At 40.9% G+C, this 288358-nt stretch overlaps 2 protein-coding genes, 1 non-coding gene and 1 pseudogene across 8 annotated transcripts; all 4 read left to right on the top strand.

Moving 5' to 3' along the window:
* Positions 1-69427: 69427 nt before the first annotated feature.
* On the top strand, positions 69428-69560 carry LOC127485210 (small nucleolar RNA SNORA42/SNORA80 family). Its single transcript, XR_007912361.1, has one exon. It is a non-coding gene; the product is annotated as a small nucleolar RNA SNORA42/SNORA80 family (small nucleolar RNA).
* Positions 69561-76682: 7122 nt separating this feature from the next.
* HTATIP2 (HIV-1 Tat interactive protein 2) lies at positions 76683-99087 on the top strand. 5 transcript variants are annotated; one of them, XM_051851896.2, is made up of 6 exons: positions 76683-76712; positions 77193-77388; positions 80254-80361; positions 91495-91632; positions 96191-96252; positions 97910-99087. In XM_051851896.2, exons 2-6 carry the CDS (start codon positions 77194-77196, stop codon positions 98133-98135), a joined length of 729 nt encoding a protein of 242 aa, XP_051707856.2. In that variant the 5' UTR covers positions 76683-76712; position 77193; the 3' UTR covers positions 98136-99087. The 5 variants fall into 5 exon arrangements, with proteins under 5 accessions (XP_051707856.2, XP_008266990.2, XP_002709014.2 ...); XM_008268768.4 differs by having other exon boundaries at positions 76711-76873; XM_002708968.4 differs by lacking the exon at positions 76683-76712 and adding an exon at positions 76717-76898.
* Positions 99088-101130: 2043 nt separating this feature from the next.
* PRMT3 (protein arginine methyltransferase 3) lies at positions 101131-258388 on the top strand. 2 transcript variants are annotated; one of them, XM_002708975.5, is made up of 16 exons: positions 101131-101479; positions 101774-101909; positions 103412-103494; positions 106060-106109; positions 106730-106832; positions 121902-122061; positions 123260-123401; positions 128519-128584; positions 138265-138386; positions 158420-158519; positions 194896-194974; positions 207765-207952; positions 209915-210001; positions 243951-244001; positions 244198-244285; positions 257514-258388. In XM_002708975.5, the coding sequence occupies exons 1-16, from the start codon at positions 101452-101454 to the stop codon at positions 257621-257623; spliced, it is 1593 nt and encodes a 530-aa protein (XP_002709021.1). In that variant the 5' UTR covers positions 101131-101451; the 3' UTR covers positions 257624-258388. The 2 variants fall into 2 exon arrangements, with proteins under 2 accessions (XP_002709021.1, XP_069928562.1); XM_070072461.1 differs by lacking the exons at positions 243951-244001; positions 244198-244285; positions 257514-258388 and adding an exon at positions 230334-230486 and having other exon boundaries at positions 101241-101479.
* Positions 131350-132129, top strand: LOC138849332 (glycine cleavage system H protein, mitochondrial-like; annotated as a pseudogene).
* Positions 258389-288358: the final 29970 nt, after the last annotated feature.

Here is a 288358-nt window from a genome sequence, read left to right as displayed (position 1 = left end):
CATTAAGCTTTAAAGAAGCTACTTGCCACATCCCATCACCTCAAGACCTCACAGCAAGCTAATAATCCTAATCACAGAATCAGTTTGTGTTCTTTTGTTTTCTCGTACCTCTTCCTGCCACTCTGCAAATGCCTAGACCCATCTGGATTCCAGGAGCTTGCTTGGAGCTCTTTCCTTGACTAAGAATGGTGGTCTCCATTGCAGTTGCATCGGGAGAAACATCTGCTCAGAGAAGCCAGTCAATATTGTGGAAAAGTTCAAAGAATGCGGATCGTTAGTAGTGTCAGCTTTACAACTGGGAGGTAGTGGCGGTAAAGGGGATGGTCATAATACCCAACAATAGTGACCTCATTAACCAGTGATTTATCATGATGAAAAGACCTGTTTAACCTTTGGTCTCCACAAGCTTTCTCCTTTTAACAAAAAGCTCTATTATTTCAGGTTGTCAGGAGATAATTTGTGAGTTGTTAAAGGACAGATTCAATTACTCTTAAGGCAATTATATGGAAACTGTACTCGCTGCAAGATGCCTACACAACAATTTTTGTTTTCTTCAGTCATCTTTTCTGGGAACAAACAAGCAAACAAACAAAACAACCAAAAAACAAAAAAAAATGGGGTTAGATGATTTTGCAGCAAACAGCAATTGCAATTGTGCCTCCTTATGCCCCATTGTCAGGGTCTGATTACAAATTGGGCTTTCTTTGAAATTAGTAGAAGGGAGATTAGAGATAAAGGACTTCACTGCATTTTGATCCATGACAACATCCAAGCAACATGCCAAGCTCCCGTATCAACTCTGTGTAGCACTTACAGAGGGACTGTTGCAGGATCAACTGAGTTAGGTGCTGCAGGGGAACACAGTACAGTAATGGATACACTGGGCGCTGTCTTCTAGAAGCTCACAGAATTCTGTTGGGGATGTTCTTACAACTTGTATTTTTAGAGCCATTCTAATAGTTTATGAAATGGTTGTGTGCCTGTTGATCTCCTGAAGTTTGTGTCAAAGACTAGGGACTGCTTCTCTCATGCTAAGGAAACTGATCTAGAATGTCAGAGAGACAGGGAAAAACTGGAAAGAGGTTCATCTTTTGGAATGGGCAGAATATTCATGCTACTGGATTTTGTCTCTTGGGTCCAAGGTGAGGGAGAATAAATACTACAACATGTGCCAGTCCAGATCTGGGACTGTTTAGATCTGAAGCTGCCAGTTGTGACAAATTGAACCCAATTGTATGGAGGCTTTTGTGTGGTAGACAAACGTCCATCAGGGTCTCAAATGAGATCACCAAATTCAATTCACTGTGTCTTCTAATTTATACCCTGGGTCCTTTAGATGGGAGACTCTGCTGTTTGATTATCTGACCACAGTAAATAGCACCAACCAGGGAACTTTTAACTGAAGATATTTAGAGAAAGTCGGGCTTTCTGAATGTGATGGCAGGCATATCTGGAGTGTAAGAAATGTTTGAAATATAATCATCTCTGAAGACTTGTATTCTGGGCTAAATGAGAACCTCAGGTTTTGGTTATAAGTTAAAATATGTGGTGCTGTCTTTAAGAAAACTTGTTGCTTATTGTTTATGGTGTCCAAATGTCTCACATTCAAAAAACTTAAATTTTTCTTTTTTTTTTTTTTTGAAAGGCAAAGAGACAGAGACATACAGATAGTCCCATCCTCTGGCTAATTCCCCAAACACCTGCAGCAAGCAGGGGCGGGCCAGGGCAAAACCAGGAGCCAGGAACTCACTCAGGATCTTCCATGTGATCAGGAGGGACTCATGTCCTTGAGCCATCACTTGCTGCCTCCCAGGGAACACATTAGCAGGGAGCTGGAATTGAGAGTAGAGCTGGCACCCAAATCCACACACTCCAGCATGCAATGTGGGCATCCTAGGTGATGTCTTAACTGCTAGGCCAAATGCCAACCCTTGTGTTAAACTATTGTTCTTAAGATTGACTCCAAGTTTTCACACCAGTCTTTTCTTGGGGAATTAATATTATCCATTATCTTGTTTGAAAGGCTTGAAAAATTTTTTTCTATTTTTAAAATTTACCTTTTCTAGGAATCAAATAAATCATTTCTGATTTCATTAGGAGGTAAAGAGTAAATACCACCCAACTTACATAATAAATATTTTTATCTGAAATAAGCATTGAGGTACAGTGCGTTAAGCCTGTACTTGAGAAGCTTACATCCCAAATCAGAGTGCCGGTTCAAGTCCCGGCTCCTCTGTTTTCTGCTAATGCATCCGTGGAGGCAATGGATAATGTCTCAATTACATAGGCCCCTGCCACCCATGTGAGAGACCCAGGCGGAATTCCTGGCTCCTGGATTCCTCCTGGCCCTGCCCTAGTTTTGTGGGAATTGGGGAAGTGAACTAGTGGATAGAAGATCACTCTCTTTTTTTTTTTCCTTCTGCCTTTCATGTAGATAAAAAAAATGCAACTTTTAAAAATGTATATTTTACCTGACTATATCATTATATGAATTTATTAAGAGGAATAAATATAGAGTCTTTTGTAGGTTGTAGATTTCAATATTAACAAAAAGTAGTGAAGGAAGGAAAAGACCTAACAGAACCCATTCTTAAACTGTCCTTACTAATTATTTTTTTAAAGATTTATTTATTTATTTGGAAGTCAGAGTTACACAGAGAGAAGAGAGGAGAGGGAGGGAGGGAGGGAGAGGGAGAGGGAGAGGGAGAGAGAGAGAGAGAGAGAGAGAGAGATCTTCATCCTCTGGTTCACTCTCCAATTGGCTGCAACAGGTGGAGCTGGGCCAATCCAAAGTCAGGAGCCAGGAGCTTCTTCTGGGTCTCCCACATGGGTGCAGGGTCCCAAGGACTTGGGCCATCTTCTACTGCTTTCCCAGGCCATAGCAGAGAGCTGGATTGGAAGTGGAGCAGCCAGGTCTTGAACCAGTGCCCATATGGGATGCTGGTGCTTCAGGCCAGGATGTTAACCTGCTGCGCCACAGCGCCGGCCCCTGTCCTTACTAATTCAATCAGCTTCCTTTTTGAATGCCATCTACCCATTTACCTCCACAGAAGTTCTGAGGCAATTTAAATATAGTTGCAAGACAGACAAAAAGGTTTTGAGAAGTCAAAAGTCATAAAGAGAAGGGGGTAATTGTGAAGCAGCAGTAAAGTGCCTTAAACCAAAACGAGAATTGTGACAAATTTCTTATTTCCATTTTTTAAGTACCTGGGTTTATCAGGAAAGACACTCTCTTGAAAAGAATACTCCAGAAGTAAGTTCTTTGTAGATGACTGACTTTCAAACTACAGTATTAGTTTCAAACTGAAAAGCATTTTAATCATTATCTCTTAATGATTAAAATCACTTTAGCAAAGAAAAAGCCTGGAAATCTCTATATAAACTTGGCAAACTTCACTTGAAAATATCAGCATGTAAGAGGAAATTAATGTTGGATGCATCATCATGATCATCATCATCATCATTTTAATTTGAGAGGTAGAGAAAGAGACAGACCTCTGTTAGCTCACTCCCCAGATGCTGTAATGGCTAGAGAAGGGAATTCAATCCAGTTCTCCAACATGGGCGGCAGAGACTCAGCGACTTGAGCCATTACCTCCTAGGGTCCACATTAGCAGGAAGCTGGAATCAGCAGCAAAGGTAAAACTCAAACCCAGTGCACACTGAAATGAGATGCCAGTGTCCCAACTGGTATCTTAACCATTATTCCAAATACCCATCTATTATCTTAAGTGAAAAAAATCTGTTAGTAGGTAAATACATAAAAATTGTAAGCAAGTAGATGAAGGCAATGGAGGCAACACATATGCATCAAAGGCAATTTAACTATCTAATTTTAAAAAAAGATTTATTTATTTGAAAGAACTACAGAGAGAGGTAGACACACACACATACACACACACACACACACAGAGAGAGAGAGAGAGGTCTTCTGTCTGCTGGTTCACTCACCAAATGGCTGCAATAGCCGGAGCTGAGCTGATCCAAAGTTGGTAGCCAGGAGCTTCTTCCTGGTCTCCCACGTGGGTGCAGGGGCCCAAGAACTTGGGCCATCTTCTGCTGCTTTCCCAGGCCATAACAGAGAGCTGGATCGGAAGAGGAGCAACCAGGACTTGAACTGGCGCCCATATGGGATGCTGGCACTACAGGTGGCAGCTTTACCTGCTATGCCACAGCGCTGGCCCCAATTGAATCATTTTAAAAGAAAATTTTCACTTTAGAAAATTGATATAGATACAAAAGAAAAACAGAAAAAAGTCGCTGTTAACACTTTGGTCTGTATACTTTTACTCTTTTTTTCTTTGTAGGTATCTTCTGTAAATTTACTAAAAACAAAATCACACCAAATCTTTTTTTCTGAGCATTTTTTCATGTTGTTAAATATTCTTCGACAACACCATTTTAATGGCTTCAGAGGATATAATTGTACAGTTGTAGAAACATTAATTTCTAAAATTTGTTTCCTATATATAACAATTGTTCATATTTCCATTATTATAAATCATCCTTTATTGAACAGCCAGTAAATAAATTGTTGCACACTTGAGCAAAGCTTTTCCTTTTTTGAAGTCCTTAATGTGATCTTATTTTTGTGCTCCAATCATTCAAGCATTTATGAATTGTCCTTGCTTTGCACACACACAAAGTAATTTGAAGGCAGTTGTCAATGAGTGACATTTTCCTTAACAAATTATTTGTAGGGAAATTGTTGACTCAAAGGCTATAAATTTTTATTTGTGTCTCACAGAGCATTTCAATTTTTTAATTGCCATATAATGATTGTAATAGCCATGGGATAAAGTTTGGTAATCCAGTCCACACATACAATGTGTGATGATCTTGTCAGGGTAATTGGCATATTCATCACCTAACACTTGTCATTTATTTGTGGTAGAAACATTAAACATCCTTTCTATTAACAATTTTACAATGTGCAATTAGTTATTGTCAACCACAGTTATCTTCCTGTGCTCTAGAACATGAGAAGTTAGTTCTCCCAACCAACTGCATCCCTCAACTCATTATGGATTTAAGGTCTTTGTGAGTGCTGTTGTTTCCTGGTAAAGTTACATAACTTTATATCTACCAATAGCAAAACAAAGATGAACACAGGGAGTAATATCTTAAACTTTTTTTGATAAGTGAAAATTTCTATATCATTTTAAGTTGCCTTTAATAGAAAAGTTGATCATTTTATGTATGTTTTCTATTTCTGTATATTATAAAATTTTCATTTATGCTTTTAGCCTATATTTTTATCTTAGTGTTTTAATAATCTTTAAGAAGCTATTTTCTTCTAGTGACACATCATGTTTCAAATGCACTTCTTTTGTCATTTGCCTTTTTTTAATGATGCCTGTAATTTTTGACATCAAAATTTTGTTTATGTAATTTGTTTTTAAGATTTATTTATTTACTTGAGAGGCAGAGCTACAGAGAGAGAGAGAAACAGAAAGAAAGGTCCTCCATCCCCTGGTTCACTCTTCAAATGGCCACAACAGCCAGAGCTGGGCTGAAGCCTGAGCCAGGATCTTCTTCTGGGCCTCCTACACAGGTGCAGGGGCCCAAGCACATGGGCCATCTTCCACTGCTTTCTAAGGCCATCAGCAGGGAACTGGATTGAAAGTGGAGCAGCCGGAACTCAAACCGGCGCACTTATGGGATGCAGACACCACAGGCAGATGCTTAACCTACTATGCTACAGTGCTAGCCCCTATATGTGTTCTAACTATCAATCATTGGGGCTGGTGCTATGGTGTAGCAGGTAAAGCTGCCACCTGCAGTGCCGGCATTCCAGTTGGGCACCGGTTCAAGTCCCAGCTGCTCTACTTCCAATCCAGCTCTCTGCTATGGCCTGGGAAAGCAGTGGAAAATGGCCCAAGCCCTTGGGCCCTGCACATACATGGGCGACCCAGAAGAAGCTCCGGGCTCCTGGCTTAAGCTGGGTGCACCTCCAGCTGTTGCAGTCAACTGTGGAGTGAACCAGTGGATGGAAGACCTCTCTCTCTTTGCTCTGCCTCTCCTTATCTCTCTGTGTAATTCTAACTTTCAAATAAATAGATAAATCTTTTAAAAAAATTATCAATCATTCCCTATAGACTAGTGTTAGGAGCCATCCCCTGATGTCCTTTTGCTCTCTGTGATTATTAAAATATTGACTTTCATCGTATATAAATATTTAATACATGTGGAATTTATTTTGACATATCAAAAGGAGTAATGCTTTACTGTTTCCCACCCAATGGTGAGCCAGTTGTCCCAACTATATGTATTGACCCTTTCTTCGGTGTCTTGAAATGTCATGTTTGTCGCATATAAATTCATTATATCAGTAAGTATGTTTCTTAACTCATTTTGTTCCACAAAGTTTCCTATCATATCCAAAAATGAAAAGTGATGCACTCCTTTCTTTTAAAGATTTATTTATTTGTCTGAGAGGCAGAGTTAGGGAGAGGGAGAGGGAGAGGGAGAGGGAGAAAGAGAGAGAGAGAGAGAGAGAGAGAGAGATCTTTCACCTGATGGTTCACTCCCCAAATGACCACAGTGGCTGGAGCTGGGCCTATCTGAAGCCAAGAGCCAGGAGCTTCTTCTGGGTCTCCCACATGGGTGCAGGGGCCTAAGCACTTGGGCCATCTTCTACTGCTTTCCCTGGCCATAGCAGAGAGCTGGACAGGAAGTGGAGCAGCTGGGGCTCAAGCCAGGGCTTGAACCAGTGCCCATATGGGATGCCAACACTGCAGGCAGATGCTTAACCTACTATGCCATGGTGCCGGCCCCTGTCACACACTCTTATATTTGCTAATATTTTTACACAGCAAGCACTGTGCCTATCACACTTATTACAATTCCTTTCAAAATGTTCTAGTGTCAGACCATACTTTTCTCAATATACTTAAGATCATATTTGAGACTGAAACATGAATTGGGATCTTTATTGAAATTTCATTACATTTATAGATTATTCTAAGGAGAACTTGCATCTTTATAATAATCATTGAAGGGCAAACTGGGTCTCACATTTATTCAAGTTTTCATTTATGTTCCTCAGTAAAATTTTGTAGTTATTTTAAAGTCTGTATATTTAGGGTTACCCAAGGTGTTACTTTGTTGTCCTTACCACTTCTGCTGGTATCTGTCTTTCCATTATATTTTCCAATTGAGTGTTATTATTTTGTAGCATTCTATTTGTGTTTTTTATTTCAAAAAAAGAAAAACATTTTAGTTAATTTTGATAGATTTAAGCTTATTTTCTTGGGTTTGTCAATGTTAATTATATAATCTATAAATAATTATAATTCTAGCTCTCATTTTCTGGTTTTATTCCTCATGTCTATGCTATTTCATTATTTACAATGTTTTGGCTCGTAATTTCAGGCAATTCTTCATAATATTACATAACTAGTTATTCTTGAGAAGAGGAAATACTGTCTGAGCTTACACTACCAGAGACTTAACGGCCAGAGACTTCAACATGTGCCCTTCCCTGGGCCTCCATAGGCATTCTGCCACATCACCATAGAGGACTGTGGCCTTACAAACCCAACCTGGGCCAGCCCAAACCAGCATAGAGCCCTGCCCTACAGGGCACAGGTGGTTCAAGCTCAGAGGGGTGAGTCTATGTCTATTATCCCCTGGGATCTAGGGTCTGTCCCCCTCCACTCCTGGAGCCAGGTTACCTGTGGGTTTGGACCACTTCTGTGTCTGAGAACAGTTGCCACTCTCCCAATAGCTGCCTGGTACCACCACTGGATTGAGGGCAGCTGCTTCACGTTCATCTGTTGCCTTCCTCCATGTCCAGCTGCTCATAGGCCTATGCTCAGGTTGGTGCTACTTTTTCTCACCACTGCCTCTCCCCCATATCTGCATGCACTGGGACAAGGATAGGTGCTACAAGACCCCTCCACTAGGGCTGCCAGAAAATCCCCTGGGTAGCAGATCCAGCCCCATCAGTGCCTGAGGAAGTTCCCATTGCATTCTCGGTAGCACCACTCCCATCACTGGAGTGGCCACACTGTGGGCACTACACCCTCTCCATTATCACTCAATTGAGCTTCTAGAGTAGTCTCATCCCTGTATGGCCCCTGAAGAGAGTGGGTACCCCTGAACTTACTTCTGCAGACATAACACATAAGACCAATGTTACAGCCAAAGAAGCTATAGGGAGACTGTATCACCCAACTGTCACCAAAGCCAGCATTACCTACCAAATTTACACTGCAAGGTGCATCTTGAGAAGAAAGCATTTACCATGAAACCCAACCTTTAAAAGTGGTAGAGACAACAGATCCACCAGATGTACAGATCTCAGTGTAGGGCACAGGAAATATGAAAACGCAGGGTAACATGATGCCTTCAAAGGAATATGATAATTCTCTATCAACAGACCTCAAAGAAAAGAACATTGGCAAAATAAATAACTTAATAAATAAGGGGAAACTCCATGAAATTCAAGAGAATATAGATGTTTAACAAAATCAGGAAAACAATTGTTGATATAAATGACAATTTTAGCAAAGAGACAGGACATTAAAAATAATCAGATATAATACTTGTAAATGAAGAATTAAATAACTCAAATAAGAAATACAGTTGAAATCCTCAACAACAGACCAGATCTAGCAGAAGAAAGAATACCTTTTGAAAATATGTCTTTTGATATATCCCAGTCAAACCAAGAGAGAGAGAGAGAGAGAGAAGAATGAAGACAACCTCTGAAACCATATAGGGCATCATTAAATTAATAAATATTCAAAATTTGAGGATTGTTGAAGGCAAAAAAGTGGGGGAAGCATTGAACTTACATTCAATGAAATAATTGCTGAACACTTCCCCACTTGGGAAATATTTGGGCACCACATACAGAAGACTTATAAGACCCCCAAGTAGACATACAGAAAAGATCCTCACCATGACATATTATAGTTACACTGTCAAAAGTACAAGGCAAAGAGAGAATTCTAAAAACTGCAAGAGAATAGTGCCAAGTCACATTTAGGGGAATCTCACTAGACTAACAGCTGATTTCTCAGTAGAAACCTAACTAGCCAGGGAATGGAATGATATATTCCAATTTCTGAAAGAATAAAACTTCTACACAAGAATACCCAGCAGAACTAATCTTCAAAAATGAGGGAGAAATAAAGACTTTCCAAGACAAGCAAAAACTGAGGGATTTCATCACCACCAGACCAACATTACAACAGATGCGTAGGGGAATCCTACATCCAGAAGTGAAAGAAAGATAACTGCTATGTGAAGGCACATGAAAGCATAACACCCACTGGAAGAGAAGAAGCACAAAAGAGAAACTGAAAAGAATCAAACCTGATCATTACAGTAAACCAGCAAATCAGAGGATGAGCAACAAGAGAGAAAGAATCAAACAATGAATATTCCAAACAAATGGAAGAAAGTTAACAAAATGACAGGAGTAAGTCTTTACTCTCAGTAATACCCTTGAATGTAAATGGACTAAATATTCCAATTAAAAGATGCAGACTGGCTGAATGGATTGGGGGGGGGAGTAAGACTCAACAATATGTTGCCTGCAAGAAACTTCACCAGTAAAGACACAAACTGAAAGTGGAAGGATGATGAAAGGCATTCCATGCAAGCAAAAACCAAAACCAAACAAGAGTAGCTATGCTTGTATCAGAAAAAATGGACTTTAAAATAAGCAAAAAAACTATAAAAAGAAACAAAGAATCCCACTATACAGTGATCAAATGATCATTTCAATATGAGAGAGGGAAAGCTCTCACCTGCTGGTTCACAGCGGCCAGGGGCAGGCCAGCCTGCAGCCAGGAACCAGATCTGCCATATAAGTGGCAGGGATCACACTATTTGATCCATCATTGCTGCATCTCAGGGTCTGCATTAGCAGGAAGTTGGATTAGGTAGCTAGAAGTGGGTATTGAATTTAGGAATTTTGATATGGGATACAGGCCTCTTATCCATTCATTTGAAAACCCACCCCTTCTCTCATTTCATTAAAAAAAAAAAAGATGTATGTATTGGGGCCGGCACTGTGGGATAGTGGGCTAAGCCTCCACCTGTGGTGCCAGCATCCCATATGAGCACCTGTTCCAGTCCCATTTGCTCCACTTCAAATCCAACTCTCTGCTATGGTCTGGGAAAGCAGTAGAAGATGGCCCAAGTGATTTGGTTCCTGCACCTGCATGGGAAACCCGGAAGAAGCTTCTGGCTCCTGGCATTGGATTGGCCCAACTCCGGCCATTGGGCCATTTGGGGAGTGAACTGGTAGATGGAAGACCTCCCTCTCTCTCTGCCTCTACCTCTCTGTAGCTCTGCCTTTCTTTTCCTTCTTCTTCTTCTTTTTTTTTTTTTTTGATTTGATTGCTTTTTTTTTCTTTTTTAAAAAACTTTTATTTAAAATATAATTTTCCAAAGTACAGTTTATGGATTACAATGGCTTTTCACCCCCCCCCCCCCATAACTTCCCTCCAACCGGCACCCCTCCCCTCTACCGCTCCCTCTCCCATTCCATTCACATCAAGATTCATTTTCAATTATCTTTATATACAGAAGATCAATTTAGAATATATTAAGATTTCATCAGTTTGCACCCACACAGAAACACAAAGTGTAAAATACTGTTTCAGTACTTGTTATAGCATTACTTCACATTGGACAACACATTAAGGTCAGAGATCTCACATGAGGAGTAAGTACACAGTGACTCCTGTTGTTGACTTAACAATTTGACACTCTTGTTTTTGGCATCAGTAATCTCCCTAGGCTCTAGTCATGAGTTTCCAAGGCTATGGAAGCCTCTTGAGTTCGCTGACTTCGATCTTATTTAGACAAGGTCATAGTCAAAGTGGAAGTTCTCTCCTCCCTTCAGAGAAAGGTACCTCCTTCTTTGATGGCCCGTTCTTTCCACTGGGATCTCACTAGCAGAGATCTTTAGGTGTTTTTGTTTGTTTGTTTTTTTACAGGCAGAGTGGACAGTGAGAGAGACAGAGAGAAAGGTCTTCCTTTGCCGTTGGTTCACCCTCCAATTGCCACTGCAGCTGGCGCGCTGCAGCCAGCGCATCGCGCTGATCCGATGGCAGGAGCCAGGTGCTTCTCCTGGTCCCCCATGGGGTGCAGGGCCCAAGGACTTGGGCCATCCTCCACTGCACTCCCGGGCCACAGTAGAGAGCTGGCCTGGAAGAGGGGCAACCGAAACAGAATCCAGCGCCCTGACTAGAACCTGGTGTGCCGGTGCCACTAGGCGGAGGATTAGCCTATTGAGCCGTGGCACCGGCTTTGTTTGTTTTTTGCCAGAGTGTCTTGGCTTTCCATGCCTAAAATACTCTCATGGGCTCTTCAGCCAGATCCAAATGCCTTAAGGGCTGATTCTGAGGCCAGAGTGCTATTTAGGATATCTGCCATTCTATGAGTCTACTGTGTATCCCGCTTCCCATGATGGATCGTTCTCTCCCTTTTTGATTCTATCAGCTAGTATTAGCAGACACTAGACTTGTTTGTGTGATCCCTTTGACTCTTAGACCTATCAGTGTGATCAACTGTGAACTGAAATTGATCACTTGGACTAGTGAGATGGCATTGGTACATGCCACCTTGATGGGATTGTATTGGAATCCCCTGGCACATTTCTAACTCCACCATTTGGGGCAAGTCCGATTGAGCATGTCCCAAATTGTACATCTCCTCCCTCTCTTATTCCCACTCTTGTATTTAACAGGGATCACTTTTCAGTTAAATTTAAACACCTAAGAATAATTGTGTGTCAATTACAGAGTTCAACCAATAGTATTAACTAGAACAAAAAAAAATACTAAAAGGGATAAAGTATTAAATTGTATATCAACGGTCAGGACAAGGGCTGATCAAGTCACTGTTTCTCATAGTGTTCCTTTCACTTTAACAGGTTTCCTTTTTTGTGCTTGGTTAGTTGTCACCGATCAGGGAGAACATATGATATTTGTCCCTTTGGGACTGGCTTAATTCCCTCAGCATGATGTTTTCCAGATTCCTCCATTTTGTTGCAAATGACGGATTTCATTGTTTTTTACTGCTGTATAGTATTCTATAGAGTATATGTCCCATAATTACTTTATCCAGTCTACTGTTGATGGGCATTTGGGTTGATTCCAGGTCTTAGCTATTGTGAATTAAGCTGCAATAAACATTAAGGTGCAGACAGCCTGAATATAACCCTACCATACAACCCAGCCATCTCACTCTTTGGAATTTACCCAAAGGAAATTAAATTGGCAAACAAAAAAGCTGTAACTCTGCCTTTCAAATAAATATTTGAAGAGAGGGAGGGAGAGACAGAAAGAAACATCTTCCATTTGCTGGTTCACTCCCCAAATATTTACAACAGCCGGGGTGGACCCAGCTTAAACCAGGAGCCAAGAACTCCAGACAGATCTCTTACGTGGGTGGCAGGGCCCCAAGCAATTAGCTTAGCATCCACTACCTTTCCAGGCACATTAGTGGGAAATTGGAATTGGAGGAGACAGGAATCAAACCAGCACTCTCATAGGAATGCCAGCACTGAAGTTTGTTATGGTGGAGTCTTAGATTATTGATTAAAGGACTTCTTCACCTATAAAGCATGTATTGCTATATTTTCCTCTAACCTGTATCAAGAATTTGTAATGTGAAAAAATAGCTTGTTCATGCTTATTAATTTATATAGCCTTGGTTAGAGCAGTAGATTCCTAAATGTTAATGATAGAATCTGCATTAAGTTATCTTGGGTCAGCAATAAATGTTTTGGCTGACAGATTGCATCTTTAGTATCTCTGCCTTGGAAGATGAAATCTAGGGGCTGGCACTGTGGCACAGCAGGTTAAACCTCCGCCTACAGCACCTGCATCCCATATGGGCACTGGTTCTAGTCCTGGCTGCTCCTCTTCAGATCCTGCTCTCTGCTATGGCCTGAGAAAGCAGTAGAAGATGGCCCAAGTCCTTGGGTTTTTGTACCCACACGGGAGACCAGGGAGAAGCTCCTGGCTCCTGGCTTCAGATCAGTGCAGCTCCAGCCATTGTGGCCTTTTGGTGAGTAAACCAGTGGAAGGAAGATTTTTTTCTCTGTCTCTCCTTCTCACTGTCTAACTCTACCTCTCAAATAAATAAATAAAATCTTTTAAAATATAAATAAAAATAAAGATGAAATCTAGGTTCTGACCCAGCTTTGCTCAGCATAGCAATGAAGAAGTGAGGGCTGGGGGAGAATATTGCATTTGTGTCCCCTTGGCCAGCCTCTCAGGAAGAGAGAAGAGCAGACTGTGGAAACTGCCACCTTTAACACTCCTCACTGCCAGCGATAAAAATGGTCCTAAAAGCTCAGGTTCTCTAACTCTCCCATCTGAGTTGGCAAGGAATCAAGGTGAGGAAGAGGAAAAAGTACCTTTCTAGTGGCTAAATAAAGGAGGAATTTCCGTTCCTCTCCATATGTGAATTGGGGGGAAAGGAGACATGGCCCCACCCTCCTTGTGCTCCCACCCCACTTTCCCCAATTCACACATCTTAAAGATTAGTGCACTTAGGTCAGCGCCGCAGCTCACTAGGCTAATCCTCCACCTGTGGTGCCAGTATTCCGGGTTCTAGTCCCGGTCGGGGTGCCGGATTCTGTCCTGGTTGCCCCTCTTCCAGGCCAGCTCTCTGCTGTGGCCCGGGAGTGCAGTGGAGGATGGCCCAGGTCCATGGGCCCTGTACCCGCATGGGAGACCAGGAGAAGCACCTGGCTCCTGACTTCGGATCAGCGCTGCGCGCCAGCCACAGCAGCCATTGCGGGGTGAACCAACAGAAAAAGGATGACCTTTCTCTTGGTCTCTCTTTCTCACTGTCCACTCTGCCTGTGAAAGAAAGAAAGAAAGAAAGAGAGAAAGAGAGAAAGAGAGAAAGAGAGAAAGAGAGAGAGAGAGAGAGAGAAAGAGAGAGAGAGAGAGAGAGAGAAAGAGAGAGAGAGAGAAAGAAAGAGAGAAAGAAAGAGAGAAAGAGAGAGAGAGAGAGGAAGGGAGGAAGGGGGAGGGAGGGAGGAAGGAAGAGAGAGAGAGAGAGAGAAAGAGAGAAAGAGAGAAAGAAAGAAAGAAAGAAAGAAAGAAAGAAAAGAAAAGAAAAGAAAAGAAAAGAAAAGAAAGAAAAGAAAAGAAAAGTGTACTTACTATGACTTCCTAAATAAGGCTCACAAGGCTTAAGTGGTAAGTCTTACCATACCATTGGTTAGTAATCGCACACACAAAGTTCCCTGGCTGCTGCTCTAATATACTTTTTCCACAGTGTAATGTTTAAATCATTTTCCCCTTGCTTTTAAGCTTATAACCAAAGTGTAGAGTGTGTGCATGCATGTGTGTGTGTGTGTGTGTGTGTGTAGAGGTAGATTTTAATTAAAGGATTTGATTAGTTAATTCCCAGTTAATAGAGATAATTGTCATTTGGAAGAACTCTGTTTTAAGGAATAGGGATTTTAATAGAAAATATTGTTAATATTGAATTATGTCAAAATCATTTAACTTTGGAGACTGGGTGTCCCTGTTTCAAAACCCTGCTCTGTCACCTTGTCTTGTTTCTTCTCTTAGGCAATGACAAACCCTAAATCATAAAGGCTTTTTGGTCTCAAAGGCATGATTTTCTTGCTGTTTTCCCAACTGCACAGCACTTAACCCAGAGGACTGACTGCAGGACTTCCGGCTCTAACTAACTGCCCTGATTTTGACTTCACAAGAGGAAGGAAGGCTTCCGTGGAGTGGATGATCTGGTTGAAGCAGACCCTAGTGTTAAAAGAGCAGTCGCTCCTCTTACTAAATGGTTCCAAGAGCAAGGAGTCAGCCTGCTCTTTCCCCTCCCAGCCAACCTCCCACCCTCCATCCACACCCCCTTTACCCAGGCAAAGGGATGTGTGTCTATCTGCATATTCATTAAAATGCGCCAAGTCTCAGAACTGGCTTTCTCTCCCCTCATTCTACTGCCTGACAAAGGATTTGTGACAAAAGACCTTCTTCCTGGTTTGTAAAACAGTTGTGTAAAACTCGGACTGTAAAGTCACAGTTGACTGCTTTAATGTGGAACAGCTGGGAGGGTGTAGACACACTGGCAGGTTGAGACAGGGACTGGGAATGGTCCCCCATTCTGCACAGGGTCGACTTAGTCACACCACCTGCTGCCCCTATTATCTCAAGAGCAAACCAGTCATGACAGCCTCAACAGACGGACACACGGCACCAGACGGTGCAAGGGAAGTTAAGAAAGGATAAATTAAGTGATCAATAAAGATAAGGGACCCGCTCAGCAGTAAATGGTGCTGACAGATCAGACAAAACATGAAGCAAAGGGGCATTTGATAATGTGGGGGTGTGTGGAGCTTAGCGTCAACTTTCATAGTATTGACATTTCAGAAACCACTGGGACATTGACAGTGGATTTTCCCTGACTGCTTGGAGGTGGTTGCCTTTATCTTTCCATGGTACATCGAGAAGGGTCCGACATCCAGTTTACAAGTGTAGAAAGGTACATGCACACATGCACGAAGGAGATTTCTGCTGGCACTGCCCCAGGCCAAACTAGACAGTACACGTGGGGGGAATCTGAGGTCTGGTGACCACAAAGCTGCCTTTTTCTTTTGATGTGAGGAGGGTCATTCATTCATTGGGCATTCATTCATTCATTCATTTGAGCTGATCTTGTATGAGCATCCATTCTGGACACTAAGCACAGTGCTAGACCTAAAAGACGATGGAGGCTGATGGTTTTATTAGTGGCAGTGGTACAAAATTCTAATTTCCTGGAAGACATTTCAGACCAACAAAGGAGACAGCTTGTCCCAACTCAACACCTCCCCACCTCAACACCAGTCTGTAATCTTTTAAGTGCTACAGATGCTGATGAATGACCAGGACTGCATGAAGGCGTCAAGAACGTTTGTACAGAGCAGGCTGGACGGGAGAAAGTTCAAGGAGAGGCATTGCTGGCAGAAGAAACAGCATAGAGAAGCAGGGAGAGGTGGCAGATGTGGCCTTCTTTCCCAGACTTGGGCCTGCAGAGTGCTCAAAGTCACGGTCTACTGAAGGGAATGATTTCAACAGCGCAGTTTTCTTCACATAGACAGTAGTTCCATCAGCCTTTCGTATCCATGTATTTCGCATCCATGGGTTCTGCATCTGTGGATCCACACTCATGGATTCAAACAACTGTGGACCAAAAATTTATGAAAAAAAAAGCAACTGTACTGAAGATATACAGAATTTTCTTGTCATTGTTCCTTAAACAATATAGTGTAACAACTAGTTACACAGCGTTAGGTATTATTAGTAACCTAGAGAGGATGTAAAGGCTGCAGGAGGACTTGTGGACGTAATATGCAGCCAGTACAGCATTTTATACGAAGAGTTGAGCATCTGCCGGGGATCCTGGAACCAATTCCCCTCAGACACCATGGGCTGACTGTGTGTAGTGGGGAGAATGAAAATTTGAATTCATTTTTTTGAGGTAAAACCCCAATATGTCCAAGGCATTGGGGGAGGGGGCTGTTCCATCAGGCTGCTTTCAGCTCTGTCCCTACAACTTCGAGAGTCTGTGCCTATTCTGCTCTGCTATCAGTAGAAAAGCTTGGAACTTGGATTTGCGCTGCACTCAGTGTGGTGCAGCTGGAAAATAAGAAGCATGGGGGAAAGAGCTGGGGTGAGCTGGGGAAGGGAGAAGGAAAGAGGGTCGGAGAGGGCATGGCCATGACGGGAGGGCTCCCAGGCCTCCTGTTGAGACAGAGCATACAACATACAAAGTACTTTTAAAGAATTGTTTCGCTGGACTCTGAACATAACCCTTGAAACGGGGATAGTACAAGCACATCTGTGCATTTGTTTAATGCTGATTTTCAAGAAGGTCCTGTGACTAAAGCAAAAAGAATGGACTCAATGAAAAAAAGAGACTAAAATTATTGAGTGCTTACACTAGGCCAAGCACTTCAACATTCGTTATCTTAAGTAGGTTTGGTTCATGCGACAGAAGAGCCAAAATAAGATCAGTCTAAGCAGGGTTTAAATAAGAGCTGTTCAGAGGCGGTCATTACAGAGCTGGTGGGAGGGACCACTATCCTTCATCCTAGGCTCTTTCGATACTGTTCCATTATTCCCAAGAATCAAAAAGTGGTCAACCATGGCCATCATGCCGGTGTTCCAAGAAATAGGAAGGGATTAAAGAAGGGCCTGGGAGAATCCCGATTTTATTTCACTGGCCAAAATTTAGTCATGTGGCAAAACTAGCTGCAAGGGAATCTGGGAAATATAGCCTTCTAACTAGACAGCAGTGTGCCCAAATATAAATGAGGAGAACAGCTACGGAATTAGTATCTAGATGAGCAAGTGCTTCTGAGAAGGTAAATGATTTGTCATGAGTCACAGACTAGAATGCTATAGGAAGCCAAAGAGCCTGCATTCAGTTTTAGTTCGCCCTAAATCCAAATCTGGTGCTACTTCTATACTTGGCTGCTCCTGGACATGGCACTGTGGAGTTTTGGGACGGTGGTGGGAGGTGATGGCTAAGCTATGATAAAATTAAAACTGAAAAAGTAGGAGTACACTGAATTCCATGATGAAGATCAGAATCAATGATAAAGAATCCTATACCATATGTTTGGTGATAATAATAAACTACCATTTCTTGAACCTTGACCACATAGAGGGCTTTATTCTGCAAAAGCTCACTATTGCTCCCACATTTAGAAGATAGTTATCAGTAGTTCACATTTACAGATGGGGTGTGTTAAATGAGTGGTTGGGATAAGCAGGAGAAGGGAGCCAGAGAAAGGCTAGTTACAGAGGATCTGGCCAGAGGGGTTAAATAACTTGCCCAATTAGGATTTTTCTCTTTTTGCTCTATTTTTATACCACACTATCTCCCAATGAAGCATTTTAAAATAGTAAACTTCACTATATATTTGTATTCACCTACAGTTTACCTATCATTATTTCAGAGGCAAAACGATCCCTAGTCTTTACCAATCAACATCTGTGTCACTAATAGTGGAGATACTGAGGCACAGGCGTGTAACAACAGCAACAACTACATCAGTAATCCTAGTTAGGGAGTACTGAGTACTGCAGGGGAGCTGACTGCTCAGTGCTGGCTGGCAGTGCTAGGCTTGCTTCCATGACCCCTGTCAAGGGAAAAAGAATTGCTGATCCGAAGAACAAGACTCTAAAATGTTGAATGCATCATGCTTACTAGTAGGCAGGATCACTGTGCTAAAGAGCCCCCAACATTGCTCCCTACATCTGTATTCTGAGATCTGGACAGGGCCTGGTCCATCAGGGTAGGCCTAACCATCTCTGTCTATCTCATCCTCCTTCTCTTTCTCCTTTCTTCTCATCCTTTTTCCTCTCTCTTTTCATTCCTTGTTCTCCCATTCTTCTTCCTCATTCTTTGCCTGTCTCTTCTCCCACCCCCACCCCCCAACAAACTAGCCAACACCTCTTCCCACTTTCCCTTGACCTCCTTTCCACCAGAGGAGAGTCAATTCCGAGATTCTGATTTGGAAGAAGAATGTGTAGGCTCGGCTTAGTCCTCAAGCTAAAACCATATTCCCCACCACAGCTTTTCCAGAACTTAGAACAAAGGTTTGCAAAGATAAATGCCAAAGTGGAACTTGGATTTCCATTCTGCTATGGATCCTCAAGTGTTTAGCTTCCTCAAAAGGAGGAGCAAATGCAGGGTGGGATTTGGTCATGCCTGATTTCTTCAATCCAATACAATCATCCTTGAGCAGCAAGAAGGGGTTACCTTGTGCAGGATCTCATGCGGCCCTCACAAAAGTCATCTTAGGAAAATGCTCTTACCGCTGACGAAGAAACCAAGATTCCCAGTGTGGAGGATGTTCCCAAAGTAACACCACCAGTGAGTGGCAGTGCCACCAAGGCTGTAGTCCATGTCGGTCTGGCTCCAGACCCTGCTCTCTCTGAAGGCTGGCCACTGGTTCCTCTCTTCTCCCCTCCACACACTGTACAGAAGGAACTTACATGTGCCAGTACCACCTTGACTGGTTACTCTGACAATCTTAAGTGAAGTAGAAAATCCCCAGTTTTTCTAAAACTGCTCCTGACAGTCAACATCCTAGTCTTTAGTTAATGCTTTGTATCTGTGAGCTGATTACTCACCAAGCTGGCCATGGAACTAATTCCTTTTGTGAACTGGACTACAAATTAAATCTTTTAAAAATATTTATTTATTTGAAAGGCAGAGTTGTAGAGAGAGGGAGGGAGAGACAGATCTTCCATCTGCTGCTTCACTACCCAAATGACTTTATTTTTTTAAATTTTTTATTTTTTTAATTTATTTGACAGGTAGAGTTATAGACAGAGAGAGAGAGAGAAAGGTCTTCCTCCCATTGGTTCACCCCCAAATGGTTGCTATGGCCGGCGCTGCGCCGATCCGAAACCAGGAGCCAGGTGCTTCCTCCTGGTCTCCCATGCGGGTTCAGGGGCCCACTTGGGCCATCTTCCACTGCCCTCCTAGGCCACAGCAGAGAGCTGGACTGGAAGAGGAGCAACCAGGACTAGAACAAGGCGCCCATAAGGGATGCCGGCGCTGCAGGCGGAGGATTAACCAAGTGAGCCACGGCGCTGGCCCCGCCCCCAAATGACTTTAGTTGGTGCTGGATCAAGCAAAAGCCAAGAGCCTGGGGGCGGGCACTGTGGCATAACAGGTAAAGCTTCCTCCTGCGGCACCAACATTCCACATGGGTGCTGGTTGAGTCCTGACTGCTCCAGCTCCCTACTAATGCACCTGGGAAAGTAGCGGAGGATAGCCCAAGTCTTTGGGCCCCTGCACCCACGTGGGAGACCCAAAAGAAGCTCCTGGCTTCTGGATTCAGCTCAGCTCAGGCTGTTGCGGCCATTTGGGGAGTGAACGAGCAGATGGAAGACCTCTCTCTCTGTCTCTCTCTCTTTCTCTACCTCTCTCTGTAACTCTTTCAAATAAATAAAATAAATCTTCAAAACGAAACAAAAAGAATGCCTGCCTTCTGTGTTAAAAGCCTAGGCCTCAGACCTTATGCTTAATTGCAAATGGCCAAAAGGTTTTGCAGACTCTGCTTTCTGGCTCATTGAATGCGGGCTGGCCTTGGGACTGACTTAGATCAACAGAATACAAGTGAAGTGGCTATAAATTCTGAGACAAGGTCTCAGCACTACTTGTAGGTTCTGCTTTCATTTCCTTGGAAGGCTGCCACCTGATGAGCAAATCTACAGAAGCCTCCTTGAAGAGAGGTCCAGTCCCAGCATTCCCAGCTGAGGCCCAGAGCAGTCATCAAGGCCATCCCAGGCCAGCTCCAGTGCAGCCAGTGTAAGCCCCCAGCCAAAGCACAGAATCAGAGAGAGTAATAAAATGGCTGTTGTAAGCCAGGAAGTTTTGTTGTGTAGCAAGTGGTGAGGTCAGGGGGCTGAACTACTGTGTAGCCGTGTGACCTCGGACAGGCTTACACAGTTTCCTTGAGCTCCAGCTCTCCTATCTATAAATGTGAATAACTAGTCACAAGTCAAGGGAACTGCACGTGTAGCACTTGCTATGTAGATATCAGATGGTTAAAACACATGAAATTCCTTCCTCATGAAGAATAAATTATGCAAGGATAAGCTTGAGAGGAATGCAAAGTGGCTGGAATATCAAACTGTAGATTAGATTTGTAAAAATTTAAGAACATGGTAAGTCACAAACTCCTGGAACAGATAAGTAGGTATAGGGAATTTTTTTTTTTCTAAGAGGGGATTTAGAGTATTGGTTGCATGCCTGGATTTGAGGATCTTTAAGGTTTATTCTGTTCTTGAGAGTCTGTGAATCTCGGCTCCAAGAATCATTCTGTGAGCCAGAATAAAACTTTGTTCTCTTTTCCTCATGGTCTTTCTAACCAGATTTCCTGTAATGCTTACTGGTAATGCCGGATTGTGGCTGACATCTTACCTGCTTTGTTAGGCTTGGGTTCTTTCTAATGCCAACTTAAAGCTAGCCAAGAATAGAAGACTGAAAATTTGATGAATTCATCATCAAACACAGAGCAATTTTACAAGCAATGCTAATGGGAGCAGAAAAAAATGATTATGATAATAAAGGCAGCAGGAGATAGAAATATAGAAGTTTGGTTTTGCTGATTGATTAAATACATGTTAAGTGTTCTACGAGTGGTTGTTTGGATGGTATTTTTATTCGTGGTTTTGGCTTGCTTATTTTCAGTTGTTTGTTTCATATTTAAAGATTTCATCTTGATTTTATGGTGAAAAACCTTTTACAACAAGTGGCCTCCTGTTTTTCTGTTACCTATGGGGATCTCATGTAAACTCCTTAATTTCATTAAATAAATTGAAAACCCATACAAATGTCTTAACTCAGAAACCCACAGTTGCATTTGGTAGATATTCTTTTTTTTTTTTAAACTAAAGACACTTAAAAACATAAAGTAAATTAAAATGAAATATTTCAGCAAGTGATAAACCAGTTGCTAGTTTTCCAGTTTTGGGTGGTTTGAGGGAACAAGGTACAGGGCTATGGCTTTTAAATTGAAGTTATAAAATAAACCTTCACAGAATATAAGTGAGCTGAAATATTCTCCTATGCCTCGCTAATGTTTTCATGGAAGAAAAATTAAATTCCCAGGTCCAGTTTTCTCCCTGTATTTTCTGGTCTCGAGCTCTGGCCTTGGGATCAGACCACATTCTGCATGTCTCTTTGCTGGTGCGAGTCCTCATCTTTGGGCTTCGCTCACCCCAGCGCTACTGATGAATAAACATCGTGCTGTCTGTGGCGCCCCACACACTTTGGAGACACTGTTCAGCTTCAAAGTGTTCAGAATTGTCCAGTCTGGTTTCGGTAATGACATTAGTGGGCCTGCATTGTAGGGGTGAGGGGCGAGACAATGCGCATCTCTTACATCATCAAGCACAAGGAGCTCTGTCTCCAGCTGTACAAACAGCACAGGAAATGGATTTTTTATCGTGTTATTTTTTTGCCTATTAAAATTATGCAAACCCGGCAAATACAACAATTGCTTTGTTAAGTCTCTGAAATGTCTAACCATTCATTTCCCAAATAAGGAGCCTGCGGTGCGTTTGATGCTGAGGACTGTTAATCCCAAACATGGAGAACTAATAAAATAATCAAAAAAAAAAAAGGGCCCCAGAAGTGTTTATAAATTTCAATTATCTCTTGCTCTCTATCCCAGGATTGGGTGAGACGGGATGGGGTTGCCTTCAAGTAGCACTTGAGTCAGGTTGCATTTTCTCTTCCCCGGCCCCTGCTCACCAGCGTCTCTCTTTTGTGGCTGAATCGCCTTAGTGGGGCTGGTGTTTGGAGGTGCTCAGGGCCAGTGGAGACAAAGCAGGCCTGCTTCACAAAGGCAAGGGAGCCAAAGAAAGCAAAATTGAATCTCCAGCACCCTGCTCCTGAGTAAACAGACAAAACTAATGGGTCTGCCATTTCTCCTCCCATCCAATTATCGAGCTCCAGTAGAGAGAATATGGCGACATCAGCTCACACGCATTCTAACACTTTTAATCCCCTGCACACATATAAACCTCACATCCACCCACATGACTGCATTCCCAAAGCCACCCAGGCAGGCAGTGTGAAGGAATGGGCTGACCAGCTGCAGAGACCTGCTTCTTCAAGTTTCAGTCAGCTAATGAGGGATATGCAAATGAAAAGCTTATGGGATTACGGCTTGTCGGACAGCGGTTCACCCCAGTGATAGAGAACTAATACAGGTGTTAGTAAACGGGTTATTAGGCCCAGCCTAATTTAGGCCTATTCACGCTGCGCTTGCACTCTTAGCCTAAGCATTTGTCCTCGTCCTGGAGGCCCAGCAGGAGCTATCTTTAGGCCTGCGGTGGGTCTGACGTGAACCCCTCACTAGAAGATATGAAGTTAATCAATCCAGCCGTTGGATAGTCAGGCACACAGGGCGCCATGAGAGCGGCCTTGCAGTGCCGGCTTTCTTCTCTCTCCAGGGGGAAGGGCCTGAGAAACTGCCGTGGGGCAGCGAGAGGCCGTTCAGCTCAGCAGTGTCCCCCGCCTCCTGCTGCCGCCTTCCAGCCCCTCCCAGGCAAGTACTTCCCGGGAGCTGCACCCCGCCCCTGGGCTTTTCTTTCTTGGAGCCCGAGCGCTCACTCTGTATGCTGCGCACCTCTGCAGGGTGGCACAGCCTCGCTGCGGACTGTGCAGCTGAGGATGGGTGCTGTGGAGGAACCAACAGCTTCAGCCGGGCAGTTTCCTCTGCTAGCTGACTACCAGGTGGGGTCAGGTCCCCAGCTCCCCTAGTCCAAAGCCAAGTAAGGCCCACATTCTTTCTCTGCATTTCTGAAATCCCCAAAGTTTAGAAAATCAAAGGGTTTTTTTCTTCTTCTTTTTTTTTTTTAAAGATTTATTTATTTGTTTGAAAGAGTTACAGAGAGAGCGAGAGTGAGTGAGCGAGAGAGAGAGAGAAAGAGTGAGAGAGAGAGAGTGAGCTTCCATCCGCTGATTCACTCCCCAGATGGTCACAATGGCCAGGGCTGGGCCAGGCCAAAGGCAGGAGCAAGGAGCTTCAATACAGGTTTCCCATGTGGGTGGCAGGGGCCCAAACACTTGGGCCATCTTCCACTGCTTTTCCCTGGGCATTGTCAGTGATCTGGATTGAAAGTAGAGCAGCCGGCACACAATTCAGTGTCCATACAGGATGCTGGCATCACAGACAGTGGTTTTACCCACTGCACCACAATGCTGGCCCCCAAAGGATTTTTTTCATAACCATTTGACAGCTTTTGAATTGACACAAGGCTACATGCACCCTTTATATCAATCAAGTCTAAGAATTTATGTATATCTAGTGGCAGATATATTACTCTATCTGATTTTGAGGTGCTATTATAGATGCTGCTTTGGGTTTTATGTAATGTATATATTTGACATCATTTATAAATTTTTAAAAAAATATGAATACTGAAACATATGTGGTCTAATAGTTTCATAAATGAAGTTATAAAACTGAGTACTCGATTAATCCAGCAACAACTAGAGGAACATTTATCAATAACTACATTATAACCCTATACCACAAGATTTTTCCAATGTCAAAGACACTGCCAATAGTACAGGCTAACCCCTGTGTCGTCATCAAGGTACCCGTGAAAGCAAGCTAGAAGACAGTAGTTAGGTGGTAACCGTAGATTAATTTGAACACATATCAACAACTGCTAATGTTACATGAAGAATTTCCTGTGTCGCCAGGCTCTGCACACACTGTGCTATTCAACACACAGAAAAACCACCTTACAAATGGAGCAACAAAGACTCAGAGAGACAACTTTCTCATGTCCTTCATGTATTTTGAGGGATATTTCATCCAGACTTGAGAGACAGTGGTAAATTAGAACTACCTGAAAGTAGAATTCCTTGTTCTGGTAGTGGGAATATTCTCAGCTTCCTCCTTCCTCTGATAACATGGCAGAAACACTGACCAAGCTTTATAATTTTTGCTTCCGAAAGTCATTTTGCCTCACTCTGTCATGCCTGTCACTTGACAGCTTTCATTTTCTTTTCCAGTATTCTCACCTTCTGGGAATACAGCCTTCATCATTTCGACTTTATACCTGAGAAACTCAACTTTCCCTCTTTCCCATTACTACTTATATGTGTGCTTGTCTGTAAAATACCCAGATTAGAGCTCTGTGTTCAGTGTATCTGTATGTCTCCAAGAGCAGCTAGAACAAGGCTTCAAACAGGGAATTCACTCCCCAAATATCTCATGAACACCTACTACATGCCAGATACTGGGAAGACAGTACAGATGAAGAAATGAAACTTAACTGAAAAGTGATCGCTGTTAAATATAAGAGTGGGAATAAGAGAGGGAAGAGATGTGCAATTTGGGACATGCTCAAGCTGACTTACCTCAAACGGTAGAGTTAGAAACATACCAGGGGATTCCAATTCAATCCCATTAAGGTGGTATGTACCAATGCCATCTCACTAGTCCCAGTGATCAATTTCTGTTCACAATTGATCATAATGATAGGACTAAGAACCAAAGGGATCACATAAACAAGACCAGTGTCTGCAAATACTAGCTGATAGAATAAAAAAGGGAGAAAATGATCCAACATGGGAAGTGAGATACACAGCAGACCCATAGAATGGCAGATGTCCTAAACAGCACTCTGGCCTCAGAATCAGCCCTTAAGGCATGTGGATCCGGCTGAAAAGCCCATGAGAGTATTTCAGGCATGGAAAGCCAAGACACTCTGGGGAAAAAAAAAAAAAACTAAATGAAAGATCTCCGCGAGTGAGATCCCAGTGGAAAGAACGGGTCATCAAAGAAGGAGGTACCTTTCTCTGAAGGGAGGAGAGAACTTCCACTTTGACCATGGCCTTGTCTAAATATGATCAGAGTCGGTGAACTCAGGGGGCTTCCATAGCCTTGGCAGCTCATGACAAGAGCCTAGGGTGATTACTGATGCCATAAACAAGAGTGTCAAATTGTTAAGTCAACAACAGGAGTCACTGAGCACTTACTCCTCATGTATGATCTTTGTCCTTAGTGTGCTGTACATTGAGATTTAATGCTGTAACTAGTACTCAAACAGTATTTTTCACTTTATGTTTCTGTGTGGGAGCAAACTGTTGAAATCTTTACTTAATGTATGCTAAGCTGATCTTCTGTATATAAACAGAATCGAAAATGAATCTAGATGTGAATGGAAGGGGAGAGGGAGTGGGAAAGGGGAGGGTTGTGGGTGGGAGGGATGTTATGGGGTGGAAGCCATTGTAATCCATAAGCTGTACTTTGGAAATTTATATTCATTAAATAAAAGTTAAAAAAAATCAAAAAAAAAAAAAAGAAATGAATGGGATAGAAGAAAGCACTTATTGAACATTTACCATTCTCATTGAGATATGTGTTAACCTGTTTAACTCTCTTCAAAATCCCTGGAAGAAAGAGCTAATATGATCTCCACTCTGATCAGAGAGTGGAAATCAATTGCCCATAGATGATACAAAGCATATGGCAAATTTGGAATTCAAACTCAGGCAATATAGCACCAAAGTGTTGGTGTTGAACTGTTTTGCTGTCTTGTAGCTCCACAAGAAATAGTCTTTTTCAAGACATTACTGCACTGTTGGAGAAAATGGATTTGTAAAATAATTACAATTCCATATCCTCAGTATTAGCATGTCAGACAGTGGAAATACAAAACCAGGAGGCATCGACTCTGCCTGGAGAACCCCAGGAAAACCTCTTAGAGGCGGCTTTGATAGATCTTCACATAGACTTGTTGATTATAGCATGCATAGACTTCTTCACTTACTCTTGTTTATTTAACATGTGTCAAATACGGAGGCATGGAAAATGTTAACTCAGAGGGAAGTAAAAACGGTGTCTCCAATATGAAGACTTTCATGCAATACAACAGTTCAACTCACCTGTGTAAAAGGATGAAATCCTGTCATGTGCAGCAAAATACTTGAAACCGGAGAATATCATGTTGATGGAAATAAGCCGGACACAGAAAGACAAATACCACATGTTCTCCCTTATATATGGGAGCTAGAATTAAAAAAAAAAAAAAAAAAACAAGAACCTCAAGCTGAACATAGACTGTCGATTGCTAGAGGCTGGGCAGGGAGCTGGGAGGAAGACAAAGAGGAGTTTGGATTAAAAAAATAAGGAAAGCTGGGTGTGGTTCATTAATTGTGACCAAGGTACTAATATGAGACGTTAATACAGGGAATGAGACTGAGGCCAGCATTGTGGCACAGTGGGTTAAGCCACTGCCTGCAGCACTGGCATCCCATATGGGTGCCGGTTTCAGTCCTGGCTGCTCCATTGGTGACTCAGTGCTCTGCTATGGCCTGGGAAAGCAGTGGAAGATGGCCCAAGTGCTTGGGCCCCTGCACCCATGTGAGAGACCCAGAAGAAGCTCCTGGCTTCATCCTGGCCCAGCCCCAGCCCCAGCATTGCAGCCATTTAGGGAGTGAAGCAGCAGATAGCAGACCTCTCTGTCTCTCACCCAGCCTCTGTAACTCTGCCTTTCAAATAAATTAAAATAAAATTCTTTTTTAAAATGGGAGAAATGGAGTGAGGGGTATATGGGAACTCTGTATGTTGCCAGCTCAAATTTTTGTTTTATAAATTTAAGACTTCTGAAATAAAATGTTTAGAAGAAGACTTTCCCACTGAGATCAATCGTGATATTAACAAAAATAGCTTTTTAATGCTGTTTAAAGAAAGGTGCCAACATTTGGAAGATCTGCATAATTTATTTAACCAATATTTTTCAAATGACCAGTGCAAAATGCTACAGTCAGGTATGGGTAAAAGATCCATTCAGAGTGCCAGTTGCACCAATGGTTTTTAATGTGACAAAGTATGAAAATTCCATTGAAATGGTTTAATTTCCACATTGCTGCTAATCTTTAAGAATTCACTACTTTTAAAGCTGAGGGGCACAGTCAAAGAATTAAATCCAGTAATGTGAGATAGTTGTTGAAGCATTCATTTTTGTTTTTTCCGATTACATTCTTGTGGGGCCAATTTTTCTTCATATACTTCAACCAAAACAACATGTCAACAGATTAAATGCACAGGCAAATATGAGAATCCAGTTGTCTTCTACTAAGTCAGACATTAAAAGGATTTGCAAAAATGTAAGACAATGCCACTCTAATCAAGTATGTTTTCTTTTGGGAAATGGTTATTTTTCATAAAAATATATTATTTAAATACACTAACATATAAGGCATTTGTTTTTAATGAATTAATAAATATATTTTAAACCTTTCCATTTTAGTTGTTAATATTGCAAATAGTGAGAGAGATAGTCTTCATCAACAAAAGTCTTTGGAATTCTTGATCTTTTTTTTTTTTTTCCAAAGTATACAGGGGTCCTGAGACCAAGAAGCGTAAGAATCACTGACCTAATAGAGCATTATTTTGTCCATGAAGGAGAGGCCAAACTGGGTGCGTGAAGCCAGGGGGGCCCATGCTTGGGATGCCGTAAGGGGGTCAGCTTGGCTGGGCTGCAGCTTCTGCAGGGCTGAGGACAAAGGAGAGCTTGTAAAGCTGCAGACCCCTTGTTTGCCTGCACAGGGGTTTGTGTTTATTCAGTGGGCATCTGGGAGCCACCGGAAGTCTTTAAGCAGGGTCATGATCTGATCTGATCTGCAATTTAGAGTGATCGCTCTGGACTGGGTCTGTAGCAACATTTATCAGGGCCTAACCACAGGAATTTTGTTGGGCTGTCATTGCATTTTAGAAGTTTGGGTTTGATAGCTGGTCTATCCAATCATTGCTCTCGCAATCCCCGAGTCCCACATGCATGCCAGCTTCCTGTCCTTGGAGGGTGCAAACCTGAGAACACTGCAGCGGGAAGAGACAGGGAGGTCCACAGCAGAGAGGGGCTTTGCTCTCGATGGGGCAACCCTGACGGCTTACCAGTGTCTCCGGGAGGGTCCTCTTCGACCGGAGGGCCCTTGAAATGCAAGCACTCTTTGGCACAACAGAAAGAAAAGAAGGGGGCTTTATGTAACAAGCAAAATTAGGTTTTGAGAAAATAAGATTTTTCCAATTTTTAGATTTCTCTCATTTTCTTTTAGTGAAAAGAAGCCACTACACCTTATGAACTAATTTTCTACAAACTCTTCTGGAAGATAGCAAGTTGATGTACCCATTATCATAAGGGGTATCTTTTATCCTCTTGGGGGAAAATCTTATAGTAAATTAGTGTTTAAAAAATTGTAATTCTTATTTATTTCTCAAGGACAATTGTGATATAATAAAAGAAAAGAAAAAAAATCACCTCCAATCCCCTCCTCCACACACACTATTTTTATTATTTTCCATGAGCTCTCTCTTGGCCCACAACATATATAATTACTACACAGTCACAGCATTAGAACCATTTTCTATTCTACCTTCTTGGTTTATTAAAGCAAGAGAAAAATGGACCCAATTGAGTTCCTGCTGAATACCAGAGACTGTAGATGCTGTAACATACTTAATTCTTGTAGTTACTTAATAAGCGGGAATTAGTCGTAATTTTCTAGAAAAGTTAAGTGTCCTACAAGAGGCTGTGTGAATACTTATTGGTTATCAAAAGAATCAGCTTGTTAATGACAGAGGAAGACCAGCTCTTTTTGGTTGTAAGGTCTCTTCCTGTTTTCATCATATTTTCCCATATTGGTTCATCATCTCCTTTGCTATACATTGTGTTAGTTTCACAGTATTCTTATAGATTATAAACTGCCCGAAGGCAGGAACTCTGGCTAAGCTGTCATTGTCACCAGCACCTGCACAGGGTCTGGCATGTCAAAGGTACTGAATAAATATTTATTGAATAAATGCAGCCCACTTTGGATGAGCTCAGGGCTCATGAGAGCCTCCTACTGGATTTTCTCCCTCCTTCTCTTTGATTACTTCATTTGGCAACATTTGGTCAAATTTTTATATGCTTCATGAGTTCTTCTTCCATGTGAGTTCAAGAAGAAACTCACAGTCTAACAACGAGGCAGCAGGATACTGGGAAGGAAGTGCTTGCTAGAAGCGTGCACTTAGAGAAAGGAGCAACTCTCCTGGACTAGGGGTGTGGGAACATCTGGGATGGCCTTCCAAGAAAGACGGTGCTGTTCCTTCCACAGATGGCACCTAAAGCCTAGCTAGCTGTCTTTTGCATGAAAGAAGCCTCAGATGACAGGGATTTCATGGAGCAAAGGCGTGAAGGTTTAAGCTCATCTTAATTCTTTTTGACATTTTATCTTAAACAGAAAGTACATAACACACATTTTTATTTTTTGAACACCATATGATTTAAATCCATAAAGGCATCTTGCTATGTTAAGGAATTAAAGGAATTCTATTTGTAATTTCTCTAAAAAGTGAATATTTTGCTATCTTCCCCCTGAAAAAAGTGCCTTTTATCCATGACTCCATATACCTAATTTTCCAGCTTCTGTAGTTCATAGGGTTTAGAGTTAGTGTCATGTACAATGACTTTGGTTATTAAATTTTTCTTACCTGATACTGTAAAATGAAGGTAAACTCTTTACTGATTGGTTGGCATCAGTTTCATATGGATTTACTAGTGTGATCTTTTGCATTCTATCTATGCCAACATCCTCAGAACTCAGAATGTTGATGTGACACTTATAGCGCCAGATAGAGCTGATTCAGGATGTGTTACATAGTTATCTAAAGAAATGATTTTCTCTCCCTTCAGAAATGTCATTTACCAGGTCTATGAACTGGTATAGAATTTATCTTTGAATAACAACATAATCAACAGCCAGCGCAGTGCCCTGCAATTTGACTGGAGGAAACTTTTCTGAACTTGGAATTTGTAGGGACAGGTATATAATTAGACTTCTGTCCTCTGTCTCTAAAATTGTCTTCTTCTTCCTGCCCTTGCCTAGATTTCACTGGGGAATATATTTTCCTGAAAAACTAGAAAAGATATTAGAATTATTTAAATGCCAGAGTACGAGGCAACCATATGTATTTTGTGATCCTGGTTGATCTATGGAAGAGTAATTCCAAATGAAAGTTATTGAACAGGGAGTCTTGTAATATGATTCTGCTTTTCAAACACAAAATAAATATCAGTTGTTTTTATCTGCAGTTGTCTCCTTGAATAGGAGAGAAACTTTAACTTCGTTTGTTCTCTTGGAAGAGAGAGGGCCGAGATTTCTCAAATTCTTCTACACAAAAGTGTTTTTTGCTGCCTAAATACTTTTACTGTTGGAAATAAAGGAATCAGTTGGCTAAGTCCTTCAGCAAATGTTCCAAATACCTAATTTGGGCCAACACCTTGTCCTGGGATTGGCCTGTTAACCTTTCACCCTTTACCCAGCCTGCCATGCGGACATGATCCTCTCAGCATCCTCCCAGGCCAGGCTTGCAACATGCACGCTTAAGTCTATTTAGCCTGGGGATTTGGGGAGGCAGCTTTTCCACACGGCGTTGTTCATCACTGCCATTTGTTCTCTGTAGTTGCTCCCAATTAGTGGGCCAGCACTTTGAAAACATGTGATTTTATTGCCTTGTAGACAATTCCTCTGTTCCCAGTGGAGAGAAATAAGAATGGGTTCCTGACATTGTATAAGATGTCATTGTGTTTACGTATTCAGATCTAGTCCTTAAAGAAATTGGTGCCTCACATATTGCAACACCTGTGACTAACAACATTAGAGGTTCCAAGCCCACTTTGTAAGTTACAGATGGTGTTACATGTCCAGTTTCCCTAGCTCCTTGCAAGAAACCTGTGGAACAGGTAGCAATCATCAACACTCAGTTTCAGCTGAAATTGAAGAAAGTATTTCCAAAACCATTCATGTAAAATTGACTTATTGCCTGTTTCCATTTGCTATTTCATTTGAATAATAAGCTTTTAGATTTAAAATAATTTGGTTTTCAACTTAATTGGTTCATTTTTCATTAACACAAGCAACTGAACAGGGAAAGTAAGATGTATCACAAGTCTACTGCTTCACAGTCTAGGGTTGGCACAACATAGAAGAATAAAAGAAAAATGAAGCATTAGAGGCAAATCGGAAAATCTAAAGAGAATGCCTTTACGGACTTAGAATATGAGATTTGACATTATAATTCAATAAAAATAGATGAGTCATTATGTAAATGGTACTGGGTAACCATTTGGAAGAAAAAAGTCCCTAACGTACATCCTATATGAAAATTACAAATGGTTCAAATATCCCAATGTTTTAAAAATAAAATTAAAAATTTAGATAAGGGTTTTAGAAATCTATTAAGTAAGAGACTTTCTAATCAAGACAGGAAATCTAGAAGTCAAGAAAGAAATCAGATGTTTTTAATACAGCAAAATATATCATGACGAAATCAAAACCAAGCACGGGCCTAGAAATAAATATGAAATATAGAACAAAAATCTTAATATTCCTACTATAATTAGTGCTTCTACAAATTTTAAAAACCCAACTCTAGAATTAGTCAAACAATATAAACAGGAAATTCACATAGGAGGAAAGCTGCAAGACCTAAAATATGTGAAAACCAAGCAATCTCAGTAGTCAAGAAGATATCTAATATTGTAATGGTGTGACATCATTTTATCTCATCCAACTGGCCAAAAATATAAAGAACAGTACCATTGTAAACTGGAGAGGATGCTAGAAAGTTGTCATTCCAAAAGATACATAGGAAGAGGGAATTTGTCAATCACTACAACCTTTTTGGAAAGTAATCTGGCAACAAATATTAAAATACTTTAAGATATTAAATTTCAATTTGGCTTAGCAACCCTAATTTTTTTTTTTTTTTTTTTTTGACAGGCAGAGTGGACAGTGAGAGAGAGAGACAGAGAGAAAGGTCTTCCTTTGCCGTTGGTTCACCCTCCAATGGCCGCCGCGGCCGGCGCGCTGCGGCCGGCGCAGCGCGCTGATCCGATGGCAGGAGCCAGGAGCCAGGTGCTTTTCTTGGTCTCCCATGGGGTGCAGGGCCCAAGCACCTGGGCCATCCTCCACTGCACTCCCTGGCCACAGCAGAGGGCTGGCCTGGAAGAGGGGCAACCGGGACAGAATCCGGCGCCCCGACCGGGACTAGAACCCGGTGTGCCGGCGCCGCTAGGCGGAGGATTAGCCTAGTGAGCCGCGGCGCCGGCCAGCAACCCTAATTTTTTAAAGAATTATTTTTATTTCTTTTGAAAGACAGAGGAGTTAGAGAGAGAAGTAGAGCCAGAGAGAAAGAGAGAGGTCTTCCATTCCGCTGGTTCACTTCCCAAATGACTGCAATGGCCAGAGCTGAGCTGATCTGAAGCCAGGAGCCAGGAGCTTCTTCCAGGTCTCCCACACGGGTGCAGGGACCCAAGGAGTTGGGCCATCTTCTACTGCTTTCCAGGCCATAGCAGAGAGCTAGATCAGAAAAGAAGCAGCCGGGACTTTAACCTGCGCCCATATGGGATGCCAGTGCTGTAGGCTGGGGCTTTAACCCACTGCGCCACAGCACAGGTCCCAGCAACCCTAATTTTTAAAAAACACATTCCAGAGATACAAAACTTGATAAGGTTCTAAGATCAGGAATGCCTATTATGATGTCTATCATCAAAAAATAAAACAAAGTATTCATTAATAGTGGCAAGGTAAATATATCAACTGTATGAAATATTATTCAGTCTCTATACAAACTAAGTTATAATTTTGTCTTTTAACTCAGATTAATCATGTGTTTTAAGAAAAAACGAGACTGGGAATGACTTTGACATCTTATGTTTACCTTTCTAAACTTTATGTGTGTATGTGTGAACTGTGACTTTTTCTATGCCAGTTTAGTAATTCACTACTCTTAGGCTCCTACAATGCTAACCTCTTAAATTTTTTAGGTAAGTGAATTTACAAAGGTACTTCAAAAACTTCATGGGAAAATGAAAGTATAAGATGTTTATTTTGGTGCAGAAAGTTTTGAAATCCATGCATAGTTTTTTCATAATACACATTATCCACGAGCATTTTAAAGACCCTTTATGCATGAATTTCAATTTTTGACATAAAAATAAACGTATATTTTAATTTCATTTCCTTTGGGAAGTAACTCATAGTAACTCTCTATAATATCACTACAAGGCTGTAATAAAAACAAGTTTTAAACTAAACTTAATACATATACAAGTAGGAAGTAATTGCAAATGTGTCCCATCACCAGTCCTGGAAGCTCCGGGAAGTCAACTAGCCCTTTGGTGGCTTTAGTCACAGTACTGCATGCCAGTTTTCCTTGAGCCAGAAGTGACACCAGTGCAGAGGCAGTTTTGATCAGGCTATCAGAAATCCCCCAAAACAAACTGGACTAACACCCTTTGGGATCAAGCCTTAAATATCATCTCTGGAGAAACAGGCTTTAGACCTTACCAGCACTTTAAACCTTACCCGTGCAAGCACATGGAGTTTAGATTAGCCCAATACAATTGAATACTGACAATTTCACCAGTGAATCCAAAAAGCTACTAAGTTCACTTGTGGAAACCCCTGAGTTCCCTGTGCTTATCAGCAAAGAATCATTGTGCTGATCAAAGATGAAGATTGTAGTAGCGCATCTAGGGAAGGCAACTGACTAATATTGTGTGTCACCTAAGCCAACAAAAATACACAATTTCAATCTGACATTTTAAGACAAATTAGCTATATTTTAATAGCATAATAGAGAGGAGAAGGTGGATCCTACACAAAAGCATTTCTTACAGATTTGTAGAAATGGAATGAAAAGTGGAGATAAAGAGAATACTAAGGAATGGGTATTTGGTGTAGCAGTTAGGACATGGCTTGGGATGCCCACATCCCATACCAGCATGCCTGGATTCAAGTCCCAACTCCCTGGATTCTGTCCCAACTCCTGCTTCCTCCTCATGCTTATGCAGCCCGGAAGCCAGCAGGTGATAGCACAAGTAGTTGCTTCTCAGCCACCATATAGAAGACCTGGATTGAATTCCTGGCTCCCAGCTTTGGCCTGGTTCAGCCCTGAATGTCACAGAAGACATGGATAATCTCTCTCTTTCTCCACCTCCTCCCCAACTTTAAACAAACAAAATCCACAGACGGTAAGGACCACACACACACACATGAGAATATTAACTTGGCATTTATATACCTTTATACCTTCAACACTCATGTTGTTTTGGTACTTTAATGATTTTAGAGAAATATTTTTAAAAGAGGCGATAACGTCATAAAATTAACAGCTAAATTTTGCACGTGCTCTTCTTTCTACCTAGGACGTCCCACCGTCCTTTTCCATTACCTTGAACTTCCTCTGCTTCCTTCCAGTTCTCAGTTCAGAATTCACATCCGTTGGGAAGCCTTCCTTATCTGCCTCATGTACTTATTGTCTAGGCTCCGACACGACCACAGGTTTCCTAGCTGTACTCTAATAACGATTCTTCTTTGTCTGTCTTGGACTACACATTTTAGGAGAGCAGGAGCTTTGCCTTGTTGGATGCTGCACCTCTAAACCCCACACCTAGCAGTAGTATTCTTGTGAATATTAGGTATTGGATCCATAAAGGAATGAATGTTGAGATATAGCATTTAGGTTTTTTGTGGGACTTTTCAGCTTCACAATGGTTATGAAATAGGCCCAATAAAATTTCAAACTTTCTTGCCCAACTTGTTTCTGACCATTGTCTCATGAGAGAATACATGAGTCACCAGCATAGTTTTAAATGGCAATATTTGCAGTCCATAAGGGGAGAGTAAAAAGTTCTCCTATAGTAAATTGTCAGGCCTCATGCAGTAGTGGAAATTACACCCCTCCAAACCTACTTTTTGAATCGTGGACTCACCGTTTATTTAATGTGAAATCTTGGAGGAAGTATTTAACCACTCACTGAGTTCTAGTTCCATCATGTGTAAAATAAAACAAAAAAGAAAATCACGACTTGAAGGTATATGGTAGAAATCAAATGATAGACTATAGGTGAAACCACTGTGTTAACTATGAAGTGAGAGCACTTTTTATTATAAGGAAGGGGGGATAAAGTCTCATATTAAGACCTAGGTGCACCATATTTCATCTTTTGGACCCTTCAGAAGAGAGGAACTATAAAATTACAAAAATATGAGCAGCTGAAGAGACTGCAGATTCTTAGTCCACTCTTCCCATTCTGAACTGAGCCCCAAGGAGTGTTTTTATGACTTTACTGAGGCCATTTTGGAACTTGGTTCAACCGAGGTTATCACATCCAAAAAGTTGACTTAGCACACTTTTACCAGCTCAGTTTTTTGTGCCCCAAAATTCCAAGCAGAATTTTCCTTACTTTGACAGAAAAAAATATTTTCAATCTCAAACACAACACAAAAACTTCTTTAAGGAATTCACTGATGCGTTGAGCAATGATTCAGTTTTTGCAATGAAAAGATGCAAATTTCCTCGAAGAAATGTGACAAACATAATAGGCAGGTTTTTTCTAAAGATGCCGTGTGTGTGTGTGTGTGTGTGAGAGAGAGAGAGAGAGATGTATTTATGTGAATGATAAAGGAACAATAACAAGACAATGTGGGAGGGGGTTAGTGGAGAATAAGACTTCCAGTAGCGTAAAGAGATAGATTATCTATAGCATCTGGACTTACTGTTTCAAATTTTCTAAATATCTATTTTTATGTAATATAAGTTAAAGGAGTTAAAGACTTGGCTGATTCACATCGGGGGACTTTTATGTCAACAGTGATGGCGGTGGCTGTGGCTGGATCACTTATTCAGTAACCTATACTGGCAGCTACATGATAGCACGTGGAACAACACAGTAATTGTGTACGAGCGCAGACTCTGAAATACTCTCTGAGTTTAAATCCCAGATCGAACACTGATTGAGTGTGTGTTACTAGTTGTTTTATTACTTGTGTCTAATGTGGGGTGAATCATTTAACCTCACTGACTAGTTTTCCTTTCTGGAAAATGGACATGATAATGGTACCTACTTCATAGGGTTATTATGAAAATTGAATAATGACAAAATTCTTAGAAGAGTGTCTGGTAGAAAATAAATACTACATGTGTTTTCTATTATCATCATCTTCATCATTCCTAAGCCTGTACACCTAAACTCTCTTTTTAAACTAGGTGTTAGAGTACTAGGTATGTGTCTTAAAATAAGCAAGTTTTATAGCTTTAGATTTTAAAAAGTGTTGTGAAAGTATATGGCAACACAGCAGAATTTGGAAGTTTGCACAGTGATTAAGTGTCCCAGCTCTCTTGGGGACAGAGCTATGGCATGGAGAGTTAAGCCTCTGCCTGTAATGCCAGAATCCCATATGGCTGCTGGTTCGGGTCCCAGCTGCTCCTCCTCTAATCAGCAATGAGTTATCTCAGTAGTCTTCCTCATGGATTCAGTGAAAAAAATTCCCATGAGAAATGAAAACAGAGTTTCATATCAGCAGGTAGCACAGTTAGACTGAATTCTTGAGAAATTTCTCAGTTATAATCCCTTTTGAGAGTGTAAACTGACCCTTTTGTTTATCTATCCTTTTGTTTAAATCAGGCAGCCAACAATTAGCTATTGTTGATTGAGCACCTTCTGGGGGAATGTGAGGGATGCAAAATGGGATGTTTATCTTTGAGGAACTCACAGTAGAATTAGGAAAAAGAAATGCTGAAGCATTGAGCTGTTCAGGAACAATTAAATTACATGTCTGTTGCACAGATGACCATCGGTGTGGGCCCAGTTTTCAGGGAAGGCTTCAATAAAATAGTGGAACATGAATCCAATGACAGTAGGGACAAGTATCCTTTCTCCTTTCCAAAGGACATCATGACTGCCTGTCTGTGCAGATCTGCTCTAAATTATGCTTGTTTTAAGAAAATACCCAAGGAGAGAATACAGAGACAGTGCTACAGACAGTCATGCAGCACAGCCAGCTGCCAGCTGCAAGCCACCAACCTACCATGTCGTGCACATGCCGCTGAGTATCTACTGAAGGAGCAGACACTCCACTGAGCCGTGACAGAGGCGTATCTCAAAGGTCAAAGCCATCAGAGGAGAAAATCAACAAGTGGTTTCACAAATGCCTACAAATAAACAGAGAAAAACAAGAAACACGAACATGGAACATAATAGGACTCCCCCAAAGGAGCGCAACAATATTTTGATATTAGAATATGAAGACAGAGAGATTGATGAAATGCCTGAAAAGGAATTCAAAAGATTTCTCAAAAACAATGAGTAGCAAATTCATGTGTTAACAAAATCCATACACAACACGGATGAAAAATTTTATTGAGAGTCAGAGATATTAAAATGAATCTGAAATATTAGAAATGAAAATTTCAATATATCAAAAATACAGTGGAAAGCTTTAACAACAGATGTGGTGAGGCAGAAGAAATGTTATCCAATCTAGATAGCTAGGTAGTATCCAAGAAGACAGAAATAGTCAGACAAAAAGTGCATTTCTTTGTCTCTTTTAACAGTTTTTGACTTAAAGTTTTTTTTTTTCAGATATTAGGATGGACACTCCCACTCTTTTTTGATTTCCATTAGCATGGAATATCTTTTTCCATCCTTTCACTTTCAGTCTGTGTGTATTTGTTGGTGAGGTGTGTTTCTTGCAAGCAGCAAATATATGGGTCTTGTTTTTTATGTACACTATGGACCAAATATACTTAATACTTACAGAACATTTCACCTCACAGTTGCAGAATACACATTCTTTTGATCAGTGAATAGAACATTCTGTAGAATAGACCACATGCTATGGAAATAGACAAAAAGAAAAAAAAATATGATGGGGCCGGTGCTGTGCGCAGTGGATTAAAGCCCTGGCCTTAAGTGCTGGCATCCCATCTGGGCATGGGTTCTGAATCTGGCTGCTCCTCTTCCAATCCAGCTCCCTGCTACGGCCTGGGAAAGCAGTGGAAGATGGCCCACGTCCTTGGGCCCCTGCACCCATGTGGGAGACCTGGAAGAAACTCCTGGCTTCGGATTGCCACAGCTTTGGCCGTTGAGGCCATCTAGGGGGTGAACCAGCGGATAGAAGACCTCTCTCTCTGTCTCTACCTCTCTCTGTAAGTCTCTCAAATAAATCTTTTTTAAAAAAGAAAAATATATGAAATTAGAAAAACTAAAAACAATGTTCAAAATTTATGGAATAGTATCAACTGATGTAACATATGGGTCTTAGGAGTTCCTGAGGTGTGGAAAGAGAATGGATTCAAAGACCTATTTATTCAGTGAAATAATAGTAGAGAACTTCCCTAATTTGGAGAAAGAAAGTGTCATCCAAGTAGAAGAAGCACATAGAATTCCTCATAGACATGACCAGGAAAGAGCTTCACCATGACACATTATAGTCAAGCTTTTAACAGTAAAACATAAGAAAAGATTCTAAAATATGCACAAGAGAAACACCAGATTACCTTCAGAAGATCTCCAATTAGACTGACAACTGATCTCTCATCAGAAACCGTACGGGCTATGAGAGAATTGAAAGACATAGTCCAAGTCCAAAAAAAAAAAAAAAAAAAAAACCTGACAACCCAGAATACTGCACCCAGCAAGGCTCTTATTTACAAATGAAGGTGAAATAAAGACTTTCCAAAATAAATAGAAATTGAAAGAATTTGTTACCACTTATCCAGCCTTACAAATGATATTTAAGGATGTGCTATATACTGAAACAGAGAAAGAGTCATCATTACGAGAAAATGTGAAGGCAAAAAAATCTCCTAGTAAAAGTACAAAAGAAATCTAAAGCAAACAACAGGAATATTTATGGGAAAATGGCAAGAAAAAGTCATTGCTTATTAATAATAACCTTGAATGTAAATGGCCTAAATTCTCCAATTAAAAGATATAGGCTGGCCAAATGGATTAAAAAACAAGACCCATATATTTGTTGCTTGCAAGAAACACACCTCACCAACAAAGATACACAGAGACTGAAAGTGAAAGGATGGAAAAAGATATTCCGTGCTAATGGAAATCAAAAAAGAGTAGGTGTGTCCATCCTAATATCAGAAAAAAAAAGACTTTAAGACAAAAACTGTTAAAAGAGACAAAGAAAGGCACTGTGTAATGATTAAGGGATCAATTCAATAGGAAGATATGACTATAATAAATGTGTATGCACCTAATGCCAGGGCACCAGGCAATTTAAAACAAATGTTAATAGATCTAAAGGGATACATAGACTCCAATACAATAATAATGTGAGATTTCAACACCCCTCTTTCATCAATGGACAGATCAACTAGACAAAAAAATTAACAAATAAATTACAGAGCTAATGTACACTTTGGACCAAATATACTTAATTAATACTTACGGAACATTTCACCTCACGGTTGCAGAATACACATTCTTTTCATCAGTGAATAGAACATTCTGTAGAATAGACCATATGCTAGGCCGTAAAGCAAGTCTTAAAAATTCAAAAAAAATCATACCATGTATCTTTCCTGAACACATTGGAATGAAGCAGGAAATTAACAACTTAAACTCTAGAAAATATGCAAATACATGGAGACTGAGCAACATGCTCTTGAATGAAAAGTGGGTCATAAAAGAAATCAAGGGGCCGGTGTTGTGGTGTAGTGGGCTAAGCCTCTGCCTGTGGCACCAGAATCCCATATGGGTGCCAGTTCATGTCCTGGCTGCTCCTCTTCTGATCCAGCTCTCTGCTGTGGCCTGGGAAAGCAGTGGAAGGTGGCCCAAGTGTTTGGGCCCCTTCACCCATGTGGGAGACCCAGAGGAAGCTCTTGGCTCCTGACTTGGGCTCAGCTCCAGCTGTTGAGGTCGTCTGGGGAGTGACCCAGTGGATGGAAGACTTTTCTTTGCCTCTGCCTCTGCCTCTCTGTAACTCTACCTCTCAAATACATAAATAAAGTCTTTTTAAGAAACTCAAAAGAGAAATCAAAATATTTCTGGAAACAAATGAGATAACAACACAACATACAAAAGCTTAAAGGATATGCTCTCTCTCTCTGTCTCTCCCTGCACCTCAACCTTTTAAATAAAATAAAATTAAAGCCTTTTTAAAAATTAAGATAAGGGATCGACATTGTGGCACAGCAGATTAAGCCACCACCTGCAGTGGTAGCATCCCATTTGGGCACTGGTTTGAGTCCTGGCTCCTCCACTTCCTATCCATCTCCCTGGTAATGTGCCTGGCCCCTACATCCATGTGGGAGACTTAGATGAAGCTCCTGGCTCCGGGCTTCAGCCTGGCCCAGCCCTAGCTGTTGCAGCCACTTGGGGAGTGAGTCAGAGGATAGAAAATTTCTCTGTCTCCCCCCACCCCCACTCTCTAACTGTGCCTTTCAAATAAATAAAATCTTTAAAAAAATACATTGAAAGTCATGAAATAAACAATCTAACAATGCATCTCAAGGACCTAGAAAAACAAAAACAAACCAAACCGCAAATTAGTGGAGGAAAGAAATAATTAAAATTAGAGGAGAAATAAATGAAATTGAAACAAAAAAATGATACAAAACATCAATGAAATAAAGATCTGGTTTTTTGAAAAAATAAAATTGATAAACTAATGGCCCAACTAACAAAAAATATTGAGAAGAGCCAAATTAATAAAATCAGAGATGAAAAAGGAGATATTACAATGGATACCAAAGAAACAAAAAGAATCATCAGAAATTACTACAAACAGCTATATACCAACAACTTGGTATATAGTTGAAGAAATCTGTCCATTGAAGAAATGGACAGATTTCCGGACACATATCATCTACCAAAATTGAGTCATGAAGACATAGAAAACCTAAATAGACCAATAACCAAGATGGACATTGAATCAATAAGAAAGGCCCTCCCAACAAAGAAAAGCCCAGGACTGATGGATCCATTGCTTAATTCTACCAAACTTTTAAACAACTAATTCCAATTCTTCTCAAACTACTCAATGTGATCAGAAGGGAGAGAATCTCCCCAAACTCCTTCTATGAGGCCAGCATCACCTTAATTACAAAACCAGAAAATGACAATACAAAGAGAACTTTAGACCAGTATCCCTGATGAACACAAAGGTAAAATCCTCAACCAAATACTAGCTAATTGAATTCAAGAACACATAAGAGAGATCATTCACCCAGACCAAGTGGAATTTATTCCTGCTATGCAGAGTTGGTTCAACATATGCAAATCAATAAATGTGATATATCACATTAACGAATAATGAAATCCATAGATTATCTCAATAAATGCAGTGAAAGCATAAAATATAATGTCCTTTCTTGATAAAAAAAAAAAAGTTAGCTAATTGGGTATAGAAGGAACATTCCAGAACCAACATTGTGGCATGGTGGATTAAGCCACTGCCTGTAGCACCAGCATCCCATATAGGTACCAGTTCAAGTTCTGGCTGCTCCACTTCCAATCCAACTACCTTCTAATGCACCTGGGAAACCAGTGGAGGATGGCCCAAATACTTTGGCCCCTGCACCCAAGTGGGAGAACAGGAAGAAGCTACTTGCTCCTGACTTCAGTCTGGCACAGCCCAGCCATTGCAGTCATTTGGGGAATGAACCAGTGGATGGAAGACTTGTCTCTCTATCTCCCTCTCTCTACCTTTCTCTCTCTCTGTAACTATACTATGTATTTATTTATTTATTTGCATAGAGGTTATTTAGTTTATTTTTTTAATTTATAAATTTGTATGTATCTCATAAATACATTATGAACGTAGTAATGCTTCTCACCGTACCCACCCTCCCATCCATCCCCCACCCCTTTCTACCCCATCTCCTGTTTTACCTGAGATAGAAAAAGAAAAAAAGAGCAAGCAAAATAAAAGAAAAACTAAGAGTACTGTTCCTCAACAGTCTAGACCAGGGCTGTTCTATGTTATTGCTTCTCAAAGGTGATTTCACTTTTGTTCCCCCTCCCTCTTTTCCCTTCCTTCCTCCCACTTCTTTCCTTTTAGAAACTTATTTGTCTTTAAAGAAGAACCAGTGGAGGATGGCCCAAGTCCTTGGATCCTGCACCCGCATGGGAAACCAGGAGAAGCACCCGGCTCCTGACTTCAGATCAGGGCAGTGTGCCGGCTGCAGCATGCCAGCCACAGTGGCCATTGGAGGGTCAACCAATGGTAAAAGGAAGACCTTTCTCTCTGTCTCTCTCTCTCTCTCACTGTCCACTCTGCCTGTCAAAAAAAAAAAAAAAAAAAAAAAAAAAAAAAAAAAAAAAAGAACCCAAGGATGATACATATTTTGTGAGCTCTTAGACATAACTATAATCTATCAGACATAATACTATCCTCCATTAAATACACTAAAAGGAAGTAATTCTTCAGAACAGGTTTTACTATTAAGTTTCATGGTACAACTCTTTGGGTACAGAGATTCTGCCTGGGAAGTTAATGCATACTGACTCTTGTTTATTTAACAAATAACACTCTTATATTGCAGGCGTACACCTTCCGGATAGGTTAACGCCGGCGAGACCTCGGAGACACCAGACGCGTTTATCGGCTTTTCAGCTTCCACTTTATTTTTCAGCAGACTCGCGTTACATGTCGCGAACACCCGCCCTGTTACCGGCATTCATTCACAACTCCTTCATTCACCACTCCCGCTTACTACTGGCGTTCATTCATAACTCCCGCCTGTTACCGGCATTCATTCATAACTCCCGCCTGTTTCCGGCGTTCATTCACAACTCCGCCTGTTACCGGCGTTCATTCATTCACTCCGCCTTTTACCAGCGTTCATTCATTCACTCCCGCCCACCGTCCACCTATTTATATATGATTCACAGAAAACATGTTACCAACTAAGTGTGGGAAACATGCAATAACAGGATGCTTAAAGTCAAAACAGGATCTTGCAATTAGCAACGGGCAGGGTGGAAAAAGCCCAGCACTAAACTTCTTGTGCTTGTACATGTCGGGAGGGGCACAGCTGGCCAGGCTGTCCCGTTCCCCGACATTATATAAGACATCAGTGATCACCCAAGGCTCTTGACATGAGCTACCTAGGATATGGAAGCCTTTTGGAGCCACTATCTTGACAAGGCCATAAGAAAACTGGATGTTCCCTCCACCTTTCAGAGAAAAGTACATCCTCCTTTGATGGCCCCTTTTTTCCCACTGGGGTCTCAATCACTGGGGTCTTTTCACCAAAATCCACTCAAAATGAACTAAAGACCAAAATCTATTACTTGACACCATCAAATAATTAGAAAACATTGGGGAAACCCTGTAACTATACCTTTTAAATAAATAAAATGAGTCTTAAAAAAAGAAACATGCCTTAACACAAAGCAATATAAGAGAAACTCACAGCCAGCATCATATTGAATGTGGAAAAGTCAAAAGAATTTCCACTAAGAATGCCCACAGACAAGAATGCCCACTTTTACCATTGCTATTCAACATATTTATGGAAATTTTAGGCAGAATCATTAGGTAAGAAAAAGAAATCAAAGGGATACAAATTGGAAAAGAGGAAGTAAAATCATCACTGTTTGCAGATGACATGATTCTATATAGAGGGAAAACAAAAGACTCTACTAACAGAGTACTGGAACTCATATAAGAGTTTGGTAAAGTTGCTGGATATAAAATCTATACATAAAAATAAATAACCTTTGTATACATAGACAATGTAAGATCAGTACCATTCATAATAGTTACCAGAAAATTTGATATCTTGGAATAAATTTAACCAAGGAGGTGGAAGAACTCTATGATGAAAATTATAAAATATAAAAGAGAGAAATAGAAGACACATATCAAAAAAAATGGAAAAATCTTCCATGTTCATGGATTGGAAGAATTAGTATCATCAAAATGTCCACATTTCCCAAAGCAATTTACAGATTATGTGATCCCAATTAAAATACCAAGGACAGTCCTCAGATCTAGAAAAAAAGATGCTAAAATTCATATGGAAACACAAGAGACACCAAACAGCTGAAGCAATATTAAGCAACAAAAACAAAGTCAAAGGAATCACAATTACAGATTTCAAGACATGCTACAGGGCAGTTATAATCAAAACAGCCTGGTATTGGCACAAAAAATAGATATATAGACCAATGAAAGAGAATAGAAACTCCAGAAGTCAATCCACGTATCTATAACCAACTAATCTTTGACAAATGAGCTAAAATCAATCCCTAAAGAGAGTCTGTTCAACAAATGTTGCCTGGAAAATTGGATTTCTGTATGCAGAAGTATGAAACAAGATCCATACCTTACACCTTATACAAAAATCAACTCAAAATGGATCAAGGATCTAAATCTATGACCTGGTATCATCAAATTACTGTGGAGAACATTGGGAAAACTCTACAAGACATTGACATAGGCAAAGACTTCTTATAAAAGACCCAAGAAGCATAGGCAATAAAAACAAAAATAGACAAATGGGATCACATCAAGCTAAGAAGCTTCTGCAGGGCAAAGGAAATACTCAGCAAAGTGAAGAGGCAACTGACAGAATGGGAGAAAATATTTGCAAACGATGTAACTGATAAAGGATTAATATCCAGAATTTATAAAGAGCTCAAGAAACTCAACAACAACAAAACAAACAATCCAGTACAAAATGGGCAAAGGACATGAGCAAGCATTTTCAAAGGATGAAATTCAAATGGCCAAGACACATAAAAAAATGCTCAGGATCACTAGCCATCAGGGAAATGCAAATCAAAGCGACAATGTTTTACCTTATTCAGTTAGAGTGGCTATCATCCAAAAATTTAAAAATAATGCTGGCAAGGATGTGGTGAAAGGTGCCTGAACACACTGTTGGTGGGAATGTAAACTAGTATGACCATTATGAAAGACAATATGAAAATTCCTCAGAAATCTGAAAATTAATCTGCCGTATGACCTATCCATTCCATTCCTGGGAATTTACCCAAGGAAATGAAATCAGCATGTGAAAGGGTTATCTGTATCCCCATGTTTATTGCAGCTCAATTCACAATAGCTAAGATATGGAATCAACTCAGATGTCCATCAACTGATGACTGTATAAAAAATGTGTTATATATACACAATGAAATGCTACCCAGCCATAAAAAGAGTGAAATCCTGTCTTTTGCAACAAAATGGATGCAAATGGAAACCATTATACTTATTGAAATAAACTAGTCCCAAAAAGACAAATATCACATTTCCCCTGATTTGTAGTAACTAATATACAGAGTACAAAAAATGTTATGCATATGAGTGAAATTGACATTTTGGGATTAGATTAATATTTACAACTCTTGAGGAACAATTGTTTTTTCCATTTACTACTTGTTGAATTCTTTATTTCACGAAGGGTTAAGCATGTGATTATAAAATAAACAAAGTATGCCATTGTAGAAATTAAAATGGGCCTGTGCTGTGGTGCAATGGGTTAACGCGCTGGCCTGAAGCACTGGCATCCCATGTAGATGCCCGTTCTAGTCCTGGCTGCTCCTCTTCCAGTCTAGCTCTGTGCTATGGCCTGGGAAAGCAGTAGAGGATGGCCCAAGTCCTTGGGTCCCTGTACCCACGTGGGAGACCCGGAAGAAGCTCCTGGCTTCTGGCTTCGTATCAGTGCAGCTCCGGCCATTATGGCCATCTGGGGAGTGAACCAGCAGATAGAAGACCTCTCTCTGTGTCTCTACCTCTCTCTGTAACTCTATCTTTCAAATAAATAAAATAAATATTTAAAAAAATTAAAATGAAAAATAAGGAAGGAAGAGGGAGGGTGCGAGGATGGGAGGGTAGGTAGGGTGGGAAGTATCATTATGTTCTTAAATCTGTGTATATGGAATACATTAAATTTGTTCACCTTATATAAATTAAAACTTCTGAAATTTTATTTAAGTTATACAAGTTTCATGTATTTCATACATACAGATTTAGGAACATAGTGATACTTCTCATCCCATCCCACCCTACCCCCCCTCCCACCAACACCCCAACCCTTCTTCCTCCTCCCTCTTGCATTCCCACTCTTCATTTTTACAAAGATCTACTTTCAGTTTACTTAATGATCATAAAGTTAACCTTACACTAAGTAAAAGAGTTCAATATAGTATGAAGAAAAAAGCCACTGTTCCTCAACAGAAGAGACAAGGGCTATAAACAATCATCAAATCTTAAAATGTCCATTTCACTCTAATATATTACATTTTAGCTACTCTATTACCTCGGGTCTAGGAAAACATATGGTATCTGTCTTTTTGGGACTGGCTTATTTTACTAAGTATAATGGTTTCCAGTTGCTTCCATTTTTTTTGCAAACAACTGAATTTCATTTTTTTACAGCTAAGTGGTACTCCATAATGTATATATACCATAATTTCTTTACCCAGTTAACAGTTGATGGACAGTTGCTGTCATTATCCTATAAATTAAATTTTCTTTTCTGGGGTAGTTGTCATAGTTGTTGGGGTAGTTGTCATAAACTAAAAGCATTTTCATAACCATGAGGATGGTTTCATTATAAATAAGAAACTTTCATTTTGGCTTAAGTAATACAAGGAGTATATCCTCTTTCTTAGAGACATGGGTGGATCAGGTTTTGGGTGCAGTTTGACTAGGGATATACCTCTATTTTTCTATGATTTCTTTTAAGATTTATTTATTTATTTGAAAGGCAAATTTACAGAAAGAAAGAGGGAGAAAGAGAGAAACATACCTTCCATCTACTAGTTCACTCCTCAAATGGTCACAACAGCTGGGGCTGGGACAGGCCGAATCCAGGAGCCTGAAATTCTATCTGGGTCTCCTACATGGGTGGCAGGTGCTCAATAACTCGGGCCATCTTCCACTGCTTTCCTAGGTGCATTAGCAGGGAGCTGAATTGAAGTGGAGCAGCCAGGACTAGAACCAATGCCCAAATGGGATACCAACATTTCAGGTAGCATCTTAAACCACTGTACTACAATGCCAGTATCTATGAATTTCTCTTTTTATTTCTTCCTTTGTGAATGGCTTTATCCCCAAGCTGGCCTCCAGTGTTCTTCCATGTATGGTTCTGAGCCCAACTTCATCAGGATATCCTACTGATCCAGAACTTTGAGGTATGAGGCCAGGTGAAGGTGTCTAAAAATCTTACATTTTCACAGTATTCCAGGTGACTCTTAGTCATAGTAAAGATTAGAAACCACTGGGGAGCCTTGAAAAAGTGCATGGTGTATTCCAGGTGTTTCAATCCCAGGCCTGCAATGATGACAGGACATTAGCCAACACTTGGCAAGGCAAAGTCCCTTTATGATTATACCAGAGGCAGTCAAAATTCAAATCAAAAATGCCATAAATTTTTTTCCTGTGTCTTTCCTTGAGATATTTGACACAACAGCTCAGTCTTCACGGGGAGATCTCTAGAGGGAGAGGCAGAAGGGGGACTGGCAGAGACTATCCTTACAATATTTTCTTACAGCAACCAAAATATATCCTCTAACTGGCACTATTAGGAATAAAGGCATTCTTTAGATAGACTAAAGTATTTTCCAAGGAAAATTGAGCCTACCGCCTGGAACAGAATTTCCCTGGGTCCAAAAGGTGCTATGGCAGCTGAACAGCACAACCAGTGACTCCCCAGAGGGAGAGAAATGTTGCTCTCAGTCTTCATTTGTCTCATTTATGATTTGCAGGGTCTCTGTTGAGCTGCATTCGTGAAAAGATCCAGTGGGTAAGAATGTTTACACTTCCTTTGAGTATTTGTGGGATTCACATTTATTTCCAGTGAGACTTAAAATCAGAATTTGAAAATATTCATAGAAGCCTAGAAACTCCATAAAACTTATTTGAAATGAAAGAGTACATTCGTTTAAAAATGTTTTAGCCTGAGGTCTCCTTCAAAGTGTGATCTATACAGTAGATGAAAGTATCACCACTCTGGTTGAAGTGGTGGGCAATCCCAAGCCACCTTTCTCAACCTCTCCAACTTCATCCACACCCTGTTGTCCCCCAGATAAGTCCCTTGAGGCACCTGTTCAACACTGTGCTAGTCAGCTATTATTGCTGCAAAGCTGTGTGACAAATCAGTCCCCAAACCCAGTGGTGTAGAACAAAGGGCACTGACTTATTTATCTATTTATTAACATTTAGCCACTTTCATTGACATTTGGGCATTTGCCATTTGTTTGAAAGTATCTAGGTGATCGTAGGAATTAAGATTATTTTATAATTGTAACAATACCCTGTTATTCCTAGAATGATAGCACAAATGGCACTAATTTAATCTCTTGTGGTTCTGTAGACTGCATGGTGCTATGGTCTTATCAGCAGATTAGGCGAAGCATGTGTGGCTGCTTAGAGTTTAATGGCAGGCAAGTAGGCTCTGCTGCCTTAATATAAATTCTTCCATTGATGATGCCTTAATTTGGGTCTGCTTTCTCCACTTCTATTTTCAATAGTCCTAAAAATTTGTGAACTGCCTATCCTGTATTTGAGCCTACGCTGGGCACTTGAGAAACAGCACAATCTATGGTGGGAACTTTGGTTTGTAATTTAAATTAAGGTATAGATGAGTTATTAAATCTGTTCACCACATACCTACTAGGACTTACAAGCACAGGAGGACACAGATATCCAGATAAATAGGGATAAGAGGACTGTGCTAGGGGCCGGCACTGTGGCACAGCAGGTAAAGCCACCGCCTGCAGTGCCAGCATTCCATATGGGCACTGGCTGCTCCATTTCCAATCTGGCTCTCTGCTATGGCCTGGGAAAGGAGTGGAGGATGGCCCAGGTCCTTGGGCCCCTGCACCTATGTGGGAGACCTAAAAGAAGCTCCTGGCTCCTGGCTTTGGATTGGCACAGCTCTGGCTGTTGCAACCATTTGGGGAGTGAATCAGCAGATGGAAGACACACTCTCTCTCTCTCTCTCTCTCTTTCTCTCTCTTTCTCTCTTTCTCTCCCTCAGCATCTCTGTAACTCTGCCTTTCAAATAAAATAAACAAATCTTATAAAAAATAAAAGGACCATGCTGGGCAGAAAGGACATAAACAGGGTTGCTATGGACTTTCTCAGCCTGTTTTCAAGGCTCTATATCTTCCACTTTCAAAACAATATACTTCTGAGAACACCAAACACAGAGCTACGTATTCAATCTAGGCTTAATAAATAATTAATTTGTTCAGTAAATATTCACTGGTGTGGGCATTTAGGTTAGTGGTTAAGATGCCCACAACCCACACAGGAATATTCAAGTTCAGCACTTGGCTTTGGCTTCGCTGATCCAAAACCAGGAGCCAGGAGCCTCCTCCAGGTCTCCCATGCAGGTCCAGGGATCCAGGGACTTGTGCCATCCTCTACTGCATTCCCAGGCCATAGCAAAGAGCTGGATCGGAAGTGGAGCAGCTGGGACTAGAACCAGCACCCATATGGGATGCCGGCATGGCAGGCAGCAGCTTTACCTGCTAGGCCACAGCACTGGCCCCTCCAGTTACTACTTCTAAATAGCATTAGTGCTACAGCTCCAATAAAAATAAATTGTAGAGCTAGGCTGTGTGAGCTACAGAGTACTATATGCATATCAATACTCTGAAATCAGGAATTTAGAGCACTATCAGTATTGTTTAGTGGAGATGAGAGACTTAAAATGTGAGGCCTGTTTCAGGTTGCTGGAGAATGGAGACTCGTGTGATGAAGAGGGAACTCCACAACGAGTGTTGACCGTTTGATTATGGGCAGCATCCCCAGCCACTGTAGTAGGTGCCGAGGACACAGCCGTGAACAAGGCAGGTACAACCAGAGTCCTCATGGAGCCTCCAATCCAGTGGAATGAGGGCCTATGGACAGGTGGTGATTATAATTTCCTGGAGTCAATCTTTACTGATGTTCCTCCATAGTAAACCACACTAGGATTAAAAACAAACAACAAACCATCCTGGCTTAGAGGATACTCACAGACATATAAGAAATGAATATAATGACGTTTTAAAAATGCTGTCATCCAAGATGCACTTGTCGGAGACTATTACTTCTGACTGAGGAGGGCAAAGTCAGAAAAAGTCACAAATCACTGTCCTGGGCTGAGCTCAGAGGATTGGGTTGGTTGACCAGATGGATCTGTGAATGTTTGGTTAAGAAGTTACCCTAATAGTTGACACTAGACTGTGCAAAACACACAGCTTTGGAAAATATATGAACAGAAACAACTGCAGCAAAGCAGCCTTAGGCTTAATTCGGTTTATTTACAAGCTCAGTTATTTAAAACTTAGGTTTTTCTACTGATTTTGTTAAAATGTCTCCCGTAAGAGCTTGTCATTAGAAACATACTGATTGGATTATGCAGTGTTTGGATATAATTTATAGAGTGCTGCATGGGTGGCACATAAAACTTTCCAATTGCTTCCTATTTTAACTTTACCTTTCCTGGACATTGCTTACCAAGACAAATAATGATAAAATGAAAAAACAAGATGGTGGGGGTGGGGGGAAGAGGAGACTGCAGAGGAGAAAGAGGGGAAGGAGGTAAAGGAGAAAGGAATAAAGGCAGGAAGGAAAGGAATAGGGGAGAGAGGAAAACTCAGGCCAGGGAGCAGAGATGAACTGGGGGTGTGTGCTCATTTGGAGGTGAGAATACAGTACAGAAGAGACATCAGTTGTGAAAAGGAATGGCACAAAAGCCTAGTACCAAGTGTGGTAAGAGACAAGCATGCTGAAGGAGTCAAAAGAACCAAAAAAAGTGGCAAAAAAAAAAAAAAGTGGACTAGGTCAGAAGACAAAGATGGTTGGGCAATGTGTCAATGCTCAATGAAGGTAACCTGGTTTCAAAAACAGGTGGAGCCTGGGCTGTTGCTTTACTTCCTAGCGAAACTTGCAAAAGGCATGCACAGGTTTTATCCTCATGCACAAAACCACCTAAAAATGAAACTTGCTTCAGTACAGGCAAAGTAGTTAAAAATGGGCAGTTTGCAGAAAAGAATATTAAAATTGCATATCCTGTGTGTGAGGTGAATAAGCCTAAAACCGTCTCTTTTAAGCCAGCAAGAATTATGCTTTGCAGGTTGCTGGGCACCAGGGTTGTTTCTTCTCCTTCTAGTGAACCTTTGGCCAAGAGCAATTTCCCACTTGCAGGTGCCGCCCAGTTGTTGCTAGCTATGGTTCCACCAGGAAATCATTTTCAGCTCTTTTGTAACAGAACAGTTGAAACAAGCTCGTGGGGGAAGATGACAAAGCCATCTTCGTTCTGATTATGATGGCTGAGTCCCACAGAGTTCCATTCCTTGAAAATATCCAAAGCCCAGGCAGCTGCACATGACTTGATTTTTCAAATAGAGTCGCAGGACTGTCATTTCCCCCAGGGATTTACCCTTTAAGCTGCAGAGCGACAGGCATCAAATGATACCCATCCTCCGCCACCGGGGAGCACAGGGAGAATTTTCATGTTTCACAGCTGAACCAAACTTCACAATGCGCCGCGGAAGAATTGGTAAAAGGTTGAGCTAGAGCAACCGTCTTCAAATTGGAATACTAATGATGACCTTTAATGAAGCCTGACAGTACAATCTGTTTCTCATTGTTGCTTAAGTGCCAGCTCCCAAGCTCACCCTGGCTTTCAAGGCAGGGCCGGACTAGGATGAATGGGCCCTGCTGGTGAGCAGGCCTGAGCACAGCTGATCTTTCAGCCAGGATTAAATTAATTAAAGTGATTCTCTCAGTCAGAGAATTAGTCTTTTTATCTGTCATTATTGTATTGTTTATTAATCTCCAATGGAGGCTAATTGGTATCTGAGCTTTTGGGGGCAAGGGATCTTGGAGTGATAGGGATGAAATTGTCCTCATTTGGAATGGGGAGAAAAGGAAGGGTTGTCTTAGTTGTAGATGTGAAATGACCTTGTTAATGTAAGACCTTCATCAAAAGACTACAACAGCCCAAGGCAAGAACTGTAAGACCGATGAACCTATAAAGAGAAAGGTTTGCCTGTGTTGGCTTTGCCTCTGATTATTAACCAATGGAATGGTCACTAAGAAACCTACTACATGCAGAGAGCTGTGCCTGGGAATTGAGGGTGCACTCTAGTTAAATAGACTCTGAGTTCCATGCTCCAAAGAAATCTAGAAAAAGTGGAAATGCTTTCTAGTTCAAACTCTGATCTCAACAGATAATAGAGAAAATGTAGTATGTAGTGAGGAAGCTTATCAAAGCTATGTTATTTTGTAGAGTGGAGAAAGGTACCAGGCCAGCTTGAATCACCAAGATGTGCACCGAGTCCAAAGGGAATATAACCTCATTTTTAAAAGCTTTTAAAAATTTTATTTGAAAGGCGGGGAGAGAGAGAGAGAGAGAGAGAGAGAAATGGATCTTCCATGTACTGGTTCATGCCCCCAAATGGCTGCAACAGCCATGGCTCTGCCAGGCCAAAGCAGGAGTCTCAAACTCCATCTGGGTCTCTTTCCTGGGTGGCGGAGACCCATGTACTTGGGCCGTCTTCTGCTGCTTTCCCAGGTGCACTAGCAAGAAGCTGCATTGGAAGCAGAGCAGCCAGGACTTTAACTGGCACTCTGATTTGGGATGCTGGCATCCATGTGACCACCCCTTGGGGGTCACAGCATTGGCCCCAATGTGACCTCAGTTTTAACTCTGTCTTTGGTGCTCCTCTCAGGGCTGGGTGAACTCAGATGAATGACCCTTGGAGGGGATCTGGAGAATGGGCATATGTGGGAGGGTAGGACCCAGGACACCTTGAGAACAATTTCTCAGGGAAAGAGAGTCCCACGCTCTGTCTGATTTAGTGAATGCATTCTACATGGCAGCTGGCCAAAGCATCATTTCCTTCACGGTCATTCCAGGAGGAGACATCCAAGGGAAATCCCTGTTCAGAAGGTTCTCCTCTCTTCTAACACAGTGAGACACCACCCCCTCCCCATATGATATTGGAGAATGGGCTCTTAATGAAACACTAAAACACACAAAAAAAGTTTAGTATATTATCTCCTCTTTTGCTCAAAAATATTGTTTTGAAGTTGGCAGCAACTCCAAGATTTCCACTAAAGATCAGGGCTAATAGCACCATCTGTTATGAGATTAAAATCCCAGCTTTCACACAACTTAATCGACATTGCTGCCTTATTGTACGATACAGAGCTAGCACAATATTATATTCAGTGAGATTTACTCTACACTCAGACACAGGTTAAGGCTCAAAGGCAGGGCGGGGGGGACACCGAAGTATTGAGGAATGTAATCACTGCTGCAGACCAAAGGCTGAAATTTAAAATTTTGCAGTATTACCTATGATGTCTTAATAATTACAAAATTTTATGTTACCTGGGTCATGAAAATTCAGAAAATTACACTTAATTTGGTATTTATTTTAAAAAAAATCTATTTATTTACAATGCCAGCATCCCATATGGGCACGCATTTGTGTCCTGGCTGCTCCACTTCTGATCCGGCTCCCTGCTAATGGCCTGGAAAAGAAACAATGGAAGGTGGTCCAAGCATTTGGGCCCCTGCCACCTACTAGGAGAACTGGATGAAACTCCTGGTTCTAACTTCAACTTGGCCTGTCATCTGGGAAGTTAACCCAAGAATTAAAGATGTCTCTCTCGCTCTCTGAAATGCAAATAATAAATAAATTAATTAATTAAATAAATATTTTTTTAAAATATGGATAGAAAAACTGACTCTGCAGAGTCATTGTGGGCGTCCAAGTAGGAAATATATGTTGTAAAAAGTGTATTCTCTATTAAATATATAATTCAGGATGAGTTGGGGTACAAGTAACAGAAAATACATTTCAAAATAGCCTAGCTATACAGAGAATGTGTTAGCTTTCATGGCGGGAAACCCCTGAGATATGTTAGGCTCTACTTCTTTCTGTACCCACCTCTGCTCTGCTCATCTCTGTGGATATATTTACCATCAGGTTGCCTTCATTGGTAGTCTCGACACAGCTGCCAGCAATACACTGGGCCAGGGACTTCCTGGCCTTCCTATGGGTACTTCCTACAGCTTTTAGACAAAAGTTCCAGGTTTTACTGTGACTTGGCAACTCCTAAATAAGGTCAAAAAGGAAAGAATTTTCCAGAGTGGCCCAAAACAATAAAGGACCACCCTAAGACCAAAGGATAAGGTCAATACCATCTAAAGTGTGTAGAAGCTAGATAATAAGTAATGTCTTTCCATAGTAGCATTAACATTGAGAAATAAAAGGGGGGGAGGGGGACAAATGCTGAGTAGGCACAAATCTCTACTCACTTGTGAAAATGGATATTAGCATCCTAGCTCAATTTGGAGCACACACCTTTATACTTCTGTGTATTTAATCTTCATAGCTTTAAGTTTAATTGATTGAACTTATCACATTTTCCTCCTCACTTTTTGTTGCATGCCTCAAATTACTGAGCTTTTTCCGCATTTGGTTTGTAACTCCACGTGTAGTTTCTCCACAGTGTTCATGAACTTTTTGAAGACCCTTCAGATGCATGGATTTCAAACATTTCTTGGACCCAAATACATTTATCTTTGAATTTTGTTTTGCACAAGCTTCTTTAAGTACTCTCAAACGTGGAAGAGCTTAGAAAACTGCTTTATACAAACAGCCGATACTCTCCTCGCAACTTGGCTTTTCAATATGGTCCTTTAAGTTTGGGGAGGCTGACTAGAATGTCAGAATCTTGTGCTTCTCCAGATAGTCAAATTCCTTAGAAATTAGATCCATTCATAAGAGATATGGCTTATAGATTCCAAGAAGAAACTGTTCATAACTTCAGACTTCTCTGAACAGATCAGTCACTGGCTTTTCATAGAATAGCTCTAATAATTTTTTAATGGCTCAATTTGTTTAGTGATTTAGAATCCTTAGGGATCAAACAGTGAGTGGTACCTCTAAAGCAAACCAAAAGCAATAACAACCAAAATTCCTTGTAGCATAATTATGACCTAAAGCCTAATATTTCTTTTTATACTTCTTAAATATCATAAGGCTTAAAAGTCTTTAATACTTAATTATCATATTTCTTCAATATATCTGTTCATTTGAGTCTTATAACCTCTTTTGGGCTAGGTAAGAATTATTAGCTTGGCTTTATAATTGAGGGTAATGAATTGAAGAAAGGATAAAGACTTTGTCAAAGATTTTTTAAAAAGTGACAAATCCAGGTCTTTTGACTCCACGTTCAGTGATCTTGCTACAACAGCATGATGTGTGCATTTGGAAATTCATGGGAACTACTACGAAAATGTCCGATTCACTTGGAGCTCAGGGAAGGACTTGGGCGTCTGTGTCAGCAAGCTCTTGGAATGAGTCATGAGAGGAGCACCAGATCTTCGTCGCTGAGGAGTTTTCGAGGTCAGGAGACTCTCCAGCTTCATGAGTGGACACAGGAGGACAAGCTAATGATTTACCATCTCTTCTAACTCTTATGTTCTGGAATTCATAATGAAGGGCAGATGATCATTCCAAGAGCTTCAGTTACATTGTGAAAAATGACGTGCCCATCTTAAAGCATCTGTTTCTGACAATTAGGGTGTTTTATTGACAATTAAGTCTGCTTCTGAACCATGACCATAGAACTGATGTTGCCCGGCCACTCAAGTTGTTCCAGAAAAGAGAATACCGATGAGGTGAGTTCATGTTGGCCCTGGTAGGTGTGGTCTCGTCCATGACCCTCAAGGGAAAGGACCACCAATTCTGAATTGTGGAACGCATTTACAGGTGAGACCTCAACCACAGTGGTCCAATGATGACCATTCCTCCCTTTGGATTAGAATAGCTTTGGTTTAAATCACTAGTAAAAAAACAGATACAGATCCTAGCCAAGTTTTCTTATTAAAAAAACTCACTTTGTTGTTGTTGCATAATCCGTTAGCTGTAGTCTTTGCATCTCAGATACCTATAGTACATTTTTCACTTCAAAAGCACAATGCCTTTAAGACAGTAATCTTATATCCATTTTTGTGTCATATAACTGTAATGCTTTGTTATAAGCAAAAATAATCAAAGCAGATACTTTCATAGTGCCTGGAGAAGATAATGAATTATCTCTAATGTAACATGGATATATGGAGTTATTTTTCTTGTATTTACATAACAAAACTATTGCCAAATTACATTATCTTCCAATGATGCTTGTGTATTGTATATTTTTTCTTAATAACCATACATAATTAACATAACCAGCATATGCCTATTCTAAAATTTAATTACTATTTTTTATTCCATTTCACTCATATACATATAGCTGGAGTTGTACCAAAAAGGATATGCGGTAGAATGCTGTATGTTAATTAAAAAGTAAGATTTTTTAAAAAAACTTATGAGGAGACTATTTCAAGTCCACAAAAGAAACTTGAAACTCTAGCAGCTGACTTCAATCTCATCTATTTATGTATAATCTCAGAGTAGGCTTCAGTTTCACCACTTTTAAATCCCCCGATAAGTTCGTATTTCAGACCGAAGTGATCGAGGCCAGCAATGGTGGTAGAAAGCTTTCTGCGCCTATGGAACAGTTACTGCTCCTAAATGTTAGAGCTTCACACGTGACCTCTACTGCGCCAGGGAGCTTCACCGACCCCTTCCGGTCTTGATGTGCTTTTCTTTAAGCTCTCACCAGCTGAGCGATCCATAGCCTTGTGAAGTATTGTCATTACGGCAGGATGACACTTGGATGTGTAGGTGAATTTCTGACATCAAAATAATGCTATTGTTGTTACCATTACTGTTGTTATTGGAACAGGTCCTGGGATTTGACGAGAAAAATGGGGCTTGTGGGGTCTGTTAATAAACCTTTCCTTAACATCACCTTAACACATACTAGGACATTTGCATCTGCAGTGGCTCTGCAAGAATTCGAATTTCTGTATTCAAATCAGTCCAACTGAGTTCCACAGTTGTTAAATGGTTTTTTTGGTATGAGAATGAATGTGGCGAGACTGAACTCATTACACTTCTCAGCCATGACAAGGATGAAGATAAACTGTCTGCTGTTGTCATAGGTTGTGCATTGCCTATCTCATTCAGAAGTGGTTATGTCTTATGAAAATCAGTTTAGAGGAAAACAGTTACCAATTATGTTGCAAATATTGTGTTCCATAGGCTTGCTATTAATTGTGTTATCGAATCCTTCCAAGAATTCCATATATCTTTATGTTGCAAATAAATAGTGACTCAGACTGATGGATACCCAGCATGGATCCATCTGCCTCCAAAGCATGTGCTTGTTTGAGAGTAACGAATCCCAAAGCCGAGGTGTGTCATCCAAAATGTTATAACTCTAGTTAATGCAGTGTGTACTGACTCTGATTTAAAAATGTAAAATGTCACTTTTAAACACCATGAGGAATCAAACAGGCAATTCCTTCAACAAGTCAATAGCATCAATAAAGATTTGAGGTTTGGGAAAAGGAGATTCTTTTATGTAGATTAAAAGAGGCAAAATACAGCAGCCAAATACAATGCATGGACCTTGTTTGGTTACAATTCAACTATGCTGTAAAATTGTATTTGTGAGACAAGTGGAATTATTTACATTAAGTAAGTATCAAATAGTAGCACAGAAATTAATAAAGAGCAATAATCTATAATTATATAAAAGAAAGATGCATATTGAAGCATGTAGAGAAAACAATAACATGATGTCTGGGATCCACTTTAAAATGCTTCTGAAATAGGAGAAAAGAAAGGAGACATCTCTAATAAGGCTGGAAACTTGTTAATTATATTATCTGGGTGATGGGTATGGAAATTCACTGTAGAATTCTTGCTACTTTTATGTATATTTCAATGCTTGAGCATAAAAGCATTGAAAAACCTTGCTTGTATTTTGTCCATAATCTTATAGATGGACACTATAATCCTTATACCAAAGCTTTGAATGTTAATGTAGTATTTAGATACAACTGATGTTTAAGATTTCAGAGTTGGAGCTGAAATTCTCGAATTTTAGCGCTACACTGCTCTCTTGTGGTCTCTGTCAACATTACAGCATCAAGGCATGACTAAAATCCCCTCACTGTCCGCTCCCACCCCATCCTTCCTCTTCCACTCCATCAGTTGAGCTTGCCCGCTAGTTTTAAATTTAAATGCAGGTTTTAGAAGGCTCTTCGGAGATAATAGTGCCTTTGTCCACGCTGGAATCCTGAATGCTTCCTCCCCTGCACTTGAGATTTTCTCCCCTTCATTGCTTTCTCTTAACAGTAGATTGCATGAAAGTGACAAAGAGACTCCAGAGCAGCTAGTTTCCAAGAGCTCACATGTTTGAAAGGGAAACTGAAATATTTATTGAGCTGAGAAGATGACTGCGTTTTGATAATGAATTTTTGTAATTACTCAATTATGAATTCCCATTTATAAATAATTAATCAATGTTAATCAGAGCTCCTGAGAGGAAGCACGTTTGACAAATGGCCAACTGATTAGAAATCCTATTCAAAGGTATCCTTAAAATGACTTGAGGAAGAAAAAGAAAAAGACTTGGAAATGCTTTAAAATTATAAAAATGCTAAATGATATGACTCCTCCATAACTGAGAAAACGAAATATTCTTTACAAAACTTATTCTGACCAAGGCATCCGATGGGTCACTAATTTTTAACCAAACTGCTCTCTTACAAATCATACAATTAATGACTAGATTGTTTTCAGTTCACACTAGGCTTAACCCAGTGTTAAACACATAGCCAATCAACAGAAGAAAATCAGTCAGCAAAATGAAATTTTTTATCTCTTTTACCCAGAATCTAATGCATGCCTTCCCTGCTGTATCATGTTTGGCTTTTCCAGTCTTTTCACAACCCTATCATTTGATCCTCACAAGAAGTTGGACACTAAACTGAATTATTTTACACATGAGGAAATGGTAGAACCAACAGTACAAGAGCATTTGCCCAAGGCCACAGAGCTGGTAAGTGGCAGAGCTAGAATGAGGACCCAGATTTGTGGGACACCAACGCTGGGCCCAGTTCCATCACAACAGTGCCAAGCACATAGCCCCTGTCTTGACCTCAGGGAAAGGCCCTGGAGCAAAAATTTAAGAAGATTCACTTAGTTCCAGTGCAAACAGATGTTCACAAAATCCTGCTGTAGAACCTGACAGAAATGAGCTCAGCTTAAAAAAGTGTTATTTATTTTAATGGCAGAGTGATAGACACATGCACACACACACACACACATACACACACAAACACAGAGAGATCATCCATCTACTGATCACTCCCCAAATGACTGCAACAGTCAGGGCTGGGCCAGACCAAAGGCCAGAAGCCTGGGACTCAAGCCGTACACCCCACATGTGTGGCAGGGACCCAAGCACCTGAGCCATCATCTGCTGCCACCCGGTGTGCACAGTAGCAGGAAGCTGGATAAGATGCAGCGTAGCTGGGACTCGAACCAGGCACTCTGATATGGAATGTAGGTGTCCCAAGTGGTGGCTTATCCTGCTGTGTCACATATGCCCTAGATTTAACTTTTAATTAATTAGTTAATTTATTTTATGTATTTGAAAGAGGGACAGACGAGAGTGGAAGAGAGGTCTCCCATCCATTGGTTCAATCCCCAAATGGCTGCAATCGTTGGACCAAAGCCAGGAGCCTGGAACTCAATCCCAGTCTTTCATGTGAGTGGCAGGGGCCCAACTGCCCGAGCTATCATCTGCTGCCACCTAGGGACACTGGAATCACAGCAGAGTCAAGATCACTGATGTGGGATGTGGGCATCCCAGGCAGCATCTTAACCACTGTACCAAATACAAGCCCCCAAAAATCATTTTAGTGGTAGAATTGATGTATCTGTCAGTCAAAGTTCATACGTGCACATATGCATGTGGATACAGGCATGGGTGCATATGTTCATCTTCTGTTATGAAGATGTGAAATACACGTTCAAACAAAAGGGATTTTCATCATTGGTTAGTGTTGTGGCACAGTGGGTTAAGTCATTGCTTATAATACCTGCATCCCATATCAGAATGCTGGCTTAAGTCCTGGATGCTCTGCTTCCAGTGTAGCTTCCTGCTAATGTGCCTGGGAAGGTGGTGGAAGATGACCCAAGGACTCAGGCCCCTGCCAGCCATGTGGGAGACCAAGATGGAGTTCCTGGCTTCAGCCTGGCCCCTACCCAGCTGTTGCAGCTATTTGAGGAGTGAATCAGCGGTTGGAAGATCTCTTTATCTCTTCCCATCCCTCAAAATACTTTTTTAAAAAAATAGATTTATTTACTTGAAAGGCAGAGTATTTTGACCAATGCTATCAAGTATAGAATTATAAGTATTCTGCTTTTCAGGTTGTCCCATGCAGTCAAGGAAATATAACCCACATTTGTTCATTCATCCATTCAACAGTTATTTACTGCGTGTGCTGCTTGGGCACCACTCTGGCTGTTGGAGATATAAGAGTGAATCAACCAGATTCCCTGCCTTCATAGAACATTCATTCTAGTGAGATGCTTTGTCAGTACTATAGCACAGCCTGAAATTGCAGAGAAATATGGTGGCTGTAATGGTGAAGGTGTGAGTGGTGTAGAAAGGCACCACTGTTATATGGAGCCACTGACAACCAAAGTCACACATCAAAAACATGTGTTGTACAAGGGAGTATTTGTGTACTTCTGGGAATATCTGATTTAGTTATTTTAAAAAATGTATTTATTTATTTGAAAGAGTTATAGAGAGGCAAAGTCAGAGAGAGAGAGAGAGAGAGAGAGAGAGAGAGAGGTCTTCCATCCACTGGTTCACTCCCCAGATGGCCACAAAGGCCAGAGCTGGGTCAGGCTTGTGGGGAGCAATTTGGACTAGACTAGGTTACTGGAATTAAGACTTATTCTATGCATCTGCTCTCCCACAATATGGCGCTGGGAGAGAAGAAAACAGCTTCTACACAGCTGCCTCCAGTTCAGCCAATAAACTGTAGGACTTGCTCCTGATTGGAGGAGAGCAGCGTACTCGGCGTGTGGGCAGCCGAGTTGGGATTGGCGGAGGAGGACTATAAAGGAGGAGAGAGACGGCATGCACCAGGAACATCTAAGGGGAACACCTGAGGAACATCTGAGCAGCCCCCGAGAGAGCCGGCTGGCGGTGTGCCGCTCCCCCGCGGAAGTGGGGAATGTGGCTAGGGGGAACCGCCCTTCCACGGAGGTGGAAGGGTCGGTAGCCAACCCGGGAAGAACCAGCAGCAAACCCGGGGAGGGCCGAGCAGACGAAAGAACAGCGCAGGGTTTAGTGTCGTTCCTCCACGAAGAGGGGGAGCGACAAGGCTGAGTTCAGGAGCCCAGAGCTTTTTCCAGGTCTCCCATGTGGGTGGCAGCAGCCCAAACACTTGGGCCATCCTCCACTGCTTTTCCCAGGCCATTAGCAGGGAGTTGGCTTGGAAGCAGAGCAGCCAGGACACAAATCAGCTCTCATATAGGATGCTTGTGTCACAGGTGGTGGCTTCATCCACTACACCACAATGTTGGCCCCAAATACCTGACTTTAATGAGTAAAGCAAAAATTACATTCCAATTCCAATTCTTTCAGTTAGAAGTTGTGCGATCTTAAATGAGTTACTTAATGGTTTTACACTCCATTTCCCGATAATATTAATACCTACCTTATCTCTACTCACAGCATTATTGTGAGGATTATAAGATAAAACAGATTAAATATGGAAGGCACTCTGCACAGTAACTGTCACAAAGTAAGAAAAAAAATGACTGTTGTATTAGTTGAAATTCCTTTTGTTGCAAATGACTGAAACTTAAAACAATTATTGGCCTTCATAATTACATCCAACAGTGCCTTAGAGCCTGATCTCTCTCTCTCTCTCTTTTATAAGATTTTATTTTATTTATTTGAAAGTTACAGAGAGAGGGAGAGAGAGAGAGAGAGAGGTCTTCCATCTGCTGGTTCACTCCCCAAATGGCCATAACATCTGGAGCTGAGTTGACCCGAAGCCAGGAGCCAGGAGCCAGGAGCCAGGAGCTTCTTCCAGGTCTCCCACATGAGTACAGTGGCCCAAGCACTTGGGCCATCCTCTGCTGCTTTCCTAGGTGCATTAGCAGGGAGCTGGATCGGAAGTGGAGCAGCTAGGACTTGAACCAGTGCCCCTGTGAGATACCAGTGCTGCAGGCTAGGGCTTTAACTCACTGCAGCACAGCGCCAGCCCCTGATCTGTCTCCTGCTTGGTCCTGCTGTACTCTGCTCTGACTTCATTCTGGGACAGAGCCTCCTCCTCAGGTAACAGGACACCTTGCAATAATTGATATATTCAGGGCACACTGCCCCAGAATATGCACATTCACATACGGAATATTTAAGCTGAGGGAAATTGAGAAATGGCAGGAAGTGCTCCCTGAACCTCCCCCACCTGCCCTGAAGCTGCTCATGGGAGCCTCATGTGAGAGGTGCCCTCCCCACACCTGGAGGAGAGGAGCACCTTCCAACACAGAGGGATGCAGGGAGGAACGTGAGTGAATGGAGTTAGGACCCTTTGTCCTAACTCACTTGTCCATGACTTTCCCCCTCTTCATCCAACCTGCCCTAAAAATGCTCCGGTTTAACCACTTCTCAGGCCTTCATTTCCTTATGAAGGCCCCTACTAATATAAATCATTAAGTTCATTTGTATGTTTTTTCTCTTTTTAAACTTTATTTATTTACTTTGCTTACTCAATGATCAATTTATTTTTTAAGATTATTTATTTGAAAGAGTTACACAGAGAGAGGAGAGGCAGAGAGAGAGAGAGAGAGAGAGAGAGAAAGTCTTCCATCCGCTGGCCCACTCCCCAATTGACCACAATGGTCAGAGCTGCGCCTATTTGAAGCCAGGAACCAGGAGCTTCTTCCCGGTCTCCCACACAGGTGCAGGGGCCCAAGGACCTGGGCCATCTTCTACTGCTTTCCCAGGCCATAGTAGAGAGCCGGATCAAAAGTGGAGCAGCCAGGTCTCAAACCGGCGCCCATATGGGATGCTGGTGCCTCAGGCCAGGGCATTAACTTGCTCTGCCACAGCACCAGCCCCTCAATGATCTATTTATTTAAAAGACAGAGATGGGGCTGGTGCTGTGGCATAGTGGGTAAAGCCGCCGCCTGCAGTGCCAGCACCCCATATGGACACCGGTTCTGTGTCTCTGTAGCTCTGCCTTTCAAATAAATAAATGAATCTTAAAAAAATAATACAGAGACAGACTGGATTTTTCACCCACTGATTCCTTCCCCAGATGCCTGCAACAGCCAGGACTGGGCCAGGCTAAAGCCAGGAGCCCAGAACTCAATCCAGGTCTTCCACATGAGTGGCAGGGAACGAGATACTTGAGCTGGAACTGGAAGTGGAGCTGGGCATGTACGCCAACATAGGATGAAGCTGTTCCTAGTGGCATCTTAACTGAGACACCAAACTCCAGTCCCTGCTTTTATCTGGTTCATCTCTCCCTTTTCGCTCTTGTGGTCCTAGCAGAAAGCTTAGAAGGCTCGGAGGAAAAGATGTTTTTACTCCCCTCCATAGACAAATATACTCAGAGATTCGGGGCTGGCAGGAAAGACCATGCACCTTCTTCTTCAGCAGTCACAACCAAAATAAACGATAGCCCGCGAGCTCTGCTTGAGTCCTGTAACACAATCACTAGGGCAAGGGGCAGAAAACACTCGGAGTGGTCAGCCCTGGATTGCATGCCTCTTCTTGGAAGTGGATGCTAGAGGCCCCTGCTGAGCTGGGATCAGGGAGGAAGGTCCCAGGGGAGTGTGAATAGATGCTATGTCAGCTGTCCACTGTTGTGTAGACATAAATGCTAATAGATAATGGAGCCGAGTACAGACTCTGCATGACTTTTTAGAAAATGCTTATGCTTTAATGGGAATGTCTTATTTTGGCATTCTCTGTCTCCAAGGCTATGTTTTCACTTTCTCTGATACATAGTGTTTTAATATACTGACTCAGTGTTTATCAAGCATCTGGTAAGTGCCAGGCTCTAATGTAGGTGGCAGGAATACAGTAGTGAAGTAAACACTGTCTCCATGGAGTTATGTCTCTAGTGGGATGTACACCTGCACCTGCTCCAGCTTCTGCGCACAGCCTGGAATATACATCCAAGAGTCAGCACTGTGGAATAGTGGGCTAAGCCTCTGCCTATGGCACCGGCATCCTATAAGGGCACAGATTCGTGTCCCAGCGGCTCCTCTTCTCATCCAGCTCTCTGATTATGGCCTGGGAAAGCAATGGAAGTTGGCCGAAGTCCTTGGGACCCTGCACCCTTATGGGAGACCAGAAGCTCCTGGCTCCTGGCTTTGAATTGGCCCAGCCCCAGCCATTGGGTCATTTGCAGAGTAAACCAGCAGATAGATGACCTCTCTCTGTCTCTCCTTGTATCTTTCTGTAACTCTGCCTCTTACATAAATGAATAAATCTTTAAAAAACAAACAAACAAACAAAAGACATACTTTCCTCATCTTTCTTTTCAACCAGGAAAGCAATGTGTGTGCCTTCTTTTTATGTCATGGCTGAGAGGGACTTTTAGCCTCAAGGGACATTCCATGTCCTCTCCTCATGCTGTCCACCTCACAGTCTCTGGTATCCTGTTCTCCTCAAAGAAAGGGAGAAATCCAAGCGTGCTGTGATGTCTGAGGTCTTTCTCCAGCTGTCACTTTGAAATTTAAGGTATGAGATGTGTCCCTTCCATTGTGTGACTATTGCAAAGATAGTCTTTGTAGTTTGCCATTTGTTTGGTCTGGTGAGAGGGGTGATGGTAAAATCTGAAATTACTTGGCCAGTTTTCTCTGAAAGCCTCAGGTTTATAGTTTGTTGGTTCACCATAGCATGGAAGAACTGAACACTGATTCCGGGTGGTCTCTGGTGGTCTTAATCTGGGTGCCTTGGTTTTTTTGTTTGTTTTGTTTTATAAGATTTATTTTATTATTTATTTGAAAGAGAGTGACTGAGTGAGAACGAGAGATTGGCCATCTGCTGGTTCATTCTGCCAGGGACCACATGCCAGGGCTCAGCCAGCCTGGAATTCCATCCAGGTCTCCCATGTGGATGTCAGGGGTCCTAGTACTTAAGTCATCTTCCTTCCACTGCTTACCCAGGAACATTAACCTGGAGCTGGATCAGAAACGGAGCAGCATGAAGTCAAACCATGGCTCCGATATGGAATGGCAGCATCTCAGGAGGTGTCTTAACCCACTATGCCAAAACACCAGCCTCATCTTGTTCAATTCTCTCAACAGCTTTGAGAGGTAGAGCCATTAGTTTCCTTACTTGAAAGGTTAGGAACTTCTCCAAGTGTGCACAGCTAGCAAGTGGCAGAATTTAATTTTCTCACTTGTAAGATGAGGGGATCAGATTAGATAAGATTTCTGTTCCAGCTCTGCTGTGGTGTGATTCTGTGATTGCAGTGTGGGTTGTATCTAAACAGGAACTCACAGAGACAGAGCTCTTAAACATGACGCGATTCCAGGCACTTCGCATGGGTGATCTCATACAACCTTCACAACACCCAATGAGGCAGGTACTATACTGTTATAGTTCCATTTTACAGATCAGGAGACTAAGGCACGAGGAGGATAATAGCTAAAGTGAAAGAAGTAAGAATTGAATTCAGCTGTCTTACTCCACAGCCTTTCCTCTCAAACATTGCACATACTTTCTCCGGATATGATGTGAATGTGGTCATGGATGTGTATTACTAGGTGAAAGGTAAAGAGTAGAAGAATTTCAATTAGGGAAAATAAAAATCCCACAAAAAATTTAATTTCCAATGTCACTAATGGGATCAAGAGAAAATTATGAGTCTGTCTATCTTCCTGCCCACAGCATCTAACACACCACCAAGCACACAGGAAACAACTAAGAAGTGTTTGGTACATGGACAAATTTATTACCAGCAAACTCCTTTACTTTTTGCATTCTCTAACATCACTTATTTATTTTACCTTTTTCAACTGTGAACTACCCCGCTCCCCAGCGAAAGTACTGGTCAGCAAACTTACATGCTTAGTCATTCCACGTCTTGATAATCAAGAGAATAAACAGTAAACCTCTTGTTAAGGATGGGAGGGACTTTTCCACCACCAAGTGGGTCCTTGGGAAATACTGTTTCCACCTTCTCTGGCGCCCTCTGGTGCTTTGTAGCTGCGACAAATCCAGAGTGTGGCGGCTCCCAGGAGTTGGGGGATTTGCCAGGGATTCTTCCCTGCAGTGCTCTCTCTCTTTCCCCACCCCAATCCCATCTAAGGTACTTTTTGTTCCTAAATGTTGTTCTAATCAGTGCTTGCATCAGTAACCGTGAAATGCTCTGTAATCTGACTTCCTCTAGTCATTGCTAGGTTGTAATTTGCGTTATCAGTTTGAGTTTCCTTCAGGCACTGCTAGAGACACACAGCCTATAGAATGCCTTTATGTGTTTCTCGGAAGCAGGTCCCATGTGCGGCATTTGGCAAGACTGCTTCTCTTCCCAGCTCTCCCTCCCTCCTCTTCCTGAGCTCGGGGCTCCCAGTTTCTTGAGCAGTGTAAGGCGTAGGGAATACTCTCTGGATGAAGAAAGCATACAGTGTCTCCTTTCATTGTTCCTTTTAATTTTTGAAGATTTATTTATTTGAAAGGCAGAGAGAGAGAGAGAGAGAAATCTTTCATCCACTAGTTCACTCCCTCAGATGGTTGCAACAGACAGGGCTGGGCCAGGCTGAAGGCAGAGCCAGGAGCTCCGTCCAGGTCTCCCATGTAGGTGGCAGGGTTCCAGACACTTGGGCCACCCTCCGCTGCTTTTCCCAGGCCATTAGCAGGGAGCTGAATCAGAAGTGGAGAAGCTGGGACTCACAGGTGGCAGCTTTACCCGCTATAACACAGCACCAGCCCCAGCTTTTCCTTTATTTAAAGGAGTCCTCCAAGCAGCACTACTTATGCTTAAGTACCTTGCACAGCTTTTTGTGTGCATGTTAGTGAAACAGGGCTTTTGGCTTTGTAAGTCCCCCATGTACCATCAGACTCTTACACGTGACAGTGGGAAACTAACAGAGGCTGTGGAGGTAAATGTGACAACAGATCCCACATGGTCTCTGGGTCACCCTTCCTTCTGATGACTTTCTTACTGCATGAAGCTGCCTTGCCTGGGCTGGGTGTTTGGCACAGTATTCCAAGGTACCACTTGGAATGCCTGCATCCCATAATTAGAGGGCCTGGTTCTAATCCTGGCTCCTCTGCTTCCCATCTAGCTCCTTGCTAATGCACATTCTGGAAGGCATAGATGATGGTTTAATTAGTTGGGAGCCCCAGATGGCGTTCTAGCCCTGGGGAGAGAACCAGCAAATGGGAGATCTGTCCATCTCTCTGTCTCTTTCAAATAAAAATGAAAATAAGTAAATAAGTGAAATTTGTTTTAAATAAGAAACTTTTCGTACCTGGATCTTTCTTTTCTTTGGAGGCATCGTCTCCCAAGAAGCTCCTCAGACCCCAGCAAGTAGATTCCAGGTAGTCTGTCTCAGTAACTGGACAGATAAGCTCAGGTATTTCAGATTCTCATTAGACCTAAGTTGGCATCTATGCTGTATTTCCATGAACCTGAATAATTAATGGTATTAAAATGATCAATAATAATGGCTAAATTTCCCTTAGCGCATAGATGCAATTTATTTGTTCTAAATACACTGCTAAGTGCTTTATATGCCATAGCTCACTTAATTTTCAGAAGCCCCCTATGCAGTAAGGTATATAACAATCCTCATTTTATAGATAAGGTCACCAAGCTTTAAAGAGTTGACATGCTTTCAGAAACACCATAGCCTTGAGATAATCTATTTGATATAGTTGTCTAAGACAGAAGACTGTAGTTCAAGTGCTAGCTCTTCCACTTTGTAACTGGGCAACTTTCCGTGAGCTAGTTAACCTCTCTGTGCATCTGCTTCAGTGTCTGTGGTAATAATTCCTCCTTCATAAAGTTGTTGTATTCAGTGCATTATTATGTAAAAAGTGATTTAAAGTAATTGGGAAATACAAAGGACTATATAAATGTGGGCTTTTAAAATTTTTTAAAAAATTTATTTGAAAGGCAAAGTGGCAGGGAGGGAGGGAGGGGGAGAGAGAGAGAGAGAGAGAGAAATAAAGAGAGAGATTTTCCATCCACTGGCTCACTACCCAAATGGCTGCAATGGCTGGGAAGCCAGGAGCCAGGAACTCCATCAAGGGCTCCCAGGTGGGTGGCAGGAGCCCAAGTAGTTGGATCATCTTCCTCTGCCTTCCCAGGTAAATCAACCAGGAACTGGCAATGGAGCAGGCATCAAAAGTGGTGGCTTAATCAGTTGTGCCACAATGCCAGCCCCTATAAATGTGTTTCTTGTTTTTGTTTTTCCAGTAAGACAGTTGAAACCCAGTTTTCTTCAGGACACTATATGTCCTAAGGTGAAGACTATGTTCTCTTTATGGATATTATTAGAAAATGGGTATTATTAGAAAATGTGTACCATTAGGAAGTGGATCATAATAACATGTCCTTCCCCAGTGAATTTCTCCTGTAGTTTGGTAGCAGCATCACCCAAGCTATTTTAAAGGGCAAATATCTTTGCTTGTCTATAAGGTCCAGGGATGTTCATGTGTGGACAGCACTGCAAACCATGCTGCCATAGCACTGTGAACTTCCTTAAGGTCTTTCCCAGAATAAGATAATTGCTAATATTCTGCAGTGCTTACTTTATGCTGGATGCTGAGTGCTTTTTTGAATCATCTCAATTCTTCACTGGAAATGCTGTGAGTTAGGTAATTTTTATCATGTGCACTTTATATATGGAAAAAGCAAGACTACACAGACTAAGGCATTTGCCCAAAGTCTGTGCACTGAAGGCTGGCAGAGCCAAGATTTGAGATGAGGAGGAGGGATGCCATGACCTGAACCCTTAACAATAACTTATACAGCCCTCTCAAGTGGTGTTTCATTTAAATTTTGCAGATAAACCTCTGAGATAAACAGATTTTTTACCAATGCCCTCAATGTGTATTGAACTAATCAGTGCGCAAGCCAGCGCTTCTACCTGAATCTCATACCTCAAAAATGTATACTCTGTCATTATTATTGTAGAGAACTTCAGATAGACAGAGTTGGTTTTTTTAATAAGAATTTTTTAATGCATGGGTTTGGATTTATGGCAGGCCGGTTCCCCTGGGCGTCTCATAATATTCCATGGCAGAGCAATCTATGATCCCAAACCATTGGCTGGCATCTGTCCTTAGGTGTTGGCACTGAAGTGGGTTGCACAGTAGAAAAGAAAAAAAGAGAAAAGATTTTTAAAATTTATTTGAAAGGCAGTGAGAGAGAGAGCGCGCATGCTTCCATCTGCTCATTCACTCCCCAAATAGCTGAAATGACCAGGGCGGTGCCAGGACAAAGGCAGGAGCCCAGAGCTTCTTCCAGGTCTCCTATGTAGCAGGGAGCTCGATTGGAGGTGGAGCAGCCAGGTCTCGAACCAGTGCCCATATGGGATGCTGGCTTTGCAGGTGACGACTTAACCTGCTATGCCAAAATGCCAGCCCCCATTTCTTTTTAAGTAAGGTCTTTCACATGCACTTCCTCTTCCTGTTTCCTGCATGCTGCTTCAGACCAAACCCTCCCCCTATAGATTCTTTCAGCAAGAGCTTCCACCGGAAGTCAATCTTGTCTTCATTTCTTCCTGACTTTCTTTATCCATCAGGTGTAGAGTTCATCATGCAACTCTTTTGCTTAGTATCTGCCTAACATTTGTCCTGTTTGCCATGTGCAGTAGGCTGAATGGTAGCCACCTAAAGTTTATGTCCAATTCCTAACCCCTAGAACTTGAGAGTGTGACCTTTGGAAAAGGAGGTCATGCTGATGTCATTAAGGATCTGGAGATGAGATCATCCTGGAGCATTCCGGTGGCCTCAGTCCAACAGCAAATGTCCTGCTAAGAGGAGGGAGGAAAACACAGGAGCATGGAGAAGCCACGTGCAGACAGAGGCAGAGATTGGAGTTGCAGCCACCCACTAAGGAATGCCTACAGCCTCTGGAAGCCGAAAGAGGCCACATAGAATTCCCCAGAGTCTCCAGAGGGCACCGGACCCTGCTGACACCTTGATTTCTGACTTCTAGCCTCTGGAACTGTGGGAGAATAACTTTCCATCATAAGCTGCCAGTTTGTGGCCATTTGAGACATGAGCCCTAGGAAATGGTCATATCCTCTCATCACCTCTTCTTTGGCTTCTCTGCTCTTTCTGTTTTGCATAAACCTTCTGTCCATCTGGTTTCTTCTTCATTGTCTCCTCCCTGGGACGTTCGGATTGCTTTATGTGTCTTCTTTCATGTTGCTTTCTGTGCATTGGAAACAAGACATGCTGGCTCAACAGGATTTCTCCCTGGAAGGGAACTGTCTTTTGAGGTGGGGGTGACACTGGGGATGGAGATGAGATCTCCAAGGACGTGGGGGCGGTACAAGCAGGGCTCCCTCTGCGAGTGAGTTCCTTGCTATGTTTTCTCCTTTTATTACTACTTTCTGGTTTTTTCTTTTTTTTTTTTTAAGATTTATTTATCTGAAAGGCAGAGTTACAGAGAGGCAGAGAGAGAGAGAGAGAGAAAGAGAGGTCTTCCATCTGCTGGTTCACTCCTCAGATGGCTGCTATGGCTGGAGCTGTGCTGATCCGAAGCTAAGAGCCAAGAGCTTCTTCCGGATTTCCCACACAGGTACAGGGGCCCAAGGACTGGGGCCATCTTCCACTGCTTTCCCAGGCCATAGCAGAGAGCTGGATCAGAAGTGGAGCAGCCAGGACACAAACCAGAGCCCTGTGGGATGCCCACAGTGCAGGAGGTGGCTTTACCGGCTATGCCATGGCGTGCCGGCCCCACTTTCTTTCTTCTTCTTCTTCTTCTTCTTTTTTTTTTTTTTTAACTAGCCTCAACCATCCCATGCTGCCTCATGAAAGAGTATGTCTGAGGCTCGTTACTTCACAAATTGTGCCACATCCTTGGGCATCTTCTGTAAAGTCAGAATACTGACAAATGGACCACGACTCTCCTTCTCAGGCTCACGTATAAAATAAGGAAACCTATCCATGAAAAACTTTCTTCCAGAACATCTGCTAAGTGTGAAACACTGCCCTGGAGCTGGGGCTAGAGCGAGGAGATAGATGTGTTGGCCTCACAGAGCAGAGTCTTCCCGCGTTAATGAACACAGGGCTTATCTACTTGGACTTGGCCAAGGTCATACAGGTAGGCAGTGGCTGGAGAGGCTTCAAACCTACTTCTGTTTTGCTTCAAAGTTCCTACTTTCTGCTAGACTGGGTACATCAGTCAAGGACCTGGCAGGAAACAGAGAACATGCACCCATGGGGGCAACTGAGAGCAATTTAGACAGATGATTTAAGGGCTTGGGGAGGGTTAAAGAAAACCCGAGAAGAAGGGTGCTTGCCCCAGTACTAGAAGCAGCAGGAGGCCATTACCACACCTATGTCTAAGGGAGTGAGGTGAGCAGGTGGTTACTGGAGCCCAGAGGGAGTGCCGTAGCCCTAAAGGAGGCCATGAGACAGGAATTAGGAGCTTTGGTAAAGGGCCAGGCCCCCAGCAACCCTGCAGGGAGAATTGAGACTCTAACTTCTTACTCTTCCTGCCTTCAGTCTCCTGCTCTTGCTTGCTGTTGGCCAGATCCCACCAGAAGCCAGAGGACAAGGGTGATGCAGGTCTTCAAGGTCAGCTGAGGGTCGCAGAAGAAGGTACAGAGCTGAAAGTGGGTCAGCAATGCTGGAGTGAATGGAAAATGCCCAGCGCACCAGTGTTTCCCACACCTGACTCATTCAGACCGGACCTTCATGAATTTGTCTTCCTCATGTCCCTATAAGCTCGGCTGTACTTAATATAGTTTTAAACATTTTCTCAGCCGGTGCCACAGCTCAATAGGCTAATCCTCCACCTGTGGCGCTGGTACCCCGGGTTCTAGTCCCAGTAGGGGTGCCGGATTCTGTCCCCGTTTCCCCTCTTCCAGGCCAGCTCTCTGCTGTGACCCGGGAGTGCAGTGGAGGATGGCCCAAGTGCTTGGGCCCTGCACCTGCATGGGAGACCAGGAGAAGTACCTGGCTCCTGGCTTCGGATCAGCGTGGTGCGCCAGCGGCAGCACGCTGGCCGCGGCAGCCATTGGAGGGTGAACCAACGGCAAAGGAAGACCTTTCTCTCTGTCTCTCTCTCACTGTCCACTCTGTCTGTCAAAATAAACAAACAAACAAACAAACGTTTTCTCACTTTCATAATCTTCATTGAATGTATTAGCAGTAACAAGTACTAACAAACCTATGTTAATTAAGGTAATAGTCCACAGAAGAAAACTGTGAAAAATCAATATAACGACTGGAAATCAAGTTTACTAAATTAAAGATAAATAATAGATAAAGATAAATAATAATATTTATAAAGATAAATTAAAAATTAAAGGTAAATAATATTTATAAATGGTTATTTATCTTCTGAGGTCCTATATAATCCAGGACCTACTTGCCTCTCCAGTCTCCTGTCTTCCATCTCTGCCCCATACTTCTATTCCTCCATGGCTTTTTGCCTTCTCAAAACCAGCTATACTCCTATCTGTAACATCTGTAGTACCACTATCTGTACTTTTGCACATATTATTCCTTCAGTATAGATCAGTGAGAGAACAGTCAGGATTGCTAAGGAGGATGAATAATAATAATAATAAAAAAAAGAGGAGTCTTTAAAAGGTTCATGGAAAATGCAAATCATGAAGAAAAAAAAAACAACTATGCACTGGGGCCAGTGTTGTGGCCTAGAGAGTTCAGCTGCCATCTGCAACAGCAGCATCCCATATGAGCACTGGTTCGAGTCCTGGCTGTTCCACTTTTGACCCAGCTCCCTGATAATGTGCCTGGGAAAGCAGCAGAAGATGGCCCAAGTCTTTGGTCCCCTGCATCCAAGTGGAAGACCTGGATGAAGCTCCTGGCTTGGCCTGGCCCAGTCTTGTGCATTGCAGCCATCTGGGGAGTGAACCAAGTGACAGAAAATCTCTCTCACTCCCTCTGTCTCTTCCTCTCTCTAACTTTTCCTTTCAAAAAGAGAATGCATGGATTTCAACATTTTTTCCCACAAAAATATATGCTTATGGTTTAATTTCATTTTTCAAAATACTTTTTGAAGTACTCCCATAAAGCACTATCTGCTAAAAACAAGAATGATGCATTCCAGAAGAAGATTCTAGAACTGGACAGGTATTGCTAATGATTTTGCTATTGATCTGGATATCAGGTTTTTGTCCTGGCACCAACGCTTAACTCTATGCTCTTAGGTCATATATTTTACAGACACTTGAAGAAAATTAACACAGAGGCAGGAAATGTGGACGGATACACAAAAGGCTCTCCACCTTCACACACCTTTGAAAAGGAAAAACTGCTGAGAACATGGTAGATACACTAAATCAGCTGCCTACGTCATTGAACCTAATTCTTGGTTGTATTTGTTCTATGACAGGGGAATATTGCAATATTTTCTTTTAGATGCTTACCTCTACCAAACTCAACCTTTGTGTTCCTAATCAGATATCTTGGTTATGTGACATTTATTTACAGCTCTCCTTTGCAAAAAATTACCCAGCATATATATCCAGCATTAAATGGGGTAATAAAATGAAGACATATGGCCACTGTACATGCCATTTAGCATCCATTCTTCTTTCTTCCTATAATAATGACTTTTACTTTCTTTGGAGATGCTACCTTGTCCCCTAATCTCAGCCATGTGGAGAGAGTTAGGTCCACCCAACTTTGTTCCCTGGGCTGCAGTGACAGTCATAAACTCAAACATGTGGATAAATATTAAAACACATTTAGCAAAAAAAAAAAAAAGACACAAAAGAATAAGTCTATGCAATATGATTCTGTTGTTATGAAGTTCTAGAACAGGCAAAACTAAGCCAGGTTGACAGTGATCAAGTGCTAGTGTCTAGGGCAGGAAGGGTTCACCAGGAAGGAGGAATGAAGGTGCTTTCTGGGTTGACAGACATGTTCTATATCTTGTTTTTAGTGGTCCTTACCTAGGTGTATACACAGCTCTCTAAAATCCTGTCTGTGAACCTTAAGAATCTGTGCACTTCGTTGTATGCTGATTGTGAAGTTGGGGTGGCCATTGGGCCTAGTAGTTAAGGTACCACATCGCATATCACAGTGCATGGAATGGAGTCCTGTCTGCACTTCTGATCCAGCTTCCTGTTAATGCACACCTTGGGAGGCAGTAGGTGAGGAGTCAATTAGCTGGGTTCCTGGGACTCATGTAAGAAATCTGGACTGACTCCCTGACTCCCAGCTTGTGCCTGGTGCAAGCCATGACAGGCATCTGGGCAGTAAACCAGAGGATGGAAGCCCTCTATCTCCCTCTCTCTCCCTTACTCCTTCCCTCCCTGCTTCTCTGCCTCTCAGAAAGTTATTATTATTAAAAAAGAGGAGAGGAGACACTAGAGTACATGAAACAATCTATCAACAGGCCTGATAAATGAATTCCTAAGACAAAAGCGAGCTGACAGGTGTTATGCTGCATTTTGGACTCAAAGGGAAGAGTCCAAGCGCTGAAACAGGCAAGTGGGGAATGAACCCATCTGCTCCCTTATCAGTCGAGGTTTTCCTTAGCAAACAACAGAAGAGATCTGGTTGGCTTGAGGGAGGAGAAAAATAATTTATTGATTTATATGTGAAGCAAGTCACAGAGAAGCCCCATGTACTGAAAATTTGGAATGTGTCCTTTATTTAGCCAGCAAGCCGGAGCAGGCTAATGCCTCAAGCTCCCTCCACCCGAGCAGAAGCAAGGGTTGGACTTTGAAAGCCATAAACCACAGTCACATTTGCTGGAGGGATAAACAGGACCAAGGAGAAGGCAGGAGGGTAACATTCAGCCATTATTATTTTTATAAGTTGATTTACAGGTGTAGACTGTGCTGTTGAGCAGGACATGGTAAATCAACCTGAACCATCAAAGCCTGACAGTTCCCAGAAAGTCTCCCGGCCTGCTCTCACCGGGCCGGGGGTGGTGGTCAAATAGAAAACAGCAAAGGGCACCTTCAGGCATTATGGAGGTTATAAAGTTAACCTGACACTTCTATAGAATAACAGAAAGTATTCAGAACAGGCTGTGAAAACAAGCAGCAATCATGGGAGGCAAAACATAGACAAGATCACATCAGTGGATCACGGGCATATCATGGGATGCCATCATCCTATACCCTTACCCTACCCGGTGGGACTGCAGCACAGGCTTTTCCGAGTATCTGGAGTTAAGTTCCAGTCCCACTCCCAATTCCAGCTTCTTGCTAATGCATACCCTGGGAGATAGCCATGAAGGCTCACGTAGCTGGGTTCCTGCTACCCACGTGGGAGACCTGGACTGAGTTCCCAACCCCAGCCATTGCAGACATTTGGGCAGTGAATCAGCAGATGAGAGTTCTCTTTGCCTCTCTTTCCCTCTGCCTCTCAAATAAAGATAACTAAATGATTATACAAAGGATCAGCTTATTGTAGTGCAATTTATTTTTAAATGTATGCATGGTTTTTTCATACTGCGCATTTCCCATGAACGTCTGAAGAGGTATAGCATAGTAACTCCCAAGAAGATAGGAGAGGAAATGTTTTCATTTGGCTTCTAGAGTGGGCGGTGGGCCCCACATGACCAATGTTCACAGCACAATCCATCTCCATTGTTCATATTCCTGCTGGTCATTCTAATCCATGTCTGGGACTTCCAACATCCAGGACAGGCCCAGTGTGAATAATTGTGGTTTAAACCATTGACCTGGGCTATGGATAAAATGTGGAGGGTCACCCTATCCTAGGCCAGGACTAGGGAGGGATGACTAGTTATACTGGTGAGCCAAGGCAAGAGCTTGAATCACATGACAGAAATATCTGGAAGGCCAAATGGGTGGACAGGAGTTTGTGGTTCATCTGGGTAGTGGAATAGCTGGCTAGGAGAGGGGTCAGAGGATTGCCCAACCGTGGTCAATGTCAGAAGGTCAGGGTGTGTGGAGGCCAGTGGCACTCAATAGGCAAAGAATAGGATTGTTTTATCTCTGGATGGCTAGACGGGGTAAGTTTTTAACGTGGTAAATGTGAGATGAAGACGTGTGACAGACAATTAAAACGACAGCTTGGGCGATCATCGAAGGTAAACCCCACAAAGGCTATGCCTGGGGCAGATGTGAGCTGACCCCGGTAGCGAGGAAGAAGGAGCCTGTGCGGGTCCTGGGGATTCCCAGAGTCGGGCACGAAGGCTCAGGGGCGATTGCCACCTAGAGCTGCGCACGTGCTGGGGCCATCGGCCCGCGCCGGCACCGGTCCCACGCGCCCTTGCCCAGGTCCCGCCCCAGTGGGCGGGGCGAGGCCGCGGCGCCGCGAAGTCACCCGGAAGACGAAGCCGGGTAGGCGAGGGCGTGGCCGTCGCTGACCGCTGGGCTGAGCCGCGGAGGGGTAGCTTCAGGAAGGACGGCTGCCCGGATGCGCGGGCCCGCGGCACTGGGCGCGGCGGCGAGCGCGCTGGTGGCCGCCTTGCTCCTGCTGCTGCGTGAGGACGCGGGGCCCGGTGCGGCCCCAGGGGACCCCGCCGGGTAGGGGACCGAGCCGGGCTCCCACACTCCCGCCGGGGCTGCGGCTGCTGTGCGGTCTAGAGGCCCGGTGGAGCCAGTCTAGTTGGTGGCGCCTGGGCGCACCCTGCAGGTCGGATCCCTTCCCAGGTGCCTGTTGGCACAGGTGCGGGGCCGCGCAGGTGACTCACCACTTTTCCCTTGGGCACCGATGAGGCGATGAACAGTATCTTCGGGACAAATAAACAGCCCTTATATCAGGGGTAAGAACGGGCCGGCCCTTCCTCAGTTCAGCAGCTGTCTCTGTTATTTCCCCAGCATGGCCGAGGCCGAGGAGCTGCCGAAGCTTCGGGAAGACTTCAGGATGCAGAACAAATCTGTCTTTATTCTGGGCGCCAGCGGGGAAACCGGCAAAGTGCTCTTGAAAGAAATCCTGGAACAGAGATTGTTTTCCAGAGTCACTCTTATTGGCCGGAGGAAGCTCACCTTCGACGAGGAAGCTTATAAAAATGTGGTGGGTATTTGAGCTGGGACCAAAAAATGTTCCGGCAATGATTCTGCCTGGTGAGCCCCTACTCTACTCCTGAGGGCTGAGCCGTGCGGGGCTAGTGGTGGAGACAGCCAGAGGTGGTCAGTCGGTGCCTGATTGATCTGTGACAGCCCCTCCTGGAAGCCTTGGCCAGGTTGTAGGCCCAGGCCAGCCTCGTTCCCACAACCCGTCTCTGGCCACTGCTCTATGTGGCCAGATCTAGCTTGTAAGGAGCGCTGTGCCAAGTCCAAAGAGTTCTCTTTGGTGGTTCATATTTGTACTGGATTCTAGAAATGGTCGTGTGACCGTGGCAGTTTTCTCAACTACTTTGCTTATTTTGTCGGCCTGTGCACTTCACATTGATGTGGTCAGTTCATCTGAAAATGCAGAATGCAACAGGTGTATGGAAATGACCAGAGGGCGTATTTTCGCTTGTTAAGAATTTTCCCTGCTTAGCTTCCCAGGCTTGTGTCTGTAAGTGGAATATCCACACTTATGGTGGATATACCAGTTTTCTATCTGGTGATAACCCCTGAATGTATGAAGAGTGAGCTCCATGGAGACCAGGTACTCTAAACTGGTTTGCTGAACAGCAGTGAATCCAGTAATATAGTGTGATCCTGAGATGCCACAACCGCAGGATTTGGCCCTGCCAATTTCACAGACATCCCAGATAAAAAGTGATCTCACAAATACATATCCTTGATTCCTTCAGGTCCATGTTCAGGTATTTTGCGAATGTCTTTGGTTCATCAGGTCTTTCCTGTTTAAAACAGACATTTTTGCTTAGGCTTCTGCAGATAATGTGCCGTCTTCATAATCTGGTTTGATGGACTATGTTAGATGCTCCTAGTATTTGGAACCTACCGTTGAAACCTTTGTTTTGAGAGTCAAGTTTTCGTGGCATGTATTTTGAGCAGGTGCTTTGTGAAAACGTGTGCTCTGGCAGCATTATGTAATTACCAGGAGAATTCTTTAGGAGGAATTGACGGTAGGGAAGGAAACCAACATTTTTGAACTTCTGGAAGACGGAATCTATCAGACTTTCATGTTTGAAGTTTTATAGCAAATCTTCATGGTTAGTTGGGGGTTCTTAAATTTCAGTGTGCATGAGATTTACTGTGGGAGCTTGTTAAAATACAGGTTCTGTTTCACCAGTATTGCTATGAGACCCAGGAATATGTGTGTTTATCTAGCACCCACTGACTGATTCTGATGCAAGTGGGTTCATGGATTGGACCAAAGGAAAGATTATCACCTACATTCTATACCTGAAAAAAAATTGAGTGATCACTAAGTTAGCCCCAATTACATGCCTTGTAAGTAGCAGGCCCAAGATTTAAACCTAGGTCTTAGAATCCAAACACCATCCCATCCCCACGTTATACTTGAGTGGTCTCTTTTTTGGTAGGCTACAGACAGATCTTTTATTTGTCCATAGAGAAATTGTAATTGAACCTAACTTTAGCAATCTAGTTAAACTTACAGGTACTGTGGACATTAAAGTTTGTGGGAAAATGGAATTAGAAGTGTATTTTGGTGCAAAAATGTTTTTAACACCATGCATAGTTTTTTCATAATATGCATTCTCCATGATTTTTTTTAAAGATTTATTGATCTATTTGAAAGTCAGTTATACAGAGAGAAGGAGAGGCAGAGAGAGAGAGAGAGAGAGTCTTCCATCTGCTGGTTCACTCCCCAGTTGGCTGCAATGGCTGGAGCTTTGCCGGTCCGAAGCCAGGAGCCATGATCATCTTCCGGGTCTCCCACGTGGGTGCCGGGGCCCAAGGACTTGGGCCATCTTCTATTGCTTTCTCAGGCCATAGCAGAGAGCTGGCTCAGAAGTGGAGCAGCCAGGACTCGAACCTGTGCCCACGTAGGATGCCAGCAATGCAGGCGGTTGCATTACCTACTATGCCATTGTGCCGGCCCCATCCATGATTTTTTTTAAAAAGATTTATTTAGTTGAAAAACAGCTACAGGATGAGGGTGAGGGAGAGGGAGAGAGGGTCAGAGAGGGAGGGAGAAAGACAGAGATCTCTAACATTCTTGGACTCACTTCCCAAATGGTTGCAACAGCCAATTCTGTGCCAGGCTGAAACCAGAAACCAGAAATTTTGTCCTGATCTCCCACCCAGGGGACAGGACCCAAGTACATGGGCCATCTTTTTTTTTTAAGGATTTATTTATTTATTTGAGAGGTAGAGTTACAGACAGTGAGAGAGACAGACAGAACTGTCTTCCATCCTTTGGTTTACTCCCCGAATGGCTGCAACAGCCGGAGCTACACCAGTCCGAAGCCAGGAGCCAGGTGCTTCTTTCTGGTCTCCCTTGTGGGTGCAGGGGCTCAGGGACTTGGACCATCTTCTCCTGCTTTCCCAGGTCACAGCAGAGAGCTGGATTGGAAGAGGAGCAGCCGGGACCAGAACCAGTGCCCATATGGGATGCTGGCGCCACAGGCGGAGGATTAACCTACTGCGCCACAGCGCCAGCCCCAAATCTTTTGCTGTCTTCCCAGTCACATTAGTAGGAAGCTGGATTAGAAGTGGAATATCCAGGACTCAAACCAGCATTCCAGAATGGGATGGCAGCATCACAAGTGGCAGCTTAACCCGCTCTGCCATAGTACTGGCATTTTGAAGACCTGTCATATGCAAGAGCTTAAAAAATGTTTGCATTGAAATCTGATACTACTTTCCATGAACTTTTTGAAGTACCCTAGAACATGTGCATTTTACTGCTTTTTGATTGGGAAAAATAAATTAGAAACATTTGATGTTATGTAGGCAAACCCTTCGGTAATGGTTTGTCGTTTATTCTTTAAATTAACACAGCTATTCCCTTGTCTAGAATCAAGAGGTGGTGGACTTTGAGAAGTTGGATGACTACGCTGCTGCCTTTCAAGGTCACGATGTTGGATTCTGTTGTTTGGGTACCACCAGAAAAAAGGCCGGGGCGGTAAGAAGCAATGTTCCCTTCCCCTTTTTGATGGCCAGTGATGTCCAGGAGCTGTTTCTTGCTCCCTCTTGGTCTTTCTGCCCATTGCAATGCTTAAGGCGGAAAAGCTCTGATTCTTGAAGATTCTCTGTGCTGCACTAACCTTTGCTGTCCTTTCAAGAGAAACTGATAAGTTCATCTTTCCTTCAGACTAATTCCTTCTTCAGTGCTGGAGACATGGAACATATTTGTATGATCTTCCCTCTTGTAAATATCATTGTCATTACAATAGCCCCTCACTAATTACTGAATAAAAGTAATTGGCTCATGCTGTTAGCAGTAGACTTTTTTCTCCCTTTTTTCCTTAATAAATGTTTGAAACTTGAAGCGTTCTCTCTCACTTGAGTGATTTGCTATTTTCATGCCAAGCTGTGAACTTCTGGGCTAGAAGATCAGAACACAGCGGCACGATTCAGCCATCCTCCAGGGATGACTCAGCCCGCAGCGCTGATTCAACCCCAGTGATGATTCAGTCTTCACTGACGCAAAACTCCTTTAAGCACATTTTATTTTCTTTTTAATAGTGTTCTAAATTGAGTCGGCTCCTGTCCAGAAATCATAGTTTACTATATAGTTATAAGCCCTAATTTATGGTGTAGATTCTGGGCAAATGCTAATACATCTTATTTAATTTATACTTATCTTTAGTGTCTCTCTCTAGCAGAACTCACTTGCTGGAGCTGAATGTGTCTGTTAAATATGCAGAATCCTGTTTCTGCCATAGGCGCTTGGCATTGGGTTATGAATAAGGCTGGTGCATCTGAATCTTTAGGGGAGCTTAGGGTTAGAAGCTATGATTTATACCAGCTGAGCAGGTGGGCTCAGCTGAATTTCTGCGGGCCTTGTGGAGTCCAAAAAATAAATTCTGTTTATCCTTTCAGTTGAGGTGTGTTTTCGTAGCATGTCCACCTTGGAACACAGTGTGGTGTTAAGTTCTGTGCTGGGAACTGTGGAGTGTAGAGAAGTTGGATTTGCCCAGGAATTGGCACAGCATCTCTGTTAGAAAGGGTCACGTTCCTACTCACCAGCTGGTACAGTCTTTTCTGTCCTAGAGACAATCACAAGCCATGTGCCCTCCAAAGGCATCCAAAACTTTTGTCCTAGTACACTGCAGGTTTCACAGTCTCAACTGCCAACCTGACTTTGGTGGTGACTCAGCAAAATAAAATACTGCATTAGGCATAGATCAGTTGATTTTCATGACATAAGGCAAATCTCATTGTAGAGCACTCCAGGGAAGAGTCCAAATTACATTCAAACTGTGTAATGCAATTTCCCGAAGAAGAATTGAGTGTCTTCATGATCCAGAATGTATTTTTTAAAAAAAATAGGATTGTTTCCCCACCTCTCAGGCTCCTCAGTACCTTTTGTTCCCCTTTAAAATCCATTTGAAAAGATAAAAGCAATGAATGAGTAAACCAGGTAAAAGGCTAGAAGCCAAGCTGTCTCATCAGAGAGTCAGGACTTCAGTGATCTAAGAGGTAGTGACAGAAAGTAAGCTGACACGGTCTGGGAGAGATCTTCTTTTTTTTTTTTTTTTTTTTTTATGAAACTAATCGGGGTTGGGTGCAAAATAAAATTTGGAAGCTGTGATAACTTTGGGCAGTTTAAGCGGTCAAAAACAATGAAACCCAGTCATTTGCAACAAGATGGAGGAATCTGGAAAATATGCTGAGTGAATTAAGCCAGTCCCAAAGGGACAAATATCATATGTTCTCCCTGATCGGTGACAACTAACTGAGCACCAAAGAGGAAACCTGTTGAAGTGAAATGGACACTGTGAGGAACAGTGACTTGGGCCGGCGCCTTGGCTTACTAGGCTAATCCTCCGCCTTGCAGCGCCGGCACACCAGGTTCTAGTCCCGGTCGGGGTGCCGGATTCTGTCCCAGCTGCCCCTCTTCCAGGCCAGCTCTCTGCTATGGCCCGGGAGTGCAGTGGAGGATGGCCCAAGTGCTTCGGCCCTGCACCCGCATGGGAGACCAGGGAGAAGCACCTGGCTCCTGGCTTCGGATCAGCGCGATGCGCTGGCTGCAGCGCGCTGGCCACAGCGGCTTGGAGGGCGAACCAACGGCAAAAGGAAGACCTTTCTCTCTCTCTCTCTCTCTCTCTCTCACTGTCCACTCTGCCTGTCAAAAAATAATAAAAAATAAAAAAAAAATCTGTTAAAAAACAAAAACAAAAAAACAGTGACTTGATCAGCTCTTGTCTTGACTGTTGATGTACAATGTAATACTTTATCCATTTTACTATTTTTTTTTTTTGTTCTAGTACTATTGGTTGAACTCTGTAATTAACACACAATTATTCTTCGGTGTTTAAATTTTAACTGAAAAGTGATCACTGTTAAATATAAGAGTGGGAATAAGAGAAAGAGGAGATGTACAATTTGGGACATGCTCAATCGGACTTGCCCCAAATGGTGGAGTTAGAAACGTGCCAGGGGATTCCAATACAATCCCATCAAGGTGGCATGTACCAATGCCATCTCACTAGTCCAAGTGATCAATTTCAGTTCACAGTTGATCACACTGATAGGTCTAAGAGTCAAAGGGATCACACAAACAAGACTAGTGTCTGCTAATACTAACTGATAGAATCAAAAAGGGAGAGAACGATCCAACAGGGGAAGCGGGATACACAGCAAACTCATAGAATGGCAGATATCCTAAACAGCACTCTGGCCTCAGAATCAGCCCTTAAGGCATTCGGATCTGGCTGAAGAGCCCATGAGAGTATTTTAGGCATGGAAAGCCAAGGCACTCTGGGAAAAAAAAAAAGAAGACCTAAATGAAAGATCTCTGCTAGTGAGATCCCAGTGGAAAGAACGGGGCCATCAAAGAAGGAGGTACCTTTCTCTGAAGGGAGGAGAGAACTTCCACTTTGACTATGACCCTGTCTGAATAAGATCGAAGTCAGCGAACTCAAAAGGCTTCCATAGCCTTGGCAACTCATGACTAGAGCCTAGGGAGATTACTGACACCATAAACAAGAGTGTCAAATTGTTAAGTCAACAACAGGAATCACTGTGTACTTACTCCTCATGTGGGATCTGTCCTTAATGTGTTGTCCAGTGTGAAGTAATGTTATAACTAGTACTGAAACAGTATTTTACACTCTGTGTTTCTGTGTGGGTGCAAACTGATGAAATCTTTACTTAATATATACTAAATCAATCTTCTGTATATAAAGATAATTGAAAATGAATCTTGATGTGAATGGAATGGGAGAGGGAGCGGGAGATGGGAGGGAAGTTATGGGGGGGAGGATAGCAATTGTAATCCATAAAGTGTACTTTTGAAATTTATATTTACTAAATAGAAGTTAAAAAAAAAAAAAAAAACTTTGGGCAGTTTAAAAGAGAAGACAGCTCATCAGAGGCTAGGTTGCAAGAGTTGCTGGGAAGGTCATTGTGGATTTCCAGACTCCTGCCAGGTGTTCTTTAGAGGCGCTCACCTGCAGCTCATCAGATGGGTACTGCAAATCTGGTAGCAAGCCTAGTGTCATTCCGTAGCTGGTTTGTAACTGCAGCACCCTAGATTTTGCTTTTGCAACCCGAGTTTCCAATAGAGAAACTGCAAGAACTCCAGAGTTTCTACTTCAGTGTCTAGATCTCCCAGGTTACTGCTCTGTGGTCTTCAGTGCATTAATTTGCTGAGGCCTTCATAACAAAGTCCCATAACCTGGATGGCATAAGCAACAGAAATGTACGGCCTCACGGTTCTAGGGCCTGGACGTCTGAGCTGAAGTTGTCTGTAGGGTTGGCTTCTTCTGAGAGCCAGGAGAGAAAGGTTAGTTCAGTTCTCACTCCTTCTCTGTGTCTCCTCTTTCTCCGTGCCTCTTCACATGGTGTTTTCCCCGTGTGTGTGTGTGTGTGTGTGTGTGTGTCCACATTTCCGCTTTTAGAAGAGCACCAGTCATAATGGATTAGGGGCCACCCTCCTCACTGTGGCCCCATTTTAACTAATTACAGTGATCCTGTACAGTAATCCTGTTTCCAAATAAGGTCACACTCTGAGGTACTAGGTGGTTGGGACTTCAACATAGACTTTGTCTGTCTACTTAGATTTCTACTTAAAAGTCTGTCTACTTAGATTTCTGTTGAAAATGGTGCTTAGATAGGTGGGTGAGCTTTCTAATCTTCATTTCACATTCAGAAGCCATAGTTGTTGAAACAGTGCAGTGGCTTCCTGATATGGCCCTGATCCAGATCTACTGGATCTAAATCTGAGATTGGAGTCTGTATTTTTAGCAAGCTTCTTGGGAAATCCAGATGCAGCCAGCCCTGTTCTTCTTGCTGTACCTGCTTTCGGGAGGGCCTTACCTGCTGTTTTTCTGGGTACTGTAGTTGTATATGTTCTTCAACTTGCTTTAGTGAGTAACTTATATGCTAGGGAAGGTTGACGTACCCTTTGAAAACCAGATCTACGTTGACCTTGAGTGAAGAGCAAAAACTTAAGGATACCACTCAAAAACAATGTGTTTCTCCTTTGTGTTAAGAAAAGGATTTGGTTGGGAGTTTGATAGGGTTTCTCCATCTCCTTACCCGTTCAGAGTGGGCTCCAGCAGTCTGGGTTCTTAGATTCTGTTGGATGGATGTGTCAATAATGTGAAGAAAGAATGCAACTGCTGTAGTATTTGTTAGACTAAAATAGAGTCTCATGGCTTCTGGTTGTAGTGATAGACTCTTCTAATCTGGGAGTTTGCAACTATAACTTGTGGGCCAAATACTGAGCAGCACCTATTTGGCCTGTGAGCTAAGGGCAGTTTACTATTTTTAAAAGATTAAAAAATTCCAAGAATAATATATGTCATGCCATTTGAAAATTTAAGAAATTTAGATTTTAGTATCCATAATTAAACCTTCATTGGAATATAGCTATGTGCATTACCCTACATATTATCTATGGCTACTTTTTGTGCTATAATGCTAACATGCTCATTACAGAAGCTTCCAATGCTGAAAGTATTTACTATCTGATCCTTTACAGAAACAGTTTCTCCATTCCTCTTCTAATGTCTGTTGTTTCTGATGTCTAGGAGGGAGCTTGTGAAGTAGCAAGGACCCAGGTCAGGGGTGAGGAACCTTTTTTCTGCCAAGCGCTGTTTAGGTATTTCTAACGTCATCTAACATCGGGCCATACCAAATGATCAACCTAAAAATTGACCTGCTATAGATTTATTGAATTTTGAGTCCCACCTACAGTTGCTTTAGTAAGGCCAGAGTGGAGGCCAGACGTTTCCCACTCCTGACCTAAATGACTCAGGGGACTCAGATCACAGGCTCTATTTGGATGCCAAGTAGCTGGGGAACTTGGGTATGATGGTTAGCTTCTGTGAACTGTGCCTCCTTGTCTTTTGAAAGCAGAGGTGGCCACTACAAATTCCCTTCCAACTGCAAAATTCTTTGATTCAGCAAAACAGAGAGAAGTATTCCCCAAGTGGAAAAACTTCTAATGTAGAGATTGACCCAGGAATCCTCAATATCTGATTTTATTTTTCTACCCAGAGCTCTTTCCCTGACCTAGATCCTTCCCTGCTACAGTACCTCAAATATAGTGGTACCCTCCAGGACACAGATGGGGTCTCAGCTGATGCCGTTGGTTGGTTGTCAGCATGTCTGTTTTCTGGTCTAATTTATGGTCAGAATGAAGCAGAAATGTGGCTAAGTGGGTCCATTTACAGAGTGATAGATCCTTCCTCCTTAGAGAAGGACTCCATGACCTTGAGTCATTGGGCATGGTTTGTTGTCCTATCAGTCAGCTCTGAAACACCTTGTTAGGGTGAATTGTTCTGAAGTGCTGTTCTGAGTTTTCAGGCATTGGTAAAGAAGAGAAGAGGAAATACTTAATAGCTTTGGATTTTAACAAGACTTAAAATACGAATAACTGGGGAATCTGACTTCCTGGAGGTTTGTGGAGCCTGTGTAGATATCTCTGCTTAGTACATTGTGTTTATTTTGAGTGTGTATTGGGAAGGATTTCATCAATTCCTTTCTCTGGAAGAAACTCTGATTAGAGTAGAACACACCTGCTATGTAATCATTAAGCCATGATAAACCTGATGGACTTTGTGTTCTTTTTTCTGGCCATATATGGTTAGGGAAAGTAAGTACAGTTTTGCTGAAAACTGTTTCTGAAATACAGAGTAGTGTGTTTTAGTTCGTTTTTCTATTGTTTTTTAATTTGAGCTATTGGAAAACAGGGCAGGGCATTAATAAGATTTTAAAGATCGCTCCCTCCATCTATAAATGGAAACTGCTTTACTTCAAAGAAAGTGTGTGTCGATAGCTCCTAGCCAGTCAACCAGGACCCTTGCTTAAGTTCCATTTCTAAGTCCTTGAAAGCCGTTGACCCTTTTGCTTTTGAATTTCATTCAGCAGCTAAAAGGCCATGCCATCAGGGTGAGGGAAGTGAAATTCAAAATTTAGTGGGCTTGGAAAAACGCGTATCTATAATCAGCTTGAGGGCTCAGAGGATTTGTGAAATCGTTTTGGATTAGCAGCCATTGATTGCTAATAAAACAATATTTAGCTTTGTCCAGAGAACAGCAATGGAGAAAGGTATGGGCACCTTGTCAACGGGGCCCATTGAGCAGGGATGATGGGTAAGTGTGGGGGTCTCTGTGGCGGCGTGGGTGCTCGTCCTTCAAGGAGCGGTTGTCAGCCGCCGGCGAGGCCGGTGAAAGGAAGGACGCCAGAGGCTGATGGCTGGGGGGGTATTGATGTGCCTTAGCTGACTAATCAGATTGAAAAAGGCCCATGGTATTTATGTCACTTTAATTTTCATCAAACAATTGGAGACGACAGCACTCTATTAAGGAGAGGTTGATCCAGAACTAAAGCCAAATAAATTAGGGTCTCAGTTTAATCAAATTATCCCTTTACTGGCTCTAGGATTAAGTGAGGGAGACAGCGTCGGTCTAGAGACTTGTGATTGGTTGAATCTTTCCCTTATTTTTAAAGAAGCCGATGAAAGAAAACGCATTTTTGCAGCAACAACTATAATAATCCTTCTAAGAACTTGTGCTAAAAGAACAACAAAAATCACAGAAATTATTTCACTAGTTAACCATGTGATTTTATTGTGAATAGCAAACCTATTATTAAAAATTAGAGTTCTGGTGAATTGGAGGAGAAGAAATAGAGATGGAAGAGAAATTTGTTGTGTTTTAGAATTTTTCTACATAGTTTTGGGTTGTTTTTCTTGGCATACTTTCAGCACATTTAAAGTTTCATTTTAGAGAAAGACTCAAGAAGAATCACTCCTCTCTCACTCTCTCTCTCTCTCTGTCTCCAGGATGTGTTGAATATTAAAATTACTTTTCTTCACATTGAGTTACAAAGCAACAACCTGAATTTGAACCAGGTTGGAAGACAGGTTAGCCAAGTCAATTATTTAAGCTCAAACGTCAGCGTGTATAACACAAAAGGAAAAGGTGATGGTTCGTGGGACAGGAGATAAATTTATTTTACCTAAGGTAAGGCAGAAAAATAGCACTGCGCTGCAGGTAGTAGATGTGGTTAAAAATGTACTGGTGAGTGACGAGAAAGGAGGCTGTAGGGGGCTTTCAGGGTAAGGGTAATGCTCTAGTTCCTGTCTGGGAGGTGGTTGCAGAAGATGTCACTTTATGAAAATCTATCAAGCTCTGCGTTTATAATGTGCATACTTTTTTTTTTTTTTTTTTTTTTTTTGACAGGCAGAGTGGACAGTGAGAAAGAGAGACAGAGAGAAAGGACTTCCTTTCAGTTGGTTCACCCCTCAATGGCTGCTGTGGCCAGCACACTGTGGCTGGCGCATTGTGGCCGGTGCACCACGCTGATCCAAAGCCAGGAGTACTTCTGGTCTCCCATGCGGGTGCAGGGCCCAAGGACTTGGGCCATCCTCCACTGCACTCCCTGGCCACAGCAGAGAGCTGGCCTGAAAGAGGAGCAACCGGGACAGAATCCGGTGTCCTGACCAGGACTAGAACCTGGGGTGCCAGCGCCTCAGGTGGAGGATTAGCCTATTGAGCCGTGGCCAATAGGCTAATATGCATACTTTTACAATCTACTTCATTGCAAAACAAAAAACATGCTGGACCTGTTGTTTTAAAATCGCATTTTTTGGGTGGGGGTTTTTGCTGCTCTAGCAAATTACAAATTACCACAAACTTAGTGTTTTAAAAACACAGATTTATTATCTTACAGTACTACAGGTTAGGAGTCTTCTGCGAGTTATCACTAGGATAAAATCAAGGTGCTGATCGGGCCTGTTCCCTATTGGAGGCTCCAAGAAAGAACCCACTTCCTCACCATCTCCAGCACCTGCAGCTGCCTGCATTCCTTGGCCCACAGTTCGATTTCTCCATGTTCTGGGCCAGCCCTCTTCACATGGCATAACTCTAACCTCTTCTGCTTCAATCCTCCATTTTCAGGGACCCCTCTGGATATGTGGGGCCTTCTTGTGTGATCTAGAGTGATCTCCTTATGTTAGGGTTGGTTGATTAGCAACTGTAATTCCCCTTTGCCAGGTAACCTTTTTGTAGTCATTTTTATCATTATAGCAGGAGATCAAAAGGAACATGAGTGGGAGGAAAGAGCCCTCCTCAAGGCCTCAAGAATCTGGAGTTCTGCTCTGCTCTGCTGCTTCCCAGCTGGCAGTTCACTGGGCCTTATCTCCCGTCTATACATGAGGGAGATCGACCCGATACCCCCTGAGGTCCCTCCTAACGTCTATGAAAGATATACATCACCACACCAAATAGAGCATTTAGAATCAGGAGCTGCCACAGAGACAGTTGTAAATTAAAAAGGTCACTGGGGAGGGACAGGTGTCTGGCACAGTGCTGAAGATGCCATTGGAGCACCTGCATCCCATATTAGAGTGCCTGGGTTCGAGTCCCAGCTCCACGCTTAATTCCGGCTTTCTGCTAATGTGCACAATAGGAGGCAGCAGGTGATGGCTCAGGTAGTTGGTCCATCACACATATTTCAGAGACCTGGATTAAGTTCCTGGCTCCTGACTTCATCCTGGCCTAGCCCTGGCTTTGTGGGCATTTGAAAAGTAAGCCAGTGGATGGGAGTGCTCTCCCTTTCTCTCTCTCTCTCTCTCTATATATATATATGTGTGTGTGTGTGTGTGTGTGTGTGTATACATATATATGAATATAAGCATATATAGATTAAAAAATCATCAGGCAGTAGTCCAGTCTTCATATTTGGAATCCCACACTGTAAGACGTCATTATATAGTTTTGTCACTTAGTGTCAGTAGACTTTAAACTTCTCTTCAGTTGTCTCAAGTTTGAGGATGCCACAATTTATAGTGAGCCCAGGAAGCTGTTACTCCGTAGAATTCCCTGCTCTGGGTTCTTCAGTTAGGCCCTGGACATGAATCTTCATCCTGTCGTTTCTGTCATCCTTTTCACTCCTGCTTTCACTGCATCTTAGTTCTGTGTATGTGTGTGTGTGTGTGTGTATGTTTTCCTGACTAGATTTGTCTTTTCTCAGCTTTGTTGGACTTTCATTCATTTAAGTATTTTTGGAGCACCTACCACGTTCTGGGCACGTGCAGATGCTGCCGTGTGATTCAGAAGACAGAGCTAGCCACCAGCCTCACTGGACTGAGTCTAGACCGGGGCTCTGTGCTCATTTTTTATTATAAACCCATGAGTACGAACATTTGAGGATGGGTTCCTTACTAATGTGTAAGGTATGTTGTATAGTATACCCCCAAATTGGGAAACTGAATATATTTTGTTCTCTTAGTACGGGTGTAGGGAATGGCCAGCCCACTGACAGTATAAGGCCCACAAAATCATTTCATCTGGTCTCGCCAGGGCAGCTGCAGGTGGAACTTGAAATTCAATGAATCTATAGCCAGCTATTTTTTTAAGATTTTTTTTTTTTATTTATTTGAAAGGCAGATTTACAGAGAGGCAGAAGGAGAGAGAGAGAGAGAGAGAGGGAGGGAGAGAGAGGTCTTCCATCTGCTGATTCACTCCCTAGGTGTCCGCAACGGCCAGAGCTATCCCGATCTGGAGCCAGGAGCCAGGAGCTTCCTCTGGGTCTCCCACATGGGTGCAGGAGCCCAAGAACTTGGGCCATCTTCTACTGCTTTCCCACACCACAGCAGAGAGCTGGATTGGAAGTGGAGCATCTGGGATTTGAACTGGCACTCATGTGGGATGCTGGCACTGTAGGTGGCAGTTTTATCCACTTCGCCACAGTGCCAGCCCCTTTGGCAGGCTAATTTTTAAGATAATTTTGGGAGCCAGCATTGTGGTGTAATCAGTAAAGCTACTGAGATACCAGCATCTGATATGGGCACCAGTTCGAGTCCCAGCTGCTCCACTTCCAATCCAGCTCCCTGCTAATGTGCCTGGGAGATCAGTGGAAGTTGGCCCAAGTGCTTGGACCCCTGCACCCACACACCCTTGTGGAAAATCTGGATGGAGCTCCAGGCTCTTGGCTTTGGCCTGACCCAGCCCATTGCTGTTTTGGCCATTTGGGGAGTAAACTGTGAATGGAAGATCTCTCTCTGTTTCTCCTACTCTCTCTGTAACTCTTTCGCATAAAGAAATAAATCTTTAAAAAAGGGGAGGGGGATGATAACTTTGTATGGCATACAAATGATGTTGTAAATATTCAGAGTGCCTTTGGCAATAAAAAGATTCCACACCCCTGTCTTAGTGTCTGGGCAGCGTCCCTAGCCATGCTTTGAGACCCTGGAGGAGTTGACCTAGAAGAGAAGACAGAGAGAAGGTTGTAAGACCATAAAATTATTAAAAGACAAATGTGTAACTGAACGCGGTTTCCCAGCTTGATCGTATGGTTCCCCTGGCTGCGCACAGTTTTGTATAGTGTGTGTTTCAGTGCCATCGTCCTTGCTTTGTCATTGCCGTTTGCCTTGCTGCTGAAGCTTCTGTGTCTATCCGGAGGACTGTACTTGGAGCATTTCCCAGGGTCTTCGTCTGTCTTTCGTGTCTTGCTCGGATGCATTTTATTTAGATCCTCTCTTCCCCTTGGCCTCCCAGACTGCCACCCAAGCTGAGTAGCAATCTTTAAAATAAACTTGCAGCTTTTTGGAAATAACTCACATCCTTTTCCCCCTCAGGAGGGATTTGTTCGTGTCGACCGAGATTATGTGCTGAAGTCTGCAGAGCTGGCAAAAGCTGGAGGGTGCAAACATTTCAACTTGCTGTCTTCTAAAGGAGCTGATAAGTCGAGCAATTTTTTATATCTACAAGTTAAGGTTTGTGCATGTTTCCAGCTTTCATAACTGTAGAGAACCCGGCCAACTGGCAGTTCTGAATATTAGAGTACTGTGTAATACCAACAATCTGTAAATGTGTTATGCATTTTTCTAGCTATAGGGACTGTTCCTTCAGGAATATATTCAGTAAGTGGGAGTTATTTGAAAGATAATTTCCCATGTCTTTCCCCTTATTAATTAAGCAGTAACCAATGGAATGAGGTGCGGCAGCTCTGGCCAGTGTGGCATCTTAGCACTGGAAGAGACTGGGAGACAGTGATTCTTAAACTTTTCCCTCAGTTGCCCTAACAGCTGACAGGAATATTTCAGTTTCCTGTAGATCCTGGGACAGCTAAGCTGAAGCAGTCTGCTAGGTACAAGCTTAACTTCCTTGAGTCTTCTGTTTTATCTTAAAAGGAAATCCATGTACATTTTACATGAGTATACATTCAGTACTGTACATGCTGTTAACATACCCGTGTTCGTTTCAATAAACATAAACATAAATCCCATGTTTATTTTATTAAGAGGATTCCATTGACTTACCTTCAGGATGAATCAGTGCTGAAGGAGTGCAGGCCAAGGCTCTGCTTTGTGTGGCTCCTGGTGCACCCCCAGTGCCCTTAGTTTACAAAGCAGGGCCTCAGAGGGCACTCCGCTGACGACTTCCAACATGAAATCTTTTTACACAAGGTCTCCAGCTTCTGCTCCAGTATCTGCAGCAGTAGGGAGTTGCCACTTGTGAAAACCTCCTCACCTTGCTCAGATCCACTTAAAGGCCTCCAGTTGAAATGCATCATTCTATATTTGAATTGTTATCAGTTCTGCATTTTAAAACAACAAAAACAAGTGTAATCCTTTTTTTTCCTGCCTGTAGTCTTTAACATATTTGGAGATTGTAATTGCTTTAATTGTCTTTTTCCCAGTCATAAGTCCTTGCACTGTTCGTTATTGGTTCCTATTTCTACCCCCTTCTTCACCCTTCCTCACTTTGTTAAGGGCAAATGTCACAAAGATGTACCAGAATTGTAGTGAATTTACTACTTTTCATGTCCTGGACACCATACCTTGATACCTCTTTTTTTTTTTTTTAAGTGAGATTAAGAGAGTGACCATTTTAGTAAATATCTTTTATCAGTTTGCTCATGATAAGTCTGTGATAATGTAAATTTTTAGAACTTTTCCACATGGCTTACAGCTGAGTCATATCTTTCCTATCCTAAGATGGTATTTTGTGCCAGGTAAAGATCAGGGAGCCACTGATGAAGTTAAATCAAGAATGGAACAGTTTAATTTTTAGAGTTTAGAACAGTACTGAAAGGAAAAGTATCTGTTTGTCCAAATACGAATGGAGGTTCTGAGAAATGTTATCAAGTAGGATTTTTGTTCTCACTGCTAGCATAATAAAAATTCATATCTTTTTGGAAAGAAAATATATTTTTTCATCTTTAAGAATAAAGACACAACAGCCTACTCATTGGGCCATAATACTGATTCAATTGAATAAAAAGAATAATATCTGGCATTCATTGAGTAAGGCAGTACTCTTTTTTTATCTGTGAGGGAGATGGAGAGAGACAGAGATTGCCCGTCTATTGGTTCACTTCCTAAATGCCCACAGTGGCTGGGATTGGGCCAGGCTGAAGCCAGAAGCCTGGAATGTAATCCAGGTCCCCCATGAGTGTAGCAGAGACCCAAATACTTGAACAATCACCACCTGCTTCCCAGGACACACATTAGCAGGAAGCTGACATCAGGAGCAGAGCCAGGTCGAACCCAGGTACTCCAACGTGGAGTGCAGGTGCTCCAATGACTTCTTAATCTCTACACCAATGGCCCACCCCCAGGTAGTGTTCTGAGGCCTTTGATGTGCATGTGTGTGGAAACTGAGGTACCATGAAACTAAGATCACCAGCTAGTCAGTGGCCTAGCTAGGATTTCAACGCAGGCACTGTGATTCCAGGACCCAGCAGAAGGACCTGGCACAGTACCTGGGCCACGACAGAGACTCAGCAAATCCTTAGCAAGGCCAGGAAAACAGAAAGAGACCTCTCCATTCGCTAAAGTTGACCTGCTTTTCCAACTGTGCTGGGTTATGCATTAGACTAATTAAAAGAACAGCAAGCCAGATGAATATTGAGCAATCTTCCCTCCTGAATAATGCATCGTCTCCTGCATGTAACAGTCTTAGTATTTATCTCCGATGTTCTCAGTCTCCTTATGGGTGAACTCGCCTCCTCGCACCTGGGCGTAGAAAGTCCTGCATTCTTTAGGAACAGTTACTGTACTCAACAACATTTCAAGCTGCCTTCATTGTGGGCCAGCTGTGGGGAGAAGCAGTCACATCCTTTTATGGGCTTCCTGCTGGTGCTGTGGGGAGAGATGCTGGGGTATGGAGCCCAGAGTGCTGGGGTGTGTTCTGTGCCCTCAGAGTCTGCTCTGTCGGGGAGGACACCACCTTCCAGAGTATGTGATCTTTTGTTATTGCATATAGTCCTTGACCTCAAAGATCTTTAAATCCGCTTGTAATAGGGGATCCCCAAAGGCATCCCCAAATTCAGTAGTGTGCTACAGGGCTCACAGGACTCAGTATATAGTCATTCTCACAGTGCTGATGCATTACAATGAAAACATAAAGCAAAGGGAGAAGGGCATGGTGTGAGTCTGGAGGAGAGTGGATGCAAGCTTCGACGAGACCTCCTCTCCCTCTCTCAACTCTGTTTGCACAGGCTGAGCCCATTTTCTCCAGCGTGAATACTGTCTACCAGAGAAATTTGCCCGAGCCCAGGATTAAGTCACAAAGGTGCACCCAGGCAGGCAAACATTGCAGAGCTTCAGAAAGAAAGCAGCATAAACCACACTGTAGGCACCAGCTCTTCAGGCACAGTGACATTCTCCTTGTCAGCCAGGGAATGGTGGGAGCACTCCTGAAATCCAAGTTCCCAAACCCGTGCTCAAGGGCCAGTCATGCAGGCAGTCTCAGCTTGCTGCGGTAACTCCTACACACACTGCTGATAGAATCAAAACACATCATTGTAAAAAGCTAATCAAGAAGTGCATTTCTACATAAACCTAGTCAGTGATTGTTAGTAATAGCACGCTACTAGAATGATAGCCATCAGTTGATGAATGGATGAGTAAGATGTGGTACATCCATGCAGTGAACTATTACTCAGCTGTGAAAAGGAATGCTACATGCTACAATGTGGATGAACCTTGAAAACATTAAAAACATTATGCTGGAACATTATGCTCAGAGAGGCAGTCACAAAAGGCCATAAATTATATGGCTCCATTGATAAGGAATGTCCAGAATAGACACAACTGTGCACACAGAAGGTAGGTTAGTGCTTGGCGAGGTCCTGGGGAGGAGATGGGGAGTGACTGCTAATGGGATGGGATTTTTTTTTAGGGTGATAGAATGTTTTAAACTTAGATTATGGTGAAGAGTGTACAACTCTGTCCATATACTAAAATCCACTGATTAAAAAATTTAAAAGATGTTTAAAAATAAGCAGCTAAGGTTATGTGATCTGGCAGGCTAGGGCCATGTGAATGTGGGAACAGGCCAGGAGGAAGGAGGAATGCCTGCCTCTGGCTGTCGACTGGCAAGGCCTTCTGAGGGGCTTGCAGCCTGCGTTCCCCTGGCATTTCTGGCTATGCAGACACATTGCATGAACAATCATGGGTTGCTTACCGACTCAGTTTAAAGCAGCATCTGGATGTAATCTCATTGTCTTTTGAACTTCCGTGGGGTTTGCTAAGTGAGACATTGGGGCCAGGGTTGTGGTACAGCAGGTTAAGCTGCCGCCTACAACACCAGCATTCCTTATGAGTGCTAGTTCAAGTCCGGCTGTTCCACTTCTGATCCAGCTCTCTGCTATTGCATCTGGGAAAGCAGAGGAAGATGGCTCAAGTCCTTGGGAGCCTACACCCACGTGGGAGACACCCCGCCCCGCCCCCCCGTGGAGTTCCTGGCTCCTGATTTCAGCCTGGCCCAGCCTATGTCATTGCGGTCATTGGAGGCGTGAACTAGTAGATGAAAGATTTCTCTCTCCTTTTCAAACTCTGGTTTTCAAATCAATCAATCAATCAATCGATCTTTTTTTTTTTTTTTTAAAGAAGTGAGTGGCACAGAGGGTCTGTGGGTTTTAGACACACCAGAACTATCTATAAGCCAAAAAAAGGCTGATGTCTGCTAGCCTGCTTTGTTAACCTGGATTAAAGGGAGGGTATTCTGTCATGATTGATCTACTAATGTATCATGTACCCTCACTGGATCTTGCCAGTGTTCATGAAATGAGAGGCCCAGCGATGCTGCCATTCACTCTTTCAGAAGATCCTATAAAAACACTCCACACAGCAGGACTGAATGATCTCTTCCTTTTTTAATATCTCTGACTCTTTGGAATCTAAGATTTTTGATAAAGATATTTATGAGTTTTGAGACCTAAGGAAGCAGATTATCTTCAGAACCCTAAATGATTTTCCCTTAAGATTAACCTAAGTGTGCTGGTCTCAATTAAATACTAAAAATGTGGGTTTTTTTTCTTAACAGGGGGAAGTGGAGGCCAGAGTTGAAGAATTAAACTTCGATCGTTACTCAATATTTAGGCCTGGGTAAGTATTGTTACTGCTGGAGAGTATTCTGTGGCGTATCAGTCCCTAGGAGCTCATGTTCCTTTTGGAGAGGCTGACATCTGAGGTATTATTGTAAGATATGAAAGAAATAGGCGAGAGGTGGGTTGCCTCTCTGAAGGACCCACCCCTTGGCTTTGAAAGAACAGGTCAGTGGTGGTACCAACTGCAGAACAATTCAGAAATTCCTGGATGGCACCGGCTACCTTCTTTTGAAACATTGTCTTCCTGTACCACCGTATCAGCTTGGGCTGCCATGATGGAGTCCACAGACCAAGTGGCTGAGGCAACAGAGATGGATTTTCTCAGTCTGGAGGCTAGAGTCCAGGATCAGGGGCCTGCCAGTGTTGCTCTCGGGGGAAGCTTTTTCCCTCACTGGCAGATGGGTGCCTTCTGTCTGTGTCTTCACCTGGCAGTTGTTGGTATATTGAGTGTATCCCTCAAAGGCTCACATTGGAAGCCTCGTCTCCAGAGTGGCAGGGTGCAGGTGGTGGAAGATGGGTCCTGGATCAGGTGTTTGGTGTGATGGTTAAGACCCTGCTTGGGGTACCTGCATCCCGAATCAGAGTGCCTGGATTCAAGTCCTGTCTCCCCTTCCAATTCTAGCTTCCTGCTAATGTGCACCTTGGGAGGCAGCAGATCATGGCTGAAGTAGATGGGTCTCTGACACCACATAGGAGGACCTGTTGGAGTTCCAGGATTGTGGCTTTGGCCTAGCCCTATCCTAGCTGTTGTGGTGTTTGGGGAGTGAACCAGTACATGGGAGATTCTCTCTCGCTTACTCTGGCTCTCTGTCTCTGTATGTCTGCCTTTCAAATAAATAAATAAAAATTAAAAAAGGATATGAGATCTAGTTAAGTATCATTAGGGTGGGGGCATGACCCTAGGAAGGGATTAATTCAAGTATTTGGGGACTGTATGAGTTCTCAGCAGAGTGGGTTGTTAGAAGGGAGCCTGGCGGTTCCCTTGAATATTTCTTCTGTGTGCATTACTTGCCACTCTTTTTTCTTTCTTTCTTCCTTTTTTTTTTCTTTTTTAAGATTTACTTATTTATTTGAAAGGCAGAGTTAGAGAGAGGGAGAAACACACAGAGAGAGGGATTCCACTCTCTAGTTCACTCTCCAAATGGCTGCAACCAGGCTGAATTCCAGAGCCAGGAACTCTCTCCAGGTATCCCACATGGGTGGCAGAAACCAAGCACTTGGGTCATTGTCCTCTGCTTTTCCAGGTGCATTAGCAGGGAGCTGGATCAGAAGTGGAGCAGCCCGGCCTCCCCAGTTTGAGCTGCAGCACCATAGGCAGTGCCACTATGGCTGCCCCTCCTCGCCACTCTTGCATGCACTCCGACCATTGTGACTCCATCCGCCATGACGGGCCCTCACCAGGTCTGAGCAGATGCTGGTGCTGTGCCCTTAAGCCTTCAGAAATGTGAGCTAAACAAACCCTTTATTATCAACTAGCCAGCCTTAGGTATTTTAAGAGCAATACAAAATGAGTTAAAAGAGACATCATTTAACCTCAGTTACCCCTCACATTGGCAGTTGGGGCTCAACATACAAGTTTTAGTTGAACCCAGAGCACCCGATATGGTCAGAATGCAAGTTACCATCTCCTCCTGTTTTTTTTTTTTTCTCTTTAGAGTTCTGTTATGTGACAGGCAAGAATCTCGCCCAGGTGAATGGATGGTTAGGAAATTCTTTGGTGCCTTACCAGAATCCTGGGCCCGTGGGCAATCTGTGCCTGTGGTGACCGTGGCTAGAGCAATGCTTAACAACATGGTGAGACCGAGCGACAAGAAGATGGAACTTCTGGAAAACAAGGGCATCCACGACCTGGGGAAGGCCAATGGCTCTCTCAAGCCATGAGCACAATGGAGAAACACTTTGCACTATAAACCCCACACCCAGCACCACATTGGTAATTTCAGGGTCTGAAGAAAAGTCAGCATGCCTCAACTTTGTTGTTTATTCTGGGACACTCAGAGCCAATCAGGACACGATCGTGCTCCGCCCCACTGGTTCAGAGCCCAGCTGGACATGCAGCTCACCCAAGGAGCTTTGGAAGAAGAGAGATTCCTAGGCTCTATCTTAAGCCTTCCAGATCAGAAGTTCTGGGACGTGGACACCAGAATATGTGCTTTCCTTTTGCTAAAACTGCTGCTGGTGGTTCTGACGTCGCTGGTTGGGAGACCAGCTTTGAAACACTTGCCTGCAGAGTCACAGCAGCAGTCTCTGATGGACCAGAGATGAGCTCTGTTCTAAAACGGGTGACATTGTTGTCTCTGAGTTACCCAGGTGCTAATGAACCATAGAGCATTGTGTAAGTGAACATTGTGCCTTTACTACTGCTTTGGAAAATATAATAAAAGTTAGAGCTAAGCTTATATAATTCAAGGGGAAAATGAAAAAGAAGAATAAATGGACAAATCTTAGGTGCTGCTTCAATTGTTTGAAAATGTCCAAGTATTCGTGGTGAAAGAATAGCAATTAATGTTTATTAAGTGCTTGCTAAGTTTTATCTTTACATGTGTTAGCTGTATGTTAACCTTCAAACCGTCCATACTGTCATTAACCTCGTATCTTAAATGGGGAAACAGGCTCTTTGTAGTCAGCTTTCTTGCCCAAGGGCCAAAGCTGAAAACATCGCTGGGAAATGCCGGTCAGGGGTCAGGATTCTAACCTAGATCAGCCTGATTGCATGGCTTCTGCTTTTATGTACTCTGCAAGAGCACCTTGTATCTGGGTATTTTCCAGTGACTCCAGTTAATTGTTAATACAAGTTGTGGATGAATAAAATTGGAATATTTGGGTTTCTCCATTGGTCTGAGAGCCTTCTAATTAATAACAAAATGTTCTCATAGTCAGGTCCTAGCTCTGTTCCAATCCAGCTTTCTTCTAATAGGTACCCAGGGAGGCAGCAGGTGATGGCTCCAGCATTTGGGTCACTGTCACCCACATGGGATCCTGGGACTGAATTTAGGCTCTTGGCTTTGGCCTGGTCAGCTCCGGCTGTTGGGGATATTTGAGAAGTAAACAAGCAAATTAAAATTTCTCTTTTCCTGGCTCTCTGCCATTCAAATAAATAAAAATTTAAACATGTAAAACCATGGCAACAGAAAGGACCATGCAGAAGGAAGAATGAACAGTAAGAGGAGCACACAGTGCTGATTTCCATCATGAACAAAGGATGATGGTGAAACTTGTCTTAGCTTCTGTGCTGGGGGAGGCAAAGTGATTTGAGTGACTCAGTCAATTGCAGAGTCTGCAGTATGTCAAGTACATTTATAGCATCAAAGGAGGATAGAGGTATATATATTCTTAAAAGGGAGAGGATATTCCCCATGTCAGTCCTCCAGAGAAAGAGGCATACTCTAGGGCAGGCTGGGGTCCTGGAATCAGTTGTAATAAGCAGATGGGACACTTTCCTCCTACCCACTGGGGTTCCCTAGTGGCTGGATTTTCAAGAGCCTAAGTGGGTCCCAGTGCTGACAAACGTGGTCTCCAGGAAAAGAGGCAGCTGATGGGGGTGCCCCATGAGCATATGCTGAGACCGGTGGCCAGTTTTAACGTATTTCCTTACCCACAAACCTTCAGGCAGGTATCGTTCAATCCTCCAGTCTAATATCAAAAGTGAAGTGGGATGATGGAAAAGGGTCTGTGTTCATCTTTGCAGTGTGGAGAAAAGCAGCCCACTCCTGGGGCCCACCCGGTGGTGAGAGGTGAGCTTCAAGGGACAAGATTCTGGTCCACTCAGCCCTCCAGGCTGGGCGTGACTTCTACTTAACATTGGTGACCTGGTTGTCACTGAGTCAGCAGGTTTCCCCTCGCATGCAACACGGAGATGAGCCTGGCTGGATGAGTTCGTTTTGGAAATACAAAGGGAAAAATTCGATGGGCCCTGAATGCGTTCTTGAATTTACTCAGCAAACACCGAGTACTGCCTGTGTGCCAGGCACTAGGGCTACGTCAGTGAACAAAGCTCTTATCCAAGGGAGCCGGCAGATGCTCTGGCACTGTCATAGAAAGTAAAGGGGCTTCACAAAGGTGGTGGGAAAGTGGAATGAAGAGTTTGCATTTGGGTGCAAAAAGATTTTGAAATCCATGTTTAGTGTTTTCCTATGATGCATTTTTCTAAGCACTATGAAAAACTTTTTTGCACCAAAAAGTCATTTTGACGGTTCAACGTGGCCTCCAGGAGTTCCCAGTTAAGGGAGAGAGTGCATTCAGAACAGTCAGCCATAACACAAAAGCATCGCTTTCTTTATGGGCCAGGCCGCGTGATAATGTGACATATGGCCTTTTACCTCATCGTGGAAACAATCGAGCTAAAAAACGGTACGTGCTCTTGGAATAACAGTGGAAGCTATTTTTAGAAATGGTGGTCTCCGGAAAGACACTCCAGTTAGACCAAAGGAGGACCACCCATTTGCAGTGTTCAGTCCCCTCCTCACTTGAGTTACTCAGGGCAAGCCCAGGACCTGCGAAACCTGTGTCTGCACCGGGCTTCCTCCGCCACCAGAGGGCGCTGAGGGGTGGTCGCTCCTCCACAAAGCGCTCATCCTAGGAAACAGCCTTCCAGGCTCGGAGCACGCCATTCCGACCGTAAAACTGCACTGGCGTCTCACCGTATCAGGGCTCAGGGCGGCCGGCCGGGACCCCTCTCTGAGGCCTGCCGCTGCTCAAAGAGGGGTCTCCCACCAGACTGCGACGCCCACAGCTCATTACGGCGCTGTGTCAGCGCGCACAGCGCTCACCCTGCGGCAGCAGGAGGTGGGCCCCAGCCCATCGCCCCGCCCACTTGGCCCCACGTGATACACCAGTCCCTAGCCCCGCCCACTCAGTCCCACGTGATAACCACCGCGGCCGCGAGGCCGGAAGCGCTCGCGAGCTAACGCGCGCTCTCGTTCCGGGTCGTCCACGGAGTTGTCCAAGCCCAGGCCCTGCCGCGCGCCCGCGCTCTCATTTCGGGTCGTCCACGGAGTTGTCCAAGCCCAGGCCCTGCCGCGCGCCCGCGCTCTCATTTCGGGTCGTCCACGGAGTTGTCCAAGCCCAGGCCCTGCCGCGCGCCCGCGCTCTCGCGTTCCCGGATCCCCGGCCCAGCGAGCTTGGCGGCGGCGGCTGGGCGCGCGTGGCCCGGCCGGTCCCCGCCCCCAGACACGCGGGGCTCCCGGGTGTCTCAGCCATGTGCTCGTTAGCGTCGTGCGCTGTCGGTGGGTACCCCGGCCCCTCAGCACCGGCCATGCCAGCCCCCGCCCCAGTCCCCGGCCCAGCCCCAGGGTGTGCCGCCGTGGAGCAGGAGAAAGACCTTCCGCTCGCCCCGGCGCCTTCTGACACGCGGGCCGGGGCCGTGGGGCCTTGTCGGGGATGGAGTCGGGATGGAGGTGGTGCTGGGTGGGGACGGCGGGCCAACGCGGCCGTAGGGCCCACCGGGGAGTGCCCTGTGCATCCCGCGGGCTGCGGGGCGCACAGGTGTCCGGCGGCGCTGACTGTCGTGCATGTGTTAGGCGGCCGGGGCGCTGTGGAGGAGGCCGAGGACCTGCCAGAACTGTCGGACAGCGGTGACGAGGCCGCCTGGGAGGATGAGGACGAGGCCGAGCTCCCCCACGACAAGCAGCAGACCCCCTGCCTGTTCTGTGACAGGTGCGTCCTACTGAGCACCCGGCCCCAGCCCCAGGGTGCCCGGGGCCTGCAGTGGAACCACAGTGGCCCGCCCTTGAGTTCTTGAGCCGGTGACTTGGGCTAAGCGGTCTCTGAGAAGGAAGAGCCCACGGGGCGCAGCGGGTTTTACGCTGCCTGCCTCCTTGGGCCTCGGGGGCCCCTGTGTAGGATCAGACCGTTTTGCGCTGCATCTGTGGTTCCCACTTTGGCGTGCACCCTCGTCCCTTGAGTCAGTTAAGACTACTACACATGCTCAATTCTGCACCTCGGGTCTGCCACATCGGGGACGGGTCTGGAACTCTGGGACACCCTCAGGTGATTCTGGTCTTGGTAGCTTGGTTAACACCTGTGGGAGCCACGCTGAAGCAGATAATTGCTAAAGGCCCTTCAAGACTTTGCATTCTGTAATTCCTTGACCATTGGAGAGCTCAGGTGAAACGTTTCCATTTGAGCCCGTTCCATCCTGTTGTTCGGCTTAAGCAGCCCCCTCCACCTGTCGAAAAGGAAGGGATTGATGGCCTTTTCACTTAGGGAAAAGAGACTGCAGTATCAATAGCTTGCCCGAGGCCACAAAGTGGTGATATCTTTCCCACTTAAACTTCTGCCTCTTAGTCTCAAGAAGTTCTGACTTTGATTGCTGTGGGCAAGTAGGCATGGGAGAGGCATGGCTGACATTGGCCAGTGTGACTTCAATACACATTTTCTAGTGTCTCCTACCTCTGGGCTTGGTGCTGGTTGGTGGTCTGTCCATGTTCCCGTTGGGTGGGCCAGTTGGCTGCATAGCCTCTAGTTGTCATGCAGTAATATTTATTGAGCATCAGGCATGCTGTGTCTTGCGATAGGCTCCATGAGTAGGGCAAGTAGCCTAGCTCGCTAAGCATTTGTTGAGGTCTAACTACAGTGTCTGTGCTAGGCCTCTGCAAGAGGTCCCCAGCTACCTTCTATGTCATTCGGCTTTGCTGGTCCTGTCATAAGGGCGTGGTCCTCACGGTGTGTACTGCAGGTTCTTTGGGAACACTCCCAAGATTGCTTTTGAAATAGGGCACTTTGGGAATGCACGAGCTGTAAGCTTGCATTTCTGGCTTTATTTCTAAAAGCTGTTTGAGCTGTGCCAGGTCAAAGCCTCTGAAAGCAAAGTTGACCCTTGAGGATCAAAGAATTCTCTAGAAGGGAGTTTTCAGGCCTTGTGGGAAACAAGGTCTCTCGAAGGGAACTCTTCAAAGCCCATTGATAAAATCGGTGCTGTTCTTCAGTGAATAAATTAACTTCCACATTTAATTTGCCCTATGTGTAAAATGGGACCCAGTAGTACTAATTCCCTTTAGAAGTGCTGGATTCTGTTCTTTTCGTTTGCAAGTGTGTGCTCCATCTTATTTGAAAATAGAATTAGAAACTAGCTGGGTGAAAAAAGTATACATTTAACATGAAACCCGTATTCAGACTTCTCCAAGGCCTGTTCCATGAAGCTGTTCTTGATTTTCCAGGTTGTTCACATCAGCCGAAGAGACATTTTCACACTGTAAGTCTGAGCATCACTTTAGTATTGACAGCATGGTCCATAAACATGGTGAGTGTTTTTAGAATTGAGACGATTTGAGTTGTGAAATTTTAGTTCAAATTTGATGATTTCTCAGTCTCTTTGTATACAAGTCTGAAACAATGAAACATACAGTAATATCTTCTGTAAATGCAGTTTTTTGACAAGTGATTTTGAGAAGGTTAATAACTCACCCTTATAGGCAAGATTCACAGTATTTTTCTTTCTTTTTTAAGATTTTTTTAAAGATTTATTTATTTGAAAGTCAGAGTTACACAGAGGAGAGGCAGAGAGAGAGAGATCGAGAGAGATCGAGAGAGATCGAGAGATCGAGATCTTCATCCACTGGTTCACTCCCCAAGTGGCTGCAACAGCCAAAGCCAGGAGCCAGGAGCTTCTTCTGGGTCTCCCACATGGGTGCAGGAGCCCAAGGACTGGGGCCATCTTTTCTTTTTAAGATTTATTTATTTATTAGTTATTTGCAAGTCAGAGTTACACAGAGAGAGGAGAGGCGGGGGTGGGGGGTCCTCCATCCGATGGTTCACTCCCCAATTGGCCACAACTGCTGGAGCTGTGCTGGTTGGAAGCCAGGAGCTTCCTCTGGGCCTCCCACGTGGTGCAGGGGCCCATGGACTTGGGCCATTTTCCACTGGTGTACCAGGCCATAGCAGAGAGCTGGATTGGAAGTGGAGTAGCCAGGTCTCAAACTGGCGCCCATATGGGATGCTGGCACCTCAGGCCAGGGCATTAACCTGCTGTGCCACAATGCCGGCCCCTTTTTTAAAGATTTATTTATTTATTGGAAAGGCAAAGTTACAGAGAGGCAGAGGCAGAGAGAGAGAAGTCTTTGATTGTCTGGTTCGCTCCCCAAATGGCTGAAACGGCCAGAGCTGGGCCAATCCAAAGCCAGGACCCAGGAGCTTCTTCCAGGTCTCCCATGCAGGTGCAGGGGGCCCAAGGACTTGGGCCATCTTCTGCTTTCCCAGGCCATAGCAGAGAGCTGGATCAGAAGTGGAGCAGCCGGGACTTGGACCAGCGCCCACATGGGATGCTGGCACTGCAGGTGGTGGCTTTACCTACTATGCCATAGCACCAGCCCCCACAGTATTTTTCTTAAGATGTATTTGTTTGTTTGAAAGTCAAGAGAGAGAAGGAGACAGATCTTCCATCTGCTGTTTCATTCCCCACGTGGCCAAAACAGCGAGGAGCCAGGAGCTTTATGTGTGTTTCCCACGTGGGCGCAGGGGCCATTTTCCTCTGCTTTTCCCAGGCCCTTTGCAGGGAGCTGTATCAAAAGTGGAGCAGCCAGGATGTGAACCAGTGCCCAAATGGGAAGTCAGCTATGCAGGTGGTAGCTTTCTCTGCTGTGCCCCAGTTCACAGTATTTGAGCTTATGATGGCTTCACAACTAAAAAGAGGGAAAAAAGGTAAACACTTTGGTGTGTGATTGAAGTTTTGACCTATTTGAATTAGGGAAGGAAACAGTGGAGGTGGACTTGAGAAAAGGAGATACATCATCATGAAAAGAGGTAACCTCATCACATCCAGGCACATCATAGACTCCAGGGCCTACAGAATTGAGTTTTATAAGAAATGTGGTAGAGAGTATTGAAAAAGGGAATGATAAAATTAAGGTAGTACGTTGAAAAAGGGAATGATAAAATTAAGGTAGTACGTGAAATAGGTGGTAATTGCATTGAAACCTGCATTTAAACATACTTGGTGGTTAAAGCCTTCAACTGAATTACTATACTGTTACACTAAAGTGAGCTAAATAATAAATATTATTCTTCAATAATATTCAAACAGAATATTACTGAAGTATTCTTCAATAATATTCAAACACCAGATAGAATTTTAGGTCTCAGAGGAATATGTGATATAATGTGTTTATACATCATAAATTCAACTGCATTGACTTTTGTAAGACGTCAGTGACAACCATTTTTCTTCGATTTTTAGTATGGCATTTGTAAACTGAATGGAATAACACTTAAGTAGTAATTTTGTGTTTTTCAGTTACCAATATAAAGCCCTTAGTATGTTTTTAAAGCTACTTCATAACAATATTTTTCATGACAAATAGTAAGCAGTTTGTCATTGCTTTCCTTTGTGTTAAATGCTGCTTTGTTTCTGGAAAGATACAAGAACCAGATAACAAGCCTCATTATTTTTAATTTGCACTAACTTTATATAAGCTAATAAACTTTGACTATTCTGTGTCCCAGCAAAATTATAATTTGGTAGGCACCATAAAAAATAGAGATTGAGAAACTTTCAGCTCTCATGTTAACTGCCAAATACTTGATAAAATCTAGGACTTAATTTTCTGGCTTTGTGTTGTTCTGACAAATGAGTATAATTCTAAAAATTAATCTCCCATTTTTATAAATACAAGAAAAGCACTTAATTTTGTCATCTATGGCTGCTTCTCAAAATATTTAGAGTTAAAATATCAAAATTACTATTTCTAATTCTTAATAAAAAATGCAAAATACTGTAGTAGAGCTCAGACATTTTACTGTCTAATCAGAAGTTTTTATAGGACAGATTAAATCATGCTTACATTATGTTAAAATGTTTTTTTCTCTTTAGGACTTGAATTTTACGGATACATTAAACTAATAAATTTTATAAGACTTAAGGTAAGTTGGCAGCTTAATTTACAATTTTGATTGGAAAATAAATACCACAGTGACTGTCAATGCACTGAAGAAAGATGATGAGCAATTATATAAGGAACTGTTTTAAATTTCTCATTCATCCTCGAGGGAATCATAGGCAATAGGAACTAGCACAGCATAAAATGCCAAGTATACGTTTATACACATACTTACATAAATGTCATTTTTACTGTGTCTAAGAGATGATTGACTGCTATGTGTGAAAGTAATTGAGATAAAGGGAATTACTGATAGGCAGTATTTCCATAAAATCAGAAATAATTTATGCTGTGATTTCAAGTGCTTAGGTTGCTGTTTTGTTCTTTTTTTCTTCAAATGCTTTTTCTTTTTGTCCTGTTTAAATTAATATTTACATTGTCACTTTCCCCAAATCTAAATGAAGATGAAACTCTACCTGGAGAACATTAAGTAACCAGTTATCCAGTCAAGCTAACAAAATGGCAGATTGACTACAGACTCTTTTAACACTGATTTTATAAAATGCAGATAGAATTGTTTCTTAATTTGGTTTCCCTAGTTTTCACTAGGGAGATTTTGTGACTACATGCAATTCAAAATCATGCAACTAATTTTACATCCAGAACCCTACAGTTGAATATATGAATTCCATATACAACCCAGTGCCTTGGGAAAAAGAAGAGTATTTGAAGCCAGTATTGGAAGATGACCTTTTACTTCAATTTGGTAAGATGAACTTACTGTATCTGCTTTGACAGAGGGCAATTTCTTTTTTTTTTTTTCCTTTTTTTAAAAAAGATTTTATTAATTTATCTGAGAGGTAAAGATACAGAGAGAAGGGCCCTCCATCTGGTGGTTCATTCGCCAAATGGCCACAATGGCCAGAGCTGGACTGATCTGAAGCCAAGAGCCAGGAGCTGCTCTGGTTCTCCCATGTGGGTGCAGAGGCCCAAGGACTTGGGCCATCTTCTGGTTTGGCAGGCCACAGCAGAGAGCTGGATCAGAAGAGGAGCAGCTGGGACTAGAACCGGCACCCATATGGGATTCCAGTGCTGCAGGAGCAGGCTTAGCCCACTATGCTACAGCACCGGCCCCAACAGACGGCTATCTCTTATAACAAAGTAGAGGTACAGTGTTCAGGAAGATATACAAGTAGTCTCCCCTTATTTGTGATTTCACATTTTGTGGCTTCAGTTGCTTGCAGCCTGTCGTGGTCCAAAAATATTAAATGGAAAAATCCAGAAGTAAACAGTTTATAAACTCTTAAACTGAGCCATTCTGAGTCACTTGATAAAATCTCAAGCCATGCTGCTCTGTCCCAGCAGGGTGTGAATCATTCGTTTGTTCCCGTATCCATTCTGTGTACCCTGCCTGCCTGTTAGTCACTTAGTAACTGTCTTGGTACTTAAACACTTGTGTTTATTGAGAGAGAGGGAAGGAGACCATGTTCACATAATTTATCATAGTGTATTGATAAAATTGTTGTATTTTATGATTTTTATTCATTTATACTGTACCTAATTAATAAATTTTATCATAAACATGTATATAGGAAAATGGTATATATAAGATTCAGAACCATCATACTTTACAGGAATCAATTGGGAGCTTGGAACATAAGCCCCACAGATAAGAGAGGGCTATTTTATCATCTCTTTAATTCTCTGAAGACTTCTTCAGTTAGTTGGTTTCAGTCAGAAAATTAAGGCATTGAAAGTTTGACAGTCACACTGACAGTTACCAGGGAGGAGTTTAAAAGTAGAAACTGGTTCGAGACTTTTTATAGGATGTTTGAAACATAAAAAGACTTGAAAGAATAATTTTTTATTGTTTAACACTGATTTTAGGAAAACTTGAAGTTTAATAATATTTGCTACTTTTGTGTCATATATTCAGCCCATACTTTTATTGGGACATACATAGTTTATTGAGATTTTATTTTGATGCAGGACCGATTTTCATGGGCTTGTCCTTGTTTACTCTTAATCTTCCCTTGAGGCAGGGTCACTGTCATGTTGTGACAACTGCTTTCTTTTGTTTACTCTGTGCTTCTGTTTATTGCTTATTAAACAGGAGTCCAGGAAAAATGTTGTTTATCCCTTATACTTTATAGATCTGATTTGCAAGAGTGAAATTAAATACTCTTTTATTTATATTTGATTTCCTATTTCTTAGGCTAGTCAGGTGGAATGGAGGGTTTGAGCTCCTCAATTATCAAGGCTTTTTTTTTTTTTTTTTTTTTTAAGATTTATTCATTTATTTGAAAGAGTTACAGAGAAAAGGAGAGGCAGAGAGAGAGAGAGAAAGGTCTTCCATGCAGTGGTTCACTCAACAGTTGGCCCAGTGGCTGGAGCTGCGCCCATCCAGAGCCAGGAGTTTCCTCCAGGTCTCCCACATGGATGCAGGGGCTCAAGGACTTGGGCCCTCTTCTACTGCTTTCCCAGGCCATAGGAGAGAGCTGGATTGGAAGTGGAGCAGCCGGGACTTGAACTGGCATCCATATGGGATGCTGGCAGTGCGGGCAGTGCTTTTACCCACTATGCCACTTTCTGGCCCCACCAAGGCTGTTCTAAACAGACTCCCACCTACAGAGAATAGGTTGACAATGTGTATTTCAGCAGATGTTTGATTATAACTGGCATCAGAGAGCAAGGACCGTCCAGTACACAGATTCTTGAATTCCTATCAGGAAGAGATTTGGAGAATAGCAGGTAGCAAGCAGCAAGTGAGAAACAGAAAGGGCACACTGCACAACTAGAGTATGGAGGTGAGTGGCCCCATCTCTGAACTGTGTTTTTTATGTGGGTGTTTAATGAAAGGGAAGGTGCATTCTAATAAAGAGGAAGAGTAGTCATGGTTTTCCTGGGAAGTAGATGGGGATTTCCCTGAAGTGTAGCTCCTGCCCCTTTTTGCTCCTTATATGGTCCAGTGTTTCATGTCCTGGTGGCTGGTAGCTGTGTTGTTTGGTATACTAATGTATCCAGTGAGTGTATAATGAGCGGTGGGTGCATCTAGGTCAGCCTTTGCTCCTAAACTGGTATGAACATAGCCTGTATTGGGGGTGGGGGGGTGTCTGTTTATCTTCAGAGCATGAGGAACCAAACCCATATCCTTTACACCTTGAGATAACAAGAACTATTGCCAGGTGGCTAAGCTGCTCCATTGGCCTCTCTCATTACTACTAGTTTTCTTGAGCAGCACTGTTAGTGAATTGTATGGTGGTAAGATGTGGTATTAAGAACCTTAAAATGATACCGAGGTACTATTGACCTCGGACAAAGCTCTTAAGCTTTCTGTTTTCAGTCTTCTCATTTGTAAAATGAGGAATTAAGGCCAGATTTCTGAAAATTTTCTAGGTCTGAAATTTAGTGATTGTCAGATTGATTATTCCTCCACTTCACAACTTCAGTTTCACTTCTCAGAGTGTTTATTGTGATCTTCTTGGTGAATGACAAAGTGCCCAATAGGTGTTGATGACTTCCTAAATTCAAAATCGGGTGGATCACTCACAGGATGAGAGTAGTATGTTAAATGGATTAGGAACTTGAACAAATGAATGTCATTATCCTGTCCACAGGGAGCCCACAGTCTTGTACTTGGGTGCTTTGTAAAATCATGTGTTTCATGAGAAGAAAAGGTAATGCAGGTCAGAAGAGGAGATTTCTTAGATCAGGAACAGATTAATTGGGGACTTTGTGCCGGTCAGTATGGATACAGATCAGTATTGAACTGTTAACTCTCCAAAGCTCAAGCAACTTAATTTCTTTGAGCCCGAATTTTAATTCATAGGAAGGTGATAATGACACTAACCTTGTAAGATTGTTACAAAGATAATGCATATTAGCACAGTCCTTGCCACAGGGTAAATACTTAATAAAGGAGAATTTATTGTTACTGGTAACTAAATAAATTCTACAGAAATTTATATGAAAAAGTTGTGACTAAGATCTAAGGCAATTAAAGAGACCTGGGATAGGAAGTAGACCATGAATTTACTTTTTTTTTTTTTTTTTTTTTTGTGCATTGCCATGTTCTCTTATAATCTATTCCTGGTGGATGGTGGAAAGATTGAAGAACTGGTATTCAGTCTCCTTGCTCCAGGCTTGATAACTGACCATTTCACCTCCATTTTCTTGCTATAAACAGTTTCCAAGTATCTGCTAAGTATTTGGCTTTGAGAATATAAAAATGACTAATTTAGTGAAAGAGAAGACAAAGAAAATAGGCAGTAAAAGTTCGGTCTGAGTGGGAAAAGGTAACTTTATCATGGAGAAACCTGGCAAGGCTGTTTTTTTCAGATAATCAACATTTGCATCATCAGTGATAAGTCCTACAGATAGTAAATACCCTTGATCAAGGTCATCAAAGCCAGGAATCTGAGGAACTGCCACAGTCAACTGGGATTTAAGGAGATAAGACAGCTAGATGTACTGTATCCTAGGTGGGATCTTAGAACAGAAAAGAGACATTAAGAAAAAACTTGGGAAATCTGTATCAGTAAAAAAATATTCTGCAATGGGTTAATATCCTTTATGAGTTTAAAGAGTACTTAAAATTCAGGGGACAAATATTTGATAGATCAGTGGGCAAAAAATATGATTAGACTGTTTACCAAAAGTATGAAAACGGTTCTGAAATGTGAAAAAAAGGTTCAAACTCTGACATGCAAATTAAAATAACTCTTGAGATACCATTTCTCTTTAGCAGACTGGCAGAAGTGCTTTTGGATAACAAACTGTTCTGTTGCTGAGGCAATGGACAGTTAGGTGGACTTGTGCTTGTGGAGTGCAAATTTGATAGTGCTTAACAAAATTATGCATGCACTTATTTTTTTTTTTTTTAAAGATTTATTCATCTATTTGCAAGAGTTACAGAGAGACAGAGGCAGGAGTGAGGGAGGGAGGGAGAAAGGGAGGGAGAGGAGACAGGTCTTCCCTTCTCTGGTTCGCTCCTCAAATGGCTGCCAATCCGAAGACAGGAGCCTGGAGTTTTTTCCGGGTCTCCCATGCAGGTGCAAGGGCCCAAAGACCTGAGCCATCTTCTGCTTTCCCAGGCCATAGCAGAGAGCTGGATTGGAAGTGAAGTAGCTGGGACTTGAACCGGTGCCCACATGAGATGCCAGTACTGTAGGTGATGGCTTTACCTGCTACGCCACAGTGCTGGCCCCTGCACTTATACTTTAACACAGCAGTCTGACTCTTAAGAATCTTTCTTGAAGATACATTCTGAAAGTACCTATACACAAAAATTACTCATTGCAGTATTGTAATTTCAGAATATTGGAATTGACCAAATTCCCATGTATAGGAGAGTCATATAAACTGTGCATCCACAGCATAGCAGAGTATACACCTGCTAAAAAACAAATAGCTCTGTGAACTGATGAGAGTGACAGCCAGAACATAATGTTAAATGCAAAAAAGTTAAAACCCAAAAGAACACTTAAAATGTGCTTTTCTTGTAAAAAAAAAATTCAAGAAAATGCACATGTTGGCCATTTGTGCAAAAGGAATAGCGAAGCTAAAAAAGATTAGTTATTTAAGGGGGTGCTAATGTGGGAAGGGATAGGAAAAGTATATATTGGGAATTCGATAACAGAACAATGAGAGTGGCACTGTCTGAGTATATTTTTGTTTGGCTCCAACTTTTAGGATTACTGTAATGTTTCTTGTAGCTTTCATATAGTCCGAAAATCAAGGCACAGTATTTGGCCTAGCAGTAAGGTGCTGATTGAGAAGATTGAGAGTCATATGTTGGAATGCCTGGGTTTGAATCCTGGCCCTGGCTCCCAAGTCCAGCTTCCTGCTGGTGCAGCCACTGGAGGCAGCAGGTGATGGCTCAGGTAGTTGGGTCCTGGCCACCCACATGTGAGATTAAGTTCCTGGCTCCCAGCTTCCACCTGGCCTGGCCCCAGACATAGCAGGCATTTGGAGGGGTGAGCCAACAGATGGGAGCTGTCTGTATCTGCCCCTCTCTCATGTAGATTAAAAAAAAAAAAAAATTGGAAAAAAACAGGATGGGACTGGAGGAGATGGCAAGTGGTGTAAAATGGAATCAAAACACTAACAAAGTTGACTGTATTACAGGTGAATAACATAACATATTGAAGTGGTTGGGAAAGAGAACCTCAGTAGCCCTCCCCCCATCCAGTTTCCCTTTCTACAGTTTGGGTTACCTGCAGTAAAAATTACAATCTAAAAATATTAAACGGGAAATGTAATTCATACATTTTATTTTATTATGGCATATTATATAATTGTTCTATTTTTTATTATCTCTTACTGTGCCTAATTTAAAATTAAATTTCATCATAGGAATGTATATATAGGAGCAAACATAGGCTCCGAAGGACTTGCGGTACTCTCCAAGGTTTTAGGCCTTGAGGGGCATTGAATGTATGTGTTTACAGTTAAGGGGATGAACCACTAATGTACTAGAATTTTGACTCAGTAATGTGATGAGTCAAAAAGCACTAATGTAAAGGAAGGCATTTCTCACAGGGTGTGGATTAGCAATTCTGACACTACTTTTTGTGTATACTAGAAATGAACAAGTCAGTATACTGTGGGTAATAAGAGCCATGTTGCTCCTTACCAGAGGAAGAGATCTTGAGGTAGTGAGAATGAAATGAATCCTGTGGTGATAGATTGGAATCAGCATTATCAGTGTGAATTCATGGTCTTTATGTAAATACAGATATATAGATGCAGAAACAGAGATGTATGTGCATGTGTTGGTATATTTGCATATATTTCCTGGCTTTCTACTGAGGGGGCCTAGAAAAATCCCATGATCAAAGAGCACACTCAGTGCCCAGTTCTTTGTTTCCAACACTATTGTCCAGTAAGATGAACCAAGACTTCTCGGGAGGAAGTGCTGGAAAAAAGAGGGAGTGATTATCAGGAACACAGGAAGCCTCCTGAAGGAACCCCTCATGCCAGAGCTAGAATGATTTGAGCAACACAGAAAATGATCATGAAATTGGATTTTAGCTCATTCCTGAGTCCATACTGACATAAATAATAAACCAAATAAATGAGGAGTAGCTAGAGTTTGACTTTAGAGTAAAATTCCCATTAATAAATACAGAAGGAAAGAGAAAAATGGAAAACCACCATTAAAGAAGCATAACAATAATTGCTTTCAGAAAAGATTGACCAATGAAAGCTAATATTAGTGGACAGAAATTTAAGGATAAACAGGATTTGTGTAAAGTGAAGTATCTTCCCTAAGAAACTTTAATAACTTCAAAGACATAACATTTAAGAGCCGAAAACTGGCAGACAACTGAGGATACCCATTTCTCTGCTATTCTTGAAAAAATGTGTAATTTTATGCCAGTCATTAAAAAAACTCAGATAAACCTAGATTGAGGAACAGCTACAAAGTCACTGATTGGTACTCCTCAGAAGTATCAAGATCATAAAAACGTGGAAGGACAGAGGAAACCAAAGAAATAAGTAGATGTAGTATGTAAGCTACATTAGAGGACATTATGGGGAAAACTGGTAAAATTAGAATAAGGTGTGTGATAACACTGTAGTGATTTTTTTTCTAATATTATGTAAAGTGTTGGTTAATATTAGGGGAAAGAATGTACTATTGCACTTTGCTTAAGTCTAAAATTAGTTAAGAATGAGCTTTTAGAATGTAATGATGTTTGAACATAGGGTTCTATAGGGTGGTGTGGAGGGAGGTAATCTAATCTGGAGGGTTTGGGAAGGCTTCCCAGAGGAAGTGATGCTTGAATGGAGTATGAAAGATTAAGTTGGGATTATTCAAGTGAGAAAGAAGAGATGTTCCAGACAGTACTTTTAGGCAAGAAAAGTTTAATAAAGCATATGAGGACCAGAAAGAACCAACCAACGTTATTTGCAGGTGTTGTGATTATCAACATAGAAGAGATAAAAGGATCTACAAATAAATTGTTAGTATACAAGAATATAAAGAAGTAAAATGCTTCTCATCTAGAAGTTAAGATTACTTGTGCATGACAAAATTAAATGGAGACAAGCTAACAGCAGTGGTAATAAAGACACCCTACTATGTGTAATGTGTCCATACAACAGACTTAGATTCCTCAATCATGTGTCTAGATTAAGGCAGATACAGACCAAATGAAGCTCTATAGAGTCAGTTGTGAAGTATCAGTTACATTGTACCTTCAATAAATGTCCTCCAAGGGTGGTTTGGGTGTTGACTTCTGGCTGACAGAGAAAAAGTATGGAACATTGAGTGGAAGCTAGTTTTTGTTCTGTTTGTTTTCAAATGAAACCTGAGAGTGGCATCAGTTTCTTCTAATCATCTTCACTGAATGTAACTGGCCACACTTGAAGGCTGAAAAAGGCTGAAAAATACAATCTAGGAAGAAGTGGAAATGTTGATTTAATAGACCTGCCATAGTGCTGTATTTCTAAATTTTGTAATCATACAACTTATATAGATATCAAAGGTTGTTTCCTCATTGTTAAAGAGTAGGCAGGACTTTTTGATTAAATAGATTAGATGTCAGTTGTGCCTTGCTGATACTTAGTTTGTAATAGCTTTTGCAGCTGTGCAATGAAATGTTCTGTAGGTAACAGGTCCATTTGTTCAGTAGTGTAGGTTGGCTCTTTTTTTTTTTTTTCTTGTCTAGTTGATACATTCATGAAAGTGGAATGTTGAAGTACCCTGTTATTATTGGAGCAAATGTCTCTAGATCCATTAATATTGTAAATAGCTGGGTGCTCTGGAAATAGCTGGGTGCGCTAGCATTGGGTGCATGTACATTTACTAAAGTCACATCTTTCTGTTGAATTGATCCCTTAATCATTACATAGTGCCCTTTGTCCCTGTTAAGTTGTTGTCTTAAAGTCTTTTTTTCTGATATTAGGATGGCTGCTCCAGCTTGTTTTTGATTTCCATTTGCATGGAATATCTTCTTCATCCCTTCACTTTTTTTTTTTAAGATTTGTTTTTATTTATTTGACAGTTACAGAGACAGGTAGAGACAGAGACCTTCCATCTGCTGGTTCACTCCCAATTGGCTGCGACAGCCCAAGCTGCGCCAGTCTGAAGCCAGGAGCCAGGAGCTTCTGCCAGGTCTCCCACATGAGTGCAGGGACCCAAGGACTTGGGCCATCTTCTGCTGCTTTCCTAGGCCATAGCAGAGAGCTGGATCAGAAGAGGAGAGCCAGGGCTAGGATTGGCGCCCATATGAGATGCCAGGACTTTAACTCACTGTGCCACAGCGCTGTCCCCCATCCCTTCACTTTCAAGCTGTGTATATCTTTGTTGGTGAAATATGTTTCTTGTAGGTAGCAAATAGATGGATCTTGTTAATCCACTCAGCCAGTCTGTATCTATTTTTTTTTAATTTTTTTTTAGAGATTTTATTTATTTGAGAGGTAGAGTTATGGAGGGAGAGACAGAAAGGTCTTCCATCTGCTGGTTCACTCCCCAGATGGCCACAGCAGCCAGGGCTGAGCCTGTCCAAAGCCAGGAGCTTCTTCTAGGTATTGCACACAGGGGCAGGGGCCAAATTGCTTGGGCCATATTCATGCTTTCTCAGGCCTTAGCAAAGAGTTGGATCAGAAGAGGAGCAGCCGGGACTCAAACCAGCATCCATATGGAATGCTGACGCCACAGGCATAGGCTTAGCCTGCACACCACAGCATCAGCCATTTTTACTTCTAACAGGAGGTTTTCTGTGCATTCTATCATGATGTTGATTATCTTTCTCTGTTTCTGTATGTTGCACATTTGCACATCCTTAAGTATCATTTGTAAGGCTGGACGAATGGTGACAAATTCTTCCAATTTCTGTTTGTTTTGGAAAGTTTTATTTTAACTTCATTTATAAATGAGAGCTTTACAGGGTAGAGTATTCTGGGTTGACATTTGTTTTGGGACTTGGACTGTGTCTGTCCTTTCTCTCCTCTGGTGGGTTTCTTCCTTCCTCCCTCCCTCCCAAGATTTATTTATTTATTTATTTGAAAGTCAGAGCTACACAAAGAGAAGGAGAGGCAGAGAGAGAGATCGATCTTCCATCCACTGATTCACTCCCCAGTTGGCTGCAACGGCACGAGCTGCCCCGACCCGGAGCCAGGAGCCAAGGGCTTCCTTCAGGTCTCCCACACAGGTGCAGGGGCCCAAAGACTTGGGCCATCTTCCATTGCTTTCCTAGGCCACAGCAGAGAGCTGGATCAGAAGTGGAGCAGCCGGGTCTCAAACTGGCGCCCATATGGGATGCTGGCACTGCAGGCGGTGGCCTTACCCGCTATGCCACAGCACTGGCCCCTCTCGGATTTCTAAAGAGAAATCAGCTGTTAGTGTAATTGGAGATCCTCTGAAGGTAACCTGGCATTTCTCTCATGCACATTTTAGAATCTTTGATTTTTGTTTTACTGTTGACAGTTTGACTAGAATGTGTCAGTCATGTCTATTCAGAGTTCTTTGTGCTTCCAGTACTTCATTGTCCCTGTCTTTCTCCAAATCAGGGAAGTGTTCTGTTATTTTACTGAATAGACCTTCTAATTGTCTTTCCACTCCTTCAGGAATTAAGACAGGTACGTTTGGTCATTTGATAGTGTTCCATAAATCTCAAACACTGTTTTCCTAACTTTTGTTCTTCTTATCCTCTTCCTCCTCCTTCTCTTCCTCCTTGTCTTTATTCCCTTTCTCCCTCCCTCCTTGCTCCTCTCTCTTTCTTCTTCGTTCTTTTTTTTTTTTTTTTTTTTTTTTTTTTTTTTTTTGCCTGCTCCCTCAGTGAATATCTGGAGTTGTGTGCTGGGTGGTGCCAGGGAGCTCTGGCCAAGTGACATGCAAGTTGGGCATGGTAGATCTCTATCATCTGCGGGGTGAGGGTATGATCCTACTGGCTGGTGTGTTCACAAGCCCAACCCCTCTTTGCCAGGGTGAGCCAGCTCCCCAGGATAATCCCAGAGTGCCTGTGCACCCCACCCTGTCAGGTGCACCGTCCACATGAAAGGATCTGTGTGCTCCATAGTGTGACTAGGGAGCCTCACCAACTCTCAGGTGGCTCCTAGCTTCTGGAGTTGGACCAGTTGGACCCAGTGATTACTGAAAGACCCATCCACACCCCACACCCTCCTCAGTTTCCTGGTCTATAGCGCAGTCAGAGGATTTCCACAGTCACAGGCTGCAGGGCTCCCACAGCCACAACAGGCAGGGGATCTACTCCCTACCCAGTGAGCTCCTCTGCGCACAGAAAGAGCCGCTGTGTTCCCAAGTCAGCCACCCACCCACCTGAGGCTGGCCAGGGGACGGTGGGGAACAACATCCCCTCCCTCCACAGAATCAAGTGGGTGCCCGGCCCCACCCCAACCAGTTTCCCAGACTGGACTCAAAGTCAGTGATCACCACTGATTTCTCCCTGCTGTGTGGTCCACAGCAGCTATTGTTTGCTTTATTATGGGAAGATGGTGCTTTTTCCCCACTTGTCACTGGATACCTTGGTGGGGGAGTGGGAAGGAAATCGATGTGACCTCCCTTCACGGAGTTAGGAGGATACTCTGCCCCCTGCCAGCTCTTCAGGCTGCACCCAGAGTCAGCGGGGACTGCGAGGTTTTCCCTCAGTCAAGATCACCAGTGCCATGCTGGCTGCTGCAGATTGTTCTCACCCCAGTCTGAGGAGATGGTGTCTCCACTGGCTGCAGGCGTCCCTAGTGGCCTCCTGCTAGCTGCTGTGTCATTGTAGAGTCTTCACTGCTCCACGGTGTCTCTCTTCTTTCTGTAGACTTTCCACTGGAAACCCCTCTCCCACTGTCCCTGGGAACGTGGTTCCTCCCCTGTTCTTCTGTGATCTTCTTATGGTCAAAGTCAGCTGTCTGTTCCCTAGTCGGCTATCTTGGATTCTGGCTATTGTTTTTGTAGCTTCTTAAGTAGAACCTTGAGTGTTTCATTTCAGACCCTTCTTTTATATTGTAAACCTTCAAGAGCATACATTCTTTTCTTAGTACTGCTTTAGCTATGTCCCACCATTTTTGTAATCTTAATATTTTCATTGTTTAAAATATTTTAAACTTTTCTAATTTTTTTGACTGATACTTAATGGGTTTCTCAAGATAAAAATGTTTTCCCTAAACATTTCAATAATTGATTTCTAATTTGTTTCCATTGTAGTCAATGATCATACTCCATTTTATTTTATTTATTTATTTTTTTTGACAGGCAGAGTGGAGAGAGACAGAGAGAAAGGTCTTCCTTTGCCGTTGGTTCAGCCTCCAGTGGCCGCCACAGCTGGCACGCTGCGGCTGGCGCACCGCGCTGATCCGAAAGCAGGAGCCAGGTGCTTCTCGTGGTCTCCCATGGGGTGCAGGGCCCAAGCACTTGGGCCATCCTCCACTGCCTTCCTGGGCCATAGCAGAGAGCTGGCCTGGAAGAGGGGCAACCGGGACAGAATCCGGCGCCCCGACCGGGACTAGAACCTGGTGTGCCAGTGCCGCTAGGTGGAGGATTAGCCTATTGAGCCGCTGCACCGGCTGATCATACTCCATTTTCAACACTTAGGTTTATTGGGGCTTGTTTTTATGGCCTGGCACTTAGTCTTTCTTGGTGAACATACTGTTTATATTTAAGAAGAATGTATATTTTCCAGTTACTAGCTGTAGTATTCTATAAATATTAGGTTGAGGTGCTGGATAATTTTATTTGGATCTTTCCTTTTTGAATTTTTTGAAAAGATTTATTGAAAAGATATATGTATTTGAGAGGCAGAGTTACAGAGAGGCAGAGAGAGAAAGGTATCTTCCATCCACTGGTTCACTCCCCAAATGGCCACAGTGATTGAAGCCATGAGCCAGGAGCTTCTTCTGGGTCTCTCACGTGGGTACAGGGGCCCAAGGACTTGGACCGTCTTCCACTGCTTTCCCAGGCACATTAACAGAGCTGGATCGGAAATGGAGCAGCTGGAACTGGTGCCCATATGGGATGCTGGCACTGCAGGTGGCGGCTTTACCCACTGTACCAGAGAGCTGGCCCAAAGATTTATTTTTTATTTATTTGAAATACAGAATTAGGAGGAGAGACAGCATGAGAGAGAGATTGAATTTTTTATTTGATTCTATCAGTGGTTGAGTGAGATGTGATTGAAGGATTATCTCTTTTGCCTTTTATTGCTTCATGTGTTTTGGGGCTCTTTTGTGACATTTATAAATGTTTGTAATGTTATGTCTTATGAAAAATTGATCATCTTTTGTAATATTTCTCATATGCCTCAAGGAAGTTTTAAAGGTGATTTGAATAGCGTGAAACGGAATGTAAACCTGGCAGTTTTTGTCTTTCTGAATGTGGTTTTGAATTAGACTGTCGTGACAAATTTGTTGCTCTGAATCTTAATGTTTATGGAATACTTTGTCATTTTCAAGTTTATACGTTTAACCTTTAATATCTACAGATTATTGAGTTTTTAATATGACTGATTTTCACTGTAGCAGAAAGTAAAGTAGAAACTTGTCCAACAGTTATGAGGAATTTTGAAAACAAAATAGAAATGAGGTTTGTAAAAAAAAAAAAAAAATGTTGTACGAGCCTTTCATGTCCAGGAAATAGTTTCTTGTGCTCATTATTTTCTGGTAAACTAAATAATGAACTATATATAGTTTTAAAAACATCTCAGTATTCTGCAGAATAGTGAGAGGTTAGTAATATATAGCATGGCTTTTATAACAAGATTTCAACTTTAGCTCTATTCTGTTAGTTACAGTTTTATATCAAGCTTATTTTCTCTAAGAAATATCCTCTTAAATATTTCAGCTATAAACTGAGTGGGATGAAAACATTGTCATATTTCCTGGAGTGCTATATTGAGAAAATATAATATTTGCCTTGTTTATAGGATAAAGTTGATCTGAAAGTTAGACTGGTAAGTGGATATTAGGATTTGTGAAACTTACCAGCTATGTATATTGTTTGTAGTTATTCTACAACATTAAATGGTTTATGTGTACTGAAATTAAAATTTAAAAATTTAATTTATATTTATTAATATCAACTATATAAACTATAAAGTATTAATTTATATATTCTACTCTGCTTTGCCCCAAATGAAAAAGTCATTGAATATTTAGAATTATTTATCTATACATTGTTCCTGAAGAATATTCTTTTTCTCTAGCTTTATTAATGCTTAATTGATAAAAGAAAGTTGTATACATTTAAGATATACATGATGATTATATATATGTATGCATTGTGATTCCAGTCAAGCTATTTAATATATCCATCACCTCATATACACATTTGTGTGTGGGTAGAGAATACTCAAGAGCTACTGTGTTGGCCAATTTCAAATACACTGTAAGCATTATTAACAGTAGTCACCATGGTGTCGTTTAGATGCTAACAACTTACCTCAAAATTGAAAGTTGTGCCATTGTTGACCAGCATCTCCCCATTTCCCCTAACCCTTAGCCCCTGGCAGCCACTATTCTCTGATTTTTTTTTTTGGAGGGGGGTGGCGTTCCCATATGTATGTGAGATCTTGCAGTGTTGTGTTTCTGTATTTGACTTATTTCATCTAGCATAATGTTCTCCAGGTTCATTCATGTCAACACAAGTGGCAGGATTCCACTTAACGAATATCTAAATGGAAAACCTGCTTTTCTATAGATCAGAGCACAGCTTGTGATCTTGTGAAGTGGCAAGTCCATGAGCTAGGAGGGCAGGTCTGGGTTTGAATCTTGGTTCTTCATTAAACATCCATGTGACTTTGGGTTAGTTACTTAATTTTGCTGAAATTTATTTTTCCAGTACTTTAAAATAGAGATAAATATTTATTGACATCTTAGGCTTGTTGTTAGGATGAAATGAGATATAATGCATGTATACTTGAAACATACCTGGTGATCTGTAAATGTTAGGGTTTTTTCTTCTACCTTTTCCTTTCTTCCTGGGTTTAACTCAGTGTAATTCAAGTTCATATATATGTTCAACTTAGGTGACTAATAAACATTTAGAATATTAGCATACTCTGAATTCAAATTGAAACAGCTTGAATGTTAAACATTTCATTAAAAGTACTTCTGAGGCGCCGTGGCTCAATAGGCTAATCCTCCACCTTGCAGCGCCGGCACACCGGGTTCTAGTCCCGGTCGGGGTGCCGGACTCTGTCCCGGTTGCCCCTCTTCCAGGCCAGCTCTCTGCTATGGCCCAGGAGTGCAGTGGAGGATGGCCCAGGTCCTTGGGCCCTGCACCCACACGGGAGACCAGGAGAAGCTCCTGGCTTCGGATCAGCGCGATGTGCCAGCCGTGGCGGCCATTGGAGGGTGAACCAATGGCAGAAAGGAAGACCTTTCTCTCTGTCTCTCTCTCTCTCACTATCCACTCTGCCTGTCAAAAATAAAAAAATAAATTAAAAAAAAAGTACTTCTGAAGGGCCAGCGCTGTGGCTTAGCAGGTAAAGCTGCCACCTGCAGTGCTGGCATCCCATATGGGCACCAGCTCAAGTCCTTGCTGCTCTACTTTTGATCCAGCTCTCTACTATGACCTGGGAAAGCATTAGAAGATGGCCCAAGTCTTTGGGCCCCTGCACCCACATAGGAGGCCTGGAAGAAGCTCCTGGCTCCTGTGTTCAGATCGGCCCAGCTCCAGCTGTTCTGGCCATTTGGAGAGTGAACCAACAGATTGAAGACTTTTCTGTCTCTGCCTCTCTATGCCTTTCAAATAAATAAAAATTAATACTTATGATTTTTTAATTGAGTGTATAGTGGGTATGAGGATATTTATTCCTAACATAATGATGCATATTTCATTGTTATAAGATGGCCTGATAATAATGTCCCTTTATTTCTTTAGATGTAGAAGATCTTTATGAACCAGTGTCAGTCCCATTCTCATACCCCAATGGACTCAGTGACAATACATCTGTTGTTGAAAAATTGAAACAAATGGAAGCCAGGGCCCTGTCTGCTGAAGCTGCATTTGCTAGAGCACGTGAGGATCTGCAGAGAATGAAGTAATTAACCAATCTTACAGAAAATTAGATTCCCCAGAATAATATAGCTAATGGCAAAGCAGAATATAGTAGAACCTTTCTAGTTTTAATAGTGTTAAATGTATGTAGCATTTTATATATTGTGGATATTGTTGATTAATATAAAATTTTATGGTTTTACCTGTTCTCATATACTTTTTCGTAATAACTGTTATACTAATGGTAGTCATTCTGACAGCTGTGCTCTTGTTCCTTGATGCCTATAGTCTTCCTTTCAGTTTGCCTGTTTCCAATTCATTTTTCAAATTCTTCCTATCCTAGATTTTCAAAAGTGTAGGGATTAGTATTTTTTAGGTTTGAGTAAAAATAACAGGGTTGAAATTATTGTGTTTAAAGATTCAAAATGTGATTATAGTAATCAGAAAACCAGAAACATGGAGCAGTCTTTGTAGTGAGTAAATTAGCTTTCTAGTGCTATAGGGCTTCTCAAAGTTTAATGTTTATAGAATCTCCTGGGGATCGTCTTAAAATGCAGATTCTGATTGGAGAGTTCTGGAGTAGGCCTGAGATTTATACCTTAGAGTTTTCCCTGTTGAGTTTCTAAGGTTGTTGCTTGTGCCAGAGCACCTATTTGATACTTTATTCTAGAGTGTCTAGCAAAAAAGGTAGAGCCAATTAGTTCTTCCATAACCAACACTAGCTAGTTTCTGTTCTTGGCACTTCTCTCCCTAGCATGCCGAATCTGTGCTTAATTATGTCAAAGAGGGAGATGAGTTACAGAGATGGAATGGGTGGTGTTAGTATCTGTAGGGGCCAACTTTTTGTCCATTTTAACCTCTCAAGAAGGTTTTAAAGAATGTTAACAGAGCTGAAATATGCTAAATTGACTCAGCTTCTAAAACAAAGTCTTTAAACAATAGAAATAATAAATTCCAGTAAAGGTAAAGTGCTATTTTGTTCAATTGGAAGATATAAAGAGTTCTAATCCACAGCTAACATTGTTTTTGTGATTTGCAGAAGTGCTTTCCAACTGGGTTTGAATATGCCATTGCGTTAAGATCCAGCAGGGGGAGCTTTGGGTTGCTTGGGATAGAATGTGATTTAAAGGCTCATCCCACTCAGTACTCCGCTCCCTCCCCTCTCTTCCTCAACCTCTAGCCTTTCCTTCTTTCATGGTCCAATAAACCTGTCTCAAGGGTGTATTTCAAATTGATTACAGACAATTTGCTCAGGATTTTGTGATGAACACAGATGTCAGAACCTGCTCGTCATCTACTACCATTGCAGACCTCCAGGAGGATGAGGATGGTGTTTATTTCAGCTCATACGGGCATTATGGGATACATGAAGAAATGCTAAAGGTTAGAAAAGAGCGCAGATGCTCCAAAGCCATATTAAGGGGAAAATAGAATTCAATAGGTTCCTTCTTAACACGTGTACAATGGGAGAACTGCTGCTTGGTGTGTTTTGGCATTTTTAGTGGGGGAGGGTATTCTGGGTTTTTGTTTTAGAACTTTTTTTTTTTTTTAAACCAGAGTAAGGGAAAAGGTTTATTGTCAGGTCGGAGGAACCCAACAGGCTGCATAAGAGAACAGCCTAGAACTCCTTTTTAAAGCTTTTTGGAGCTTTGTAGCTCATCTTAGGTTGAAAAGATTAAAGAGGCATCAAAGTCCTTGTAAATTCTGTATAAGATTATTTATGAAATCACTTCTTAGAACATGGGAAGAAACTCAGTAGTGTTTTCAAGTGCAACTATTCAGCAGTGATAATTAAATGACACATTTTCCCTTTAATTTACAAAGGAAATGATTAGCTTTAGTGTTTTAGATAGTAATGTTGCCTTTCATTAGGCAATTAAATAATATTTTTGGTATAAAGTTTGACAGGTAACTCATGGTTGTTATGGTGTTAACTTTTTTGCATTTGAAATCGTTGATAATATGGTAGTAGTTCCTAAATTGGCCAAATAAAATATTTAAGTCTGGCTTGTCTTTATTTTCATAACGGTAACATTTATATAAAGTAGAAATAGATTTTTCTTACCTTGTAATTACACATTTTATTAAGTATTCTATTACAGAATATAAAAGTAGGATGTTAATTTTAATCAGTAAAACTGAAAATAGCTAACTAGAAGAAATATATGTGAAAATGTAAAAATTACTGAAATTTTTAGATGTTTATCTCTGAATTTTAAATGCTACATTACCTTTTCATTTCTTAAACCAACAAAAAAACTCCTTCCTAAATCCTTTCAAAAATTGTTTTATTCTACAGAAGCTCTCAGAATAGATTTTCCTGAAACGCATGCATTTAAAATAACCAGGAATATTTGATAGTATGTGTATATTGTGCTGAGTCAGTTTTGCAGAATCACAGAGTTGAAGTTTGCTGATACATAGCAGTGTCACATTTGTGCTTTTTGTTGTCACATGAGTAGTGACATAGCATCACCAATTACAGGTATCTTGTAAATAATGATTTTAAGTGAACTTGTTTAAAAGAAATTGACATTCTCTGTTTTTTGTTGTTAATTTTATGTTGTGTAGAATTTGTTGTTGTTGCAGGAGTTAATCTCAGCCTGTGTTTATCATTTTAAATCACCCCCCAGTTTAAATGCCATGGCCCTTTAATGGGTTTGTTATAGAAATTATTTTGGGCTTTTCAGACAAAGAGCACTGAGACTCCCAGTAGATTTGAGTGTTCTCCTAGAGTCATCAGGAAAACTTAGTTTGAATAATTAGCACTACAAATATCTATCCTGGACACTTGTTGTGGGGGTCAGAGGGAGAGAGAGAGAGACCTTCCATCTGTTGGGTCACTCCCCAAATGGCCTCAACAGCTGGATCTGTGCTGATCAGGAGCCAGGAGCTGATCTTCCGGGTCTCCCATATAAGTGCAAGGTCCCAAGCACTTGGGCCATCCTCCACTGCTTTCACAGGCACATTAGCAGGGAGCTAGATTAGAAGTGGAGCAGCTGGGACTCGAACCAGCACCCATATGGGATGCTGGCTCTGCAGTTGGCAGCTTTACCCTCTATGCCACAGCTCTGGCTCCGTAGCTGTCTGTCTCTCTTTTTTTTTTTTTTTTTCCCCCATAGCTGTCTCCTAAACTAGGGAGTGTTCACATCTGACTGTGTACCTTTAAGTCCTTTGATTCATAGAGATTAAGAAGTTCCAGGGACCATTGCTGTGGTGTAGCAGGGTAAAGCCGCCACCTGCAGTGCCAGCATCCCATATGGGCACTGGTTCATATCCTGGATGCTCCATTTCTGATCCAGCTCTCTGCTATGGCCTAGGAAAGTAGTAGAAGATGGTCCAAGTCCGTGGGTCCCTGCACCGGTGTGGGAGACCCAGAAGAAGCTCCTGGCTTTTGGCTTCAGATCGGCACAGCTCTGGCAGTTGCAGCCAGTTGGGGAAATAACCAGCAGATGGAAGACCTCTTGCTCTCTCTGTGTAACTCTGACTTTCAAATAAATAAATAAATCTTAAAAAAAAAAAAAAAAAAAAAAGGCTTCCAGGGCCATCTTCTTCCCTTGAGAGAACCATTTAAGAATTCTTATTAACATCACTCTCCATTTCTTGGTTTCCCTTAGCTTTTGTATAGTATCATTACCTCTTGGAGATGATGGTCATCTGAGCCCCTTGAAGATAACTAAGTTGTAGTGATTTCATGGAAAACATGAATATGTTCAATTCAGAAAGAACTATGTATTATAGTTTGCATTATGTGCTATGGGTGAATGTAAAATGCACCTTAATCTACATTTCTTCTCTTTCTAACCAGAATAGTTCTTAGCAGATATAAACTGTTCATTGTTAACTTATCACTACAGTATTATCTAATTTTTATAAATAATTTAAAATTCAGAAGCCGTATTTACAGGATTTATTTTTATGCTTCAAATTGGCATTTTGTTTAGTCTTAGGTATTTTAATGACTTTTTTAGCACAGGTTTTAATTATGATTTTGAGTAAGTTATTAGCAGTGTTAAGATGAGGATAACTTTTTTGAATTTCAGAGATAGCTCTAAGGGGATAGATTTTGAAATTCCTTGCCACTTCATTTTTTTAAAGCAGAGTCATTATTAATATAAACCTGAAAGCACCACTTTTTTTTAATTTTTTTTTTTAGGAGAAACATTGTTCTCCCTAGTAGCACATACACAGGTCATAGTGTTAATTTGAAGTTTTGGCGATGTTTCTTTACTATATTCTTCCCATTGTACCAGCAGCTAATGCATGCGTTCTGTCAAATTTCACAAGTCTATAAATTAAAAACACTGTTATCTGTGTAGGTAAAATAAATAGTACATACCTTGTCTATTAGTCTCATTTTTAGTTTTTTTAATATTTGTAGAAATAATCCCATTGTACTTTACTAATCAAAATATATTTTCGCCTTGATTTTTAGAGCTTGATTTTGTTCTTTGTTTTAATAGGTTGGTAGAAAAGATAAATTTCTCTTTAAACCTTGTTTTGTGTTAGTCTTTTTTTTTTTTGGAATAAATTTTTAGGGATGGTTGCAAAAGCTAGTCTTCTGTTTGCATATTCATGTTAAGTGGGTTATTTCTTTCAGAATTTCAGTTTTTAAATTGAGGCTGTGCTATACACAAGGCACAATGTTTGTATTGCGCTTTGAATTTCCATATAGTGGGGTGAACACATATAGAAAGAACCAAAATGAAAGATTGCAGTTCTCTTGAGCAGCAGTGCATGGAGTTAGGGCAGTGGTTGGGATTCCATTGATTGAGTTAAACAGTGGTGGGCCAGTGTGATTGGTGAAAACTTTCCAAATGACTGCAATCACCCATTGTAGGTTTTGTTGTTTTAGCAAAAATCACTGGTTATCGTGTAAGCAGAATATAAATAAGTGTAAATATAAATATAAGCATATTTAATGTTTAAAAATAAGTATATATGTATATATAATGTACATTCATATATATGATATATGTATATATAAGTAGATATAAATATAAGTATATATAGGTATGCTTTAAAAGTTTTGAAAATAGATAATTAATATATATAAATTTATTTAAACAGTAACTTTCCCTAGTAATTTCTTAAAATATATTTTAAGAATTAAAAGTTAATAAAGGGGAAAATTTAATAAGCTTAACGTAAAATTTTTGTAGAGCAGGTAGATGTGATAATCAGAATGCTTCCAATTAGTTATGAATATTTCCCTTCTAAGGTCCAGTAATTAAGTAAAATGACTTGAGTTTCAATTTAAGATACGCTTTTTTTTTTTTTTTCTTTTTTTGACAGGCAGAGTGGACAGTGAGAGAGAGAGAGAGAGAGACAGAGAGAAAGGTCTTCCTTTTGCCGTTGGTTCACCCTCCAATGGCCGCCGCGGCTGGCGCACCGCGCTGATCCAATGGCAGGAGCCAGGTACTTATCCTGGTCTCCCATGGGGTGCAGGGCCCAATTACTTGGGCCATCCTCCACTGTACTCCCTGGCCACAGCAGAGAGCTGGCCTGGAAGAGGGGCAACTGGGACAGAATCCGGCGCCCCGACCGGGACTAAAACCCGGTGTGCCGGCGCTGCAAGGCGGAGGATTAGCCTAGTGAGCCGTGGCGCCGGCCAAGATATCCTTTAAAAAAGGCTCAATATTGGCATAAAAATGTTTTGGGGAACTATGGTTTGTATAAAATTTCGATACTATAACATTTGGTGTAACTCTTTTTACGTAGTGTGAGACTCAAAACCAGGATTGTCCTGTGATGTTTATTTTTATCAAAGTCATTATTTACTTGGTAGCAGAGCCCCTGACTGCTTAATTTGCAGTCAGTGTGTGTCTCAACTTAGAGAATCAGTGCATGAACCAACATAAATGTTAGAGTTGAATGCCTGCTATGGTTGCATATCAGTGTAGGAGTCTCATAATCTGGGCTTTGGTGCTTAAATGATTTACCTTTAGGCTTACAGGCTTTTAAGGATCATTTCCTAGTACAGAAATTTCTAGAAATTAAACTGTATTATAAATGAGATATGGGGTGATCACCGACTTTCTTAGAAAAATGTATTCAGAATGCCTTCATTTTTCATATGTAACTGCAACTTTTATGTTTACCTCTTTTTCTCTTTCCTATGTTTTAATATAGCTCTGTTACATTAAGTACAGGCTCTAGGTTCCAGGCCCTTTTTAAAGGAGCATATATAATGATCATCTTTTGTTAGCTTTAATCATCACTTGAAATCTTATGGTAAAAAATACATGTGAAGAGGAAAATGTGTGCAGTTTTTAAGAATGTAAACAGCTCTTACTTGACATTCAGTGATCTTAAATATTTTGTTTTTGTGTTGTTGCTACTTATATTCTTTATTATTTTTTTTGAAAAAAAAAAAAAGTTTAATTTTCCAGGCAAAAAGTAGCTGTGGAAACTAGCAGTGTGTGATAAAATAGCAAATACTTTTCTAAAAAAATTGTTTACCTATCTTGTGAAATGATGTTTTTTTCTCTCTACCCTAGGATAAAGTACGAACAGAAAGCTACAGAGATTTTATATACCAAAATACACATATCTTCAAAGACAAGGTAAGTAGTAGAGGTTTAGAATAGAGTAATAGAATTGCACATTTTGTGTTGTTCTTGGGCAGTATCATCTGTTGGGTCATCATCATGATAAGCAGTTGATTTAACATACTCTAGCTTTATTTCATGGAAGACTTTTATGATAATGTTCTGTGATGCAGAATATTGATAACAGAAATGCTGATTGGTGCTGTCATTCCACACTTTTGTAAAAAAGATTAAGTCATTAATTACAATGACAAAGCCTAGTTAAATCCTCATTCAGATAATTTTACTTAAACTGTACTTTGATTTACAGTAATGCCTCTGAATTTCAAATGTATTAGACAAACTTTAAAGCACACCTTTGGATTTTTTTAATTTTACAAACAAATACAGAGATACCCCTAAGTATTTTTAATTCAAGAGGCTGAAAACAGACAAAAAGCACTCTGATCTGCAGTTTCATTCCCCAGAAGCCAGGAACTCAATTCAATCTATATTTCCCACGTGAGTGATAGGAACCCAGTGTTTTAGCCATCGCTTGCTGCTGCCCAGGGTCTGCACTGCCAGGAAACTGGAATCAGGAACTGGAACTCGGACTCAAACCCGTGCACTGGGATTTGGGACCCTGACATCCTAACCTCTTAACTGCCAGGCCACCAACCTGCCCCCACAGCACACTTTTAATTATTATTCTAGTTTGTATTAAGTCATTAAAAATTAACAATTTAAGATGTTATTAATGAAGAGGGTTAAATATTATAAGGTAGAACTTGCATTTTATGCGTTCTTGTACTACCTTATTAATTCACCTCTTTTTGAGTTACTTTGTATTTTACAATTAGTTTAATACTGCCTCAAGTTATTTCAAAGATGATCATACTCGTGTATGTGTGTTTGAAATTTGTGTCATTTGCTCTTTTGTTCCTTATGAAATTGTTTATTTTTTCCTTACTCCTTCCTTCCTTCTATCTCTCTTTTCCTCTTTGCATTGGCTCAGTTACTTAAATGTTCAGGTTTTCTGTTTATCCTTTCTTACTGGAAATTAGTCCACTAATTTAGTCAACAATATTATGATCACTTCCATTTATAAAACTGCTTGGAAATTTTTCCCACCCTTTTTCCTTCAAGAACATGTATATTGATAACGTAACAGATTTTTGTAATTCCTTTTTCATCTCCATTTTAAAGGATACTTCTCTAAGGTTATTTTATGGGCTTTATGTGGTATTGGAGTAGAAACAACATTTATGTTTTGAGACTGCTTTTTCCTCATTTTTATAGTGCTTGGAAAGAAATCTGGGTTGACTTTTTAGAAATCTGGGTTGATTTTTCATTTTCTGTTTCTTTCATAAGGGTACTGTTTCACTTATGAGTTAGCTGAGTTATACAGAAATGTTCTGAAATTTATATGGTGCTGTGATATCTTTTGGCCAAAGTATATCATGAAGGACTTACAGTTGTGTGTTTTTGCTGATTCCCATCATAGACATACATGATTTCATTTTTAAAATCATACTTATTAGTACTTAGTTTGTTTTGAGTTAGATTATGCCAAGATTTTAATCTCATTTTTTCCTTTATATGTTTTATAGAATTTAAGCATGTGCTGGTCTGGGAATTGCTAATATTGGCTAGTCAGGAGCTAGCTATATAATTTTGGGCAAATAATGCATCTGTTTGGACCTTGTATATCAAGTGATTTTTTTGAATCCCTCTGGTTTTAAAATTCTGTGATTTTTGCTGTTGTGAAAGCATCCTCATTATCTTTCTTTGAGACATCTTCTCTTAATATTTGTGTAAGATGAATAAATTGGTTCAAGAAGTTAGAGGTTTCTCCTTCAGTATACTCTTGGATGTATTTTCATCTTACAGTAGGCAGAAGAATACTGAAAAGGCTCGAATACCAGTAATTACAAGATGAATCATTGAACATTTAGTGTTAGTGTATATTTCTCTATACATGGACCACTTCTTCTAATTTTTTAAATTGAGTATATTTTTCTTTGGTATTTTACCTAACTGCTTGCATTTAACTTAGTGTGTAACACATTTGCTTGTTATTTATGTTTTCAATGCTGTAATGTAAAATATTATACAGAGAGGGCATTGTGTTATAATGGGTTAACCAGCTACTTGGGACACCTGCATTCCATGTTGAAATGCAGGGGAGTCCCAGCGACTGTGCTTCCAATCCAGCTACTGCACACGCTGGGAGGTAGCTGATGATTTAAGTGCCTGGGCCTCTACCACCCTTACGGCAGTTACTGGCTCCTTGCTTTGTCCTGATCTGGTGCTGGCTGTTGTGGACATTTGGGGAGTGAACCAGCAAATGGAAGATTCTCTGTTTCTTTCTTTTACTCTCACTATTGTTGTGCTTTTCAACTAGATGAAAATAACTATATAAACTTAAAAAAAAGGATCAGTTAAAGCACATTCAGGGTACAATTTTCTATAATTAACAATATTAAATCCAAAGAGCTCATGTTTTTAAATGATTTGGGGTACTTTTTTTTACACTAAGGCTGCTGATTTAGAAAATATATATTTAAATAGCTTTTGATAAGTTGACAGATTAATTTCAAATATATTGTCCCATTGTTACTATGTAATATAATTAGGACACGTATTTGTTTCCATATTACTCATGAAGAAACTTCAACTAGTAAGATAATTGACTTGCCCCCAAAACTAGAAAAAATAATCAGGTTTTTTACTATGTCTAGGGCTGCTAACTCTGCCACCATGCTTTGAACACCATTATGTTAATATAGAGTAATTAAGTAATAATTCAAATGGGATATGTTACATATCAACTCATACTGTTTTTCACATGTAAGTGGTATCATTTCCGTGTGCCATAACAGGATGTAGTCATGAAATTATTTAAATATAATTCTTTTTGTGCAAACATGGCACTGCTAGTGGCATGGAGCCTGCAGGTTTGCTCATGGCCTCGGCGCCTGCTGCACCCTCTTTACCTCTGCCTTGGCAACTGAGGGCGGGCGCAGTCCAGATGCCGCATATGGTACCTGCTCTGCCTTTGGTGCGTAAATTCACAGAGAAACATGAATGGATAACAACAGAAAATGGTATTGGAACAGTGGGAATCGGCAATTTTGCACAGGAAGCTTTGGGAGATGTTATTGTAGCCTGCCTGAAGTTGGGACAATATTGAAAGAACAAGCTAAGTTTGGTGCTTTGGAAAATGTGAAAGCTGCTGGTGAACTCTATTCTACTCTGTCCAGAGAAGTAGCTGAAATTAATGAAGAAGCCCTTGAAGAAAACCCAGGACTGGTCAACAAATCTTGTTAGAAGATAGTTGGCTGATCAACATGACACCGTGTAACCCTTCAGAACTAGATGAACTAATGAGTGAAGAAGCCTATGAGAAATACATAAAATCTACTGAGGAATGAAAGTGGAACCCTTATGTGACTAGTATGGAATAACAGGACTTAAAATAGCAACTTTTAGCAATATTGATGGGAAGAGATAATACTTTCAACTCTGCTACTGGAAGAAAATCTCCCCTAACTTTGTAATGATTGCAAATGAATGCAATATGTATCTTTTTCACAGTACCTTGTGATTTTTATACTAGGGTCTAGACACTAGTATTTAGAATACATGAAGTTATCTGTGGTAAAAACTAATTATAGAAATAATGTAATTCAAAGATCACATTGTTATTTTAAGCCTTTTGTAATATTGTAACTTTCTTATACCCATCCCTGGATTGGTCAAAATATGGAATGATCTTTCCATTGGAAGTAACTGGGAATAGAGAACAGTTTTTGTTGTACAGTGCCAGAGAAAGAACAATACTATCTTAATTTTGCAGTATACTGCATTTGCTGATGCTGTTTTATACAGTGAAGCAGCAGCTCTGCAGCAAAATAAGAAACATAATAAAATTTTCAATTTCCTCATTAAACAAAAATAATTCTTTTTAAAATGTAGGAAATAACAGTTTCTTAAATTTTATTTCCATTTTTTTCTATTTGCTTTTGATGCAATTAGCATGGCAAACCACATCACCATACCAGCTTCGATATCACATTATATAAATGCATAATAGAGATTTTTTGAAGAGTACTTACAGTTAAAAATATTTTTCTTCCTTTTTTCCTTCCCTTTTCCCTCCATTCTTTCCACCTCCCCCATGCCTCCTGTTGTTAATATATTTTCAGTTCACAAAGCTCCTGTGGAGGCCATATGGTTTCTCATATTAATTTAACTTTGGTGTTCAGTCACACTATCACCCACTCATAATTAATTTCTATTTGTAGTTCATTGGAGAAATTCCCAGTTAGGTGGCTTCTTTATGCATTTGGTTATTATCTACAGTTACAATTGATAAATTTTTTGTCATCTTTTAGAACAAGTAAATAATATTCCTTCATCATTTTGTAAAATAATGTTATCCTGTTATTTCCACCTCTTTCTTTAATTCTATCAAGTTTTGTCTGCATAATCACTTCCTCCAAAGCTACATGTGAGAAATAATTGATAGGTAATTTAAAATAGAGGCTTTAGAGGCTAATTGACCTATGTTTCAATTCTCATTCTATAATTTACCTGTTGGGTGACTCTTCACCTGTTTCTTTCCCTCTCTGGAGCCTCCTTTTGTAATTGAGGGTTAAATAACAATCAAATATATTTGTATGTACATTTACACATTATGTGTGTGTTACCAGAGAAAACATACTCTAACTGAAGCGTACTATTCATGTCCTTCTATATTGTCTTCACTCAGAAATTTTTCATAGAGATAATTCATTCCTTTTTAACATTTTATTTCCTCCAGATTTGTTATTGTGGTCATGGTAGTGGCAGTAAAATACACATAATATAAAATTTACCATCTTAATCATGTAAATTATTAAAAAAAGATTTATTTACTTATTTATTTGAAATGCAGAGTTAGAGGGAGAGACAGATCTATCTGCTGGTTTCATCCTGAATAACTTCAGGGCTGGGCCAGGCTGGGCCAGGCTGAATGTAGGGGCAGATCATTACCGGGAAACCATCTAGGCAGAGGTTAGGCCCAAAACAGTGCCCCTTTTTAAAATTATTTGAAAGAGAAACAAACAATAGACAGATACTGCCCATTGGCTGGTTCACTCCCCAAATGCCTGAACAGCTGGAATTGGGCTAGGCCAAATAAGAGTGCTGAAATCTGAGTCCTGGTGTCACATCTGTGTGACAGAACTCAACTCCTTGAGCTGTCACCTGTTACTTCCCAGGGTGTGCATTAGTAAGGTGTGCAATAGGAGGAAATTAGAATTGGGAATGGAGGCAAAGGTAGAACCCAGGCACTCTGATATGGGATGCAGGCATCACAAGCAGTAGCTTAACTGCCACAACAAACACCAGCCCCTGATACTGTGTTTTGACAACTTTCTTTAGTAAATACCAGACTGTTTAGATTCTCTGTCTTTTGGAGTCAATTACATTAAGTTGTATTTTTAGCATATAATGAATTTCACTTATAATAATACAGAAGATAAAATACTGATGAACTATGTGCAGGACTTACCTGAATAGAGATTTTTTTAAAGAACTGAAGAGTAATGATTTAAAGTTTAAAATTATACTGTTTCTGAATAGGAAAATTCAAATAAAATTGTCTGCTTTCCCTAAGTTAATTTGTAATTTCAGCTCAATTCTCATGAAAATTCTTTGACTTTTCTTTTATCACAGAGAAACTGATTCTCATGTTCACATAGAAAAATATATAAACTTATTCCAAAGCACTGTAGGAGAATTTTTGAAGTAAGGGTAGATCAGCTTTATTAGATACTAAAATAATCTACAAAGTTTCTTTAACTAAAATAGTCTCATGTGAATGTATAGATTATTGGAACAAATGAAAATCCAAAATAGACCCAGATATATGCAGAAATACTAGTAAATGGTAAAGGTTTCATTTCAAATTGGGGGGATGGGGAAAACAGACTAATAATTGATATTAGGACAATTTGTTAGCTTTCTGAAAAAAAGTAGAACATTGCCTCTTACGTCATGATTAGAAAGTAACTTGTGTTAATGAAAGCACAAATAGGAAGAAATGTATAAGGATGTAATTGAGGGCCGGCGCCACGGCTCACTAGGCTAATCCTCCGCCTAGCGGCGCCGGCACACCGGGTTCTAGTCCTGGTCAGGGCGCCGGATTCTGTCCTGGTTGCCCCTCTTCCAGGCCAGCTCTCTGCTGTGGCCAGGGAGTGCAGTGGAGGATGGCCCAGGTGCTTGGGCCCTGCACCCTATGGGAGACCAGGAAAAGCACCTGGCTCCTGGCTCCTGCCATCGGATCAGCGCGGTGCGCCGGCCGCGGCAGCCATTGGAGGGTGAACCAACGTCAAAGGAAGACCTTTCTCTCTGTCTCTCTCTCTCACTGTCCACTCTGCCTGTCAAAAAAAAAAAAAAAAAAAAAAAAAAAAGATGTAATTGAGTACACTTTGGGGAAGGTTTGTACAATTATCAAAGTTCAGAAACCACTGACAAAAAAGTTAATAAGTTTAATTAAAAATTTTCTGTACAGCAGTAATCACTGTATATCCTGAAGGGGTCCAGCATTGCAGCCTAATGTGCTAAGTCACCTCCTGTGACACTGGCATCTGATACTGGAGCACCAGTTCAAGTCCTGGTTGCTCTGCTTCTGACCCAGCTTCATGCTGATGTGCCTGGCAAGCAATAAAAGATGGCCCAAGTGTTTGGGCCCTTGACTGCCACATGGGAGACCCCAGTGGAGTTACAGGCTCCCGGCTTCAGCCTGGCCCACTGGCCCAGACCAGCTGTGTTGTTGCCATTTGGGGAGTGAACGATGAAGGCAAGATCTGTCTGTCCTGTCTCTCAGTCTGCCTTTCAAATAAATAAATCTTTTTTTAAAAAAATGCTAAAAGAAAACATTACAAATCATATCACAGATAGCTAATCTCAAAAGAACTCTTGTTTGATTACATTGATAAGAAAAGGACTAACATCAATGAAAAAATGCAGACTGAATATAATTAGTTGTCATAAAAATACAGATATCTCTACAACATCAGAAATTATGCTAAATAATGAGTAAAGAAACCAATATTAAAACTAGACCAGTGTCATTACCTTGTGATTACCAGTTTGGGAGATATTCAAAAATTTGTGTATTCCTTGGGCTGATCTGATCTATAAAGTAGTTGGTACTGACACATGATTCATTGGGACCTTCAGGAGTAGAATTGCCCAGTGCATGCTAATTTGGTTATGTCTAACAAAATTAAAGTTAGATATAATTTTTGACTCAGTGTTTTCACTTCTTGGAATGTATCCTATAGATATACTCATGTGGGAATGGAATTATATATGAGGTTATTTATAGCATTTATTATCACAGTAAAATTTCAGAAACTACCTAAATACTTTTCAGTAGGAAACTGGATTGGTAGATTATGGTACAGCCATAATATGGACTCCTACACAGCTATATAAAGGAAAGGAATTCTAAAAACTGATACAGAAAGAGGTCTAAATGAAGTAAAAAATTAAAAAGGAACATGTAACACAGTGAGCATAGTAAGTTACCATTTGGGTTAAAAGGAGAAGGGAGAAAGGAAAACAGCTTGTAATGTGCATAAAAATTCTCTTAAAAGATTAATAAGAAATATTTTGATGATTAAGCTATAAATATATTATCTAATAAAAAAATTGGTTAGCAGTATAATAGATTCTGAGTTTTAAAATGGTTTTATTTTTCTTACAGTAGTTTTTCCTTGCCTTGTATAAAATTGAAGTCTCTGTGTAATGTAACCCCTGCCTAATTCTGACCTTTCTTAGCTCTGCATGGCCTTTTTGTCAGCTAGCTAAGTCATGCTAGCTGTCTTTGCCTGGGATTTTGTGCTTTGCATTTAATAGCCTCCATGACTAAAATGATCTAACACTGGATCTTTTCCTGGCACACCCCTTTATGTCATTAGGTTCTCTGTTCACCTGGATCAGAGTGGTATTCTCAGACCTATCTAAAATGCCACTCTTGCAGCCTCTACTTGATTTTCCTTGTAATACCACTTCCAGATGCCATTTTTTACTTGTTTAATATCTGTGTCTCCTACTTGACTGTAAGCACCTTTAGGGGAGGTGGTAGGTCTTGTTTGTGGCTGTGCCCCATCACTGAGATAATGCTTGCTTCTTGGTAATGTTCCGTAATTCCTTACAGTAGGAAAGGACAAAGGTTTTCATATTTTTGGGAAAATATCTAAGATTTTTCACCATTGATAATAAAAGACTTAAAGTACTGAAACTTTTAGTAATTTCGGAGTAGCATACCTCCAAGTATTTTAATGTTCTCGTGGCAACTTATTTTTGTTTTTACTATGAATTGAGCAGGTTTCACTATCCCATTCTGAGAAAGCCTTACGAGATTCTGATCTAGAAATAATTGCTCCCCAGTTGCCCCCAGTATCATCTTAAATTTTGGTTCTAAGTACTTTTACTAATAATTGAGTTACTGGATTTTGAAGTTTATTCTTAGTTTTTTGGCATTTACTAAATTTAGTTGACTGATTTTGAAGATGGAAAAGATATGGTGATATTCTACAACCTTAATTCATTTATAACCATTTTTAAATTGTTTTGGATCAAGCAGTTCTGCTTAAGTTAATTCCTGCCATTCATGCTTGAAAAGGTTTATTTCTACTAAAATCTACAATTATTGAGCCCAAATTAGAACATAGCTATAGTAGGGAAATTAAAAACAATAAATGTCTATGAAGAAATCTATTGAAATTGCTTTTTTCATACAAAATGTCTTTTTTTTTTTAAAGATTTATTTTTTATCTGAGAGAGTTACACATAGATAGGAGAGGCAGAGAGAGAGAGAAAGAGAAAGAGGTCTTTCATCTGATGGTTCACTCCCCAATTGGCTGCAACAGCCGGAACTATGCTGATCCGAAGCCAGGAGCCTCTTCTGGGTCTCCCATGCGGCGCAGGGGCCTAAGGACTTGGGCCATCTTCTACTGCTATCCCAGGCCATAGAGAACTGGATTGAAAGTGGAGCAGCCAGGACTAGAACCGGCACCCATAAGGGATACCAGTGCTTCAGGCCAGGGCGTTAACCCACAGCGCCACAGCGCCAGCCCCACAAAATGTAAATTTAGCATGGTTGGGCCTAATGACAGCAGATTAAAATTATGGCTAATTATGCTGTTACTGATTTAAAACAGTCCACCGTAATATCTTCCGTTTCCCTCAAGTAGAAATTACCATATGTGCTAGAAAAATGTAAAATGTTTGTCATCTTTTCTTGGTCAGAAACACTACAATGTATGAATAGAATTTAAAATAAAAGGCCAGCACCATGGCTCACTTGGCTATTCCTCCACCAGAGGCGCCGATACCCCAGGTTCTAGTCCCGGTCGGGGCACCGGGTGCTAGTCCCAGTTGCTCCTCTTCCAGTTCAGCTCTCTGCTGTGGCCTGGGAGGGCAGTGGAGGATGGCCCAAGTGCTTGGGTCCTGCACCCGCATGGGAGACTAGGAGAAGCACCTGGCTCCTGGCTTCAGATCGGCGCAGCGCACCGGCCATAGCGGCCATTAGGAGAGTGAAACAACGGAAGGAAGACCTTTTTCTGTCTCTCTCTCACTGTCTATAACTCTACCTGTCAAATTAAAAAAAAAAAATTTAAAAGACCTTTTTGATGACATCTGTTTTTTTATTATGCCAGGTGGTTTTGGATGTTGGATGTGGAACTGGAATTCTCTCTATGTTTGCTGCTAAAGCTGGGGCAAAGAAGGTTCTTGGAGTTGATCAATCAGAAATACTGTACCAGGCAATGGATATCATAAGGTAGATGCATTTTTTAGTCTTCGTTTTAGAATAGTTTAAAATTTGATTATTTAAGATATTTTATTGTTTTAGTACCTATGTAATGCAACCGCAAGACTTTTCTCTCAGTAAAAACATTTCATAATAATAACATTTGAAATTGAATTGAGCTAGACATGTTTGAGCTCTGGTGCTGAATAATCTTTTTACAGTTCTCATTGACAAAAATCATCTCTATATAGTTTTTGGCTTTCCAGTGATGTCGACAAATATGTTAATTCTAATGAAAAATTAGAAGTCATTGGTACGTAGAGTAATATTGAAAGAGGACTCTATAGAACTAAATACGGCCAGCACTGTGGCTCACTAGGCTAATCCTCTGCCTGCAGTGCTGGCACCCCGGGTTCTAGTCCCGGTTGGGGCACCAGATTCTGTCCCGGTTGCCCCTCTTCCAGACCAGCTCTCTGCTGTGGCCCGGGAGTGCAATGGAGGATGGCCCAAGTGCTTGGGCCCTGCACCCGCAAGGGAGACCAGGAGGAAGCACCTGGCTTCTGGCTTCAGATCGGCACAGCATGCTGGCCATAGCGGCCACTTGGGGGGTGAACCAACGGAAAAAGGAAGACCTTTCTCTCTCTCTCTCTCTCACTGTCTAACTCTGCCTGTCAAAAAAAATTAAAAAAAAAACAAAACAAAAAACGGAATACATCAGTAATGTTTTTCTTTTATGAATAGCAGTTAGACTTAAGATTACGTTTTTCTTTTGTGATAACACTAGCCCTTCTAATTAAGTAAATTCCAAAATGTCCAAAGAAATAGAGTAGATTTAGTTTATCTCCTGAAACTTAATTTTATTCTCTAAAAATATCTCCTTTTTTTTGTTAGTTGTTAGGTTAATTGATTAATGGTAGATTTTATGTTTTTATATTCTACTAAGCAGGCTTTTAATTAAGTATAGCTTATACAATTAAATTTCTTTAGAGCCTTGCTTTACAAAAGTACCTTAGATTTGAAACTTAGGAGTAATTTGTAATTAATGAGCTTCTCAAAGCAGTTTTTAAATGGTGCTCCCACTTAGACTTATGCTCCACTTTTAGAATTGATTAGTGACTTATTGGTTGATCTTTTATCATGGATATAAAATTTAAATATGAGTATATAAAAATTTTCAGTGTTTTAGATTTTATCAGAATGGCTAAGATGTGTTGAAGAGCGCAGGGTTGAGTCAGGCTTGAATTGGAGTCCTCATCTACCAGTTAACCATTACAATCTAGTAACGTTTGTTTTCCTAGGTCTTAAGTACAGTTACTGTGTACATCCTCCTCATTTTGTGGGTTCTGTAGAGAACACCTTCAATTGTTTGTGCAATTGCCATTTAAGCAAATGAGATCCACTGTTCCTAGAGAGGTCAACAGCACAAGAAATATTAATCCCAAACTATCTAGGTTCTGTACTTATCATAAACATTTTTTAGAAGTTCTTCTGATTCAAAATATTTAGTTATGTGAGGAAAAAAAACTTTAATCAGCATAGAACAAGTATATCTTAATAATATTTGAAAATATTTCCAAAGTTTTTGGAATATATTGAAATGTCACTAAATTATGACTTGCACAGATTGGCTGGAAAATCAGTTTGGAAAAGTATAATAATAAAATAGGGGGTCCCCCGCTGTGGTGCAGCAGGTTAACGCCCTGGCCTGAAGCTACACCAAGCACTGGCCTCTCACTCTTCTCTCTTGAATTCCACTCTCGACTTATATGTTATGAGATACATGTAGGTAAATTGGTTCTATAGTGAAGCAGTTTACATATTTATCGTTTGACAGTTTGTCTGTGTGTGACAGGAACATCCAAAATCTACCTGTTCATCAAACATATCTAATACAGTTTAGTTTATTAGCTATAGTATTCATGTTGTACATTAGATCTCTAGACTGGTTCATCCTACACTTCTGCTATTTTGCATCCTGTGACCTACATTTCCTACCCACCAATCCTACCCATGGTAACCAGTACTTCATTCTCTATTGCTATTTGGCCTCCTCCTTTCTTTTCTTTTTGCTTTTTTTGGGGGGGGGGGGTGTTCCATATATAAATGAGATCATGCTGTATTTTTCTATTTCTGGTGTATTTCACTTAGCATAGTAATTTACAGAGCATTATAAATAAATGCCACATTTTCATTGTTTATTTGTTGATGGGCACTCAGATTGTTTCCATATCTTGGCTAAACTGATGCTTCAGTGAACATGGAATACATATATCTTCATTAGGTGATGATTTCATCTCCTTTTAGCATATATCGAGAAGAAAGATTACTGGATTGTAGGGTAGTTTTGATTTTTTCTTTTTAGGAACCTCTATACTTTTAAAAATAAGGGCTGGCGCCGCGGCTCACTAGGCTAATCCTCCGCCTTGCGGCGCCGGCACACCGGGTTCTAGTCCCAGTCGGGGCACCAGATTCTGTCCCGGTTACCCCTCTTCCAGGCCAGCTCTCTGCTGTGGCCAGGGAGTGCAGTGGAGGATGGCCCAAGTCCTTGGGCCCTGCACCCCATGGGAGACCAGGATAAGTACCTGGCTCCTGCCATTGGATCAGCGCAGTGCGCTGGCCGCAGCGCGCCGGCTGTGGCGGCTGTTGGAGGGTGAACCAATGGCAAAAGGAAGACCTTTCTCTCTGTCTCTCTCTCTCACTGTCCACTCTGCCTGTCAAAAAAAAAAAAAAAAAAATATATATATATATATATATATGGACCGTATCAATCTATATTCCCATTAACAGTAGACTAGGGTTTCCTTTTTTCACACCCTTACCAACACTTGTTATTAATGATGGATTTTTTTTTAAATAGCTAGTTCATTATTCTTTTAAATATGTGCAACTGCATTAGGGATTATGATTTTAGCAAATGAATATTCAGTCCATAACATACTCTACAGTTCAGTTTATAGTGAAATCTAGACAACGTAAACAAGTCTATAGTGACAGAGTGGAAATCAAGAGTTGCCTGAGAGGGGCCAGCATTGTGGCATAGTGGGTTAAGATGCTGCCTGTAATGCTGGCATCCCAGATGATTTGGGTTCAAGTCCTGGCTGCTCCACTTCCGATGCAGCACCCTGCTAATGTGCCTGTGAGGACAGTAGAGGATGGCTTAGGTCCTTGAGCCTCTGCATCCAAATGGGGGATCTGGCTGAAGCTCCGGGCTCCTGGCTTTGGCCTGGCCATTGTGGGACTGACCCAGAGGATGGAAGATTTCTCTGTCTGCTTCTCCTTCTCCACCTCCATCACCCAAACTCTGCCTTTCAAATAAATAAAATAAATCTTAAAAAAGAAAAGAGTTGCTTGAGAATGAGGTTGGGGAAGGTTGGAAGAGGGATTCCCAAAGGGATAGGAGGAAATTAGGGGACTGATGGATGTGTTCATTATCTTGATGGTGACGATGTTTTCACAGAAGCATAGTCACGTGTTATTAAATTCTACATTTGAAATATGTATGGCTTGCTGCTTATTAATTTTATTTCAACAAATATGTAAAAAGTAGAGTCTGATCTACTTGAAATAAATCATTTAAAAATTGTAAAAAAAATAAATGTGCAACTGACAATCTTTGAGTTGTGTTCAAAATAATTATAATTTTTACCTCATGTTTTTATTTAAAAATGTTTTTATTTAAAAACATGACCTGACATTTCTAAAGAAATGAGTTTAGAATAGGATTAGAATTCGAATTGGGTTGATGATATAAACGGGGACATTAGGGTTTAAGAATAATCTGGCTATGCTGAGTTTGCAGAAATGATTAAAGTAGAATATAGATTTTTCTAAAATGTTATGTTAGTAAGGACAAATAGAACTCAAAATGATTTATAGAAGGGAAAGAAATTGTTCTTGTTATTCTACATTGAACTGAACAGTGAATGATCACTTCAGAAACATAAACTTACCTAAGGATAGCAAAGCTATTCAGTGGCCAGACAATTGCATCCTGTGTTCACCCTCAGGAAGTAGAAATAGCTTCTGGTAATATTTTTACCATTACTCTGTTTGCCTTTGGTTTCTCATTGACACGGGCATAGAATAACTCATTTAGTTAGACTCATGGATTGTTGCAGAGAAGTTTTCATGAGAAAGTTGATCCATTCAAATCAAATAGCCTCAATGCAGTGCTTTCAATCTCAGTTTGACATTAAGAATGCAATCTTTTATATTGCCTGTGTCTAGAATACTATTAGGAAGGAAGATTAAGAGAAACCTAGGGAGTATTTTGATCTGTTATAGTGCTTATGTAAGTGTCCTTCTCCAGACTCTAGGACAGGAGCTTTAGCTTCTTCTTCTTATCCCCGGCACTTTGCTAAGTGTCTGATACAGGGTAGATACTTAGTAATGGTATTTGAGTAGACCTGAGGTATCTGAAGATAATAATTTTACAAGGGTACTTCAGAAGCTCATAGAAAATGGAATTAAAAGATCACTTTGTTTTTGGTGTAGTGAAGTTTGAAATTCGTGCATAATTTTTTCATAATACTCCTTTTGCATATATTTAAAGACCTTACATATAAGATTCACAACATTGTCACAAAATATACCATCAGTAATTCTTAAAGTGAATTAAAGCTGAAGAGAATCTTGAACCACTGATGTGGCTAAAATGGTAAAACCATCTATTTTTCTGTTCAAAAGCCATATGACTGTATTGCAAGTCATGAAAGTGAGCAAGGCACGTTGTAAGGAAACTGATTTTAATTCCTCTTTCCCTCCCACCCCTAAGATCTCTTAATTTCCTGTCTGCTCAGTGAGCCTATCTTTGCGATCCCATGACTACCCACTAGTTCAGTGGTTCAACTGGAAAAACGCACACAACTCTCTATAAAGCTGTACTCACACCTGATATTTGTTTCAGCAAAGGATGCAGTACATGAACAGCAAGAAAGACACTCAGAGGCAGAGAGGCAGGTGCAGAATCCCACATCATCACTCCTTCTCTACAAGAGTCACTGAAGTTATGCTTTTATCTCCAGCTTCAAACCTAAGGAAAACATGTGAGGGGCACTATCCAGGGAAGGTTGCTTGTGTCTTAAGTATTCATAGTTCTTAATAGACATCTCATAATGCCGGAATATACCTGTCATGTGACCAGCCATGATGTAAACACAAATAAGACACCAGGTGCACATCATGAATTTTCATATTTACTTCATTCATGCTGTTAACCTGGCTTGCCCACTGCTTCAGATCAGTAAATTGCTACCCAGTAACTATGTGAATGTTCTAGGAGTTCTGGTTTTTAGACTTTGATGGAGAGTCATTGCCATGGCCACAGAAATAAGCAACAACTGAGTAGAACAGACCTGCTGTGTTAACTCTCTTCTCAGAGATCTAATCGGAACCCTGGGATTTGTACTTGATCTTTGCTTTTCCTTTACTCAACAAATCAGTTGGAGAAAGAATTTTATTGAGTATCCTAAATGTTTCTCAAATCTGTGCCTTAACGTACATTCTTTTATCCTCACCTGCATTCATGTGTCTGCATTTAACTGAGCTGTTGCTTGTACTTGGTCCTTACCTTCCATTGCTCTCTGTTACCCATTCTTCTTAGTGCTGCCAGACTGACTTTCCCACCCAGTTCTCCTTTCCTTTAAATAAAAAAGGATGAAAGGAAAAAAGTTTTTGTGTTGGGATAAAAAGAAACCAAAAAATACCCATAATACTGCTGTCAGAGATGACTGGTACATTTAGTAAAAAAAAAAAAGGCCAGCTCCGCGACTCACTAGGCTAATCCTCCTCCTGTGGCGCCGGCACCCTGGGTTCTGGTCCCGGTTGGGGCACCAGTTCTGTCCTGGTTGCTCCTCTTCCAGTCCAGCTCTCTGCTACGGCCCTGGGAAGGCAGTGGAGGATGGCCTAGGTCCTTGGGCCCTGTTCCCGCATGGGAGACCAGGAGGAAGCACCTGGCTCCTGGCTTGGGATCAGCGCAGCGGGCCAGCCGCAACACGCCGGCCATAGCAGCCACTTGGGGGGTGAACCAATGGAAAAAGGAAGACCTTTCTCTCTGTCTCTCTCTCTCTAACTCTGCCTGTCAAAAAAAGAGGAAGAAGAAATATAAAAATAGGTTTGTTTTGGTGCAAAAAAATCTGAAATCATGCATAGTTTTTCATGATATACATTTCTATGAACTTCTTAAAGATCCCTCTTCTCTATAGTCTTAAAAGTGTTAGGTCACAGGAAATGAAATACTCAGAGATGTAAGCGTCACTAGAATATAAGCTCCCAAAGTTTAGGCAGAGATTTTTCTCTCTTCTGATTACCAGTATGCCTCATCCACCTGGAAGGGTACCTGGCACATAGGAGTTAATCGTTATAAAATACTTAGTGAATGAGTAAATGAACGAGTAAGTGTCCTAAGAACACACACCAGAAAATACAAAGGATGCATTTGGGGTGGGGCCAGTGTATGGAGTAGCCATGGTAGGCGTTCAGGTCTGACCTGTGTTTTTCACTGCCTGCTGTATTTATTTTTCATGGATGTGCATCCTTTTGCCCCTGCCTCTTGTGGTTGAGGATCCTTGCATTTTGTTTACATTTGTGACTGGAGGACCACATTCTTTAATAAAAGGAACTGATACAGGTTTTCTGTTTGAAGGGAGGAGAGGGAGACCATGTCAGCTTACAGTTCCTTCAGTACTTGTTTAGTTCCTTTGTCAGGCCCACTTTACATACCTCTACACTCGAGGGGTTGGTTCCCTCCTACCACCTCCGTTGTCATCTTTCCTGATGAGTTCTGACCATTCGGTCCTTTGTCACATCTTATATGATTGCATTATAATTTTGCCTCCCATTAAGTGACCAGAATCTTTGGTTCCTCAATATTCTCTCCAAAATCTGCATACATTTGTTTGTTAGATTTTGTATTAAAATTTAAGTTATGTTATTTCAGTGCACTTCAGAAACAAAATCGTAATAAATATGTGTGTTTGGATGATAATAAAGTGATGAAACCAAAGTAATATTACTTTTTTATATTTTTAAATCTATTAGGGTATTACTAATTCCTTTATATGCTTTTTAAAAACACGGTTATCACTCATGTATTCTAGGTGAACTTGAGAGTTGTTTTTGTCACTAATTTTAAGTAGCGTTTACTTGATGATGTGTTCTGCATATAAATTCGCATAATACTTTATGCTCTTCACTTGTCAATATCCCTGTGTTCCTTAGAATAGACAATATATTTTGTCTAAGTCACATTGTACAAAAGCAGAGAACAAATTTCATTCTATATTTTTTAATCTAAGGATTGTGAAATGGCTGGCTCTTCATTGTCTTTAAGTAAAATCTAGACTTCTTACCATCACCTCTGAATACCTCCCAGCATTGTCTTTGCGCACTACCTTGTATCGCTGTCATTGAACTAAGCTGTGCATAGTTGTTAAAACTTGCCATTCCTGTGGCCGGCGCCGCGGCTCAATAGGCTAATCCTCCACCTAGCAGCGCCAGCACACCGGGTTCTAGTCCCGGTCAGGGTGCCGGATTCTGTCCCGGTTGCCCCTCTTCCAGGCCAGCTCTCTGCTGTGGCCAGGGAGTGCAGTGGAGGATGGCCCAGGTACTTGGGCCCTGCACCCACATGGGAGACCAGGATAAGTACCTGGCTTTTGCCATCGGATCAGCGTGGTGCGCCGGCCGCGGTGGCCATTGGAGGGTGAACCAATGGCAAAAGGAAGACCTTTCTCTCTGTCTCTCTCACTGTCCACTCTGCCTGTCAAAAAAAAAAACAAAAAAAAACAAAAAAAAAAACTTGCCATTCATCTCCCATACATTCACATGCAGGCAGCTGTATGCACTCGCATTCCTCCAGACCTCTAAACATCTTTGTGGGTGCTGTTTTCCTGGCCAAGTTCAGATGTCTCTGAGGTTTATCATATGAGATCCTGTAGTGCCCTGCCTGCTTACTGTCCTGTCTCCTTTAGACCATATTCTTTACCATATTCTTTCTTTCTTTTTCTTTCTTTCTTTCTTCCTTTCCCTTTCCCTTTCCCTTTCTTTTGACAGGCAGAGTGGACAGTGAGAGAGAGACAGAGAGAAAGGTCTTCCTTTGCCATTGGTTCACCCTCCAATGGCCGCCGCGGCCGGCGCACCGCGCTGATCCGAAGGCAGGAGCCAGGTGCTTCTCCTGGTCTCCCATGGGGTGCAGGGCCCAAGCACTTGGGCCATCCTCCACTGCACTCCCTGGCCACAGCAGAGAGCTGGCCTGGAAGAGGGGCAACCGAGACAGAATCCAGCGCCCCAACCGGGAGTAGAACCGGTGTGCTGGTGCCGCAAGGCGGAGGATTAGCGTATTGAGCCGCGGCACTGGCCAGACCATATTCTTAAGGGCTTGCACTTTATGTCTCTAAGCCCAATGTATGGTAATTAATCATGATGATGTCCGTGTACCATTATGTAAATGTTCAGTTGCTACTTTTAAGATGGACACTAAAAAAGTGTGTGTTCTAACAGAATTTCCACTCAGAAAAAGTTGGTAATTTAGTTTTTAAGGAATTCTCAGGTAATCCAATATAAATGCTCTTTAAATATATACATCATTTCTGTATCAAACAAAGCTATGCTGGTTTTTCAGCTCGTGTTTCCAAAGATAGGATTCATTTAGGATGCTTTTATATTGAAGGAAGGTTTAGTGAGTTGCCGTTTGATATATAATTTCAATATATATATATATACATATATATATATAAAATCTGTAGTATTTTTCATGAATGGAAAATCAGATGGTGATTGACAGTCTTAGGAAAGAGGTTATTTATGTAGTTGATATCGGTGTTGAGCTGTTTCATTATGAAAGTACTAGGATTTATGGAGCTTTTTCTTTTACTGTGTATTCCCTGAAATCGTATCTTTCCTGTTATATTCATATTTGAACAACAAGTAATTACTGATGCATTTGGGATTGTGACTTGTAGCAGACAGTAACCAGCCTGAGCAGGTGGCCTCTTAGAAAACACGGATCTTGTTGCAACATGACCATTCTGAAGATTTTTCTAGGCCATTGGGAATATTTTGCTCATTTAAGAAACTTGCATTTTGTTTCTCTTTGAAGTGTTTATGATTTTAAAGCCTTAATTAACTATAAGTAATTAATTGTATGCTACTTTAGTAATCTTATCAGAAGGAATTGTGTTAAGTATCCTTTTGAAAAACTTAGATAAGAATTTAACTTTCATCTTAAATATACATATAAAAGAAGTACATAAAACACAGATTTAATATGCATAAGTTTGTACAGGCATTGATTTTTGTGTGTGTTGTGAAGTAGTGGTTCAGGTTTGTTTTTCATTTCCCCCCACCCCCCTCCTTCTTTCCATCATTCTGAAAGGCAGAAAGAAAGAGAGAGACAGGGAGATGAATTCCACCCAGTGAATGTCCCTCATGATGACGTGGTGTTTTTTTTTTTTTTTTTAAAGATTGAATTATTTTGAAAGGCACAGTTACAGAGAGGCAGAGAGAGAGAGAGAGAGAGAGAGAAAGTCTCCCATCCACTGGTTCACTCCCCAAATCACTGCAGTAGCTGTAACTGGGCCGACCTGAAGCCAGGAGCCAGGAGCTTCTTCCAGGTCTCCCACACAGCGCAGGGACCAAGCACTTGGGCCATCTTCCACTGCTTTCCCAGGCCATAACAGAAAGCTGGATGGGAAGTGGAGAGCTGAGGCTTGAACTGGCGCCCATATGGGATGCGGCTTTACCCTCTACAGCATAGAGCTGGCCCTGTGATGAGCTGTTTTGTTACTCCTCAGTCTATACCTACTTGCCATATATTTTTCAGGTCTCTCTCATTTTATTGTTTTCTGCAGTCATTTATGCAAACAACAGGCTTACTCAAATACTACTGACTGCTAGGATTTGTACTGTATCCTACACAGCTTGTTAATAATTTCCCACTAGAAATCCCTTTTAGCTTCTCTTTTTCACTTCATTTTTCAAAAACCATCCAAAGAAGCTCCTCTCAATGAGCTGATCATTGTTTTGTCCACAAGTCTTTTCACCCACTGATTATCCTTTTCTCTGTATGTCAAAAACATCATGTGGCTAACAGTCCCTGTTGCTTCAGCAGGATTTTATTTATAGATATGGGAGAGAATGGGGCAGTTACTGCTATTGGGGTAAGTGTCCTGCAACCCATTTTTACTCTCAGTAGCAGATAAATTGTCATGCTACTTGCAAGCATCCATTCACAACCACTTAGGTATTGATCATCAACCCGAGTAAGCCCTTCTAGTTAGGTAATGTAAAATGAGTGCTATAGCTCCTTGATTGGTATTCCTGAGAATCGGTGCCAGTAGTGCTTCCCCAGGCTTTTCTGGTATTTCTCTGTAATATACATCTGATTTCTTTCACTGAATACACTCAGAATCTGGGCCCACAAACTTGTTCTGCAGCTACCTGTGTCATCTTTGTAGGAACTCACAGCTTCAAGTTCATTACTTTCCTGGTGAGTACTTCATCTTTCCGGGCAGCCATAGAAGCATAAGAAGGCCTTTCAGTGAGAAGAAAAGAAAGGTGTTCTTAGAGCTTTTTCTCCTACCACGGTCTCCTCTGTGAAAGGACAGGTGTTTGTTAGAAACACTGCTAACAGCCAGAGAATGGGAATTTTCCCTCTTTTCCCCTCTGCCTGTTGGTCTCTACCAGTCTGTCAGGCAGTTTCTATCTTGCTACTTTATATGAAGGGTGGGTAGGCAGCCATTGCAAGGCTAGAACCTTTTCCTAGTTTTTAAGATTTATTTATCTGAAAGTGTTATGGGATGAGGGGGAAGATGGCGGAATAGAGAGGGAGGGAGCACAGCGAAGGTCCACTAAGGGAAGGTTCAAAGAGGGATGAAAATTTGTAGTTTTTAAGCCCTTCCTCAAACTGGGGTGTTGGGGTGGACACGCGGGGAGGACGCGGACGCCTGGGACTCAGGACACCAGCAGGAGCGTGTACGCACCAGCACTGGAGGCCGAGGTGAGACGGGGCACTCGCCCAGCACCGCGGCACAGCTGCCGCCGCCCCTCCCCCAACACATCCTGGGACGGACACTGGGACATGCACGACTGAGTGGGAGAGGAAATAGAGAACGGGAACAGAGTGAGTGGCGCCGGCGGTGAGAGTGCACGATTCAGGGACACTAATTGAGAGACTGAGTAAGCCAGTGTCTCTTGGCGCCTCCCCGGAGCCCCGGCGGGCGGGAAGCAGCCATTTTGTTTGTTTACATTCGGGCTTAAAGGAGAACTATCTTTGCCTCCACACTAACCTTCGGAGGCGGAGCCCAAAGGTGGAGCTGAGGGTGCTCGAGGGAGGGCAGCCCAAAGTCCTGAGACCCGACTACTCAAGTTACTGAATAACGCCTCCTGGTGGGGAAAAAGCACAGGATCCAGAGCTGCAGTGGGCAGAGAGCAGCCACCCTGTCTGTTTACCTGCGGGCTGTGTAGAGCAGCCTGGTTACACTAAATATTGGTAGAGACTCACAGCAGCCTATAGTAGAGGGAAATCAACCTGAAAAATCACCCAGACGGAATGCCAAAAAACAAAACCAAAAACCAAAAAAACATAGAAGATAATATAAATTTGCCAATGGAGCAGGCTAAACCAACAGAGGCAGAAGAAGAAGAAGTTGAAAACATGCCAGAAAAAGAATTCAGAAAATTAATAATCAGAATACTTAGAAATAACGAGAAACAGTGTCAAGAGCTGAATGAAAAACAAGCCCAAGGATTAGAGATCTTAAAGAGAAGCCAGAATGAGATACTAGAACTGAAAAACTCAATTGACCATATAAAAACCACCGTGGAATCCCTCGGAAATCGAACAGATGAAATAGAAGACCGAATATCAGAATTCGAAGACAAACTTCCAGAAATAATACAGTCAGTTCAATCGCAGGAAGAAGAAATTAAAAAATTAAAAAACACGGTCGGAGACCTACAAGATTCAATCAAACGGTGTAATGTTCGGATAATAGGAGTCCCTGAGGGGGTGGAAAGAGAGAATGGATTAGACGGTGTCTTCAACGAAATAATATCAGAAAACTTTAAACAAAGGCAGCTGGATAACAACACACAAATACAACAGATAACCAGGACCCCAAACAGAGTAGACCAGAAGAGAAATTCACCACGACACATTGTGGCAACACTCAGTTCAGTGACACACAAAGAACAAATCCTAAAATGTGCCAGAGAAAAGCGACAAATCACATTCAGGGGTAAGTCAATCAGACTCACCCCAGACTTCTCATCGCAAACACTACAGGCAAGGAGACAATGGCATGATATATTCCAAGTGTTAAAAGACAAACAATGCCAACCTAGAATACTATATCCTGCAAAGCTATCATTTGTGAATGAAGGGGAAATAAAGATCTTCCACGACAAACAGAAACTGAAAGAATTTGTATCCACGTGTCCAACCCTACAACACTTGCTCAAAGACGTGCTGCACACAGAAATACAAAAACAAGAACTTCACTGCAAAAAAAAAGCGAATGTAGAGTAACCCACAAACAAAGTTCAAAATACATAAACAGCTCGTTACAGGAAACATGAAGGGAAAAAGACAGTACTTAACAGTAATCACATTGAATGTGAATGGTCTTAATTCCACGACAAAGAGGCACAGACTAGCAGATTGGATAAAACAAGAGGATCCAACTATATGCTGCCTTCAGGAGACACACCTCATCAGCAAAGATGCACGCAGACTGAAAGTGAAAGGATGGAAAAAGATACTCCAAGCTAATGGAAATCAAAAAAGAGCTGGTGTGGCCATCCTAATATCAGACAAAATAGACTTTAACATAAAAACTATTAAAAGAGACAGAGAAGGGCACTATATAATGATTAAAGGATCTATCCAACAGGAAGACATTACTATTATAAATGTATACGCACCTAATTACAGGGCGCCTGGCTACCTGAAAGAATTACTAAAGGATTTAAAGGGAGATATAGACTCAAATACAATAGTAACAGGGGACTTCAACACCCCACTCTCACCAATGGACAGATCAACCAGACAGAAATTCAACAAGGAAACAACTGAGCTAATTGACGCCATAGACCAAATAGACCTAATAGATATCTTCAGAACCCTCCACCCCACAGACACAGAGTTCACGTATTTCTCCCCAGTACATGGAACATTCTCTAGGATTGACCATATACTAGGCCATAAAGGGAGCCTCAACAAGTTCAAAAAAATTGAAACTATACCATGCAGCTTCTCAGACCATAGTGCAGTGAAACTTGAAATCAACAACCCAAGAATCTCTACACCATATGCAAATATATGGAGAATGGACAACATGATCCTAAATGAACAGTGGGTCATCGAAGAAATTAAAAGAGAAATCAAAAGATTTCTAGAAACAAATGAAAATGATAACACAACCTATCAAAACCTGTGGGACACAGCAAAAGCAGTGCTAAGAGGAAAGTTTATAGCAATTAGTGCCTACATCAAGAAGCTGGAAAGGAACCAAACAAATGAACTCTCTATGCACCTCAAGGAACTAGAAAAACAGCAGCAAATCAAGCCCAAATCCAAAAGGAGGAAAGAAATACTAAAGATCAGAGAAGAAATAAACAGAATTGAAACCAAAAAAAACAATACAAAAGATCAACAAAACCAGGAGCTGGTTCTTTGAAAAAATAAACAAAATTGACACACCATTGGCCCAACTAACCAAAAAAAGGAGAGAGAAGACCCAAATCTGTAAAATCAAAGATAGTAATGGAAATGTAACAACTGACACAATAGAAATAAAAAGAATCATCAGAAACTACTACAAAGAGATGTATGCTAACAAATTGGGGAACCTGGAAGAAATGGATAGATTCCTGGACAAATGCAACCTTCCTAAACTGAGCCGTGAAGATATAGAAAATCTAAACAGACCCATAACCATGGAAGAAATAGAATCAGTAATAAACGCACTACCGAAAAAGAAGAGCCCAGGACCAGATGGCTTCACTGCCGAATTTTACCAGGCATTTAGAGAACAACTAACCCCAGTTCTTCTCAAATTATTCCAAACGATTGAAAGAGAGGGAATCCTCCCAAATTCCTTCTACGAAGCCAATATCACCTTAATTCCTAAGCCCGGAAAAGACACAGCAGAGAAAGAAAACTACAGACCTATCTCCCTGATGAACATAGATGCAAAAATACTCAATAAAATTCTGGCAAACCGAATCCAACTACACATCAGAAAGATCATTCACCCGGACCAAGTGGGATTTATCCCTGGTATGCAGGGATGGTTCAATATTCGAAAGTCAATCAACGTAATCCAGCACATTAACAAATTGAGAAACAAAAATCATATGGTTATCTCAATAGATGCAGAGAAAGCATTTGACAAAATACAACACCCCTTCATGATGAAAACCCTAAGCAAATTGGAGTTAGAAGGAACATTCCTCAACACAATTAAGGCAATCTATGATAAACCAAAGGCCAGCATCATATTGAATGGGGAAAAGTTGGAGGCATTTCCATTGAGAACTGGCACCAGACAGGGATGCCCACTCTCACCATTGCTATTCAATATAGTCCTAGAAGTCTTAGCCAGAGCCATCAGGCAAGAAAAAGAAATAAAAGGGATACAAATGGGAAAGGAGGAAGTCAAACTATCCCTGTTTGCAGATGACATGATACTATATATAGAGGACCCAATAAACTCCTATAAGAGGCTACTGAAACTCATAGAAGAGTTTGGTAAAGTAGCAGGATACAAAGTCAACGCTCAGAAATCAACAGCCTTTGTATACACAGACAATGCCAGGGCCGAGGAAGAACTACTAAGATCAATCCCATTCACAATAGCCACAAAAACAATAAAGTACCTTGGAATAAATTTAACCAAGGAGGTCAAAGACCTCTACGATGAAAATTACAAAACACTAAAGAAAGAAATAGAAGACGACACAAAAAAATGGAAAAACCTGCCATGCTCATGGATTGGAAGAATCAATATCATCAAAATGTCCATTCTCCCAAAAGCAATTTACAAGTTCAATGCAATACCAATCAAAATACCAAAGTCATTCTTCAAAGACCTAGAAAAAACGATGCTGAAATTCATATGGAGAAACAGGAGACCCAGAATAGCTAAAGCAATCCTTTACAATAAAAACAAGGCCGGAGGCATCACAATTCCAGACTTCAAAGCATACTACAGGGCAGTTATAATCAAAACAGCCTGGTACTGGTACAAAAACAGATGGATAGACCAATGGAACAGAATAGAATCACCGGAGATCAATCCAAACATCTATAACCAACTCATATTTGACAAAGGACCTAAAACCAACCCCTGGAACAAGGACAGCCTCTTCAACAAATGGTGCTGGGAAAACTGGATGTCCACATGCCGCAGTATGAAGCAAGACCCCTACCTTACACCTTATACAAAAATCCACTCAACATGGATCAAAGAACTAGAGTTGCGCCACGACACCATGAAACTAATTGACAGCATAGGGGAAACCCTCCAAGATATCGGAATAGGCGAAGAATTCCTGGAGAAGACCCCACAGGCACGGGTAATCAAAGATAAAATAAACAAATGGGATTACCTAAAATTGAAGAGTTTCTTAACAGCAAAGGAAACAGTCAGGAAAGCGAAGAGGCAACCAACAGAATGGGAGACGTTATTCACAAACTACACAACAGATAAAGGATTAACAACTAGAATCTACACAATGATCAAAAAACACCACAGAATCAAAACAAACAACCCAATAAAAAAATGGGCCAAGGACCTTAACAGGCATTTTTCAAAAGAGGAAATCCAAATGGCCAACAGGCACATGAAAAAATGCTCAGGATCCCTAGCCATCAGGGAAATGCAGATCAAAACCACAATGAGATACCACCTCACTCCGGTTAGATTGGCTTACATACAGAAATCAACCAACAACAGATGCTGGCGAGGATGTGGAGAAAAGGGGACACTAATCCACTGTTGGTGGGAATGCAAGCTGGTAAAGCCACTATGGAAGACAGTCTGGAGAGTCCTCAGAAACCTGAACATAGCACTACCACAGGACCCAGCCATCCCACTCCTTGGAATATACCCAAATGGAATTAAAGGGGTGAAAAAAGCCATTTGCACCTCAATATTTGTTGCAGCTCAATTCACAATAGCTAAGACATGGAATCAACCTAAATGTCCATCAACGGATGACTGGATAAAGAAACTATGGGATATGTACTCTATGGAACACTATACAGCAGTAAAAAACAACGAAATCCGGGCATTCACAACAAAATGGAGGAAGCTGGAAAACATCATGCTGAGTGAAATAAGCCAGTCCAAAAGGGATAAATATCACATGTTCTCCCTGATTGATGGCAACTAAACGAGCACCTAAAATGATACCCATTGAAGTGAAATGGACACTATGAGAGACAATGACATGAGCAGCCCTTGTCTAGACTGTTGAGGAAAAACTTACTATTTTGTTCCTTTAGTATTTTTGTTGTTGTTGTTGTTGCTCGGTATGCTCTACACAAGACCACTGGTTGAACTCTGCAATCAATGCACAACCATTCTTAAGCGTTTAAAAATTAATAGGAAATTGATCTCTGTGGAACATGGGAGTGGGAAGAAGAGAGGGAGGAGATATATAGGACGGCACATACTCACTCAGACCTACCTCCAATGGTGGAACTGGAAATGTGCCAGGGGATTTCAACTCAATCTTACCAAGGAGGCAGGCACCAATGCCAGCACACTTGGTAAAGAGACAAATATAAATACACAACTGACCCAAGAGATAGGGTAAGTGTCGAAGAGAGTACACAAATAAGACCAGTGTAAGCAAATAATGAAAGATAGAATCAAAAGGGTTGAGAATGATCCTGCGGGGGAAGCAGGTCACACAGCAGACTCATAGAATGGCAAATGCCCCAAACAGCACTCCTGCCTCAGAATCAACCCTTGGGACATTCGGATCTGACTAAAAGGTCCATGAGAGTCTCACAGGCATGGAAAGCCATGACACGGTGGCAAAAAAACAATCTAAATGAAGGATCCTGGCGAACAACACTCCAGCAGAAGGATCAGGCCATCAAGGAGAGAGGCGCCTTTCTCTGAAGGGAGGAAGGAACCTCCACTGTGATATGGCCTTGACTAAACAAATACAGAGTTGGTGAACTCAAGGGGCCTCCATAGCCTAGACAGCTAATAGCAAGAGTCTCGGGTGATTGCTGACGTCATAAATAAGAGTGCCAATTGTTAAATCAACAACGGGAGTCACTGGGTTCATGCTCCCCTCGCAGGATCTCTGTCCTTAATATGTTTATCTATGAAACTCAAAAACAACACTACTAGTCGAACAATACCCTATACCTGGTTCGGTTGTGTGAGTGCAACCTGTTGAAATCCCTGCTTAGTATAGACTAAATTGATCTTCGGTATATGAAGGTAACCGAAAATGAAACGTGATGAAGGGGGGAGAGGGGAGAGGAAGTGGGTGAGGGGAGGGCCATGGGAGGGAGGGAGGTCGGGGGGAAGCCACAACAATGCAAAAGATGCATTTTATATTCTACTTAAAACTATTGGTTGAGCTATGTAATTAATACACAATTACTCTTAGGTGTTTAATTAATGCTATAACTAGTACTCAAATAGTATTTTACACTTTATGTTTCTGTGTGGGAGCAAAATGTGGTAATCTTTACTTAACATACGCTAAATTGATCTTCTGTATATAAAGATAATTGAAAATTAATTGTGATGTGAAAGGGAAGGGAAGAGGGAGTGGGAGAGGGGAGCATTGTGGATGGGAGGGAAGACACGGGCGGGGGGGGGGGGGGAGGCAATTGTGGTCCATAAGCTGTACTTTGGAAATTTATGCTCATTAAATAAATTAAAAAAAAAAAAAGTGTTATGCAGAGAGAGAGAGAAGAGAGAGATCCTCCATCCGCTGGTTCACTCCCCAACTGGCCACAACAGCCAGAGCTGTGCCAGTCCAGAGCCAGGAGCCTCTTCCAGGTCCTCCATGCCGGTGCAGAGGCCTAAGGACCTGGGCCATCCTTCACTGCTTTTCCAGGCCACAGCAGAGAGCTGGATCAGAAGTGGAGCAACCAGGACTAGAATCAGTGCCCAGTGGGATGCCAGCACTGCAGGCAGCGGCCCCATCCACTACGCTGCCGTGCTGGCCCCCCTAGTTTGTTTTTTAATACCCTCCTTTCTCTGGCCAAAGAATGCCTGTATTTTGGATTTAATCAATTTTTTTTTTTGTCAGATAAGGTATTTTGCCTTTTTTCTTATAGTTATTTTTCTCTGTATATAGAATTTTTAAGTTGCTAGTGAAACTGCTGTAGTATGGAGTCAGTAAACTTAAGCCTGTAAGCCAGAAACTGTTCTTGTAAAATAAAGCTGGGCCACTGCCATGCCCTATTGCTCACATATTGTTTCTTGCTGCTTTTACAGAACATAGTTGGATAGTTGCAAAAGAGACCATAAGACCTACAAGTCTAAAATATTTGTAACTTGGCAATTTAAGAATAACATCACCAAATCTTTTTCTAATTCCTCATTAGTATCATTCCATTGTCTTCTGGCTTTATATTATTGATGTTGGTAAGAGACCTGTTAGAACAATCCTTACTCCATTTTAGGAAATTTGTCTTTGTTGAAGACTTTTCTCTTTGTCTTTGATTTCCTCAAGTTTCACTGTAATGTCTGAGGTTTTTTTTTTTTTTTCTTTGAGATTCATTAGATTTTTTTAGTCTGTATTAATTTTTATCAGTTCTAGAAAATTCCCTCAGCTCCTCAAATGTTTCCACTTTTTCTGGTACCCATTTAACTCTAGATTAAGTCTTCCAACTGCATCTTTAATTTTCTTTGCTGTGCTTCCGCAGTGGTCGAAAGCATGACATGGTGTATTTTTTCTGTAAATGGTGGGATAGGAAATATTTTAAGCCTTGAGGATTATCTCTGTTGCTGCTACTACTACTCTTAAATATCTCCTTCGTTTGTGGCTGTACAAAACTGGATCATAATCTGAAAGGCCTTAATTTTCCAGTGTCTGATCCAGACATTCAGTTAAAGGACAGATTGTTGGGGGTCAGCGTTGTGGCATAGCAGGTTAAGCCTCCTCCTGCTACACCAGTTGGAGACCCGGCTTCTCCACTTCTAATCCAGCTCCCTGCTAATGCGCCTGGCAAAGTAGCTGAAGATTGCCCAAGTGCTTGAGCCCCTGCCTCATGTGGGAGACCCTGAAGAAACTCCAGGCTAGTAGCTAGTTTTTTCAAATACTCTATCAATAGGTATTTGAATATTACATTTCAAAAATATTTGATATTCATAGTGAAATAGCCTATGAAGTAAATAGGGCAGGGCTTACCTATTTTTACACATGAGCTCAGAGCTTAAAAAAATCTTCTCTTTAAACCATACATTTATTGGGGTCAGCATTCTGGTGCAGTTGTTTAACCTGCCACCTGTGATGCCAGCATTCCATATTGGAGCACTAATTTGAATCCTGGCTGCTCTGCTTTCATTCCATCTCCCAGGGAAAACAGTACAATGCTCAAGTGTTTGGGCCCCTGCTCAGCCTGGCCCTGTTGCAGCCATTTGGGGAGTAAACCAACAGATGGAGGATTTTTCTCTGTTTTTTTCTCTCTCTCCCCCTCATTCTCCTCCCCGCAACACCCATCTCTTCATCTCTCTCACTCTGCCTTTCAAATTAATTTAAAAAAACTTAAAAAAATTGTTATGTTTTTGATCTGTCTGTAACCTCCTTTTTTTAAAAAAAAATACTAACTTTATTGACATGTATTCTTAATAAAATTAGGATTTCTTTTCAGGAAGCAGTTTGAAATGTTGCTTCAGTGTATTGCTGTATCAACCAGAAACACTTTTTGGTGTCCAAAAAATAATTATGATGAACAGAAAATAAACTTTGAAGATACTTTTTTTGTTCCACAAAACAATATGAACCATTGGCAAGAAATTATGTAATTTGACTGCCTTTCAGAATCTGTTTCATTTACTAATCCAGTTCATTATGATAATTTTCAGACTAAACAAACTTGAAGATACTATTACACTAATTAAAGGAAAGATTGAAGAAGTTCGTCTTCCAGTAGAAAAAGTGGATGTTATTATTTCTGAGTGGATGGTAAGTGTTCACAGAAGAAAAAAAAACCTCTTCGTTTATAAAAATAAATTAAAGCAATTTATATGGTAGCACTTTTTCTGCATTTAATTATATTTGATAAGTGGAAGAATGGTAGCATTATTTTAAAAATAGCTATAATCTTTTCATGATACTTTATTCTGAAAAGGCACTTGTAAATTGGCTGTTTATCATCTTTTTTAAAAAGAATAAAGTTTTTTAGGTTTATTAGAACAAATAATTACTATTTTTCTACTTTCTAAATTTGTCAGGCCCTGAATGTTTGCCTGAATCCCTCCAAGGACTAATAAGTACTTATTAGGACTATTTCATCAAAATCAATATGATGCTAGCAACATTACTGTCATACTAAACGTACTATTTTGTGATGTTAGGTCACGTAATCAATCTTTTATCACAAAAAATAGGTTTTTTTTTTTTTTTTAAAGATTTGTTTATTTGAAAGAGTTACACAGAGGAGAGGCAGAGCAAGAGAGAGAGAGGTCTTAAATCTGATGGTTCACTCCCCAATTGGCCGCAGTGGCCGGAGCTGCGCCGATCTGAAGCCAGGAGCTGGGAGCCTCTTCTAGGATGCAGGTGCCCAAGGACTTGGGCCATCTTTTACTGCTTTCCCAGGCCACAGCAGAGAGCTGGATTGGAAGTAGAGCAGCTGGGTCTCGAACCGGTGCCCATATGGGATGCTGGCACTTCAGGCCAGCGCCACAGTGCCGGCCTCATGGGGTTTCTTTCTATTACAGAATTTTAATTTTTTCTTCATTTTTTAAGGTAAACATATTCCATATAATTCATATGTACAGATTTATGAACATAGAGATACTTTCCACCCTACCTTCCTGCCTACCTGTGCTCCCACCCTTCCTCCTCCTTCCTGTCTTATTTTTACAACGATCTGCTTTGAGGTTATTTCATACTAATAGATTAACCCTACACTAAGTAAAGAGTTCAGCACATAGAAGAAAACACACTGTTCCTCAACAGAAGAAACAAGGGCTGTAAACAATCATTGAATATCAAAATATCGATTTTACTACTATACATTACCATTTTTGGTACTCTGTTAAATACTACAAACAGAAAATACATGGTAGTTGTCTTTTTGGGACTGGCTTATTTCACTAAGCATAATGGTTTCCAGTTATATCCATTTAGTTGCAAAAGACAGGAATTCATTTGTTTATATGGCTGAATAGTGTTCCATAGTTTATATATACCATAATTTATTTATCCAGTCATCAGTTGGTGGGCATATGGGTTGATTCCATGTTAACTATTGTGAATTGAGCTGCAGTAAATATGGGGGTACAAATAACTCATTCATATGCTGATTGTGTTTCCCTGGGATAAATTCCCAGGGTGGGATTGCTCAGTCATATGGTATCTCTATTTTCAGCTTTCTGAGGTCTCTCCGTACTTCCTTACACAGTGGCTGTACTATTTTACATTCCCTCTGGCAGTGGATTAGGATACCTTTACCACACATCCTCACCAGCATTTATTGTTTGTTGATTTCTGTATGAGAGCCATTCTAACTGGAGTGAGGAGAAACCACATTGTTGTTCTGTTTCGCATTTTCCTGATGGTTAGTGATAAAGAGCATTTTTTCCTGTTTCTTTTAGCCATTTGATTCTTCTTCTGAAAAATGTCTGTTCAAATCCCTGCCCAATTCTTAACTGGGTTGTTTGTTTGTTGTTGTTGAGTTTCTTGAGCTCTTTATAGATTCTGGATATTAATCCTTTATCAGTTGTGTGGTTCCCAAATATTTTCTCCCATTCTTTTGGTGTTTTCTTTTGCAGTGCAGAAGTGTTTCAGCTTGGTGTAATCCCATATGTCTATTCTGGCTTCGATTGCCTATGTTTCTGGGGTCTTTTCCAAGAAGTCTTTACTTATCCCAATTTCTTGCAGAGTTTCTCCAATATTCTCTAGTAATTTGAGGGTAACAGGTCATAGATTTAGGTCCTTCATCCATTTTTAGTGGATTTTTGTGTAAGGTGTGAGGTAGGGGTCTTGGCTTCATGCTTCTCCATGTGGAGATCCAGTTTTCCCAGCACCATTTGTTGAAGAGACTATCTTTGCTGCAGGGATTGATTTTAGTCCTTTTGTCAAAGATACGTTGGTTGGAGATGTGTGGATTGATTTTCAGAGTTTCTCTTCTATTCCATTAATCTACAAGTCTGTTTTTGTGCTAGTACCAGCCTGTTTTGATTATACCCCCAGGATATATCTTGAAATCTATTATTATGATACCTCTGGCTTTGTTTAAGGTTGCTTTAACTCTTCAGGGTCTCTTGTGTTTCCATCTCAATTTTAGCATCCTTTTTTCTAGATCTGAGGAGAATGTCATTAATATTTTTATTGGGATTATACGGAATCTATAAATTGCTTTGGATAGTATGGATAATTTGATAATAATTCTTCCTATGCACAAATATGAAGATTTTTCCATTTTTTGTCTTCAGTTTCTTTAATGTTTTATAGATTTCAGTGTAGAAATCTTTGATATCCTTGGTTAAATTTATTCCAAGGAATTTCATTTTTTGTAGCTATTATGAATGTGATTGATCTTTGAAGTTCTTTTTAAACATGTCATTGTCTGTTTATACAAAGGCTATTGATTTTTGTGTATTAATTTTATATCCTGTCACTTTACCAAAATCTTTTATGTATTCCGATAGTCTCTTAGTGGAGTCTTTTGAATCATGTCATCTACAAATTGGGATAATTTTACTTCCTCTTCCAATTTTATCCCTTTGATTTCTCTTCTTGCCTAATGGCTTAGGCTAAAACTTATAGGACTATATTGAATAGCAATGGTGAATATGGGCATCTTTGTCTGGTTCTGGATCCTAGTGGGAATGCTTCCAACTTTTCCCCATTCGATAAGGTGCTGGCTGTGGGTTGGTCATAAATTGCCTTGATTGTGTTGAGGAATTTTTCATAGATACCGAGGTTGCTTAAGGTTTTTATCATGAAAGGATGTTGTATTTTATCAAATTCTTTCTCTGCATCTCTTCAGGTTATCATATGATTTCTGTTCTTCAGTTTGTTAATGTGATGTATCACATTTGTTGATTTGTGAATGGTGAACTATTCCTACATACCAGGGATAAATCTTACTTGGTTCAGATAATGATCTTTCTGGTGTGTTGTTGCATTTGATTAGCTAGTGTTTTATTGAGCATTTTTGCATCTGTGTTCATCAGTGATATTGATATATAGCTCTCTTTCTTTGTTTTTTTGGTTTTGCAGTTAAGATGATGCTGGCTTCATAGAAGGAGTATGGGAGGATTCCCTCCATTTCAATTGTTTTTTTTTTAATTTTTTTTAACTTTTATTTAATGAATATAAATTTCCAAAGTACGATTTATGGATTACAATGGCTTCCCCCCCATACCATCCCTCCCACCCACAACCCTCCCCTTTCCCACTCCCTCTCCCCTTCCATTCACATCAAGATTCATTTTCGATTATCTTAATATACGGAAGATCAGCTTAGTATACATTAAGTAAGGATTTCAACAGTTTGCTCCCACCCAGAAACATAAAGTGAAAAATAATAGATGATTTTTTTTAAATGATGATGAAATCAGATCAGACCTATTGTCATGTTTAATCCCAGTGAGAGTCAAGTTGGGAGTTGATAATTTCTTTTTTCTTTCTTTTTTTTTTTTTTTTTTTTACAGAGGATCAGTTTAGTATGCATTAAGTAAAGATTTCAACAGTTTGCCCCCCATAGAAACACAAAGTGAAATATATTGTTTGAGTACTCGTTATAGCATAAATCTCAATGCACAGCACATTAAGGACAGAGATCCTACATGAGGAGTAAGTGCACAATGACTCCTGTTGTTGACTTTACCAATTGACACTCCTGTCTATGGCATCAGTCATCTCCCTATGCTCCAGTCATGAGTTTCCAAGGCTATGGAAGCCCTCTGAGTTCTCCGACTCTTATCTTGTTTAGACAAGGTCATAGTCAAAGTGGAGGTTCTCTCCTCCCTTCAGAGAAAGGTACCTCCTTCTTTGAAGACCTGTTCTTTCCACTGGGATCTCACTCACAGAGATCTTTTGCCAGAGTGTCTTGGCTTTCCATGCCTGAAATACTCTCATGGGCTTTTCAGCCAGATCGGAATGCCTTTAGGGCTGATTCTGAGGCCAGAGTGCTATTTAGGACATCTGCCATTCTATGAGTCTGCTGAGTATCTCACTTCCCATGTTGGATCACTCTCCCCTTTATTTATTCTATCGGTTAGTGTTAGCAGGTACTAGACTTGTTTATGTGCTCCCTTTAACTCTTAGTCCTTTCATTATGATCAATTGTGAACTGAAATTGATCACCTGGAACAGTGAGATGGCATTGGTACATGCCACCTTGATGGGATTGAATTGGAATCCCCTGGTATGTTTCTAACTCTACCAATTGGGGCAAGTCAGCTTGAGCATGTCCCAAATTATACATCTCTTCCCTCTCTTATCCCCACTCTTATGTTTAACAGGGATCACATTTCAGTTAATTTTCAACACTTAAGAATAACTGTGTATTAATTACAGAATTAAACCAGTCATATTAAGTAGAACAGACAAAAAAACTAAGAGGGATAATGTATTAAGTTGTTCATTAACAGTCAGGGCTATGCTGATCAAGTCACCGTTTCCCATAGTGTCCATTTCACTTAAACAGGTTTCCTTTTTGGTGTTCAGTCAGTTGTCACCGATCAGGGAGAACATATGGTATTTGTCCCTTTGGGACTGGCTTATTTCACTCAGCATGATGTGTTCCAGATTCCTCCATTTTGTTGCAAATGACTGGATTTCGTTGTTTCTTACTGAGGTATAGTATTCTAAAGAGTACATATCCCATAATTTCTTTATCCAGTCTACCGTTGATGGGCATTTGGGTTGATTCCAGGTCTTAGCTATTGTGAATTGAGCTGCAATAAACATTAGGGTGCAGACCGCTTTTTTGTTTGCCAATTTAAATTCCTTTGGGTAAATTCCAAGGAGTGGGATGGCTGGGTGGAAAGGTAGGGTTATCTTCAGGTTTCTGAGGAATCTCCAGACTGACTTCCATAGTGGCTTGACCAGTTTGCATTCCCACCAACAGTGGGTTAGTGTCCCTTTTTCCCCACATCCTCGCCAGCATCTGTTGTTGGTAGATTTCTGAATGTGAGCCATTCTAACCGGGGTGAGGTGAAACCTCATTGTGGTTTTGATTCGCATTTCCCTGATTGCTAATGACCTTGAACATTTTTTCATGTGCCTGTTGGCCATTTGGATTTCCTCTTTTGAAAAATGTCTATTGAGGTCCTTGGCCCATCTCTTAAGTGGGTTGTTGGTTTTGTTTTTGTGGAGTTTCTTGATCTCTTTGTAGATTCTGGTTATTAACCCTTTATCTGTTGCATAGTTTGCAAATATTTTTTCCCATTCTGTCAGTTGTCTCTTCACTCTCCTGACTGTTTCTTTTGCAGTACAGAAACTTCTCAATTTGATGCAATCCCAATAGTTGATTTTGGTTTTGACTGCCTGTGCCTCCCGGGTCTTTTCCAGAAATTCTTTGCCTGTGCCAATATCTTGAAGGGTTTCTCCAATGTTCTCTAATAACTTGATGGTGTCAGGTCGTAGATTTAGGTCTTTAATCCATGTTGAGTGGATTTTTGTGTAAGGTGTAAGGTAGGGGTCTTGCTTCATGCTTCTGCACGTGGAAATCCAATTTTCCCAGCACCATTTATTGAATAGACTGTCCTTGCTCCAGGAATTAGTTTTAGATCCTTGGTCAAATATAAGTTGGCTGTAGATGTTTGGGTTGATTTCTGGTGTTTCAATTCTGTTTCATTGGTCTATCCATCTGTTTCTGTACCAATACCATGCTGTTTTGATTACAACTGCCCTGTAGTATGTCCTGAAATCTGGTATTGTGATGCCTCCGGCTTTGTTTTTGTTGTACAAGATTGCTTTAGCTATTCGAGGTCTCTTGTGCCTCCATATAAATTTCAGCACCATTTTTTCCAGATCTGAGAAGAAGGTCTTCGGTATCTTGATTGGTATTGCATTGAATCAATAAATTGCTTTTGGGAGAATGGACATTTTGATGATATTGATTCTTCCAATCCATGAGCATGGAAGATTTTTCCATTTCTTGGTATCCTCTTCTATTTCTTTCTTTAAGGTTTTGTAATTTTCATTGTAGAGATCTTTAACTTCCTTGGTTAAGTTTATTCCAAGGTATTTGATTGTTTTTGTAGCTATTGTGAATGGGATTGATCTTAGAAGTTCTTCCTCAGCTGTGGCATTGTCTGTGTATACAAAGGCTGTTGATTTTTGTGCATTGATTTTATACCCTGCTACTTTGCTAAAATCTTCTATGAGTTCCAATAGTCTCTTAGTAGAGTTCTTTGGGTCCCCTAAATAAAGAATCATGTCATCTGCAAAGAGGGATAGTTTGAGTTCTTCCTTCCCAATTTGTATCCCTTTAATTTCTTTTTCTTGCCTAATAGCTCTGGCTAGAACCTCCAGAACTATATTGAATAGCAGTGGTGAGAGTGGACATCCCTGTCTGGTACCAGATCTCAGTGGAAATGCTTCCAACTTTTCCCCATTCAATAGGATGAAAGCATTTGATAAAATACAACACCCGTTCATGATGAAAACTCTAAGCAAACTGGGTTTGGAAGGAACATTCCTCAATACAATCAAAGCAATCTATGAAAAACCCACAGCCAACATCCTATTGAATGTGGAAAAGTTGGAAGCATTTCAATTGTTTTAAATAGCTTGATAAGAATTAGAATTAGTTAAAATTCTGGCTTTTCTTTGTGGGGAGGGTCTTTATTACTGATTCAATTTCCATCTTGGTTATTGGTCTGTTTAGGTTTTCTGTGTCTTCATGACACAATTTTGGTAGATGTATGTGTCAAGGAATCTGGTTCTTTGAGATTTTCCAATTTGTCAACATATGACTGTTTGTAGTAATTCCTGATGATTCTTTTTATTTCTGTGGTATCTATTGTTAGATTTCCTTTTTTGTCTCTAATGTTATGAATTTGGGTCTTCACCCCTCCCTTTTTTTTGGGGGGGGGTGGGCTAATGGTATATCAGTTTTGTTATTTTTTTAAATAACACACCTCTTCATTTTACTGGTCTTTTGTAATGTTTTGATTCAATTTTGCTTATTTTCTAATTATTTCTTTCCTCCTAGTAATTTGGGATTTGGTTTGTTGTTTTTCTAGGTCCTTGAGGTGCATTGATATTAGATGTCTTTCAAATTTGTTAATGTAGGCACTGGCTGTTCTAAACTTCCCTGTTAATACTGCTTTTTGTTGTAACTCATAATTTTTGATATATTGTATTGTGATCTTTATTTCCAGAATTTTTTTTATTTCTCTTTTGATTTCCTATGACTCACTGTTAATTCTGGAGTATGTTGATCGGTATTCATGTGTTTGCATATTTTCTAGAGATTCTTGAGTTGTTATGTTCCATTGTGGTCACAGAAGATGCATGGAATGACTTCAGTTTTTTTGAATTTGCTGAAACTTGCTTTATGGCCTAGCATATAGTCTATCATAGATAAAGTTCCATGCACTGATGAGAAGAATGTGTATTCTGTGACTGTCAGGTGAAAAGTTCTATAGATATCAGTTACATCCATTTGGTCAATAGTGTAGATTAGCTCTGTTGTTTCTTTGTTGATTTCCCGTCTAGTTGGTCTGTCCATGGATGAACATGGGGTGTCACTATTGTATTTGAGTCTGTGTCTCCCTTTAGATCCATTAACATTTCTTTTAAATAGCTATGTGCCCTATAATTGGTTGCATATATATTTGTTATAGTCACATCTTCCTGTTGAATTAATCCTTTAATCATTATGTAATACCCTTCTTTTTTAATCTATTTTGTCTGATATTAGAATGGCTACACCCACTCATTTTCACTTTGAGTTACCATGAAGTAACTTTTTTCATATTTCACTTTTAGGCTTGCATGTATCTTTGTTGGTGAGATATGTTTATTACAGGCAGCAAATAGAAGGGTCTTGTTTTTTAATCCATTCAACCTGCCCATGTCTTTTAATTGGAGAATTTAGGCTATTTACATTCAAGATAACTGTTAATAGATAATGACTTGGCCCTGCCATTTTCCCATAAATATTCTATTGTTTGCTTTGGATTTCCTTTTTACTTTTACTGGGAGATAGTCTACCTTCACATTCTTTCATAATGATGAATATCTTCCTGTGTTTCTGTGTGTGGCACATCCTTAAGCATCATTTTTAAGGTAGAACTAATGGAAACAGATTCTTTGAATTTCTGTTTGTCATGGAAGGTCTTTATTTCCTCTCATTCCCAAATGAGTGCTTTGCAGGGTACAGTATTCTGAGTTGACAATTCTTTTCCCCTTAAGACTTGGACTATATCAATCCATTCTTTGCTAGCCTATAGGGTTTCTGATGAGAAAGCTGTGAATCTAATTGGAGATCCTCTGAAGGCAGTTTGGTGTTTCTCTCATGCACATTTTAAAATCTTTTCTTTATGTTTTACTTTTGAAAGTTTGACTACATTGTGTCATGGTGAAGATCTTTTCTGGTTATGTCTGTTAGGAATGCTATGTGCTTCTTGTACTTGGATGTCCCTTTCTTTCTCCAAATTGGGGAAGTTTTCTGTAATTACTTCACTAAAAAGGCCTTCTAATCCATTCTCTCTTTGCACACCTTGAAAAACTCAGCAAGGGAGAGGGCATGATCATATCTGTTGGTTTATTCACACCTTCACCTCTCTTCTAAGGTGATCAGTGCCTGGGGTTAGCCCACAGTGGGTGCAGTAGTCACCAGTGCTGCCACATGAACCACACGAAGGATTTGTGCAGCCCTCAGGGTGAGCACAGACCCTCTGCAATGACTCACTCTAGGCAATAGGGAGCTCTGGGCTTCTGGCACCTCACACGGTCATTGCCCAGAGACCAGCTACACCCTGTGCCTTTTGCAGTTACAGTGTTCCCACAGTCATAACATGCAAGGCTCCCACCGTCACCTGAGGATCCTCACTGTCCCACTGGCCTGTCCCATCCACAGAGAGAGCAAAGATGTTCCCAAAGCCAGCTGCCTGTGGGTGCTCTGCCTCAACCATTTGAGCCCTGGAGCCTGTGATATGTTGAGGGCATTGGGGTACCTCACAGTCCTACGTGGCGGCTCAGTCCCTTCTCAACCCTCCCAGCTAGACTCAAAGTCAGTGGGGAACACCAGTTTTTCCCACTGGTTTAATCCTCTGATCACACAAGCCCACATGAGCCACCGCAACCACTACTGGTGTCAAAATGGCACTTTCTCCCCACCAGTTGCCATGTGCCCTTCTAGGGGGATGGGAGAAAGAAACATTCTTTTCTTTTGCTGGAGTAGGCAGATGCTCTACCTCTCATTAGAACTCCAGGCTGGACTCGAGACAGTGTGGTCTGCAAGGCTCTCCTGGCAATATCATCAGTGGCATGGGCTGCCACAGTCTGCTCTCACCTTGCTCTCCAAAACTGACATATCCTCCAGTTCTGGACTGCAGGTGTTGTATTTGGTTCCCACATTAGTTGTTGCAGGTCTGCGCCTTCCACACTGCTCCATGAGGTACCTCTTCCTTCTCTACAATTTCCACTGCAAACTTCTCTTCAGCTGTCCCCCTGAAAATGCACTTTGCTTTTTTTTCTGCTATTTTAGCCTTGTCTGAAGCAGTACATCTTTTCCCTAGTCAGCCATTTTGGATTCCCCCAGATACAGTCTGCTGTTACAGAATTAATAACTGTGTATTAAAAAGCTTCATATTGTGCTGTTAAAATCTCTATGTAAGCAAGAATATTTATTTTAAAATGTTTAGAAGTTAAGATTAATGGTATTTGACGTACTGATACGCTAATATTATCCATATTAGCATGATGCGATGGAGCTAGGTAACATTTCTTGTGAACAAAGCTTTCCTGTTATCTCAGTTTTATGCTTTTCAATATTTGATATTGCAGTGTGACTAGCTGAGTAGTTCTTGCCCTAACCACAGAAACTGTATTCTGGATATTGATGTTCTGGGAGTTTTTATTTCAAAATCTAAGATAATCTAGAAGTATAAATATGCAGTTGAAGTCTTGGAGCCAGTTAGTCTCATGAGTGAAATAAGAAACTAGCTGGATCGTGTGAATTTCTGAGACTTTATTATGTGAATGAACTTTTTGAAAGTCGTGTTAGTCTTTGTCCTTAGATCCATTTTGCTCCCTTCTGTTATTTTCTGCACTGAATGTGGACTAACCTGGAAGGCTTCCTTTTACAACTGACTTCCACTCAGTTTGAGGAAGCCAATAGGAAGCACTTACAGCTTTAGAGTAGGAAGAAACCGGAGCATTTCTTCTCTTCTCACATTACTTGTCTTGTTGCTACAAAAGCTCACTCTTGGGTGACTGGACTATCATAGTCCAGCAGCTTCTATGCTGCTGTGTCCTTATGGTCTTGCAGCGCTACCTCTTCTTTTGCATTTGACCTGTAGGTGGTATCATTTCCTGGGGTTACTAAAGTCTGGTTGCCCCATAGTCTTGATGATGCTCATACCTTTTATTTTTTTGGATAACTTACTTCCTGCATTTTCCTCTTTTTGAGAGAGAGAGGGCACTTACATCCACTGGTTTACTCCACCAAAGCCCACAATAGCCAGGACTATGCCAGGGCAAATCCTGTAGCCCGGCAAACTATCTGTATGTCAGGAAACCAAATCCTTGAGCCATCAGAGCTATGTACCATGGTCTGCATTTCCAGGAAGCTGAAGTCAGGAGCCAGAGAAGGGAGTCAAACCTGGGTACTGTGATATGGAACGCATGCATCTTAACCACTAAGTTAAATGCCTGCTCCCAGTTGTCCTCTATTTACTTCTGTTTTTCTAAGTGGGCTCTAACTGATATAAAGGGCAGCTTTCATTTTGGGAGGCCTGTCAGGTGTGATCTCTGCTTGATTCAGAAGGCATTGTTACATAAGCAGTGTTGAGCAACTGGATCCTGAGGTGAAAGGAGTCTTTGGTTTGAGAGCCAAGAAGCTGATGGAAGCCCTTCAGTAAGGGAAACAAATCAGCATGTCCTGGAAGTTTTAACTAGGAACTTCCCTTTTTACTCACAACAAAGATGTAACTTAAGTGTTTGTATTATCTACATTTCTTTGTAAGTGTAAGTGGAGTTGAAATGTAATCGTAGTATTAAATGCTCTAGATATTAGACACAGTACTCTTTGGCAGTTCTATCACAGTCAACTCTGGATGGTTATTTCTCTAATGAAATTTGTATATAAGACTTTAAGAGGGATTGTGCTGAAATATTTTGAATCATCTTCGTAAACTAAAAATACCCTTCTAAATTCTATAAGTCCTCTCCTAACTGTGGTGTTGCCATTATAATTTCTGAGCTGAAAACCTGAAAAATAATGACATAATGAAAAAAGGGACAGATGTGCTTTCTAAAGTTTATCCACCATTTTTATGATACTCCTACTTTGGCTGAAATAGTGGGCAGTTGGCAAATATTTGACCATTATAAATCTGTAGCCACATTTTCATGAACCAACATTGTAAAAACAGAATCTTCTTTCAAAGATTTATTTTTATAAATGGCGTAGTAAGGTTACAGAAAATCTAGAATGAGCCATGTTTAAGCTGTAGCACATACTTTTTTGTTTCTTTTTAAGTCTATTTTCAATGGAGAGGTACTAAAAAAGGAATCTCCTCTCCCAAATTAGCTACAGATGTTTAATGGACTTGTAATCCAGTGTAGCAGTGTAAACATCATACATTGCAGAGATATACATCTGTTTTCTCTACTATGGTCCACTAACTGTTTCATGGCTTAATCTAGATATGTTTTTTTGTCTGCAGCTGTTCATGGATTTCATATTCCATTTGGAAGATTTTTCTAGACAAGAAAGTAATTCTAAAAGCTAAATCTGCTGTTAAGCAAGTTGTGCAGTAAAGTTTCCTTTCCTTTTATTTTTATTTTTTTAAAGATTTATTTATTTTAAAGGCAGAATTACACAGAGAGGAGAGGCAGAGAGAAGTCTTCCATCCAATGGTTCACTCCCCAAATGGCTTCAATGGTCGGAGCTGTGCCGATCTGAAGCCAGCTGGGAGCCAGGAGCTTCTTCAGGGTCTCTCACACGGGTGTAGGGGCCCAAGGACTTGGGCCATCTTCCACTGCTTTCCAGGCCAGAGCAGAGAGCTGGATCAGAAGTGGAGCAGCCTTGTGCCCATATGGGGTGCCGGCGCCTCAGGCCAGGGTGTTAACCCACTGTGCCACAGGGCTGCCGGCCCCTCCCTTTCCTTTTAGACTAATGAATTTCTAGGCTCAGACTTGCCTTTAATTTTACATTTCCAATTTTATTTCCTAAAAATATTTTGTTATATTTAGAATATAATTTATTTTATATAAGGTGTACATCATGATGATTTGATGTCTGTATACGTAGTCAAATGATGACTAGACAATTTAACATAGCTATCATCTGACATATCTACTGTTGTGTGTGTTTGGTAAGAGTGCCTAAAGTCTACTCTGCAAATTTCTGGTGTATACTACAGTATAACTAAGTGTAATCCTCATGCTGTACGTTTTCATTTTATTGAATAGGAATTTCTGTTTGACAAAATTGTATCAGTTAAATATAAACAGCTGAATCCCTGGAAGATACTAATATTTATACCTAAGAGAATGTAGTCTAATTTCTCACATTTTATAGAAATAAGATAGTAGAAGCTATTGTTTCTTTTTTACTTCTTTCTGATTGCCTAATAAAACTGCAAAAAATAAGTTTATTAATTCTGGTCAAGCAAACCAAACTGACTCATTTTTGTCTTGCTTCTTTCTCTGTCATTAGCATCACTTACAAGTACATGGACAGGGTTCTGCAGCTGTGATTATGGTAGTCACCACAGGGGATTCTTGTTTGTACTCCTGTTATTTTCATTCCTCAGGACCATCAACCAAAATACACATTAGGTGAACTATATATTTTGTAGTCGTGATCACAAATGATACACATCCAAATTATTTAAGGTCCCTTGTAATTTTTCTGTTTAAGTTTGTTTTTTACAAATTTGTTTTTTCAAATGTTCCTGGATTTGTCTTTGAAATTTAAGAATCAGTTTTCCATCCCATCTTCACCAGATAGGATTATCTGTATGCGCATGTACTCACTCATAAACCCCCCACTTAGATTGGTGGGATGTCCTTATTCATATTTAATTCTCTTTATTGTTATAAGTAGCTATTCAGGTTTTTAAGCCTTTAATCACTTGGAAAATATAGCTTATGTTTGGCTTGCCAACTTTCCAGGAAGTGACCATGAAGCCTTTCATAAGGTCACATTTTAATCTGTTGGCAGTAGAGCTATGCCATTTCAACCAGCTGCTGTGAAGATTAGGGGCCTTTCCTAGTGCGTTTTCTGCTTTAAGTGATAAAAGTTTATATTTTTCTTGTTCTAAGGAATGTTATTCTGAAAGTTTTAAGATAAACTTAGGCAATTTTGTATATATAGTTTCATTTACAAAAATGTTTTCTAAAATAATATCATATGTCTGGTAGTTCAAAATAAGGGAATATAAGACATACTTCACTCAAACTCTCTACTCTTCCCATTTTTTTCCTTAGATTTCTTATTCCTCTGTTGCTGCCTAAGAGAAACAACACCTTTTCACTGTAGGAGTTCTTCTACTTTTTAAAGTCAGTAATCAAAGTTACCTAAAAGTAACTGTAAAACGTGTTTTTGAGGGCAAGGATTATTGTTCTTGTTGCTGTTTTCTTTCTTCTCTTTTCTATCTTGTTTTTGTTGCTGTAAGAGAGAGACACAGACAGACAGACAGACACAGCTAGCTTCTATCCTCTGGTTCACTCCTCAGATGCCCATGACACCCAAGGCTGGGCTGAGGCCAGGGAGCCAGAAACAACCCAAGTCTCTCTCCCAAGTGAGTGGCAGAAACTCAATTACTTAAGCTATTATTACCCTGCCTCTTAAGGTCTGCATTAGAAGAAAGCTGAAGTCAGGAATGGGAGCCAGGAATTGAATCTCAAGTACTCTGATGTGAAATTTCAGTCTCTTAACCACTAGGCTAAATGCCAACCTCTTTGACACTTTTTAATTAAGCCTTCTTGAATTTTTTCCAGAAAGAAATTATATAAAAGAGATTTGAATGCTGATACTGGCATGGTTCATAATAGCAAACACTAGAAAGAAGCCAATTTCCATTATAGAAGAGCTCAATAAGCTGTGACATATTTATTCAGAACATCATCCTGAAGAGAAATGATCATACAAGCATCAACATGTATAAGTCTGAAATAAAATATATATATCTGAAATAAAATATTTTGGTGAATAGCACTATAAAAAGGACTTGTGAATTTCATTGGTACCTTTTTGTTTTTGTCTTGTTCATTTTGAAATACATAACACATAAAGAGTATTTGAAAAATATCTAAATACAATTTGAGAACAATAATAAAATAAGCACCCTTGTCCTCACCATACAATCCAAGAAAGCGTATTTTCAGGAAGCCTCTTTGGTACTTGAACACAGGTCACATATTTATAAACCTATAGTACCTAAGCTTCTTAATTTTCATTAATTACGCCTTTTCTGCTTGGGTATATATCCTTAATTCCATTGCTTAGTTTTTACCTATTTCAACTTTATGTAAAGGAATTATACAGCCTATATTTTTCTTTGACTTGAAAGTTGTGCTTAACTTTATGGTTTTATTTCAGATTTATACATGTTGATGCTTGTATGATCATTTCTCTTCAGGATGATGTTCTGAATAAATATGTCACAGCTTATTGAGCCCTTCTGTAATGGAAATTGGCTTCTTTCTAGTGTTTGCTATTATGAACCATGCCAGTATCAGCATTCAAATCTCTTTGTCCAGGTGAATACCTGCAATTTCTCTAGAATATATGTCAAATAATAATAATGTTGATAGATCATGAGGCTCTAAAAATACTGAATAATGGCAGATTTTTCCATAGCATTCGTGTGAATTTACACTCTTTTGTATGTTGGCTGAGAGCTTTCTTTGCTCTGCGCCTTCACTAACACTTGATACTGGATGACATTTTAATTTTTGCTAACCTAGATGATGTAAAGTACTTCTTACTAGTATGTAGCTCGTTTAAGTGTACTTTTATGTGAGATTTCTATGGGATTTTTAATCTTTTTATTATTCTGAAAAGGTACTTTATTTTTCTAGTTACCAATCCATTATTAGTACTTTTCTCATTACCTGTTCTTGTTTCTGGGCACATAGAATTTAACTTGCATGTCCTTTTTGAAGTCAAATGTGGCCCTATGATTTACTTTGGCCAATGAATTCATTAGAAATGGCATGTCATATCCAGATAGATTGTTGAAGAGCCAGTGTGTGATTTGCTACTACCGTTTTCCCTAGAACATTTATTGTAGAATTGTATATTAAAATGAACCTCCTCTTAGCCTGACTCCTTGAGTAATAGTAATGAGCAATGACTCTTGTCAGCTTGTAATACAGGAAATAATTTTCTTTAAAGTAGTGATTTGGGTATTATTTCTTTTTTTTTATTTTTTGACAGGCAGAGTGGACAGTGAGAGAGAGACAGAGAGAAAGGTCTTCCTTTACCAAGTTGGTTCACCCTCCAATGGCCACTGCGGCCGGCGCGCTGCGGCCGGCGCACTGTGCTGATCCGATGGCAGGAGCCAGGTACTTATCCTGGTCTCCCATGGGGTACAGGGCCCAAGTACTGGGGCCATCCTCCACTGCACTCCCGGGCCACGGCAGAGAGCTGGCCTGGAAGAGGGGCAACTGGGACAGAATCCGGCGCCCCAACCAGGACTAGAACCCAGTATGCCGGCGCCGCAAGGCGGAGGATTAGCCTAGTGAGCCGTGGCGCCGGCTGGGTATTATTTCTTAATGTAGGATAACCTAGTTTTGTTTGTTTGTTTGTTTTGGTAGGAGAAGATCAGAGGCCTTCTGTGGGACCCTTTGCTGCTGGTGGCCTATGGGGGCATAGGGAAGGTCAGGGAGGCAATGCACTGTCCCTTCTCAAACTGCAGCAGTTGTTTAGATACCAGTCAACTTCTTTGACTAAATAGAATTCCCTCTCAGCTACAACTGCACAGCAATTTCTTTCTACCTTTACTTGGTAAGATGGCAGCTCACAACTGGCAAGCTTGCTGTGCCTGATGGCAGGCTGCAGCAATGGTCTCTTCTCTCCTCTGGTCACACAGTCTTTGTTGTTTTGTCACTTCAGTACCAAAAATTTCCTTGTCAGGACCCCTGGAAATGTCCTCCTTTTATTTTTTTCATCTCCCAGAGCAGCTGAAGTCAGTGTGGCTGCACCCTATTCAGCCATGTTGGATCTCTGACCTTATTTCTGATAATTTTATTATACTTAACCATGAAATTTTTGGTTTTGATTATTATTTTTTACTTCTAGGGATTATTTTTGGTTCCTTAAAAATTTGGCTTGCTTATTACTAGTATATTGAAACCTCTTCTAATGAATCATAAATTAACATATTTTTACTATTTTTAACTATAATATCAGTTATTTTTGTAGGTTTGTTTTTGCTTACTGTTTTTGTTGACCCTTATTCATGGTGCTTATTGTTATCTGAGTGTTTAGCACTGTTTGATGTACAATATACTTTATATATGGAAGATACTTTGATTCCTAGGTAGAAGTTTCTTTCCAAATGATTGGCTATACATCTTTGCCACATATCTGAAGTAATTATAAATGCAGAAGATTCACTGTATACTAACTAAGAGTTCAACAAATAGTATGAAAAAAAAAGAACTGATCCTCAGCAGTTTGGTTTCCTCCATGACCCACTGTTCATTCAGGAACTGTTTAGTTTCCATGTGTTTGCATATGTTCCAGAGATTCTTGAGTTCTTGAGTTCCAGCTTCATTCCATTGCAGTCACAGATGACGCATGGTATGATTTTTTTTTCTTTCTTTTCTGAGACTTGTTTTATGGCCTAGCAAGTGGCCAGTCCTAGAGAAAGTTCCATGTACTGGTGAAAAGAACGTGTATTCTGTGGCTGTAAGGTGAAAAGCTCTGTAGATAACTGCTAGGTCAATTTGGTCTCTTGTGTCAATTAAGTCTGTTGTCTCCTTGCTGATTTTCTGTCTGGTTGATCTGTCCATTGCTGAAAGTGAGGTATTGAAATCCCCCATTACTATTGTATGGGAGTCCATGTCTCCCTTCAGATCAATTGACATTTTTTTTAAATAGCCAGGTACCCTGTATTTAGGTTCATATATATTTATTATAGTCACATATTCTTGTTGAGTTGATCCCTTAATCATTGCATAGTGCCCTTTGTCTCTTTTAACAGTTTTTGTGTTAAAGTCTATTTTGTCTGAAATTAGGATGGATATACCAGCTCTTTTTTGGTTTCTGTCAGCATGGATTATCTTTTTCCATCCTTTCACTTTCAGTCTGCATGTATCTTTGTTGGTGAGATGTGTTTCTTATAGGCAGCAAATAGATGTGTTTTTTTTTTTTCCTTTCAGACAGTATCTTTTAATTGGAGAGTTGAGGCCATTTACATTCAGAGTAACTATTGATAAGTAATGACTTGGCCCTGACATTTTTCCATTAATATTCCTATTGTTTACTTTGGATTCCCTTTTTACTTCTACTGGGAGATTTTCTGCCTTCACCTTCTTTCACAGTGATAATCATGTTTCTTTGTGTAGCAGCATATCCTTGTAAGGCTGGATGAGTGGTGACAGATTCTTTTAATCTCTGTTTGTTATGGCAGGTCTTTACTTTACCTTCATTCATAAATGAGAGCTTTTCAGGGTACAGTATTCTGGGTTGACAGTTTTTTTTTTTCTCAAGACTTGGAATATATCATGCCATTCTCCAATCTGTAGGGTTTCTGATGAGAAGTCAGCTGTGAGTCTAATTAGAGATCACATTTTAGAATCTTTTCTTTATGTTTTACTGTGGAGAGTTTGACTACAATGTGTCATGGTGAGTATCTTTTCTGGTCATGTCTATTAGGAGTTCTATGTGCTTCTTGTACTTAGATGTCCCTTTCTCTAATTATTTTACCAAAAAGACCTTCTAATCTATTCTGTATTTGCCCAGTATGTTGAATGTTGGGTTATTTGATAGTATCTCATAGATCTCCAACACTGTTTTTTATTTTTCTAATTTCCTTTTTTTTTTTTTTTGGTCTGACTGTAAATTTTCCAGAGATTTGTCTTTTAACTCAGATATTATTTCTTCTGCCTTTTTTTTTTTAAGGTTTGGATACCACTACTTTTTTTTTTTTAAAGATTTTATTTATTTTTTGAGAGGTGAAGTTACAGAGAGAGGGAGAGACTGAGAAGGGTCTTTGTTCTGCTGGTTCACTCTCCAAATGGCTTCAATAGCTGGAGCTGGACCATTCTGAAGCCAGGAGCTTCTTCCAGGTCTCCCAAGCAGATGCAGGGGCCCAAGCACTGGGGCCATCTTCTGCTCCACTCCCAGGTGATAAATAGAGAGCTGGATCATATTAAGAGCAGCTGGGACATGAACTGGTACCCATGGGAGATGCCAGTGCCGCAGGCAGAGGCTTAGCCTACTATGCTACAGCACCAGCCCTGGGCTTTTTTTGGTTAACATTTGATTTGTTTGAATCAGGATCCAAGTTATACTCTCATGTGGCACATATTTAGTATGTTTCATAAATATTATTTTAATTAAGCCTTTTGTTTCAGGAAAATTATAACTGACATGTAATTGTAAGAAATAATACAGAGATCCCTTGTGTATTTATTAAGCTTTCTTCCAGTGTCACATTTTGTAAAGCTAGAATGTAGCGTTTCAACCAGGTATTCATACTGGTATCATCAAGACTTAGAGTTCTGTCACCACAAGGACCCTTCCTGTTGCCCTTCATAGCTACCCCCACCACTGTGTTCCAGTCCTCATGCTTGACCCCTACCAATCACTAAATCTGTTTTCCAGTTCTGTAATTTTGCCGTCTTAATAATGTTATGTAACTAGAAGTATGCTGTATATGCTGCTTGAGATCAGCTTTTTTCCACTTAGCCTGAGAAATTCATCCATATTTGTTGCACATACCAATAATTCATTCCTTTTTATTTCTGACTTAGTATTCCATGTTTAAGAATATGTCACATAGTTTTAACTGTTTGGTTTTTGGAAGATATCAATTTATTACTGTTAGAAAGCTGTATAAATATTTGTGCATAGATTTTTGCGTGAACGTAAGTCTTCATTTCTCTCAAATTCCCAAAACAATTTGTGCTTAAAGTTTGATGACATATTTTTACCTTTTCTGTGTGGAAATTCTTGGTTCCTGAGATGATGTGGCTTATATGCTTTATCTTACGATCTTATGATTGTTTGAAAAATTTTCTACCAACTTGACTACTAAACTGTGAGATTTCTAAATGCAACTTAGAATTTTAGATTTTCTTTCGCCCTAGATGATGGGGAATCTTCAAAATGTCCATGGAAAATATATATTATGAAAAACTCTTAAGTATCCTTGTATATATCAGGAAAAATGTACTGTCAAAATACTGTTTTAAAGTCACCTGAAGTAAGTCACACTGTTGCTAGAAAAAGAATGAGGTCTTACTCTTTAAGTCCTGAGTCATACTGTTCATAAATATTTTCTGTGGCTTCAAAAATCTGTAACTTGTAGGTATATAGAATCACTCTGTTGGTTAGACCACCTTTGCTACCATTAAAAATGACCAGAAACTATGTAACTTATAAACTGGGAAAATTTATTTCTCAGTTTGGGATGCTGGAAGCACAAGATTAAGGCACTAATAGATTTATTTAATGAGGCCCTAGTCTCTTCTGAGATGGTACCTTGTTGCTGTATTCTCTACAGGGGGCCAGAAGTGTATGTTCACACTGTGGTTGGGACAGGAGGGAATAAACCCACTCCCTCAAGCTTCTCCCTGCTCTGGTTTTTTTTTTTTTTTAAGTTTTGTTTGAAATGCAGAATCTCACACACACACACACACACACACACACAAACACATCTTCCATCCACTTTTTCACTGTCCAGAGCTCTGTCAGGCTCTACTAGGTCAAAGCCAAGAGCCAAGAATTCAATCCAGGTCTCCCACATGGTCTAGGCTAACACCCAAGTATTTGAGCCATCACCTTTTGCCTCCCAGAGAGCACATTAGCAGGAGGCTGACTTGGAAGGGAGGTAGAATTCTTTCCCAGGCACTTCAAAAGGACCCATCTCTTAAGATCATAACCCATGCTGTTATTATAAATTATTGTCTTTTAATAAAGAGTAAAATATTTGGTTGTAATTACTGATTTTTTTCAACCAATGTGGAAAACTCAGAATGGTTTTGAAATACTCTACCCTCATTCTTGGAAACTGACTCTGTAGGTTTAGTTAAGGCACACACATGCCGTTGGAAAGATCTTGAGTTGGTTTATTTTTTCCATTGATAGACTTGGATATTCAGTAGCTGGCTGCGGTTTGTGGAAAAGGCTGAATAGGCTGTCAGTCTTTTGATAATTGAGAGTGCCATCTAGTGGGAGAAAGACTTGAACTAAATTTTTTCAGACTTCAAGAATGCAGAGAAAATTATCTTGTTCTCAGTGGCATACTCCAGAGGTTCACAACACTAAAAAGTAAGAACTATCTGTTACAAAGTGAGAGAAGAAGAAATAGTAGTCATCCCAGATGGTAGTAAGCAAATAATAGCTACCTATTAAATGGTAGTTATCACCATGGTTCTCAACTGTGAGTCTTACTCTTGCATGAAAGGCAGTGAGTAAGTGAAATAACAGTTAAATAGGACTTGTTCTGACATATTTGTCATTTATGTTGTAAAATTTTGTCATTTTTGACTAGTAATCCATAAATGTTAGTTTTTTGCAACAAATATTATAAATTTTATCTTTCCCTTTATTACTCAGAACCAACTACTAATCCCCCATACAAATCTGTTAGATTTCTAGAATATGCTTCCTAAAAATTTTAAATCTGTTACAAACATATGTTCATATATTGATCCCTTGGCATACTCATGCATGTAACAAATATTGTATAGCGGCTGTGCCTGGCACTGTTTCAGGTAGGATCAAGCGGAGAACAAAACAGATCATAGGAGTCAGTGCTGCGGTGTAGCAGGTAAAACCTGTGGTGCCAGTATCCCATATGGGCGCCAGTTCAAGTCCCATCTGCTCCACTTACTGATTTTTTTTTTTTTTTCAGATAGAGTTAGACAGTGAGAAAGAGAGAGACAAAGGTCTTCCTTCCATTGGTTCACCCCCCAAATGATCACTACGGCTGGAGCTACGCCAATCCAAAGCCAGGTGCTTTTCCTGATCTCCCACATGGGTGCAGGCACCTAAACACTTGGGCTATCCTCCACTGCCTTCCCGGGCCACAGCAGAGAGCTGGACTGGAAGAGGAGCATCCCATATGGGATGCCGGCATTGCAGGCAGAGGATTAACCAAGTGAACCATGACACTGGCCCCCTCTACTTCCAATCCAGCTCTCTGCTATGGCCTTGGAAAGCAGTAGAAGATGGCCCAAGCGCTTGAGCCCCTGCACCCGTGTGGAAGAAACTCCTGGCTTGAGATTGGCCCAGTTCTGGCCATTGTGGCCATTTGAGGAATAAGTCAGCAGATGGAAGATTTTCTTTCTTTCTTTCTTTCTTTCTTTCTTTCTTTCTTTCTTTCTTTCTTTCTTTCTTTCTTTCTTTCTTTCTTTCTTTCTTTCTCTCTTTCTTTCTTTCTCTCTTTCTTTCTTTCTCTCTCTCTCTTTCTCTCTTTCTCTTTCTCTCTTTCTCTCTTTCTCTCTTTCTCTCTCTCTTTCTCTCTTTCTCTCTTTCTCTCTTTCTCTCTTTCTCTCTCTCTCTCTCTCTTTCTTTCTCTCTTTCTCTCTTTCTCTCTTTCTCTCTCCCTCTCCCTCTCCCTCTCCCTCTCCCTCTCCCTCTTTGTCTCTGCCTCTACCTTTGCCTTTATGTAACTGTACCTTTCAAATAAATAAATAAATCTTTTATAAAAAAAAACAAATTGTAGTCATCACATTTATATTTAGCATAGGGTAGGCATATTCTATACTATGGTTCTATATCTTGCTTTTTTCTCATCAATTTTTAACGTATAAATTTCCCTCTGATGACTGATATAGCTGTATTCCTATAATTTGTTCAATTCGTAATGTTACCTTGTGATTTCTGCTTTGATTCATACATTATTGAGTAGTATGTTGCTGTTTGTGTTAGGAAATTTTTTAGGTTAATCTTTCTGTTAATCATTTCTAATTAGGCTGTCATTCCTTTAAGTTTGCTCAGACATTGTTAGCTGTGTCTTGTGGTCCAATGAATGGTCTGTTTGAGTGTTCCACATTGATTTAGGATGAATATGCAATATTCTGATATAGGATGAAATTTTATATATTGTCATTTGAGTCAGGTTGGTTGACTAGATCACTTAATATTTTAGTTTACATCTTTTGTTAATTACTGAAACAAGAACAGTGAAATTTCTACCTATAGTTTAAATTGTATGTTTCTCTTTTCAGTTTTTATTTCTGACATTTTTCTAGTTATTAGATGCATACACATTAGGATTTATCATGAATTCTTGATCAGTTTGACTTTATTATTATGAAGTTTTCTTTGCCTTTGATAGTATTTTTGTTCTTTTAGTCTATTTGGCTGATATTAATAAAGGCACTGGAATTGTTTTATGGTTAATGTTTGAATGTAAGGTATTTTTCAAACTTTTTCTTTTAACTCATTTATGTTTCTGTCTCAGGGATTTTTAAATCCATAGCATATGCTATAAATATGCTTCAAAAAGTTCATGGGGAGTGCGATATTATGAAAAGACTTCATGAATTTCAGATTTTTTTAATATCACGTTAATCTTTTATATAAAGATTTCTTTATTTGAAAGGCAGAGTTAGAGAGAAAGAGATGTCTTCCATCTGCTAGTTCACTCCCCACATGGCTGCAACTGCTGGAGCTGCACTGATCTGCGGCCAGGAATCAGGACCTTCCTCTGGTCTTCACACGGGTACAGAGGTCCACAGTCTTGGGCCGTCTTTTACTTAAGCCATAGCAGAGAGCTGGATTGGAAGTGGAGCACCCGGGACTCAGGGACTCAAACGGGTGCGCATATGGGATGCCGGCCCTGCAGGCAGTGGCTTTACCTGCTGCACCACAGCAATGGCCCCTCGTTAATCTTTTAATTCCATTTTTCATGAGCTCTTTACTGTCATAGTTGATTTTTTTAAGCTGCTCTAACAACTCAGCCTATAACCTTTGATTTTGTCCCTCATTTTTAAAAAAAAGTCATAATTCCTGATATATTTTTATCTATCTATCTATCTATTTATTTAATAGGAAGAGGGAGGCAGATGGGTAGAGGGGGCTCCCATCTCCTAACTCACTCCCCAAATGTCTGCAAAGGCTAGGACTAGGCTAGGGCCTAAACCAGGAGAGAGGAATTCACTCTGGGCCTCCCACGCTTATAGTGGGAATCCAAGCACTTGAGCCATTACTGTTGGCTTCCAGTAAAAGGCTGGAGTCAGGAGATAGAGGCTGATATTGAACCTAACCAGTCTGATATGGGATACAGGCATCTTAACTCCTAGGCCAAATCCCACCCCAGTTTCACGTTTTTGTTCCAAAATAAAGTATAAAAGACTACAAGGGTTTTTAGCTTGTGATTATATAGTACAATAGCGGTTTCTAAAGTTAGGAATTTATATTGAAGAAAGAGTCTCATTCCCATGCCTGTAACCCTGCTGTTACATTAGCCTCTTTCCTTAATTGGGTGATATTCTATACATGTAAACAATTTTAAATAGACATGAGTATGTATTCTTTATGCTTTCATCTATATTATGGCACACTGTATTTTGTAACTTTTTAAGTTGTCAAATATACAAAGAAATTGTGTGAACTTACAGGTGCAGTGTTACAAATAATTATATAATGAACCCTGTGTAATCATCAACCAAAATACAGAAAGAAACCAAATACTGTATCTGAGTATAGCTCCCTTCCTACTCCAGAGATAATGACTCTCTTGCCCTTTATGATTAATTATGTTTTTACTTTTCATTTATGGTTTTATCGCTTATATTTATATCAGCAAACCATGTACTTTCTGAAAAGCTTGTTTTTTTTTTAACTAGGGTTTTTTTTTTTTGCTTTCATTAATCTGCCATTTTATAACATTTAATGATACTACCTATAAGGATAATTGTTCATTTTCATTTTTTGTTTTGCATTTATGCATATATTTATAATTTTAAAAGTTTTTTAAAAAATTTTACTTAAGGTATATAAGTTTCATGGATTTTATATATACAGATTCAGGAACATAGTGATGCTTTGCACCTTACCCTCCCTCCCCCCTACCCATTCTCCAACCCTTCTTCGGCCCCAACTCTTATTCTTAATTTTTACAAAGATCTACTTGCAGTTTACTTTGTATTCATAAGGTTAATCCTACACTACATAAAGAGTTCAACAAATAGTATGAAGAAAAAAACACTGTTCCTCAACGGTAGAGACAAGGGTTATAAACAATCATTGAATCTTAAAATGTCCATTTCACTCCAATACGTTACATTTTAGGTACCGTATTACGCCAGATCAGGGAAAACATATGGTATTTGCCTTTTGGGAACTGGCTTATTTCACTAAGTATTATGGATTCCCGTTGTATCATTTTGTTGTAAAGAAAGGATTACATCTTTTTTTTACAGCTGAGTTGTACTCTCTAGTATATATATACTATAATTTCTTTATCTAGTCATCAGTTGATGGACATCTGGGTTGATTCAATACTTTAGCTATTGTGAATTGAGCTGCTATAAACTTGGGGGTACAGATAACTCTTTGATATGCTGATTTCTTTTCTTTTGGATATATTCCCAGGAGTGGTATGACTGGGTCATATGGTAGGTCTATATTCAAATGTCTAAGGTATTTCCATACTGTCTTCCACAGTGGCTGTACCAGTTTACATTCCCTCCAGCAGTAGATTAGGGTACCTTTTTCTCCCACATCCTTGCCAGCATTTGTTGTTTGTTGATTTCTGTATGAGAACCATTTTAATTGGAGTGAGGTGAAACTGCATTCTGCTTTTGATTTTTGGTGAGGTGTGTTTCTTATAGGCAGCAAATAGATAGTCTTGTGTTTTAATATATTCAGCAAGTCTTTATCCTTTAACTGAATTGAAACTGATCTTTTCCATTGTGGCTTAGGTGGAATGTTTGCACTTTAGTGAATACCCAGAGGGGTGGCCAGGGAGCTCTGCTCACTACTCCAGGGTGGAGTGAGTATCCAGGGTAACACCCAAATTGGGCATGATAGATCTCTCCTTGTTAACAGAGAGTGGGGCTATGGTCACCTCTGTTGGTGTGATCACACCCTCAGTCTCCTACCTTCCAAGGCGATGAGTGCCCAGGTGTTAGCCCTCAGTATGTGCAATACTCATCTGCACTTCTTATAAACTGTACAAAGGACCTGTACAGTCCTCACCCACCCACCCACTTGAGAGTAATCCACCCAATGCAATCAGGGAGCTCTGAGCTTGTGGATTGACACACAGTGATTGCAGAGACCCAGCTACACCCCATATGCTTTTGTGCTGTCACAGAGTCCCCACAGTCTCAGTCACAAAGCCCCTGCAGTCACAGAGAGAGGATCCTCTCTGCCCCCAATAGCCTGTCCTGTCCATAGAGAGGCAGATGTTCCCAGAGCCAGCTGCCTGTGCTCTGCCTAGGTGGTTTGAGCCACAGAGTCTGTGGTGTTTTGGGAGGCTGGGGGCTCCTCACAGTCTTACGTGGATGCCCAGCCCACTATCAGTCCAGCCAGAATCAAAGTTAGTGGGGAATGTCGATTTTTCCCTCTGTGGGAATCTCTGGATCACATACATACACAAGAGCCATTGGTCAAATGTAGCCTTCTCCCCGCCGGTTGCACCACAGCTGCTCTGCCAGCACTGCGGAGAAGATGGCGTCGTGTCTCAGCTTGTTGTGCACTGCACAAGGGTTTCCGCAGCTGCTGCTTGTGCCCAAAATGGCGCCCTCCCTCTTTCTGTCAGTTGCTGGGTGCTGTTCTTGGGAGGAAGAAATGTCTTTTTTTTTCCCACTGGGTTAGTAGGTACGTTTTCCCCCTTAGGGCTCTAGGCCAGACTCACAGCACACTCTCTGGCTATATCACCAGTGGTACAGGTTGCTGCAGTCTGATCTCACCTCATTCTCCAAAGCTAGTACTTGGTTCAGCTCTCACCTGCTGGAGTCATGTGTTGTGTCCCTGTTTGTGTTACGCATCTGTACCTTGCGCACAGATCCGCAGTGTTCCTCTTCCTTCCATTGAATGTCCACTGCAATTTTCTAACTCTCCCCTGAGAATGTATTTCCTACACCTTTTGTTTTCCATTATTTATCCCTAGCCTACCACTGTATGCAGTTCTCTATTCCACCATCTTCTCATTTTCATTTTTGTAGGTGCCTTTGTATGGACGTGCTGCAATGTATTCTTGTATTGTTGATGGACACTGGATCTTTTCCAGCTATATACCAAGAGAAATAATGCAGTAGTGCATCTGTTCATATATGCTGTTAAATTTAAGTATGCTCTTATAGGTGTATAATTAGAGTTGCTGAATCACAGGATGTGCTGCTCTTCGACTTTACTAGATAATGCCAGACTTTTCCAAAGTGATAAATTTTGTTTCATGCCTCCGTAGACTTAACACTGGGTGTTGTATAATTGCTAATCCAGTAGTGATGTAGTTGATTCCTGTTGTGTTTGAATTACCAATGAAGTTTAACATTTCTGCATATGGTTGATTATTGGTTATTTGGATTTCCTATTTTGTGGAATAATTGTATATAATTATTTTATCCATTTTTCTTGATTCTATGCTTGTATTAAAAATAAATAGTATTCTGTGCTAAAGATAGAAATATGTGTGTATTGGGAGGAGGTAACATATCTTTTGAAACTCAGCAACTTATCTTTCCATTCCTTTTGTGCCTTTTGATGAGCAGAAGTTCTGGGTTTTAATGTAGTTAAATTTACTACTTTTTTTTAATTTATGATTAGTACTTTTCCTCCCAGGCATATGAAAATATTCTCCATAAGCTTTACCTTTCACTGTTATTATTGGTCTTCAATCAACTACTACAATTACAGTGGTAAAAATTGCCATAGTCTTTCTGTGCAGCAGTTTGATTATTCAGATCAAAATATTAAATGTGCATATCTTTTAAGCCAGGAATTTTGGTTCAAAAACATTGAACAGAGATGTATGTGTATATATATAGATGTTCAAAACAACATTGTTTCTCTTATACATTCTGTGGCTAATCAGTTGAAAGGGTACAGGTATACACATGTTATTTCTTAATATCCTCAGTCACCTTGCATTATATGCCAAGTATGAGTCTGTTTCAGTTGCTATAGAACTGTCATAAGGAAAGTGTCTTACTCAAAAGGATTTTACCTAATTACCTTGAAAACTGTCATGTAACCATTTGTAATAAATCATGTAGTAAACATTAGCACATTTTAAGGTGAAAGGGTCAAGTGACAGACTGAGGAATCATCAGAAAAATTTTGTAGCTCAATATCTAAGGCTGCTGTAATTGTTAACAGTGAAATAGAGTTTACATTACAACCTCAAGTTTGTTGCATTTTTCACAGAGGGCACTGTAGATTAGGAAAGAATACTTATCCAGTTATTTCTTGGATACCTCTACAGAAGAAGTTCTCAGTGGGATATGGGGGTCAATTTTTTGCCCTGGGGAATATTTGGGTAACGTCTGGAAAATCGCATGTTGCTGCAACTCGGATGAGTAGGCAAGACAGTGATCATACATCAAGGAATGCTGCATCCTGCAGTGGATACAACAGCCCCCATAATAAAATTTTATCAGCTGCAGCTGAGTGAACAGATGCCCCTCAAAAAAGAAAGTTTTATCTGGCCCAAAATTTCAAATAGTATCAAAGTCAAGAAACCTTACTTGTGAGTTCTCATTTCTGTGCATTGGTAACAACTCAACCTCTCACTTAGGTAGTATTATTAAGGTTACCTGTCCTAATCTGGAGCATCAGGAAAAGTTCCCTGAAGCAGTGACATCATAGAAATATATTTTGTTATGTGAATATGTAATAGTCTTCCCTAACCAACTTGCATTTAACAGACTTGCCAAATTAATGATTTTCCTCATTTTTTTAAAAACACATTGCTAGGTTACTATGGCCTAGGTTTCTATGGCTTCTTTAAAACTTTAAGCTGCTCCAGTATGCTGCTACTAACTATTCAGCTCCTGTCATTTGTGTTATGTGTCTATTGCCAAGAGTTGATAGTATTTGTCTGCTGTTTATGTTTGATCAGTGAAATACAAATACAGACTATTGAGTAAGATTGTAAAAAGGACATGAAAAGGAAATTGAGCACTTTGGAAAAACTCAAGGGAAACCACTAAAATAAATGAACTTGAAATGAAGGGGTTAGTAAAACAGTTATGAAAGACTAGGAGTTAAAAGATGGCAATTAGGGAATTCAAGGAATCTCTGCTTGGAAATACCCTTAGAATATTTTTCTGTTTCAAAACAACCAAAACTGGAAACTATGTATAACATGTGAGTATATTTATGCAGGGATGATGGTAAAGATTCCAATCAATGGAATCCAACAGTTTTGGCAACCAAATGTACATTTGTCTTGTTACTTAAAATCAACTCTCAGTCCCAATCACATTGGATAAAAATTAGGTTTACAGTAAATCTTATTGGAAATTGATAGTAACATTGGGGAAAATACGATCAAACATTTACTGTGATTCAGAGGTATAGTACATAGAAATTGTGAGTAGGTTTTGTAGTCTTGTTTTTTTGCTTTAAGTAATCTTTTATCTTTAAATAATTCTGGTTTATTAACTATTGTCAGCAGTCTTTTGCAGATTAGCTCGTCATTTTATTTGATTCATTTTTCCATAGCTAAATATTGCCTAGGTGTATATTGATAATTCAGCTATTTGAACTAAAAAGTAGACATACCTTATGCTGAAAGTATCAAGTTTCTTTTATTACTGATGTGTCACATGAATATTTCATGAACAACATTTAAAAAATACTACTAGGGTTTCCATTTCAATGAATAATGTTAATATTCTTGTCCCTAATTTAATTCCATATGTTCCTATTTAGTAACTAATTTTTAGAATATAAATGCAATATTTAATTTTTAAAATTGACATTTTTGAAAGATGACTGTCCCAAGAGCATCATGGGAGAAAATATCAGTATAATTCTGCTTCCAGATGGCACCCCTACAGGTGAGGCAGCAGCCTGTGAAATTACAGTCTGAATTATGCTGCAGATGAGCTGAGCATTTGGAGGAAAGCCTCCTGATATCAGTATAAATGATTTGGTTCAGAACCAAGGACAATTCCCAGGAACTTAAATGCTGATTTGTCACATAGGGAGCCTATAGTAAAATGATGTTTAGTAAAGTGGAAAGTTGAGAGAAAGAACAATGACCATTAGCAAAACATAGATGAATCTTCATTTGCTAATTTTAACTGGGTATATTAATGTATTTCATAAATTTCTCTTTTTTTAAACTTTCATTTAGTAAATATAAATTTCCCAAGTACAGTTTATGGATTACAATGGCTTTTCCCCCCCATAACTTCCCTCCCACCCACACCCCTCCCATCTCCCACTCCCTCTCCCATTCCATTCACATCAAGATTCATTTTCAATTCTCTTTATATATAGAAGATGGATTTAGTATATATTAAGTAAAGATTTCATCAGTTTGCACCCACACAGAACCTAAAGTGTAAAATACTATTTCAGTACTAGTTATAGCATTAATTCACATTGGACAACACATTAAGGACAGAGATCCTACATGAGGAGTAAGTACACAGTGACTCCTGTTGTTGACTTAACAAATTGACACTCTTGTTTATGGCGTCAGTAATCTCCCTGAGTTCCCTGATTTCTATCTTATTTAGACAAAGTCATAGTCAAAGTGGAAGTTCTCTCCTCCCTTCAGAGAAAGGTACCTCCTTCTTTGATGGCCCGTTCTTTCCACTGGGATCTCATTCGCAGAGATCTTTCATTTAGGTCCTCTTTTTTTTTTTTTTATTGTCAGAGTGTCTTGACTTTCCATGCCTAAAATATTCTCATGGGCTCTTCAGCCAGATCCGAATGCCTTGAGGGCTGATTCTGAGGCCAGAGTACTATTTAGGACATCTGCCATTCTATGAGTCTGCTGTGTATCCCGCTTCCCATGTTGGATCGTTCTCTCCCTTTTTTATTCTATCAAGTTAGCATTAGCAGACACTAGTCTTGTTTATGTGATCCCTTTGACTCTTAGTCCTATCAGTGTGATCAATTGTGAACTGAAATTGATCACTTGGACTAGTGAGATGGCATTGATACGTGCCACCTTGATGGGATTGTATTGGAATCCCCTGGCACGTTTCTAACTCCCCCATTTGGGGCAAGTCCAATTGAGCATGTCCCAAATTGTACATCTCCTCCCTCTCTTATTCCCACTCTTGTATTTAACAGGGATCACCTTTCAGTTAAATTTAAACACCTAAGAATAATTGTGTGTTAATTACAGAGTTCAACCAATAGTATTAAGTAGAACAAAAAAAAAATACTAAAAGGGATAAAGTATTAAATTGTACATCAACAGTCAAGACAAGAGCTGATCAAGTCACTGTTTCTCATAGTGTCCCTTTCACTTCAACAGGTTTCCTCTTTGGTGCTCGGTTAGTTGTCACCGACCAGGGAGAACATATGGTATTTGTCCTCTTGGGACTGGCTTAATTCACTGAACATGATGCTTTCTAGATACCTCCATTTTGTTGCAAATGACCGGATTTCATTGTTTTTGACTGCTGTATAGTATTCTACAGAGTACATGTCCCATAATTTCTTTATCCAGTCTACTGTTGATGGGCATTTAGGTTGATTCCAGGTCTTAGCTATTGTGAATTGAGCTGCAATAAACATTGAGGTGCAGAGAGATCTTTTGTTTGCCAATTTAATTTCCTTTGGGTAAATTCCAAGGAGTGGGATGGCTGGGTCATGTGGTAGACCTATATTCAGGTTTCTGAGGAATCTCCAGACTGACTTCCATAGTGGCTTGACCAGTTTGCATTCCCACCAACAGTGGGTTAGTGTCCCTTTTTCCCCACAACCTCGCCAGCATCTGTTGTTGGTAGATTTCTGAATGTGAGCCATTCTAACCGGGGTGAGGTGAAACCTCATTGTGGTTTTGATTTGCATTTCCCTGATTGCTAGTGATGCTGAACATTTTTTCATGTGTCTGTTGGCCATTTGATTTCTTCGTTTGAAAAATGTCTATTGAGGTCCTTGGCCCATCTCTTAAGTGGGTTGTTGGTTTTGTTTTTGTGGAGTTTCTTGATCTCTTTGTAGATTCTGGTTATTAATCCTTTATCTGTTGCATAGTTTGCAAATATTTTTTCCCATTCTGTCGGTTGTCTCTTCACTTTCCTGACTGTTTCTTTTGAAGTACAGAAACTTCTCAGTTTGATGCAATCCCAAATGTTAATTTTGGCTTTGATTGCCTGTGCCTCTGGGGTCTTTTCCAAGAAGTCTTTGCCGGTATCTATATCTTGCAGGGTTTCTCCAATGTTTTCTAATAATTTGATGGTATCGGGTCATAGATTTAGGTCTTTAATGCATGTTAAGTGGATTTTTGCATAAGATATAAGGTAAGGGTCTTGCTTCATGCTTCTGCACGTGGAAATCCAGTGTTCCCAGCACTGTTTATTGAATAGACTGTCCTTACTCCAGGGATTGGTTTTGGATCCTTGATCAAATATAAGTTGGCTGTAGATGTTTGGATTGATTTCTGGTGTTTCTATTCTGTTCCATTGGTCTATCCTTCTGTTTCTGTACCAGTACCATGCTGTTTTGATTACAACTGCCCTGTAGTATGTCCTGAAATCTGGTATTGTGATGCCTCCGGCTTTGTTTTTGTTGTACAAGATTGCTTTAGCTATTCGAGGTCTCCTGTGTCTCCATATGAATTTCAGCATCATTTTTTCCAGATCTGAGAAGAAGGTCTTCGGTATCTTGATTGGTATTGCATTGAATCAATAAATTGCTTTTGGGGGAATGGACATTTTGATGATATTGATTCTTCCAATCCTTGAGCATGGAAGATTTTTCCATTTTTTGGTTCTCTCTTCTATTTCTTTCTTTAAGGTTTTGTAATTTTCATCGTAGAGATCTTTAACTTCCTTGGTTAAGTTTATTCCAAGGTATTTGATTGTTTTTGTAGCTATTGTGAATGGGATTGATCTTAGAAGTTCTTCCTCAGCTGTGGCATTGTCTGTGTATATAAAGGCTGTTGATTTTTGTGCATTGATTTTATACCCTGCTACTTTGCCAAACTCTTCTATGAGTTCCAATATTCTCTTAGTAGAGTTCTTTGGATCCCCTAAATAAAGAATCATATCATCTGCAAAGAGGGATAGTTTGAGTTCTTCCTTCCCAATTTGTATCCCTTTAATTTCTTTTTCTTGCCTAATAGCTCTGGCTAAAACTTCCAGACCTATATTGAATAGCAATGGTGAGAGTGGGCATCCCTGTCAGGTAGCAGATCTCAGTGGGAATGCTTCCAGCTTTTCCCCATTCAATAGGATGTTGGCCGTGGGTTTTTCATAAATTGCTTTGATTGTATTGAGGAATGTTCCTTCCATAGCCAGTTTGCTTAGAGTTTTCTTCATGAAAAGGTGTTGTATTTTATCAAATGCTTTCTCTGCATCTATTGAGATAATCATATGGTTTTTCTTCTGCAGTCTGTTAATGTGGTGTATCACATAGATTGATTTGCGAACACTGAACCATCCCTGCATACCCTGGATAAATCCCACTTGGTCTGGGTGGATGATCCTTCTGATTTCTTGTTGCATTTTATTGGCCAGAATTTTATTGAGGATTTTTACGTCTGTATTCATCAGGATAATTGGTCTTTAATTCTTTCTCTGCTACATCTTTTTCAGGTTTAGGAATTAAGGTGATGCTGGCTTCATAGAAAGAATTTGGGAGGATTTCCTCTTTTTAAATTGTTCTGAATAGTTTGAGAAGAATTGGAGTTAGTTCTTTTAAAGATGTCTGGTAGAAGTCAGCAGTGAATCCATCCAGTCCTCGGCTTTTCTTTGTTTGGAGGGCCTTTATTGCTGAATCAGTTTCTGACTCGGTTATGGGTCTGTTTAGGTTTTCTGTGTATTAATGGTTCAATCTAGGTAGGTTGTATGTGTTCAGGAATCCGTTTCTGATAGAGTTTTTTGCCACCAAACAGGGAAATCTTTGTTGTAATTTCTGGTGACTCCTTATTTCTGTGGTGTCTGTTGTTATATTCCCTTTTTCTTCTCTGATTTTATTGATTTGGGTCTTCTCTCTCCATTTTTTGGTAGTTGGGCCAATGGGGTGTCAAAATTTTGTTTGTTTTGAAACACCGCTCTTCATTTTGCTGATCTTTTGTAATTTTTTAAATTCAATTCTATTGATTTCTTCTAATATTCTGGGTCCTGCGCTGTGGCGCAATGGGTTACAGCCCTGGCCTGAAGCGCTGGCATCCCATATGGGCACCGGTTCTAGTTCCAGCTGCTCCTCTTCCGATCCAGCTCTCTGCTATGGCCTGGGAAAGCAGTAGAAGAGCCCAAGTCTTTGGGCCCCTGCACCCACATGGGAGAGCCGGAAGAATCTCCTGCCTGGCTTTGAGTTGGTGCAGCTCCAGCCGTCGTAGCCATCTGGGGATTGAACCAGCGGATGGAAGACCTCTCTCTTTCTACCTCTCTCTGTAACTCTGTCTTTCAAATAAGTAAAGTAAATCTTAAAAAAATGTTCATTATAGGGTATTTGGGGAGATAGTTATTGTTTATTATTTCAAATGGAAGCAGACATATGGGAAAGTAAGCATAAATACCAAAGTTTAGAGTACTAAGTGAAACTGAGTTTTTGCCATGGCAGGGAGGGGGTGGAAATCCCTGATTATCCTTGGTAGGAATCTCAAGTTGGAATTGGTACTAATTTGACCATTATCCTCAAACTATTTTTAAAATATGAATGTGTGTGTCTGTGTATGTGTGTGAATTTGAAAGGCAGAAAGAGACTGACAAGGAGTGATCTCTCATCAACTAATTCACTCCCCAAATGCCCACAATTACCAGGGATTGGCTATGATGAAGTCAGGAGTCAGGAACTAAATCCTGGTCTCTGATGTGGGTGGAAAGGACCCAGCTATTTGAACCATCATCTGCTGCCTCCCAGGAAATGTATCTGCTGATTCACTACCCAAATGGCTGCAATGTCTGGGGCTAGGCCTGGCGGAAGCCAGGCGTCCACAGAGTTCCATCTGGGTCTCCCACATGGGAGTCAGGGGCCCAAGTAATCATTTGCTGCTGCTGCTGCTTTTTTAAAGATTTATTTATTGTAAAGGCAGAGTAATGGAAAGGAAGAGACACAGTGTGAAAAACATATTTTATCCACTGGTTCACTCCCCCACAATAGCTAGGGCTGGGAAAAGCCAAAGCCAGGAGATGGAAACCAGAGCAGCCAAGACTCTCTCGCTCCATGGCATGCCAGCAATGCGTGGGCAGCTTATTGTGTCATAACACCAGTCTCTATTAACATGTTTGATCAGCTGATTTTTTTCCCATAAACCACCTTTTAGTAATTCCTCAGAATAATTATAGTTCACTTTGATCAATGAATGATTGCCTGTTTATAAGCATTTGTGTGCATAGATCTACATAAATTATGTCAGATTGATAAAGATTTCTTAGTTGAATTCTGCAAAGTCCTTGGTCTTTGAATACACAGATATTAATGGAGAACTAACTTTTAAGAATTTGACATATTATTGAAGTATTCTATCCAAAAAAGCAGTGTCTACCAAATCCTTACGTTTCCTAATATAAACACATTAATAAGTAAGCTTTGTTTTGCAGGCAGTTATTTCTTATCAGTGAATTACTGTTGGGAGGAAGGGGGAGGTAAAAGCCAGTGTGGAGTTGCTGGTGGCAATTTAATTAAGTTCCTTTATAAGTGATTCAAGCATGAGAGCTGAATTTTCTATAAATTTAAATTTGCTGTTAATCTCTTGTGGTGATTATCCTTTCTGGGTTTCTAGGTTTCATTTTTTTCTTGTTCTAGTGAAACCCTTACAACATTTTTTGTTCACCTGGTTAAAGAATGTTGTGTTTATCTCATCTGGGAGTTGGGTATGTGAGGAACAAATGATTGGATGAGGACAGTTTTTATTTAGAATGCTAAGCTAAGGGTAAAATTCATATTGGTTCACCTTAAGCAGTAATAAGATGTATTATGTGTTAAGCAGTATGCTAAGCACTTGACCTTCCCTGTGGCATGGAGGCGATTGGGAGTGCATGCTAGAAAGCAAAAGATGAGAAGAAACAGGCCCTGACTCTTCAGGTCATGATTTTGTCATTTTAGTAATAATCTGTATAGCATACTATTATGTTGCAGTGTATTTGTGACTCTGGTAGCAGCAGATTCTTTCTATTTGTATGATTATTGTCCTTTCTTGGTAGATGATTCATTACTGTGCTTTAAAATCTGCAGTACACTGGGATCATGTTTCATGAACTGTATTTCAAGCACCATTTGTTCTGCAAAATGTGGATAGTGGTAAAAAAAAAAAGGAGGGGGGGAAGAATCCTGTATTCTGAAAGTGGCAATACTGGGTTCTAGCATGTTCAGCATTTCTCTACCATAATACTACTCAAAACTTCTGTTGTGTTGATGTGAACTTTGACTCTCACATGTAGCATGTGGTGTTCCTCAAACCTTTTAACTAAGGACCTTCTCCTCCTTCCCCTCCACTCTCAAACCTCTCCCCACACCTTTTAACCAAAAAAAAAAAAAAAAAAAAAAAAAAGGCAGGAAACACTTTGTGAAATGCTGTTGTAGAGTAGGGTTTTTGAGCCTTAGAGCTGTTGACATTTTGGGACAAGGAAAAATATAGTTGAGCATAGTTGAAAATGGCTTCTCTACATTAACATTACAACATTCCAGGAAGCTATACTGTTTGCTAACAATTTCTTTCTACAATTTTCCTTTTAACAAAGAAGAAATAGTAGTATGGAAGGTAGACACAGGAAGACTGAGTGTATTCTTCTGTAAGGAACTTGATGGGTCTGCTTTGTCCTCTGGTTTTATAAAAATTATTATTTGGAGAATTTATGCCTAAAGTAACTTCAGATGTGGCAAATATTACATATTTTATTCATTATTGAAATCTACTCTTTTCCTTTTTTTATACAGGGCTATTTTCTTCTTTTTGAGTCTATGTTGGATTCTGTCCTTTATGCAAAGAGCAAATACTTGACAAAAGGAGGATCAGGTGAGTGTGAAATTCTACTCTTAATAATCTAATTGTAGTCCAGTAGAACCAGATGAACCTTTGGATTTCAAATAACCTATGCATGACTGAGAGAGTTCCCAATACAGATGAAAGATATTTCCATTAGAAAAACTTTAAGGCATTCTTCACTATATTTTTGAAAATAGAACATTATGTATGACATACAGCACTCTTAAGTTAATGGTTTTCTCAAGAACTATAATTAGAGGCTTTTTTTTTTTTCTTTTTAAGTAAAATCCTAAGGACTAGGTTTTGGAAGCTTTTTGAAAAATATTTATTTAGGGGCCAGCACTGTAGCATAGTGGGTAAAAGCCACTGCCTGCAATGCCAGCATCCCATATGGGCGTCGGTTCCAGTCCCAGCTGCTCCACTTCCGATCCAACTCCGCTATGGCCTGGTAAAGCAGTGGAAGATGGCCCAGGTGCTTGGGCCCCTGCACCCACGTGGGAGACCTGGAAGAAACTCCTGGCTCCTGGCTTCAGATCGGCGCAGCTCTGGCTGTTGCAGCCAATTGGGTAGTGAACCAGTGGAAGGAAGACTTCTCTCTCTTTCTCTCTCTTTCTCTCTCTTTCTCTCTCTCTTCCTCTCTCTACCTACCTCTCCTTTCTCTGTGTGTAACACTTTCAAGTAAAATAAATAAATAAAAAAATATTCATTTATTTATTTGAAAGAGCTACAAAGAGAAATCTTCCATCTGTTTCTTTTGGTTCACTCTCCAGGTGGCCACAATGGGCAGGGCTAAGCCAGGCCAAAGCCAGGAGCCAGTAGCTTCTTCCACGTCTCCCGCATGGGTAGCACGGACCCAAACACTTGGGCCATCCTCTGCTGCACTTCCAAGACCATTAGCAGGGAGCTGGATCACTATTGAGTAGCTGGGCCACTAACCTATGCTCATATGGGATCCGGCATTGTATACTGTGACTTTACTCACTATGTCACAATGCTGACCGCTTGGAAGCTTTTCGATATTCAAATTGAAATCTAACAGGAACTTCTTTTTGTTTTTAATCTTTATATCATTTAGTTCCTTTTTTCCCAGTAGCATATTTCATACTAATTTCAAGATTATTCACTTTAATGGTGAACTTTCCCTGATCTAACTACATAAACCTAGCATCTGTATGATTTATTGAGACTATCAAAGTAGTGACTGGTTTCTAGTAAGTTTTTGGAGTACAGCATACACAACCAGTGTATAAATGAATCCCAGTAAATTAGGAAGGCTTTCTTTTCAAGTTTCTGGAAAATATTTCATTTTACTAATGACATATTCAGAATAAGACTGTGTATAGGTCTTCTGCTGTGAATAGTTGTATATAAACAAAATGTCATTCAGGGCAGGGATTATTTTTCCTTATTATTGATTCTTCAGTGAGTTCCACAGCTTCTGGAATATAGAGTACCATAGGTGTTGAGTCATTAAAGTTGAATTGAATGGCATCTGTCCCTCCTTGTTCAACCCTCTCCTTGTACCTTTCCTTTCTCAAAGCTTTAGGTTCAACAAATGTTTTCCGTGATCAGAGTTCAGTTGACAAACTCTTAGATGATAATGGATAGAGATGGAGCCATGTGTTCTGTCAATGTGCATGCCAGCAGTTGGTCACCCACCTTTGCAAATTTTTCTTTGAATAAATTTGATCTGATGGTAGATTCGTGTACTGTCTCCTCTGTTCTGTGCTTCTTTTCAGATAGAGAGGAGGGACATTTTGAACTGGCAACATAATATGCTTGACCATAGTCATGCCTCCTGCCCATCAGTGTTCAGTGAAGTTAGTTTGGCAATTATGGTACAATTAAAAATCAGTAAGGCCCAGGGCTAGCGCTGTGGCGTAGCAGGTAAAGCCGCCGCCTGCAGTGCCAGCATCCCATATAGATGCCGGTTTGAGACCTGGCTGCTCTTCTTTCAATCCAACTCTGCCATGGCCTGGGAAAGCAGTAGAAGATGGCCCAAATCCTTGGGCTGCTGCACCCGCGTGGGAGACTTGGAAGAAGCTCCTGGTTTCGGATCGGTGCAGCTCCAGCTGTTGTAGCCAATTTCAACCAGCAGATGGAAGATCTCTGTCTCTCTCTCTCCTCTCTCCTCCTTCTTGATCTATGAAACTCTGACTTTCAAGTAAATAATCTTTAAAAAAAAATCAGTAATGCCCAAGCATAAAACTCAGAAAATTTTCTCGGACAGTAGTAGAATTATTTTCATAATACCATTTAATCTTTTTTTCATTGCTCTATTTCTGGCAGCCATTTCAAGACTGTGCATGTTCTGTGCCATGAACCTAGCTCCCCCTAGTGCGAGAGGACAGCGTGTAAGTGTTCTTGCCAGGCTCTCCTGGGTCAGTGGTGTGCTCCCCAGATGATTCCAACTGCCAGATTCGTACTGGCCTGAAACAGGAGTTGGGAAGTCTGGGGCTCCCACATGGGTAGCAGGGACCCAGCTATACCTAAGCTGTCGCCTGCTACCTCCGAGGGTATGCATTAGCAGGAAGCTGAGATTGGAAGCAGAGCCAGGTATAAGACCATCCCAAATGGCATCTTTCCAGTGTGTCTAACAGCTGCCTCTAAAATTTTTGAATGTGTTTTATCTTGCGACACTTGGATATATCTTTCTCTAATTGTACTGGATTTCTTTCACCAGTACTAACAACACTATTTCCTATAATTTGTTCATTGTCTATTACCTGCCAAATAATGTACTCTCTATTTATTTTTGTTATCAGATATAATCCTCACAGCAGTCCTTTGAGGTTTTAGAAACAGTCTCATAAATGTTCTGGATGACACACATTAAGTAGCCATGGCTTGCTATTTTATTATAATTCAGATCTATGACTTCAGATGCTCTTCACTAAACCGCTTTGTTTTTCTATTATAGGGCGCTTTTTTAATTTGATGCTTGAAGTTCCAGGAAAGATTCAAATAACTTTTTATACTTCCCAGGGTGATATTCATTGATCTTACTGAAGAACTGTCAGCAACTTAATACACTTAAATTGAATTAGCAAAATTCATTAAGAACCTTTAGCATTTTAACAGTGGCAGAGCTATTTCCCATCATCAGAGCTATAAATAAGGAGGTTCAAGTATAGGCCTCTGCATATTTTTATATAGCTAATATTTATGTTAAGGTAATCTGGAAGTACATGGAAAAGAAGTTAGCATCTACCTGCATAACCGTGCTATTCAGTGTTAATTGTTAACAAAATCAAGATAAAAGAATAACATGAAATGTTTAACCTCTTTGTGTATTTGAGTATATCTTGATGAATATCACCAGTTGTTTAGATGCTCATTCTTATAGTACACAACACAGTTTTCCTTTAAATATTTCTGAAGGAAAGATTTTAGAAATAACAATTGCTCTATGAGAGAGGGAGAATATTGAAGATCCTTATAAACATGATGGAACTATGCTTTATTTTCACATGAATTTAGGTTCAGTTTATGTCTCACTATATGGTGGTATTTCAGTTTGAAATTCATACCTAGTTTTTCACAACATTTTCACACATTTTCCTTGAAGTTTTTGAAGTATCTCATACAGATACACATGGCATGGAGTAAAGGCTTTATAAATAACAGCTAAGAAACTGGTATTTAGCCTAGCAGGTAAGGTGCTCACTTCCCACATCAGAGTGCGTGGGTTCAATTCCTGGCTCCAGCTTCCTGACATTTCAGGTGTTGGAAATCTGCAGTGATGGCCCACATGACTGGGTTCAGGCCAACCACGTGGGGGACCTGGATGGGCTGTTCCTAGCTGCTAGCTCCAGCCCTGGCAAAGCATCTGCCATTGCAGACATTTGAAGAGTGAACCAATAGTTGGGAGCGCTCTGCCTTTCTACCTCTAAAATTAATTTAAAAACAAACCAAAAACATACAAGCAGCCAGTAACTTAGCTATTTATCCTCCTGTTATTGCCAAGTATTTCTACAGTTATTTAGAGGTACTCATTCATTTCTAAAACAATTGGTAAAGTTAGTTGAAGATAGGTTTACTAAATACTACATCTGTTTCTACTTAAGACTAACTAAGCACTGTGTGTCAGGAATTTTAGTGTTTTGCATTCAGCAAACTAAGTGATGAGGTAAAGTTGGAAAATGTGAGAAATAGGTTTTTTATATAATTAGAATTAAAACTACAACAAATGTGTATTTTAGGGTAATAACATAGAATGTAAATGTTTTATATGCTAACAATGACATATACTGGAACTCACAAAAATGGGAAAGGCGATGCAGAAGGCAGATGGGAAGAAGTATTTATGCTTCTGTTGCTTTGTCTTTCATAGCAGGAATTAATGGAACATATTTAAAACCAACCGGAGAGTAATAGAATGCTGTCTACAAAGCTGATGTTAAAATAATGCTATTAAAATTGAGTGATGAGATTTGTGGTGGTAGTTCATGTCAATCTCTTGCCTGAGATGGTGTATGTATTTTTCAGAGCACATAGAATTATACACCAAAAGGATGAGTTTTGCTGCATTTAAATTATACTTCAGTAAAAGTGATTTTAAAAACAAAATGAGAGGCAGGCATTTGGTGAAATGGATGAGTCAGTACTTGGGACATCTGCATGCCACATCCGAGTACCTAGTTCAAGTCCCACTTCCAGTCAGCTTCCTGCTAATGCATACTCTGGGAGGTAGAAGATGATGACTCAAGTACTTGGATCCTTACCACTCATGTTGGAGACCCAGATTGAGTTCCAGGCTTCTAGTTTTGATTTGCCCCAGCCCTGGCTGTGATAGGCATTTGAGGAATAAACCAGCAAATTAAAGAAACCTATCTATCTCTTTCTCTGTCTATTTCTCAGTCTCTCTGTCTACCTTTCAAAAAGTTAAAATGACACTAAATAAACAGAGTAAAATTTTAAACTGAAGTGGCAACTCTTTCCTGCTTTAGGACAAATGAATTATGACATGATTTGATTCCTAGCCTTTATGAACAATATATTTATTTTTTAAAAAGATTTATTTATCTATTTGAATGAGTTATATGAAGAGAAGAAGAGACAGCTTCCATCTGCTGGTTCACTCCCCAAATGGCTGCAAGACCCAAGGCTGGGCTAGGCTGAAGCCAAGCACTGCCTTCGGTCTTCCACATGGGTGTAAGGGCCCACACACTGGGGCCATCTTCAACTGCTTTCACAAGCACTAGGAAGGAGCTGGGTTGGAAATGGAGTAGTCGGGACTCAAACCTCTGTCCATATGGGATGTTGGTGCTGCCAACAGCGACTTAACCCATTGGGCTACAATGCTGGGCCCTCAGTGTATGACTCTTTTTTTTTTTTTTTTTTTTTGACAGGCAGAGTGGACAGTGAGAGAGAGAGAGAGAAAGGTCTTCCTTTTGCCGTTGGTTCACCCTCCAATGGCCGCCGCGACTGGCGCGCTGCGGCCGGCGCACCGCGCTGATCCGATGGCAGGAGCCAGGTACTTCTCCTGGTCTCCCATGGGGTGCAGGGCCCAAGCACTTGGGCCATCCTCCACTGTACTCCCTGGCCACAGCAGAGAGCTGGCCTGGAAGAGGGGCAACTGGGACAGAATCCGGCGCTCCGACCGGGACTAGAACCTGGTGTGCCGGCGCCACAAGGTGGAGGATTAGCCTAGTGAGCTACGGCGCTGGCTTCAGTGTATGACTCTTAACACATCTTTTGTTAAGTTTAAAATTTTTGCAAACCTTAAAAATGCAAATTTTTAAACACCATTTTTCAGTTGGTTACTGCTAGTATAATAAACAACTGATTTTTATTGAACTTGTATTCTATAATCTTATTTAGTTTACTGGTTCCCTCTAGTAGTTGTTTTATAGATTCCATAGGTTTTGTTTGTAAATAATCATGTCCTTCAGAAATAGTTTTACTTCTCCCATTTCATACTTTATACTTTTAATTTTTTTCTAGCCTGTAACCATTTGAATTAAATTGGAAATAATAAGTTTATTTATACACAAATAACTAAATGAAAGTCTGATTAAAAATGTGATATTTGGGGCTAGTGCTGTGGTGTAGTGGGTAAAGCCGCAGCATATGGATGCCATTTTCAGTCCCAGCTGCTCCCCTTCTGCTCTAGCTCCCTGCTAATGTGCCTGAGAAATCAAAGGAAGATGACCCAAGTACTTGGTCTCCTGCATCCACATGGGAGACTCGGAAGAATCTCCTGACTCCTGACTTCAGTTTGGCCCAGCTCTGGCAGTTATGGCCACTTGGGGAGTGAACCAGTGGATAGAAGACCCTACTCCCTCCCTCTGTCTGTGTAACTCTACCTTTCAAATAAATACATTAATTTTTTATAAAAGAATGTGATATTTACTTACTTTCAAAGTCTCTTCCAGAAAATATTTATTTACAAAAGGGAAAATAAATTTGTGGTAGAAGCCCAGCTAAATCCACTTTACTAAACTAATCAAAATTGACATAGAGAGGAATAGAAAAAAATAAAATTGTATACTGTTAGGAGCATATAGAAATAATTCATTAGGTGAGGGCATTTGGCATAGCAGTTAAAATGCTGCATCTCATATCAGAATTCTTGGGTTTGAGTCCTGGGTGTGCTTCCAGTTCCGGCTTCTAGCTAATGTACACTCTTGGAGACAGCATTTGATGACTCAATTCTTGGGTCCCTACCACCCATGTGGGAGACCCAGATGGGATTCTAGGCCCTTGACTTCCTCCTAGCCCAGCTCTGGCTGTTGCAGTTATCTAGGGAGTGAACCAGCAGATGGAACATTTCTCTCTGCTTTTCAAATAAGAATTTTAGAAGGAAGAAAAATTCATTTCTTGGCAATACTCCCAAACCAGTAGCAGTTTGTAAATTATAACCGTTACGAAAGAAAACTTAGGGAGTCCATTAATTGCAACATCTTCCATATAGCTAGAAATTTGTTTTCATTGCCTTTCATTAGAAGCATAGTGAAAGTGTTTTTGTTTTCTCTCTCTTTCTCCAAGATTTTCTATTACATTTGAAATTGGAAAACCTGATCTATGCTAATAAAAAACTGCTCTGTTATGAATTCTAAATTTGCAGATATACTTTCCATTCTGTTTCCCTCTTTGCATAGAAAACTGAATCATGTTTCTTATTCCTTCCTTATTTCTGCTCGACTGCTTTTCTTACTATTTTTTGTCCTGTCATCTCATTACTTAATTCAACAAAATAAGACAATGTTTCCATTTTCCTCACTTTGCCTTGAAATTTTATTAAACTCTACTCTTTCTCAACCCCTTTTCTCCTTCCTCTTTTTTCTTTTTCTTTATTTTTAATTTATTTATTTGGGAGACAGAAAAAGAGCTCCCATCAGCTGGTTCATTCCATAGATGCCTGCCACAGAACGGGTTGGCCTGCATTGAAGCCTGGAGCCTGGAAATCAGTTCAGTGTTCCCCCACAGGGCGGTAGGAACCCAACTGCTTGAGTTATCACCACAGCCTCCCAGGTACCTAGATCTGGAAGGTGAATCCAACTCCAATGGGGATGTGGGCCCTCCTTCCTCTTTGTTTTCCAACAAGTGCCTACTGATGTAACTTAGCAAGATGGGGTTTCTCTTTGCCTTTCTTCCATTTGAAAAGCTTAAAATGTGGTGTCATACACAATTGAAATCATATGGAATTTTTAGTTAGACCTTAACTAACTGTGTCCTTGATGACTAATTACCTTATTGGCTGATGGAGAACAGTAATTTGGACAAGTTACTTTCAGTTTCTTTACCTTTACAATGAATGTTATCATCCAGCTTTATAGAACCATTCAAAAGTCACTGAGATGCTTGACATAAAGTAGTTTCTTTTTTTTTTTTTTTTTTTTTTTTTTTTACAGGCAGAGTGGACAGTGAGAGAGAGACAGAGAGAGAAAGGTCTTCCTTTGCCGCTGGTTCACCCTCCAATGGCCGCCGCTGCAGCCGGCGCACCGCGCTGATCCTGGCAGGAGCCAGGAGCCAGGTGCTTTTCCTGGTCTCCCATGGGGTGCAGGGCCCAAGCACCTGGGCCATCCTCCACTGCACTCCCTGGCCACAGCAGAGAGCTGGCCTGGAAGAGGGGCAACCGGGACAGAATCCGGCGCCCCAACCGGGACTAGAACCCGGTGTGCCGGCGCCGCAAGGTGGAGGATTAGCCTATTGAGCCACGGCGCCGGCCATAAAGTAGTTTCTTAATAAATATTAAATATAACCCCTCCTGTGTAAAATACAGGAATTATGAGATTAACATTAGGTTTGTACTTATAAATGTTATGAAGTGAATTTAAGTATTGTGATAATAATGCCTGTCATTTGTATAGCACTTAATATTTTCTAACTTTGACATAATCTCCATATAAACAACCACTGGCACTTGTTCATAGTGGTTATAAAGGTTTCATGTAGTCTTCATGTCTGTTTTTCACATTTAGCATTGCTTTTGTTCAGTGATGTTATAGCAGTATCATTTTTGCTTTTTTTCAATACACGGGTTTTCAAAGTATATTGTGGCTACATATTAGTCTAGCTGTGCTTTACTAGGCTTAGTCACTGTAAGTCAGTGTTGAGGTAATATGTCCAATTTCAAATAATATTAAGGTGCCCTGATTATACAAATTGGAAATTCATTATTAAAGTTTTTCTGGCTCCCAAAATATCAGCTGATTTGGTGGCTGTCTATTTCCTTTTTTGTATATCAAGCATTTTGCTATCATTGACTATATTAACTAAAACCTTGCTCTGTATTGTTCACATATATTGTGAGATGAACAGTTTATTTTGACTTCATTTACTATTCTTTTGTTCCCAATCTTTTTACTCTGTGGTTATTTATATACAAGCAGTGATTGTAGTGCTTCCTAGGAATCGATTCTTTATGCATCTCAGTCTTATCCTTCAGTGTCTAAAAGTTTGCAAGGCATTTCTAAGGGATAAAGGATTTCCCATCTTTATCTATTCACCATGTGAGCTGTTCTAGTGACAAATGAATTCTGGGCACTGAGTCGAGAAGGACACAGATGTCAAAGCCATGAATTTATAAATGGTGTGTTAAGAGGTGCTTTTGTCCAATCAGCGTTTTGTTAATTTCACCTAAAAGAAGGAATAATTATTCAATTATAGCTTCTATCTGACAAAAATCAAATGACAAATGTTTCAGGATGTGAACATAAAGGATCTGCCAGGATTCTGGCAGGTGACCCAAAATTTAGGCAGCTGTGAGGAGATGGACATAGAGCAAAACTGACCTGTAACACTGATTATAAATATTATCCCTTATGAATATTTATAGATCTTACTGAGAGGTAAATAATTTGATTTATAAATACTGTCAAATGCAAAAACCATTATTTTGTATCTTTGTGAAATATAGTTAACTCAAAAATATACTTCAATAACTAATTGTATTCTTTTAGTTTACTCTTAGTATCAGTATAGTTTCAAGACTGTCTTATTACTTTCACTAAGTTAGTTTTTTTCTCACAAAAAGTTATTTTTATTTCTTAGTGACATTACTGATAATATTGAAATGTCACATTGCCTGATGAAGAGCCAAAGATCAAAACACTTTTTGTATAAAAGGCCAGATAGTAAATATTTTGGGGTTTTTAGGTCATACGGTCTCTTGGGCCCAACTATTCCTCTCTGCAAGTGTAGTGCAGAGCAGCCATGGACAATAGGTAAACAAGTGAAAGTGACAGTGTTGCAACTATATTTACTGAATAGCATCAGCCAGGCCATCGTTTGCTGACCCTAACATAGCGGTGGGTGGTGTTAGAAAATTCTGAGATTTGCAAGAATATTCTACAATAGAAGAACTAAATAGATGTGTCAGATATCTTCATGTCTATATACTGTACAGCTCTGGATGCTGCTTAATTCCTGTAAATGATAGTGTGACTGGCACTCCTGGAGGGTGGCACAGTGTGGTGGCCTTGATCAGAACCATCTGTACCAGGAGTTACCTGTGTATATCCTACCTGTTTTGAAGATAAAGTTTATTGGAACACAACATTGCTCATTTGTTCATGTTTTATGTATGGTTGCTTTTGCACTAATAGCAGTTTTTAACAAAAGCCATATGAGCCTACACAACCTAAAATACTAAGTTTACAGAAAAATGTTTGCTTTCTATACCATTATTATGATCCTCTTTAAGGATGAAATTACAGAGCATAATATAAGAAAGCTTCTATGATTGTCATATTTAGTCCAACAAAGGATATATCAGGAAGTTTGCCAAAAATCTAATGTCACTTTCAAATTCTTTTTTCTTCAACATGGAGGCTAAATATACTCACTCTAGCTGATTATTTTGCTGTGTGGGCATTTTGAGTAGCATATTATTACTTTGAAGAATTTATCTCAATCAGAAATTTAAGTAGGAGGTTTACCCGTTGGTGGAAAATGGGAAAATAGAAACAATCCAGTCTGTATAGTAGTGGATTCCCACTCAATGCAGCCAGCTTACTTTCTTTACATGCCCTCTTAAGGAAAACTTGAGAAACTTCTTATCAATGACATAGCCTAGGTCTTTTTTTTTTTTTTTTTTTCTGGGTATCTCACAAATTAAGTTTGGAAGCAGTTGCTTTGATGCCAGAAGATATTATCTTGGGCCTTATTTGGAGGATAATTTAGTGCTGCTGTCATTAAATAATAAAATCACCCACACTGTAGATAGGAACAAAGTTGGGGAGGAAAGTGTGATTTCTCCGCTGTTTCACTGTTAGTGCTAGTGAATAAGCATGAGAATCTTTGTTTTCTGAGTGTCTTTGGTATGTTTATACTTTACTTCAGTTTGCTGCTATGAGAACATGTGATTTATATTTTTATTTCATGAATCTCCTAAAAGTTGATATTTGAGATAGGTGAAGGATGGAGTTTGTGTTATAAAGACTTTTACTTGTTATCAGTAGGGTTTCTTCCTGAATGATTCTTTCTTAACTCTGAGGACATTTGCCCACCTGGTTCTCTGCTTGCTTCTGCGACCTCAGCTTCTCAGCCTCCTTTTCTCCATGCCCCTTAAATGCTGTCACTCACTGTGTATTCTCCTGAGGTCTCATGAGCTCCAGTTACTTAATTTCCATTTGTATGTGCATATCTTGAAATTCATATCTTGAATCCATATAATTGCTTTTGCATTTCAAACCTGTGTATTATGCTTCTTATTAGATATTTTTATCTGTCCCATAAGCAGAGAACTCTCTCATCCCTACTGAATGTGCCCATATCATTCCCTATTAATAATGATTAGTTGGAAGTCTCTAAAGTAAGTTACTATAGCTAAATACTGCCTTTTTTGACTCTTCCACAAGTCCACAGCCAGCCTCAGGGTCCTGTGAGTTCTACCTCCTAAACATTCCTTGAATACTCCTTTCACCAGGGCATTACCCTCCTCCGGGCCACCTGGATTATTGCAAGTATCTCTTAATTTGTCTCTGCTTTTAGTTTTGTACCTTCCCATTCATTTTCCACATTGCAATACAGATGATTTTTACCAAAAGCAAAATCTAATCCTGTTACTATCTTATGTTAAATTTTTCACTAGATTATCCTTATTCTTGGACTCTTAATTCCAGCTTACTGACCCAGCCACACATTATTTGTTCCCTACTTAACTTGTTAGACCTTATATCTCACTGTGTGTCTCTAATTGGATTGTATAAGGGCCGTCTATTAATTCTAGTAACTATGCACATGACTGACTCTTCCTAAAACATCCTTCTCCTTCCCTTCTCCTAGCTTCCTGTGATGTCATTTCTTACCTTACTGGTAGCCCTGCTGCCCTGCTACAGCCAGTTTTGAATTGCTTGTTTTTGCTTTGAGCTCCAACAATACCTTGTATTTTGTCTATTTTAGTATTTGTTAACTCACAAGTAGTTGTACATTTGTTAAGATTGTCTATGTATAACTTCCTTGAGAGTAGGAGGCATGTAAATTGGATTGGCATACTTGATGCCCATAAATATTTCCTTTTATATTGAGAGGATAGTATGAACTGGTATTCTATACAACTATAAATCCCATCACATTTTTTATGTGATATATATTTTTTCATTTTTTGTTTATTAGAGCGAGCCCACCTGCTGGTTCACTCCCTAAATACTTGCAGTGGTGGCCAGGCCAAGCTGAAGGTGAACTCAGTCCAGGTCTACTATGTGGGTGGACTTACTTTAGCCATCATTGGAGTTTGCATTAGCAAGAAGCTGGAGTCAAGAGTTGGAGCTGGACATCAGATTTAGACACTCTGATATGGGTTAGAGCATCACACCCCTATTTCAACCTCTAAAATAATTGCCTGTCCATTTTAAAAATGATTTATCTTTCCATGTTTTAGAGCAGGAGTGGGGAATGTTCAGTCCTCAGGATGTGTAAGGCCTGCAAAATCATTTGGTTTGTCCTGCTCAGGCAATTCCAGGAGGGAATAAAGTTTCAATAAATCTATAGCAGGCTAATTTTAAAGTTATAATTTTGTATGGCCTGGGAATGGATGTTATAAATATCCAAATGGCCCTTGGCTAAGAAAGGTTCCCCATCTGTTTTAGAAGAATATACAAAGTAAAAATCTAGTACTTTTTAAATAGGAACCCATCACTAAAATCCTTATTTTATTCTTAGCATCATATCTTTTATTTTTTCTATCATGCTGTCTCTTTTTTTAAAGACTACTAGATGGACCTTGGTTGTTTTCCCTTGTCTTATACCTTCGTGAATCTCCAGTTTTGTAATCCATACTGATGGGTTTGGTGTTTATATGTAACCTTTAAAAAACAATATTCTGTGGTGAAGGGAGATAATGCTAATTTGTTGTGTGACTTATTTGTTGCAGTCTACCCTGACATTTGCACGATCAGCCTGGTAGCAGTGAGTGATGTGAATAAACATGCTGATAGAATTGCTTTCTGGGATGATGTCTATGGCTTCAACATGTCCTGCATGAAGAAATCAGTCATTCCAGAAGCTGTTGTGGAGGTTTTAGATCCAAAGACTCTTATCTCAGACCCTTGTGGTATTAAGGTAGGTATTTTATCAATCTGTCTTTTACCACAGTATTGCCATTTATCTTAGTTCTTGAAATTATAATATATTGATTTTATATATGAATATTTAGTCTGCTTCCAATTTTAATGGTTCTAAAACAACTTGAAGTCATAATATTTACAGCTGACTACATTATCCTTTGGAATCACTTTTCTTTATGAATGCCATTTACCTTGTTTTATGTTTCTTCAAATCTAACTCTGAACTGATGTAATTATTTACATTTATTTGGTTCGTTTAAGGCAAAAAGTCTTGTAGTATTTTTTTCTGCTTCACTGCCATGCCCTAGCCTTGTTCTAGCTCTTCATTTACAGCTAGATTTTTCTTCATATCATATATTCTATGAACTTTAATTTCTCTCATTCAGATTTCTTCTAGTCTTTTCAGATTCAGTAATTACCATGAATTTGCCCATGAAGCTGAAGCTCTAGTCTTTGTTTCTCAGTTACACTTCTTGTGTTTTATTATCTTTCCCACATTAATCTTTGATTTTATTGTGACTTTTTCTATGTTGAATTTACTGTGTGAAGAAAAGTCATCCTGCTTTTCTTAAAAACTCTTTAATTTGTTTCAACAAGCTAATCAAATATATATATAGTTTGTTCAGCATTAGGTTAGGATCTCAGAGCATCAGTAATTGTTCTTCAAAAAGTAGATATTCAGTAAATGTTAATTTTCTTACATGGATAAAATGTTAAAAATTAGCATAGAATAATGAACATGAAGTTTCTAAAGAGCAAGCCAATTAAAATTACATTCAGCTTTTATGAAAAACAAACCACCGCCGGCTTGATGTTTATAGGACTGATCAGTGTTCTGGTATGCTGATAATAAGGGATTTACTTGGGCTTTTTTGGTTCAGGGTAGAGGTATACAGTTAGAATCAATACAGTCTGAAGACTAAGCAGAAAGGGGATTTGGGGGAGGAAAATGCTAATTTCTCTAGGGGTCTTTATACTTAGTGCCCAAAACCACTATGAATAAATACCTGAAATGGAAAATTTAAGACTGAAAAATAAAGATGTTTTAAAAACATGCATGCCTTTAAAAATATTTATCATTTTGAGCAAATGCAATTTGTTCTGTGTTCTCCAATCCTACAAATAAAAGTAACCACATTGTAAAGGCTTAATTTTTTTCTCAAACTATTCTGTGGTGTCATGTCTCAGGTATTTGGTTACATGAGTTGTGTTCTCTGGATTATAAGCTACTCATGGCAAGGCAACTAACGACACACTTCCCATCAGATTGCAGTGGCTGAAAGGTGATTCCCTTCTCTCTCCATGGTGAAATAGAGAATTTGAACCAGAGAAGAGTAGAAAAATAAAGATAATTGGCTGTTTTTTCCCCAAATTGAATCTTAGTTTTTATGTTTGGTTTCAATATTTGTGGTTTTTCCCAGTATCTTAAAACAAAGTTATCTTCAAGTGCAGTTAAAAAAGTGAATTTTAGAACAACTTTTTGTTTTCATTAGCATGTGTCTTCAAATTGGCATTTCCTATAAAAAATATTGACTGTTGTCATGTACCACTTGTAGTAAATGTAGGAGGAAAATCACAGTGGTATGCAATATGATTTTAGATGGAACACAGAAAATATTTATTTGAAATCGTTTACATTAGTTTGCCTAAGGAAAGCTTTAACTAGTAGATTAGAGCCATGATGTGATATATATTATTGCTTATAAAAAGTCCAAGTAAAAAAAAAGACTAATTTAAAGAAAACATAACTAAATGATAGTATTTGAAATTACTAAATGATACTAAATGTTATTTATTTGAAAGTAAATCCCAAAAAATGACACGTGAATAAACAAAGTTTTTGAAACATGGGTTTGAAGCATTTCCTTTTGCCAAAAAAGGAATCAATGTTTTTCTGTTTTGGGGTTTTGTTTTTATATGTATACTAAATTCTTCCTTTGCCCTTTTTAATGTGTAGCACATAGATTGCCATACAACTTCTATCTCAGATTTGGAGTTTGCTTCAGATTTTACCCTGAAAATTATGAAGACATCCATTTGCACGGTAAGTTATGTCATTCTGATTTCTCAGATTTCACTAGCAACTGAGTTGATTGGCAGGCTACTGAATTAATTACCAGATTTGTGATAAATGAAAATGCCTGTTGCCTTTGAGAGTCTGTCTTTGCCATCGTGAGGCCATTAAACAGATCTGAATAGGAAAGTGGACTTCAAAAAAGTTCATGTAGTTCAGTAGAGAAAGCATAAGGAAACTATGTTTACATAATGATTTCTTTTTAGATTCTTGATCATTATCTATTATATAATTAAGAATCTATTGTATGATTCATCAAGAGCACTCTCCAAAGACACAAATTTGTATCCTGGGGCCTGTGCTGTGGCATTGTAGGTTAAGCCTCTGCCTGTGGCACTGGCATCACATATGGGAATTCATCATTTCTGAGTCCTATTACTCCACTTCCAATTGAGTTCCCTGTTAGTGCACCTGGGAAAGCAGCGGAAGATGGCCTGAGTGCTTGGGACCCTGCACCTACATGGGAGACCCAATGGAATCTCCTGGTTCCCATCTTGGGATTGGTGCAGCTATGGCCGTTGTGGCTATCTGGGGAGTGAACCAGTGGATGGAAAACCTCTCTCTCTCTCTCTCCCCCTCTTCCTCACTCCTTCCCCACCTCTCCCCATCTCTTCATCTCCCTTTCCTTATCTCTTTGTGTAACTCTGACTTTCAGAAAAATAAATCTTAAAAAAAAAAAAAAAAGGCAGAGTTACAGAGAGATAGAGCCTCCATCTGCTGATTCACTCCCTAAATGGCCATAATGGCTGGGGCTGGGCCAGGCCGAAGCCAGGAACTTCATCTGAGTCTCCCATGTGGGTGTAAGAACCCAAGGATTGAAGGCATCCTCTGCTGCTTTCTCTGGCCATTAGCAGGGAGCTGAGTCAGAAGTAGAGCAGCCACTTCTGACTTCTGCCAGGGCATGAACCAGTACCCATATGGTGAACAGTATTGGAATTACCTCCTCTTTGAAGGTTTTATAGAATTCAGTTATAAAGCCATCAGGTCCTGGACTTTTCCTTAATGAAAGACTTTTTTTTTTTTTTTTATCTTTTATTTAATGAATATAAATTTCCAAAGTACGACTCATGGGTTACAATGGCTTTCCCCCCCCATACCGTCCCTCCCACCCACAACCCTCCCCTTTCCCACTCCCTCTCCCCTTCCATTCACATCAAGATTCATTTTCGATTATCTTAATATACAGAAGATCAGCTTAGTATACCTTAAGTAAGGATTTCAACAGTTTGTTCCCACACAGAAACATAAAGTGAAAAGTAATAGATGATTTTTTTTTTAAATCATGATGAAATCAGATCAGACCTATTGTCATGTTTAATCCCAGTGAGAGTCAAGTTGGGAATTGATAATTTCTTTCTTTTTTTTTTTTTTTTTTACAGAAGATCAGTTTAGTGTACATTAAGTAAAGATTTCAATCGTTTGCACCCCCATAGAAACACAAAGTGAAATATACTGTTTGAGTACTCATTATAGCATTAAGCCTCAGTGTACAGCACATTAAGGACAGAGATCCTACATGAGGAGTAAGTGCACAGTGACTCCTGTTGTTGACTTTACCAATTGACACTCCTGTTTATGGCATCAATAATCTCCCTATGCACCAGTCATGAGTTTCCAAGGCTATGGAAGCCCCTTGAGTTCTCCGACTCTTATCTTGTTTAGACAAGGTCATAGTCAAAGTAGAGGTTCTCTCCTCCCTTCAGAGAAAGGCACCTCCCTCTTTGAAGACCTGTTCTTTCCACTGGGATCTCACTCACAGAGATCTTTTTGCCAGAGTGCCTTGGCTTTCCATGCCTGAAATACTCTCATGGGCTTTTCAGCCAGATCCGAGTGCCTTTAGGGCTGATTCTGAGGCCAGAGTGCTATTTAGGACATCCGCCATTCTATGAGTCTGCTGAGTATCTCACTTCCCATGTTGGATCACTCTCCCCTTTATTTATTCTATCTGTTAGTGTTAGCAGATACTAGACTTGTTTATGTGCTCCCTTTGACTCTTAGTCCTTTCATTATGATCAATTGTGAACTGAAATTGATCACTTGGAATAGTGAGATGGCATTGGCACATGACACCTTGATGGGATTGAATTGGAATCCCCTGGTATGTTTCCAACTCTACCAATTGGGGCAAGTCAGCCCGAGCATGCCCCAAATTATACATCTCTTCCCTCTCTTATTCCCACTTTTATGTTTAACAGGGATCACATTTCAGTTAATTTTCAACACTTAAGAATAACTGTGTGATAATTACAGAATTAAACCAGTCATATTAAGTAGAACAGACAAAAAAAAATACTATGAGGGATAATATATTAAGTTGTCCATTGGCAGTCAGGGCTATGCTGATCAAGTCACCATTTCCCATAGTGTCCATTTCACTTCAGGAGGTTTCCTTTTTGGTGTTCAGTCAGTTGTCACCGAATTGAAAGACTTTTGATTACTGTTTCAATCTCACTGCTTGTTATGGGTCTGTTTAGATTGTCTGTATCTTATTGATTTAATCTTGGTAGGTTATATGAATCCAAAATCTGTCATTTCATAGATTTCCTTCCATTCAGGATCTAATTCTGGAGAGTAATTGTGTTCTTTTGTAGGTGTCATGCTGCCTTGCTTCTTCATGTCTCATGTGTCCCTAATTGATGTCTGCCCATCTGGTATCTTCTTTATGGACTGGCTTTTATTGTAAAAGAGTCGATGGTTTAGCTAGAATGCAGAGTCTTACTAAGCTTGTTTTGGCTTTGGTTCTAGGTGAGCCCAGGAGTGTAGTCTGAGTGATTTCTTTTGTCTTTGCCAGTGTCAGCTGTGTCTATAAGTGACACATTGGTCTAGTCTGCTGCAATTCATAGCAATTGAAGTGTCACTTTTAGGTGAATAAGGGTTTCCTTGAGCATGTATCTCTGGTCCACAGAGAGTATGGTGTCAGTCTTCCTGGAAAAGGTGATAGCTAGGGCCTTGTTTTTGGTACTGAGGGAGACAAAGCTGGCTGCCCCTTGTCCTGCTGGCAAGCCTGGGTGATGCTAGGGCTTGTGACACTACATGCTGTGGCTCTAGGACTGTGTAATGTTGATGGACCCTTCCTTAGGTCCTGCTAGGAGAGTCCAGCTGGTACTGTGTCTTATAACACCAACAGCTCTAGTCTTTGGACTAGGGGACATGAATTGAACCTGTTGCAGTCCTATAGGGTGATTACAAGGTATACAGGAGAGTGTGACTCCAGAGAGGTGGAATGCAGGTAGTGTCTTCTCTATGTCCACCGGGTGGATTCCAGTGGTACTGAGAAATTTAGAACAAACTGTTACAGTCATGGTATTGCAGGGTACAGAGTAGTCATTACCCATATCTCGCAGCATGGGTATAGTTTTTTATGGGCTGTTTCTGGTGTTAACTCCCAGAAGCCAAGGTGAGTCCCCTGGCTTATGTAGAGTACATGAGAATAGTTCTGGGGCTGAATCCCTTCACAGTTGCAGGATACAGAGGGTCTATCTTCTGCCCCTCATGTTGCCCTGCCTCTGACTATGATGCTTGTAGGAACAAAAACAGAGGGGCACTGTGAAGCTTTTTGCTCCCAAGTATGACACTCTGCACAGGTTGGGAAGGGGGAGAAAGTAAGGGAGCTTCCCTGCTCCAAGCCTAGCAGTTGCTTATACCCCAGTCGGCTCTCCAGGCCGAAGTAAAAGTGAGTGAATGACTGTGGAATTCCCTCTCCACTAAAACTGCAAGTGGCTGTGCTTGCGGAAATGTCTTCCTCCTTGGCATGGTAAGATGGCAACTCAAGCCGTGAGCTAGCTGCACTGTGTGACTGGCTGCAGCCATATCTCTGATTGCTCCATGGAGTCTACACTGTTCTCCCCGCCACCACACTTCTTTGCTAAAAATTTCCATCAGTGAGACCTCTGGAAACCTAGACCTTCCTTTGTTCTTTTCATATCCCAGAGCAGCTTAAGTTACTGAAGCTATACCCTGTTCAGCCTTCTTGGATCTCTAGATTTATTTATTTATTTGAATGGCAGAGTGACAGAGAAGGAGAAGTGTGATCTTTCGTTCATTGATTCATTACCAAGTGGCTGCAATGACCAGGACTGGGTCAGACTCAGGCTGAAGCCAGGAGCTCCATCCAGGTCTCCCATGTGGGTGGCAGGGACCCAAGTAGTTGGGCCATTGTCCACTGCCTTTCCTTTGTAGCAGGGAGCAGGATCATAAGCAAAGCAGCAAAAGCTGGAACGTGAACCAGCACTCATATGGGATGCTGATGTCACAGATATTCTGTGCCACAAAGCTGGCCCCAAATCCATTATTTTTATAGAAATTGTAAGATTATAATTTATCTCATGAGTTCTAATTTACTTTTAATGTCATTGTGTAATCATGTAATGTTCTCTTACTCCATATACCAGCAGCATTTATGTTAGCATCAGTCAGAAAGTTCCTTACAGGTACAGAAAAACATCTTCGTTGATAATCTACAATGTATTTTAATTGACTTTTAATAATGCTCTTACTATAGCAGGTGAGTTTTTTATCCTGTAAATGAAAATATTACCATTTTATCAGGGACATCCTGATACAAATAAGTGTCTTCAGGATGTAAAAAATTTTATTTGGTATTATCTTAGTCATTTTCATGTGTTAGTTTCAGTGTAATAATAATAACAAGGAATGTTATCCTCCCTTGTTTTAAAAAAAATGATTTTAATTCTTTAATTGAGAGGTAGAGTTACAGACATGAGAGGGAGAGACAGAGAGAAAAGTCTTCCACTTACTGGTTCACTCCCCAAATGGCTGCAACGACTAGAGCTGGACTGACCTGAAGCCAGAAGCCAGAAGCCAGAAGCCAGGAACTTCTTCCAGGTTTCCCACACTGTTGCAGGGGCCCAACCACTTGGGCCGCCTTCTACTGCTTTCACAATCCATAGCAGAGAGTTGGATCAGAAGAGAAGCAGCCGGGATTAGAACTAGTACCCATATGAGATGCCAGTGCCACAGGCAGAGGGTTAACCTATTGCACCACAGTGCTGGTTCCTATTCTTCCTTTGTATTGGCATGTACTGGAATAGCTTTTTTCCATTTATACAAACTTCACTTAAGAGGTTTTTAAAACCATTTAACAAGGAATGTTATTTTTCCTTAAGCATTTTTTAATATTTTATTTGTATGTATCTCATAAATATACCATTAGGAACATAGTACCCACTGTACCTGCCCTCGCTCCCATCCCACCCCCACCCCCATTTAATCCAAGAAAGAAAAAGAAACAGAAAAAAAGAATGGAATATAAAAACTAAGAGAACTTGTCGCTCCCCGTCTTCACGGAGGAACGACACAGGACCCTGCGCTGTTCTTTCGTCTGCTCAGCCCTCCCCGGGTTTGCTGCTGGTTCTTCCCGGGTTGGCTACTATCCCTTCCACCTCCGTGGAAGGGCAGTTCCCCCTGGCCACATTCCCCACTTCCGCAGGGGAGCGGCACACCGCCGGCCGGCTTTCTCGGGGGCTGCACAGGTGTTCCTTCAGATGTTCCCCCTAGATGTTCCTGGTGCATGCCGTCTCTCTCCTCCTTTATAGTCCTCCTCCGCCAATCCCAACTCGGCTGCCCACACGCCGAGTACGCTGCTCTCCTCCAATCAGGAGCAAGTCCTACAGTTTATTAGTTGAACTGGAGGCAGCTGTGCGAAAGCTGTTTACTTCTCTCCCAGCGCCATATTGTGGGAGAGCAGATGCATAGAATAAGTCCTAATTCGAGTAACTTAGTCTAGTCCGGATTGCTCCCCACAGAACTGTTCAACAGTCTAGACCAGGGCTGTTCTATGGTTTTGTTTCTTGAAGGTGATTTTGCTTTTTATTCCCCTTCCTCTTTCCCCTTCATTCCTCCCCCTTCTTTCCTTTCAGAAACTTAATTGTCTTTAAAGAACCCAAGGTGGTACATCTCTTGTGAGCTCTGACATAACTTTAACTTATGAGACATAGTATTATCCTCCATTTAATACACTAAATGGAAATAATTCTTGAGAGCAAGGTTTTTTTTAAGATTTTATTTATTTATTTATTTTATTTGAGAGGTAGAGTTACAGACAGTGAGAGGAAGAGACAGAGAAAAAGGTCTTCCTTCCGTTGGTTCATTCCCCAATGGCTGGAGCTGCGCTAATCTGAAACCAGGAGCTTCGTCTGGGTCTCCCACGCAGGTACAGGGACGCAAGCACGTGGGCCATTTTCCACTGCTTTCCCAAGCCATAGCAGAGAGCTGGATTGGAAGAGGAGCAGCTGGGACTAGAACCAGCGCCCATATGGGATGCTGGCTCCGCAGGCAGAGGATTAACCTACTGTGCCACGGCGCCTGCCCCATGGATATTGTTTTTTAATCCATTCACCCAATCCATATCTTTCAGTTGGAGAATTTAGTCGGTTTACATTCAAGATGACATGCTCAGGCTGACTTGCCCCATGTGGTGGAGTTGGAAGCATACCAGGGGATTCCAATTTAATCCCATCGAGGTGGCATGTACCAATGCCATCTCACTGTTCCAGGTGATCAATTTCAGTTCACAGTTGGTCATGGTGGAGGGAATGGGAGTCAAAGGGAGCACATAGACAAGTCTAGTACCTGCTAACGCTAACCGATGGAGTAAATAAAGGGGAGAGTGATCCAACATGGGAAGTGAGATACTCAGCAGACTCATAGAATGGCAGATGTCCTAAATAGCACTCTGGCCTCAGAATCAGCCCTAAAGGCATTCGAGCTGGCTGAAAAGCTCATGAGAGTATTTCAGGCATGGAAAGCCAAGACACTCTGGCAAAAGATCTCTGCGAGTGAGATCCCAGTGGAAAGAACAGGTCATCAAAGAAGGAGGTACCTTTCTCTGAAGGGAGGAGAGAACCTCCACTTTGACTATGACCTTGTCTAAACAAGATAAGAGTCGGAGAACTCAGAGGGCTTCCATAGCCTTGGAAACTCATGACTGGAGCATAGGGAGATTACTGATGCCATAGACAGGAGTGTCAATTGGTAAAGTCAACAACAGGAGTCACTGTGCACTTACTCCTCATGTAGGATCTCTATCCTTAATGTGCTGTACATTGAGATTTAATGCTATAATGAGTACTCAAACAATATATTTCACTTTGTGTTTCTATGGGGGTGCAAACTGTTGAAATCCTTACTTACTGCATACTAAACTGATCCTCTGTAAAAAAAAAAAAAGAAATTATCAATTCCCAACTTGACTCTCACTGGGATTAAACATGACAATAGGTCTGCTCTGATTTCATCATCATTTAAAAAAAAAATCATCTATTATTTTTCACTTTATGTTTCTGTGTGGGAGCAAACTGTTGAAATCCATACTTAATGTATACTAAGCTGATCTTCTGTATATTAAGATAATCGAAATGAATCTTGATGTGAATGGAAGGGGAGAGGGAGTGGGAAAGGGGAGGGTTGTGGGTGGGAGGGACGTTATGGGGGGGGGAAGCCATTGTAATCCATAAGTCGTACTTTGGAAATTTATATTCATTAAATAAAAGTTTAAAAAAAAAAAGGATTAAAAAAAAAGAATAAAAAAATAAAGAATTAGTCCTGTCATTTTTAAAATTTCTTTTTAATATTCTGTGTTCTTCTCTTATTGGTTTTCTTTGTTATTTGTTGTTTTACTACATCAACGTTTGCTGCTTTTCTGTTTCTCTTGTATATCTGCTCTTCTAGTGGGTTTCATACTTTCACTTGTTTTTTTTTTTTTTACCTTTAATTTAATGAATATAAATTTCCAAAGTACAGCTTATGGATTACAATGGCTTCCTCCCCATAACGTCCCTCCCACCCGCAACCCTCCCCTTTCCCACTCCCTCTCCCCTTCCATTCACATCAAGATTCATTTTCGATTCTCTTTATATACAGAAGATCAGTTTAGCATACATTAAGTAAAGATTTCAACAGTTTGCTCCCACACAGAAACATAAAGTGAAAAATACTGTTTGAGTACTAGTTATAGCATTAAATCTCAATGTACAGCACACTAAGGACAGAGATCCTACATGAGGAGTAAGTGCACAGTGACTCCTGTTGTTGACTTAACAAATTGACACTCTTGTTTATGGCATCAGTAATCACCCTAGGCTCTTGTCATGGGTTGCCAAGGCTATGGAAGCCCCCTTAGTTCACTGACTCTGATCATATTTAGACAAGGCCATGGTCAAAGTGGAAGTTCTCTCCTCCCTTCAGAGAAAGGTACCTCCTTCTTTGATGACCCGTTCTTTCCACTGGAATCTCACTCGCAAAGATCTTTCATTTAGGTTTTTTTTTCCCCCCCAGAGTGTCTTGGCTTTCCATGCCTGAAATACTCTCATGGGCTTTTCAGGCGGATCCGCATGCCTTAAGGGCTGATTATGAGGCCAGAGTGCTGTTTAGGACATCTGCCATTCTGTGGGTCTGCTGTGTATCTCACTTCCCATGTTGGATCATTCTCTCCCTTTTTGATTCTATCAGCTAGTATTTGCAGACACTATTCTTGTTTATGTGATCCCTTTGGTTCTTAGTCCTATCATTATGATCAATTGTGAACAGAAATTGATCACTGGGACTAGTGAGATGGCATTGGTACATGCCACCTTGATGGGATTGAATTGGAATCCCCTGGTATGTTTCTAACTCTACCGTTTGAGGTAAGTCAGCTTGAGCATTTCCCAAATTTCACATCTCTTCCCTCTCTTATTCCCACTCTTATATTAAACAGCAATCACTTTTCAGTTAAGTTTCAGCACTTAAGAATAATTGTGTATTGATTACAGTATTCAACCAAAAGTATTAAGTAGAGCAAACAAAAAAAATACTAAGAGGGATAACATATTAAGTTGTTCATCAACAGTCAGGGTGAGGGCTGATCAAGTCACCATTTCTCATAGTGTTCATTTCACTTTAACACATTTCCTTTTTGGTGCTCAGTTAGTTGTCACCTATCAGGGAGAACATGTGGTATTTGTCCCTTTGGGATTGGCTTATTTCACTTGTTTTCATGATAGGAGTTAGCTTTCTTTTGCTTCTCTGTGTAGAATATCGTTAAGCATCTTTCATAAGGCTGGTCTGGTGGTGATGAATTACTTATTTTTGCTTGTCTTCCAAAGTCTTTATTTCCCCTTCGTATTTGAAGGATGGTTTTGTTAGGAATACTATTTGTGGGTGACCGTCTTCTTTTCTTCAGAACTTTGAATACTTTAATGCCATTCCCTCCTAGCCTACACAACATCTGAATGGAAATTCCTTTTAATGTACTTGGTGATTTCTTGTGTGGTTTTTAGAATTCCCTTTGTGTTGCTTTTTATTTGAAAGGCAAAAAGGAAGAAACAGAGATCTTCCATCTACTGGTTCACTCCCCAGTACCAACAATCGTTAGGGGTAGGCCATGCTGAAGGCAGGAGCCAGGATACTCCACATCTGTGTCTACCATATGGGTGGCTGGAACTTATACTTTCGGCTATCATCTGCCATCTCCCAGGCACATATGCAGGAAGCTGAATAAGAAGCACAGAGTAGCCAGGATTCCAGCCACCCGTATATATGTAAATTTCAGCACTCATATGGGCAGTGGCTTAACCCACTGCGCCAAAACACCTGCCCCAGTGTTGTACTTTTAGTCATTTTGCTATGATATACCAATGGTGAGAATCTTTTCTGGTCATGTCTATTTGGGTTTCTGTGGGCCTACTGTCCCTGGGTGTCCATTCTTTAAGTTGGGGAAATTTTCAGCCGATTTTGGTTTTTCTGTGCCTTTTCAAGAATTTCCCAAGACTTACATATTTGTACACCTAATATTGGAACCTGCCTTCAGAAGTTCAGATATTCTTTTTTCTGCTTGATAGTTTTTTGTTGAGGCTTTCAATTATATTTTGTGTTTTACTTACTGAGTGCTTTTTCAGAATCCTATTTCTGCTGAATTTATCATTCATACATTCATATCATATACACAGTGTTTTCCTAATTTTCTTTGCATTGTATGTCATTGAGTTTCTTTATCATTTTAAAATTTATCAGCTAGTTCATGGGGGTGGGGAGCTAGAATTTGTTGCTATTTATTTTTTAAGAAAAGTTTTAATTATTTATTGGAAAGGCAGTGTCAGATGGATCTTCCATCCACTGATTCACTCCCTAAATGGCCACAACAGCTTGGGTCAGGCCAAGCCAAAGTCAGGAGCTGGGAGCTTCACTGGGTTCTTCAATGTGAGGGCAGGGACCCAAGTACTTGGGCCGTCTTCCACTACTTTCCCAGGCCATTTGCAGGAAGCTGAATCAAAAGTGGGGCTTGAATCAGTATCCATGCTGCTTAACCCACTGCGCCACAACACCGGCCCTTGCTCAACATTTATCAAGTGCCTTTGGGAGACATCATGTTACCTTGTTTTCTCATATCGGGTATCAGCTATTACTTTTTTTTTTCCATTTAATTGAAAGGCAGAGCTAGAGAAAGACCTATCTTCCATGGCTGATTGACTACCCAAATGGCCACAAATGCCAGGGCTGGGCCAGGCCAAAGACAGGAATCTGAAACTCCATCTAGGTCTCCCACATGGGAACAGGGTCCCCAAGCATTTTGGCCATTTTCTGCTGCTTTCCCTTGCATGTTAGCAGGAGCTGGATTAGCAGGCAGGATTCAGCAGGTGCTCATATGAGATGCTGGGGTCATGGGCTGTGGCTTAACCCACTGCACTGCAATGCTGGCCCCTCTATTTCATGAAGTATCTTCATAGTCAATGCCTTTAACCTGACGATGTGCCTTACAGTATTTGGTGGGCTACATCAGCTTTATTTCCAGTTTGGCACCATAGTATCATGTCTCCATAGCTCTTTTGGCCTTAAATGTGGTGCCTGCAGTGGTAAGGTCAGTTAGCCCTTCTAACTCCACAGGCCACTTGGGGTGAGGGTACTGTAGTGGCTCAAGTGGATATTGTGCTCACAGCAGTGGTAATGGCACATCCACTATGTGGTCACTCCAGCTATAGAAGTAGTGGTACCAAGAACATAGAGTGAATTTTCCTCCAGTAGCAACTGCAGTAGATGTCATACATTTATTGCAGGAGGTGGGTGGGACATTGAAGATAGCATGTTGTGTAGCATGCAGCATTCAGGCTCATAGTGCCTTGGGTTGATGACTGGCAGGCAGCACTTATATGTCACTGTGCTATGACAGCCTGGACTCTGTAGCTTGGGAAAAGATGCTGCCAGAACTTGCTCTGAAGCATAACTATGGGCAGATCCCAGGTAGCTTTCCTAACTGGATTCCAAGTTTCCAACGTCTCTGGAACTCTAGTCCCAAGCATTGCCAGTGATGGGTCCATGGTGATGGGTCCTGCTGTAACTATCCCATTCACTCTACCCCCTGTAATGAGAACTGCCCCAGCCTGAGGACCAAGTTGTCCAGCATGCTTTGTACTACTCTCATTGCTGCTGTCTCAGGAGTCTGCATCTTAGAGTGTTGCCATCTCCCGCTTGCTGGCTTCCCGTGCCCCTAACCTTAAATTGCAACTATTTGTTCTTCTGGTTCTTCTTTGGTGGAGCCAGCCTTGGCACCTTGATTGACTTTCTTGCTGTTCCTTTCCCATATTGTATTAGCTAATAATTATAAACATTCCAGATATCACATTTTGATTCTAGAATCGTAGTTATAATCATTCTCTTGGGATTTTCATATATGCTGATTCACAGAACCATCTATGATTGTACTTGTCTTTGAGTTATACTTTCTACTTTTTTCTCATGTTTCTTGATTTTATATTTTGTGTTAGATATAGTATTTTAAAAGTATAGACTAGAGTAGCTAGTATTTTCCCCTAGAAGGGCATCCCTAGATCACCAAGATGAGGAGCTGATTCCTTTTACCTAACCTGGAGTTGGTATGGGTGCCACTTCAGTTAATTTCCAGTGTTTCGAGCATAGGACCACTGCCTTGACCATCTTAAAGTCAGGATAGTGGGGGCTGGCGCTGTGGCACAGTGGGTTAACGCCTTGGCCTGAAGCACCGGCATCCCATATGGGTGCTGGTTCGAGACCCAGCTGCTCCACTTCCTATCCAGCTCTCTGCTATGGCCCGGGAAAGCAGTAGAAGAAGTCCTTGGGCCCCCGCACCCACGTGGGAGACCTGGAAGAAGATCCTGGCTCCTGGCTTCGGATCAGCGTAGCTCCAGCCGTTGCGGCCATCTGGGGAGTGAACCACCGGATGAAAGACCTCTCTCTCTCTCTCTCTCTCTCTCTCTCTCTCTCTCTCTGTGTGTGTGTGTGTGTGTGTGTGTGTGTGTAACTCTGACTTTTCAAATAAATAAAGTCAGGAGTCAGGATAGTGATGAAACTTGGGGGTTCTGATTTTTTTTTTTTTTTTTTTTTTGACAGGCAGAGTGGACAGAGAGAGAGAGAGAGAGAGAAAGGTCTTCCTTTGCCGTTGGTTCACCCTCCAATGGCCGCCGCGGCCGGCGCGCTGCAGCCAGCGCACCGCGCTGATCCGATGGCAGGAGCCAGGAGCCAGGTGCTTTTCCTGGTCTCCCATGGGGTGCAGGGCCCAAGCACTTGGGCCATCCTCCACTGCACTCCTTGGCCACAGCAGAGGGCTGGCCTGGAAGAGGGGCAACCGGGACAGAATCCGGCGCCCCGACCGGGACTAGAACCCGGTGTGCCGGCGCCGCAAGGCGGAGGATTAGCCTAGTGAGCCGCGGCGCCGGCCGGGGGTTCTGATTTTCTGTCAGTCCTTCAAGTTGGATGGGAGGAGAAATGTCGTAATAGAAATGTCGTAATAGGGATTTGTTAGTTTCATGATCTAGAAGTTGAGAACTGGCAGTCACAGGGAGGGTGGGATTCAGATGGAATCTTGTAAATAGTCCAGCTGAGCTAACTGTGCTTGAGAAGAAGGAACTTACACCCCGAGAGCATTGTTCAGGTGTTCTTGAGGTACCTGAAACCACCTCATTTTTCTGGGAAAGGGTAAAATCATGGTATGATGACAGGGAATTGTGTTATGACGGGTTTTTGTCCAAGGTCTAAGCACTGCAAGGAAACAACCTTGCCTTCCTGCTTGGCAGCACAACCACATACTTCATTCATCCACCTCCTGAAAAGGAATATGAAAGAGAATCATTTTGTTCCGAGGACTAGCTCTGCCTTTCAGGCTGCTCCAAATCCTAGGACACCATAAAAGCCTAGGCACAGCTATTAAAAGTGGCCTGGCTGCAAAGTTCCAATGGGAACAGCATTTTTGTTACTTTTTTCACCCCCATGGTCTCAGCACTGGGTCAATGCCTTCAGGTATGAAAGCTGCTATTTGTTCCTGCTCAACTAGGAAGGATTCATTTCTTGCTGGAGAAAATTTACTTAGACTTCTCTGCATGCATGACTCTTGAATGGTTTTAATGAAAACTATGATGTTTAGTTTTTCTAGTGTTTTCTTTTTATTGCATCAGAGCAAAAGTCTTGTACAATGGTCTGCATCCTAAATTAAAAAAAAAAAAAAGTCCCATGGGGCCTACGCTGTGGTGTAATAGGCTAAGCCTCTGACTTCAGCACCACTAACCCATATGGGTGCCAGTTCCTCCACTTCCAAACCACCTCTCTGTTTCTAGCCTGGGAAAGCACCCACATGGGAGACCCAGAAGGAGTTCCTGGCTTCCTATTGGTTCAGCTCCAGTTGACTCCCCCACGTGGCCACAACATCCAGGTCGAAGCCAGGGGCCAGAAATACTTCCCTAGTCTTCCACATGGGTGAGAGGAGTCCAATTTCTTATGCCATCTTCCACTGCCTTCCCTGGCACATTAGCAGAAAGATGCATTGGAAGCAGGGCAGCCAGGACTCAGACTTGCACTCCAATGTGTGATGCTGGCGTCCTAGGCAACAGCTTAACCCATTGCATCACAGTACTGGTCCTAGGGTTCCAAATAGGAAAAGTAAATGAAAGTAATAGTGAACCAAAAATGTATGCTACTTCTCAATTGAATCTTCTCTTTTGATAGGTGTTAGGTAATGAGTCACACTCGTATTTGATTTAACTGTCAGAAACTAGTGTTTAGTTTCTCTTAATAGCAGCTGTAAACCCAGAGTAATTAGAAACTGTTTTTTTTTTTTTTTTAAAGATTTATTTGAAAGAGTAGGAGAGGCAGAGTGAGAGAGGTCTTCCATCCTCTGGTTCACTCCCCAGTTAACTACAATGGCCAGAGCTGTGCTGATCCAAAGCCAGGAGCTTCTTCTGGGTGTCCCATGTGGGTGCAGGGGACCAAGGATTTGGACCAGCTTCTGCTTTCCCAGGCCATAGCAGAGAGCTGGATTGGAAGTGGAGCAGCTGGGACTCAAACCGGCACCCATATGGGATGCTGGCACTGCAGGTGGTGGCTTTACACATTATGCCACAGCACCAACCCCTATAAACTATTTAAAATCCAAACTTCAATGATCCTTAGTCATAGTACTGTTTTCATTTTACTTTTTAATAAAGCTGTAAATTTTCCTGAGCTTAAGAAAAAACTTCAATATGAACCCATTTCTTTGCATTTGTGTTCCTTAAATCTTTTCGAGGCTTTTTAAAAATCTCTGGCAGTGTAAACCTAGTGTGTAACTCATTCCTGGGTATTAAATAAGCGCTTAGTACTTTTTGGTGTTAGTTGACCTAATTTTGACCTTGTGAAGCTAATCAGCTAAAGAAACTAATTATTAAAACATCTGTGCTGCTAAGAAATTAAAGATTTGTCTTGAACTTGTATCATAGATTTTTAGTGGGACATCTGGTATATATCTTAATTGGGTTCATTTGGTAAATTTTACGTCTTGGGAGAACATTTTTAAGTTGGTTTCAGGTTTCTCCTTGTGGGAATGGCCATGTGATCTAGAGCATGGTCTTGAACTTCCTGCTATTCTGAAACTTAAACCTTTGTTGTTGGGTTTAGGTGGTGGTGTCCACATTCAATCTCTTCACTTACCATCAGGAAATACTTTTCATTGTAGTATATGCTGTGAGGCATTGCCAATACTTGAAACACTGCTGAAGAGATAGTTCCTCTGTATACAAGGTGTTAATGGGGAAAACATCATAAAATATCAAAAAATTACTAAGAATTGGGTTAAGAGTGATAAGAACATAGTTATATAAGAAAATGTTCATGTTTTCTGAAAGATGTATACTGCATTATCCAGGAAAGAAATGACATATTGTGAAGCATTTGCCTCAAGATAGTTGAGTAGAGGAGACCAGCCTTGGGTTAAGCTGCAGCTTGTGTTGCCAGCATCCCATATCAGAGCACCAGTTCAGGTCTGAGCTGCTCCACTTCTGATCCAGCTTCCTGCTAATGTGCCTGGGAAAGCAGCGGAAGATGGCCCAAGTGCTTGGGTTCCTCTTTCCCCTGTGGGAAACCCAGTTGGGTTTCAGGCTCCTGACCCAGCCCCAGCCCTTGTGACCAAGTGGAATGAAGATCTTTCTCTCCCTGTCACTGTCAATAAACAAATTTTATGCATATATAAGTAAATAGTTTAGCAGTAAAGGGGGCAGAGGGAGAATAAATGTGCCAGTATTGGAAATCATTGAATATAATATCAATATGCAAAGATACTATTTTTGTGTGTTTGAAATTTTTCATAGCAGAGTGTATTTTACAGAATCTTACTAGTGACAGTTTTCTAAGAAATATATACAAGTGATGAGGCAAGGAACATACAGTAGTGAGCTAAAGCTATTTCTCTGTAACCTAGCAATTTGCTGTAGCTTTTATACCATATGTCTAATGCATTTATTTCACTCCTAGGTCTTTTTACAACAGAAATGAGTTTTGGTGTTCACTAAAAATACATGTACAAGAATGTCCAATGAAGTCTTCCTCATAATAGCCACAAACTGGAAAACAGCCCAAACATTTGCTCAGAGTAGAAGCTAGTAGAATTAGGGTGGCATGTTTATGCAGTTAAAAATACAACAGTGGAAAAAAGATGAGCTTAACTATACTCTAGCACATGGACCAATTTCATCAACAAAAGTTCATGTGAAAAGGGAAAAAAAAGTACATACAAGTTTCAAAATCTAAATTTCAAGGACAGGCAAACTAATATGGTGGCAATAGATATCAGATTCTTGGTTACCATTTGAGGAGAGTTAATTAGATAGGAACATAATAGAGGTTTCTGACATATTGAGAATGGTTTATATCTTGATGTGGGTAGTGGATAACCAGGTGTGTTTGGAAACAGTTTACTGAGCAGTATCCCAGTGATACACTCTCATGGGTGCATGTTATACCTGTACACTTCAGTAAATCACATTGGCTAAAAGAAATACCTCTAGTTTTGCATGTACTCATGTAGTACTTCAAGTTCACACACCCTAAAAATGCCCCCTAGTAACCTAAAAGAAGTCTACCAGGATTACAAGACAGATGGTTAGAGCTTTTGCTGTTTGATCTTTTTCTCTGAATAGTGGGGGATGATAGGGATATTTTTTAAGCAGAATGATGTGATCTGAAGGCACTTTTAAACAATCTTGGCTGGAATCTGCAGAGCAGACAGAAGACCAGAGTAGATGTGGAAGGCCAATGAGTTGGCTGTTATAGTAGCTCAGGCTGTGACTTACAGAAAGGTAGCTTAAGAGGAAAAGGAAAAATGTAGAAATAATCAATAATTATCTGTCTAGGGGTAAGATTGACAGGATTTGAGGACGAGTTAAGCAATGTGGGATGAGAGGAGAAATAACAGTGAAGATTCCAAGATTTCTTGCTTTTTCAATTACAGTACTATCTTTTCAGACAAAAAAAAAAAGTACAGAAAAAGAACAAGTTTAGTGGTGAGAACAGAAGCTCAGTTAGTACTATGTTGAATTTTAAATATCTTTGAGATATACAAGTTGTAATATCCAGTAGGGAATTGGAATACTGTTCTGTGGTCTATCTTGTCAAGACAGATTTGTGACATTTCATCCAGATATGTTAGGATAAAACGGAGGAACATTTTGTGAAAGGATATTTTGAAGTACCTCCCAAGATATGTCAACATCTGTTTGACAAAGCATTTTAGGCAATCATAGGATTATATAAAAAACTTTGAAACTAGATACATTTTTCAACCTGTTCTACTTTTTTTTCCCATTTTTTTAATTTAAAAAAAAATTTTTTTGACAGGCAGAGTGGACAGTGAGAGAGAGAGAAAGGTCTTCCTTTGCCGTTGGTTCACCCTCCAATGGCCGCTGCGGCCGGCACGCTGCGGCCGGCGCACTGCGCTGATCCGATGGCAGGAGCCAGGTACTTATCCTGGTCTTCCATGGGGTGCAGGGCCCAAGGACTTGGGCCATCCTCCACTGCACTCCCTGGCCACAGCAGAGGGCTGGCCTGGAAGAGGGGCAACCGGGACAGAATCCGGCGCCCCGACTGGGACTAGAACCCGGTGTGCCGGCGCCGCAAGGCGGAGGATTAGCCTAGTGAGCTGCGGCGCCGGCCCAACCTGTTCTACTTCTAAAATATTTTTTTTTAACTTTTATTTAGTAAATACAAATTTCCAAAGTACAGTTTATGGATTACAATGGCTTCCCCTCCCATAACTTCATCCCACTCGCACCCCTCCCATCTCCCACTTCCTCTCCCATTCCATTCACATCGATTCATTTTCAATTATCCTTATATACAGAAGATCAATTTAGTCTGTATTAAGTAAAGATTTCATCAGTTTGCACCCACACAGAACATAAAGTGTAAAATACTGTTTCAGTACTAGTTATAGCATTAATTCACATTGGACAACACATTAAGGACAGAGATCCCACATGAGGAGTAAGTGCACAGTGACTCCTGTTGTTGACTTAGCAATTTGACAGTCTTGTTTATGGCGTCAGTAATCTCCCTAGGCTCTAGTCATGAGTTGCCAAGGCTATGGAAGCCTTTTGAGTTCGCCGACTTCAGTCTTATTCAGACAAAGTCATAGTCGAGTGGAAGTTCTCTCCTCCCTTCAGAGAAAGGTATCTCCTTCTTTGATGGCCCTGTTCTAAAAGATTATTCTTTACAACAAAGCCAATGGAGCAGGCATCATGAGCAGGCATAACATACAGAATAAGCGTTCAAGTAATCGCGGAAAGAGAACAGTCACACAGCTGATTCTGCCCTCTATTTTCTGAATGTGTACCCAAAAATGAGCATGAGATGAGAAAATGATCTTCCATTTCTTCAGTTTTCAGCTTCTAAGCATTTCTCTGGTGTGATCATCCTGTGAGAATGTGATTCTTGTTTTTAAGAGTGTGTATTTTAATATAAATTAGTGATTTGCTATAAATCATTTACTTTTATCTGGAACCCAGACAAAAAAAAAATGGTGATTTGTGCCTGAGGGATGGTTTATATGTTAGTCTCTAATACAACACCTTAGTAAGGAATTTTCAAGAATAATTTTATTGGCTGGGATTTTCCCCATATGTGATTTTTCCTCTGAAAATATATGAACACTAAAAGGGAAGCTTCATATTTCAAAGGATTACATCTAATTCTGGGATTTTTATATCTAATTGAAGTCCAAATATACCGTATGCATTACCTGACATTTATTCCCACTCGATTCCTTGCCTTTGCTTTTCCAACCTCCGAAAGTCTAGAACCTTCTAAACTACACCCCTACAGGGCTTTTAAAATCTAAATCATTTCAACTCATTCTTCATGTGTGGAAATATTCAGGATGTAAAACTGACAGGACTTGAGGATCAATTAGATAATTGTGGAATGAGGGAAAGAAGTACCAATGAGAACTTTTATACTCTCTCCTTGAAACATTACCATTAAGGAAAACAATATAAGAAGTGCATTTGTCTTTTTAAAATTTAACTATTTTCCCCAAAGGTTTATGTATTTGAAAGATGGAAAAAGAGATCTCCCATCCACTAGTTCCTTCCCAAATGGCTGCTAAGGCAAGGAACCCAGAGCTCCATCCAGGTCTCTCATGTGGGTGGTAAGGGCCCAAGTATTTGAGCTTTCGTCTGCTGCCTTCCAAGGCACATTAATAGGGGGCTGCATGGGAAATGGAGTAACCAGGATGCAAACCTGCACTCTGATACAGGATGCCAGAGGCTAAACCAGCTGCACCACAACACTGGCCCCCAAAAATTAACGCTAAGGTTCATTGAGTGGAATAGTGAGAGCAATCACCAGCAGTATTTAAATCTAGTCAGAAGGAATGCAAAAATGAGGAATCTTGAACGATAAGTATAATAATCTTTCTGTAGAATACTCCTCTAAAGACATGTGTGCTGAAAGCCAATACATGAATAATGCCTCTGAATCTATACCATAAAAAATTCATTGATTCCAATGAATGTGCATCAGAATTGTTGTAAAATACAACTTGAGTTGAATCTTGAAATTTTAGATAGGTATAGGATCGTGCTTGAAATCAGCAAATTGTAAGAACACATTGTGAGTGAAATTATCACACCCAGGCAGGACTGAAATATCTAGCTCAAGCACAGCTGTAAGCAGAAACGTGGCTGATTTATCAAATAGTCAATAATAGTGGGCCCTTGATTGGAGCTGTCAGGGGACTTCACCCTAGTCTTATCACAGAGGCTGCCAATTTGCATTATTAGATTATGGTGATAATTAAGTTTGACCAGGTATTTTTTTCTCTTTGATTCTGGCAGTTAACCCTAGAGTAATGACCTATAAGAAAGTAATCTTCCCAGTTCAGATTTCTTCTGAATAACCTGACAGAAACCATTGTGAATATTGGCATTCAGAGCTTCAGGAAGTCCTAAAGTATCTAATGTTTTCAGACATCTGATGTATGTGTATGTATTAACATGAGAGATTAGTCTTCAGGGAAAGAATTAGAAAGGCTCAGAACATGCTTTATATTTGCCAGAATGAGTCAGTCCATCTTTTCAAGAAAGGACCAGTCTTGATAATGGAAGAGTTTTCTAAAAATCACTCTCTTTAAAACAGATGAAAATATGCAAGGAACACTGGTAATGTAGCACTGTGGTTATTTTCAGCTTTAGACCCAGTGGGCCAAGTTTACCAGTACAATTTTAGTCAAGGTATTTAACTTCTCTGAACCGTTTTCATCTCAAATAGTGTGGTAACACAAATATATACCCTCCTAGTTATTGTTTTATGTACTAAATGATTCACACATTGACCATTATGCCTGGCACAAAAAATGCTCAATAAATAAACCAATTAATATTTCCTTTGATTTTTTCCCCATCAAGCTGTATTCTTAACAGAAGGGTTGTTTTTATTGCTTTTATTCTTATTTTTTGTTTATAGGAATTAAAGACTTCGTGATTTTATAGAAGGGCTCTCCTTATTCCATCACATACCAATTTTTTTTTTACAGGCACAAATGTGCAAAGATGACTTTGAGACCTATCTGTACTCATGAATGTCAAAGAATTAGATAAACTACCTTCTTTTAAAGTGTTATGCTCATCAGCTGTCTCTGCAAGGAAAACCATATCCTTTCTGCCTCTAGTTTCCCAGGGGGTCATGTTTTTAATTTTAGATCACTAATGCAATGACATACCACTTATTAAAGGAAAGGATCTTGTTTAATGTGTATGTCCTGGCTATTCCCAAACACTGCACCATGGTGTTCAACCTGATTTCTTTTTTCTCTTCTCTTCCTACTCTTTTCATCCAGCATCCAACCCCAGGGATCTAAGATGGACCAAACTGAATACTAGAGCCCCAGAAATGGAAATTATCTCACCCATCCATGTCCAGGTTGCAACAGTAAAACACTTAAAATTTCAAATATATGTCAGAACTTATAATAAACTTCTTTGAAAAATGTCAGCTTCTAAATGAAAGAGCTTAATGATTATCAACAGATTTTTTTTAATTTCCACTCAAGATACTGCATGTTTTCAGAAGGGCTCAGGTGTAGAGGAGTGGTAAACTACCTTCACTTTACTTTTCTGGGTAGTTTTCAGAAAAGGGAATATGGAAAGCAAACAAACAAACAAAAAACCAGAATATTAGGAAATAGTAAGCATTGATATCAAGCAATAAGAATCTGTATAAGGGGAGCAGGAAAAGAGGGAAATCTGGAGAAGCAGTGAATTGCAAAACTTTTTAAATAGCAAACTATATTCAAGACCACTTATTCAAGCAACACATATTGAAGGTAAATACTACGTGGGCTTCTTGCTACTTTGACTATAACAAAGAATCAGAATGTAATCTGTGGCCGTAAAACAGTCATTTAGGAGAGGCCAACATATAAATAGTTAGAACTTAAAACAGAATCTATAAAAGAGTCCCTTGGCCTATCACTCTTAGTTTCCCTTGATAATCCTGCTCATGCCTTAGGTGTGTCTTTTCAAAAACCATCTTAATAACCATATGCACTATATTTATCTGGAGTTATCAGGGAATACTTCTTTGGGAAGTAGTTGTCATGTCAGTTTTAAATAAAATTATAAAGTTACATTAGATATAAGCATCATAATCTCCATTTCCTAAAGGTTAATAGGAATTGAGCTTGTATCATTTTATCATTTATTTCTAAGAGTGCTAGGTAAAGGGAATCTTTTATAGATTGTTTATGTTCACTTCCTATAGTCCCTGCACATTGAGATGATAATTCATGCCTCTATAACCATGCACAATTGTTTTCACCATTCAGGAGGCATGCATAGGCAGTGAGTGTATGGAGGTACACAGGAGTGGTGAGTCTGTCCTTAAAAGACCTATTGGGGGGCCGGCGCCGTGGCTCACTAGGCTAATCCTCCGCCTAGCGGCGCCGGCACACCAGGTTCTAGTCCCGGTTGGGGCGCCGGATTCTGTCCCGGTTGCCCCTCTTCCAGGCCAGCCCTCTGCTGTGGCCAGGGAGTGCAATGGAGGATGGCCCAGGTGCTTGGGCCCTGCACCCCATGGGAGACCAGGAAAAGCACCTGGCTCCTGGCTCCTGCCATCGGATCGGCGCGGTGCGCCGGCCGCAGCGGCCATTGGAGGGTGAACCAACAGCAAAGGAAGACCTTTCTCTCTGTCTCTCTCACTGTCCACTCTGCCTGTCAAAAAAAAAAAAAAAAAAAAAAAAAAAAAAAAGACCTATTGGGATGTGCCATTGAAAAGACATTGAACAGAAAGCATTGTGAATGTGATGAGTGCCGGTAACAGGGAGTGCAGGAACATTTTGTGTGTGTATTATAGTCTACTACATGGGATTAAGGAAGGCTGCCCAGAGAAAGTAACATTTAAATTTAGACATAAGAAGTGAGGAGCTAGAGAATGGGGAAGAGTGTTACAGGCCAGGGAGCCACAGGTAGGACAGAAAAATGCAGTGAAGGGCTACAATAAAATTTTGCTGAGAACTTCCAAAGCTGTCAAAAAATACCATTTGTTTTGAAGGTTTCAGAAAGCTGTTAATAAAGCATTATCAAACCAAAATTCAGAAAATAAGGAAGTCCAAAGAGATGAGAATTAACATTTGGGGCTCCTTTTGCCCTACAGGGACTTGCCAATCTAGAAGAAGGATAGCCCTTTTGATAGCACCACATGGTAGGAAATATAAAAATAGACCCCTTGTAACTCCCCAGCACTTTGCTTTGGGATACAGGAAGACTGAAGCCAAGAACAGGGCAAAACAGAGATACATGAATTGAAATGCTCAAATCTTGACACTGAATTAAGATGATCTTGGCTTGAAGAAACAAATTCTTTATAGAATTTAGGCCACAAATTATAGCTACAAGAATTTTTTTTCAAATATAATCAAACTTAATCAGTCATATAAGGACACAAAACAATATGAATCAAGAACCAGTTGAAACAACAGGCAGTAAGAACAGCTCCAGGTATTAATTCTGTCAATCATGAATCCTGAGACTATGCATTAGTCTAAATTCAAGGAGAAAGGAAATTTCAGTGAACTGGAAACTTTAAAATCTATATACAGCAGATTTGAAAAAGAACCATACATTTTAGAATTGAACTAAATATGAGATGAGAAGATCAGTGAACTGGACCTTCGTTCAGAAGAAAATATTCAAAAAGAAGCACTGAGAGATTTAAGAGGCCAAAGAAAGGGTAGGAGACAGTGGATATAAGAAAAGTCTAGTGGGTATTAACTGAGAGTCCCAAAAGAAAAAAGCATGAAAATATTACCATATTTGAAGAGGTAATAGCCAAATTTTTTCTACAATAGATAAAACAGGAAGGTATAATTCATGAAGCATGAAATAACTTGCATGGTGTGATTTTAAAATGCCATCTAATTCTAGGAATATACATAATAGAAATGAAAATGTGTCCACAAAAGTGTTCATAGCAGCATTATTCATAATAGATAAAAGGTGGAAGTAATTCAGTTGTCCATCACCTGAAGAATGAATTAGGTGATATATCCATACCATGGAATATTATTTCAACCACTAAAAAGAACGAATTACTGATACATAACATTGTATGAATAAACCTTGAAAGTATTCTGTGAAGGCACAAAAAGCCACATATTATTTCATTTATATGAAATATCCAGAACAGGCAAATCTATAGCATGGACTAGATGAGAGGCAACAAGATTTCTTTTAGGAGCAATGATAGTGTTCCAGAATAAGATTACATTGACAATTACACAAATCTGTAAAGAATGTTGAATTGTATACTTTGTTTAAATTAGTAAACTTTTATGCTATGTGAATTATATCTGAATTTTGAAAAGGGAGAAGTGATATCCCAGGAAAACTTCAGAAACCAAGGAGGAGAAACTTAAAAGCAGTTAGTGCGGCTGTGGGTAGGGCACTAAAGAACCGTGGGTAGACTAATAGATGAGTACTCAGAAGAACCATGGAATCAAAAAAGATAGAGACACTTCAGTGATGACATCATCACTGTGCCAAAAGAGTAACTGAGTTCTTCCCAACTGAAATATCTTTTAGGAATGAAGCTGAAATAAAGATTTTTTTCAGATGAACACAGAAAAAGAATGTGAATTTGTTCCAGGAAGCCTGTAGTAAAGGAGGTACCAGAAGGTATTTAGGGATGGAAAGCCAGAATTATAGGAAGTTATAAAAACTAACAAAAATGATAAATATATTCAAAAATATGGAGCCTGTAGTGATTCCATCCCTAGGTGTGTACCCAGTAGCCATGAGTATGTATGTATGTTCACTCAAAGATGTCTGTTACAAGTTCATAGCCACAATATTTCTGAAACTCTCAAAAATGTTCAAATACCTGTCAGCAATAAACTGGGTAAATTGTACTCCTATATAGTAGTCCCCCTTATCTGAAGTTTCACTTTCCAGAGTTTCAGTTGCCGCAGTCAACAAGAAGGGGGTGAGTACAGTACAGTAAAATATTTTGAGAGAGGGTCAGAGAGACCATTCACATGGCTTTCATAACATTACATTGTTAAAATTGTTCTATTGTTATTAGTTACTGTTAATCTCTTACTATACCTAGTTTATAAGTTAAACTATCAGGTAATATGTATAGGAAAAAAAGTATATATGGGGCTCCTTACTATCTGAAGTTTCAGGCATCATTGGGAATCTTGGAATGTATCATCCAGAACACTACTGTAGTCACATTTCCTTGCAGTCATGAAAGTAAGTGGGTTACAACAACATGTGACAACGTAAGTGAATCTCACGACAATATTAAGGGAAAATTAGCTAGGCACAGAGGACTACATGATATGTGATTCATGTTGAAGTTACAGGGAAAATTAATGTATGCCCTAGAATTTAGAATAATGGTTACCCTTTGGAGATGGAGGTGTCTAAGATTGACTAGGTGCGCAAGGCACTCTACTAGAGTGCTGAGATGTTCTGTTTCTTGATCTGAGTGTGTGTTTCACACCCTTATGTGCACTTTGCTGCATATGCATGATATAACAGAAGATTCTTAAAAAGTGAAATATCAGTACATCTCAATGACCGTTCACTATAAAATAACATGTCATATAGCTGAGAATAAGTATAGAACAATTAAGATATCAATTTATGTCAATTTTTACATGAGTCAAAGAACTTACATTTTAGACTCTGAAAGATTATCTTTTACCTTGTAAAATCACTTTAATGGAGCCATTTTCCATTTACAGGGGAGGAGTCTAAATTTAAAGGGAATTTCAATTACTGAGACTATTTTAAGAAGATAAAAAGTAAATTTGAGTTTTTAAGTAAAAATATTGTTTTTTACTATTTTTAGATCTATTGTCTGTTTTGCTGCTTCCCATATTGCTTGGTGTATTTCTAAACACCACTCAATCTGGAAGTATCCCTTGAGAAGTAAATGGCACTTAATGTGTATTGTACCCTAGAGGAATCATGAAAGAAAGATGCAGATTTTCTCTTGGGATAAAATAGAAAATTAATTGAAGAAGGAAGAGTCCATAATTTAAAATACAGTTAATACTAGAAAAAAATCATAATACGTAATTTATTTTTTGCTTATTCCCCTTTGTTCAAATACCAATTATCACTAACAGAGTTCATAAACTATATACAGGAGCTTGTATGGCTTCTGTTTGTATTATCATCTGCTTGCTTTATGTATGATGATGTATAAACTATAATAAAATCATTTTTATGCTTTATCTATATATATATACTTTTCATCAGATTCTGCACCATTTGGCTTTTCAATTCCATATTATGATTTTGAAAGAAATACTCCAACAAAATATGAACTGTATTTTCATTATAGTGATTCTGCTGCATGGATTACAAGCACTCTATCTCCATGCTTGGATAAACTCCATCAAAAGCACATTATCCTCCTACTTCTGTGGCCAGCTGCCTAATTGTATCTGCTGTAACCACACGCTGTTGGAACATGATACCAATGAAGAGCAGAAATGATAAATTACTCCCTGCAGGTGATAGTGATAATGATAATTTTTAATTTCCTTCTTCCTCATAAGGCCTAGTCTGATCTTATTTCACTGGCTGCCATCCTGTTACATGCACACATGATGAGTCCTATTTAAAGAAAGACTCACCACACCAAGATACATGAGAAAGTAAATTTATTTTTATTCTAAGTCATTGTTCTCCAAATGAGCATATATAAAATGGACTGTGTTTAATTTTATATATATGGGAAAAAAAAAAAAACAAGTAAAATGTGGCTTAAACAAGTTTTTAAATGCTCTAGTTTACAAGTGTTATTTTATTTCCTTTTGTGAAATATATAAAAAGACAAGCAGCTCATTCTGAAATTGTATTCTAATGCTTCAGAATACTCAGAATGTACAATAATTCTGTATGCTTGTGTTAATTTCCTGTATGCCTCAAAGTCATTTTGGAGGATTCTTAAATTTCAGGAGTGATCAAACTATCCCAGAAATTCACTGTATGTATTCTTCTTTCACGCTTTTTTCCCATTATCGTTGTTTTTATTTATTATTCATTACCACTCATTGTTTCTTCTTTCAGCCTAGAGGATGCACATAAACAAAATTTCACTGGACTGTATCGTAAAAAATTTTATTTAATTGTGACCCTGCCTTGGCAGATTGATCCAGCTCCTATGGATCCTTAATTTTAATTATTTATTCCCCACTTCAGCAGTCCTTAGTAGCCCTGACAAGCTATATATATGTAATAAGATGTATTCTGTGGTCAGACTTCTAACCTATCTGATCTTTTTCAAGTACATGTCAAGTTAAAGCTCCAGTTATGTATTGCCATGGCCATCATGTTCAATTTCCTATGGTGGTGGTTTATTCTTATTTCAGCAGCTTCCACTGACAGAATGTAAGTTCATTAAATTAACATTTAAAAGACTTATTAAAGATACTAGCAAGGGGATGAAACTATAATTGAAAAATAACTTTGTTCTTTCTACAAAACAAATGGTTTTGTCCCCAATCAGCTGATACATTTCATTGGTTATCTAATTGTTACCTGTTTTCAAATGGCTTTTCAAAAACAAAAACACCAACCATAGTTCAATTGGTTAATATGAATATATTTCAGGGTTTTTTTTAATCTATTTTAATTACTAAGAATCACATATACAGTAATTCCCCCTTATCTGAGGGGTTATGTTTCAGGACCTTCCCTGACTGAAACCACAGGTAATATTGAGCCTATTTGTATATACTATGATTTTTTCCCATGCATATATCCCTATGAAAAAGTTTAATTTATAAATTAGGCACAGTAAGAGATTAACAATAATAATAAAATTGAACCACTATAATATAAAATATATTTACAACTTATTTCTAAAACTTTCCACTTAATATATTCAGGCAATGGTTGACCACAGGTCAACAATTACAAGTTACGTTTCCTTTTCTCTCAAAGTTTATAAGCTACTTTTTTGTTACCCCTGACTACCCTCCACTGCCACTGTATTATTTTTTTAAAGATTTATTTTTATTTATTTGAAAGTCAGAGTCACACAGAGAGAGGAGAGGCAGAGAGAAGTCTTCCATCCAATGACCCACTCCCCAGATGGCCACAATGGCCAGAGCTGTGGCGATCCAAAGCCAGGAGCCAGGAGCTTCTTCTGTGTCTCCCACACAGGTGCAGGGGCCCACAGACCCAGGCCACTTTCCACCACCCTCCCAGGCCACAGCAGAGAGCTGGACAGGAAGAGGAGCAGCCGGGACTAGAACCGGTGCCCACATGGGATGCCAGCACTTCAGGCCAGGGCATTAACCCACTGAGCCACAGCACCAGCCCCTGCCACTGTATTATTTGGAAAGCTAGAAGGAGGGTTAGTTTCTTTTGTGGATGTGGGTAAGTGGTTTTTCTCAAAAAATCTTAAAACTCATGTGAATCTATTTGGAGGTTAGAGAATAGTTTTAAATTAACTTTATTTCAGATACTTCACTACATGTAGTTTTTGTAAGCTCATGTATCTTGAGTCTGTAATTATAATTCTTTAATTCTTCTTTCATATGATTGCCAGTCTATTTTTAACCATAATTGAAAATATGAAATTTCTTCCCATGAGTTTTGTACATTACAGACTCAGGTCATGTTTTCTGATGGCATAACAATTTGTTATTTTCACAAACATCTTTCTCCAACTCTGATTTTTGCTATCATAGAATAAACATGTCTTAAAGAATAATTATAAAAGTCTAATATTTTCATGTGGTCTAGCAGTTTGTGAGTGTGACTGGTCCATTTATCTCTTTTCTCCTCTATACTTTATCCTGATAATGTCTTTGTTAGTGTTAACTTTTTTAAAAAAAATCTTGAGGTAAATTTGTCATTCTTTTTTCCCCCCCTCAAATTCATCTAGTTCCTGTTACATGTTAGTGCTCTAGCTTTCCAGGGAGTCACGTATTGAATTGAATGCCTCTCCAGGCAATATTATAAATGTATGTTAAGCTTAATTATTAAACATTTTCACAGTTGTTCATTTTGTTGGAAAGCTAGTTAAAGATGAGCCCAAAGATTTAGCACCCATAATCAAGATTGCTCAACATCTTTCTAGTTACATGTGTAAACACTCAGATGTGCTCAGCATACCATACGTGCCCAAAACACACATACTATTTTCAAACTGCTTTTCACCTAACAGTATGTGACATTTTCCAAACCGATGAATATTTATCTAAGGATTACTTTTGATGGCCAAATAATATTTAAAGGAAAATCAATTCTGTACTCAGAACACTTCTGACTCCAAATGTGTGGGTTTTCCATACCATCAGGCAGCTTTCCAGTTCTCTGTGACACCAACTGGTTGTGTTACAGTTTAATTCAACTCTTCCGTCAACTACTCAATTTAGCACAGAACCCTCAAGTTATGAGTCCTCAGATGACACACACTTCTGTGCAGTTTTGCTACAAATCCAGAGTTCTCACAACCGCAACCTGGTTTTAATAGATTATTAAAATGGCTTTGCCATTTTTCAAAAGATATTTCTGTGATCTTTTACTGAGAGGTTTTCTTCCTTTACCTTCTTTCATACTGATGGCCGTATTTCTGTGTTTCTGTGTGTAACACATCTTTAAGCATCTTTTGCAGGGCTGGATGAGTGGTGACAAATTCTTTCAATTTCTGTTTGCCAGGAAAGGTTTTTATTTCACCTTCATTCACAAATGAGAGCTTTGCAGCATATAATATTCTGGGCTGGCAGTTTTTTTCTCTTAGTACTTGGGCAATATCTTGCCATTCCCTCCTGGCTTGAACGGGCCATCAAAGGAGGTACCTTTGTCTGAAGGGTGGAGAGAACTTTGACTATGGCCTTGTCTAAATAAGATTGGAGTTGATGAACTCAAGAGGCTTCCATAGCTTTGGCAGCTCATGACAAGAGCCTCGGGTGATTACTGGTGTCATAAACAAGAGTGTCAATTGTTAAATCAATAAACGGGAGTCACTGTGCACCTACCCCCCATGTAGGATCTGTCCTTAATGTGTTGTTCCATGCGAATTTGTGAATTAACGGTAAAACTACTACTCAAACAGTACTCTATACTTTGTGTTTCTGTGTGGGTGCAGTCTGTTGAAATTTTAGCTTAGTATATATACTAAGTTGATCTTCTGTATATAAAGATAATTGAAAATGAATCTTGATGAAGAATGGGATGGGAGAGGGAGTGGGAGATAGGATGGTTGCCAGTGGGAGAGTGGTTATGGGGGGAAAAGCTGCTATAATTCAAAAGTTGTACTTTGAAAATTCATATTTATTAAATAAAAGTTGAGAAAAATAAAATGGCCCACAGAATTCAAGAAAACACTTCACTTACTTTTACTAATTTATTACACAGGAAATTTAGGTATCCAAATGAGCAACCATTTAAAGAGGTACTTAGGGTGAGGGCTAGAAGGGGTCCCAAGCACAGGAGCTTCTGTTTTCATGGAGTAGGGGTACACAGCCACCCCCTGGCACTTAGATGCACTCACCAGACGCTCTGCTAACGTTGTTAGAGTTTTATGGGGCCCATTAATAGTGGTGTGATTGAATACTTGGCCATTGGTGATTAAGTTTTATCTCTAGTCCCTTTCTCCTCTCCAGAGGAAAATTGTGTCTGATTGTTTTAAATTTCTTCTAAGCCGGAGGCTTTTTTCAGATGATTGCTAATCATTTGATTCTGCCTTTTATAAGTGTTCTGCTTTATCTTTTGTTCATTTCTTTTGGTATATTGTTTTCTTATTAATTTGTAGTAGTTTAATAGGCAGAGGACAGTGGCCCTTTGCTATTACATATTTTAGTCTGTTTTTGTTGTCTTAATTTTGATATTAAAATGTTTAATTGCCCTGATCATAGTTCCTGTCTCGTGTGTCGTACTTCAAAAAGCCTTCTCTACTTCTAGATTTTTAAAACACTTGTATATGTTGGTGGAATCTCACTCTTCCACTCTCCCTCCCCACTTCTCACAGATCTTTGTGATTACTTACACATCTATTGAAAAATGCCACTGAATTATGTTAATCATTTTTGCTTATTTTTTAAGGAATTCAGAGGGGAAAAGTTAGTTTTTTACATATACATAGCTATTTGTCATTTGTTGTTCTTCTACTTTTTTTTTTTTTTTTTTTTTTTGACAGGCAGAGTGGACAGTGAGAGAGACAGAGAGAAAGGTCTTCCTTTTGGCGTTGGTTCACCCTCCAATGGCCGCCGCGGCTGGCGCGCTGCGGCCGGCGCACCGCGCTGATCCGAAGGCAGGAGCCAGGTGCTTCTCCTGGTCTCCCATGCGGTGCAGGGCCCAAGCACTTGGGCCATCCTCCACTGCACTCCCGGGCCACAGCAGAGAGCTGGCCTGGAAGAAGGGCAACCGGGACAGAATCCGGCGCCCCGACCGGGACTAGAACCCTGTGTGCCGGTGCCGCTAGGTGGAGGATTAGCCTATTGAGCCGCGGCGCCAGCCTTCTACTGTTCTTAATATTCCCAGTTTCCAATATCAAAGTGAACAACTTTTTTAAAAAATGTCTTCTAGAGGAAATCTGTAGGCAATGGATTCTGTTGGTTTTCTGATGTTTTTATTTTGCCTTCTTTTCTGAGGTATGTTTTCTCTGGATATAGAATTTTAAAGGTTTTCTGCTCTCATACCTTTTCTATGTTGGCCTGCAATTAAATCTCTGTTGGATCCTTGGGTTCATCTGTTGTGCAGTTTATTGCAATATTTTTTCTTATTCAAATTGCATAATATCTAGATTCATCTTCATATTCACTGATATCTTTTCCTCTGTCATCTCCAACTTGCTAGTTAACCAAGAGTTTTTGGTGTCAGTTACTGTGTTTTTCAGTTCTAAAACTTCCATTTTTTATTTTTTATTTCTCTGCTGAGAACCTCTCTGTTTTCATTCATTTCAGTTTGTTTTGTTACCTCATAGAGGATAGTTATAATTGGTGCTTTAAAGTTTTTGTCTGCTCATACAAGTAGCTGATCATCTCAAGATTGTCTTTTCTCGTGAGCGTTAAGTCTTCCTGATGGCTTTTTATGTTGAAATCCTCTGGACAGTGTTGGTGTTTGGTGTTAGCAGGCAGTCAGCCACATTAAGGTCAGACTTTAAGTTGTACCTCACAGTGTCTGGACAGACAGTGGCTCAAATCTCAATTCCGTCTCAAAGCCTTTGCTACCGTGTCTTGGGGCTCTGCTGCACCTCTGTAATTGAGGGATCAGTCTGAGTCTTATGGGTTTTTCAAATCTCAGATCAGTTCTCTAAGCCTTTATTTACTGGTTTTTCCCACACATGTTTTATTCAACAGGCAGTCCTGACTACTGGTATCGTTGATGTCAAATTTCAATTCTGTTCTCTAAGCCTTTGCTGTATGGATTGGGTCCTGCCTTGGGCATGCATAGTTCAGGGTTAGGCTGAGACGTGTGTGGGCTCACACATAGCATTGAGGGATCCCCCTCTCCAGCTGTCTCCTCTCCGGTTCATCCCAAGTTTTCCATTTCTTTCATAGTTGAAAATTATTACTTACATCCAAGGTCAGGTAGTGACTTAAATTATAGTGGTAAGGCTAGCTCTAAGAGGGGTCTTCACAAAGCTCATGGAAATGCATAGTATCTTTTAATTCATTTTTCTATGAATTTTTTTAAAATATTTGTATTTAAGGGACAAAAAAATTAATTTGAAATGTATTAAGAACCTACTATATAATGTTGTACTGGGCAAGAGGTGAAGAATTGGGATTTACACTTAGACCCTGCTCTTAAATAAATTGCAGCCCGATTGGGCAAACTATATATAATGCAGAAAGCACTATAATAAACGCAATGACTCAGCAAGGATTTGTTATATATTGTGGGCCAGGCACTGCTATGTACACTAAGAATATAGTAATGACCTAGACTGATTTATAGGAATAAATTTAAGAAAACAAGTATTAGGAAATCAACTGAAAAAAAGTTTTATATTCTGATTAACTGATTTTCTTTGATAATCTATAGCTGACCATTGCATTGTTCTGTAACTGTTTGGCAGAATTATAAATAGTAATTGACCCTCTTTTGGTACATAAAGTGTGATTAACCTGAAGGTTAAAGATTGAATTTTTTGGATCCAATCTATATTAACCCTACAAAAAGCAATAGAACTTCATTCTTAACAAAAGCAGCAGAGTACACAAATTAGTTTTATAGTGGTTCCTCCATAATGTCTTGCTTAACACATTATAAGCTTAATGTAATTCCAGTTTTAAAAAGTAGATTATGTCAAGGTAGTCTCATTAATGTTCAAAAGGAATGAATATTTAAATTTTAAACAGTAAAAATTACATATTCCTCTGAATATGTTCATTTCTGTTGGAGACCTTTTTTTATTAGCACAATAACTCTTAGTGGGTTTTTTTTTTCAGTATTTGCTTAAATCTGAGTTTTATTCAAGTACTAGTATTTACTTTTATTTTCAGAAAAGTTACATTTAAAACTTTCTGTCTTGGAGTGGGTGTTGTGGCACAATAGGTTACACTGCTGCTTACAACACTTGCATCTCATGAGTGCCGTTTCAAATTCTGACCACTCTACTTGGGATCCAGCTTCCTGCTAGTTCATCCTGGAAAGTGGTAGATGATGGCTCAAAGTGCTTGGACTCCAGCTACTCACATGGAAGACCAGGATGAAGCTCCAGAAAAAGAATTAAAGCTTTGGCCGGCGCCGCGGCTCACTAGGCGAATCCTCCGCCTGCAGCGCCGGCACACTGGGTTCTAGTCCCGTTGGGGTGCTGGTTCTGTCCCAGTTGCTCCTCTTCCAGTCCAGCTCTCTGCTGTGGCCTGGGAGTGCAGTGGAGGATGGCCCAAGTCCTTGGGCCCTGCACCCCATGGGAGACCAGGAGGAAGCACCTGGCTCCTGGCTTTGGATTGGCACAGCGCGCTGGCCATAGCAACCATTTGGGGGGGTGAATCAACAGAAGGAAGACCTTGCTCTCTCGTGCCCCTCCCTCCCTCCCTCACTCCCTCCCTCCCTCTCTCTCCCTCTCTCTCTCTCTCATTGTCTAACTTCCTGCCAAAAAAAAGAATTAAAGATTTAAAAAATTGTTTATTTAAAATAGGACGCACTACATCAGAAGATAGTAAATTGGCTCTGTATAGAATGAGTATGTTTCAGTTATTTATTGCTGTGCAGTAACTTAATCCAAAGCATAGTGGCTTGAAGGCACAATCATTTATACTTACTTATGACTCTACAATATGGACTGGATTTATCTGACTAGTAGTGTATGTGCTAATCTCTCCCAGGGTCTCATTGACTGCAGCTAGAGGTTTCAAGGTGGTCTCTCAGTACACTAGGGACTGACTGACTTTTCCTCTTTCCATGTAGTCTCTCACCTTTCAAGTAGTCTAGCATGATCATTTCTCTGCTAACAAAAGTAGTGATTTTTTTTTAGACATTATTTCTGTGGGGAAAAAAAAACTAATTATACTACTTTACTTTTACTTATAATATCTTTTCCAGGAAAAATAGTAACCGGCCCTAAATTTGAGAGCTATTTGTTCTTTAAAATGGTTTTTCATTTGCCGTGTCTTAAAAGACTGAGAAATTAATTGGTATATCATGTCATTAGTTTAATTATTTACATTTTTTAACAGGCAATTGCTGGCTACTTTGATATCTATTTTGAAAAGAATTGCCACAACAAGGTAAGTATCATGAGTTATTCATATGAATTAATTATGCAAAGTGCATTGTATTTTTTTTTTTTGCCCTAAGGTGTTTTGATCATAAGCATTTTGCTGTTGTAAGCAATTGGAGCTTGTGTTTGATGTGGTAGATTAATGTACCATGATATTAAAAATCTTGTACTTCATCAGATACTTTTGAACTCTACCAATGCAGGTCATGTTCTCTACGGGTCCCCAGAGTACCAAAACACATTGGAAACAAACGGTATTTCTACTGGAAAAACCATTTTCAGTGAAGGCAGGTAAGAAAGATAAGGAAGGGGTGGGGGATTCATTCTACAGTAAACAGCAGTCATTCATTTTACAGTCACTTCTTATATGCCCTCTGTATCTAAAGCAATGGAACAGATGTTAAGACGTTCTTAGAGCTTACCATCTGTTTGTGTTTTAGATGGCACATCATTTAACTAAAGACATAAGAATTTTTTATTTTACATTTAATCTCTGCCAATTAAAATGAATGGAATTATGTGGCTCAGAAGTACTACAGATTCAGAAAACTTCAGGCAGTAACTAAAAGAAAGTATTTTCATTTCCCAAGTTACTAAATTTAGAGAAATATCACCAATAACAGTAAAATACAAATTCAGCAAAATGCCATTCAATAGTTATTGTATTCAAAACATATGAGCATTTGTCTAGAATGCACTCCACTGTCTCCATCTATTGACCTTTTTATGGTGTTCAAGGATTGGTCAAATAACCTCATTGATTTTTTACTTATTTTACCACCTGTAAGTCTCACATACCCATATACTTAGCTCTAAAAATTAAATGTGATTATTAAACTTATTGTTATTTTAAGAGACAGAAAGGAACAATTCCTGTCCACTAATTCAATCCCCAAATGCCCAGAAGGACCAGGACCAGGCTGGGCTGAAGCCAGAAATGGAAAACTCAATCTAGGTGGGCAAGAACCCAATTGCTTTAGCCTTCACCTGCTGCCTCCCAGGGCCTGCATTAGTAGGCAGCTGGAGTCAGGAGCCAGAGCTAGGTATCAAACCCAGGTATTCTGTTGTAGGACTCTGGCATCTTAACCCCTAAGCTAAACTCTAGCCCAGAATTTTGTTTTTAATGTAAAACTGCTTATATTACATATAAGTGTTCTTGTCCTACCTTTGCAAAACTCCTAGGAGATAGGAAAGCTGAACGTACAAGTTGCAATACAAAGACACTCAATATCACTAGTAACTCTAATACAATGAGACATTGTTTCTTATCTATTATTTTGGGGGAAAATAATGTTTAACAATACCAAGTGCTGGCAATAATGTTAGCAGGTGGAACTTTCGTACTCTCTTGCAGTAGTCCTAATGGATAAAACAACCTTAGAGAACAGTTTGATAATAGCACGTGTAAAGGCACCATCCTTACAACTCAGCAGTCTTTTTCCTACACTTATACTTTGAACAGTCTCTCGCATAACATGTTCACAAAAATCTATATGGTTTGTAGAAATGAAAAATTGGAATCAATCATCATGTCCATCAGGAAACAAATGAGTATGTTAGTTACATAGAATAAAACCTATGGAGCAAATAAATTATTTAAGTGTGTATATCAGAAGAAGTATTGAGCACAAAAAGAACTTGCAGAATGGCTCCTAAAATATGCCATTTATATGGCATTTAACAATTATGCATACAGATAAATGATAAAAGATGAAGCAACACTTCAGTGATACCACTCAGTTCACTGAAGTGGTGACCTCTGAGGAAGAACAGAAATAGGAATCAGGTAGTCTACAAAGGGAGTTCAGTGTCAAGTATGTATGCTTTGTTTTTAAATGAAACTATGGCAGAATGTTAATATTTGATGAAGCTGAGTCCATGGCTCCTTGTGGTCATTATATTACTGTCTATTTCTCAGAATTTCATAAAATATTTTAAATTTGCCAACGCATAAATTGAATTCAGTAGATACACCTTGTTGTTTTCTCACTTTGGGGTTGCAGTGCTATGGAAATGAAAACCTTGATGGTGTTGTTTTCTCTGTCTCCAGTAAGCTTCAGCACAGCAAAACTAAAATGGGGCAAATTTAATGCAAGTTTTTTCAAATCTTGGTGTTGGGAAGTTTGAACATGTTACTTCTTCACTGTGTCCATTTTGTCATCTTATTGCTAGAGTTTTAAAGGATGTACTTACTCATTCACATAATTTTGAGGGAGATTTAAAATAGTATTTGAGTTTTATTATCTTCAAAATTTTCTAACTAATTACAACAAAATACTGTGTTATGCCTAGTTAAATTTCTAAATCCCAACAATTCTTTACCCAGTAATCCTTAGACTAAGTGACTCATGCTTTGCCCTTGGGCTTTTTCACAATCCTATGAAACAGGTGTGTGACTCTAATGTTGCCCTCTGGCCCATCTGCATTTCTCTTATCGCCACTATATAATGTATATTCTTGTATATAAGTAGTACGACCAGTAGTGTAGCACAGACATTGAAGTATCTCCAAGTAATACAATCCTAAAGAGGAAACATTTGAAAGGGAAATTTCAAAGTAAGAAAAAGGTAATCATTTCTTAGTTTTTGGAATTTAAACAAAGGATCAGAAGTAAATATAACTGTTTTCATACCCTGCTGCACTTCTGATGGTAGCTAATAAACAGAAGCTGTAAATCATAGGGCAGAGTGCTGAAGAGGACATGCTAATCAGGAAAAGACCTCTGGAAACCTACATAGGAAGTCCTTTTGCATTTTAGGTGAATTTTAAGATGTGTAGATGTAGGATGAAGCGTGCAAGGTGAGGTGACTAGTTTGGTTAAGCTGTGAACAATTCTGAGTTCTCACAGGGTCTCTAGCTATTCACATCTCAGCCACCCACAGTACACAGTGCTTTTAGACTCTGTTCAGTAGGGATTCCAGGAGAACCACGGCTGCCTGGATGCTCCTCAGCAGCGTTTACACACAGCCCTGAAATGAAGAAGCTAAACTGTGAGTAACTTAGTGGTAACAAAAGAAAGAAAAGCTAGACACTAAACATAAAATTCTTAATCAGACAGTGAATGCAACAAATTATCAGCTGATAGACCTACAGATGAGGATACTGAAGCAAATATTCTAACTGCATTTATATGTACATCATGAGACTATGGGAAGATATTTTAAATGCAAGTGGCACCTCTAGATACAAAATACCAGTATCTGAAGTAGAAATGCTATCTGATTGAATTAAATGCAGAAGAAAAAACGATGGGAAACTTGAAGATAGAACAATCAAAGGGGGACCAGCGTTGTGGCACAGCATGGAAAGCTGCTGCCTGTGATTATAGCATCCTGTATGGGCGCTGGTTTGTGTCCTGGCTGCTCAACTTGCATTCCAGCTCCTTGCTAGTGGCCTGGGAAAAGTAGCAGAAGATTGCCCAAATGTTTCAATCACCCACACAGGAGAACTAGAAGAAGCTCCAGCTTTGCAGCCATCTGGGAAGTGAACCAATAAACGGAAAATCTCTAACTCTGACTTTTCAAATAAACACATTAAAAAAAAAAAAAAACAATAAAATATATCAAAATGAAGCAAACAGGGGCCAGCATAGTGGGTTAAGCCACTGCTTATGACACCAGCATCCCATGTCAGAGCACCAGATGGAGTCCTGGCTGCTCCACTTCCCATCCATCTCCCTGCTAATGTGCCTGAGAAAGCAGTAGAAGACAGCCCAAGTACCTGGATCCCTGCATGGAGAAAAATAACTAAATCCTCTTTAAAAAAAAAAAAAAAAAAAAAGTAAGAATACATTCACAGTAATGTGTGTGAAAATATCAAGCACTCTTCTTGTAGAAGTGCAGTAATAGGAGTCCCCTGGGGGAAAGAGGGGCAGTGCAAGGACAGAAAATGTGTTTGATGAAATATTGGCCAGATTTTCTTTAAAACTAACCCACAGATTAAATTTAGCAAAGCCCAAATAGGACAGATAGAAATAAAACCCCATGAAGATACATCATAAATAAGCAGCTGATAAACAGAGATAGCAATAACTTTTAAAAACATAAGGCAGGGGCCAGCACTGCGGCATAGCAGGTAAGGCCACCGCCTGCAGTGCCGGCATCCCATATTGGCACCAGTTCTAGTCCCAGCTGCTCCACTTCAGACCCAGCTCTCTGCTATGGCCTGGAAAAGCAGTAGAAGATGGCTCAAGTCCTTGGGCCCCTGCACCCACATGGGAGACCCTGAAGAAGCTCCTGGCTTCAGATCAGCGCAGCTCTGGCCGTTGCTGCCAGTTGGGGAGTGAACCAGTAGATGGAAGACCTCTCTTCCTCTCTTTCTCTGTGTAACTCTAACTTTCAAATAACTAAATCTTTTTAAAAAATAAAAGAAAACATAAGCCAGAGGAAAAAACATTATCGAGAAAAGAATAAAAAAGGGTTAACTTGAGAATACTAATCAAGGACTATTAAGTCATTTGATAATTGAATGTGCTGAGAGAAATGAACAGCCTAGTTCTGTGTAAGAAATATGTATCAAAAATGAAGGCTACTTGAAAATTTCTTTTCAGAAGAAAATAGCTGTAAAAAGAATTCTTCAGTAATAGACCAGCAATATAAGCATGTACTGAAGTAAGTTCTGGTGGGAATAAAATGTCACCAAGTAGAAACTTGGATCTAAATAACAGGAATGGGAAATAATAGAAATAGTAAATATGTGAATACATAGAAAAGTCTATTTTTTTAATTTCTGAATTGATAATTGATTAAAGCAAAAATAATGCGGATTTTGAAACATGGATAAAGTAGATGACAACCATAACACAAGAAATTTTTTTAAAAGATTTATTTATTTGAAAATCAGAGTTACACAGAGGAAGGAGAGTCAGAGAGGTCTTCCATCTGATGGTTCACTCCCCAGTTGGCTGCAACAATCCGAAGCCAGGAGCCAGGAGGTTCTTCCGGGTCTCCCACGTGGTTGCAGGGGCGTAGGGACTTGAACCATCTTCCACTGCTTTCCCAGGCCATAGCAAAGAGCTGGATCGAAGAGGAGCAGCTGGGACTAGAACCAGCACCCATATGGGATGCCAGCACTTCAGGCCAGGATGTTAACCCGCTCGCCACAGCGCCAGCCCCCACAAGGAATTAATAAAATGGAAATGTGTTATGAATTTCTTGTACTATATATGACAAAACTTAATGTGAAGGCAAACTGCAATAGGTATGTGCACTGTAAATCCTGGAACAGCAGCTAACAAATTTAAAATTAAACCACAAAGTATGAGTAATAAGGTAGCTAGTGTTAGAGATAAAAAATGGAATCCTGAGAAAATATTTAATTGAAAAGATAGGAAGAAAGGAATATAATCACGATAACAACTAGATAGAAAGTTGGAAGACGTGAACAGCACTAACTGGTTTGACATCCATAGACTAGTATGCTGAGTCATAAAACAAATCTTAATACATATAATTGTATAGGAGTCATACAGAATATATTCAAAACTAAGTAAAATAAAACATAATTAACAAAAAGATATCTGAAAATCCTAAAATATTAGGAAGTAAACAGCAGATTTTTATTCCAAAGAAAAGCATACAAAAAAAGAAAATGAGACAGCATTCTGATCTGAATGATAATGAAACAATAGATCAACTGGTAGAATAGTTAAAACAGTGCTTAGAGGAAAACTGTATAGCTTTAGATGTTACCTTAGAAAACAAGCCAAAGAGGCTTCAGTGGTGAGTTCCAACCAATATTTAAGGAAAATAATGATGAATCTATACAAATGTATTTTAAAAAGAAGTAGAATTCCTTTGAACAAAAATATGATTGCCTCATGGAATGTGGGGAAGAAAGGCATCTGACAAAATTCATTCATGGTAACTCTTAGCAAGCCAGCACAAAGCACAGATAACGTTGGTGGTGATAAAAGACTGAATGCCTTCTTTCTAAGATACTGAGTCAGGGATGTTCATCGTGACCACTTCTGATCAGCACTCTTCTTAGAAGTCTTCATCAGAGCAATAGGAGGTGGGGAGGGGAAATTAAGCAGTTTCATTCGTAGATCATATAACACATGTAAAATCCTAGAACAAAGTACAAAAAAAGCTATTAGAACTATGAGGATGACAGAAGTCTTAAAGATCAAAATGTTAAATTTTAAAAAACACAACAGTATATGTAGTAACTTCAAAAAAGCTCCCAGTATTTAAGATATATATTCACGATTTAGTGACATAAAACCACTCTAAACATAAGAAATTGGGAGACACCGTTGTGTTTGTGGCTGAAAGATTCAGTGTTGTTAGGATATCAGCCCCCACCCTTGCAAAACAATCTATGGCTTCAGTGCAGTCCACATCTAAATCCTAGCAAACGCTTTTGGAGGGTAGAAATTAACAAACTGGAGGCTGGCATTGTGGTATAGCAGGTAAAGCTGCTGCCTGCCATGCCAGCATCCCATATGGGGCGCCAATTCAAGGCCCAGCTGCTCCACTTCCAACCCAGTACCCTGCTAATGCACCTGGGAAAGCAAAAGAAGGTGGCCCAAGCACCCACATGGGAGACCCAGAAGAGGCTGGCCCAGCCCTGGCCTCCGTGGCCATTTGGGGAGTGAACCAGTATATAGAGGAACTTCTTTCTGTGTTTCTCCCTAACTCTGCCTTTCACATAAATAAAATCTTTAAAAAATGGTCAAACTGATTTTAAGATTTACATGGCAATATAAGGGGTCAAGAATAGCCAAAACATTTTTTAAGATTTATTGGAAAAGTTACACAGAGAGGAGAGAGACATATTCTATCCACTGGTTCACTCCCCAGTTGACCACAATGGTCAGAGCTGCGCTGATCCAAAGCCAGGAGCCAGAATCTTCCAGGTCTCCCTCGTGGGTGCAGGGGCCCAAGACTTGGGCCATCTTCTACTGCTTTCCCAGCAGAGAGCTGGATCGAAAGTGAAGCCAGCTAGGTCTCAAACAGTTGCCCATATGGGATGCCGGCACTGCAGGTAGTGGCTTAACCTGCTGTGCCACAGCGCTGGCCTCGCCAAAATGATTTAAAGAAAAGCAGGAGGACTTATACTGTCTTATAAAGCCAGTGTCTTACTAGCTTAAGGACAGACATGCAGAACAATGGGACAAAACAGAGCTCAGAAGTAAACTATGCACATAGGTTATTCAGTTTTTGACAGAGGAGCCAAGGTAATAAAATGGTAAAAGGATATTCTTTTCAAGAAATGAAAGCTCTCTTTAATGAGTTTTGAAGACAAATTTATGGTTTGCTCTTTGTGATACAAAGATTTTTTTAATTAAGACACAAAAGAGTTTGTTTCTTATAAGAAGTTTATAGTTTCTGCTTCTACATCTACGTCTACAATCTGTTTCATGTTAAGAGTTAATCATTCATCTCAGCCCCAACCCCCACAAAACAAAATTGAAGTGGTAATACTAATGTATAATGACAGTATTACTATAACTGGATGTCTTGGGCTGGGAATAGAAATTGGGCGCTGGCTGCACAGGAGATTGACAAAGAAGCTGTTTGGAGTACTGGGAATATTTTCTGTTTCCATGATGGTGCATACATTTATCAAAACTTATCAAGCCTAAAATGTGTGAACTTTTATTATTTAATATTATAACATAATAAACATGGTGCCTTGGGAATAAACGTAGGTAAATGAAAGAGAAATCAGAAGATCCATTAAGAAGACTCAGTACCTGGTAATTGGGACATTTTAAGTTAGTGAGGAAGATATTCAATAAAATTGTGTAAACATAGTAATACAGTCTTAAATTCAGAAAACAAAGGAAAAGGTCGCAGGTTTGACTATACAAAAATGGAAAAAATTCTATAAAATGATCTAGTTTCAAGAAAGAAAAGCAAATTAAAAGTTTTATTTTGTACTTCTTAGAGGAGCAAATATATTTTGAAGTGTGAATTTTAAATTGATTCCCTAGGATGAATTTTTCATTAGCAAGTTGTATTATTAGAAACTAGACAACCATGGGGCCAGCGCCATGGCGCAGTAGGTTAATCCTCTGCCTGTGGTGCTGGCATCCCATATGGGTGCCAGTTCTAACTGTACCTCTCAAATAAATCAAATCTTAAACTAAACAACCAAACTTTTAAAATTACAAGGAAAAAAAAACCACCTTTTGTCTAGATAAACAAAAACCAGCATTTGGTTGCTCTGATTCCCATTTCAGTGATGATTAGAGGTGATGGGTATTATTTCAAGTGTTATCCACAATCTCAACAACTGATACATTAATTTCAGAGGATTTTCTTGTCGAGGTGTATGAGGTAATGCCGCAGATATTTTCTTTTAGTGCATTTGCTCTGACGGTTTCTACTCTGACTGTCAGAGTTATCTTGGGAATGTTAGATAATAATTTAAGTTGCCCTGGTTATAAATGTTCTATTCAATCCCAAGCGTGAGGGTCGAAATGAAAATGTTTCATGGTGTTTGTAAAACAGCTTGTCAGTTTCTTCGTTTCAGGATCCAAGGATATACCTCTAAGAGTTCTGTATTTTAGAAATATATCTCAAATTGAAATGACTTACTAATAGATGTTTTTGTTACATTTTCACAAAAAATTTTCAAGCATCAGTATTAAACATCTGAAAAAAATCGTGACTTGCTCTATATCCTGATGCTGTTGTTGTCATGTCTGAAATGAAACACAAGCAAAATGTCTTTTCTGTAATGTTAATTTCAAAGAATAATGTACATACATACTTATTTAGGTTAATTAAATAGCAGGTTGGGTCACAGTAATAAATACGTAATTCACACTGCTGAACCCCCTTCAATTGTTCAGGCCTAAGTAAAATGCCACGGCAGTAGTTGCAATACCAGACTAGATCAGAGTAATTAATCAGTGTCAAATAGATAGAAAATGACGGATGTTGTTAAGTGTGTGTATTGTGAGGGCTGCAAAGGACACTGTGGAGCTGAGCTGTACCACCTAGGTTTTATCATCGGCAGACGGCTGTTTACCACAAAGCAGTGCTGCAATTTAATCAAGAGAAAAAATGATTTCATTTCAATTCGGTTATGAGGCATTCTTAAAATTTCCTCCAGAACAATGAAATTTCATTTCCCCACAAAGAGAAGAGGAAAAACTTAACAAATCATTGTCACTATTAAAACGTAGGGTTTAGAAATGAAACAAAATACCACTTGGATACTCCATCATATAAGAGGTCACTATGTGTATATGAGAAATAGCCTGATTTTACTCACATTTTTCATATCACATGAAATAGACCTGGATTTTTAGCATAAAACTATAATGTAAGTGATTATTATATAATTGAACACTATATTTCATGGAAAAAGAAAAATCCTGAATTGAAGCTTAACATATTCTGTAACTCCTTTCAAAGTATTTGGTCTAGGAAGCTGCTCCAAATGCTCAGATGCTTAGATCACTTCCTTTTGGAACTACTTTAGAAACTAGGTCAGAACAAAAACCACCTAGGCCCTTTAGTTTATAGTCAGTTTTGCTTTTAGCTAAATGTAGCCAAGTTCTTATTATTTTAGGCAAATTCTTAGTCTGAGAAATTCTGTATTCACATTGTCTCTTCCTGCTTTATAAATATCAAGTCTATTCTCAAGAGTAGATTTACCATTATCTCCCCCCACCAAAAAAAAAAAAAAAAAAAAAACTTTACCTTTACTAAAGATAGTATCACACTGCGGGCGCTGCTGCTCAATAGGCTAATCTTCTGCCTGCGGCACCAGCACCCTGGGTTCTAGTCCTGGTTGGGGCTCTGGATTCTGTCCTGGTTGCTCCTCTTCCAGGCCAGCTCTCTGCTGTGGCCCCGGAGTGCAGTGGAGGATGGCCCAAGTCCTTAGGCCCTGCACCCACATGGGAGACCAGGAGAAGCACCTGGCTCCTGGCTTCGGATTAGCGTGGTCACAGCGCACTGACTGCAGCAGCCATTGGGGGGGGTGAACCAACGGAAAAGAAAGTCCTTTCTCTCTGTCTCTCTCTCACTGTCCACTCTGCCTGTCAAAAAAAAAAAAAAAGGCATCACAGACACACACTCAGAGACACTTGCATTACCAGTGCAGGTAGAATAACTATATAAATATGCTTATATTTTGCTTATTTTCTAAAGACTTATCTTTTGAACACTAAAACAAGGTCTACCTACACAGCAAATTTTCCCAGCTAGACTCCACTTTATTATATTTTTTTGACAGGCAGAGTTAGAGAGAGAGAGAGAAAGTTGGTTCACCCCCAAAATGGCCACCATGGCTGGCACGCTGTGGCTGGCGCGCTGCGCCAATCTGAAGCCAGGAGCCAGGTGCTTCCTCCTGGTCTCACATGCAGGTGCAGGGCCCAAGCACCTGGGCCACCCTCCACTGCCTTCCAGGGCCACAGCAGAGAGCTGGACTGGAAGAGGAGCAACCAGGACTAGAACCCAGGGTGCCAGCGCTGTAGGCGGAGGATTAACAAAGTGAGCCGCAGCACCGGCTCAACTCCACTTTATCTATAAAAACTACTTTCAATTTAAACCCAACTATAGAGAACTTTTTTAGCCATGCCAAGATAAAGTTGTATTAGTGTAATAAAATTTGAGACATGAAAATTGGCAGAATCAAGCAGCCAGGTACAGCAGCCAGCTAGGTGTCCTTGGCATACTATTACTCTGAAATAAGAGGAAATTAGATTTCATTGATAACACATTATTGTACTTATTTGGCATTAATTTTATTATGTGCAATACTACATCTGATCAAAAAGAGGGCAAATAACTTATTCTATTAGATTTCTGTATCACCACTTAGAACGTTGTAACACATATGTGTGCATGAATTGATTTGGGAGAACAAAGAAGGGAGCAGTCTACTTCCTGAGGACAAATGGAGAAAGATTTACAGAAATAAGCTTGGTCATCTACGTGAAGTTGAAATTTCTCAAGTCAAAGAGGTCAAAACAGCTTTCTACACAGACGAACAGCTTGGATGAAGGCAAAGAGGAAGAAGAAAGGGAAGGTAGCTTTAAGATACCCAGGCTTTGTAGCTAGAGCACGTGAGGTTATGTAGGGTTGTGAAGGGGTGTGACTAGAAACTGTCAGAACATAAAGGGCCGTGGTAAGGAGTTCGTATTTTATCAGGAAAATATTGACTATCTAGTGAGGGGTTTTTTAAAATTAACTTTATTAAGGCCTTCTTTACATAAAATGTTCACATTAAACACATACAGTTGAGTTTTGCTGGTATTTCATAAATTAAGCTGAAGTCTTAAAGGTCCTATATTGTATCCTACAAGTTTTACAGTTTTAAGATTTTATATTTAAATCTATGATCTTCTTAGTTTGTTAGGATGGTTTTGCATTCTCATAGTGTGAAGAATTGAGATTCACTATTATGTGAATATTTTGTTCTAGTAATATTTATGGAAAATATTGTCCTTTCATCATTGAATTACATTACCCCTTGGTAAAAATTCAGTTGATTATACAAGAATAGGTTTATTGCTCAATCCAGTTTTCCTGCATGGGTGGCAGGATCCCAATTTCTGGAGCCAGAGCCAAGCATCAAACCCAGTCACTCTGATACATGATTCAAGAGTCCTAATCAGCATTTTAACCACTAGGCTAAAAGCCCATCCCTCTATTATATTTGTCTTTGTAGTGTATACCAATAGTGCACTAGCTTGATTAATATAACTTTGTAGTACTTTTAGAAATCACTTATTACAATAATTCAAATTTTGTTGTTTATCAAGACCATTGGCTCTTCTAGGTCTTCTGTGTTTCCATACAAGTTTTAGGGACAGCCTGTTGATTTCTGCATCAGGTATTTTGAGTAGATTGTACAGAATTAATAAAATTTGGAGAAAGTAACACCTTAAAAATATGAAGTGTTCCAATCCAATGAGTAACTATTTAGTTTTTAACTTCTCTCAATAGTATTCTGTAGTTTTGAGTGTAATAGGTTTTACACATACTTATACTTTTTAGTTATCCATGTCTTAATTGGGGTATTGGAAATGTTGATATTTATTGTTATAAGGGTACTTAAGAGTTCACAGGACAAGTGTATTTTAAAACTATACATAGATTTCAGTTGTTTTTGGCACCAAAATTCCATTTTCTCATGATCTGTTTCCAGTACCTTTGTATATGGTAAATAGTAAAACTTTTAAAGATTTAAAAAGTAATTAATTGTTCAAAGCAAAGCAACATTTGTATTGTGGGGTCCCCAGCGTTTGGGGAACTAAAATGTTTACAACAATTGGAAGAGAATGGAAATGTATGGGCAGGTGTTGTGGTACTACTGTGTCACTGTTGGTAGTCTTTGATAAGCTGAAGATAGAGCAACCATTACAAAAATAACACCAAGAAGTATAGTTTATAAGTCAGAATTAGAGCTAAAGTGAAAGAGAATATTCAGTTGAAATGGGAGAGTAAGAAGAAAAACAGTGAATAAATAGAAAACAAATGACAAGTGGTAGAATTAAACCCAGTAATGCACATTATATGAGACTATTTCAAGTTGTTCATTGGAAAGGAGAATTAAGATATGTTTATTTTGGTGTGATTTTTAAAAAATTTGGAGAGTTTTTTTTTTTTTAAATTCACATTTTTGTAAAAAGTCCCCTCATACTTACTTAGTTCTGGTCTTCCTTTAGTATTTATTCTATAAATTTAAAAAAAAAATTCTGCTTAATTGGAAAAGTCCTTAACTTCACCTTAATGTTAAAACATATTTGCTGAATATTGAACTGTAAGTAGTCTTTTGTCTTTAAGGGCTATTTGCAAATTTTTAGAAATCAAATGAAATTTGTTATAATCAGAAAGGTACATGGATAATCGATTCCACTTTGCAACATACAGAACAAGTTTTTAGAAATTGGTCATCTTTGCCTTTGAACAGACATGCAATATTTTTGTGTTGTTTCACCTACCTATGCATTTCTCACTTCCAGTGTCAGTTTCTTAAAAGCCAGCAGCCTTGTCATGGGCTTCTAGAAAATGTTTTCCCACCTGTAATTTCTAGTTCCTCAAAATGCTATTCCCTAAAAGGCTCTCTGCATGTTTTCTCCTCCTCAAATATCATTATTGCACACTCCTTAAAGCTGACCATGACTTTAGCCCTGCTCTCGGATAACTAGTCCTTGTGTGATCATTGCCTTTCCCAGTCCTTGCATTCTTGAGACACATGCCTGGTACATGGTGTAGCTACCTGTCATCACCCTTGACTGTTAACTCTGATGGTGAGAAACCTGTCTTCCATCCCCCCACCCTGTATGCCCTTGTATTCCAGAGTTCAATTAAACTGCCTGATCAAACCCTAGGTAGCCACCGTATTTAGCTCATAAAGATATGATACTGTGGTGCAAAAACTAATGAAGCAAAACTGCTCTAATAAGTGGTCAATTTTAAAAATAACCAAAGTTTCAAGTAATGCAATGTATCATGACAAAAAAAAGAGAAACCTGCTTGGTAAACATTATTCTCTTTTCTGCTAAACTGTACTCCTTAAGTTCTTAAACAGTTTTTTGCTTTTCTTTTCCAAGGTGAAGCCTTGAATGGAAGAATTACAGTTCACAAGAATAAGAAAGATCCACGTTCTCTCATTGTGACCCTTGCATTGAATAATTCAACTCAGACTTATAGTCTTCAGTGAAAAAAAATTGTGAAAAACACAGCTACATTACAGTTTTTCACATGGGGAGCGTGTGGGCCAGTGGGTGGGTGCCGGGCTCAGCTGAGGGAGGTGACCAGCTAATCCTGCTGGGCCACCTCGGTCGTTTATCCTCAGACGTCTGCTCAGCTAGATGGAAGCAACCATAACCTTCACAGTACATTTATCAGTATTGAACATTTCAGTTGGCCTATATTTGGAACAGATAAAGGCTTTTGTTTTTACTGTTTCTTACTATAAATTTTAATCAGTAATAATTGGTTATTTGGATGTTTTATTAAACTAATAGCACAAGGTAATGTACATTTTATTGCGGATTTCCTGAGTGCTAGAATGTCAGAAGACAATAGAGACGAGCAAGTATAGGGACTAGAATACAGACAAGAGCATCAGCCTTCTCAGCCCAACCATATTTGAAGACAGCTTAGTTGCTCACCCCCGTAGCATTCCTGTACTTCTCATTTTGTATTCCTTCCCTCTTTGTGCATATGCTTTAGCCAGATATTTCTAGTATGGCCCAGGAAATCTAATTTCAATATGTGTCCTCAGTTTCATAAGAATTTTTAAACGGGATAAATGTGTACTTGTTTACTAATACATTGCCTTTTTCAAACTAAATTTATGTGCAGAGATAAACATGTAAGTGTTAATATACTCAATAAAAATGTTATTTGCAAGTATTGATTTAATTTGAAACATGGAATGGAGCACATTCAATAAAATGTATACAACTGCTAACATTAAAAATATTTCAATATTAAGGTCTTTGTGAAATCAGAAGCAATTAAAACAAGTCTTAACAAAGGGATCGTTTTTAGAAAATACGGTTTTCGGAGAGGTGAGCCATGACTGCTGGGTTTTTGTCAAACACAGTGTACATGGCAGCTTAAAGTGCCGTTGAAGAGCATAAGCCGTGAGGTCAGTGACAAGTTCAAACTGTGACTCCAGCTCGTACTTGCTGTGTGTGTGATCTTTGTCACTTTCCTGAACGTCTTGCTGCCCCATGAACGTGCCAGTCTGAGTAATGCACTTCAAGTATGTAGATCTGTGCCTGGCACATCGAAAACACTCAGTAAATGTTAGGTGATGCTGTCATGTGAGATTTTCTTCTGGTCCAGCCACAGTTAGTGGATCTCAGTTTTCAGTTTGCCTTCCAAGGCTGGTCATTCTATTTTGTGTACCTAAGCATTTTCTGAGAACATAAGCATCCAAATGTTCGCAATTGGAATTTATGCCATTAAACTGCTCTGAAAAATAAGTATTTTACAGCCCTTGACAGTGATCCAGTGTCCTTTCATGCTGTGGCAGATGGACATTTATAGATAGCAATTTACTGTGTCCCAGAGATTTGATTTGATTTCCTCTAAGAAACTACCTTTTTCTCATGTTTCCCCTTGTGAAAACATTTTTATGTTAATGTGTGGCATCCGAGTATGATAGTCACCTGTATTAACAATGTGTTGAGAAGCGAGCGAGTGCTTTGGAAGGGGTGTTCCAAGAATACAGCACTCTTGAGGGAGTACACATTGCACAAACTGGTCTAATAATAGCCTCAGCTACTGCTGAACACACTTTAAAAGTGGGATATCTAAAATGTATCAAGGGAAGTTACCCATTTGAAATCAGTCTACAGGAGTCTCCCCATTCATTCTATAAAGTGGGAGAAGGTAGGGTAACAGAATTGCTAAGAACAATCAACACTGAGAAATGAAAACCAGATGGATGACATGCCACTTAGCTCCTAGTGGCAGAGCAGGAAACTCATTTAAGCTGCTGGGCTGTAGCATAACCCAAAATGTCCAGATATTTAGATTTTTCTGTATAGCAGAACAAAAATGTGTCAAGTTAGCAGACTGTCAGAATTCTAGCTACACTTTAAGGGAATTGCAAAAACAACGTAGCTTACAAATGTAGTTTATATTTGAAATCGCCGAAAGATACCAACTGGCGATGAACAGCAGAGTCAGTGAGACAATTGAGGTCAAGCATTGCCTAGAACAGAGGTGGAAAACTAGAGCCCTGGGAACTGTTGTGGTAAGTGAAGTTTTCTTGGTACACAGCCACACTTAGTTGTGGATTGCTGTAGCAGCTCTTGCACTACCTTGGCCAAGGTGGGTCATTGCAACAGAGATCAGCTAGCCCACAAGTCCTAGCACTCACAAACACACTTTACTAGCTGGGCCTTGTCAAAGTTTTCCCACTCTTGGCCTATGGCTTAATATCTTGTAACTGCCCCTTCAGGCTTATAAGAGTAGCAAGTTCTAAACACTAATGGTGTTTAGAATACATGTTTCTTAGAACTGAGAGTGATGTGGCAAGAGGGAGGTAAATTCTGAATGAAGCAAATTTAGGAAAAATCTGGTTTTGGTTGCAGCCAAGAAAGGACAACTGCGATGTGGGCAGAGACAGCTAATACTGAAGTAAAGTGTACCTCATTAGTGGTCGCGGCAGAGAATCTGCACACGGCAGCAGGACTGTGTTGCCCTCCCCCCACCCCAACATTGAACTAAGCAACTGGAGGTGCCCTGTTTATGAAGACAGGATTGACCGAAACTTAACCAATTTCTTTTAAAAATACAGTATTTACATACATGAAACAGATGTCTTGAATTGTAATGTTTAAGGTTCTACATTTATGTAACAAATTGAAGCTTTGTTTCGGCTGATTATCCACTTCATTTGAAAGTTTTAATAGAAACAAATGTACAGACAGAACTTTTCTCAACTAGATAATTGAACTCTGCCTATGAACTAGGAAATAACAGGAGTAACTTCTGAGGCTTAGAGTATTTACAGTGGTCATGGGTGTATATGAGGGCTCTGTACCCAGAACTGCCAACATTAAGAGAAACAGTTGGGAACTCGGATCAGTGATTTCTAGCCTATCTTAATGCTTCGTTGCTGGGTTGTTTGATGCTCGTGTTATACTGAGGCATGAGGACCAGAGCAAGATCAAGCCCCTGCGTAGCTATCAGCAGAAACTTTGCTAGACTGTAGGCTCATCTTGTTTGCTCGAAAGGGTAAACTTCTCCAGGCAGAATGATCAATAACATGCACTTTCAAATGTCTTAATTCATTTGACCTCTCCAATAAAGTCTTAAGGGGGAAGAAATCAACAAGAAGCAGTTATGGTCTCAACACTCTGGCTAACGTGGAGCAGTTAGCATTCATTTAGTTCTAGAGTGTAGCTAAATACACACAAAAAAGTTGAGGGGCTGGTGCTGTGGCATATCGGGTAAAGCCGCCACCTGTAGCACCGGCATCCCATATGGGTGCCAGTTCGAGTCCCAGCTGCTCCACTTCCAATCCAGCTCCCTGCTAATGCACCTGGGAAAGAAGTGGAAGATGGTCCATATCCTTATGCCCTTTTACCCACGTGGGAGACCGGGAAGAAGCTCCTGGCTTCAGATCAACCCAGCTCTGGCCATTGCAGCCATTTGGGAAGTGAACCGGTGGGTAGAAGAAAGGCATCTCTCTTTCTCTGCCTCTAAATCTTTCAAATATTTTTTTAAAGGAAAGGTTGGTTGTAATTAAAATTGAAGATAATGGTTTAACAATTAGTAAAGGAGGTAGTTTAACAAATTATAGCATACTCATTTCATGGAATTTTATGCAGTCAGTATCATTATCAAGTCCTCACGGCAACATGGAAAAGCTCATGTTGTAAATGCTACATAAAGCAAAATAACTTCATGTGTCTGATTACAAAAAAAAAAATGATATAAAGTACTAGGAAACAAATGTTAGATTGGATTATGACTTTATTACCTATACTTTGTGATGTTATGTATCTTTGATAAAATATGGTTTTTAAAAAACTTAACCAAGTAGCTAAAACACACAGTGTTGATACCACAAGTGAACCCCCTGGCCGCTCCCCACCCCCACCCTGCTCAGAAGGATGGTGGAAGCCCAAGACCTGTGCTTATTTGTGGGAGGACCCATGCTCCCTCTGCCAACACTCCCAGCCTTAAAACCACTGCTTTGGGGCCATCAGAACTGAGAATGCCCTTTATTCCCATTCATGTCACCCGGCTCATTCTCCGTTTGTCATCTCTATGCCATTCTTCATATCCCCTTTTCTGTGGAGAATCTAGCTCTCTGGCAAACGTCTTGAGTGGCGACTGTCCTCTCCCTGTACACTGGGAGGTGAAGTAGATGCGTCCTTGCTCTTGGTTGCCAACCATGGACCATCTTCCCCACCTTCTTTACATCTTCAATCTCGTCATCAAGACTCCAACCACCTTACCTTGTCTCTATCATCCCCCTTCCTCCACATCACTCACCCTCATTCCTTAAAAATGTAGCTCCTAACTCCCCCACACTGCTGCTGCTGAACCAGCGAGTCCCTGTCTACTTTGAATGATCCTCTGGCCTGCACTGGATAATCTTGCCTGGCCTTCCTCCTTTCCTCCCTTTCTCCTATCTGATCACCCTCTAAGACTGGCCATGACTCAGAATTCCAACTCCTGCATGACCTCAATTTTAAGTACCATTGAACTGCCCAGCTTCAGCTCACTCTCCAGCAATCCAACTCCACCAAAACTAAAATCCATCGATTCTTACATTGTCCCTCCTCACTTCATATTTGCATTTGCTACCTTGCCCAGTTTAGAATCCATAGTTTATCACTATCACACTCCCTTTCATACAGCTTTAACCCCTTGCTGCTCTTTCACTCGCCTATACTCAGCCAAACCACAAGCCTATTTTAAGGCAAATCTGTAACCACCTGTGCAGCTGCTGAGGCGGAAGAGAAACACCCAGCTGTGTTGGTTGCCCAGTCTCCAGGTGGTATCTGTGCTGTGTGGAAGCCTGCCCCTGATCCAGTTAGTCTCCCACTCCTCTTAGACGGTTCATACCTTTTCCCCTCAAACCTCCAACACTTCCCCCTCGTTTTTACTTCCAGCTGAAATCCTTGTTTCCTAGGCCTCTGAGAAAGAACCAAACAGGAGGATTCCCACAGGCTGTCGCATTCCCCGACTTTATGTCCTTACACTGCCTCCAACCTATGGGTGTGGGCAAACCTAGGCTACTTCTGGACAAGGCTGGCAGCTCCCTGTTACTCCAAGATGTGGGTCAGCATTTCTCCCCTCCCCCTTGTATCACCACACTCTGTCACTACTGCTCCCCAATTAGCATATAAATAGGCTATCATTTCTCCTCTCTTCAAAAGAATTCTCTTGACTCCACTTCCTCCTGCCACTGCCACATTTCTAATTTGCCCTTTACTGTAAGCTCACTAAAAGAAGTGTTGTCTGTGCTGTTGGTTTTCTCTTCCTATTATTTGAGCTGTGACTTATATATACAATAAGATGCACACATTTTTAATAGGGTAAGTTTTGACAACTGCATATGCCCATGAAACCATCACCCCTAATAATATTCAGAAGGTTTCCTTCAACGTTTCCTATGCCAGCTTGCATTAAACAGTTATCTGTCATCTTCCTGACCTGACTTCTATCAATATAAATTTGTTTTGCACGTGGAAAACTTCATGTACGTGGTATCTCAGTCTGTGCTGCTCTAACAGTGTCATCGGCTGGGTAATTTAACAAGAATAGAAATTAATTTCCTTGCAGTTCTGGGGCTGGAAAGTGCAAATCAAGTCTCCAGCAGGCTCAGCGGTCAGGCAAGGGCTGCCGTCTGCCTCCTGATGGAACCTTGTTGGAGCACCCTCCAGAGGGAAGGATGGATGCGTCCTCATAGGACTGAGGGCAAGAAAGCTGAATGCTGATTAAAACTGCTTCTAAAGGGCCTTCGTCTCATTTCTAGGAGAGCAGCCTACATAGTCTAAGCACCTCTTACAAGCCCCACCCCTCAAGACCATCCCATTGGCCACTAAATTTCAACCCCTGAATTTTGGAGGGGCCACATTGAAACCACAGCAAATGGAAGCGGTTAGTGCGTTCTCGCATCTGGCTTCTCTCAGCTCGCTGTTTTTGGAGAGTCACCACACTGTGTGCCCATGGTTCACTCCCTTTTGTTAGTGACCATTATTCCACTGTATAAACGGGATACTACTCCTTTGTTTCTCCCTTCTCCGTTAGGGAACATTTGGGCTGTCTCTGGGTTGCAGCTGTTGTGATAAAACCACCCAGAACACTTGTGTGCAACTTTTTTTGCGCCCCCTCTCACCAGGCCTTTGCCTCCACTTGCTTTCAAGTTCGTTTTTCCAAGGTCACAGTGAGCTACATGTTGCCGATTCCAGTGACCAATTCTCAGCCCTCATTTTGCTTGACCTCCCAGCAAAATTCAGTGCTGACAATCACTCCTCGGGATGCTTAGCTTGGGTTACAGCCTGAATGCTTATGTGCCCTCTCCCCCAGATTCATACGTTGAAATCCTAACCCCCAAGCAGAGGCCACTGGGAGGCTGTTGGCTCATGAGGGTGGACCCCTCCTGAGTGGGATGAGTGTCCTTAGCATGCTCTGCCCCTCTTCTCGCTATGTGATACAATGAGAAGTTGACCACCTAAAACCTGAGAGGGAACCCTCACAAGAACCCAAGAATACCAAGCATCCCAATCTCAGACCTTCAGCCTCAAGACTGAGACATAGATTTCTGTTGTTTACAAGTCACCCTTAGGCAACCTTTTTAAGCAGTCTGGACTAAGACACTTGGCCTTCCCTATCTTCCTTTCTCCTCCTTGGATTCTTTTCAATTTCTTTTGTTGCTCTTCCTCATCTTACCTTAAAAAAAAAAAAAAAAAAAAAAAAAAGATGTATTTATTTGAAAGGCAGAATTACAGAGAGAGAGAGAGAAGAGATGTTCCATCTGCTGGTTCTCTCCCAGATGGCTGCTGTGGCAAGGGCTGGGCCAGGTAGAAGCCAGGAGCTTCATCCCGGGTCTCCCATATGGGTGCAGAGGCCCAAGCACTTGGGCCATCTTCTGCTACTTTCCTGGGTGCAGAGTGGACAGTGAGAGAGAGAGAGAAAAGTCTTCCTTTGCCGTTGGTTCACCCTCCAATGGCCGCCGCAGCCAGCGTGCTGCGGCCGGCATACCATGCTGATCTGATGGCAGGAGCCAGGTACTTATCCTGGTCTCCCATGGGGCGCAGGGCCCAAGCACTTGGACCATCCTCCACCGCACTCCCTGGCCACAGCAGAGAGCTGGCCTGGAAGAGGGGCAACCGGGACAGAATCCGGCGCCCCGACCGGGACTAGAACCCGGTGTGCCAGCGCCGCAAGGCGGAGGGTTAGCCTAGTGAGCCACGGCGCCGGCCGAAAGTCTCATTTCTAGGAGAGCAGCCTTCATAGTCTAAGCACCTCTTACAGGCCCCACCTCTCAAGACCATCCCATTGGCCACTAAATTTCAACCCCTGAATTTCGGAGGGACCACATTGAAACCACAGCAAATGGAAGCAGTTAGGCATTCTTGCAAGTAGCTGGATTGGAAGTGGAGCAGCCAAGACTCGAACTGGGGCTCATATGGGATGCTGGCATCACAGGTAACTCCTTAACCTGCTGCACCACAGTACTGGCTCCTCATCTCACCTTTTACATGTTGGCAATTTAGCCATGTGATCTTTTTTCTATCCATCTTCCTTGAATTGGTGATTTTTATGTAGTCTGTTAGTTTTATTTTTTATTTTTATTTATTAAAGAGAGAAAAAGAACTCCCACCCACTGGCTCATCCCCAAATGGCTGCTATGGCCAGGGCTGAGCCAAATCACAGCCAAGTGCTGGAAACACAATCCAGGTCTCCCACACAGGTGTCAGGAAACCAGTTACTTGAACCAGCACTGCTGCATCCCAGGGTCTGCATTAGCAGGAAGCTGGAGTCAGGAGCTGGAGCTGGGGCTTGAACTCTGGTATGAGATGCCAGCATCCTACCTGGATGCCTGCCTCCAGTCTTATGACTTTAAATACCTAGAAATGCATGGCTCCTCAGTGTATATCTCCATTCATTTATCTTCCACTGGGAAGTCTCATCCAGCTGCTTACATGATACCTCTACTTAAACATCTGATGGTCTTCTCAAACTTAACATTAAATTTCTGAATTTCTGATCATGTCCCAAACCCTATCGTTGCTATCTTCTTGGCTCATGTCACTTAATGGAACTACAGGCCAGAAACCTTAAAGCCATCTTTGACCCCTTTTTCTTTCTCACTCCACACTCAAGTTGGTTTGCAAATCTTACAAGATCGTCAACATCCATCCAGAATCAAAATATGTCTTACTACTTCCACGGCTGCCACCTTTGTCCAAAACACCACTGTCTTTCACCTAGACCATTGTTTCTCAATGACTCTGGTAACTTCCTACAAACCCTTGCAGGCAGTCCAGCTGGGCAAAAGCATTTTGCCACGGTATTCAGATGTTGTTTGTCCTTTTCACTGGATTAACAAGTGCACTTGATGGGCAAAATTCTGGGTGCAAAACTGCTGACTCCCTATCTAAATCAAGGCATCAAACTGTACTAGTAGCCACCAAATTATTCATTATCACATACTCCCTTTAAAATATACTTGAAGAAGCTAGAGAGAAAAAAAGACGAGGGGTGGACATTGGTGGCACAGTAGATTATAGCCCCTGCTTGGGACACCCACTTTCCTCATCAAAGTGCTAGTTCAAGTCCCAGTTCCCCAGCTCCCTGCCTCCTGCCAATGCACCTGGGAAGACTGCAGAAAATGGTTTAAGTATTTAGGTCCATGCTATCCATGTGGGAGATCCAGATGAAGTTCCTGGCTCTGTCTTCAGCCTGGCCCAGCCCTGGCTGATGCAGGCATTTGGGGAGTAAAACAGACGGAAGCTCTGTGTTTCTCCCTGTCACCCTGCCTTCCAAATTAATAAAGCTCTTTAAAGTATGAGGGGCTGGGCATTTGGTGCAATGGTTGGGATGCCCACATCCCATATCAGAGTGTTTGGGTTTAAGACCTGGCTCCGCTTCTAAACCCAGCTTCCTGCTATGCACACCCTAGGATGCAGCAGGTACTTGGGTCCTTGCCACCCACGTGGAGATCTGGATTGAGTTCCTGGCTCTTCTGGCTTCAGCCTGGCTTAATCCTAGTTGTTGCAGGCACTTGAGTAAACCGGGAGACTCTCCTTCACGCTCACTCTGTGTGTGTGTGTGTGTGTGTGTGTGTGTGTGTGTTTGCTTTCGAAAGATATTTTTTAAAATATGAGTCTTACTAAGTAACAAGATGAAAGAATTCACGGAGCGGTCAGGTGAAGTGAGCAGAGCTGGATTTACTGAACATGCTGCCGGAGCATCAGGTCTGCTGTAACAGCACTGCCATCTTGGCCATAGGCTTGGAGCAGCAGTTCTTTCTTTTTTCCCCATGATCCAATTGGTTTTCCCAGGTACATGATTTGCATGTCTATGCAGAGCTAGGGAGCCTGCACCACCCTTAGCTCTTGGACTTTCCCATTGCCCTGGGTCAACCCTCCACAAAAGGCACTGGGCCATTGGATTTGTGAGCTATAAATAAAAGGATTTTTTTAAAAAAGGAATTTTTTACTTGAAAGAATGACAAACCTTGGCAGATATTCCGTAAAGAGCAGAAAATGAGCTTCAGAACTTCAAATAAAACTGATGGTATTTGTTATTAATGGCAAAATGCAAGCTTTTAATCAAATAACTGAATTTTGAAAAACATGTATCCACTAGCCTGAGCTTGAGGACTACACAATTCTCAAAGGCTTTGAGACTAATGGTGATTTTTTTTTTAAGATTTATTTGTTTATTTGAAAGTCAGAGTTACACAGAGAGAGGAGAGGCAGAGAGAGAAAGAGGTTTTCCATCCTCTGGTTCACTCCTCAGATGGCCGCAACAGCCGGAGCTGCACCGATCCAAAGCCAGGAGCTTCTTCTGGTCTCCCACATGGGTGCAGGGGCCCAAGGACTTGGGCCATGTTCTACTGCTTTCCCAGGCCACAGCAGAGACCTGGATCAGAAGTGGAGCAGCTGGATCTCGAACCGGCACCCATATGGGATGCTGGCACTTCAGGCCAGGGCATTAACCCACTTCACCACAGTGCCGGCCCCAAATGGTGATTTTTTTTTTAAGATTATATAATGTATGTGTCAACATTTGGAAGCTCTGGGTAACCCAGTAAACTAATGGACAATGCTACTAATGTTACCAACATCCATTCAAAGGGCAAGACATACTACTGAATTTTTAAAACTTTTTAGTATATTACTTTAACAGACACAGGAGTTTGGCATTGTGGCTGCCTCAGCAGGAAATGCTGCAACCTGGGATGCTTCATGTCTCAGCTGCTCCACGTTTTTGGTTTTTATTCGAAGATTCATTTATTTATTTGAAAGAGTTAGAGAGAGAAGGAAAGGCAGAGAGAGAGAGAGAGGTCTTCCATCCGCTGGTTCACTCCCAGATGGCCCCAATGGCTGGAGCTGCTCCAATCCGAAGCCAGGTGCTTCTTCCGGGTCTCCCATTGGGTGCAGGGGCCCAAGGGCTTGGGCCATCTTCCACTGCTTTCCTAGACCATAGCAGAGAGCTGGTTCGGCAGTGGAGCAGCCGGGACTAGGACCGGCGGCACCCATATGGGATGCCAGCACTGCAAGTGGAGGCCTTACCTGCTATGCCACAGGCCAGCCCCAAGCTGCTCCACTTTTGATCCAGCTCCCTACTAATGGCCTGGAAAAAGCAGCAGAAGATGGCCAAAGTGCTGCCACCCAGGTGGGAAACCTCGAAGACGTTCCAGCCTCCTGGCTTTGGTCTGGCCCAGTCCTAGCCATTACAGCCGTCTGTGGAGTGAACCATTGGATAGAAGATTCTCTCCCCACCCCCACCCCACCCTGTAACTCTTACAAATAAATAAATGTTAGAGAGAGACAGACAGACAGACATAGACAGGGACACAGAGAGATCTTCTATCTGCTGGTTCCCTCTCCAAATGCTACAACAGCCATGGCCAGCGGTCTTACCAAAGCTAGGAGCCAGGAACAATTTCCGAGTCTGCCATGTGGGTGGCAGGGACCCAAGTAATTGAGATGTCACCACTGTCTCCCAGGGTGTGCATTAACAGGAAGCTGAAGCCAGCACCGCGGCTCAATAGGCTAATCTTCCGCCTAGCGGCGCCAGCACACCGGGTTCTAGTCCCGGTTGGGGCGCCGGATTCTGTCCCGGTTGCCCCTCTTCCAGGCCAGCCCTCTGCTGTGGCCAGGGAGTGCAGTGGAGGATGGCCCAAGTGCTTGGGTCCTGCACCCCATGGGAGACCAGGAGAAGCACCTGGCTCCTACCTTCGGATCAGCGCGGTGCACCGGCCGCAGCACGCCGGCTGCGGCGGCCATTGGAGGGTGAACCAACGGCAAAGGAAGACCTTTCTCTCTCTCTCTCTCTCTCTCTGTCTACTCTGCTTGCAAAAACAAACAAACAAACAAAAAAAAACAAAACAAAAAAAACAGGAAGCTGAAATCTGGAATGAGGCCAGGACATGGACTCAGGCTCTCAGGGGTGGAACGCAGGGGTCCCCATGCCGACCAAGCATCTGTCCCAAATCACTGGATTTTCAAGTAATACAAAATTTAATAATTTGGTTTCAGATGCCCACAATGCATCAGACCTTTAAGAAAGCTGTCAAATTTTTGTTCAGTGTTAAAGATTATCTACGTGAGGCTATGGGTATCTGACCCAACGCAGAAGTAGTCATGAGAATCCAGCCATGTTCTTGTGAAAGGAGACGTAAAGAGATTTGTAAAAATACTGCACACTACCACTCTCCCAAGAGGTTTTTGTTTTGAAAAATATATTTCCATATAATTTCTGCTAATATGCAAGGGCTTTAAAAAATAATCATTTTCGGCCGGCACCACAGCTCACTAGGCTAATCCTCCGCCTTGCGGCGCCGGCACACTGGGTTCTAGTCCCGGTCGGGGCGCCGGATTCTGTCCCGGTTGCCCCTCTTCCAGGCCAGCTCTCTGCTGTGGCCAGGGAGTGCAGTGGAGGATGGCCCAAGTGCTTGCGCCCTGCACCCCATGGGAGACCAGGAGAAGTACCTGGCTCCTGCCATCAGATCAGCGCAGTGCGCTGGCCGCAGCGCGCCGGCCGCGGCGGCCATTGGAGGGTGAACCAATGGCAAAGGAAGACCTTTCTCTCTGTCTCTCTCTCTCACTGTCCACTCTGCCTGTCAAAAAAAAAAAAAAATCATTTATCAGTTGTAATTTCTTGTAAGAGGGTTTTATGAACATACAGAATTAAAGACGAGTTTAGGAGCAGGCATTTGGCCTGGTAGTTAAGATGCCTAGACCCCATGTTAGAGTACCTGGATGTGGTAGATGGCTCTGGTTTCAGATTTTAGCTTCCTGCCAATACAGACCATGTGGAACAGGGCATTATGGCTCAGATGGCTGGGTTCCTGTCACCCCTGGGGGAGGATTGCATTGAATTCCTGGCTCCTGACTTAGGCTTGGCCCAGTCCCCGATGTTGCAGGCATTTGGGGATTGAACCAGTAGATAGAAGATCCCTGTCTCTCCACCTTTTGAATTAAAAAAATTCCGAGTGTGTGAAAGAAATCTAAAACCCCATGCAGTTTTTTTTCATAATATGAATTTCATATGAACTTTTTGAAGACCTCTTATATTAATAGATATAGCACACATAAAAGCTCTTTAAGATTCTAAATATTTACGAATGTAAAAGCTTCCTGAAATGAAGATGGTTTGACTTGGAGCTGGTGTCATGTCACAGCAGGTTGAGCTGCTGCTGGCAAGCCCCGCATCCCACATGAGTGCCAGTTCGAGTCCCAGCTCCTCCACTTACCATCCAGCTTTGTGATAATGCACCTGAGAAAGCAATGGAAGATAATCTGAGTGCTTGGCTCCTGGATGGAGTTCTAGGTTTCTGGCTTTAGCCTGGCCCAGCCCTGGTGGTTACAACCATTTGGGGAGTGAACCAGCAGATAGAAGCTCGCACTTGCTCTCTTTCTCTCTCTCTCTTGACTTTGCCTTTCAAATAAATCTTTATTAAAAGTAGTCTGACATAAATCACAAGACCCTCTGAGTTGGTTTTTCTGCTTCTGATCTACCCAATTACACCCTACTTCAGTCTCAATATATCAACCAGTGTTCTTTTAAAAACCCGATCATTGTTCCTGTGCTCAGGCACTCGCAGAGGCTTTCGCGCCACTCAGAATGAAAGCTGAAGTCCTGACATTTGCCGCAAAACCTTGCACAGTGCAGTGCCCCTAGCCCTCCTCCTGCCATCCTGCACCCACCTCCAGGCACGCTGGCCCAGCCTGCAGTCCACGCACTAGACACTCTCACTTCTGTTTGCCATTGCTCCTTTCACCTGTACAGCTTTTCCCCAGATAGCCACAGAACTCGCTCCCTCACCTCCTGCAGGCTTGGCTCAGAGGTCAACTTTTCCACACAGTTTCTGTGACTAGCCAATTTAAAGCTGCAGGTCTCCCATACATTCCCCAATCCCTTCCCTTCACTATTTTTCTCATTGTATTTCTTACCATCTAAAGTACCAGATCTTGTGTGTGTGTGTGTGTGTGTTTAAAGATTTTTTTTTATTTGGAAGGTAGAGCTACAGAAAGAGGGAGAGACAGAAAAGTCATCCATCTGCTGGTTCACTCCCCAGATGACCACAACAGCTGGAGCTGGGCTGATCTGAAGCCAGGAGCTTCCTCCAGGTCTCCCACTTGAGAGCAGGTGCCCCAGTACGTGGGCCACATTCTACTGCTTTCCCAGCACGTTAGCAGGGATCTGGATCAGAAGATGAGCAGCTGGGACAGGAACCAGTTCCCGTATGGGATGCCACACTGCAGGCAGAGGTATTAGCCCACTATGTCACAGCACCGGCCCCAGTACTGCATGTTCTCATGTTCTACCTCAAGATTAGTATGTGGTTTTTTTTTTTTCCTGACAGGCAGAGTGGACAGTGAGAGAGAGAGACAGAGAGAAAGGTCTTCCTTTGCCATTGGTTCACCCTCCAATGGCACCATGGCTGGCGCACCACGCTGATCCGATGGCAGGAGCCAGGTACTTCTCCTGGTCTCCCATGGGGTGCAGGGCGCAAGCACTTGGGCCATCCTCCACTGCACTCCCGGGCCACAGCAGAGAGCTGGCCTGGAAGAGGGGCAACCGGGACAGAATCCGGCGCCCCGACTGGGACTAGAACCCGGTGTGCCGGCGCCGCAGGTGGAGGATTAGCCTAGTGAGCCATGGCACCGGCCCTGTTTTTTTTTTTTTTTTAAATATTTATTTTATTTATTTGAAAGACAGAGTTATAGAGAGAGGTAGAGAGAGAGAGGTCTTTCATCAGTTAGTTCACTCCCCAGATGGCCGCAACAACCGGAGCTGCGCCGATCCAAAGCCAGGAGCCAGGAGCTTCTTCTGAGTCTTCCACATGGGTGCAGGGGCCCAAGGACTTGGGCCATCTTCTACTGCTCTCCCAGGCCACAGCAGAGAGCTGGATCAGAAGAAAAGCAGCCAGGACTCAAACTGGCACCCATACGGGATTCCGGCGCCACAGGCGGAGGATTAACAGGTTTGCCAAGGCACCGCCCTGATCTGTTTTGTTTTCTTTCTTCTCCCACTAGAAGGCAAATTCCAGGAGGACAGGGATCTTTGTTTCATTAACTGCCATGTTATGCAGTGGCACATAGTAGGAACTCAGTATCTGTTGAATGGATAAATAAGTGTAGGATTTACTGGCCAATAGTCCAGACTGGTGTTTTCCTATAATTTTTCAATGATACCTGGGCAGTTCTTTTCTTGATTATCCTATATCAATTACTTTGTTTTGCCTTTCTCAAGTAGGATACCTCTTGCATACCAATAGTATATGCTTAGATGTTTTTTTTTTCCTCCACCACTGTAATATTTTAAAATTTCAGAACCTAAAATCATTGACTATTCTGAGCCCACATACAGGTTTGCATATGGATGTGTCATTTAATCAACCTATCATTTATATAGCTTTGAGTTGACTTGTATATTGATTCTTTCCAAAATGTTGATAATCTGGTATATTCTAAAATTGGCAAAGGCTAATCCTGCTGTGTTTATGGTATGAAATGACTTAGATATATTTACAGCTTCCTTTAAAATATCTAATGGTGGTGAGCATTTGGCACAGCGGTTAAGACTACTGGGGAGGCTGGTGCTGTGGCACAGTGGGTTAATGCCCTGGCCTGAAGCACTGGCATCCTATTGGGCGCTGGTTCGAGACCTGGCTGCTCCACTTCTGAGCCAGCTCTCTGCTATGGCCTGGGAAAGCAGTGGTAGATGGCCCAAGTCCTTGGGCCCCTGCACCCATGTGGGAGACCCAGACGGTCTCCTGGCTTCAGATCCGCGTAGCTCTGGCCATTGTGGCCAATTGGGGAGTGAGCCATCGGATGGAAGACCTCCCCCTTCCTCTTTCCTCCCTTTCCTTCCCTCCCCCTTCTTCTCTTTCTCTCTCTCTCTTCCTCTCCTCTCTCTGTGTAACTCTAACTTTCAAGTAAATAAATCTTAAAAAAAAAAAAGAAAGACAGCTCGGGATGCCCCCTTTCCACATCAGAGTGCTTTGTTAGGTTCCTGCTCCTCCTCTGCTTCTGATCCAGCTTTTGACCAACGTGCACCTTCAGAGGCAGAAGACGGTTCAAGTACGTGGTTCCTGCCACCCAAGTGGGAGACCTGGATGAAGCTCCCAGCTCCTGGCTTCAGCCTGCCCCCCCCCCCAGCTGTTGTGGGCATCTGGGGAGTGAACCACCAGGTGGAAGATATCTCTCTCTTGCTCTCTCTCTCTCCCTTCTAATTCTGCCTTTCAAATAAAGAAATCTTTTTTAAAAACATTTCTTCAACACAACACTACAGAGGCTGGTGCTGTGGCATAGCGGGTAAAGCTGCTGCCTGCAGTACTGGCATCCCATATGGCTGGTGCTGTGGCATAGCCTGAGACAGGTATCAAACTCAGGTACTCCCCCACTATAGCATGCAGGCATCTTAAACTCTAAGCTAAAAGCCCACTCCTGAAATGAATATTTTGAGGAACATTATTTTAACTGATAGACTAGGCTCATCCCATAGGATTCAAAGAGCAGGTGCAGCACTAAAGAGCCAATGGCAGGGCCAGCACTGTGGTGTAATGGGTAGAGCCGCCACCTGCAGTGCTGGCACCGATTTGAGTCCTGGCTGTTCCACTTCTGATCCAGCTCTCTGCTATGTTCTGGGGAAGCAGAAGAAGATGGCCCAAGTCCTTGGGCCCCTGCAGCCGCGTGGGAGACCCAGAAGAAGCTCCTGGCTCCAGATGGGCACAGCTCTGACCGTTGCAGCCAACTGGGGAGTGACCCAGTGGACAGAAAACCTCTTTCTCTACCTTTTCTTCTCTGAGTAACTCTTTCAAATGAATAAATAAATCTTTTAAAAACCTGCATACACTGATACTAATTATTAGAAACAATTTTATAAAAATCCCCAACAGATAACTTTGTTTTTAAACTGATAGGGTTTTATAACACTGAGAGAAAGGGTTTTTTTTTTTTTTTTTTTTTTTTTTTGCATAGTGATTTTCTCCCCATCTCTATTCTAAAAGATTTTTGAAGGAATAAAACCTATTGTGTAGATCAATGTTTGCCTCAAAAATGTCTTTTGAAAGCAGACAGCACATTTTTCCCATTTTTGACTCTGGAGCTGAGGTCTCATTAACATGAATGGCGCTCCAGGTCTGTCTTTCATTTAGAGAAAGCGACTGTGTGTGTGTGTGTGTGTGTACACACCACTCTCTCTCTCCAGTGCATCTCCTGCTGGGAGCCCTAATAGGATTTCTTCCCCTTACACCTCTGCTTGCCCTGGCTCCTCATGCTGTTCTATGGTGTTTTGTTTAATGAAACAACCCCTGTGATCCAAGAAGAAAAACAAGAAAGGATCCTATCTTTTCCTTAAATAGAAAAAGGTGTACCTGAGAGAGTTCCGAGCTCTGCTCTACTGTTTCCTGACATGTTGCTAGCAAAGTTTGAGGACAATCCTGAATATTCTTAACCAGGAAGCTCACAAATGCCACTCCACTTAATCTCAGAAACTCAGCCACGGCTGGGCAGATCCCATTGCACACATGTCTGTTTAGCTTTAAAAACGCCGAAAGATGTCAGCTGGGAGGGGCTGTGGCAGAGGAGGAAAAGCAGAAGGGAGAGTAGGAGCACTATTATTTTTCTTTTCTTCTTTTTTTAAGATTTATTTCTTCAAAAGGCAGAGCGACAGAGAGGGCAAGAATGCGAGACAGGGAGAACAGAGAAGAGGGTAAATGGGGAGGGGGAAGGAAGGGAAAGGAAACAGAGATCTTCTATCCACTGGTTCATCCCCCAGATGACACAACAGCCAGGCTAGGTCAGGCTGAAGCGAGGGGCCAGAAACTCCATGCAGATCTCCCACGTGAATGGCAGGAGCCCAAGCACCTGGGTCATTTTCCTCTGCCCTACCAGGTTCATTGGCAGGAAATTGGAGTGGAAGCAGAGCAGCAGAGTCTAACCAGTGCTCTAATACAGGAGGTGGCATCTCAAGTGGTGGCTTAACCCACTGCACAACACCAGCCCCCCATCATTTTCATTAGAGAGAACTTGGAACACAACCTTGTGTGGGTGGACTGAGCAATCGAAGTCCTTGTGTGAAATATTGAAAGTAACACTATGAAAGGAAGAATAGTGATGCATATTGACAAGGTCAGAGTAGTACAAGCAAACTGAATCCTCTTCTATCATGGACAAAGGTAATCATAGATAATGTCTAAAATGGGTGTATTAAAAACAGGTATAAACATTATCTAGGGATGTAAAAGTGACTACAAGAAACATTTAAAATAAAAATTGCTTAATTAAAAGAGGTTAGTTCTGCAGATGAGTTGGGTTGGAAAGAACTGAGACAAGGACAGGGGCCAGTGCTGTGGTATATCCCATATGGGCACAGGGTCATGTCCCTGCTGTTCCTTTTCTGATCCAGCTCTCTGCTTAAGGCCTGGGAAAGCAGTAGAAGATGGCCCAAGTGTTTAGGCCCCTGCACCGACATAGGAGACCTGGCTCCTGGCTTTGGATTGGCTTAGCTCTGGCCATTGTGGTTATTTGAAGAATGAACAGGGAATAAAGGACCTTTCTCTCTGTCCTTCTGTCTGTAACTCTACCTCTCAAATAAATAAAACCTTAAAAGAATTGAGACAAGGGCATTTTTTTTACTATGATAATAGTACCTTCTTGTTTGTCGACATTATAATCAAGTGTACATATGTATGTGGATAGAGATTATATATACATATATGTACACACAAACACACACACACACGCACACACATGGCCTAGGATGGAATCCAAACTGGTGCAGATCTGACACATCTGACAGCTGAGCTGGGGCAGGAGAGAATGGATCATGTCTGACTCAGGTCTGACACATCAGCTTTAGCTGTTGGCCTTGTTTAGCCATGGGTGATGAGCAAGAAGATTAGAGCAGCCTCTAGCCATCCTGATGTCGTGGTCTTGTTGTGAAGAGCTGGATAACAGACAGGAACCATCTCCTGGTGATAAACAGCGTCACAAAGTGGGGTTTTGTTACTGAGTCATTGCCATGTCTTTCGGATGGCCTAGAGAAACTGTTCTCTCCTGGTTGAGTCACCTGTAGAGGACTGTAGATACAGAACACCTTTAGGACGTAGAGAGAACTTTCTTCTCCTTAGCCTTGTACCAAACATGTCACACTCCAGAAAGAGACAGCTTGATTTACAAGGTGCTTGCTGTCTATGCTTGAGTTGGAAGAGAAGCGTAACTGGTCAAGGTGAGTTTGGAAATCTCTATTCTTTTCTATTCCTGGCTTTAATGGCTTGTTCCCTGGTGCAGGTCTGTGAGCCATTTGCAATGATTGGTCCCCAAGGAGATTTATTCAGAAGACAGATCCCTGGGCACCATCCGTGTAGATTCTAATGCTTGAGGTCTTGAGTGGTGCTTTCTGGAATCTGGAGTGATTCTGATGTGCAGTCCAGGAGTGGGAACCATTGCTTTAGTCCGGTCCAGATTTTAGAGCCCTTGCCACAATCTTAGGAAACAAAGGACGAAGGTCCAAAAGCAAATCATTTCTCAAATTCACACCAAGAGTGGAGTGATCATTTTAAGCATATGTGCCCACTGGAGAATCTGGTGAGTGTTTAATATCCAGGGGTCTACACATAGGTCTCCCTCCCCTCAAAGGAGCCTCAATTCAGAGACTTTGCCAGTTCTGTTGCCGTAAGTATGCAGACTTTTGCTGATCTGAGGCTGCCAACATGACATCACCGAATGTGGAGTTGGAAAGAGATGCTCAGGGACACATCAAAGCACAGATTACAGTCAAATGTAGTGCAACAATTAGGCAATGCCAAGGTACCTTTATAATATCATCTATTCAACTGGAAGTTTATAGGGGCAAGTGTTTGGCTTAGTGGTTAAGGCACTACTTGGGATACCTGCATCCAATTTCTGAGTGCCTGGGTTTTATTCCAATTCCTCACTCAAGGAGGCTGCAAGTAATGGCACAAGTGATTGTGTCCCTGCTGCCTACATGGGAGACCTGGATTGGATTCTCAGCTGCCAGGCATCTGGGGAATGAACTAGAGGATGGGAGTTCCTTCTCTCTGCCCTCTCAAAGTAACTTCATATAGTAATTTAAAAAATATTATTTTCATTTGAAAGGCAGTTGCACAGAGAGGGAGAAAAAGAGGGAGAGGGGAAGGGGAGAGAAGGAGATGGGTAGAAAGAAAGGAAGGATTGGGAGAGAGAGAGAAAGAGGAAGAGATATTTTTCATCCACTTGTTCACTCCCCAAATGGCTGCCACAGCTGGGGCTGGGTCAGGTCAAAGGCAGGAGCCAGGATTTCCATTTGGGTCTCCCACATGTGTGGCAGGGGCCCAAATACTTGGAGCATCTTCCATTGCTTTCCCAGGTGCATTAGTGGGGAGCTGGATTGGAAGTAGAGCAACTGAGACTTGAACCAGAGCTTATATAGAATGCCAGTGGCATCAAAGGCAGCAGCTTTACCTGCTACACCACAATGCTGCTCCCCAGTAAATTGTAAATAATGGCTAAGTTTAATAACCAACTTCCAAAATTTCTCAAAATTTAACCATCAGCTCTCCTGAGCTGATACAATCTAACCCGGTGACTCCCTATGTGCCTGCCTTCAAAGCCTTCTATATTAGTGTTTAACAAAGTATGATCTGTAGAATGTCACTTCTTTAAAATATTTTTTGAAACAGGATTTTAAAGACCCAAATGTATTTGGGAAATGCTGCATGGTTAGTTTGCTTCTTTAAAATCCACCATTTGGACCGGTATGTTTTAGGCCTTAACAGATGATGAGCTGGCTCTGTGGCACAGCAGGATAAACTACCACCTGCAACACCAGTATCCCATATGAGTGCTGGTTCAAGTCCCAGCTGCTCCACTTCTGACCCAGCTCCCTGCTAATACACCTGGGAAACCAGTGGAAGATAGCCCAAGAACTTTGGCCCCTGCCACCCACGTAGGAGACCTGGAAGGGGTTCCTGGCTCCAGGCTTCAGCCTGGCCCAACTCTGGCTGTTGCAGCCATTTGAGGAGTGAACCAGTAGATGGAAAAATCTCTTTCTCTTCCTCATTCTGTTTCTCCCTCTCCCGCTCTCTCTGTAGCTCTGGTTTTCAAATAAATAAACATGTACTGAGATAAAGAGAATTATTAACCTCATCTCAGTATTTCTTTTTCTGTGTAATAAATTTAGGATCCTAAAGGATTCTATTCCTTTTCTATTCCATTTTGAGATAGACTGCGCTGTTGGGAAAATCCGAGTAAATGATCAAAAGCACTAGCTCTGGAATCAGACAACCCGAGTTTGAATCCTGGCTCCACCATTTACTAGTTGCAGTCCTTGGACAAATATAATCTTCCTACCTCACTTTCATCTGAGCTGTAAAGCAGGAATTAAATTAACTCTTTTGTAAGGTTATTGCAGGATTAAATGAGTAGGTGCATCTAAATCGATAGGGAGGGAGGTAGCAGGCAGGGAAGCCAGGCAACCAAAAGTTGCAATGTGAATATAAGCTATCATCATTGCTGCTACCCTCTTACCATTTAGCCTCTAACCCAATCATCGTGGTCTCCCCAGCTTTCAGGTTTTCTATCAAGCTGTACCGAAGAAGGCGGGATGGCAAAAAGGAGAGGGCACTTGACATTCTTTCTTAGTTCAAAGTGTTTCTAGCCACACTAGAAGACTTTAAGTTTTTCCATTTTCTTTCTGGAACCTGCCAAGTGGGACGTAGGTTGGAGATGCACATAGCTTTCAATAAAAGTCTCCTTCGTCAGAAGACATTTAGCTGTCCCACTGCATTGGTTACAGAGGAAAGTTCTCCTGGACTCAAGAAATAACACTGATTTTGTAATAGGTCCCTTCCTGGTGAGTCAGCATCGTAAGAGCCGGAACTGTCACCCTTCACACACGACTGCTCAGGTTCTGTCTCTCGTGGCCATCTCATACCCTTTGCTTTTTCCCAGTGGAAGGAAAGGCATGGCTCTAACGCCCCTCCAGTGCCTTGCTTTCCTGCCAACTTTGCTAGTTGCATTCTGCCTTAGGAGAGGGGGTGGCAGTGAGGCCATGGAATGTAGAATTCCCCAAGGCTTAAGAGAGTGCATCCTGGTTTTTTGAAAATATGATTTTATTTGGAAAAAGTGAGTTTAATAAGAAAGCAAGGAGATGTCATTTATAAAAAAATATAGAAGGCCAAACAAAAATATTTCTAATATCACTTATCACAAAAAAACTTAAAAATCAAGCACATTGCCTCTATCAGGATGGGCGATTTTTTTTAATTGGTAAAACAAAGCAGTAGCAAAGTGTGAGGAAGCCAGCACTCACGCAGTTACTACATCTGTCTAATCTCACTGGAACACCGATGAGCAACACACCTGAGTACTTGAAATGCGTGTGTCCTTGGACACAGCAGTGTGACTTTGGAAATGCAGCACAAGAAGATAACTGGGTGAGTAAGCAAAGTGTATATTCAAGGAGATTCCTAATGGCTCACAATGTTAAATACTGGAAACAAAGCTAATCGTTTACGTAGAGGAGTTAAGTGTTGCCTCAATTCTTCCCCGTCTGTGTAAACCTAAATCCATCAATTTCCCCACCTCCTGACTTAAGATGTGGCCACATGTGGCTTGGACAATGGAACGTGGGCAGAAGTGAACTTAAGCCTAAACCATAAGAGACCCCAAGTGTTTCTATTTTCCTTCTCGTGTTTCTGTATTTTCCATGAGAAGAGTGTTCTAGGGACAGACGTTTGGTGCTCGTAGTTGGGATGCCACATCCCATGCTGGAGTGCCTGAAGTCAAGCGACAGCTCTGTTCCCAAGTCTAGTTTCCTGCCGATGTTCTCTCTGGGAGTGCGCAGTGACGGCTCAAGTGACTGTGCCTGCCACCCACCTGGCCATTGTGGGCATTTGAGGAGTGAATCAACCAATGGAAATCACTCTCTGCCCTTCAAATAAATATATTTCTTTAAAAAAAAAAAAAAGGTGCCTTTGTCCATCTTCGGTTGCTATAATAAAATACCTAAAGTTAGGTACTTTCTAAAGAAAAGTTGATTTATAAACAGTTGTGCACGTTTAAGAGCATGGCACACTCAGCCCTCATGAGCGTCTCACAGCACACAGAATCACAATGGTGAGACAGGAAGCAAGAGAATAGGAAAGGAACTAATCCATTCCTGCCAGACCTGACCTACTCCCTCAACACAGCAATAACCCATCCATGAGGGTGGAGCCCCCGACACCTAACTACCTCCCCCTTGGCCTGCCTCTTAAAGTTTCCAATACTGCCAAAAGGAAGATCAAGCCTCCAGCAAGCTGACTACTGGGGGATGAACCATATCCTAACCACCGCAAAGAGCATGCCCAGGTTTTGCTTTATGGTCCCAGAAAGAAGAGTAGAGACAAGCTGGACAGCTTGCGGACGGAGCAGCTGTGACCTGAAGCACAACTGCCGGCTGAGGCTCTCCCTGCGTCAGCCAAGCTCCAGCGCCCTGCAGACATGCGAGCTATATATTACTTAAAGCAACTGAGATTTGGGGTGATTTGTTATCCCGAGCAGTCCATCAGTAGAATCTATTACATCTAATACCACGCTAGGCAGCTGCTATTCGTGACGGTCTGCCACACACCTACTGACGTGGAAGGATGTCTATTCAGCATCGCCAAGTGAAAAATCAGGTTCTAGAACACAGCTTATCTCTTATACACATGAATAATAAAGCATATTTAGATGTAGGAAATGCACACAAAGATACGAACAAGGATGTATTGCAGGGGTTATTGTTGTGCACGAGGAACTGGGAAAATATTATTTCCTGTCTTCTGCAGTCTGATTTCGTTTTTCAAAGAGCATCCATCTTTATAAATGGACACATGGCAAAGGCAATGATTATATGCACTGGGAGAACAAAGACTAGTCTTTTTAGAAGAAAGAGAAATGTGGTTAAAGAGGAAAACAGTAGCCCAGGTCACAGGTGGTCTCAAAAGGTGGGAAGCTTAGATTTCACACATAAAGAACTAGAAATAGACATGATGATCATTGATGTTGATAAGTGCCTAATCCTGAGCTCACTAGTAAGTATACTTTCTCATTTACAAAGTCATCAGAGCAACCCTATGAAGTTCTAACAGAAAATGACACTCAGAGAGGACAAATGATTTCTTGTAGGTCACACAGTCCAGATTGGGGCCCAGGTCTGCTAGACTCCTGAGCCCATCGTCCGGTGTACACTCTTATTCCCATTGAATGACTGAGTAGAGGGAGCGACATAGGAGAGTGACGAGGATGCACCAGATAATGGAATCCAAACGCCTGCGCTCTTACGACATGGGGACAGTGGATGAAAGTTCAGTGGAAGGCATCATAGCACAGAGGGTGGCTCATGGCATCAGCCAGGTTCAGAGGTCAAACCCCACCTCTGCCCTTTATAGCTGAATCATCACATACAAGGTGCTTAGCCCCCTGTAGCTCTGTATTTGTCCTTCGGTGAAAACAGAACAAGTCACACATATCTCCTTTAGAGTCAGGAGAATCCCTTCAGTGCCTGCAACATAAGCTACCAGTAAGTGGTTACTAGTATTTTAATGTAAGTTACAAGTACTTTGGATACTGTAAAATGCTCGTCAGAGGATACCAGTTGCAACCTGGACTTCATGAACACCTATTTTAGGAGAGCTTTCAAATAGACTCAGGAGAGACTGGAGTCAACTGAGAGGCTGCACACCTTACCTGAGAGCGTCAGGCAGGAGCTACACTGAGCGGCTGGCAGTGGCAACGCCTGGTCTGCCAGCATGACATTCCAGCAAAAAATCCTCAGGACACTGTGTCCAGCTGGTACCTGGAGGTGAGTAAATGTGACAGGTTCAAAAGGTTACCTTGGTTTCAAACCTAGAAAAATAGGGATGAATTTTTTGAAGAATGTCTCCTAGAGGTTCATCAGAAACATGTTGAAAAGTCAGGAATAAGCCCGAGGGAGGATTTGTGCATCCATTCATTCACTCATTCATCCATTCTGAATATCCATTGAATGATTCCTAGGTGGCGCTGTGGTAAATTCAGGGAACAACTACAGTGTGGTGGCATTGGTAGAGCAAACCCTAATGAAATGATCACACAAATGCAAGACGTACATGTGACAAATGCAAAAAGAAGAGGGACACGGGGTTATGGACGCACAAGCAGGGAACATTGACAGAATGGGACGATGCAGCTCGCAGCTGGAGGAGCAGCCATTTGCACAGTTAAGTATCAGGTAGTCACGGTGCAGGTGCATGGGTCAGCTTTTGGAGGTTCTCCAACTCGACTGTGCACCAGGATCGTGGGGAAGGCTCGTGAAATACCCAATTGCTGGCCTTATTCTCAGAGTTTCCAGTTCAGCAGGTCTGTTGTGGGGCCCCTGAGTGTGCTTATCTAAGAAGTTCCAGGTGACCTTGCTGCTGCTGATCTGGGGCCCACCCCTGGGGAACCATTGCTCTAAATTAACACCCACAGGACCTCTCACCAATGCACAGAGCTCAATGGGAGCAACTTCTAACAAATGTTTTCCAGGTGGCTCACCACAAAAATCAATTTCCAAAGTCTTGTGGCTGAAATGTTTTTACACTAGGTTGAATGTTAACATTATATGTTCAACCTTTCCATCCTATTGAAAAAAATAAAAACTAAGAAAACACCACTGTAATTGTAGACCAGCCCTGCAGTTAGCTCTGGGTGAACAAATGTCAAAGCACTGTAAACAACATGAACGGAATCTTTGAAGGCAGAGGATGAAAGTCTGGCCTCAGACTGCAGCAAAATGTTGAGGACGGCTCCAATGGGCAAGAGCATACCAGGGACCTGCTAGGAAGAGAGTGGGCTTATCCTATAATGGATGGCACTGGAATTCCTCTCCATGCAGGCTAGGAAATGGAGATACTATAAGCTATCAATCACTAATATATTTTAATACTTTAAAAAACTCTTAAGATTATACCAGTAATGCATGACTATATTACCTTTCTAAGCAAATCAATACAGGACAGGGTGGGTAATGGGGTAATGTGGCTGGTTAAGTGCCCTGCTGCAATGCCAGCAGCCCATCCTGGAGTATCAGTTTGAGTCCCAGTTACCCCACTTCTGATCCTGCTTCCTGCTAGTGAATCCTGGGAAGCAGCAGAAGACTGTTCAAATGCTTGGGCCCCTGACACCCACGGAGGAGACCCAGGTGGAGATCCAGGCTCCTGTCTTCAGCCTGGCCCAGCCCTGGCTGTTGTGGGCATTTGAGAGTAAAACGAGAGGTAGAAGATCTCTTGTTTCCTGGCACTCTGCCTTTCAAGTAGACGAAAATAGAGCTTTTCTAAAAGAATAGATAAGACTAAGCCTCCACCACACTAATTCTTTCCCTTCCCCAGAAACAATTCATGTTGTCATTTAGTATTTATGTTTACAGACCCTCTTCCTTTAAAAAAATTACTTATTTGAAAGGTAGAGTGACAAACTGAGACAGAAGCAGAGAGAGCTCTTCCATTATTCCCTAAACGCCCACAACGGCCAGAGCTGGGCAAGGTCAAAGTCAGGATCCCGGAACACCATCAGGATCTCTTACATGGGTGGCAGTGACCCAAGTATTTAGGCCATATCTATTGCCTTCCCAGATGCATAAGGAAGATAATTGGAAACAGATTAGCAGTGGGGTAACCAGCTACACCACAATGCCTGCTCCCAGAACCTCTTCTATGCGGTTTCAATGAGAAGACTTGTGATGGTATCATCCTCTATGTATTACTCTACAATGTGCTTTTGTCCACTAATCATTCACTGTCGTATGGACTGTTCTACGGCAATACTTAATTCTATCACGTTAATTTTCTGTATATAGTTGAACATAGCACTGTTTCTGTGTTCAGCAGAGGCTGTTTCTTAGTTGTCAGTTTTTTTTTTAATTTTAAAATTGTGTTTCTTTAAATGAGAGAGAGAGAGAGAGAGAGAGAGATATGTTTTTATCTAAAGGTTCACTCCATAAAACCTTGCAATGGTCAGGACTGGGCTGGTGCCAGGAGCCATCAGCACTGCCTCTGAGAGTCTGCATTAGCAAGAAGCTAGAATCAGGAACACGGGCCAGGTATTGAACCCAGATACTCCAATATGGGACGAAAGAGTCTCAACTGCTAGACTACATGTCCAGTCCAGTTGTTTTGTTTATTAAGCAATGGCAAACAATGCTGTAACATTTTTGTGTATGCCTTCTTTTACGTGAGTATAGATACTTCTCTCAGTGAATTACTAGGAAAGCTAATTTTTGAGTCCTTTGGTTACAAGTCCAATGGGTGAAAACATAGTATATTCCAAACGTTTTATATGAAAAAGTACTAATTCATCTTTGATAATAGTATTTATTCATATTTTAGTTATAGTTTCTCATTACTGGTAAATTTGAATGTGTTCGCATGTTTTTGTATGTAAACAATGATTATTCATGTGAATTACCTAGTCATAATCTGCTCCTCTTCATACTTTGTGTAGTTTAGATAAGCAACTTTTTTTTTCTGGTGTGGTACAAATATGGTCCACTCCACTTCCCAAACCCAGGATGATTTTAACATTGTTTCGACAAAAGATGTGACTATAATAAATATATACGTACCTAACTGCAAGGCACCCGGCTATTTAAAAGAAATGTTAATGGATATAAAGGGAGACATAGACTCCAATACAATAGTAAGGAGGGACTTTAATACCCCATTTTCAGCAATGGACAGATTAACCAGACAGAAAATCAGCAAGAAAACAACAGAGGTAACTGACATTATAGACCAAATGGAGCTGATAGATATCTATATATATAGAACTTTCCATTCTATGGTCACAGAACACACATTCTTCTCACCAGTGCATGAAACTTTCTCTAGGAGTAACCACATGCTAGGCAATAAAGCAAGTCTCAGCAAATTCAAAAAAAATCAAAATCACACCATCACTTCTTGGTCTTTTGGCCAAGATCAAGTGTGAAAATATCACACCATGCATCTTCTCTGACCACAATGGTATGAAGCTGGAAATTAACAACTCAGGAATCTCTAGAACATTGGCAAACACATGGAGACTGAACAACATGCTCCCAAATGAATAGTTTGTCATGGAAGAAATCAAAAGAGAAATCAAAAAATTTCTGGAAACAAATGAAGATGACAATACAACATATCAAAACTTATGGGATAGAGCAAAAGCAGTATTAAGAGGAAAGTTTATAGCAACTGGAGCCTACATCAAAAATTGAAAACGCACCAAATATACAAGCTATCAATACATCTCAAGGATCTAGAAAAACAGCAAACCAAATCCAAAACTAGTAGGAGAAAAGAAATAAAGGGACCGGTGCTGTGGCACAGTAGGTTACGACCTGGCCTGAAGCGCCGGCATCCCATGTGGTTGTCAGTTCAAGTCCTGGCTGTTATACTTCCTATTGAGCTCTCTGCTGTGGCCTGAGATAGCAGTGGAGGATGGCCCAGGTCCTTGGGTCCCTGCACCCACATGGGAGACCCGAAGGAGGCTCCTGGCTCCTGGCTTCGGATCAGCGCAGCTCCAGCTGTTGCGGCCAAGTGGGGAGTGAGCCATCAGATGGAAGACCTCTCTCTCTCTCTCTGTGTAACTCTGACTTTCAAATAAGTAAAAATAAATCTTTAAAAAAAGAAATAAAATTAGAGAAGAAATCAACAAAATTGAAACCAAAAAAAACCACAAAAGATCAAAACGAAGAGTTGATTTTTTGAAAAAATAAACAAAATTGACACACCCATTGGCCAAACTAACAAAAAAAAAGAGAGAGAGAGAGAAGACCCAAATCAATAAAATTAGAGATGAAAAAGGAAATATAACAGACACCACAGAAATAAAAAGAATCATCAGAAATTACTACAAAGAGCTTTATGCCAACAAACTGGGAAACCTAGAAGAAATAGATAGATTCCTGGAAACATACAACTTACTGAAACTGAGCCATGAATACATAGAAAACCTAAACAGACCCATTACCAAGACAGAAATTGAATCATTAATAAAGGCCCTCCCAACAAAGAAAAGCCTGGGACTGGATGGCTTCACTGCTGAATTCTACCAGACATTTAAAAAAGAACTAACTTCAATTCTTCGCAAGTTATTCAAAACAATTGAAAGGGAAGAAATCCTCCCAAATTCTTTTTATGAAGCCAGCATCACCTTAATTCCTAAACCTGAAAAAGAAAGATGCAATGGGCCGGGGCCGCGGCTCAATAGGCCAATCCTCCACCTGCGGCGCCAGCACACTGGCTTCTAGTCCCAGTCAGGGCGCCAGATTCTGTCCCGGTTGCTCCTCTTCCAGTCCAGCTCTCTGCTGTGGCCCGGGAGTGCAGTGGAGGGTGGCCCAAGTGCTTGGGCCCTGCACCCACATGGGAGACCAGGAGAAGCACCTGGCTCCTGGCTTCGGATCAGCGCGGTGCAGTGGCCGCAGCAGCCATTGGGGGGGGGGGGGTGAATCAATGGAAAAGGAAGACCTTTCTCTCTCAGTCTCTCTCTCGCACTGTCCACTCTGGCTGTCAAAAAAAAAAAAAAAAAAGATGCAATGGAAGGGCTGGCACCGTGGCTCACCAGGTTACTCCTCCACCTGTGGCGCCAGCATCCCATATGGGCACCAGTTCTGGTCCCGACTGCTCCTCTTCCAGTCCAGCTCTCTGCTGTGGCCTGAGAAGGCAGTGGAGCATGGCCCAAGTGCTTGGGCCCCTGCACCCGCATGGGAGACCAGGAATAAGCACCTGGCTCCTGGCTTCGGATCGGCGCAGCCAGCACCTGCTGTAGCAGCCATTTGGGGAGTGAACCAATGGAAGAAGGACCTTTCTCTCTGTCTCTCTCTCTCACTGTCTATAACGCTACCTGTCAAAAAAAAAAAAAAAAAAGATGCAATGGAGAAAGAACTACAGACCAATTTCCTTGATGAACATAGACACAAAAATCCTCAACAAAATACTAGCCAATCAATTCCAACAACACATCAGAAAGATCATTTACCTGGAACAAGTGGGATTTATCCCTGGTATGCAGGGATGGCTCAGCATTCGCAAATCAGTCAATGTGATACATTACATTAATGAATTGAACAACAAAAACCATCAAATTATCTCAATAGATGCAGAGAAATCATTTGATATAATACAATATCATTTCATGATGAAAGCTCTAAGTAAATTGGATAAGGAAGGGACATTCCTCAACACAATCAAGGCAATTTATGACAAACCCATGGCCAGCATCCTATTGAATGGGGAAAAGCTGGAAGTATTCCCACTGAGATTTGATACCAGAAAGGGATGCCCACTCTCACCATTGCTATTCAATATATTCTTGGAAGTTTTAGCCAGAGCCATTAAAAAAAAAAAAAAAAAGAAATCAAAGGAATACAAACAGGGTAGGAAGAAGTCAAATTATCCCTATTTGCAGATGACATGATTCTATATATAGGGGATCCAAAAGACTCCACTAAGAGACTATTAGAACTCATAGAAGAGCTTGGCAAAGTAGCAGGATATAAAGCCAATATACAAAAATCAATAGCCTTTGTATACACAGACAATGCCATGGCTTACACAGAACTTCTAAGATCAATCCCATTAACAATAGCTAGAAAAAAAATCAAATATCTATGGAATAAATTTAACCAAGGCTGTCAAAGATTTCTATGATGAGAATTACAAAATATTAGAGAAATAAATAGAAGATTCAAAAGAAATGGAAAAATCATGTTTGTGGATTGGAAGAATTAGTATATCAAAATGTCCATTATTCCAAAAGTAACTTACAGATTCAATGTGATACCAATTAAAATACCAGACATTCTTCTCAGATCTAGAAAAAAAAAGCTGAAAATCATATGGAGGCACAGGAGACCTCAAATAGCTAAAGGCATCTTGCACAACAAAAACAAAGCCAGAGGCATCACAATACCAGGTTTCAAGACATACTACAGGGCAGTTATAATCAAAACAGCATGGTACTGGTACAGAAACAGATGGATAGACCAATGGAACAGAATAGAAACACCAGAAATCAATCCAAATATCTATAGCCAACTTATATTTGATCAAGGAGGTAAAACCAACTCCTGGAACAAGGACAGTCTAACAAATGGTGCTGGGTAAACTGGATTTCCACATGCAGACGTATGAAGTTAGACCCCTACCTTACACCTTACACAAAAATCCACTCTACATGGGTTAAAGATCTAAATCTATGACCTG

Source organism: Oryctolagus cuniculus, chromosome 1, assembly GCF_964237555.1.
Source record: "Oryctolagus cuniculus chromosome 1, mOryCun1.1, whole genome shotgun sequence".
Taxonomy (NCBI): domain Eukaryota; kingdom Metazoa; phylum Chordata; class Mammalia; order Lagomorpha; family Leporidae; genus Oryctolagus; species Oryctolagus cuniculus.
The sequence above is the reverse complement of the archived record's forward strand: the minus strand, read 5'-3'. Positions and strand labels throughout refer to the sequence as shown.

Excerpts from the sequence above, each read along its gene's own strand:
- PRMT3 (XM_002708975.5), top strand. The coding sequence starts at position 101,452 with ATGTGCTCGTTAGCGTCGTGCGCTGTCG. Across the intron at positions 138,387-158,419 it reads CAGGCAATGGATATCATAAG|ACTAAACAAACTTGAAGATA; the intron begins GTAGATGCATTT and ends GATAATTTTCAG. Across the intron at positions 207,953-209,914 it reads CAGACCCTTGTGGTATTAAG|CACATAGATTGCCATACAAC; the intron begins GTAGGTATTTTA and ends TTTAATGTGTAG.
- HTATIP2 (XM_002708968.4), top strand. The coding sequence starts at position 76,789 with ATGCGCGGGCCCGCGGCACTGGGCGCGGCGGCGAGCGCGCTGGTGGCC. Across the intron at positions 76,899-77,192 it reads GCCCCAGGGGACCCCGCCGG|CATGGCCGAGGCCGAGGAGC; the intron begins GTAGGGGACCGA and ends TTATTTCCCCAG. Across the intron at positions 96,253-97,909 it reads TACTCAATATTTAGGCCTGG|AGTTCTGTTATGTGACAGGC; the intron begins GTAAGTATTGTT and ends TTTTCTCTTTAG.